At 37.7% G+C, this 288,358-nt stretch overlaps 1 protein-coding gene and 1 pseudogene across 2 annotated transcripts; one reads left to right on the top strand and one right to left on the bottom strand.

Moving 5' to 3' along the window:
- Positions 1-81,040: 81,040 nt before the first annotated feature.
- On the top strand, positions 81,041-232,994 carry PIK3C3 (phosphatidylinositol 3-kinase catalytic subunit type 3). Of its 2 annotated transcripts, XM_047828089.1 has the most exons (25): positions 81,041-81,199; positions 84,672-84,860; positions 89,394-89,537; positions 97,345-97,474; positions 131,701-131,787; positions 133,887-133,982; positions 136,591-136,662; positions 139,836-139,940; positions 140,602-140,694; positions 149,263-149,448; positions 154,049-154,203; positions 155,802-155,892; positions 161,792-161,859; positions 168,201-168,306; positions 169,808-169,924; positions 173,200-173,331; positions 176,793-176,921; positions 177,776-177,845; positions 179,605-179,669; positions 186,265-186,349; positions 193,130-193,204; positions 207,704-207,872; positions 213,425-213,515; positions 222,816-222,941; positions 232,560-232,994. In XM_047828089.1, the coding sequence occupies exons 1-25, from the start codon at positions 81,132-81,134 to the stop codon at positions 232,572-232,574; spliced, it is 2,664 nt and encodes an 887-aa protein (XP_047684045.1). In that variant the 5' UTR covers positions 81,041-81,131; the 3' UTR covers positions 232,575-232,994. The 2 variants fall into 2 exon arrangements, with proteins under 2 accessions (XP_047684045.1, XP_047684046.1); XM_047828090.1 differs by lacking the exon at positions 139,836-139,940.
- A 22,562-nt stretch (positions 232,995-255,556) lies between these two features.
- LOC125149528 (pre-mRNA-splicing regulator WTAP-like) lies at positions 255,557-256,010 on the bottom strand (annotated as a pseudogene).
- Positions 256,011-288,358: the final 32,348 nt, after the last annotated feature.

Genomic DNA, 288,358 nt, shown 5'->3' on the forward strand with positions numbered 1-288,358 from the left:
TAAGTAACTTGTGGCAAGTCATTCAAATTCTCTGTGAGTTCATCTCCAAAATGAGGAAGAGAAAAACCTCTATGCTGCCTTCCCTGCAAGATTATTATAAGGATTAAATGAAATATTCATTAAAACAGAAATTTCTACAATGTAAAAAGAAGTGTTGCCAAGAAATAAGGTGTTATTATTATGCTGATGCTTACTCTTATTATCTTTAAATTTGTGAAATTATACATTTTAAAATATTATCCACAATTAATTAGACCCATCTAAAAATACAATGATGCGTTTTAATCACATATAGATACAGGCCACAATGCTCTGATGGTGGGAAGGCTGGCATAATCTTGTGTCTTGAGAATAGGTTTGCTTTCAGAGCTGGGAAAAAAGATTCCTGGTGGCTTGGTCTATACATAAGATGAATAAGGACTTGGAAATTTTACTGTATTGTAATTAGGTGAAAGCCTTGCATGTAAACATGTGAAACACAGACACTCACTAACTGTCAGATTTCAACTATTCATGGTTTGCCAGTCAGTCTTGGCCTTCCTCCTCACTTCAATGCTGGCCTCTTGACCTTCTCCACCCTTCCTTTCCATACACTCTGCCACTCCTGCCCCTAGTTCCCAGAACCATCTGGACTTGAGAAAGGTAGTAACCAAGCACTTCTAATTGCACACTCAAACTTCTGCTAGCCTACCTTGGGCATAAATTCCCAGTCTCCTAGATATTTTAGGAGTATCTAAAGTATCTAGATACTTAGTTAGATAAAGTTCTGGGGGATTCTGCCTTGTTCTTGGTTCTTGGCCCCTTCCTCACTGATGTCCTGGGAGCTTTCATCTCCATTCACAGGACACCTTTCTACTCCCTACTTGACCTCAAATCTTCCAGGATTTAAGACTCTTCTGTTTGCAAATAACAAAAGCCAACTCAATCTACCTTATGAAATAAAAATTAGAAGGATACACTAGAACACAGGATTGTCTCACAGAATCCAAGGCTTGAATTATGCTGAGCTTCTCTCCATCCATGTCTCTTTCTCATTGCTTGGTTTTTCTGTAGTGGGCCCCTTTGCTTCCTCAGTCCACTTGAAAACTGACAGCCTTGGAGAGTGAAATACACAGATCTAGCTATCAGAAAAGAATAAACCAATTGGAGCCCAACTGCAAATTCACAGATAACGAAGACTAACTAGTCTGGCCTAGTTCATGTGCTGCTCACTGTTGACCAAAATTTGGGGAATAGCAGGATACCGTGAGCTGGATGCTCCAAAAGCATCCACTTCACATGGGAGGGTGGTCATCAGCATTGGCCTACACTCTTGTTCCAGCCCCATTAGGTGATGTCTTCCACTGAGCTACCCATAGCCTAAACAACACTATTAGGCCATGCCAATGGTATGGCCATTTCCCATGCTTTGCATGCCATAGTAGACAATTGCACATAAGGTTTGATACTTGGTTCACTCTGGTATCTGCATACACTGGGCAATGCTGCTACTTCTGCTATGCCTCCCTATCCGCACTAGAAGACATAGCCCTTCTGCAGAGTCTCACCACATCCATTAGGCACTGAGGCAACTTTGCCTGGAAGGTTCCATCACTGCTGCTATAGTTCTCACCTTGTACCTTTTGGACAAGTCTAAGAAGTACCTTCCACAAGGCTGTGCCACAGTTCAGAGATCATTGTCTCTACAGCTGTCCTTCTATTGCCTGCACTTCCTACCAAGTACCTTTACTAGTACATGGATTAAAGAGCCAAGATACCCGGGGGTGATAGAAATAAGGGGATAGGGGCATCTGGGTGGCTCAGTTGGTTAAGCATCTGACTTTGGCTTGGGTCACGATCTCACAGCTCCTGAGCTTGAGCCCTGTGTCAGGCTCTGTGCTGACAGCTCAGAGCCTGGAGCCTGCTTCGGATTCTGTGTCTCCCTGTCTCTCTGCCCCTCCCCCACTTGCACGCACACTCTCTCTCTCTCAAAAATAAACAAACATTTTTAAAATTTTTTTAAAAAAGAAATAATGGGACTAGAAAGAGAAATAAGGCTTCCTGACTTCTATTTCATTCTGTGTCAAAGTCTGTTAGTGGGGATTTGTACATTCTGTGTTACAGAGATTTAGGTGGAACCCCATTTTCTGTCTTTTATTTGTGACCCTCAGCATCATTCAAAACACAAGGCTTTGCCAATGGGTTAAAATTTTAATGCCTGGTTTCTTCATCCCCTAACATCAATTTTCTACTAAGAGACCACTTAGCTTTCACAAAATTCATGGTAGAATATTCTCAAATCTAGTTGTTTGATAAGCATTAGACACGTAGGGATCTCATCTTGAGCTGGAATCTTACCACAGTTAGAATTGAAGAGAAATAGCTGTGGATTGGTTGTGAAGCTAAAGTTTAATTTAAAAGGATTTTCTTTTATTTGAGATTATCAGAATTACCGTTCTTGGTGAATCTCATTGTCTGGTCAATGTCTGGTCAACTAGGACTTTTTTTTTTTTTTTTTTTAATCAAAAGTGGTCTCTTACAAGGAAGAAGGTGTCTCTAAACAACTTAGTTTTCTTTGTATCAAAACCTGCTTTGTGTTGAAAATGTATCACAACAGATTTGCCACACATTAGAGTAGTTTGAAACTGGTTATATCTGCAGTCAGGCCAAATGAAAAGCTGGTTCACTAATGGTCTCCAAGGTGAGGGAATATGGTGGCGGGTTGGGTGAGGCTACGGCAGGGAAGGAAGGAGAAAGAGAGAGGCAGTAGTTCGTAGCTGCTGTAAAACACTGTAAAATGTTGCTGAGGGCATCATCCTGAGCTCCTTCTCCCTGAATCCCCTGGAAGAACTGACAACTGCCTGGCCTTTACAAAATGAAATTGACATTTGCAGGCTTAGGTTCAACAGAAACTGAAAAGGGAGGGGTGGAGGATGCTGTAGGCAAAGCCAGAGCCCAGTTCCCTGGATCCAGGGCAGCAGGCCCATAACTCTGCTGTGAGTGATGGGTCAATATCCAATAACTCCAAATCAAAAGCTGAAGTCTTCTTGAGTCAGCAGAGCTGAAGCCTCCTTCAGGGGATAAGAATACAGCACTGGCCCTTCTGACAGAGCTGGAGTTGCCAGTAGCCTTTAATCTAAGGAAACCACAGGCAAAGCAAACTTGGCATGTAACTTTTCCAACATTAATTAGCACCCTTAAGTTTAAAGGGGGAAAAATAATAATACTCTTGAGAGGGCAGTTAGAGCTCAAACTCAACTCATTTGGATTCAGCACACAAAGTCTCTGGGGAGGGGATGATGGGGCAGAGAACAGAACACAGGCATGGAGTGGCAGAGAGATTATTTTCAGGTCAGCTGAACAGTGGCTCTCAGAAGCAGGCCATTGTTTGAATTCTGTTTCATGATATTGATTAAGAATCATCCTTAGTAGTTCTTCACCTTTTTGGTCAGGCTCTGCCTGTCCTATTGGAAATGGGATGCAGTATGTCCTGGAGCTCTGCTAAATGTGTTTTCTTAAATGCAATGAGCCTGTTTGGAGGCTGGGCTGGTGAGGGTGGGGGACAGAAATAGACATGGTTTTAAAATGAACTTTTAATAGGTCATTATCTAGTCAAGGAAAATAACTATTTTTATTTCCACTAACTAGAAATCAAAAACAAATCAGTGAGTGAAACAAAAATTATAGGACAATATGTACTGTTTGCTATTTATGTGGATGTTAAAGACAGACCAACAAGTTCTTTTTAAAATGAACTGAAGATACACACATCACACTCACAATACTGATTCCAAATGGCAAGCGGGACAAAGGACCAGAATTGAAAATGGTGGGCAAAGAAGCTTTATCTTACCATTCTCATTTTTCTCTTTGAAAAGAAGAATTAAAATTCATAAACCACTTATATAATTATTTATAAATAAAAAAGAGAAATCAATGTTACCTTCTATCTTTTTTAAATCCCTAAAGTTAAAACAAGGAGTTGAAATCAGACAGATGATTATTGTTTGTCTACTTTGCATTGGAAGGTGACTTTTTAAGAACAGTTTTTGGACAAAAGATAATGGACTCCTGATGCTGAGATTATATCAAAATGGTTCCTAGGTTTTGATACAGATACATGTCTGAGCCTTGGTTCCCTGAATCAGGCAGCAAGGCAACAGAAGTGAGGTTCTATGCAAGGAACCATTGCTGCTACTTTATGCCCATCCTCAACCAAGAAGCTCATTGGCTTGAATTTATCACAGAGCTCTACCTCATTTTATTTTTATATTTTTTTGTTTATCATTATTTCACATGTAGCACATTTTAAAACAGTGATCTAAAATATTTTTCAATGTTTATATAAACATTGAAAATTGTAAACAAGAATTGAAAATTGTATTTCATTCTCCAGTTACAAAGTATTGCTGCATATTATTTAATTATCATCATATACTTTGTAAAAGATGCTAGCTAGGATTGGTATCATTTTACTATTTTGCAAATGAGAAAACTAAGGCCTCAAAGTAACTTCTAAATAATACCAATAACAATAAGAACCATAACTAGAGTTCAGATCTAATTCTTAGATGTCCATCTGTTTATTCATTCAGCAAGCATTTATCAAGCTCCTATTAAGTAGACTCTTTCTTAGAATTGTTTTCAGTGCCTCTGGTAACTGTTTCCCTAGCTCTTTATTCTCTCACTATAAGATACCATTATAAAGTACATTATTCATTATAGCTCCATTTTACATGCCTTATCCTCTACCTCATCTGCCCAATAGATTATAAAGTCCTAGGGTAGTTCCTAGTTCCAAGACATAAACTTCTTTCATATCCCATGGGGCTTAGCATAGGTCTGGGTATATGGAAACTTTCAGTGTTGCTTAACAGATTTACTGACAATTATTCAACAAGTATAAAAGTCTAGATGCTAATGATTAACCCACAAAGCTCTAATTATTATAAGGAGGTAGAACCATACCACAATCTGCCCCAGACATGTATTGAAAATAAAACCCAAGAGCTGGGCTGAAACTTCAAAGAACATTCTCCATGCCTATGTTACTGTTCTAAGATTTTCTGTTTCATTCCTAATTATAGCCTGTTACATAACATTGAAAGCAATCAGATAAGACCTTCTGGTTAGGAAAAAAAAGTTAAAGAACACAAAATTATGATCTATCAACTGTTTTTTTATTGAGATCCTGTTATGTGCATAATATTTTGGATGACATTATGAAAAAAATAGAGTAAAGTGCATGGACACTTTCTTCTTCCTCAGTGTGAACTGTACTTTACAATTTATATATATTATCTCATTTGGAACTTTATAGTCCAGTTTGGCTGTTATATGCTTGAGCTCTGAGCCACAGTCTAAATTTAAATCCCGGCTCTACCACTTTCCAGCTGTGCGACCTCAGGCAATTTGCTTAATCTTGCCAAGCCTCAATTTCCTCATTTGTACAACAATGATAATCGGGTTCTTGGGAAGATTAAAAGAGATAATTCATGTAAAGTACTTAGCACAGTGTCTGGCACAGAGTAAGCCCTCAGTAAATGTTAGCAATTCCTACTATCATCTTTACAATCACCCTGTGAGATAGATAAGGCACACATTATTTATACATTAAAGAGAAAACTGGGGCGGAGAAAAATTATGTTAGTTGTAAAGGGTGACAGAGCTAGTAAAGGCAATGGACTTCAGGCATTCTCTCTCAAGTCCTGTGCTCACCCCCTATCATACTTTCCCTCTGATGGTAGGGGTGAGGGGAAAATCATACCAACATGAGGAAAAGTACAAACGTGGAAGGCAGTTGAGGGGAAAATGTCCTTGCTGACTGAGCTCTCCTGTGCTTTAATCAACATCTGATCTGCTACTTACCAACAGATGAACACATACTTGGTATTATGAAGTTCTTTTCAGTTAAGCTTATTTTTTTAATCTAGGCCAGTTTTTTTTATATTTTAATCTCATGCAGACTTGTTGGATTTTTGACACCACACTGTGCTTTTGGATTGAATTGAATAATACAAACACGTATTCAAGGGATAAACATTATTCACTGATGTGCCCAGAGGACTTAAATGAAGGAGGCAGAATTCATTCCCAATCCTAGTACAGCCCCTAGATCTAGTTCACATACTTCAGTAAGCATCACATCACAAATTGCTGGGCCCACCTTGTAGATTCTGATTCAGTAGGTCTAAGGTGAATCCTGAGAATCTGCATTTCTAACAAATCCTCAGGTGTTGCTACTGGTCTGGGGACCATGCCTTGAGTACTGACTGTCCTATATCCGTGTTTCCCAAAGCACAGTTCCCAGATAATCTATACACAGTCATGTTAAAGGATCATCAAAATGCAACTTTCAAAGTTGCACTCTGGACTTCCTGAATATGCTTCTCTTTGGATGGGTTCCGGAAGCCTGCATTGTCACAGGTATCCCAAATGAATTTTAAGTCCGTGAAAGTTTCAGAATCACCAAATTCTGAGTTTTTCCATGACCTAAATTTATTTTTTTTATGAAATTTATTGACAAATTGGTTTCCATACAACACCCAGTGCTCATCCCAAAAGGTGCCCTCCTCAATACCCATCACCCACCCTCTCCTCCCTCCCACCCCCCATCAACCCTCAGTTTGTTCTCAGTTTTTAACAGTCTCTTATGCTTTGGCTCTCTCCCATTCTAACCTCTTTTTTTTTTTTTCCTTCCCCTCCCCCATGGGTTCCTGTTAAGTTTCTCAGGATCCACATAAGAGTGAAACCATATGGTATCTGTCTTTCTCTGTATGGCTTATTTCACTTAGCATCACACTCTCCAGTTCCATCCACGTTGCTACAAAAGGCCATATTTCATTTTTTCTCATTGCCACGTAATATTCCATTGTGTATATAAACCACAATTTCTTTATCCATTCATCAGTTGATGGACATTTAGGCTCTTTCCATAATTTGGCTATTGTTGAGAGTGCTGCTATGAACTTTGGGGTACAAGTGCCCCTATGCATCAGTACTCCTGTATCCCTTGGATAAATTCCTAGCAGTGTTATTGCTGGGTCATAGGGTAGGTCTATTTTTAATTTTCTGAGGAACCTCCACACTGCTTTCCAGAGCGGCTGCACCAATTTGCATTCCCACCAACAGTGCAAGAGGGTTCCCGTTTCTCCACATCCTCTCCAGCATCTATAGTCTCCTGATTTGTTCATTTTGGCCACTCTGACTGGCGTGAGGTGATACCTGAGTGTGGTTTTGATTTGTATTTCCCTGATAAGGAGCGACGCTGAACATCTTTTCATGTGCCTGTTGGCCATCCGGATGTCTTCTTTAGAGAAGTGTCTATTCATGTTTTCTGCCCATTTCTTCACTGGGTTATTTGTTTTTCGGGTGTGGAGTTTGGTGAGCTCTTTATAGATTTTGGATACTAGCCCTTTGTCCGATATGTCATTTGCGAATATCTTTTCCCATTCCGTTGGTTGCCTTTTAGTTTTGTTGGTTGTTTCCTTTGCTGTGCAGAAGCTTTTTTATCTTCATAAGGTCCATGACCTAAATTTAATTATTGTGTGCCCAGCACCTAACAGAGTGCTTGGCCTCTAGTAGCTACAAAATCAATAAACATTTTTATGTAAATATATCCCCCTTTGGGTGTATAGTCCTGCATCCACCCACCCTGCCCTTCCAGGAACAGCCCACTACTCCGAATTCCCACCTGCCACATCCACCCAGTCAACATGTACAATTCATTGTCTTAAAACAGATTTTTTATTGTCATTTAAATTATTTTCTCAAACTGTTACTAAACCTTATACAAACCCCTTTATTTAATTGGATTGTAATCTCCCTGAGGAAAATGACCAGGCCCCTTTTTCCTTCCGTTCACAGAAACTCAATCCCAGACACTGCATTGTCATTTCACCCCAAAATGAAACATTCCTTTTGTTTTCAATTTTGTCTCATTGAATTAAAAACCTGTTTTTATTCATTCAATAAATAACTTAATCGCGTACCTACTAGATGCCAGACACTTACCAAAACTCTAGGCTCTCAATTACCATATACAGAAATAATCAGTAAATTAAAACTTAGCAAACACTAATCCTCTTTCATTTTTTGTCTTCCCTATCATAACACACACACAGACACATACACACACACACACACACACACACACACACACACACACACTTCTAGGAAGCTGACAATATCCACTGATAGCTGAGAGGGGGCAAAGCTCTGATAACAGAGTGATTTCTCAGGAAAGACCAGGGAGTTTATCTCAATGAATATCTATGCAAACCTCCCCACCTCACCCCAGAGAAAGAAGAAAGCCACTCTTGTTGCCCCTTCCAATCTGATGACAGACACTTTCATATTCCCCGTATTCAATCCTTGCTTTATCATATCACACTACATTGTTTTTTCACTGTGTGGCAGGGAAATGCTATAATCAGTTTTATGGAAGGCTCTCCCAGAATCAAGTAGCTGTAGGCAAGATTGGCTGGCAATACAACTCAGACATTTACAGATGTGGATCTAGCTGTGCAGGAGGAAAAAGCAATTTAAAGAGACATTGTCAAGTTTGAGAGGCCTAAATATTTCATCTTTAGTTTAGTAATTAATAGCTTGAAAAGTACCCAGTTAGAAATATTTTCATAAATATTTTAAAGAAAGAAACGAAGAAAATTTTTTTAATCTGTACAATTAATCCCCAAATGATAAAGGCAGGGAAAGTAGAAAGGCAATTAATAACCATCTTCAAATACATATAAGTTTATTGTTGAAAGAGGTCTTAAAGGTCAGCAATCCTACCCCTCCTGGGACCAAGCTGAGGGAAGATTTCCTTAGAAGGATTAGGTAAAATGTTAATGACAGGGACTCTTAAAAGCCTTAAGAAGACAGTGTACTTTACAACTGTGAGAAGGTGGGCAAAACAGTGATCCAGAGTCATACAGCCAGACCCCAAGCTTATCTCCTCTTACTCCCTCTTACTGCCTCCTGAGAAAGACTCTCCTCCCCACGTTCCAGCCAACCTAGTAAAAGAAGCAGTCTTTCTTTCTCCATAGAGGATTCCAATTGGATATAAAAGCCACATTTCCTATGGTAAACTTGGCTACAGGGAATCTCTTCTTCTACATCCTCCTATTTTTCTTTAAAAGGCAGGAATGATGGTAGTGCTGCATTCATACTTTGGCAAATGCCTGTGATGTGTAATATATGAGAACTCAAAAAGTACTTTTGTGCCTTGAAACCTCTCTATCATTTGCCTATCATGGTGTCAAAAGTTCTCGCCATTAGAAAATTGTTCCAAAGCCACTAAAATATAAAGCGTTTTGTCTTCAGAAAACACCAGTATAATGTTACTACTTCTAGGAAGGCTTCACATGAATCCAATAGCAGTCATTACTGCATTGACATAGCAGGACCCTGAAGAGATGGGACATACAGTTCATGCTTGAAAAGAGTAGTCTGAAGTCATGGGTGCTGCCTAGGGAAAGCAAATATAAAGGTAGCATAAAAGTGAGTCCTAATAGAGTCAGATTAGAACTTGAGGAGAACAAGTAGCTGAATTACTGAGGAGAAAAAAAATAAAGAAGGCAACTCAAAATGCCTTATTTAATGATTTGAACTACAGTTGACTTGGGATGGTCCCCAAGAAAAGCACAGGCTCACATAAATTTAATAACTTTTCAGCAAGCATTAATTGTATACCTACTCTGTGTTAAATTCTGCTAAGAAATGCAGAAGGGAACTTAAGGTATGTGTTCCTTTCCTTAAAGAGACAGCACGTGAATAGAAACAAGATTGACAGAACCTTAACAGAACAAACACAACACCTATGGTTTAGAAGTCTGGCCAACCAGGGGCATCTGGGTGGCTCAGTTGGTTAAGCATCCAACTCTTGATTTTGGTTCAGGTCATGATCTAATGGTTCACGAGATGGAGCCCAGAATCTGGTTCGTCACTGACAGCATGGAGCCTGCTTGGGTTTCTCTCTCTCTCTCTCTCTCTCTCTCTCTCTCTCTCTCTCTCTCCCTCTCTTTATGCCCCTCCCCTTCTCATGCTCTCTCTCTCTCAAAATAAATAAGTAAACTTTAAAAAATAACCAATCTATGTTTTCAAAAGTAGTTCTTAAAAATAGAAGCAAAAAAAGAGGTGCTAGGGTGGCTCAGTAGGTTAAGCATCTGACTCTTGATATTGGCTCAGGTCATAATCTCGTAGTTGTGAGATAGAGCCCCATCAGGCTCTGGGCTGAGTGTGGAGCCTGCTTGGGATTCTCTCTCTCTCTCTCTCTCTCTCTCTCTCTCTCTCTCACTTTCTCTCTGTTCCTCTTCCCCTGCCCCCCCCGCCTCTATCTCAAAATAAATAAATAAAAACTTGAAAAATAGAAGCAGAAACAAAATTAGAAGTCAAAGAAATGTTAAGCAACTTACTCAGATATTCAAAGTAAAAACAATGAGTTAAGATTAAAACTCCAAAATGTCAAATTGACTTCTACTTTGGCTGCTACTTATCTAATTCCTTTCATGGGACTAAATTTAGATTTCTCTTTCATTTTCAGTACTTCAGCACATTCTGATTTGTTTTAAATGGGTACAGAGACACACATACACTTACACACACCTAGCTGTCAACAAACACACTTATTAAATTCACAGTCTGTATATATTGATGTTCTATTTAGAAGAAAGTCAGACAATATATAAAAGCTGTAGGGAAAAGTTTCTTTGCATAACAAAAGAGCTAATGCATCAAGTTATGGTTTGTTAATGGCATTCAATTAACACATAACTGTTGTTAGTTGATTAAAAATTAACTGTGAATAACCATTTAACATTTAGCACTTACAAATGTTCCTTGATTTATTAAAATTGTGGGAGCTAAGGAGTCTGGGGAGAAGCTAGAAATATTTGGTTAGATTTTTTAATGGAAATTTCAGGCACATTGTGAAATATTTCTTCCTAGTAAATATACATTTGTAAATCAATCTTCATGTTTTAACCGCTCGTGAAGAATTTTGCAGACCTCCTGTTTTAAAGGCACTTGAGAAATAAATATCTGCCAGGGAGAGAAATCCCATCAGTTTTCTTGCTGTTCCTATACAGATGGTGGACCATACTGTGAAATTTGCCGTTCTTCGATTGCTCCATTCTGCACACGCCCCAAGGAATCTCAGAATTGTAGAAACTAGAGATGTAATAGACTAAATAGGTCATCTATTCCAATAGAAATTTTACCAGATTTATACAAGACTCTTTTGAATTTACAATACAACTTACTTCCAAGGGGGTCCAAGTGCTGAACAGAAAATTGGCTTTTTTTTTCCCAGCCACCCTAGCGTCATATATTATGTTCTACTATTAATCATGTTTTTCTCTTGTGAAGATAATACACCATCAGAATGTGCACACGGAATTGCTTTTCCAACAAAGGGATTAGATTTGCAGTGATCCATTTCCAGGCTCTCATCTGCACCCCACCCCCACCCCAATCTAATGGCTGTATTTGTAAGACAGCTTTCTGAGGTCTTAGGAAGTATTCCATAGCCCAGGAAAAACGTACAGGATAGTAGCCTTTGTGTGGATAATACTCCATAGTTTGGTCTCTTTAAAAACATTATAACCAATTAAAATAACCAGCTGCAGACATATTACATGATAGCTTCAAAATCATTTCAATATGTTTTTGAACACCACGTATGGGTAAAGAATGGTTAGGGAAACAAAGGACTTTGAGGCACAGCCCAAGCCTTAATCCTTTACATTCTCGGGTAGAAGGAAAACCATTAAATACATGATAACATAATCCTACTAGATGCTGGGATGTCCTTTGTTTTTGCCTTTGTTCCTCCATTTTTTTGTTCCAATAAGGAATATTCTCACTGTGGTTCAGATAGAACTGACCCCACAATAACTCTACCAGCAGCCACAGCCATTGATGCAGAAATGATCTGTGATCTGAGTTTGCAAATTAGGGTTCTTTCCAAGAATTTTATGCTAGAGGTCTCCCTAAGAAAATCCCCCTCTATCACCAGGAAGTCCTAAACTCCATAAACTTGGAGAATGAGGGTCAGGGGCTGCCAATGGCAATTTACCCAATACATGGGGAGAGCCTGTGTGAGAAAGAAGCCAGGATGAGAGAAGTAGAGAGACTTCAAGGGTCCTGGCAATATCATTGAACCTCTAAATTCAGCTGTTCCTAAAGCTGCATCCACATTTTTAATTTATCTGTTCTGTGACCTCCCACAAAAGATCTCCTTCTTTAGTTAAGATAGTTTGAGTTTGGGTTTCTATCACTTATAACTGAAAGAGATCTAACTAATATATACAGATACCTGCCAAGTGAAATATACAGATAACGAATTATGGGAGCTGAGGGTTAAAGGTCAAGGGAAGACTTTCCAAAGATGGGGCTTGAGCCACACTTGTATGAATTGGGGAAGATAGAAAGGAGAAAAGAGGCATTGCACCTAAGATGATATGTAAAAATATTGAAAAGTATAAGCCAGTTTCAAGGGTCAGAATAGAACAGTTTGGGGTGAAATGGAAGCCATTTAATTTAGAGAATAAGAAGTAGGAGGTAACATACAAAAATAGGAATATGCTTAATAAATGGGGAATATAATTTGTAATCTAAAAAAAGACTATGTTTTAAAATAAGCTTTGTAAAGAATAAAATGCTGGCCAAATATTGTCATCATTGTTAAAAAAAACATCACAAATTAGCTTCCCTCATAAAGTAGCTTCTCTACGGACACTATTCCCCTGGAGATTAGCCCAGGTACAAGCACAGAGAAAGTGGCCCAGTGGTAACCAGCATTGTGCATGCACTCCTACTCACCTACAGACTTGAGCATCCAGGGCCATCTGCCCTGCATTTGTCATGATGACAAAATCCTTTTGGAAAGACCAATAGAATCGATTGCATGTATAGATTGCAATTTTTCTCCTCTCCTGGTCTCTTATCTCTGGAAAATAATTCAATTAGATACTCTTTCTTCTTGTTCATACCATTCTGAGCTTCTGTTTGTCTATTTCTTCTATTCCATACCATAACTTTGTCTTTGCCTATTAGTGCTGTTGCATGCATAATACAGAAAAGAAAAGCTTATACTGTTTTTTTCCAGCTACATCTGAAAAATTCTTTTGTATTTATATACAGCCTAGAAAACATATGTCATATGTCAAAAGAATTATCAAGCCATCCTGATTCTTTGGGAGTTGAGATGAGGCATTTAGAGTAATTTATAAAGACAAATTTTGTAAGCCACATTAATAGGAATATGTAGTTAGATATATATGGTATTTAGATGTAGATCTAGGTGTAAGTAGAAGTAGAGAAGTAGAGATAGAGATAGTGTTTCTGTAATCTGAGATTACCAAGACCATTTATACTGTCTTATTCTGATCTCCTCTCTCCCAATGACTTCTGGTCAAACTATACCCTTTCTTAGTTCTATAAGAGCTATTACATAACCAGTGTCTTTCATTAGAATGAGATTACTCAAGGTGGTGGTATATTTTCTGTATGTTGAACAGCAATTGTTAGAAAAGGTAGAATCATTTGCACCACCATTGGAGTGCTGGCTGGAGAATGTAAAGGTTCAGCTATGTCTGACTAAGAAAAAGAGGTGAGGAAAAACCTCCTTCCACAAGTTTCAATTTTCATCTATTCGTTTAGAGTTCATTTTTATACATATCTAATAACCAGAGAGAAATGAATCTTTAGTGGGGGCAGGGATTGGGATGAAAAATGGAAGCCAGTCTTATAATATCTAAATAATTGAATTATATTAATAATTTAGTTAACAAATATTGAGTACCTACTATGCTCTAAGCATCAAATTAGCTACATCATATAGCACATGTGTATATGTGCCTGAGTTCTAGACAGTGAGCTTACTGAATGGTCTAGCATGTGTCTTTCCATTTTTGTATTGTAGAACCAAAAGCAATGTCAGATATGTGCTGGATGGTCAATAATTGCTCAACAGATTAATGGTTTGATGATTAAATGATATAAAGCATGCAAATTATAGAATAAGTATTCCATCAATGTTACTATTTTTATTACATTTAAAGAACATTTAAAGAACAGATAGAAGAAAAAGAACCTGCGAAGGTTGAGAAGGATAAAATAAGAAGGGAATCAGGAAACAGCGATGTAGCATAAGCCATGCCTTCTACACGTCATATTTGTCCTCTATGGAATGACCTCATAACCCCTTTTGCCTGACTTACTTCTACTTGTCCTCCAAGACTCAGTTTCAGTGAGAGGAACCACCAGTCTGGGTTACACGTTCTTTCCTAGTCATGCCAGACTCCACACCTACCAGCCCACAGTGTTTAGAGCCTCTGGAAACCACTAGAGTTAAGATCATGAAAGCAGAACAAGTCTGAAGAGTTTATCCATTATTTAGATTCTCTGCTGACCTCATTAATTTATTGAGCCTATATTTACAGAGCACCTACTATGTGATATACACAAACATCTAGGGAGTAAGTAATATCACATCTCAAGTACAGCCCAAAGAGTAGGCTTTTCAAAAAGTTATATGAACTAAGCCTATCTTTACACTGAAGCAGCTTTTGCAAGTCATTCCTATTACCATAACAACCCAAGCCCATAATCATCAGCATTATAAGGAAATTGATGAAATCTGGTCATTTGTCCTCAGGCATATTCAATAAGGTTAAACATTTCTGAGAGGTCACGTAAGAAGGGCCGGAAAGGTCTTTACGGACTGAGTCTCAGATGTTCCTTCATGCTCTCTGCCAGAAATGCTGAAGAGAAGTGCAAGGATGGAAATCAGAAGGCAGTGAGGTGAAGCCTGAATGTGAGGTCAAGAAGCTTGACTCTCATCCAAAGGAGAGAGGAAATGATTTCTAGAGGGGAGTGTGGAATACAGAGAGACTATTTTGAGGATTTTTTTTAAGATAGAAGAGGCTCGAGCATATTTATAGGATAAAGAAAAAGAACCAATAGAGAGAGAAAGGTTGAAAATGGCAAGAGGAGCAGAAAATGGCAATGTCTTAGTGGAGAAGTATGGGATGGATCATGAGAAGCTCTGGTGGGATTCAGCTGTTCCTCAGGAAAGGTGAGGAGCCTAGGTAAAAGTATACATTCCTCAGAAAGTAAAAGGCAAGGGGCACCTGGGTGGCTCAGTCAGTTAAGCATCTGATTTCGGCTCAGGTCATGATCTCATTGTTTGTGAGTTTGAGCCCTGCATTGAGCTATCCGTTCTCATTGCAGAGCCTGCTTCAGATCCTCTGTCCCCCTCTCTCTGCCCCTCCCCAGCTTTCTCTCTCTTTTTGTCAAAAATAAAATATATATAGCAAGATCTCTGCTATGACAGGGGCAGATTTGAAGCTGGGGGACTTTGGGGACATGATGAAAGTGACCCTTCAGGACATTCGAGCTTTGGGAATGCCAGAACTAGGGCTTACCTTTGTAGAGATGCCGACCATCACCATAGACATAGGCTGACCAGGGAAGGAGGCAAATTCATGCCAGGTAGCAGCCTGAAAATATATTTTTTTTTAAAAAAGGAGGGAATTGGAGGTCTATCAGATTAGGAAGGATGGAAAAGGGGTCAGAGACCATTGAGCCAGCTTAAGATTTTAGCTGCTTAAAAGAAATAAAAACTCAAGGTATGATCTTGGAAGTATGAGTGTGAGGTAGAAGGATAAATATTGTTTTAAGTATTAAGGCTGAAGCAAAAAGGTCAAATATGTTTGTCTCATGAAGTTCAGTGTTGACAAGGATTCTAGGGGTTCACCGAGGCTTAACAGAAAAGGGTGCCATAGACAATAAGTAATAACTGCCCTGAAAGGGTAAAAGTAGAAACATATGGCAAGTTTTTGCCACTTCTTGCCAGGCTGTCTACATAGATATTAAAGTTACCTAGAGCTTTAGAGAGAAGAGCAAATAAGGTAAGATAGGAATCAAAGTCCTAAATGAAAAGAGGTGGTAAAGGGTAGCCACCCAGTTGCATGAAACTGAAAAGGGAGGGATTGTTTTCCATGATAGTTTAATAAGAGTAATGATCTGGGAATAGCAGCAAAGAATTAACAAAATACTGGCAAACTATCAGCAGACAAGCAGTCCTGCTAGAATAAGGGTGATGGTGGCTTTAGTGTGAAATCAGGTTTCTACCAAGAACATTGTTTGATGCCCCCAAAAAGGTGTTCTAACCAAACTGTGGAATTGTTCTCTGTAACATGCCCTGTTTGGGATTACCATGGAGAAAACCTGGTTTGGTTTTGTGCATTAATCAATGAAGTTTATCAGAGCACTGAATTTGATCTCACATGGATGAGTGGGTAAAAATCATCTGAAATACCACTGTAAAATGGCACCATCAGATTCAAAACCTCCCATTGAAAGCCCATATTCCTTAGCCTGATTTCAATTTGTTTTTTTCATTTTCTTTCACCATACCCCCCACCAACTTTCTGCCCAGAACAGTCTGATGTGTTCACAGCCAACACTTATTCCCACCTCCTCATGCACATTCCTCCCTCCAACCTCATCCCCAGCTCAGGTGCTCTTTGTTCCTTTCTGGCTGCTGAAATATTTCATGTCTTTCCCAGCCCAGTCCATTCATTACTTGCTCATTTCATGAATTCTTCCTTTCATACCAGAGAATTATGACTTCTCCTCCTCTGTAATCACTTGCAACTATTTGTACTTTCTGGAATGTTTTTTTGTTTTTGTTTTTGTTTTTTATCACCAACAACCCTATTGGATCCTTGCATACAAGAACTATCCATGCCTCCAATTTCTTTTCATCCCCACAATACCTGACATATAGTAGCTACTCAGTAAATAACTGATGGATAGATGAGTGAATGAATTAAAGAAAAATTTCTGCATTATTCCCATCCTATAACTTATACCTTCTTAAGGGAGTGGGGTGGGGGTCTCCAAGTGACAGAGTCTAGGACCAGACAAGGACTGTAGCATGATGTGAGGCAGAAATTCAACTTTAATCCTGATACCTGCAAAGAGGTTGGCAGTGGGAAGGTGGGAGCTACAACCACCTGAAGGACAGAGTGAGGAGGGGCGCACCCTCTCCCTCAAGGCACGAAGGGTATCTCTGCAGTCACTCACCAGAGAGCATGCCGCACTTCTGGCAAGCTCCCATTATCCCATCACTCTCTCAGATGGTGGGCAGTGGAATCGATATTCCCAAGGCTTTAAAAAGCTCCCAAATGTTGTGCTGCCATTCATTCAACAACAGGGGGAAAAATAAGGGAGGAAAAAACTGATGTTGGCTTCTTATTTTGCTTATGTTGTTAAAAGCCGCTCCGATGCTGCGGTTCTGGAATAGGTCCCCTCTTTCTTTGAAAGCATGCTGTGTGATAGACTGTCATTTGTCCCCTGCCTCCAGAAGAGCCAGCTGGCAGCTAAGTGCTAAAGCCAGTGACTTGCATGTGTTTTTCTGACATTTAACAAATGGGAACAGCTTGCAAATCTGCATTAACTCACTCTGTCTCACAAATAATCAGGGCCTACGCAGTGTAGACGCTGGGAACATTAGCTCCGACACAAAAGAGTGAGAGGCTGGGGGGTGGGGGGACGACAGAAAACAAGTCAGCAAATAACGGATGTTTTAACGAAGAGATGAATGTAACATTCTGGTTCAGAGGGAAGAGTTTTGAAGTCATTTTTGTTTTTCAACAAGCCACTGCTAATGGTGCTAAATCCGTCTGTCAAGGCCCAGCTTTGCTGCTTGAAGTCATCTTTCCTGCACCTCACAAATGCTGATCTGTTGGTTGCTTCCATCTTGCAAATACCATTTCAGATGCCTTATGCTTCAGAGCCACGGATCCCTCAAAGAGCTGTGTTTGACCACAAGCAGACTTTTACCAAGTCACACCACACAATGAGATTGCCATCCCTACTCTGATGTTGAATGAAAGAAAGAAAAGGTATCACAGTTAAAAGGTTGCACATAGATACACAGTTGCAGGGAAGTTGTCATATGCATGTGTAGATGCCTGTTGTACAACTTACTCATATAAATATAACCCCATAAATCGGGGTACAGGTCCAGCTCATGTTAGCACTATGGATTTAAGATAAATTAAGAAGCTTTTCTCATTAAGGGCAATTCAGTATTTGTGGATAGGTACTAACAGTTCCTATAAGTTTCTTTCTATTTGGAAAATAGCTGTATCTGTGACGTTCTAACTTCTAGCCTGAAATATCCAAAGAAAAAAGTCCCTAAGTATGAATAAAGAAAGATAAAAAAGCACCAGGATGTATATATGGCACAGGGCTTAGGAAACCTGTCTTCTAGGAGAGGTGAGGTAAATTTGTACTTTCCTAACACTTTTAGGAAGGGTCTTGGTAGAGCAGTGTAGTACCTATCCTCCTATGGGGCTTGTGAGACACTGAGATTGGCCCTCAGACCCTCTGGAGAAAGTCACGAAGAGGACTTGGGATCTTATAATTAGGTTGCTGGACCACAGGACTTAGACATTTACACAAAAAGCAAGGATATAAAGGTCCCCAACCACAGGCATGAATGCCCAGGAAGGTAGCCATGTGGCCCAAGGGAAGCTGTTATAGACATGGCTCTTCCTGGGGCCCAGTCATGGTCAGAATTCTTAAGATAACATCTCTCTTAGCTACCCCAGTACATGAGGAGAGGTTCCCAATGAGGATCCATCCCTTCCTTCCTACATGCCTTGAGAGACAGAGCAATAACCCTGAAGATCAAAACCAACTTCTAAGGATCAAAAGAGCTGGAATTAGAACCCTCATTGACCATTGCTGGCTGAAAAAACTGTCACACTGAGAATGATCTGCAGCCCTGTTACTGAAGCTGAAATATTTTGGCAAGAACTCCAGCCCAGCAAGGAAATAGAGGAAAATACCAACACAGATTTCAGGTTCAGAAAAATGAGTCCAGGTAGTCAGGATGAAAGGCCCTGAAGCCTTGAAACTCTCTGGCGTGTTCTATAACCTTAACTGCCTTCCTAGTGATGCTGGCAAGAAAGGCAAGAGGAAAATGCAGTCCATTCCTCTAGCATTGAGTGTCACACATGTAGCCACCATGGGGCTGGACACTACCCAGAGGCCTCTCTACGTAACCCATGAATCCTGACCCATCCCATTGAAGGGGTCTGGGGAAACCAAGAGTCGCAGACATTCTTCTATACAAAAGATTAGCAAATTATTTGTCTAAAACATGAGACATCTAAGGAATATATCTCTATACCTGGGTCAAGCAGAATTCATTAGAACATAATATATTTTCAAAAACTTTATATCCCACATAAATAATCCTGGATCCAAATACTTTATTTTCCCTGCCCTTATTCTAGTTCCAAGTTTAGTGTCTAGTAACCCTATGCTAGACTAAGCCTCCATTATTTTACCTTCTCTGCTCCAAGAGCTTCTAAACTCATCTCCCCTAATTCCACTTTTTTGATTCTTACCAATCTATAGGCCAGTGGTTTCTTCAAAACAGATTCGGCATGTGAATACCCTGCTCAAAACCCTTCTTTTCACAATTCTCAAAATGTACTCAATTAGAAATTCATGAGAATGTCCTGGTACATTTTTAATTTTTAGGGAAGCAGCAATACTCCACATTAGACACTGCAATTTCAACATTAAATCACACTACATTTATTTCAATGATATCATATCTTTGCGGCGCTGTTTTCAGTGATTGCTGGGATAAGAAAAGGAATACTGCATGGAAGTCAATAGCAAACAGGAAATGAGGGTGGAGGTGTCCAATCTGATTCTAGGATTTTAGAAGTTGTAAAGTGCCCAATAGGCAAACATGTCAAATTAATAAGTCAGGACATAGACTGCTGCCCTAGATCTGGGGTTCTGTTGTTAAGGAACTAGCAATGCCTAGCATATCACATTGTAACTTCCCTTGGTTAACACGCACTGTATACAACCAATTCTTTATCCATCTGATTGGTCTTCAAGCCTGGTTTCTTGCTTGTACTCTTGCCTACAGTAATAATGAAGCCTTGCTATAAACTCACAAGCAGTCAGCTGGGGTCCTGAATGTCTCTTACCCATTCTGCCTAGTCCTTTCTCCCAGGACTGCCCCCTGTGTCTAGTATCTCTTGTCCTGTCTTGGACAGTCCTCTTTGAACTACAGCCCTGAGCCAGGAACTGCAATCTCTTGCCACTGTTTCCTCCACAACCCCCCTCTTTCAACAGCAATAAAAAATTATTGAGCACTATGGTGTATCAGTCACTGATGATACTGTAATATGCATACAAACAAAATTTAATACACACAGTAGGGGAGGCAGATAATAAATAAGTACACAAAGAAGTAGTGTCATTTTTCAGCTGGTATTAAATGATCTTGTTTGTGTACTGACATCAGCTTGGATTGAGCTCTTCCTTTAACACCTGGCTCCTCCCAGAAAGATGAGAACCAATGCAGCTATCATAGTCAACATGCCCCGTACAACTACTAGACCAGTCTCCCTCATTTCTTTCTGCTGGGAGCCCCCAACATTGTACAAAATTTAGTTCAAACTATTTAGAACACTCCTGTGATGGTCATTTAAATGTGTCAACTTGGCTGAGCCACAGGGTGCCCAGACATTTTGTCAAACATTATTCTGGCTATTTCTGTGAGGGTGTTTTTGGATGAGATTAACTTTTACATCAGTGGACTTCAAGTAAAGCAGATTGCCATCCATGATGTGAATGGGCTTCATCCATCAGTTGAATGCCTGAACAGAACAAAAAGACCAGCCTCCCTTGATTAAGAACATTCTCCAGCAGACTGCCTTTGAACTTCATCTGCAACATTGACTCTTCCTGGTTCTATAGCAGATGGCCTTCAGACTCGAACTGGAACACTGTCTCTCCTGGGTCTCCAACTTGCTGGCCCACCTTGCAGATCTTGGGAGTTGCCAACCTCCATAATTCCATAATTGCATGAGCCAATTCTTTATGTTAAGTCTCTTCATACACACACACGCGCACGGACACACACACACACACATTCTACTGATTCTATTTCTCTGTAGAATTCTAACACAACTCCCTATGACCACTTGGAAATTAACAGTAACTTCTTCCCTCAAACAAACAAAAATCAAAACACAACCTGAGATATCTTCAGCAGAGACCAAGGTCAAAAGGTATGTACTAATCCAATAACTACTTAATGATTGATTGACTCACCAACCAGAGAAAGCAACAATGATACCAATCACTGAATTTAGGATTATAAAATGCATACAAAGACAAAAGATCAAGACATTTCACAAAGCACTTGAAGCAAGAACTATTGACCAGCGAACCAACTAGGGAGACAGGTCACATGTGCTATGTAATTATAAGGATAAGAAATTGGGGAGGAGGGGACGGTAAGAAGTTTGTTTTTTTCCTCAAAATCAATGTGTCAAAAGTGGCAGAAGCAAAAGGAGACTTGGATCCTTATTACTTGAATAAGTTATGTCAAATATAAAATGAAAACAATAATAGCACCTACTTCACAAAATTGTCTTGAGGATTAAGTGAGATAAAAGAAAAGCATTTAGGTAGTGCCTGACTATACATGCTAAGTGCTCAGAAACTGTTGACTGCTTTCATTATTATTTGTCTGTCCTATTATTTGTCTGTCTGTCCTATCTTAAAATTTAAAACTAGATAAGTGCCTAGAAATGTGAGGAGGTAGAACAGGGATAAAAAATAAACAGGTTAATATAATATTATCCTGAGGAATATTAATTCATTAACATGTCTCAAGGCCCACCCCTCCACATCAGACCCCTCAGCTGAATATGACCATCTGGAAGATAGGTTTACAGGTAAATAAACTAATACAATTGCATAAACAAACAGGTAAGTGCCCTAGGAAACTTTCAAGTACTTTGTTGTGGAAATACAGGGAGAAGTAAGAAATTTCTTCCTACAGGAAAATCAGGAAATCAAGTGGCATGGAGCTTAGTTTGGGAGGATTTGTGTATGTAGAAGGGAGAAAAACAGTATGAGCAAAGGCATAGAAATGGAACATCTTTGCCACCAGCAAGTAGTCCAGATTATTAGAGGCAAGGGAAGAGGGAAGCAGAGTAGTGACAGGTAAATCAAATGACTTTCTTAAGGCCATACCATACCTGATTCTAAAACCCTGTACCTGATTCTAAAACCCTGCCTTCCACTACCCAACTCAGGACACTAAAAAAAATACAAATAAAAAATAAAGCTTTGGCCAACATCATAAAGAAAGTAGTATTCATCTTCAATTCCCCAGCACCTAAACACAACATCTAACATACAGGAAGCAAATACTTTAAAATATATTAAGAAAGGGATAATGTAATAGCATAACATGGAATGCCTACTTGTTATAGATCAAGAAATAGTATATTAATGAAACTTAGTCAAAATCTATTGAAATACTTCCTACCCAATATCAAGAATTATGACTCATGGAAAAATCTCTTAAGAGGAGTTCTGTCCCCCTACTAGTATGCCTGTGTCAGCAACCTGGAAAAATTCCTTTGGGAAAAAGAAAAAGAAAAAAAAAAAAAAAAAATATATATATATATATATATATATACACACACATACATACATACACATATGAGAGATCCCATTACAAGTCAAGTTTTTCTACCAAATCCATTCTAGTACTCTACAGGCAAATTCTAATCTCAATTTGGAAAGCCTTTTACAGAGTATTTGACACCAAATCGCCAGTTCTATGCTCACCCTGAACTAAATTCATGAAGTGGCTTCTGGTTGACACTTGAGTCAGGCTGCTGAGTCTTATGTATACTGGATTTGTTGATAGCCTCTACTATGAGGAGTCAGGACATGCTACCATGACAGTCCTGAATAAAATCCCACCCCTCAAGGCTTTATTGAACATTCCTTGACATCTCACAGACTTGTCCAAGAGAACAATGTCACCTAACCAACAGTAAATTTGTATCAGGCTATGTACATGAAAAGGAAGAAATGGTTTTTATTGGGTCATCACTACCCTGCATTTACAAAGAACCAGTTGATTCTTGATTCTTGCTTCCAGCATTGCATGTGAAACACTCAACAGCCATTTATAAGGCAACCCAAATGACTCCCATTTTTCACTGTTATGTAAATATAATCCTTCTGTGTCTTAGCACTTACTCTGCCCATCTCAGAAACTTCTGAGGGAGTCAAAAATAAGCATATTTTTAAGACAGGAAATGAAAAAAATAAGAGGGAAATATTTCCCTTGGTACATGTGCTTCTGAAGTTCTTCGTGTTGTTCTGAAAGATCCAGAAAAGACATTGAAGATATTTAACGAAATGGAGAGTTCCCCTATAATGTCAAACTACAAAGATCCAAAAGAAGTACAAAAACTGACAAGATAAAGCTGAAATAAATTATGGTTTTAATTATATTTTACCTTAGTTTTATCTATTACAGTTTACCATATAGTTTCATATATGTTAGGTTATTGCTTTTCACAGCCCCACAGAAGACATCATTCATCTCTATTTCTCAGAGGTGGATGTAAAGTCAGAGAAGTTGTGAATTTCTCATATTTATCCAGATAAATGCTGGTGGAGCCAAAATTATAGAGCCTTCTAATCCTTAACCCAATGTTCTTCCATTACACCCATTACACTACAAATCCTTTTTCATGAAAGGTTTGGAATGGTGAAAGACAGAGGGTTTATGACATTGCAGAATATCAGAATTGGGTAAGGCAGAGTGAAGAGACATTTAAAAATTGAAAGAAGCAATTTTAAGATGAATAAAGTTGTTATTAAGGCAAGCTAGTAAACCTGTCATGCAGAAAAATTCTGCAATCAGAATACGTGAATTAGAATTCCAGATCTTTCACTTACTCTAAGTGTGTTCTAAGGCAAATAACCTCCCAAAAATCTCAGTGTGATTGTCTGTGAAATGGGGGTTATCAGAGTATCATCCCTCTCAAGGTTGCTATAAGGATAAAATAAGACAATGCCTGTGAAGCACATAGCATAGTTAAACATAATAAATACTTAATACATTTTCACAATTGTCATTGGTATCTCACAAGTTGTAACACCAGCTAGAAATTTAAAAATAGCTCAAAAGCGGTTGATATGAATTCATAGATAATAGATCTAAAGGTGTTCTTGAAAAGAATCAGAGTATTTGGAAAATGTTCCTAACCCCTTAACTCCAAGAAGAGCCGGAGGCTTCCACAACCTCTTCTTTTATGCCTTGCTAGAATAAATTTTAGGTGGATGGAACACAGAGCTTAATATATGTATTTATAGAAAATTTTGTGTCTTGGTTAATACATCCTTAAGACTATTGACTTCTAGAGGGCAAGGACCGAGTCTTCTGTAAGATCATCTAAAACCCTCCCAAAGACCAATACACTGCTCTGCACTCAATGAAATAATTTTAATCCCTTAGTTATTGATGGGAAAAAAATGAGGTATTTGGAGAGATTTGCCAACAGCAATTGATCGTGAAAAACAGCAATTAAACTTCATCAAGCAAAGTCAATGGCAGGCAGAAAGCAAGGAAATAAGCACTGAGAAAATGGGGAACTGAGGCAACAACCGTCTCAGTTTCTATGGGTATCTGATACCCATATAAGAGCATGTATTCTGTAATTTTTTTTTATTTTTTTTAAAATTTTTTTTCAACGTTTATTTATTTTTGAGACAGAGAGAGACAGAGCATGAACGGGGGAGGGGCAGAGAGAGAGGGAGACACAGAATCGGAAACAGGCTCCAGGCTCTGAGCCATCAGCCCAGAGCCCGACGCGGGGCTCGAACTCCCGGACGGCGAGATCGTGACCTGGCTGAAGTCGGACGCTTAACCGACTGCACCACCCAGGCGCCCCTATTCTGTAATTTTATATTAAGCATCCCATTTGATGCTCTTCAATGGGCCCTGAACGGTAGGATAATATTTTTACAAATGATAACTCTGAGACTCAGAGAGAGAAAATGGCTTAGAGGTGCACAATTAATACATTAATATAAAAAGATAAAGCCAAAGCTTTGATTATTATTTTTTTTAAGGAGCAGAATGTTTGGGGAAATGATCCTGTTTCCAATTTCTGTGTTTAAAGGCAGCTATGTTGACAATGATTTTCCGGCACTTTAACTATCAAGATAATAATACTTGTAGACTGCAGGTGAGTTTTGTTTTTTAATGGAACTATAGTTGCTAAGATATAACCTATGATAACTTTGTAGCATTGCCCTGAAAACCTGATCCCATGGCCTGAAATGTTGAAATACATATATTCTCATCTAACATCACTTTAGTCTGTGAACTTGGGAGAAATCAGAATAATGTTGTGGAAGACTCAGGCGTAATCTGAGCTATGATGTGTCCTGCCTGGCCTACTTGGGCACCTTTCTGTCTCCTCTGTTCCCACAAACCTCTCCCATCTCTGAACAATGCACAATCTCAATGCCATACCATGGAGTCTGGCCCAGCAATGCTGTCTGAGGGCCCATCTTTTCTGATCTGATCTGCCCAAAAGTCCTGAAAGCCCTTTAAAATCAGGAGCAATTTCTTCTCCTTGTGCTTAGGCGAGAGCAGGTGCTTGGCAAATATTTACTGATGAATGTATTGGGGCTGGAGAATTGTAATGCAATTTAATAACTGTTTGAGGGTAAACACGAAAGAATTCAAAAGAAATACAAATGAAAAATTATTTCTGACTGGAGGAATCAGACTAGACATTACAACATAACTTTCATACTGGGCCCCAAATGATGAGTGGGTCACTACAGAATTAGGGCAGTTAGATAAATAGAGGGCTGGATGGTCTAGCAGTGCTTTTGATACTGTAAAATCCCTCCATAATTTGAGAATTATAATTGTTTATCACATAAAATGTCCAGGTTGATTATTAGGAAGTTAATGAAATGACAAGTGTGGCATTTCATTTGGTGGTATAATCTGGATCTATCCAGATCCCAGTTATGGTTTGATGCCACCTGATGGTGATTACCTATTCTAGATTAATATTGATGCAGACCATTCAGGGCTGTGGGGCTGGCTGGAACTTCTAAGATTCCTTTAGCAATTCCAGGAAACGTTTAACAAAATGGCACCTGTTCTGTAGGCCTGGTCAGGGGAGATTGGATTAGGAGAATATAGGCTTCTAGATGGGCTTGCCTGCTATTTCCCTACTTAAACTCCCTCCCCTGTTCACAACTCAGTTAGTTCTCCATTCCCTTCACCCATAAGAAGATTAAAAAAATTTAGCCAGTCTCTCAAAGAGAATGGACAAAGGGGCCAATTGTCAGTTATATTATATTAGAATTCCTATTAGCATGGGGCTCATTGTCACAGGATTTTACTACATTTGATTCCTTCCTTTGGTTTGTAAGAAAGAGATCAATCAACTTAAAGCCATATACCTCAGTTGCAAAGCTACCCATTCCAACAGCAGATGCTTTTAACTGGTGAAAAGTCATGGCCCAGACACGACTCTATTTTAACACACATACATTAGTACTAGCTCTGTGATCATCCAGAAGGATGCTATGCCCATCAAATATTGGAAAATAGATGGCACATATTTGCTAAGCTTTCCCTTCTACAGATTAAATTTCCTGAGTTCCCTTAGAAATTACTTGTCTGCCTTGTTTGCCCATGTATCCCAAGAGCCAAGGGAAGTGCCAACAACACAGTAGGCACTCGGTAAAGATGTACTGGATGAGTATGTGAGTGAACAAATGGTTCCAAATGTATTTGCCTTAAGAGGGTATGCCCTCATTTATCTCTGTCCTTCTTCAATTTTGGCACCCAAGAAAGAATGTAAAACTCTGGGTATTGTCCAGCAAAAATGGAGAACCAGAGTGATCGCTACTCTCATCCAGAATGCTAAACATCCAGAAATGCAACCTAAGACTGACTTCTCTTTTTGAAAAATCCTGTTACTATGGATTCATATCAAGTTTATAGTCAGCTAAGACACCCCTGAGGTTTTTTTCACAGATCTATTGTTAAGTTACATCTCCCCCAATTGAGTTTTCAGACTGAAGTGCAAGACCTCACATTATTCCCTGTAAACTTTGTCTTATTGGATTTAGGCCATTACACCAGCATCTAAAGACCTCTTTGAGCCTTGATTCTGACCTCTGACATATTAGATATTCAACCTAGCTTTGTGCTACTTACAAATTTTATCAGTCTTCTCTCACTATCCTTACCCAGGTCTTCAATAAGTAGCTGGGCAAAGTCCTGGATGGAGCCCTGAGACTTGCTCCAAAAGATTCACCCCCAGATTAATGGTCATTTATCTTGTAGGTGCACTATTGCCTGAAGCCACATGGGAAGTCACAAGAAAGAGAAATAATATACCATCAGAGCTTAAACCTACTTTGTAACCCCAGCTAATCATTCACTACTTGTGATTCTTCTGGCAACAAATAAGGAAAAAATGCAGCATCAATTGTGAACTTATGGTCATATGTCAGATATTGGTAAGAGATTTTGAACCCATGAGTTCATGTCATCATTTGAACAACTAACATAAATATCATGAACCCCATTTTACAGATGTGAAAATGAAGGTTTAAAAATGAAATAACAACCAAACTACATGAGTAGAAGGCAGAAAAAGCCAACATTAGAATCCAGGTCCTTCTGAATTTAAAGCTCATTTCCTTTTCACTAAATCTGTATTCCATACAAATCTGATTTTATAAGACAGAAAATTTAAAAAACTCAGCAACAAAGGAACGAACAGACATCACCTCAGCATTATCTTATATTATACCCAGACAAAAACATTTTAAATAGAAATAAATTCTGGCTTAAAAAAAAGTTTTCCAGAAAATGAATCATCTTACCCAGAGGCATAGGGGTGGTAGGTAACCAAGCCTATTTGGCAAACATGGCAAACATTTAGTGAAAATCAGGCCTTCACCTACACCATGCTTCAGGATAGGAACACACCTGCCTTTACCTTAGGTGGAAATCAAAAACAATCAGTAAATATTTGGAAAGTATATCCTTTGCGCAAATATTTTTCTTACGAGTTTCTGAGTACACACAGAGAAAAATAAGATAGGGACTCTTCCCTCAAGATGTTCACACTCCAAATGGGAAGATATAATACACAGGATTTGATTCCAACCCATCTATACAATTCAATATCCTTGTTTTTGTTTTTATTTTAGCAATCTCTACACCCAATGTGAGGCTCAAACTGATGATATCAAGATCAAGAGTGTCATGCTTTTCTGACTGAGCCAGTCAGGAGCCCCTACAATTCAACATGTTTGTATTAATGGTCTACCACAGGATAGAATAGACAGAGATAAGTAAGAGATAGCACCCCCAGGCAGATTGCTTCCACTCTAGTAAAGTACATTAGTGAAGAAAACACATAAGCTGAGGTATAACAGTATATTAGTGCCCTAAGAGATACAGGCTAAGTGTTCCAGGGATGCAAGGAATAATGAGAGATCTTCCTAAGATCTAGCATGATGCCTGGCTCTTTGTTGCTACTCATGGCAAAAGGGAAGTTTCACAATTACAGACATACTAGTTAAGAGTAATAAATTCATTTGACCCGCAAAAGAAAGGAACAATTGCAGTGGGAAAATGAAGCTTGATCTTGATCTTGAGAAACTGATAAGACTTAGCTGTACTATGACTTTTCCTCTAAGACTCTTCATCTACACTGTATGATATAGCCAATGGATACATGTGGCAGTTAAGCACTTGAGATGTGGCTAGTCCAAACTGAAATGTGTCAAAGTATAAAATGGGTACCATATTCAAGTGACTTAATACAATAAAAGAATTTAAAATATCCCATTAACAATTTTCCATATCAATTACATGTTGAAATGATAGTATCTTGGATATATTGGGTTAAATAGGATATATTATTAAAACTAATTTCTACTGACTCGTCTTTTTAAGGTGGCTACTAGAAAATTTTAAGTATGTGGCTTGCATTCTGTTTCTATCAGACAGCACCAGTGTTAGTGTCTGGCACAAAGAAGGTGCTCACCACTTGTGTGCTGAACCAGACTGAGGGATAGGAAGGCTATCCCAAGGCATGCGAACAACGAAAGTAGTAGCAAAGACTCCAAAAACTAAGGCATGTCCAGGGTAAAGGGGGGGAAAAAGAGATGGTATGATGGTACTTCGGAAAAAAGAAAGGTATTAATGCACCTTTTTTTGTTTTTATGTTTGTTTAGAGATCATCTAACTCCTTTCTTTATTCTCTGGAGCTCATTAATTGGGGGAAATAATCACCATAAATAGTAACAAAATAAATTCTATTAAAGCAAGTATTTATGTGCAGTTTAATATATCAAGAGAATGGGGAATCCTGATTCTTCATTAACTTGCTTTGTGACATTGGGTGGGTGATTCCATTAATCTCCTAGGTCTTCTCTTCTACAAAATAAGGGAGTTGGACTGAGGTCCCTGCATTTCTACTCTGGAGGGGTAGGGAGTAAGGAGAATAGTCTAGGGGATCAAAAAGCAATAAGTTATATTCTAGTTCCTGCTGATGTGTGCTTTTCCTTCTTCTAATCTTGTTGCTATTAGGCTTAAACTACCTCATAACCTCAACAAATCTTTCTTACATTTTACTTTTGGCCCTTGTTAGAAGAAAACATAAGAGAAAAATGTTGGCCAGCTCAGCCCACTGCCAATCACCACAGTGTTTTTTTTAAGCCCAGGAGTTGATGAAATACACATTCATTCAAAATTCACCTATGAAAATGTAGTAAATTATTGCAAATATTATTTGTTCTGTCCTAAATAATACCTCTTGCGGGGATAGCTAAATATTTGTGCTTTGGGTCCTAAAATGGTCATGAGTCAAGATGATCAAAATTTGAATTATAGTTATATTTTCTTCTAAAGATATTGCTTATTGTCTCTCTTAGAATCAGATGGTAAGCTGAGTTAGAGATACAAAATAATTTAATTAATGAAATTCCCAGTAGCAATATACATGCCATATTAGAAAACTTACTTGGACTGGTTGGGGTAATATATTTATCAAGATTCTCATGGTAGCCAGAACAGACACCCAACTCAAATAGTTTAAGCTAAAAAGGGACTGCATTGGGTCATTTAACTGGGAGGATCTAAAATACAGGTGTTTTACCATCTTTCCCTTTGCTCAACTCACACCTCTGCTTCTCTCTACACATCAGCTTCATTTTCTGTGACCTCAGACAGTCTTACTCCATGTATTGAGGAAAAGAAGGAAGTAAGGCCATCAAAAGTTGCAGTTGCATCATCCCAGCTTTGCTATTCAAGAGACAGAGATTACATTTTTTTTTCATACATAAAATCCCAGGGAAGAAGTTTGGTTAGCTGGTTTTGGATCACAAGCCAGTTATGTACCAGATACTATGATTAATGAGGCCTGATAACATGCTTAACCTGTAACCTGAAGTTTGAGATAACTGTGTTTGGTAGATTCAAAAGAATCAGTTTTGTGGTCAGTTGCGCAAAGGAAAAGGCATATTTATACTAGAAGAAAGAGGAACGGTATGCTGAGCAGATTTTAAAAAAGTGTCCAGCACAAGAATCCATTGGCCCTGCATATAAACATTCCCTTTGTATGAAAAAAATCCACTTCTCTCAACTTAAGAATCTCTGGTCATCTCTTTGTGTGCCCCTGACAACAGTAGCAGGCATCACCCAAATCCTCAAACTTTCTTCTGGCAATGATTAATGCTTACAGGTTGAGGGCACCACGAAAACAAGAAAGACTAACAGAGCAGTGAGCAAACCAGCCTCTGCTCTCAGGCCAGTTCGTCATGACTGACAGTGCCTGCCATCACTGGGGCTCTGTCTTACTCAGACTTTGTCAGCTCTGGAACCTGAATACCTTTTGGACCCATGACTTCCTGCCTTAACCCTCCATGAGCTCTCTTTCCTTCATAGAGTTTTGGCACCTTTCATATTCCCTCAACTTAGGCAGGCTCCAATGCCCTTTGCTGTCTCTATCTCCACATGATTTGTGAGCTTCTTATGCATAATTTTCTTTGCGTTTGCTTTTTCATGTTCTTATATGTGTCCCTCCCCAAATTACAACTCTGGTACTTCACCAATAATTTAGCCCCTATTTATTTCCTAATCAAATTAAGCATATTTTGTGCTGTCAAAACCAGAAGCTAACCAGGCTCCTGGTCACACATTAATGTATGTGGTCAGGGATAGTTATGTCAAAAACACAAAAGGAATAAGCCTTAATGGTGGCTTCACAAACAAGAGGGAGGCATCTCTGACATTGCTTGCCAAAACTTGCATTTCTACCATTAGAATCTGATTCCATTGCTTTATTACATTCTTGTCTCCTGTTAAAATGGCAATCTTCAATTGGAATTAGTTTATTAATCCTTTTCGCAAGAGGATTTGATGAAGACATTTGGAAAAAAGTGTAAATGATACAAGTAACGAAAACGAGGACCAAGAGACGCTATCCTGGAGGTCAAAAGCATAGGACTACAGACATTAAAGAGCGCTCCTGTCTCTGGTGTTGCACTTCCCCAGCACATACATTTCTGTTTCTGATTTCCCTTTACTCATATGACTCAATCTGCTGCTTTCTTTTTGCCTTATTGGGACACCCTGACCCTACCCTAATCTTCTTTAGGACAGACGTCTCTTTCATATCAGATCTGGTGATGTTTCAAAACATGCACTGACAGCAGCTTAGGCTAAACAGTAGAAAGCTGAGGCTACTGAAAGGCCAGATTAGACGAGACCCAGAAGAGATCAGCATCAGCACAGTGGTGACAAGCTAACAGGCCCGGCAGAGCTGTACCTGGCAGATCGCCAGCATCTTACCTTCCAGAAAAGGAGTCATGTTTGCTAGGTGGTTCTAAATGTTGGTAATAGCTCCAGGCCCAGAGAAATGACGGGCACAGATTAGGCAAGATTGTTAATTCCTCTGGTCCTTCACTGGGATGTCTTGCATTATTGGGAGTCCTGCTTGCCTGCCTGCTTGCTTGCCTTTTTTCTTTTTTCTTTCTTTTTTTTTTTGAAGACATGTCCTACACTGGTCTCGAAACAGTTGTGGATGATGTTCACAGTTGTTATCATCCTCCACATCATCTGAAAATGTCCAGATGAGTTGGAGGCAGCAATGAACAACCAGGCAGCCAGCTCTCATAAAGATGAATCAAACTATGGTGATCTGATAAGAAGACTTGTGAGATCCATGTTTTTCACCCAAAAGGGTAAGAGTTATTATATCTTCTAAAATCGTCAGTGTGATAAAGTAACCAATTGGAAGACACACTATTCATGCTTCACCCAAATGCACTGACTGGGTAAACAGAGAACCGTGGCTCCTACCAGCAACCATAAATTTAAAGTTAGTATTTCAGGTCTATATCTAAAGAATGACAGAACATCATCTCTCCTGATTCATCCGGCAAGAATGCATCATCCTTTTTCTCCCAATCTAATCAGGAACACTTCTGCCATGTTCATTTTTCTTTATAAGTCAAAAAAGCGCAGAAGAGATTTAGGCCCTCTTTTCTACACCCCTCTGGACTCAGGGTTGGGGGCGGGGGGGTGGGGCGGGGAGGGCGCCTGAAGGCGACTGGCGGGGAGAGGAAGCGGGCTGCGTAAGAGCAAAACCTCAAATTCTATTCTGGCCACACCACAGGTTCTCTTGTTTTGACTGGAATCAATTTCAACTGCTGTACACAAGTGCCATCTCGTGGCCATAAGTAAATTTACGTGGCTCTTTAGAAAAGAAGGAAAGACTTAAAAGCCTTTCATGAATATCCAAACGTGTTTTTTTTTTCTTTTTTACTTAAACAGGATGAGTTTTCTGTATTTGCCTTCTTTCCTAAAGAAATTATTTCTTCCATCTGTTTCTCTTTGGTTGTGATAGAAGCATCTTGGCTCATTTTCTGTCAAAATGTGCTTTGAGCCATAAAATGTAGGCTGGGTTTATTCACAAGGAAACACATTGAGAATGTCTCCTTTATCACCAGTCACTACTCTGTGGAATAAAATCGAGGTATTGACACTGTACTCTACTTTAACAAACACTTTAGCATTGAATGGTGGCTAGAAGGAAAGAGAAAAGCAAAAATGAGAATAGAGCCAATGAGAGTCATCACCTTCAGTTCCCCATTGCATTTAGGATAACAACAGAAGCTCCCACACCAAAATCAAAATCTCTAAAGTCTCACTCAAACTCTCTTCTAGCCTCTTTCTGTTCTGTGTCCTGGTATGAAGTTTGATCTTTATTTTAACCTATCCAATGACTCCTGAATAAATATATATTTTAGCCTCTCGTCATTTTCTTACTTTTGTCCCTTCTCCCTAGTCTGTGATATTCTTCCCCTCTTCTCCCTACTTACTCAACCCTATTCATCCTTCAAGTTATATATTGAAGTTATATATGGAACTATTTTTTAGTCTTATTTCCCATTGAGATCGGTATTAATTAGTTATTAATAGTTAATTAATTGTTATTAATAGTTAATTAATTAGTTATTGCTGCATAACAAAAACTTCAAACTGTAGTGGCTTTAAACTAGAACATTTATTATTGTTCTCAAGTCTATGAGTTAGCCAGGTAGTTGCAGCCTCAATTAGGCTTACTCATGCATCTGTGCTCAGTGGTGGGCCATGTGGGTAGCTCTACTCTTCTTGGTCCAGCTCTTTTACATGTATAATGGTGTGACATAATAAGAAATATTTATTTGGTTATTTTTCTTGGTTCCTGACACAGAGCTCCTAAAACTCTTGGAATAAGTCAGTGAAAGAAGCATCTTTTGTTCTAATATTTGGTCTTTGGCCTTGGTTCTTGACATAAAACTCTTAAACCCTTTGGAGTTTCTGGGGGGATAGGAGAGTCTTTTATTTTCAGGAGACAACACTTGGTGGGCTCCTAGATAGCTTCAGGATCAGGATGTGGGCAGGTCACCAGAAAGACCAAGCCATGATTAGATGCTTGTCACTTTCAGCCTGGAGATTGAATTGATAATCAATCATGCCTGCATGATGAAGCCTCCATAAAAATCCCTGAACTACCAGGTTTGGAGAGCTGGGTTGGTGTAAACATCCATGTGCTGGGAAAATGGCACACCTCAGCTCCATAGGGACAGAAACTTCTGTGGTCAGGATCCTTCCAGACCTCGCCCTATGTATCTCTTCATGTGGCTGTTTATCTGTGTCCTTTATAATAAACCAGTAAATATTAGTGTTTCCCTGCATTATCAGAGCCCTTAAAATAAATTATCAAAACTTAGAAGAGGATTGTGAGAACTACCAGTTTACAGCCAGTTGGTCAGAAGTACAGACGACAACCTGGGACTTGCAACTGATGTCTGAAGTGGAGAGAAGTCTTGTGGTACTAAACCACTAACCTATGGGGTCTGCACTAATTCTAGGTACTCAATGTCATAGTTATATTGTAGGACACCCATTTGGTATTCAGATATTTGGAGAACTTATTGGTTGCGGTGGTGGAGGGGAGGAAACCTATACATTTGATGTCAGAAATATTGTGAGAAGAGTATAGGAAAACAGTTTCCTGTTTAGTTAGTTACTAGTTGGCTGTAGGTTGACTGTAGGTTGTAAGATGGTCATAGCTATGACAAGTTGACTGTTCTCCCTGTGCTCTCCCATACTTCAGTAGGCTAACCTGGGTTTGCTCAAATGGCAGAACAAGGTATCCAGAGAGAGCAGAACCACTCATAACTTCTTGAGGCCTGGGCTTGGAACTAACACTGTTATTTCCACTATAATCAGTTGGCCAAAAAACATCACAAGACCAGTTCAAATTATAAATAAACAGACCCCACCTCTTGATAGGATGAACCACAAAGTCACTTTGCACAGGATATAGATACAGAAGTGAAGAAAAGTGGCCATTTTAGCATTCAACCTACCTCAAGGCCCCCATAGATCTATACTTCACAGTGACATGAGGGCCCCTCTATAGAACTTTAAAGGGACTGTGTGAAACCGGGTTTGCAGTTACTAACTCCTCACTCTCATCAAGAATGGAGATCAGATGGGGTGCTGTGCTTTGAATATAACTAACACTCCGTCCTACACACACACCAAGATAAAGGTGTATGCCCTTTATCTTGTGCCTGCCTTAAACAAAGTCTACAAAGAGGTAATTCAGTGAGACTTCTTAAAGGGCTTGAAATATGTCTCCTAAAATCTGAAGGATGCTGTGAACTGCCATCTGACTCAACCTGGATAAATATAAAGTAAGGACAGCTGGATAAAGCACTGCAGTTTGTGAAATCACTGCACTCCCACCAATGATGGGTCACAAGTGCAACACTTCCTGTGGAATAGATGTGAACCAAGAGTTTCAGAGATATGAGACAAGGTTGTCTTGGATCCCTGTCTAGAGGCCATGAGGACTCAAGCAAAAGGAAGCAGAATGTGTACCATGGGATGCCTGGAAGTTAAACGACCAGTTAGAAAAGAAGCACAATTACCCATTTTGAGGGACCTGCTGATCAGAGATGCTCAGATTGGGAGGAGGGAGGAGATAGGGTTCAGCCTTTGGTTTAGGAAACCCAGATCGCAGTCATAACCACCAGTCAAAGTAAAAACTTTCCTGCCACCACTGACTCTCCTTTGTCCCCTACCCAACCCTCAATGCACCTGATAACTCATATTAAGAAAGATAGACAAAGGGCAGTAATACTAAGTGAGGGAAAAAATCCATAGCTCCTTCCTTCTTCACAAGACCTGATAGTGAGTTAAGGAGGCAGAGAAGCTATAATTTCCAGAGAAGTTGTACCTTTTTATTGTTACACTGGACACACTAATTCTTCCTGGGTGTGAATCACTTTTATAGCCTCGGATTTACCAAGAAACATGGACCATGCCTTAATTTTCACCCAAAAGATAAGGCAAATACTAGTCATGCAGCATGTGTTTGAATGGGTGGTGGAGAAATAAATCAAGTTTTCTGATTACACTTCTTGGGTGTTGCAAGTTCAGTATAATGATTTTCTCAAATTTTCTGCTTAATGCAGTTATCCCAGGTATCTCTTTAGCCATTGTCCTCTCTTCCTTCTCTGGGTTGATTTGGGTTTTTCTTAAAAGAAATCATAAAGCCTATCTAGGGCTAAAGAATCTAAGTTGGAATATATAATTTATTCTATGACATTGAGTATATCCCACAACCTCTCTGGCCCTCTATTTTCTTCCTTTCACTAAAAGTAAAATATGATAATAATATGTAGGTCCATGGTTATTGAAAGTATTAGATGAGATAGTGCAAATGAAAAAAATTAATATTTATTCTTTTATAAATTAAAATATTTTAAAAACAATTCACTTATAATAACAATAATAAACCCACAGGTTTACATAAGTAATATATTCATATAAAAATAACCACATTTTCCAAAGCAAAATAATTCAGGGAGCTGAGTGGCATTGTTTTCCATTTTTGCAAATGTTTTTAATGTCTGGCCTAATAGAAGACAGCTAGATTCTTATATTGGCTTCTGCATTCAATATTGCAATCTGTGATCTTGGTTACAGTTCAGGAAGAAAATTTGGTGTCAAACAGATATATAGTTGAAAAAGGGAGAAATATTTTAGTAGCAGTTAAAAACTTTTTTTAATGTTTATTTATTTTTGAGAGAGAGAGGTGGGGGGTAGAGGCAGAGATGGAGGGAGACAGAGGATCAAAAGCGGGCTCTGTGCTGACAGCAGAAAGCCTGTTGCAGGACTCCAGCTCATGAACCACATGATCATGGCCTGGTCTGAAGTCGGATGCTTAACCGGCTGGGCCACCCAGGCGCCCCTAGTAGCAATTTTAAATTATTGTGGTTAGTGTTCTTTAATAGTACACCAAAACTCAGCAAGTGGTAATTTATTTAAAGTTAGTTACAACGTGAAACCCAAACCATATCAATGATATTTGTACTCTTTTACATAAAAATCTATTGGCTTATTGTGTACCTTAAGTAGGTCTTTTATCCATGCACGATTTTTTAACATTATTTTTTTATCATTTGGAAATTACTGGCTCATTGAATTATAAAGATCATCCGAATGTTGACATATTTCATTATACAATAACATTATATGCTAATTTCATTATATAAAACCCCCACAATTGTTAATAATATCACCACTGACTTCATCAGAAAATTCCTTAAGTATTGGATAGCTGTCATGATCATGTGGCAAATACAAGAGATCCACACTGCCAATTTTTGGTGAAAAGTTCAAATGTTTTCATTGGTAATAAATATTGTTCATTGTTTTTCTTGAAGTGACAAATTCACATTGTTCATTTTCAAAAAATGTCTGCCAAATTCTCAAGTCTGAATAACCATAATTTGTCTGTCAGTGTTCGATTTCAAGCAAAATGGTGTCCCATGAAAAAAGCTGCTAGTTCAACAATTTCAAAAGTGCTTTTCAAATGGGAAAGAGAGTGTCTATGATGTTGGCCACATTGTCTGTGCTTCTTGGCCAAGTTAACAGTGGTAGCCTTCAGTCATGTGTTTTAACATGAATTTTATTTTGGCTTGAATCATCCAGAAAAGTTGTAGTAATAATGCCAAATTTAGGGAATCATGGAACTAGAAAATGTTTTAGACATCATGTCGTACGCTCTAAGAGAACACTTTCTCTACAGCAGGCTTGACACAAGGTCATTCAGCTTCTGATCAAGCACTTCCATTGACATGAGTCTCAACAGTTCTCTAAGCAGCCCATTCCACCATTTTTAGATAGCTTCAATTATTATTCAGATCTTTATCATATTAAGCCAAAATGTTCCTTCCTTGGTTTCATGATGCAGAAGAGAATGAATCTACTTTCTCTGACATATGGCTAAACTTCAAGCATCAAACCTTCAAAATATTTAAATTTGCTGAGTTTAAAAGACCACTGAAGGGGCTCCCGGGTGGCTCAGTTGGTTGAGCTACTGACTTTGGCTCAGGTGGTTCATGAGTCTGAGCCCCACATTGGGCTCTCTGCTGTCAGCACAGAGCCCACTTGGATCCTCTGTCTCCCAACCCCCACTGTGGTCTCTCCCGCTCTCTCTCAAAAATAAAAACAAAACATTTTAAAAAATAATAAAAAGCAAAAGACCACTTTAATACATACCCTTCCTTACACCACACACACACACACACACACACACACACACACACTTCCCTCATCATGCTATTTCTTCTCTAGGACAAAACCTGATTTTTCACTACTCATCCTCAAATAACATAGTTTCTGGATCGATGTTACCTTATCATCTTAGACTCTTTATGTTCACTATTTGTGTCTCTTAAAAATAGCACCGCAATGCTATTGAAAGATACTGAATTAAATCTTTCTGGATCAGAATTCATTTCTTTTCTGTGCACTTGTTTTGATGCAGCCTACAACTGTATTCTCTTTTTTTATTTGTAACTGTGTTTGCTTGTTTTTAAGGAACCACATCAAACAGCAGCCTTATATTGAATCAGTCTTCAAGAAACATCTCCAAATTTTTTCTATATGAACATTGCTAATTTGTCTTTCCTATTCTGTACTTGTGCAATTTTTTTAGCCTAAATGAAGGAATTTACCTACCATACTGAAAAACTGTATCCTTAAGTGTTTATACCAATTTAGAATGATCTAGATTTTAAATTTTTATCGACTTTAATTTTATATATGTGACAGAGAATACTTTAGGCCACCAAAAGCTAGTCTCCCCTTCCTGGTAACATGACTGGATTGCATTTCCCAGCCCTCTTTATAGTTAGATGCATCTCTGAGATGGATTTCTAGCCAACCCAATGTGAGTAAACAGAGGGGCTTTAAGGCAGCAGCATGCCTACTGCATTCTCTTTCCCTCTTTCTACTCTTGAACCTGAACGTGGATGGCTCGCCTTAATTGTTGAACATACTTAACTACACTGCTGACAAAAAGATCTTGGGGTATGACAGAGCCAGAAACAGAAGGAACCTGGTTCCTTGGATCTCTGTGCAGAGAAGAGCTGCCTTCTAACCTTAGAATACCTGCCCTGGAATTACATGAGCAAAAAATAAAATGTTCCTTAAGCCAGTGAATTTGGAGTCTATTACAACAGCTTAGTTTACATTAACTAATACAATTGCAACATACTGATGGTAGATATGATTTTGAGATATGTGTCTTCATCCAAATTGATGGTTTTTCTGTGGTTAGGGTAATGAGGAAAAGTATAATGGCCACTAATAAAATGAGGCTAAATAAAATTTGCCCATGATTCATTTCACCCAAGAAACCTATTTTATTTCCTATGAGATACCTGAAGTCCCTGATTCTGGTCATATTGTGCTTTATTGTGTAACCTCTTTGAAGTCCCTTCCATCTTCCCCAGCCAGTCAGTGCCTCTCTCCACTGTACTCCCACTGAAACCCTGTCCAGGCTTCATGACTTGTAATTCCGTTAAAATTGTTTACCTGCTATCCTTTCATTAGACTGTGTGTTCTCAAGAATAGGGACCACACTTTATTGATCTGGGTATTCTCAGTGCTGTGTCACAGTTTCTGACACAAAGTGAATACTCAATAAATGCTCGAGAATGGATGAATAAATAAATTAATGGATACTTTTAAATTCAGGCCTATAAGAAAAAGAAATCATCAAGGGACAGTGGTTCTAACATTACTGTTTTCATTAATGTCAAATAAACACTGAGTTTCTCAGTACAAATTTATAGGGACAGAGTAATTAGTTATCTGGAGAGTCTCTAGTATTCTGAGATCTGTGAGTCCTTTTATAATCCTATTTCTGCTTCAACTATCTAGAACTAGTCATGGTGTCATTGTCACCTATGACTAGCCAATGTTCCACATTGCTATGAAAAAGCCTCTGAAAACAAAAGCATGTTTTCCCAACCTTGCACATTCTCTTAAGATGGAACCTACTGTCTCCTTAGATTTCTTACTTTGGGTTCGTTTTATTTAAGACTATTCCTGACAGCCAGATGGTCCACACTAGTTTCAGACAATTTATCACAGTGCTCAGCTGTTGCATTAAATCTATTTCTTAAAGGATAAAAATCATTTATTATTTCAACAAGAAAAGAATAGGGCTCCAGACCTACAAAGTAGACTAGATGTCAGCCTATGGCTCCTTGCTCTTTAGAATCTTTATCTTGAACGTATTCAATTGGCTCAAATTCCATTTAATGTCCTGTGCAAATCCAAAGTTATTACCAGATTTTCCCCAAATTCTTGGGAATATGGGGGTGGATGGGATATGTCCTAACAATGACCTCCTGCTTGGAGGCCTTACTACTCACCTTGTCAGGCACACACTGCATTCTACCCAGGTCTAAACCAAAACCCTTCCTCAATTCCCACTAAAAATCCCATCAGATGTTATCCATGATTTAGGGGAAAGGCAAACTCACATTATAGAATTGCAGACAACTTGAAAATGAATGTTAGCCTTGCTCTCTCAATTTTCTTTAATCCACATCAGGGATTTTTCCAACTGGCTATTTCATCTGTGATGCCTCAGCCCTGTGTCTTCTCACTGGCTCTTCTCCTTCTTCCACCTTTTATATCTATTCTCTCTCCTGTCTCAATTTCCTTTTCTTTCTAATTCTGATCCATGTAGTTATTTCATTTTTGTGTTGGGTTCCTGCAGACCCAGTGATGATCTCACCTTTCTCTCCGAATCTTAACAAGGCATTTTCCTAAATAATGACACCATTTTTGTAAGTGGAATTCTGTCTCCAAAGCCATTACAAATTCATTCTGAGTGAGGGAGAGAGATTGCTGATATCTGGACCTCAGTCATTTTGTATAGAGATTTGTCCAAGGGCCTAAGTACATCAGCTGCAGAATATGGGCCTACCTCTGGGCCCCTTGGCTCCCAGTAGACTCTTCATCACAAGTCGTATCACCAGCCTCTGCAGTGTGGAGTATGTTTTAGCCTAGACCCCAAGCCCAGTTGATACTCCACCCTCCTCTCTTTATGTCCCACTTTGGTAATAGTACACCTTTCTTGTTCCCTGATCCTGTGTTTCTGTCTTCACAACCTGCCCATTAATTATCTCTGTCCATCTAAGACTGGGACTCTGATACCCCAGTGCATCTGAGATTAGTGCTACAATACCAGCTTTCAGTATTTCACTATTCCAGAATATTGTGATATTTCTAGGCTCTAAATTACTACATTTTGTTTGTGTTTTTCAAAATCTCAGATCTGTATGATTTACATCTTGAGCTAAACCTTTAAAAAGAATTCTGAAAATATCTTCCCCCTGTTTAAAATCCCTACAGTGTATCTTATTATTTAAATTCACATTTCCTGAGTTAGTAAGGAGGTTGGCGTGTTTTCTTATATTTATCGGTTTTGAATTCATTTAGGACTAGATGACCTTGATAAAGCATTGGAAGTTAGATGGAGATGGGGGAAGTAAAGAAAAACTAGAAGTGATTATATTGTTTAACTAACCATTACTCAGATGAAGTATTCAATATGCAGTTTCCAAATAGGGTTGGACATGAGATAATCAGCATACAGACATAGGTTGAGATAGAATTATCCACATCCCATTAATAAGACCAACATATAATATGGACTATCCTTAAACATTCCTCCAACCTATAGCTTACATACTCTATCTCAAAGTTGGGTACAAGAGGGGTTAATAATTGTTTCTACATGACATTAATATATCTCCTCAAAAAGTTCATATAACTACGCATGCACACACACATACACACACACCCTCCAGATGTGTTGTCTCCATGTTCCAGGCACCTGATTGTTTCTAAATAGCTGGGTGCATGGCCTCCTGCAGGTGGAACATCTGGGTGATTGACTGTATTCCTCCCTATTCATCCAAAAGTTTTGGCAGCAAGTTGCAGACAGATTGAAAATCTTCCCCTGAAACACACAGGAGTAGCCTCTGTCAGCTGAATATTGACAGGATCCATGGTAGACTTTTTTCCCCAAGTCTCAGCTACCATCAAAATGTTATTTTCCAGCTGCTAAGTGCTGGTCTTTTATATTATAACTCAAGAATAATTATATTCAGGATGAAACATGAAAAATACATTTAGTAAGATTTCAGTCCTGGTAGAAGTGTTTGCATAACAGATAAAGTCACAGAATGGCATATAGGACAATGTACTTGTGAATATCAGACTATTTGACATCTGACATTTTCTCTCATGACTAATTTGGGCTTTATGTATATACAAAGAATTGGAATTGGTCATCTAATGGCAATTAAACTTATACTGGTCCAGACTTACATGTCCATTTATACTAATGAACAGGGGAAACTAAATCAAGGAATTTTTTGAGTTCTAAATGAATAAGCATGTGGTTTATATTAATTACAGATTGTCATTAGCAATCACAAATTATGTAAAATATACCTATATAGTAAAATATATACACATTTTTTTCTTGCAGATGCACACATTATGTAGCTGTATGGGTTAGTGGATAAAAACATCTGTTTTGGCAATCAGGTTGTATATGAATTTGGCTTTACCACCTACTATCTACATGAACTTGGGCAAATTATTTTTTTAAGTTCATCTGTTTATTGAGAGAGAGAGAGAGAGACACAGAGAGAGAGAACAATAGGGGAGGGGCAGAAAGAGGGAGAGAGAACAATAGGGGAGAAAGGGCAGAACAATAGGGCAGAAAGAGGGAGGGAGAGAGAGAATCCCAATCAGGCTGTCAGTACAGAGCCCAACACGGGATTAAGTCCCATGAACTATGAGATCATGGTCTAAGCCAAGAGTCAGACACTCAACTGACTGAGCCACCCAGGTGCCTTGAACGTGGGCACATTATTTAACCTGTCTGTGACTCTATAAAATGTAAATGAAGGTAGAGCCTCCATCATAAGGCCGTTGTGTGAGGGTTAAGTGATATAATATGGGTAAGACAGGTAAGAGGTTCCTGGTTACCATAAATTCACAATAAACATAACAGGACTGTGTCTGTGTGAAAGAGAGAGTGTGTGTGAGTGTGTGTGTGTTCATGCGCTTAAGACCTAGATACATTTTTCTAAATAATGAAAAGCTTTTGGCATTGATTTTCTGTATTTTATTCTTAAAGAACTGTTGTATGATTCACAGGTTATAGGTTATAGGAAAAAAACAAACTTAAAGGGTTGATGGAAATTTTGTTCAAAAATAAAACATAACTGTTAGGGCTTTTCTCTATATTGTTAACCTTTCATAAGTATCACTTTAATCATTTCACTTCCCTGCTCTAAAATCTTCAGTGGATTTTAATCAAGCTCTTGCTCAACCACTTACAAATTATGTGACTTTGGGTCAGGCATTGTGTCCTCATCTATTAATGAGAATGGGAATTCCTGTCCTACCTGCCTCTTGGAACTGTTGCCAGGAACAAACGGGAAAATTTGTATCTGTTGCTGTGTCTGCCTGACTCCTTCTTTTCTTGGAGGCACTGTGACCCTTCTGCATCTGCGTGTCTCCTGTGGGATATTCCATCATAGGGGCTGCTTGCTTCATATCTAAGACCTGGGCATGTGGTAGAGGCCTGATCAATTGTGGTATTCCATTCCCATGCCTTCAGCAATGGATTCAAGTAATACATATCCAAGAACTAGGAATAGTCTATCCATGAATTTAGATATAAACAGACTCTTGGTGAGAGAATATCCTCACCAAGGATTACTATTTGTATGGAGGATGTGGGCCAGGGCTATTGCCACTGTCTGCCCCAACCACATAAGGGAAGGTGTCTGTAATAGCAGAGACAGAAGGCAATCAGTTAAAAGAAGTAGATATTCACAAAGAAGACAGAGCAAGCCCGTAGAAAAACCACTTTTCCAATCTTGCTAAGAATCTATAATGCATCATGTAAATTATTTCTCACTCCCCTATATCCTGCAGCCTCCAAGTTCATGCCTCTGCTTCCATTGCTCTTTTGTGACTCCTTTCCCCTCACCCTACTTGCATCACCTAAATCTCTTTTCCTGATGCATTTTCAAATCTTGAATCTTTCCATTTCTAGATTTCTTATACTTCTCCATCCTTTACTTCAGATTTCCCCCTCTGAAATTTTACCAATTACCATGTACTTCATATTTGGGTACTTAATAATATCCTATAATAATGCTTTTGTATGTTTTATGTATCAGTCTGGGTTTCTTTTTTTTTTATTTTTAAATTTTTTTTTTCAACGTTTATTTATTTTGGGGACAGAGAGAGACAGAGCATGAACGGGGGAGGGGCAGAGAGAGAGGGAGACACAGAATCGGAAACAGGCTCCAGGCTCTGAGCCATCAGCCCAGAGCCCGACGCGGGGCTCGAACTCCCGGACCGCGAGATCATGACCTGGCTGAAGTCGGACGCTTAACCGACTGCGCCACCCAGGCGCCCCTCAGTCTGGGTTTCTAATCCACACCTGCTTCAATATTCCAGTCCTAAGATTTCTCTTACTTTATAGCAGAGTGAAGGCTGCTTCCTTGCCAGCTCCTTCCCAACTTTTTTTTTTTTTTTTTTAATTTACATCCAAATTAGTTAGCATATAGTGCAACAGTGATTTCAGGGGCACTAAGGAATCTGCTTCTTCCTAACTTTTAAATCCAATCCACGTTCACAGCAAAATGAATGGGTCTTTAATAGATACTGCTTAGTGGAACAGTGAAAGAACACAATGTTATACTAATGCCATTTGTAGACACTAAACATACTCACGGACAAATAAAACATGCATCTTACAAAAATCTACGTAAACAAAAAAGTGTATATTAAACAGAATAAAGTGGCTGTGGAAGAAGGGCATAATTACAGGAATAGGAGACAGTGATGGAAAGGCCTTGCATGAAGTTACAGTGATGGCGTGGTATAGGCTAAGGAAGATAAAAAAAAAAATCAACCTTCCTCATCTGGGGTCGTAAATAAATTCATAAATATATAATTACATTCTGGGTCACAAGTGTTACAAGATCCCTCAACAATTTTGGGAATTAAAATCATAATACCTCCCTAGGTATATATTTTCTGATGTATACTCTGTTTATACAATGAAACAAAAAGATTGCACATCGAATTGATGTCAAACTTTAAGAAAATCCAATATAAGAAAATATGGATTAAAAAATTCTGAAACATGTATTTAAAAAAGGGGAAGCAATTATTTCTATTGCCCAAAAAAAAAAAAAAAAAGTGTCCTATTTAACAGATAACTTGCTGCAAGGTTAATTTAAAAATGAGCAGTCCAGTGCATGTAAAAGCATGTTTCAATTAAAACGTTCTTCTTCTTGTAAAAATATAACTCACACCAGTATTTCATAAAAAGGAGCAGCTTTATTTTTTTGTTGTTGTTACTGTTGAAACCTTGCTTTTCCAACTTCAGTTTATATATTATATGCCTTAATAGTGAATGAAGTATGTGGTATTAAATACATACTAGAGAAGTCTGAGAACATTTATTTTAAGGGTAATTTAATTAAAAAAATACACTTTCCAAGTATTTATTGAAAGAGTTTTTTTGGTTGTTGTTGGGCATTTTGTTTTTGTTTTTGTTTTTGTTTTAATTTTTAGGGTATTTTTTTAATGCTGGGCAACAACAAAGGCCCTCAAGGGCAGAGACACCTGGAGTCCTTTTTAGTTATTCCCAGATTTGCAGGGTCTGATGATGGCAGTGATCACACTAATGATGTTAATGACAGTAATAATGTTGATGGGAGAGGTAGTCAAGACTGCCAAATGAAAAATCTCATATTTGAAATGGGCCCTTTTAAATTGTCATTTCTTCCCTTTATTTTTTCCCCTTTCTCCATTGGCAATAATAGGTAGAGAATCACAAATAATTTCAAACTACATTATGTTCCTTGACACAGGGAACCATATCTTAAATCACCAGTTCTCAACCAAGGTGTCATGACACACTCATTTGTTCATAACAGCTGTGGAGTACTTTAAAATCAATCTTCGTGTGTGATATAAGTAATGAGATATTAATAGGAAAAATACTTTAAAATGTGATTTTTAACAAAACAGGATCTTTGAGGCTCTACCATGAACAGTTTCACTTTCACACATTTTCTTTCAAATATGCTCTCCTGAGAGGGGAGAAAATGATGATATATCTAGTATTTAAAAATTGTACATAACACCCTTCTATTTTTTTTACAAAATTTTTAACATTGTTTTTGAGAGACAGAGAGAGAGTGAGTGAAAACATGAGCAGGGGAGGGACAAGGAGAGGGAGACAGAGGATCTGAAGCAGGCTCCAGGCTCTTAGCACAGAGCGCCATTTAGGGCTCGAATTCACCACCACCGTGAGATCATGACCTGAGCCGAAACCAAGAGTCGGCCACTTAACCAAATGAGCCACCCAGTGCCCATAAAGCCCTTCTATTTTGACCATATCAAGCCCCATGCTGAAAACCTTTGTGGATCCTCATTTTAAATGTCCTGTCATCCCATAAACAAGGAAAGATCCTAGCATTCAAGTCTGTCACCATCTCACAATCTATATCTAACAATGTGTTTCTCAATGGTGGAATTGGCACAAAAATCTTTTGTCAGATTCTGAATCCCGGATTTTTGTTTAAAAAATATGGTCACCATGGCAATCTGCTAAAAATATAATGTTTGTTAATTGCCATATAAAAGAGAAACAGAACCAGAGAACTGTTATGCAGACATTGAATCAGGTATAAACCAATAATGCATGAAAACCCATATAAATAAAAATTCTCTTTCATCAGAGCAATGCATTTAACTGATAATTTCAACATTTTCCATCTCCAAACCCTTTTTACTATGTCTGTTAACAGAGAGAGAGACAGAGAAAGAGAGAGACAGAGAAGAAACTGCAAAGGGCATCCAAGCTTCTAAGAATTTATAAGACCAAAAAGGGAGACATTTGGTTATATTCGTACCTGCAAGAGATTGCCAGTCATTTGCAGCGCACTGAATAAAGAATTGCCGTTTTCAATTCACACTGGGGAGAGAGAATGGGGAAATTCTATAGGTAAAAAGGAAAATGTCACATTCACACAAAATACTAAAAATACAAAGTTGAGTGAGAAAAAAAAGTGGGAAGAAAAGGAGAAAAGGGGAAAAGAAGGCTGTGGGTGTTGGGGCCAGACTGAAAGAGCAGTACTGAATTGAGTTTTTAATTTTAAGAGGAGAAGGAATTAAATTCTCCACGAGAAAAATAAATCAAGGGAACTTTTATAGGGTGACTAATACATTAATAACCTACAGGAAGCGCTGAGCTCTCAGGTGAAGCCAGTTCAAGGACAAAAGGGCAAGCTCCCACTCTTGGAACACTGTCAAGGGATCTTCAATGAATTCAGGGAGCAGAGACACAGAATCCGGAATTCTTAGAGATGCTTGTCTGCGTCCAGAAAGTCTCTTGTGTACATCTCTGAAAGGCCTTATTATTGACTAATGAGCTTGTCTGAATCACCTATTTGCTTTATTATTTGCAAGCAAACATACAATTATGCCTGAGCTAATTTGAGATTCCAACTTTTCATTTTTAATGCAGCTTAGTTAACGCGTAAAGCCTTTCACAGTGTTCGTGACAAAAAGGTTACTTTTTATTCTTTTGTGCTGGTGATTTTTTTCAAAGCGAGCTTCACTAGATGTCATTTTCTCTGGAAACTTTTTTCCCTCCTTCCATTAGTGGAACAGTCTAATTACTGCATAATCAAAAAGAGGCGCCTGGCTTCACCACATCCGCACAATGGTGCCGAATGCGTCTTAACAGTCCACTGAACTGTCAGCGGCGAAAGTAATTGGAAATTGGGGGTATTTCTTCGTGTACTGGTAGTGGGAGTTGTTCTTGTGCTTTGTTAATAGGCAAATCACTCGCGGGAGGTAGGGAGTCTATAGTTAGTTTGTAAAGACTCTTTATAATGTTTGTGTGTGTGTGTGTGTGTGTGTGTGTGTGTGTGTGTGTGTGTTTTAAGTTAAGACACTGCTTTCCTTCCTCCTAAAAATTTTTTTTTCAATTACACATTAAATGACTTGGCATTTGAGGTAATGTTATCTAGTGTTAATTCACCTGTTAGGAAATTGCGTCTCTCTAGAACCTGGGGTTAATAGAGTGCAAAAGACCATTCTTATCAAGGGGTGGGAGAAAGGCGATTAATTTACACTATAAATTAAAACATAGAAAATGGAAAGAAAACAGACTCTGAGTTCTGGCCTCACTCCTGAAAAGCTATTATGTTTTGTTGTTTTTTCTGTTTTTAATTTGTTATTTTTATCCACTTTAGCAGGCCTCTAATCATTCCAGGCAGAACACACAGCATGGATGAAACTATACATGAAAGAATATGCTTCAGGAAGCAAAATTAATTGACATTGCAGGGAACATATTCACAGAGTCCATGGAGTTACAGCTGTGTGGCTTCTATTCACATCACAGTAAAATCATTTGTCTGTTTAATATTTGCAAAAGCACATTTGAAAAAGAAAACCATGAAGTGCTAAGTAGACTTGTTGACAAGCATGAGTCTTCTTTGTCATATTTCACCTTTAATAAAAATAGTGATGCTAATAATGATTAAATCCATTTGTGCCACATTCAGAACCCACTGCAAAGCAATGTAGGTCAGGGTATGGCATCCAACAAGTAAGCCTGAAAATAATTGTTTATTGACCACTATGCTGCTCTTTGTGAAAATCAGTTATAAATAAAGTCTCTGATTAACTAATAGCAAAAATAAATAACTAAGGAGAGATACATACGTTACTCATTTTCATTTCAAGAGACAGGCCTTTTTTCTCCACTTCACCCACCTCCAACAACTAAAGGTAACAACTACTCTCGTAACATGCAAAATCTTAAGCTATTGATGCTTGCCTTTTACTTGCCTGACTGCCATGTCCCAGCGTCCTCATGAGGTTAGGTACTTACCTGGAACCCACACTCAGATGCTTCACGTTATACCTTAGCATTTGCCTTTTCCCTCCCTGCCAGTACTTTTCTCATTCCTTTCTCTCCAGACTCTGACATAAGTCATCAAACATAAGGACTTGGCCTGACTGGCAATTGCCTAATGTATAAGTCAACCAAGTAATATGTGTGATTGATCGAGTGTTTACCATTTATAAGTTCGATGGCATTGGGCATGTTGCTTAATTTCTTAAGCCTCAGTTTTCTCATTTGTAAAACTGGGTCAATAACCCTGTAAGGGTCTGGGGAAAACTAAATGAGATGAGCAGCATATAAAGAACCTATCCCAGTGCTTTTCACATAGGAGACACTCAATAAGCATTAGATAGAGGATTATTATCCCCACAGCCAAGCATAGTACCTGCCACATAATTGGAACTAGATGCATGCTTGTTGAATAGAATGAATGAATAAAGGCAGATCAGGCCAGATTGCCATCTGCACCTGAGATATCAGAACAAGTCATCAATCAAGTAGCAGTTATTTTGTGTGTAAAATATGCAAGTATCAACATGTTCTCCAGAAGAACATAGCATTTTAGACTAGTTCAGTTTCCGCCCATGATGAAGCATAGATCACACAGATAAAAACATACATGTTCCATGGAGTTAGAAATGACTCACTCTTCACCTGGAAATTCCCAATACCGGTCCAAATGATACATCCTTAGCATCCATTCTTCTCAGTCTATTTGTTGAAAACAATGACTAATTCCTTTCAAAAATTAACACTGTAGATAAGAAATTTCAATGTATCACCAAGTAAGTGTTGGAAGACAGAAAGAAAATTTGAAGTGTTCCTGAGAAATTGAGAAAATTGCCTTTAAACAGTACAGAAATCAGTGGGACAAGGAGACATATTTAGAGAAGATAAAAAGAAAGAATTAGATGGAAGAAAAATCTTTAGGAAAGAAAAGGGACTTTTCTTGAAGATGAATTCGAATGTGAATAAAACCCCATCTCTTCTTAGCTATATAACTTTACATACATCACTTAGCCTCTCTAAACCTCAGTTTTCTTATCTTCAAAATGGAAATTACCATATGTGTCTGCAAGCTTCACGAGAGAATTAGAATAATAAATATTCTAGGCTCAGAGTAGCCACTCTGTGAATAGCAGTAATGCGGTGTTGGTGGCTGCAACAGCAGCAGCAGAAGATGGCACTAGAGGTAGCAACAGACTAGGCTTTGGGGAGTCATTTTTAACTACAGGCTAAATACAAAGCAGCAATTTCACACTGGAGGGGGAAAAACAGTATTCTGAAATGTATTTTTTAAGCATGTAATGCAAGGGGAAAAAACGAATGGCCAATAAACATACGAAAAAAAAGTTCAGTTTTACTAGGGATCAGGGAAATGCAAATTAAATAATGAGATACTCTTATGCACACATCAGACTGGCAAAAATTAAAAATTGTGACAATATCAAATACGAGTGAGGATGTGAGAAACAGGAGCTATAAGAAGCACTTTGGAAAGCAATTTGCAATATCTAGTTAAAAAGCTGCAGGCCCTTTGCTGCTCTCCAGTGGTATTTCTCCACTGGAGACATTCTCATATCTGAACATGAAGCCAGATGCACAAGCATTGCTTACAATAGGGGGAAAAAAAAGGAGAAAACATAAATGTCTCTCAACAGGACAATGGATATATAAGATATTTGTTAGATGGAATATGATAGACCATTTAAGATGACTGAATCAAAGTTGTGTCTATCAACCTGGATACATGTTACAAAACAATGGTAAATGAGGGGCGCCTGCCTGGCTCAGTCAGTGGAGCATGTGACTCTCGATCTCAGGGTTGTAAGTTCGAGCACCACGTTGGGTATACAGATTATTTAAAAATACAATCTTTTAAAAAATGCTCAAATGAGAAAACAATATTGCTGAATAATTAAAAAATATACTACCTTGTCTTTGTCCTAGAAAAGTACAGAAACATTAAATGATACACATTAGATTCAGGGTGGTAATTAGTCCAGGGATGAAAGTGGGAAGAATAGAATTGGGCAGGAGTACAGAGTGTGTGATGTTTGATTTCTTTTTTAAGAAGTCTGAAGCAAATAGACAAATAGATGAGATTTCTTAAACTTGGTACTATGTATGCAGGAAGGCCCATATAATTGCATCCTATAGACAAACCTTTAGGGCTTAGAGTCATCAACTATAAAATGAAGAGACTGGGCCAGCTAGTTGCTAAGTTCTCTTCCAGCGAAGACATTTCATAACTGAAAAGAAGGACTTATAATGACAGGGTGGGACAGTCAAGTTGTTCTCTCTGGCATAAGCAAAGGAAATTGGTTTAAATTTAAGGGAAGGTGCATCTGGGTGGCTCACTCGGTTAAGCATCCAACTCTTGATTTCGGCTTAGGTCATGGTCTTACAGTTCATGAGTTAGAGCCCCACAATGGACTCTACAACGACAGTGTAGATCCTGCTTAGGATTCTCTCTCTCCCTTTCTCTCTGCCCTTCCCCTACTCATGCTGTCTTTGTCTCTCTCAAAATAAATAAATAAACATTAAAATAAATAAATAAATTTAAGGGAAAATACTATAAAACTATAGAAATCAAAACATTGTGGTACTGGCGTAAGGCTAAACATATAGATGAATGGAATAGAACTGAGAGTCCAAAAGTAAACCCTTACATTCATGGTCAGTTGGTTTTCAACAAGATGCCAGCACCATTCAAAGCAGACAAAAACAGTCTTTTCAACAAACAGTACCAAGACAATTAGATATTCACTTGCAAAAGAATGAAGTGAACCATTCGACTGTACACAAAAATTAACTCAAAATGTTTCATAGACCTAAATGGCAGAACTAAAAACTATAAAATTCTCAGGAAAAGACACAGGAAGCTTTGTGACTTTGGATCAGGCAATGTTTTCTTAGATATGACAGCAAAAGCACAAGAGATGAAAGAAAAATAGATAAATTGGATTTCATCAAAATTAATAACTTTTGTGTTTTGAAGGATACCATCAAGAAGGTGAAAAGACAATGCATGGAACGGGAGAAAATATCTTCAATTTATATTATGATAAGAGAATCATGTCAAGAATATATAAAGAAGTCTTACAACTACAAAAGACATATCCAATTTTTTAAGTAAGCAAAGGATTTGAATAGATACTTCTCCACACACAAATATACCAATTATATACAAAGGAGCAATATACAGGTGAAAAGATGTTCAACACCACTAGAGAAATTCAAATAAAAGTATAGTGATAGCCTTTCATACCCACTCTGATGTCTATCATCAAAAAGAGAGATGATATCAGGGCGCCTGGGTGGCGCAGTCGGTTAAGCGTCCGACTTCAGCCAGGTCACGATCTCGCGGTCTGTGAGTTCGAGCCCCACGTCGGGCTCTGGGCTGATGGCTCAGAGCCTGGAGCCTGTTTCCGATTCTGTGTCTCCCTCTCTCTCTGCCCCTCCCCCGTTCATGCTCTGTCTCTCTCTGTCCCAAAAATAAAATTAAAAACGTTGAAAAAAAAATTAAAAAAAATAAAAAAGAGAGATGATATCAAGTTTTGGCAAGAATGTGGAGAAATTGGGACCCTCATTCATTTCTAGTGGGGATGTAAATTATTGCAACCATTTTGGGAAACAGTTTAGAAGTTCCCCAAAGCATTAAAGGTAGAATTACTATGTTACACAGCAATTCTACTCTTAGATATATACCCAAAAGAATTGAAAGAATATATCCATACAAAAACTTGTGCACAAATTTCCATAGCAGTATTATCCATAATAGCCCAAAGAGTAGAAATAATCTAAATGTCTATCAACTAATGAATAGATAAACAAATGTAGTATAGCCACACAGTGCAATATTATTTGGCCTTAAAAAGGATTAAAGTAATAATACATGCTACAACATGGATAAACCTTAAAAACACTATGTTGAGTGAAAGAAGTCAAACTTGAAAGGTCACATATTGTATTCCATTTATATGAAATGCCCAGAATAGGCAACCTTGTAGAAACAGAAAGTAGATTAGTTTTTTTGCCAAAGGATAAGAAAAGGGGAAATGGGGAGTGACCGCTAATGTGTACAGGGTTTCTTTTAGAGATGATAAAAATGTGTTAAAATTTGTGGTGATGGATGCACGATTCAGAATGTACTAAAACCCACTGAATTGTACACTCTAAAAGGATAAGTATTATGTGATTTATATCTCAATAATGCTATTATTAAAAAGTTTAAGGGGGAAAATTTGGGGTTAGGTTTGCAAAGAATATCTTATGACAATTACTAAAATTATTAGAATTCTTTAGAAAGCTCTCAGAAAATATGTGGGCATTGTTGGGGGGGGGGTCCCAGAAGATAATATGTTATAAACTATCCTGATGCTTTTAGACATTTTTTTAAATCTGTAGACATGAGGTTGGTTCAGAGAATTTTATGAGATTTCTTCCAGTTTTATTCAATAATGAACCTAAGACTCCTGTTACCAAATATTGATTTTTCTCCTGTTTCTCTCTTGGGTTTTATTTCTAAGTACAAAATATATTCTCTTTCTCACCAGGTTTGAGGAAAACCTTTGTGGAAATCAAAATTCAGTGATACTGTATTTACCTGTCACCATTAAGGAAAAATTGTTCCATATACATAAATACTACAAAATATCTGAAGTGTATCTACAGCCAAGCCCCATATTGTGCTCTCCTTAATCATACTTGACAGAAGCATCTCAAAAATGCTTTGTTTCCCTCACTTCTGAGGCAAAGAATAGTGACTACACCCATCTTTTCTTCATGAAGTGGGGTCAGCATTATGAATGTCCATTCCCGGTAATACACTACAATGCACTGTCTGGCCCTGCATTGGTTTTGAGTATCCTGTCCTCCCAGACTGTCAAGTCATTTCGGTTGTCATTCCAGAATGCTTTCCATGAAGACTTTTCATGTTTGCAAAGGGATTATTTCATTTTGCCCAAGTCTTCCCTCATATTTCAACTAAACAAAGTCTTTAACATTTAGTCATTTTTAGAGGGAAAAAAGGGACCTTTTTCATAAAGAGAAAATGAAAATTAAGGACAGTTGTCCCGCACTCCCATAACTCAATTGTATCCCAGCTTGACTGATGGATTTGAAGGCTCTTATGTCCAGGCATTCTTCCTTTAAGCACTGATGGCTAAGGTACTCTCTGTTAAAGAGTGGATGGAGCCTCATGTTTTCAGTTTCAAGGAGAGCCAATGGAGTTCGGATGGGTACCAGGACTTCATCCTCATGAACTAGATGTAGCATTACTCCCAGCAGCTCCATTTTGTCACCAGGATCCCTTCTCCCATCACCTTTCCCTTCTCACTAATGTCCTTTCCCTAAAGATGGTAAGGGAGGAGAATGTGGGGGAATTTTAGAAGAAGGAGCAGAGAGGAGGCAAGAACAGGGTTCTTACGTTGACTTAGTTCCTTCTAAGACATAAGCACAAGAATAGGAGATAGTTATAGTATTAGCTTCTTAATCTTACTTGAAGATACAACTTAAATAAATTAACACATTCCTCTGGCTGCATGATGTTGACCAAACAGGATTATTTTTTATTCGTGTACCAGTTTTCATCTTTGAACCCTGAGTATTGACATTGTCTTGGCTTCTATTTTTTTCCTAGAGGAAAGAAAAAATATCTGCGGAGAAAAATTTCTCCCAAACTGGCTGCCACCTGTTTTCCTTCTTTTGTCTTCCTAACACTGCAGTGTTACATAATTATAAACAAAACTTTAATAGCCTTTGCATCTGCATGAGTAGAAAATAATCAGATTGTTGAACACTAGAATATTACAAGAGATATTTTGGAATCTCAGGGTCCCTGTTCACTTATTTGTTGGTCCACAGATATGCCACAGGGTTGAGTATATCTGAAGTCTTATTTCTAAATAAATGGGATATTATATTCCATAAATTATTTGGAAAGAACAAATCTAATTTCAGTAATTAAGGTACTGTGTGCTCCAGATGGTACAGCTATTTGTTTCAGGGATTGGTCTCTAAGTTATTGTATGGAAGGGAATTCCTTGAAGACCTTTATTAGAAATGTAGCATGAACAAGAAATAAAGATTTGTTAAATGACTGATATTTCAAGTCTAATATTCATCACCACAACATAACCTACCAATCCTAATATAGGCTATGATGGAGCAAATCTGTTTGAAAAGGGTGTTCAGCTTGAGATTTGTCAAGAATGGTTGTTATTTGGAAAGAAAGAAAAGCATTCTAGGCTAGGTAGGAAATGAAACTTGAGTAAAAGGAGAGATGTGAGGCCCATGTGAGTAAAAAAGGTGAATGACAAGTATACAGAAAGCATTAGAAAATATTGGGCAATATGGCTAGCTATATAGTATAGGACCAGGTCTCACACTCTTTGAACCCCATGCATTACATAAAATACTTCAACTGCAAGAAACAGACTGATTTCAGCCAGCCTAAGTCAAACAGGGGAAATAACTAAAATGATATGGAGGAGACTAAAGGAACCCAAATGTATGAACGCTTCCAAGGCTCTGAAAAGGCTGAGAAGCAGACCTGGGAAAGCTAACAGAAGTACTTTCTCTGACCATCTTATCTCTACTTCTTTTGACATGTCTTTTTCATCCTCTTCTTTTTTCACTCACTCTGCAGACTGGCATTCTCAACTTCTATTTACATGTTATAGTTTCAGACACAGACTGGTCATTTATAGATAGTAATATCACATCCCAGGAAAGATGACCTTTGGGTACTATACAAGTCATATGTCCCCCACTCACCCAATCAGCTATAGCCAGGAGGGAGGATTGCACCATACATATAGGGATACTGGGATCTCACTTTGTGAATCAAGATCCTCCAGAAGGGTCATGGCCTTGTAGGCTGGCTTTGCCCCCAGCAGTTGCCTGTTACAGAATGTAGATGAATTAACATATGATACATTATGCAATAACAAAAATGTAAATTATATGATAAAACCTGCTTTAGGAAAATTACCTTGGTAATATTGAACAGATTAGATCAAGATCAACATGGATCAGAGACAGAATAGATCAAGAAACATGCAGGTAAACATGTATCCTAATAAAATTAATTGTCATTAAAACACAAGTAAATATGCAGAAAAATTCAATTAAATCATATCAACAATAAGGATTGCTTCTTGTTTGAAATTACAGGACTTCGATACTGTGTGGGTTATCTATTTCTTACTCAGTTAGAGGTATATGTAACATGAAAAAAAATATTTTTTAATTTTTTTTTTTTTCAACGTTTATTTATTTTTGGGACAGAGAGAGACAGAGCATGAACGGGGGAGGGGCAGAGAGAGAGGGAGACACAGAATCCGAAACAGAATCCAAAACAGGCGAAAAAAAATATTTTTTAAAGGAGCCAATCAAGTCAGTTCCTCAAATTTTAAAGATAAATACACATAGACCTCATAACATTAGTAAATGAAACATTGATGCCTTCTATCTGGTCAATAATGGGAATCTCCCACATCTTTAAACATTTAAGTCAGAAGAGTTTTCTGTTTAACTTTTCAAGCTATGAATAATATATTTTCTCATATATTTTTTCATTCAGAATTTATATCCTCTTTTGATTCAATCCTATAAGAAATGATAGTTTGATGAGGTAGAAAGGGCTTGATTGTTAGAAGACCTGCCCTGAAATCATAATTCTGCCTCTCTTGGATTTGAGTCCTTGAACAAAGAATTTAGAAAACCTGAAGCTTTGTTTTCTCATACATGTATTGATTTTTAAACCTATTTAACAAATAGCATCTTGAGCAATACCAGAAAGCGTCATTTTGTTCAGGCTGGACACAAAGACAGAGGATTGGCACATGTATGTCTTCCCAGCTCTCATGCCGTCCTGTGGATCAATGTAACTGGCTGAGTAGCACTGTTCCCACCATGAGACTGGGCTCCAAGAGAAGGATCTTGCCTTCTGCTGCTACTCCCTTCCTGTGGTGCTTTGCACTGTGGAGTATGGAAACATAGTCTGAGCGTAGACACCAGAGTCTGAACTTGGGTACAGCTGTTCTGGGATACTGAATACTCACAGCTCTGCACAAAGCCACCTTGTGGGAAGTTGATCTTTTCATAAAGCCAACTCTTAATTATTTATTGACCTAAGTTTCCTGTTCCTGGTAGTGTCTGTTACTACGTACCAGCAAATAGAAAGGCTCACATGATCTAAGCAGTCTTTGTTGTCACCACTTAATAATAGGTTTAGCATTCACGTTTTCAAACAAATACATGTTCTTCCATAAGAACCAAATCTACATTAGTGTAGGCATGACTCCAATTGGCACACTTCTACTGATATCTCTTATCACATGGTCATATCAATGTTAGTGTCCCACATCAACCTCTGAAAACTTAAGGTAATTTGCCTTCTTCCCTTTCATGCTGGTGTGTAGACAGAATATAGTAGATGTTCAGTAAATATTTTGGGCAAAGAAAACACAAAATATTTCCTTATTAAAAAAATCCACAAGAAATAAATGGCGGGAGTAAGAAAAGCAAAAATTTGAGAATATGCAAATGAGTAATTTGAGGCCTATTTAATAAAGTTCCAAGTGGAATTCTGCCTACCCTAGGGAGTGTTTTGTTTTGTTTCATTTTTTGCAAAAGGAATAGTAGGAATGATTAAGCAATATGATGTGCCCTTTCTCTATAGCCCAGATGTTTTTGCACTTCTTAGCTAATAATCTATTATTAGGGGGGTGTGATTCTCTGGATTTATTATATTTGATATTGACACAGCTCTTTAATCTACAGGCTTATGTCTTTCACCACATTTGGAAATATTTCTGCTATTATTTCTTTGAATAACTTTTGAGTTCCATTCTCTCCCCTATTTGGGGGACTTTAATGACACAAATATTAGCTCAGGTCCCTGACACTCTGTTCATTTCATTTTATTTTTCTGTTTTGTCTTTATTGTTCAGATAAGGTAAATTCTATTGATCTTTCTTCAAGTTCACTGATGATCTTCTCTGTCATTTCTGCTCTACTAGTGAACCCATCAAACAAATATTTTCCAGTTCTCTTCATCTCTAGTAGGTATTTTTAAAAAATAACTTCTATTTTTTCACCAAGATTTAAGAGAATTTATAACTGTTTGCTGAAATATTCAGTGATGGCTGCTTTAACATCTTTGTCAGATAATTGCAATATATCATTCATCTTGGGGTTAGCATGCATTGTCTTTTCTCATTCAGGTTGTGATTTTCCTAGTATGACAAGGATTTTTGAATGTATCCTGGATATTTTGGATATTTTCCTAGGACACTCTGGATCCCACTTAATCTCCTTTTTTTTTTTTTTTTTTTTTTTTTTTTTTTTTTTAGCAGGTAGTACACCTATTCAAGTGTAATGAGAGGGCCAGTTAGGTATGTTCTGCTTCCCTAGGCTCTACTTCCCACACTGTCCTGCAAAAGTGGAGCCTGATTCCTATTGCCTCTTTGCAGATGTATGGAGCAGAAGTTCATCTCCCACTTTGGCCTAGCTGACACCTTCCCAGGAAAGTGAGACAACACTAGCACCCAGCATTGCCTCTAGTGGGAGTGAAAACTCAGCTCTAAGCTGGGCTTTCCACTGATAGCAGAAGAGGAGAGAAAGTCAAGTGCTAACTAGCCCTGCCTCCTAGTAACTCATTCTGCCTTGTTAGGCTCCAGGTGGGGGTAGAGACTGACTCCGCACCTGGTCATGCTTTTGAGAAGGGAGAGAGGGTGAGATATGGAGAGAAGAAGGGGGACTGGAGTGCAGAGTAGCCCTGCTTTGCACTGCCTCATTCAGTCTCATTGCAGCCAGGTGGGCGTTTTGGTTTAGCACCTCACTAAACCTCACCTGCATGGGTTGGGCTGGGGAGGACTGAAATACACTGGCACTGAACCACCCTAACGCCCCAAGTCCCCTATACCTGCTTACCTTGCACCATGTCTTTAAGTCTTGTTGCTGTCTGCTGAGTGAGGGTGGAGGCTCAGATCCATACAGGGCCCTGCTGCCACTGCCCCCAGTCAGGGGAGTGTGCTCCCCTGGGGAAGGAAGGGATAGAAGATCAGTTTCCCATCCAGTCCTGCTGAAACCACAGTGGGAGCATGTGCTAGTTTGTCTGCTGGGCCACCCCTTTCCATATTCTTTTGCTTGAAGAAACAGGCCTTTCTTGGAGTTTGTGCCCATTGGTGGTTCCAGGTTGGAAGCTCCTGCCAGCTGGATCCAATCTGGGGATATATGAGAGGCAATAAGGAAACACAGGAGACCCACTGCCCTATGGCTGCTCAAGCCTTGAGGTCCCTAAGCAGTCCATCCATTTCTTTCCACCTTTCAGACTCTTCTTATGCTTATTTGTTATCTTATGTCCAGGGTTTTTTAGGTGACCTCTAATTTGGTCATCCAAAAGTTTGGGGTATGATACTTTTTTTCAAATAATTGAGACACGCCCCAGAGTCTCAGGCAGGAGCCAGCCCAACCAGAAATCTTCCTAGGCAAAAAACTTTGGAGGAATGAATGAATGAATGAATGAATGAATGAATATATTCTGAAATTCTGGTCATTGCCATGTGATTTGAGAAAGGTCCATCCCACTGTCATCTAGTTTCATGTGATTTAATATAACCACCCTTTATTTTTACTCTAACACAAAAAAAGACAATTTACTAAAATAATTAGATAAATTAGCATAAAAACACTCTATTTAATTGTGATATGTGTATTTCAAGATTAAATTTTTTTAATGTTTATTTTTTATTTTTTTTTTAATTTTTTTTTTAACGTTTATTTTTGAGACAGGGAGAGACAGAGCATGAACGGGGGAGGGTCAGAGAGAGGGAGACACAGAATCTGAAACAGGCTCCAGGCTCTGAGCTGTCAGCACAGAGCCCGACGCAGGGCTCAAACTCACCGACCGTGACATCATGACCTGAGCCAAAGTCGGACGCCCAACCGACTGAGCCACCAAGGCGCCCCCAATCTTTATTTTGAAGGGCAAATCCATCCCATAAAGTTAATAATAGTATTTTGTTCTGTTCAGTAAACGTAGAGATATAGTTAAGATCCTAGTTTTGCAATATGCTATAAAATGTACATACATGTACATAAGCTATATGTACATATGCTATATGTACATATGCAATATGTACAATATGCTACATGTACGTATGCAATATGCTATAAAATGTACATACATGGGATCCTCAGTCAGTTAAGCATCTGAATCCTAATTTCAGCTCAGGTCATGATCTTATGGTTTTGGGTTTGAGCCCTGCATCGGGCTCCATGCTGACAGTGTGGGGCCTGCTTAGGATTCTCTCTCCCTCTCTCTCTCTGCCCTTTCCCTGCTTGTGTATTCTCTCTCTCTCTCAAAATAAATAAATAGACTTAAAAGAATGTACATAGTACTCAACACCAAAAAAAAAAAAAAATCCAATTTTAAAAAATGGGCAGAAGACCTGAATAGACATTTTCCCAAAGAAGATACACAGATGGACAACAGATAAATAAAATGATGCTCAACATCACTAATAATCAGGGAAATCCAAATCAAAGCCACAATAATATATCACCTTACACCAGTCAGAATGGCTAGTATCAAAAAGATAAGAAATAACAAGTGTTATAACAAGTGGCAAGGAACAAAGACAAAGGAACACTTGTTCACTATTGGTGGTAATGCAAAGTGGTACAGCCACTGTGGAAAATAGTATGGAGGTTCCTCAAAACATTAAAAATAGAAGTACAATATGATCCAGTAATTCTACTACTGGGTTTTTATCCAAAGAATATGAAAAGACTTATTCAAAAAGATATATGCACCCCTATGTTCATTGAAGCATTATTTACAATAGTCAAGATGTAGAAGCAATCTAAGTGTCCACCAATAGATTAATGGATAAGGAAGATATAGTATGTATATTATGAAATATTACTCAGCCATAAAAAAGAATGAGATCTTGCCCCTTGTGACAACATGGATGGACCTAGATGGTATTCTGCTAGGTGAAATAAGTCAGACAGAGAAAAGACAGATACTGTATGATTTCACTTTATGTGGCATCTAAAAAAAAACAAAACAAAACCAACAAACAAAGCAGAAACAGACTCTTAAATACAGAGAATAATCTGGTGGTTGCCAGAGAGGTAGGGAGTGGGGTGTTGGGCAAAATAGGTGAAGAAGAGTGGGAGGTACAGGTTTCCAGTTACGGAATGAGCAAGTCACAGGGATGAAAGTTACAGCATAGAGAACATAGTCTATGGTATTGTAATAGTGTTGTATAGTGACAGATGGTAGCTATACTTGTGAGCATAGCATAATGTATCGAGCTGTTGAATCACTATGTTGTACACTTGAAACTAATGTAACATTGTGTGTCAACTATACTTCAATTTTTAAAAATGAACATGGCACATGTATATATATATATGGAGAGTGAGAACTCTGTTTCTAGTACATATTTATATCTTTTGTTATTAGATACTTTAATAGAGTTTGTATTTTCAATGGTCTCCTTAATTACACTGAGTTAGTAATGAGTGGTTCCTACGTGACAGGGATTTTCCCACTGAAGTGTGAAGATTGCATTTTACTCTGAATGATAAACATGTATTTCAAATATACCTGAACACATGGACTTCTTAGTCCTTCTTTATGGTATCATGAAAAAAATATATCATATTAATTTTTCTTGAATGTTGTGTAGGAAAAACATTGTTGAACACACAGTTTGAGAATAACCATAAGTGGCATGTAAATTAGTGGAACTTTTAAAGACCTTTGGCATCTAAGAATCATATGTTTTTTAAAAGAAGTGAAATCTGTTTCTTGTAAAGCATATAATTAACCTTCAGTAGAAAAGGGGATAAGGAAAATCTCAAAAGAAGAGAAACAAATTGAGTTCAGATGATTTGAGGATGAAAGGAAACTGGTTTATAGGTAAAGTTCTTCCTTTCCTAAAACGCTCAACAGCAGAAAAAAATATTCATATAAAAGAGTTTAAAGATTAAATTGCCTTAAATTGCTTTTTCTTCCTTTAGAAAACAGACACAGTCTGCTTCTTTGTGGCAACAGATCTCTTCTGTAATTGACATGATAAATAAATGGAGCTGGGCAAAACCCGAGGTGGTTTGGAGTTTGAGCCGGGAGTGTTGCATTTATACATTCCAAGTTTCCTTTCTTAACTCATGACTCTGGGGCTGAAATAATGATCTCTTTTTTTTTCCCTTTAAAATAAATCTTTCCCTGCTTCTAACTACCAGGGGAATATTATGAAAACATTCAGAACTAACATTACAGAACTAACATAGCTAAAAACCGTGCATCAGCATTGTGAAAAGGCCTATAATCCCGGAGAGAGAAAAACTCCAAACATTATCAGCAGTGCAGGGCTCTTTACTGTTGATTCTGAGAAACAGTAAGTTTGGGGTTCTTGCCGCTCATTTAAGCAAAAATAAAGCTACTGAAAAAAGAAGAAAGAAAGAAAGAAAGAAAGAAAGAAAGAAAGAAAGAAAGAAAGAGGAAGAAAGGAGCCACAGAGAGGAAACTTCTTGGCGTTCACCTGGGTACCTCATGACCAAAGAACCTGTCATATACTCCCAGGATGAGTGTTACTATAAGGGAGAGGTGGGGAGGAGAGCACAGAAAGAAGCAAGGACAGAGTAGGAGCTTCAGGCTTCTGGGGTGTTGCTTCCTCCTCCATGCTGCTTTGCTCATCCAGAGAAGAATATAAATGGCAGACACCAGGTTTACTCCACTATGTCTTCCCAGTGGGCATGGGACTGAGCAGGGAATCTCAAGCAGCTCAAGCTAAAAAAGCAGATGTCCTCAGAATAACTATGACTGTCTGCTCCCAACCCAACACACAAATTAAACCAAATGCTACCATCTCCTCATGAGTCCTCTGGTTCCTTTTGGTATTTGGTTACTTCCACTCTAATTTTAAAGTCCATTATGGGGGCGCCTGGGTGGCGCAGTCGGTTAAGCGTCCGACTTCAGCCAGGTCACAATCTCGCGGTCTGTGAGTTCGAGCCCCGCGTTAGGCTCTGGGCTGATGGCTCAGAGCCTGGAGCCTGCTTCCGATTCTGTGTCTCCCTCTCTCTCTGCCCCTCCCCCGTTCATGCTCTCTCTCTCTCTGTCCCAAGAATAAATAAAAGTTGAAAAAAAATTAAAAAAATAAAAATAAAGTCCATTATGCCTATTTTTGTTATGGCATGCACAATTTTGAGTGTGTGTGTGTGTGTGTGTGTCCGACGAGGGGTAGTTTTTTAATTTTAAATTCTCACCACTTGGGGCACCTGGGTGGCTCAGTCGGTTAAGTGTCCAAAGTGTGTCCGACTTCAGCTCAGGTCATGATCTCACGGTTCGTGAGTTCGAGCCCTGCGTCGGGCTCTGTGCTGACAGCTCAGAGCCTGGAGCCAGCTTTGGAATCTGTGATTCCCTCTCTTTCTGCCCCTCCCCTGCTAATGCTCTGTCTCTGTCTCTCAAAAAATAAATAAATGTTTTAAAAAAATTTTTTTAAAGATAATATCTCACCACTTGATTATGAACTCCTTGAGAGTACCCTTGAATCCTTAAAGTACCTGGCATGCAAAGTACCTGGCATGTAGTAGGCATATAACAGTCATAGTTATTTATTGAGCAAGTACTGACTTTAAGGAATTATGCTAAGTATTTACATGGATAGTAAACAAGTTTAAAGGAATTAAGGAAAGCATCCAGGGTTACCAGCTAATGAGGGCAAGTTTAGCCCTAGGAGTTAGGCTTCTGACAAGCAGGAATGCCTCACACATTTGTTAAATGAATATGGGAAGCTCTTTCTCTCTCCCCATTGTGATACCTAACTGTGACTATAGACAGCCAATATTTTAATGTAAGGAAACTGAAAAATCTATCTTTTCACTATCAAAACACTATTTAGCACTTCTATATACTGAGATTGCTTTAGAAATGGTTCCTGCCTTCTAGGAAGCTGGAATCTAGGGCAATCACATCAGGGGAGGCACAGATACATGAAAGACATACAGCCTAAAGAATAAAAGCATTACCCTATACATTAATGGACCATAAACTATGACTTAGGGGGCCTCACTTGTCAAGTTACACTTAAAACTACAGCAGGAACATCTGATATACATCAGTATATATATGTGTATATGTGTATGCATCCACACTTCTGCATCTATCTATATATATATACATACTTCATACATATACACATATAATTACATATATACCTCTGTATGTATATATACACACATATGCTTATGCACATGCAAGTGTATATATAAAGCATACACACACACACACACACACACACACACACACACAAAGACATGCATACATACACATGGCATGGGGAGTCATTATTGAGGAGTGTCCCTGTGCAAGAATCTACCTCTCTATTTCTCTGTTCTCTCCTCTATAAAATGGGTTGTTGTGAGGATTAAATGAGATAAAGCATAAAAAGTGCTTTGAATGCAATGTGTACCCTAACAGTCATTCCACAGATGACCACAACAGAGGGAACTATCCCTCTGAGGTTAAAGTTAGCATTCCAGTGAGCTGACTCTCCAGAGTAGAGCTATCATGGACCATCTCTCCACCTACTTCTGAACAACTCAGGACCACTGTGAGCACATTAAGCCTTGCCTGTGTTGTCCCTAATGACTAGAAGCCCAGGCCATCCATCATTACCTGAATTCTCACTCCTGTTTGGCCTGCCATCCCTAATCTGACTTATTTCCAGCTCTTCTTTCTGAATCCTTTCCCTGGACCTTCTGAAACAATCTTTTGCAACCAGAGGGTAACCTCACCTCCATTTCTGAAAAATACCTTCACCTCCATGCCTATGCAAAGTGTGTCTGTCTTATGGGGGCACCATGCCCCCTCTCAAATGGAGGCTGTTGTTTCTTTTTTCCTCTTCTGCACCACCTCCTTTGGGGCCAGGAGATAGGTTAGATACTCACGTGATCCCTGCTGCTGCTTCCAGGCATTTCTCCTTCATTCTCCTTCACACTAAGGTTAATTTATCCATAGGGCATACTGATAGATAGTAGACACAGTCCCTGTGTTGCTTTTAGGCAACTAGGAAAATATTTCAATTTATTCTAAAATTAGAAGAAAAAAATGAATATAATCCAACCTGAATTGTATTCATCTTTTATTAAAGCAGTTGTAAAATATACTTTTTAGTATTTATTTTTTTTTATGAAGAAAGGGGCTAATATGCCCAGGGCCCAGAAAAGTCATAACATGGCCCTGCTTTAAACTCTTACCAAGCTCCTGCTGTCAAGGTCTGTCACCTCTACTCCCCTGAAAATCCACCAAGACCAGGGTTCTGTCCTTATTTACCAAGGACCTGAAATCTTTCCCCTCTATTCAGACTCAAATATCCGGAATTGGCCCAAGTATATACTGAGGTGTTAATGCAAGAGGCTATACTTCTAGATTAGCCTCTCCAGTGGACTGGAGAAAGTATGTGTGTATATTAGTGGGTACCAGGATGAAGACCAAGGACAGGTACAGGGCTAAGGACCCAAACCCTTGGCTATTATACATATTTGCCACTCAGTCCAGATTATTTCAAACACTGGGGAGGGATTGAATCTGCAAGCAGAGGGCCTTGGCAGACTTGATGAGAAGAGCTGGGGAAGGCAGAGGGAAGGGTAGCAATAGAGGCTGAGGACAGTGCAACCATTATGGGTCTGTCAGCAATTATTTCTCCCTCACTGTAGCCTCAGCCACTCTCCTGTGCATAGCAGGGCTGGGTGAGCCAAGGGAGGGATGCCAGGTGGGTATGTTCATAGCCCAGTGCTGTGAAGAATCTCCCTGTGCTCCAGTCCTCGCTCTGCAGACCGCGTGCCTTCAGCCTCAGAGTGCCAGTGTTCTGAGAGCCACACTGAGTTTTCAAGGTGCTTCAGTGCATCCTGTAGGGAAAGCAAATGCTCATCACAATGGAGGGAGAAAAAAATCCTGAATCCGTATTTCCCCTGAAGCTTGCTAAGTTCTTGAAGTACAAAGTAGAGAGAAGGGCTCAATGTGTGTGCAGAAGGCTCTTCAAGCTGTAAAAGCCAGCCTGAGAGTGGCAGGCAGCACTCATTAGGCAGGCACAGGAGAAAGCCTCTTCTTCAAAAGGCAGGAGGCAAGGTAGCAGCTGATGGGGCAGATGTGTTTGCTTTAGCCTGGGCCAGATCCTGGAACTGCTGTGTTGGGAAGGGCAATTGCCTGGGGTCAGAGAATGACCCTGCCCCAGGCATCTCTCTCTCCTTCCTTTTCTCTCTCCCTCCCTTTGTTAAAATACAGATTTACATCAGGAAAACATCCCAGCTTCATAATGATGGAGACTGCTTCTGTGGAGGTATAATCTCTGATTGATGGGGGGGTGTTGGGAGGGAAGGAAAAAGACCAAAGAGAGTTTATGAATTCACTGTAGGATTCAAATCATGTCAGGGGCACGGCCAGTCTCCTTCCGCATAAAATTAGGCAAGGCAGAGATCAGCACTGTGTGTTGATGTTTTGCTTGCTTCCCTTTTCTCTACATCTCCATTTACTCACTTAGCAACCTACTGACCTTGCAGAATGGGTTAGCCGAACCACTCCCTCTTACATAAAGCAAAACAGGAGTGGAGATGCTTGCTTTTTTTCTTTTTTTTTTTTTTTAATCACTACTCTTCTCTGGGGACTTCAGCAAAACTGAAATACTGATTCACTTTTAAAGAAAGTTTTATCTAAGTTACTTCCAGAATGCCCTGAGGTTATTTAGTCTACTATTTGTCTCGATATTTAAATTTTTTTAAGTTTATTTATTTATTTTGAGAGAGACAGAGACATGAGTGGGGGAGGGGCAGAGAGAGAGGGGGAGAGAGAGAGAGAGAGAGAGAGAGAGAGAGAGAGAGAGAATTCCAAGCAGGCTCCTCACTGTCAGCGCAGAGACAAGTGTGGGGCTCGAACTCATGAAACCATGAGATCATGACCTGAGCTGAAACTGAGAGGCAGATACTTAATTGACTGAGCCTCCCAGGCACCCCTCAATATTTAAAATTTTAATATAGTAATAAAAACAGAGATTTGCAAATGCTCATCATCACTCATCTAGAAGCAATTACTCCAAAGATAATCAATTTAGCATCAACAATTTTTTTTTTTTTTTTGAGAGCCAATATCTGACTGGCACTTTCTGGGGCCTTTCATGCGTATAAGAATATAAAGGTCATATTCCACATTGGTCAGTGTGGGGTGAAAAAGCAAACATGTAAAATAATAGCAAAAAACAAAAAACAAAAAACAAAAAACATGCTAACTAAAAAAGTACCAACAGGGAATACAATGTACCTTATACCTTCTAGGTTTTCCACACAGGTATTAAATAAATAAAGCTTACATTTTTTGTACCATAATACTGACCTGTAAATACATTGTGCTATTCCATAATATTAGTCACCTCATTCATAAATCTGCAAATCATCTGGTTCAAATGAAATTTTAAAAGGTGAGGTCTTTTTCCTTTTTAGCTGAGATCTTTTGTCAAGAGGCTAATAACAACAACAAGACACGACAAACCCCAGAAAGATTCTAAGTCATGGCAGAAGAAGTTTTAAGAAAAACTTGTGTTTTATAAGGGTGACTTCTATAGATAGGGGAATGCTTCTGTGCTTTGCACTGAAAAACGCTTTCAGTAATCCTTAAGTCAGCTGGGAACGTGAGAACCAAAATGCACATCATCAAATGTTCACATGGTACCAAATAACTTCATGCATCACGTGTCAGTAAAGACAAAACAGCATGTTGTATAATTTTATCTTCAGAATTTTTCTTTCTCTTTTTTCTTAAAAATTTGAATAGTTTTGGCTTAATTATAAATAATTTAATCCAATAAGAATTTTTTTTTAAATTTTAATCAAGGGGTAATTGTGTAGAGAGAGAGAGACCCTCTCACAGAGGGTCTCAACAGCAATATGTTCAAACAATAGATGCCAAAACTGCAGGATGAGACTCCAGCTATGGAATGGGAAAGGGAAGGCAAATAGACTTTACATTTGGGTTGAAGAGGAAATAATAATTTCACTGAACCTACAAGTTGTCTATTAAATTCTAGATTTCATTCCAATTTCAGGGTTGTTTGGAGGCACCTGGAATCTGAGATTGGTTCCTGTCAAAGACAAAAACCAAACAAGGAAGGAGATTACTTTTATTCAAGCTATTACCATAGGAAGAACACCCCAGATGGGAAGCTCAGAGTTTCTCAGCAGGATGGTTTCATCTTAGACTTTCATTGGGAGAAGGAGATAAGTTATAGGTGGGGTGATTTTACAGTAGGGATTGTTTTTATAATCAGAGGGATTCTCAGCCAGTCAATTAAATAGGAAATATTTCTCTGTGTATGTGGCTAATTTTTGGACAAAAGACAATTCAGTTAATCATTTAGGAGACAAAGAATGGAAATTTGAAGGGTCTGTGTCTGGTCTTGTTATAAAAAAGAGGTTCATTAGTGAATTTTATCTAAGTCCTAGAGAGAAGGGCGGTTCTTTGTAGTAAGCCAGTTTCCTTGATCACAAAGAATAGGGTTGTTTGTTTTGTTGTTTGTTTTAATCATCCCTGCTTTCTAGGAATACAGTTTACTGTATTTTCTAGGCTCAAATACAGTTTACCACTGTCATTCTCAAACTGGCCACTAACTAAAACTAAACTGTCTTGCCTTCTGAGAGGCAACCTTATTCCTGTGGTAGTTCATTTATTGATGTATTATCCATTGAGGGATTCACTTTCCTACAAAAGGTAATTTTCAGAGAAAGGTAAAATGATGACTGTCATAAAGATGTAAAAATGGACACATGTTAATAACCATTTTGTTTCTACTCATTAATCAATGAGGGGACCAGGCAGATACCATAACCAGTTCAAAGGAGATTCAAATACTATTCATGGTAGTTTTAGATCAGGAATATTGACATGAATATGCTAATCAAGGCAAAATGGGTTTTTTCCAAAAATGGCCAAAGGCAGTTTGAATTTGTCAGTAGGCATTATTTTGCATAACTATTGGTTGCCTACGGTTTACAAGGTGATAAAATAGCTCAAAGACATTCTAGTGTTTCAACTAGATTCATATAATCTATAAGGGTGTCATCGGAAAATGCCTGGTTCTTCACTGAAGTATAATTTTTTTCTGCATTCCCTTTACGATAAGTGCAAACTTTTTAGCATTTTTTTCTAGGCTCTGGTTCTTTCTACCTCTCACCCTCTCTCATTGCCTTTCCTCTCTGTTACTGGTTGAATTGTGTCCCCTCAAAATTCTTCTGTTAAAGAATGTGACCTTATTTGGAAATAGGGTCACTGCAGAAGTAATTGGTTAAGATGAGATCATACCACGGCAGGGTGGGCCTTAATTGATTATGACTGGTGTCCCTATAAAAAGGGGAAATTTGGACACCTACATGCATATAGAAAGAAGGCCATGTGAAGATGAAGGCAAAGATGCTTCTATAAGCCAAAGAACACAACATGTTGTCAGAAAACCACTAGAAGATAGAAAAGAAACATGAACCAGGTTCTCCCTCATAGCCCCCAGAAAAGAGCAACTTGCTGACACCTTGATCTTGGACTTCTAGCCCCCAGAACTATGAGACAATAAATTTGTGATTTTTGTCACCCAGTTTATGGTACTTTGTTATGGCTGCTCCAGCAAACTAGCCTACTCCCTTCCTACTGCGTTCTGTGTTTCTTTCAAGTTGTCCTCCCCTGAGAAAACCCACACTGTTTCCTCTGCCTCCAACACTTTCCTTCCCTCCTTTTCATCTATGCTTCTCCTCTGTCACCAGGCCAGCTCCTACACATCCTTCAGATTTCTGCTTCATCCCTTCTTCCTCTGAAAACAATTTCTTGTCTCACCTGCACCCCCAAAATGTAAAGAACCATTCTGATGTGCTCCCATGGAACATTATATCATTTTTCATACCTATCATAACTAATTACAGTCATTGCTGGTTATTTACAGTAACTGTATTCTATCAGGTAGCCATGAACACTGAACTATTGGATACTGAATATCCAATAGTGGATATTGGTCCCAGGGGGAGTGCAGGGTTAGTTCCTGTGCATCTATGGTCACAACATTTTCATCAATCAATACATAATCTTATTTTATGTGTGTTCCTGTTTGAAGACATCTTATTTAATACATATTATCGATTCATTAACATTGAATTCATGGCCAACAGCACTATAACTCATGCCTGAATAAAGCTTACCTAACACATGTATTTTCTTTGTAAGTTATATCACAACCTTATATTTAGGAACACTAGACTGCACTTCAACATGACACATAAGGGCCATTTTAAACAGTGAAGTCACTGATAAATAGGACAAACATGCAAAACAACATGGCACTAAATAAACTGCAAAAGGGACAGTAGTTTACAATATAGAACTGAAACATGAATGCAGAGCATTGCCTTGTTCTATCTCAACTGGGAATGTACGCATTGGACAACTCAGTTTTTTTGCTGTACTGCACATGTATGTGAATGACCACAAAAGTACTGTAAGTATGAATTTAAATTTCAATGACAGTAGGTAAATTTGTAAATACGAATCCATGAATACTGAGGATGATTATACTTATTTAGTTTTATGCCTTCCCGATGACACTGTAACTCAGAGAGGGCAGAGGCTATATTATCTATGTCTATGTTCTCTCTAATTGCTATGCCGGGCCCATAGAAACTATTTAATAGGTATTTGTTGAAAGAATGAATGACTAACAGGTGTAATAATAAATTTTCATGCTATTGTACTGTAGAAAATACAAAGATAAATTAATTTGGCTCCAGGATACTGACACAAAATAACAATTTGTACATACTTATGCATACCAATTACTAGGCATTTCAAAGATGTCTAGGAGTTTGGAAAAATTGTTTCTGAAGATCAAGGAAGCTAAATGTAATGAAGTTAGTTCTTGAAGTAAGTGGGACAATGAGGAAAGAAGGAAACTCTTTAGGGAGAAAATATAGTATAAGCAAAGATATGTGAGCAAATATAAGTTGTGCAGAAGACTACAGTTGGGTAGAGACTAAGAGAGACTCCAACTTGAGAAGCTGTAGAAAGCAACATACCAAAAGGAGAATGAAGTAAGAATCTGGAAGATAAAGCAGGCCCTGGTAGACTTGATCTTTATCCCATTATATGTGATGAATCATTAAAGGGTTTGAGCAGGGGGAACAAACTGATATATAATGTATCAGGTGGGGAAAAAAATGGATAGGATCCTTTTCTGGGATTATTGGAAATCCTGTTAGAAAACGTTTGTTCTTCTTAAGAAGTATCAGAGAAGATCCTCCATAGGCTAGAGTTGTTCTTCAAAAAATGCAAAAAGATTTGGGGAAGGAATGGATAAAGGGAGAAGCAGAGAGCAGCCAATGTAGATCATAGCTTCCTAGGAAGCACTAGCCATAAACTTAATTTGCTGCCTGTTAGCTCACAGAGATCCATCTCCCCTGTGAAGTCTTCTGGCATACTCTCCTCCAGTCCCAACTCTGTAATTATCAATATGACCAGCAATTTGCTTTAATCCCTACAGGAATCAATTTCTTTGTTTCTAAATGAAAAGGAGTGGATAGTGCAGATTAGCACTACTCAAGACAGTCTTAACGTCACTCATTATAAATGAAGGCTCTCCAGGGCACTTGGGTGGCTCAGTTGGTTAAGTGTCTGACTTTGGCTCTGGCCATGGTCTCCTGGTTTGTGAGTTTGAGCCTTGCATCAGGCTCTGTCCAAGTGGTGTAGAGCCTGTTTGAAATTCTCTCCTCCCATCTCTGTCTGTCCTTCCCCTACTTGCACTCTTCTCTCAAAACAAAAACAAAAACAAAAACAAACCTAAACTGATGGGATCTTAGAGTGATAGGGGTTCAGAGCTGATGGCCAAGAAACAATTCTTGAGATGTCTTTGGTGCAAAGAGGTAATTTTATTAAAGCATGGGGACAGGCAGGACCCATGGGCAGAAAGAGCTGCAAGGGAGTTGTGGACAGTTGACTGGTTATATACTGTGAAACTGGGGGAGATAGAGTCAAGAGGAAGTTTCTTAAAGGGATTTCCATATGCTAAAGAAAACTCACAGATTACTGGAGGCCCAGCTGTTGTCAAGCTAAGATTATTTTTCCGTTTAGCAAAGCATTATCATTAAGACAGTAGGGAGCTCCTGAAGATTAGGCTATTGATAAGATTGCCTTTTTCTTGTAACGTACTAAGATATTTGTTTAAGTGATGGAGACTCATATCTTGCATGACTGTGATCTCTTATCAGTTAAACATTTGCTTTTCCCTTTTCTTTGTTCTTTGGCAGCCAGGAATGCCTGAGGAACATTACACATCTCCCACCTGGAGTGAGGGTGGGGTTGCTGGGGGGGAGGGGTGTTAGCTTGCCTTATGCTCCCTCATCAAAACTAAAAGAAATAAAGACTCTCAGGTCCCATGGCCCACATTCACTGAATCAGAATCCTCATTTTATTTAAAAAAAATTTTTTTTATGTTTATTTCTGAGACAGAGAGAGACAGAGCGTGAGTGGGGGAGGGGCAGAGAGAGAGGGAGACACAGAATCTGAAGCAGGCTCCAGGCTCCGAGCTGTCAGCACAGAGCCTGACACAGGGTTGGAACTCACAAACCATGATATCATGAACTGAGCCAAAGTCGGACACTCAACCAACTGAGCTACCCAGGTGCCCCCAGAATCCTCATCTTAGTACAAGTCCCTGGAAAATCATATGCACACTAGTCTAGAGAGGCTCTTCATTCTCTTTGGGGAACAAATACAGTCTATTCTCATTATTCACGGATTCCATATTTACGAATTTGCTTGCTCACTAAGATTTTTCTATAACCCAAAAATCAATATTTGCAGCCATTGACATGCACAGGGCAGTGAAAAGTCTGAGTCCCTCGATGTACACGTTCCCAGCTGAGATAAAACAAGGCAATGCTCTGACTTCTTGTTTTCACTTTTCATAATGTAAACAAGTGGTCTTTTTGCAGTCTCTTAGTGCCATGCTGTGGATTGTTTGTTTTTTGTTTTTTGCAATGGTGATTTCACTGTTTAAAATGGCCTCCAAGTGCAGTGCTGAAGTGCCCTCTGGTGTTTCTAACACAAGAATGTAGGGTGCCTCATAGAGAAAATACACGTGATAGGTGAGTTTCATTCATGCATGAGTTATAGTGCTTTGGCCATGAGTTCAATATTAACAAATCAACAGGGTATATGTTAAATAAGGTGTCTTTAAACAGAAACATAAATCACACAAGGTTATATGTTCATTGTTGGATGAAATGTTATGATCAGAGGCCTGCAGGAACATAACCTTTTATTTCCCCTAAGAGCAATATTTCAATATTCACTAATTCAGTGCTCTGTGACATTACAGAACATAACTGCTATGAATAACAAGAATCAGTACACCCCTACTGGGTGAAGATAAAGGTAAAATCTGAATACAGAATAATAGAAAAAGATTTTATTCAAAACTGATGTCTTCAAGCAAACATTGAGAGGCAAATAGAAAATAATTTCATAAAACAGCTAAAACTTAGCTCCAATTCTAAATAGTCTATGAAGTCTGGAAAACCTCTGTTTCCTCTCAACTGCTGTGAAGAGCCCCAGGATTGAAGAGCACTTTTGTGTTGTTTTGTCTTTGTTGGTTCCCAAACTGGGGAGTTCCCAGGGGAACATTTGAAACCGCTTCCCTCTCCCCCAAAACAGAAAACCAGGAGAAATGTGAAGAAGGAGGCCGGCCCCTCCAGATTGGGAAGTTGTGGTTTTAAAAGCAAGGGAATTACCAACAGGTTTGTATCAGGTGCCTCAAGACTAGTAGATTTCTGCACTTGCTCGTTAGAATCTTGGCAGTTTATACTGAGGCCTTTAGTGGAGCTCAGTCACATGTACTGTCCAGAGAGTCTCAACACCACATCACTCTCTTAAAGCTGCATCCTTTAAAATGGTTCCCACTATGGGAATGGTGGGCAGAATGTACAATACAGGACAGGGGAGGGGTGAGGAGCCTATGACTGCCTGGAGCCAGCTCCTGGGTCAACCAGTGGTCACGTCCTCTCTATGACCTCCTCCTACAGTTTTTGAGACAGAAAAAGAAACAGTTTTGCCCCTGCACCTTAGTTAGACTTGGTTTCTCTGATAAGGTGGATGTCCCATTGTTTTCTTTCTCATATTCTCTCCTTTGAGCCTTAAGTCTGTTCCTTTGTCAAATCCCTGCTCCAGCCTGACAAGGATCCCTCTCATTCTGGAAAGAGTATTAACTTCTGAAGCTCTTACACTAATGCATGGCTCAAATCCAAGCAGACTCTCAAGTGAACAATTCTTCTTTCCCCCTTTATTTTTTCATTCCAGGGTTTCTTTTAGTATTTACATAAAGGTTTTGTTTTGTTTCTTATTAAAAGATAAATTCCTACAACACAGTGAGGGTCTTTCCTTTTTTTAGAGTCTCTGTTACTCTTTCCCTGTGCATTTACAGCATCTGGGTAGGTGGCAAAGTGACTTAAAATGACTCGAGAGATCACGAGGAATTACTTGTGTCACTAATTATTGTCTATGGACTCAGACCTTGATTGCTCCTCTTCCTTCTGTTGCAGAGAAGCAAGCCTGAGTGTCGGGTCAGCAACCTCTCTGTGATTAAATATTCATGCACAAACACAAATGCACAGAGGCGAGGCAATAAGAAGTGCCAAAAATAACAGCAGCATCTCTGTCCTGTGGAGCTTGTAGAAGCACAAGTAAAAAATGAACACAGACTTGAATTGCAGATCAAACATAATGTGGGCCGAGAAGGCACTCACTGCCATGGGCTTCCTAACAACAGTGAGTTCTTTTTTTTTTTTTTTTAATATATGAAATTTATTGTCAAATTGGTTTTCATACAACACCCAGTGCTCATCCCAAAAGATGCCCTCTTCAATACCCATCACCCTCTCCTCCCTCCCACCCCCCATCAGCCCTCACTTTGTTCTCAGTTTTTAAAAGTCTCTTATGCTTTGGCTGCTTTGGCTCTCTCCCACTCCAACCTCTCTCTCTCTCTCTTTTTTTTTTTTTCTTCCCCTCCCCCATGGGTTTCTGTTAAGTTTCTCAGGATCCACATAAGAGTGAAAACATATCTGTCTTTCTCTGTAGGCTTATTTCACTTAGCATGACACTCTCCAGTTCCATCCACGTTGCTACAAAGGGCCAGATTTCATTCTTTCTCATTGCCACGTAGTATTCCATTGTGTATATAAACCACAATTTCTTTATCCATTCATCAGTTGATGGACATTTAGGCTCTTTCCATAATTTGACTATTGTAGAGAGTGCTGCTATGAACATTGGGGTACAAGTGCCCCTATGCATCAGTACTCCTGTATCCCTTGGGTAAATTCCTAGCAGTGCTACTGCTGGGTCATAGGGTAGGTCTATTTTTAATTTTTTGAGGAACCTCCACACTGTTTTCCAGAGTGGCTGCACCAGTTTGCATTCCCACCAACAGTGCAAGAGGGTTCCCGTTTCTCCACATCCTCTCCAGCATCTATAGTCTCCTGATTTGTTCATTTTGGCCACTCTGACTGGTGTGAGGTGATATCTGAGTGTGGTTTTGATTTGTATTTCCCTGATGAGGAGCGACGATGAGCATCTTTTCATGTGCCTGTTGGCCATCCGGATGTCTTCTTTAGAGAAGTATCTATTCATGTTTTCTGCCCATTTCTTCACTGGATTATTTGTTTTTCAGTTGTGGAGTTTGGTGAGCTCTTTACAGATTTTGGATACTAGCCCTTTGTCTGATATGTCATTTGCAAATGTCTTTTCCCTTTCCGTTGGTTGCCTTTTAGTTTTGTTGATTGTTTCTTTTGCTGTGCAGAAGCTTTTTATCTTGATGAGGTCCCAATAGTTCATTTTTGCTTTTAATTCCCTTGCCTTTGGGGATGTGTCAAGTAAGAAATTGCTACAGCTGAGGTCAGAGGGGTCTTTTCCTGCTTTCTCCTCTAGGGTTTTGATGGTTTCCTGTCTCACATTCAGGTCCTTTATCCATTTTGAGTTTATTTTTGTGAATGGTGTGAGAAAGTGGTCTAGTTTCAACCTTCTGCATGTTGCTGTCCAGTTCTCCCAGCACCATTTGTTAAAGAGACTGTCTTTTTTCCATTGGATGTTCTTTCCTGCTTTGTCAAAGATTAGTTGGCCATACGTTTGTGGGTCTAGTTCTGGGGTTTCTATTCTATTCCATTGGTTTATGTGTCTGTTTTTGTGCCAATACCATGCTGTCTTGATGATGACAGCTTTGTAGTAGAGGCTAAAGTCTGGGATTGTGATGCCTCCTGCTTTGGTCTTCTTCTTCAAAATTACTTTGGCTATTCGGGGCCATTTGTGAGTTATTAGGAAAATCTAAAGTCATTTGTCATCCATAATATCCATAGAAGAAATGAAATAAAGATCTTTGTGGCCTATGATCTTACAGGACAGTTTGCATGATGACATAGGGAACACACAGTGAGGGATGTCAGGGGTGGTGTCACATGCAGATGGGGAATACCAATTTCTCCCTGATGAGATTGGAGGGGCCAATAGTCAATATAATGCTTGGCATAGTTCATGGCACATTTTAAGCATTCAGTAAATATTTATTACATAAATGGGTGACCTTCAAAGACACTAAGCAGACCAAAATCTCCTCTCTCCATGGAGTTAATCTGTAATAAGTCAAGATGTTTACCTGAGAATACAATCTATAGAGAGGAAGAGGGACCAAGGGCAGTGCTAAATAACTAACGTCGAGGATGCTAAAGATACTGCCATGAATGATTTGTTTTCTGTTGCAAAAAGTAAGTTCAGGAATTATTTTGCAATATTTCCTTGCTGTTTGGTAAAAATATCATGCCTTTTGAAGCCAGATACACTTAGCTTTCCAATGTATTAGTGAATAATTATACACAAATCACTTAATCTATCTTATAGTTACTTTTTTGTAAAATAGGATAACAGTAACTTATTGTTGAAATAATTAAATAAAATAATACACATGAAATTGCCTAACATGTTATCTGACATAGAGAACTTTTACCAGTGCTTGTTTCTTCCCTACTTTGCTTAGACACATCTGCCCTGTGTCAGGAACTAAAGTAGGATGCAGTCCTGGATAAGATATACACAACTTTTCCCTTACAGAGCTTGTAATTTAGTGGGGAGATAAACATTAACCAAATTATTATGACAGAAACTCTTGAAAATACTGTGAAAGAAGAGTGCAAAGATGGATAGATTTTTGAGTGGGATGACTTTATCAGTGTTGGGGAGGAGGGTGAGGTCAGAGGAGACTTCTCTCTGAGGGAGTGAGGTTAGGCTTGCAGTGCCAAGATCTAATGGAAGTTCCTTTGGCAGGGGTGGTGGAGGGGGTGGAGACTCTTCCAGGGTCTAGTATAATTTTGTAAAATCCCAGAGTCAGTGGGGCTTAGATTTTTAAAAAATCTTTTAAAATCTTGACTTAAAAGAATATAACAATCAGATGTTTCTCACACTGTTTTTTAGCTCTTCTCTCCAAGATTGCATTCTAGAGACCACTCCCATATTGAGTGAGATTTGAAGAGACACAGAGCTCCCACCACAACAATGTTTCTTCACCATGACCTAATCATACTTCCTAGGGGAGAGAGGACTCTATCCCTCTTTCATAGCTGAGATTCTTGACAGGATGTCATCTAACTACAAGTTTGTTTTTTTTTTTTTCCTCAATTGTGACACAGAGAGAGGAACTTCTTCTAGTACATAATAGAAATATTACAAAGTCACACACATGCAAGATATATGTGTATTATTTCCCAGAATGCCTCATGCTTTTGACTTTTTTCCCTTCTGTAGCTGAAAGAAATTACATTCTTAAATAGAACAGCTCAGGCCTTGTGGGTTCCTGCTCAGGATCACTAGCAGACTTTCTCAAGTCCATATTTTTCCCCATTGTAAGTAACTTGATAACAGGCCAAGAGTCTTGGCTTATGAAGTAGGAGTTTTCAAGTTTCCTAACACTATTCTATCATTTAATTAGGTTCCAAAACACCTGGGGTAAATGTAAGGGTTAAATTGTAGTCTAGGGCTAACCTGTAGCCTTAAGAAATAACAGCTTTGTTTTAACACTGTAGATTAACAGATAACAGCCTTGTCCTATCAATCAAGGGAACAAAAGTTCAAGGAAAATTAACTGGATTAGTGTTTGATTGGATTGGGGCAAGGGCTTGTCTGAACTGTTTCCACCCCCATCTGGGAACTATTTCTTTGTTCTGTCCCCAAGTGATGATAAGACGATGTGGTCGGCTATAAAAACTCTGTACCCGGTTGTTTGAGACTGCACTCCGGTCAAGAGTGTCGGTCCCGATCGGTTGGCCTTGCCTCTCATTGCAATAAACTTTGTTGTGACTGTCACTGGTGCCTGTAGCATTCTGTTTCAGGAGTCATGTGGATGCAAAAGTAAATGTAAAGGCTTTTTTTTTTTTTTTTAACTGGAGAAAAAGGAACCATGAGATCATTTTAATCTCATGGTATCATGATTATTTCTTTCTTGCAGAAGCTTAATAATAGATGGTTGCCTGTTTTAAACTATAAATCCAAATTTTATTATAAACAAAAGAGAAGAAATTGAGTGACAGGAACTGACAAAAACAAACCTGATTACCACTGCCTGAATCCTGGGCAACTTGAAGGAATGAACCATTATTATTAAAATCACTTATTTGAATAATAAACATGAGATTGAAAAAGATGGCAAAAGAAACACAAAATCCAAAACTGCAACTGCTGAGGTGAATTAAGTGCAGGACCAAGTAGCCATGAAGCAGCCTACCATACAAAGATTATGCATAAAAAACATTTCCTTACAGACAGGCAGTAGACAGTGATACACAGAACTGTAGATTCTTGAAATACAAATTGTGTCCCATAATTATAAGTATGTGTTATATTTATGAGTTGTGGAAGATCACATGTAAAAAAATATCACTCTTCTCCTTTCAGAGTATAATGCCAAAGGCTTCCCTTTCCTATATGACCATGGCCTTGCCAACAGAACTGTGGTACTCAGATCTACTAACCAACACCTTCCTGACTGAAAATTGGTCTGGAAAGGCATTGCCAGTTTTGGTTTCTGTGACTTTTACCATCCTTCTATGACTTACCAAAATCCTCCTCCTTAACTGGCACACTAGCGTTGTTGTTGTTGTTGTTGTTGTTGTTGCTGCTGCTGCTGTAGTAGTGTCTCTACCAATTACTGTCCAATCTTCTAATATTTCTCATAATAAATTTTTAATGTTATTTTTTCTTGATCATTATCTTTAAAAGGTTAATATATGTCTATCCTGGATTCTATGAATGAATATCTTAGAACTAAGTGCTGACACTTCATTTTTATGCCTTTATCTGTGTTGTGTTTGTAGCTGCATTGGGGTCAATTAGTATCACTTTAACTGTCATGAGCTAAGGAGAAATGGACAGAGATAGACTTAAGGCTAAAAAAAACTCTTTTGGGGCCAACTAAAGGCCAAATGCCATTATGGTACTTATACTCCTGAAAATTTCACAGTAATGTGAATAAAAAAGGAGGCAAGAAAAAAATATTGCTCTGTGAAATACAGCAATACAGACATGCTGAATTTCAAAGAACCAGTCCTGTAAGAGTAGGCAATGCATGTTGTAGACAATAGAGTTTCACCAAAAAGACTATATATTATATTAAGGTTGTTAATTTGAAGCTTCTTATATTTAATTTATAAATTTTAAAAATAATTTATAAGAATTATAAATTGCATATATATATATGTAGGTTTATGGTGTTTTACTTAGGTTTATACATTAAATAACATTATAATAAAAGTAATTTAAGTGAGTACTGGGATCATAGAATTTATCCTTCATAAATTATAACTATTTTATTCAATTTTGATAAGTCTGTTTCACATCAAACTTCACAACCATTGCTGGAATTATCCCATAGGGCACGTGTAAGTATTTGTTTTACTGTTGGACAGCTCTGAGGATTAGAAAGTTTAATTTTTATTGCTTCCTGATATTACATTTCCTGTAAGTTCCAACCATTGGTAGTAGTTACACTTAAGAACAACTCAATTCTCTTCTCTTTTTTGGGAACTTTAAGTTACAGGAAAAAACTATCTTTTTTTTTTTTTCCTTAGCCTTGCTTTCACAAATGTTTTTGAGAACTTACTTTGACCAAAACAGTGCATAAGCCATGTTTTGCTCTTCTAGCTTAACAGCTACACTCCTTCTAACTCTTCCGTGAAACCTATTTTTCCCCTAATTACTGTAATTTATACAAAGTCTACCCATATTCCTATTGCAATGTGGCACCTAAAAATAAACATATACAAAATGGAAACTTTTATTTATTATAGCTGATAATAATAAATAGGAATTATTAAACTCGACAGTGTATTGAGCATTAGTGGGGGCAGATACTGAAGTAAATGCACAATATTCTTGTCTTCCAGGAGTTTTGAATCTAGTTGAAAATAAAAATTACAAGTTTAAGTAATACTAAATATTATAAAAAAATATGCATTGTAGGAGTTCATAGGGTTCAGGAAACTTAGTTCTAGATTGTTACTGGATGTTTCCACGTTCTAACTAGGGTTGTCTTGAAATCCAAATTGAGTGTGAAAATTACCATTGCAAGTACCAAGTGATTTGCCCAAAGTAACGTAAATATCGGTAGTGCCAAACTGGAACCCAGGTTTCTTTGTTCTTTGTTTGGTCCCTTCTCCACAAAGAAGGGCACACAGAGGAAATATAGCACAAAGAGAAAATCTTTGTTTGAGATAGGAAATTAGGGATTAAATTCACAATTTTTGGAAACGCCATTGGAAATTGAACTTGCCAAAATTCTAATTCTTGTAATTGCTCCTTGTTTAGCCTACAGCGAGCGAAGACTGTTACCATTCTTTTTGAATCGAATTTTGTTTTGATTTTAGATGGAGCTCAAGCGCAAAAGCCAGCTTCTTTTCTTACGGGGGAAAAAAAAGTTCTTCAAACAGGAAAAACACAGGAAGCCTGGAATGTAACCAGATAGGTTGTTTCCGGAGTCCCACTTACCCTTAAGCAATATGGTGAGCTACTTTTGCACTTGCGCAGAAGGAAAAGTTGGGCGGGGAGTTCCGCTGCGTCGGGTCGCGCTCCGGACAGGGATTGGTAGCAGCGGGCGTGAGAGGCGGAACCGGAAGCGCCTGTGTTGTGGGGCTTAGCTTGCTCGGTCCCGGTGTCTTTCCAGCGCCTTGTTTCTAGAGGTTGGTGCTGCCTTTGCCGCGGGTGCCATGGGAGAAGCGGAGAAGTTTCACTACATCTACAGTTGCGACCTGGACATCAACGTGCAGCTTAAGATGTAAGGGAATCGGGACAGTGACTGTGATTGCTGGGGCTTGGGGACGCTGAGGCAGGGGCCTGTGGGTTGGGGGGAGAAGATGGTTATTAGCCTAAAGGCCTGCCTGGGGCGGCAGGGAGGGTTGCAGCCAGGGAAGCGGAGGAGAACGGGAGCGTGGAGAGGGGCGATGTCAAAGAAAGATTGAAGACTAGGTCTCTGGGAGAGGGTAGCGGTAGGAGGCTGCTCTAAAGTCCCACGATGTTTTACTTTGTTTGAAGCATCTTGCTGTTGACAGCAACCTTTTGAGGGTTTTTACATTTTACAGATGAAGGAATCAAGTCTCAGTTAAGTCGTCCTCTGGCTGGTAATAGTTGGAAGGTCTTTAGAACGGGGCTGGCAGGTGGAAGGGAGACTAAAGAAATTATGGAGAGGTAGACACAGGCAACGACCTGGTAGTTGAGAATAAGATGAGCACATGGATACAGTACTAGAAGCACAGGAGGTGATAGAGGCTTAGATTGAATCTTTGGACCGTGTGGCATTATTTAGCCAGGGAAGTTGGGAGTCATTCGGAGGTGACGGTGGCAGTTGCAAAGGGACCAGAAGATATGAGAAAAGAGCCTTGCAGGAAAATCTTGGGGCATCACAGTTGAAGTAAAGGCCAAGGGCATGACAGCTTGAGATGAGATTACTGGAACGGAGACTGTGAACTGGTGGGACTGAGTTGGAAATTATGTCCATTTTAGGGCAGTCTTATAGAAGTATTTTCATATGTGAAAGCTATCATAAATTATGAATCATATCATCATTCATAATATGTTTAGTCAGTATTCGTCTAATGTGCCTCTGGCAAAGGGCTGCATACAGGCAGTGAGTACGTTTTCTCAGCTGTCAGATGCACCTTTGAAGGACTGTTTCCTTTTATTTTCAGAAGTTACTTATTTCAGACTCTGACAGATCTTTTACTATCCATCTTGTGGTGGTAGTAAAAATAATAATTCAACAACCAAACTATACTTTAGTAAAATCATTTACACACCCATTTCAGGAAATTTCTACAGCATGTGGCACTAGTTGTTTATACAGGACTGCATTGTTATTATTTGGTAAAGGGCTTTCCTTCAGTCTCCTACCTCTCAGTATTTCTTGGACATATGAATGAATTTTTTGAAACTTTTGAATATTAGAAGGAAAGAAGAAAAGTGAAACAAAACAAAAACAAACACAAAAAAACCCCTGACCTGTTATTAACAGTTAACACACTTGGTATTTTGAGGCAACAATAAAGCATAAATTAGAAGTTTGACAAAATTCAGTGCTGTCTTTCAGCTTCTGTGACTGCCATTGTTGTTTATTGGGGCACAGGAAGTAGCAACTTAGAATCATATAATCAGAGAATAGTGAATTCTTTAATTCAGCTTGTTCTCCCCTTCAGTTTGTTTCTCCAGTTCAGTTTGTTCTTTAGTTTAATTGCTACAGTTTTAATAACAAGTTACACTTTGATGTCTCTTTTCTTAGCGCTGTAATTGGAAATCAAACTGCCTGAGAGACATAGTCACTTTGGATGTGCCAAAGCACTTTAAAAGCAGCTGTCTGAAACTGGCACATCATTAGCCTACCCCTCTAACTCTAATCTTCCCATGTCGTCTCTCTTATTTTCATGATTGTTGGCGTCATTCAGCAGGTTGGTTAAGACAGAAAACTTTGGAGTTCTGCACACACCCCTCTCTTACCTTCTGTGTTTAATCATTCACAAATTGTCTTGAATCTACCAGCTTCATATCCTTGATCCACACTTTAGTCTCTCCTCCATTATGTTCTTATACTGCTGCCAAAAGTATAAATCTGATTGCATTACTGTCGCTTCAGATCATTCATTTAACAGATTTTTGAACGTTCACTTTGTGTCAGGCACTGTGCTGAATATGGTATCTACCTAGCTTCATTTTATACCTACTTTTCATTCTCATCTCTAGCTTCTTTGCCACATGAGCTTTATGCTTTAGCTATACCAAACAACTTGTAGTTCCCTAAACCTACCATCTTGCCTCTTTGCCTCTATATATGGTTATCTGTTCTTCTGGGATGACTCCTTACCTTTTGGTTCTCATCTCCATATATTGTTCAGGCTCATTTCAGACATCTGTCTGGGATGCTAAGCTCTTGCTCCCAAGCAAGGTTAGGTGTTCGAGAGACTCTTTGAGTTATCTTTCTGCAGTAGGAAGGACATTGGCTGGCTTTGGCCTCTTTCTATTCTCAGCTCTGTTACTTCGTGAACAATAAGCTTGATCTCTGAGTCTCTGCTTCATTATTTATAAAATGAGAAAAGAGTGAAAAGTAATAAAGTTTATAAAATGCCAGGCACAATATTTGACATAATCTTGTCCAAGCAATGTTCCCACCTCTTTTTTAATGTCTGTACGTATCTTTTATGACTTCTTTAAAAAAAATTTTTTTTTGTTTGTTTTTATTTTCTTAAAAAAATTTTTTTTAACGTTTATTTATTTTTGAGACAATGCGAGAAACAGAGCATGAGCGGCGGAGGGACAGATAGAGGGAGATACAGAATCTGAGGCAGGCTCCAGGCTCCACGCTGTCAACACAGAGCCCGACGTGGGGCTCGAACTCATGAACCGCGAGATCATGACCTGAGTGGAAGTTGGATGCTCAACCGTCTGAGCCACCGAGGCGCCCCGTTTTTATTTTAACATAAAATAGATTTATTTTATATTTTGAGAGAGAGAATGCAAGCAGGGAAGGGGCGGAGAGAGAGGGAGACACAAAATCCGAAGCAGTCTCCAGACTCTGAATCGTTGGCATAGAACCTGACTTGAGGCTCTAACTCACAGACCGTGAGGTCATGACCTGAGCTGAAGTCGGACGCTTAACTGACTGAGCCACCCAGGCGCCCCTCTTTTATGATTTCTAATTGTGTTTTTTAATTTAATGTGATCAGATAATATTATGAGTTACATTATATATATAATGATAATATATATAATAATATATATATAAACATATATAAATAATAATACATAGTAACAAAAATTAAAAGAGTAATAAAAGAATATACAGTTACAAGTAAGTGGAAGCAAATACTTTATTTATTATTTATCTCATCTTTCATTTTTGGACGTCTGTGCCCAGCACAGTGAATGTTTGTTGAATGAATACATGAACAAGTTCTCAGCTTGAAATTAAGTGAAACTAAAGCCTGGAAAGCTGGTGATGTCTAGAAGGTAGATCAAGAGATGATGACAGAATATAAAATTAAGTAAAAGCGTAAAATAGAGAAATATGTTGATGAAGATTAGAATGGTTTTAGGTATGTTGGGATTTTAAGAGACCTTTATAAGATGTAAAAGTGGCTTTAATTTTATATACAGGAAGATGTTGAGGTAAGATTACCGTGATACAAACGTAAACTATTTTTGGTGTATGTTGTGTATATGTTTAAAAATGTCTATAAACATTATTATTCTTATACTTTCAGAGGAAGTTTGGAAGGGAAGAGAGAACAAAAGAGTTATAAAGCCGTTCTAGAAGACCCAATGTTGAAGTTTTCAGGGCTGTACCAGGAGACATGCTCAGATCTTTATGTTACTTGTCAAGTTTTTGCAGAAGGGAAGCCTCTGGCCTTGCCAGTGAGAACATCCTACAAAGCATTTAGTACAAGATGGAAGTAAGTTGTTGTCTTGCATATGGTGGGTTCCAGACTATTCTTCTATTTCTTTATAAATGTGGCAAGAATGATTTGGTAGGGATTAAAGAGGAAATTAAAAAAAAATTTTTTTTGTACCTAATACCTCTAAGCATTGATCTAATAGTTTAAAGCAGTAGCCTCCTCAGATGGAATAAAATATTATATATAGTAATATTGTAAGCGCAATTTAGGTAGAAGTGAATTTGTGTTTGTATTCAATATATTGGTGTATTTTTATAAGTACTTGACTGATTCACAAAATGAGCCAAACCAAAAATACATGTGTAACATCTTTAAATTTTCTACCACTCTACGCCCTGAACACGTGAACACTTCTGGATTGTCTGAAATGTTGTCCAACCTGATGTTTGTAGCTCAGATTTTCAGAGAGAGAGATCTGTTGTCATCTGTTCGGATCAGATTTTTATTATTTTAAATATGAAGCTAACTTAAAAAAAAGTTCATGGTTTATTGAGCATGGTACATTAGCAGACCATTGTTGGGTTGCAAGGTAAATCTAGTGAACATGAAGTTCCTGTTTTTCCAGAACACTGTTGTGGGTCCTGAAATCAAACTCTTGTCTCCTCTTATTTGATAGATTATGTGGTGCAGTTTTGTTGCTCTACCCATGAGGGTTATTCAGCACCCTGGTAGGCTCTCTGCAGGATTCACAGGTTATGTGCCTCTTAAGGAAGAAGCTTATGCCCACAGTGTTAATGAAAAAAAGGTGTGACCAAATGGACTACCAGGTTGAGGGTACAGCCCTGTGTTTACCAAGTGTGGTCTAGTAGGTTGAGAAGGTTTTTTTCAGAGAGCAGAAGTCTGAGCTCTAGTGATCTGGCTTCGTTGAAACCAACTATTTTAATAGTGTAATTTCTTTAGTAGTCCTTTTGTGGATAGCTATAAACACACAAAAACACACTCAAGTATATATATATATATATATATATATATATATATATATATATGTATATACTTGTTATTTTGGAAAATTTCAAACCTGCAAATGTAGAGAGAATAATACAATGAACTTCCAAGACTCTATCACCTGGCTTTGATAATTACTAAATCAAAGCCAATTGTGTTTCATCTATATCCAGTTATTTTAAAGCATATTCCAAATATTTTATCATTCTAACTATGTTTCTGTGTATTTGTTTTTTGTTTTTGTTTTTGTTTTTTTTTTTTTTTGAGAGAGAATATGTACATGCAGGGGGAAGGACAGAGGGAGATGGAGAATCTTGAGCAGGCTCCACGCCTAACGTGGACCCCGACTCAGGGCTCGATCTCACTGAGATCATGACCTGAACTGAAATCAAGAGTCCGATGCTTAACTGACTGAGCCACCCAGGCATCCCTTTGTGTATTTCTTTTGTTAAACAAAACTGCAGTACATAATTATAATACATAATTACATCTAAAGCAATGGACCAGGATTCCTTAATTATATTAGGTTTTTAAACTGGAATCAGGAAATGTGCAAAAACCTGAAATTGTATGCAGAATTTTGTATCTTGTGCATTTTTACAAGGACAGAGCTCAAAGCTTTTATTAGATTTTTTGAGGTGGCTTATAACTTCAAAAAAGACTTTAAAACTACAAATTAGGTTTAGACCATCAACATTTATGGTGAGTTCCACTTTTCTTGGTGAGGGAAATTGTATAGTGGTTTTGCTTCATGCCTTGGCAATAAAGAAAATTAGAGAAAAAGCATATTCCCAGTTACAGGGAGATTCAAGTCTTTTCTCTTCCCATTTGCCAACTCCTTTCTTCATTTGTTATGTGTTATGTATTGTTGAAAGATATAAAGACTGCCATATTCGCTGTCCCGAAGTTTGAATTTTTTTTATATTTTTAAAATTGTGACTACACAAGTAAGTGCTTACTACACAAGTAAGTACTGCAGAATAATTAAAGTGGCTTCTTTTAATTGAAAGGTTCAACACATCTGTGTAGGAGATAGGGTGAGAAAATACCTCATGTTGGGTTAATATGAGGATAGGCTTTTTGTTTGGTTTATTTGTTTCTTTTAAATATATTCTTTTGGCTCAGGGGAAGACATTTGTAGATTTTGTACACCCTGCTCTTTGGTATTTAAGAGGTGAATTTTTTACAGTTTATCAAACCAAAAATTGCCCTCCTAAAATGCTTGAGGGCAAACTTTTCACAGTCACCTTCTATACACTTAAAAAAGAAATAGTGTAAACTTAGGAAAAATAAATTATACTGTAAAAGGATCTCTTACAATGTAAAATTTTGCATTTCCTTAGTTTAGACCGTATTTTTGGATAGTTGAGATTCCTAATGATCTGAATCTGATTTTTGAGATTCTGATAGTGAGTTGTGAGAGTTCAAATAGTAAGGATTCATCCAAAATTTACCCGTCTATTCTGTCTTCTCCTATTCTATCCTGTCCATAGTGGGGAATCTTGTACTTTAGTTACATTTAAATAAAGTTGTCATTTGTGTGGAATATTGCAGATTTCCATGTTTTATATGTAAGAATTAATTCTGTAGGCAAGTGGTTTAAATCTTTTTTTTTTTTTTTTTTTTAATTTATATTCTCTCCTGTCCCATAAAGGATATAACATGACTTTAGAGAGAGAAACAGACTGATAATCTAATATAATTAAGAAATGACAAAAGTAGGATTTAGGAGTGCACTGGTCAGACAAGAAGGTTAGTACAGTTGTATGTGGGGTGGTGAGAATCCAGCCATGCAGAATCAGGCTTCAGAATATTGAAATGTTTTGAAAGTTGCCAACTAGATTTAGTCTCTAGCTCAGTGAGGGTTGGGGCGTGTGGAAGGCCTGATGTGCTGAGAGGGAGAGAACAAAATGGGGTTCAGAATTTATATCTTCTTGATATCTGATCAGATCTTTCCATAATTTCTGGAAAATCTAGAGTTTTGAAATCATATATCTGCAGATTGATTTTCTTCAAAAGAACTCTTCTGCAGCAGTCCAGTATATAAAACAGGTTACAGTATAGTTAATTTGATTTTTAAAAGGTGTGGGGGTGTGTTTTTAGATGACAAGTTTGAGGCAGATGATTGTGTGGTCATAGATATTGTTTTTTAGTCAAAGGACAGAATATAGAAGTGAGAATTTCCATAGTTCATTTTGGATATTGTTGTTGATTTTTCTGTCTTTAGCCTGTATTAGTTAATTTTTGTGTTTTTTTTTTTTTCTTGGCACAAGATGATACTGCTTAGTATTTACCCTTTCAGTCAGACCCACCTTGTGTACAGTAATTAAATAAATTCATTTAGTTCCTGAAGTTTATCTAGTGAAGAATGGCTTTTTTGTGAAAGGCTTTTTTGAGAGATGATTTATTTTTTTAAGTTCTTCATAGAAGAAAAGGATTTAATAACTTTTGATTCTCCTTTAAATTGGTAGTCATGTCTAATTTTCCTGTAGGTCCTTGAATTTATATGGTGGGCATAAATGATTTATCCTTTAAGTTTTTGAAAATTCTGTTCAATTTCTTACTGATGCAGATGTATTTGACCTAGACTGGGATATGCCCCTTTGATAATAATTTTGAGCAAACAGAATAATTTTGAGTAAACAGAGAGAAACAGTTCTGTGTGTCTTCTGGGTATTAGTTTGTGTATTGTTTGCATAATTTTCTTTTGGGATTTTAAAAGCCATCTGTTGTTTAAGGGAGTTGAAATTGTCAAATAGATTCAGTATGAAGTTTGAATGCAGAAGAAAATTTGCAGGGATAAATAGAAATAAAAAAAAGAGCTGTGTTATCATTACTAAATTATTAAGCATGAACATTCTTCAGTGAAATCATATATACAGGTATGCTTTAAAAATGTGACACCTGATAGCTTTACATTATCAGTATTGATGAAATAACTTGAGGAACAGAAAAATATGTAAAAAATTGTCATATATTTGTCCAGAGCAGTCTGGTAACTTCTTCATGTTAGGGTGGTAGTAGATAGTCTACTTTGACCTCTTTAGGGTTTTGGTTGTTTTTTTCTCCTTTGTTTAGGTACTCTTGTATAATATGGGACCATACTATCCTCAGCAGCATTTTGAATAATTCTTTTTTTTTTCTCTTTATAATGTAAAAACTGTGTTCTGGAAAATGCTTATAGATAATCATACTTACGTTCAAAACAAGTTTGGATCTAACATGCTTGTGTTTTACCAGATTTTTATTAGCCATTATCACTTTCCTGTGTCTTAGTGATATTATGTGAATTTCTTGATTAAAGCATACCAGTGTAAATTTTCATGAGCTTGGCTTTTCATTATTTTTTTTTCATGTGTTCTGTATTTAAAATTGAAGTTGCCTCCATCAGAATCGAGGTAAGTGTCACATTTTTTGTAGTACCAACCTAATCTTTTGGAACATTTTCTCTCGACAAATCATACAAAAGTATGGTTTGTTAATTTAAAAGGAAGTTTACGCACACACACACACACACACACACACACACCCACACACACACTTTATTTCCTTAGCTTTATGTTTATGTTGACTTTATTTCTATAGCTGGAATGAATGGCTAAAACTGCCTGTAAAATACCCAGACCTGCCCAGGAATGCCCAAGTGGCCCTCACTATATGGGATGTGTATGGACCAGGGAAGGCAGTGCCTGTGGGAGGAACAACGGTTTCGCTCTTTGGAAAATATGGGTAAGCATTCTTTTCTTCTGATCTTTTAGGAATGTTGGGAGAGCTTTTCTTTTTGGGAGAGCTTTAATAGTTTATACCCACTCTGGTGCTCTGTGTCCTATGAAGCAAAAACATATTTGGTATACATGATTCCTTTATTCTTGAGACTGAATTTGACACAAATTTCCTATGGGATATGCAGGTAGATTAATTAAGAAACGCAACTTCAGTTACTATACAGTTAGTGATTGGTAATATGATTTCTATTTGAAAATAGTCATTAGAAATTCGAATCTTGCTAGAAAAAGAGGCTCTTTGGTGTATACTGTAATTGCATTGTTAAAACATTTTTTTTTGCTTTCTCAAAGTAGTGACAGGGCAATAAGCAGAGTTAAAAAGCATTGCTAATAATGACAGTGATTATATCACTGTGACTGTATCATTGAAATGGTGTCAACTCAGTTTTTAAAAATTTACAGATAATAGAAGTTTGTTGTAAACAATAACAACAACAACAACAACAAAAGCATAATCCTGAAAGGTATTTTTTCTCCTTTTTTCTCCTGGAACAGAAGGATCACTATCTTTAGAGAATTGGTGATATTCTATTATTCTTTTCTGTGTTTATTAATTGGGGTTTTCCTCTAAAGAACGTGGTCTTTCATCAGGTATTGAGTTATCTCGGTACACTGTTTATATAGGAAAGGCAGATGAATGTTCACTTTTTTCTCCTTTACCAATTTTAAGAATGAGTTGGTGTTCTGATAACTTGTCTATTTGATGATGGAGTTTTTTTTTTCTTTTTGTTTTTAAGTTTTGTCATTAACTTTTAGTCTTAAACATTTTTGAAATGTTTTAATTAATTTCTGTCTTTAGTCTTCACAGTGTTCAAACACTCCCGTTTTTGGTCAGTAATAGTTCCTTCAAGCTTATCCCCTCCCTGGTTCTGTGACAGTACTCCAGTAGTCATTCGTACCTTCTTTGCTGTCTGGTTGACACACTATTTCAGGCTAATTGGGCAGTTTCTCATCCCCTAACTGGAATCTCTGAAACCCTACTTCTTTTCAGTGCAAAATAGGTAGAGAACTTAATCTAGGTATTATCAGACTTATTAATTTGTGTTGATTTTAAAGTCAGATAATGTTATTGCCTGAATTAACTTGCACATCATTAAATTTAAACGAAGATGGTCATATTTTGATATGTTCGTTTACTGTTTGTGTATGTTTCTGTGAATTGCTTTTTGATGTCCACCTATTTTTTCAAAAAGTGAAATATAATTCACATGCCATAAAATTCTGCTTTCTTTTTGAGTTGTCAGTTTTCTTACTAAAGTATAGGTGTTATTTGTAGATTAATGAAATTAGCCATTTGCATGTTACATGTTACAAATACTGTGTTTCCTGTTCGACTTTTTTTGAATTAGTATATATTTATTTGTTTGCTTGCTGTTCATGGACCTTAAATTATCATGTTGATCAGCTTTTATTTTTATGGGCTGTGAATTGTTTTAGAAAGTCCTTTTCTAATTTTAAAAGAGATTTCCTCTTATGATTTTTATTCTAATTAAGTCTTTGATTCATCTAAAATCACTTTCTGAAAGGGGTGATGTATTGAGAATCAACTTAAAAAAAACCAGAAGACTGACAAATGGCTACTTACTTGTTTTAACACTATTTATTAAATTGGCCTTTGTTTCCAAATGTTTTGAAATGGTACCCTTATATATTCAGTTCATCACATATTGAAGTCTAAGAGAAACAGTGTAGTATATCATATGGTGGTGGTTAGGGATGCAGCATGGAGAACCAGATTATCTGGGTTCAAATCCTGGCTCATTTGTTTATTATCTTTGTACCCTTGGGCAAGTTATTTAATATCCTGCTGCCTCAGTTTCCTCATCTCTAAAATGATATAACAATATTTATCTTATAGAGTAGTTTATGATGATAAATTACTGAAGACACATAATTAACTTAATAAGCGTTCAGTAAATATTAGCTTCAACATTATTTCTGAACTATTCTGTTAGTCTTGAATACTATTACAAAATGTTTTAATATTAGATGGGGAGCATTTTCCTTATTTGCCTTTTTATAATTTCTCTGGATATTCTGTTTGTTAGATAAACTTTTTATTATTTCTTCAAATAAAAAAAGCTCACTGTTATTTTGTTAGGAAATTGTATTGAATTAGATATGTTAATTAAAGGAGAAAATTGACACCTTTGTAATAATTGAATTTGCCATCCAGGGATAGGGTGTGTTAGAAAGCCTTCAACTCATGAACAAAATCTAGATGTAATTTCATTTAGAATACTTTGGTTGCTTAATAATGTGAAGGTATTTTTGTTTGATGTAATTATTAAAGAGATATTTATTACTGAAATTCATGAAAGAACAAATTTAGACATAGTCTGACACATTACATATAATTTGGTTAAAATAGCATGTTACATTAGAATGGACATGTCACTAAGTCAGTATTGTTCCTTTTCCAGAGTGTTTGTTCCTTTTTGCTGTTCTCTGCTAAGGTGGGGTTTGCCACACGGTAAAAAAGTGCACAACAGTTTATTACTCTTGCTGTGTAGTTAGTGGTTAAATGTTCTTGAGAAACAACAGATACACCTCTTGGTTTTTCCTCTTGACCTCTTTATAAGTGGTTTCCCTTTTGGAAAATCAGCTGGAGGTTTTGTCATAAAAACACACCTCTGCATTTAGATGACCTTAGGATATAGTTTCAGGAGACAATTGGACTAGACAGTAAGTATGAGACAACCGAAATTTCCACAGAAGTGCAGTAAAATGAACTGCCTAAAGCCAAACAAACTCTTTCTTTCTCAAATTAACATTTGTGACCCAGTTTTACTTGACTTTTGGCAAGTTTTTGAAAAGTACATGAAGTCAGTAGTAATCAACCTATGAATAAGAAGCATCTGGTAAGCTCACTAGACAGTCATCTTCCTGTGTTCTCACTAATTCAGTGAGGGTGTCATGGGGCCCAAGATTCGGCATTTTTAGTAAGCAGGATCCTGAGTGATGCTGTGGCCTGTGGATCAACATTTTGGGAAACGCTGCATTAACCTTTTTATAATAGTCGACTTGTAGAACTTATGCCAGCAGTTGTTTTCAGAGTTTCTTTCATCCTGTTGCCCGCTTAATTTGTATTTCTGTATGAACCCCAGTAAAGGAAGCATTCCTTTACCTCTCATCCAAACCATGATGGAAATGTGCCTGAAACATGAGTCAGTAGTATTTGTTGTACTTTAAGAAGTAATTAAACACCAAATATTTCCATGAAGGTAGTGGTAGCAATAGGTGGGAGTTCAACTTCAATTCGTTTTCCTGATATTAAGTAAATTAAGACTTTGAATCTTGGAGAGTCCTCTGTTTTTTCATAACTCTTAACTGGACATTAGGTCATGCGGCCCGTCCATGTCCTGAACACATGAGGTGTCAGGTGAAAATAAAACGTGTTGGAGGGGCGCCTGGGTGGCGCAGTCGGTTAAGCGTCTGACTTCAGCCAGGTCACGATCTCGCGGTCCATGAGTTCGAGCCCCGCGTCAGGCTCTGGGCTGATGGCTCAGAGCCTGGAGCTTGTTTCCGATTCTGTGTCTCCCTCTCTCTCTGCCCCTCCCCCGTTCATGCTCTGTCTCTCTCTGTCCCCAAAAAAATAAATAAACTTTGAAAAAAAAAAAAATTAAAAAGAAAAAACGTGTTGGAGATTGGTACTGACTCTGTGCACCTCCCTCACTTAGAGCAGGGTTTCTCAAATAGGACTGGTTGACTTATTACTTTCCGAATTCCTGCCTTATCTCTGTACTTAGTATCTCTGTACTTGATTATCTGAATTAGCTCACTTTTATTTTTTATTTTTTATTTTTTTAAATTTTTTTTTCAACGTTTTTATTTATTTTTCGGACAGAGAGAGACAGAGCATGAACGGGGGAGGGGCAGAGAGAGAGGGAGACACGGAATCGGAAACAGGCTCCAGGCTCTGAGCCATCAGCCCAGAGCCTGACGCGGGGCTCGAACTCCCGGACCGGGAGATCGTGACCTGGCTGAAGTCAGACGCTTAACCGACTGCGCCACCCAGGCGCCCCTGAATTAGCTCACTTTTAAAACAAAAACAAAAACAAAACACATAGCTCCTATGTGGTTGTATGTCAGTTAGCCAAATGATAACATCAGATTTCAATAGAGGTTTCTCTGATACTTTGAACAGTGGGGAAGGAATGAAGAAAAGGTGGATCATCTCCTCCTGTTCCCTCTAGGTTGACATTTATCCTGACCTTCACCTCAGAAAAAGGAAGCATAAGAAACTTTATGAAATTGAAATAAGTCCTTTTTCTCTGTGTGTCCTGGGGCCTTTCCTTGAGATGAACTGGGTTGTGCTGCATGTAAGCCCAGGCGTCTCCTGGCACGGTACTAGACTGTGTGCAGCTTTGTGTGTGACTGCTCAGGATGTTCAGGTGTTGTGGCAGGGTACACACCTCTGCTGGTACTGCGGGGTCACAGCTGCTTCTCTGCATGCTGCTGCTGACATTTCGGCAGAGAGAGTGGCATCCATCTTTTGGGTGGCCTCAGCAGGAAGCTGCTGTAGTTTTTTTTTTTTTTTTCCTTCCTACCGTTAAAAATCATGTCATGTGCCACCACGGTTTTTGTGATTTAAGGAAACTGCTTTAGACTGTAGTTTCTTCAGATGTTTCTTGAACCATTACATAACCCCAGTTGCTCCTCACCTTTTCCCCTAAGTAGGGCTGGTATGGACTTAGTTTTTAAGAAGTGGTCTTCAAAGCATGTGATAGTTGTCTTATAATATTGGGAACCTTGTGACTGTCAACTCTTGGTATTAGCTAATGTCTGTTTTGTTTACTTGAGTCTGTGTGAAGCAGTGCTTCTTGGAGAATAGTATAATTAATAATTGAAAGACTCATCTCTTAAGATACAGCCAGAATGACTAATTGTCCTCATTTTGAAAGTTTAGCTGGTGAGATTTCTAAGTAGCTAAAAAACAGATTGATCATTAGATTGAATTGGCAGAGAACCATAAGCAGGCTGCAGATTTCTCGTGCAGATGTTTTTCCACATGTGAATTTGAAAGTCAGGGCAGTGGCTGCGATAGTGGCTTGGCACTGGGAGCTGGAACGTCAGCAGCAGCTGTTGCTGGGGCCTCCGCTGGAGTCCGAAGGAGATCCTGCTATGCTGTGTCTTTTGTCTTGCCTGTTTGGCTTAATTTCCCAAGTGGACATGATGCTCTGAGCATCTTTTGGCTTGCCACCTGGAGGCTGTGTAACTCTCTGCAAAGGTTCCATTAGTGTCAAAAGAAAGTAATATATTCACTTGATCATTTGAGTCACTTGGCATCACCCCTTCCCTCCACGTCCCGTATCCTTAAATCTTCTCTCCAGATTCATCCCAAGGCACCTAAATCATTTAGTAAACTGACTTCCTGCCAAATGTACTTATTTTTGATTTAGTTACATTCAGCCAGTCACAGTATTCACTGGGGGATACAGAGGTAGAGAGAAGGAAGGCAGGCCTTCTGCTGTTTCTCAAGGTACATGTAAGGATATTCATTTAAAGTGGCATTATTGCTTCACTGTACCCAGTTTCTTAGAGACTAAGCAGGTCTGCTTGATATTGAATCTATACCTGATTTGAAAGGAAGTGAACTTTATTTTTTTTTTATTTATTTATTTTTTTTTTTTTTAATTTTTTTTTCAACGTTTTTTATTTTTATTTTTGGGACAGAGAGAGACAGAGCATGAACGGGGGAGGGGCAGAGAGAGAGGGAGACACAGAATCGGAAACAGGCCCCAGGCTCCGAGCCATCAGCCCAGAGCCTGACGCGGGGCTCGAACTCACGAACCGCGAGATCGTGACCTGGCTGAAGTCGGACGCTTAACCGACTGCGCCACCCAGGCGCCCTGGAAGTGAACTTTATAAAAGGCTGGCATATGTGCTTTTTTTGTAATACAACTTTTTGATCTTTAATATGGTAGATAAATCTTGAGAATTTTTATTCTTTACAACTAATCAGTGCATTTTTGGGGGGCCTCTAAGGTAAGCTTTTGCATGGCTGCTGAGTGCCACCTGTTTATTGCCAGCCTTAAAGACCTTGTAACAAGTATGGTTATACCTTAGTCTTACTGTGCTCATGAGCTTGTAGCTATCGTTTATCATTCCATTCTCATTGTTCATGGCATCATTGCTTATATACATTACAGAATCAGTGAAAATCCTCTTTATTATCTGGGAAAAATCTGTGAAGAAATTTTCCATTAGTCAGAACATGATAATAAATGGCTTAAAAATTTTATGTAAGCCTTTTATAGTTAAGTATAATGTTTTTAAAGATGGAAAAATGCTGTATCAATATATGTAATGTACTTTATTAAAATTTTTTTTAACGTTTATTAATTTTTGAGAGGCAGAGCATGAGTGGGGGAGGGGCAGAGAAAGAGGGAGACACAGAATCTGAAGCAGGCTCCAGGTTCTGAGCTGTCAGCACAGAGCCTGACTCGAGGCTTGAACTCATGAACCGTGAGATCATGACCTGAGCCAAAGTCCGATGCTTAACTGACTGAAGCCACCCAGGCACCCCATAATGTACTTTATTTTAAAAAAAATTATTAAATGTGAGAGTGTGCAAAATGCTTTGGACTTGCCTACTCACTTCCAGTCTTATTTTTTTCCATTGCAGTCATCAGCTTGCTCTTTGAGCTTTGGGAGGATGCTCTTTGATAGACTTTATATTGTTTGAAAGGTCTTGTTTAAAAAACAACAACAACAACAACAACAACACTTAAGAAAAAAGAGAACACACTAATAGAAGGACATCTCTAATCCTTCCCTGAAAAAACACTCAGACACTTAATAGTAGCATATTTAAAAAACAGTTGTCTAAATCTCCTTTATGACTTTGCTCAACCTTTACTCTAGATCTTCTTGGTAGCTTTTGAAGGAAATTTGGCCATCAATAATCATATATATAGTTTTTCACTATAAAGCAGGATCTCACCATCCTCAGATTGAATTTTGGCTGTATGTTAAATCTCTTGATTCATAGACATGGGATTTTTTTCTTATACGAATCTGCATTTGTATTCTGTTTTAGACCTATCTCTTGTGCAAAAGAAGATAGAGAAATCATGATACCTAGTGAAAGGCTGATAATAGCTAACATTTATTGAATACTTCCTGTGTGGCAGGCACGGTTCTAAGTACTTCTTACTTCTACCGATCTATTTAATTTTTGTAACAACTCTGAGATACAGGTACTCTTTATAATCTTATTTTATAGATGAGAAAACTGAGACGTAGAGGTTGGGTAATATACCCAAGGTCATGTAGGTAATAGTTGATGGCACTGCTGGGATTCAGATCCCAGCATTTTGACTTCACCTTCTACTGTGCTGAATTGTCACTGAAAGTAGAGAGTTATGTATTCATTTAAATTTGGTTTCAGTTATTATAAATGTGACATTCTTTTATTTGATAGGAATTTGGTCTCTATTATTTCTCAGATCTCCACTGAAATGATGAAATGTGAGTGTGGTCCATTATGGAACTTTCTATTTCTACTCTACTTGTAGGATTTCTGTAATAGTTCTGTGTGGAGGGGAAAAGAATGGCATGTAAAAAAAACAGTGTTAACATGGATTTTAGTTGCTTAGTTAATTGCTTTACAACCCACTGGAGGTTTCAGGCTTGGCAAGACAGACATGCATTTTCCTGTGTGGAATTCTCTCTGTTTTAGGAACCTAAATGTCGTATAATGAACTGCATTAATTTACTTCTACCCTGAACACTATCTTTTCGCCTAGCATGTTTCGCCAAGGGATGCACGACTTGAAAGTCTGGCCTAATGTAGAAGCAGATGGATCAGAACCCACAAAAACTCCTGGCAGAACAAGCAGTACTCTCTCAGAAGATCAGATGAGCCGCCTTGCCAAGGTAAACAAGAAATTTGGATCAGGTGGAAAGTTCTGAATGTGTCTACTATAGTACAAATGACATTATGACTTGTCCGATTATTTTTTAATTTAAATTTAATTTTTTTAAGTTTATTTATTTTGAGAGAGAGAGAGAGAGAATGAGAGGGATGGAGGGAAAGTAGGGGAGGGGGAGAGAGAGAGGGAAAGAGGATCGCAAGTAGGTTCTGCACTGTCAGCGCAGAGCTGACACGGAGCTCAAACTCAGGAACCATGACCTGAGCTGAAATCAAGAATCTGACTGACTCTTGATTAACTCACTGAGCCACCCCGGTGCCCCTATTTTAATTTTTAATAAGAATATTATTGAAACAATAATTCACATACCATAAAATTCACCCTCAGAGAATGTATAGTTGAGTTGCTTTTAGTAAATTCACTAAAAGTTGAATATGTAGTCACACTACTATTTAATTTTAGAACATTTTCATCAAATATGTCACCATGCACTGTACCTATTAGTGGTCAATCCCCGTTCCCTCTGCTCTTTGGTTCCTGGCAACTACTGATCTACTTTTTATTTCTGTGGATTTTCCTATTCTGGACGTTTCAAAAAATTGAATTATATAACACATAGACCTTTGTGTTTGAATTCTGTCAGATTTGAAACTGTGGAGCTTTTGGTGATATTTTCAAGATAACCACTTTTTTTTGGTGATATAGTCTTAAAGATGCAGGTGTTCATGCTACAGATTCTTACATTGCTTGCTTGGAGGTAAAGATTCCTTGTATTACTAGCTGGTCTAAATGGCTCTCACACCTCCCCTGTCTCTTCTTTTTGTAAGCAGACTGAATTACTACCTTTTAATTTAAAAAATGCTTCATTTATTTATTTATTATTATTATTATTATTATTTTTAATTTACATCCAAATTAGTTAGCATATAGTGCAACAATGATTTCAGGAGTAGAGTCCTTAATGCCCCTTACCCATTTAGCCCATCCCCCACCTCCCACAACCCCTCCAGTAACCCTCTGTTTGTTCTCCATATTTAAGAATCTCTTATGTTTTGTCCCCTTCCCTGTTTTTATATTATTTATGCTTCCCTTCCCTTGTGTTCATCTGTTCTGTGTCTTAAAGTCCTCATATGAGTAAAGTCATATGATATTTGTCTTTCTCTAATTCGCTTAGCATAATACCCTGTAGTTCCATCCACGCAGTTGCAAAAGGCAAGATTTCATTCTTTCTGATTGCCGAGTAATACTCCATTGTATATATATATACCACATCTTCTTTATCCATTCATCCATCGATGGGCATTTGGGCTCTTTCCATACTTTGGCTATTGTTGATAGTGCTGCTAGAAACATTGGGGTGCACGTGCCCCTTCGAAACAGCATACCTGTATCCCTTGGATAAATACCTAATAGTGCAATTGCTGGGTCATAAGGGTAGTTCTACTTTTAATTTTTTGAGGAACCTTCATACTGTTTTCCAGAGTGGCTGCACCAGTTTGCATTCCCACCAGCAATGCAAAAGAGATCCTCTTTCTCCACATCCTCGCCAGCATCTGTTGTTGCCTTAGTTGTTAATGTTAGCCATTCTGACAGGTGTGAGGTGGTTTCTCATTGTGGTTTTGATTTGTATTTCCCTGATGATGAGAGTGATTTGATCATTTTTTCATGTGTCGGTTGGCCATCTGGATGTCTTCTTTGGAGAAGTGTCTATTCATGTCTTTTGCGTATTTCTTCACCGGATTATTTGTTTTTTGGGTGTTGAGTTTGATAAGTTCTTTATAGATTTTGGATACTAACCCTTTATCTGATATTTCATTTGCAAATATCTTCTCCCATTCCGTCAGTTGTCTTTCCATTTTGCTATTTGTTTCCTTCGCTGTACAGAAGCTTTTTATTTTGATGAGGTCCCAATAGTTCATTTTTGCTTTTATTTCCCTTGCCTCTGGAGATGTGTTGAGTAAGAAGTTGCTGTGGCCGAGATCAAAGAGGTTTTTGCCTGCTTTCTCCTCGAGGATTTTGATGGCTTCCTGTTTAATTTAGGTCTTTCATACATTTTGAGTTTATTTTTGCGTATGGTGTAAGAAAGTGGTCCAGGTTCATTCTTCTGCATGTCACTGTCCAGTTTTCGCAGCACCACTGGCTGAAGAGAATATCTTTATTCCATTGGCTATTCTTTCCTGCTGTGTCAAAGATGAGTCGGCCATACGTCTGTCAGTCCTTTTCTGGGTTCTCTATTCTGTTTCATTGATCTGTCTGTTTTTGTGCCAAAAAATTGTTTTAATGTAGTGTTTTCATTTAGGAAAAAAGGTAGGTTCAATTCTGTGTTTAACTCACAAGAATATATCTTATGTGATGAATGTTTGTTCACAAAGCGCTATGCTAGATACTGCTTAAAGATCCTTTTACAATTCTTTCATTAAGAGACTCTCTTTTAATTCTTACATGTAAATTTCCTTTGCAATCTTGTTCGTGTGGATAACTCTTTAGTGTCTGGAGAAAGTTTTCATGCCAAGCATTTTACAGCTTGTTGTCTCAACCTACATATGGAAGAAATATTAATTATCAAGAATAAGTACTTGCATTGGGTTTGCTTTGTTCTTCAACATAAAATTTTCATTGTCAAGTTCATTCTGTGATTTTTGTATTGCTCTTTTATGGAAAAGTGATGTATGTCATGGTTTCCTCATAAGCTTCTTAAGCGAATTACTGTTGTCAGCTTCCCTCCCCCCATAATTAGAATTTAATTTCTAATTCAGCCACTCATTCTGAGGTTTTGTTTGCATTTTTACATGGGATACAGAAAAGTTCTCAAGCTTTTCATATGTCAGCCTTCTTTTTAAGAGTTTATCTTGGTGATGGACTTTATGCTACACTTTGTGACTTTTATAAACCTGGAACAGTTATAGAAATTTTATCAGAATCAGCTCATTTATAGCATGTGGGTCACAGAAGGTTAAATCTCCAATGCAGGAGGAAGGTAGCATGTGTGGAAGAAGTAAAGCTCTTAAAATTTTTTTCTGTTTGTTGTTTGCGAACAGCAATGTGATGCATATTATGGATGAAATTCCAAATTTGAGGGGGTAACAAGGAGAGTCAAGAAATACATCCATTTTGGTTCTCTTTTAAATGAATTATTTATGTTTCTGTCCATATGTTCCTAATTTTTTTTATCCAATTATTTTTGTTGGAAGATTCAGATATAATTTTTATAACAGGTGACTATGCCATTTTTCTTTCTTTTTTTTTTTTTTTTTCCAACCTTAATTTATTTTTGGAGGGGGGACAGAGAGAGACAGAGCATGAACGGGGGAGGGGCAGAGAGAGAGGGAGACACAGAATCGGAAACAGGCTCCAGGCTCCGAGCCATCAGCCCAGAGCCTGACGCGGGGCTCGAACTCACAGACCGCGAGATCGTGACCTGGCTGAAGTCGGACGCTTAACCGACTGCGCCACCCAGGCGCCCCTACTATGCCATTTTTCAAAAAGCAGTATATGCAGCATAGGAATTTGTTTGAACTGGACTTCTCTGGATTTGTAAGGTAGCACGATGTTAAGTATTTCTCATTTTTATATTTTGAATTTTATGGTAGGAAAAAAAGATGTGACTTGATAGTGATCAACTTTTTTTATGATTGAAACAATAACCGCTTAAAGAGTTTTATGGGTTCACGTTTATTCTTTTGGTTCTTAGTGCACAGTTGCAACTCTGGAAACGACGACTAACCATATGCAGAGCAAAATAAGATGTTGGGAAGAAGCTTTCTTAACATGTTTGGTAATTGATAGTAATCATTAACTGTCTAAATTCTTTATATTGAAGAATATGGCAAGTTTGGTCCTACTTTTTTAAGAGATACTAAAATTTTAATGTTGTCTATATTTCCAAGAGTGGTTAACAGTTTTCAAATAAATTTTTATCCATTAATTTCTAAATCTTTAAAATGGGTGTAAAAATTAATGAGAATAAGCATCTTACAGCCTTTCTGAGGCTATTTGTAAATGAGCTCTTTTCAAAGTTCTTTGCTCCTAACAGAATTGTACTTGTTATTTCTGAGTGGAATGGAAGCTTCAGAACTTGCTATGCTGTGACTTCTTGCTTTAGTGTTACCTCAATGTTCCCCAGAGACGAAAGAAAAACTATTAAAACCAGTAATTACTTTTCTTACATGGAAAATACATCATGTTTGTAGCATTGTTGAAAGAACTGTTCCCTCTTTGAAGGAAGCTCTTTCTTTTTCTTGGCACTTTTGGCTAATGTGTTTCATTCTTTCTGTATAGAAGTTCGTCATGCTGTTTGAGATTTCAAAACCTTTTCAAAGCCTGCTGCTGTGGAGGAAGAACATGTTTTAAAAAATGATGTCTTAGGTTTGATGAAATTGGAAGCTTGGGCACTTGGAAGCACTTTTCAGTGGGAAGAGCACTGTGGTATGAGTCAGAGACTTGGCCATCCCACTGACTCACAGAAAACTTGAGCCTGTAAAATCAGAAGTTTAGAATGGATGATTTCTATGTAGGTCCTGTGTAGCAGCTATTCATACTCTTTTATTCTAAGAATACTGAAATAGCAAATGATCAGGATTGTTTATCTAACTGGATTTTACAGTTATCACTTTAGTAGAGAATAAACATGTGATCATCTATTTGCAGTTGTGAATGAGCTGTGTTCATGTCATTCCTTCTGTGATCTGTATGCCAAAAGTATTATTCCGACCTGCTTAATAGGAATGATATGGCTGTGCTCTTAGATTTTATTTTTGTTGTTGTTGTTTGATTCATACCTGTTTCTTTAGTTACACCTTTTTCAGGCTGGCTTCCTGAGTCTATGTCTCTTGTCTCATACCAGAGACAGTATACTTTGGTATTTGTTATACCTGAACTTAAAATTATACTTCCATATTTCTTTTGTTCTGAAAATTGTGCCACAGTAGCTCTCTTTCCCCCTTATTCTCCTGCCCCTCTCATTTTTCTGGTTCCACATTAAAAAGTTTGCTCTTTTAGATTGGCATTCTCTTCCACAAAACACTTTGAAGTTGTCTTTGGTACAGTACATTTTTAAGAACTGGGAAAGAATGTGTATGATTGTGTTTCCATTTGTATACAGTAAGAACAGATTTTAGATATAATTTCTCACACTACCATTTTAAGAAAATAAATAAGTATTCCAGTAGAAGAGACTTAAATGGTTAGAACTGAATGGTTTATTTCTTGTACTTTGATTTTCCAGCCAGTGAATTTACCATGATTGTTTCTAATTGTTGAGAAGGCAGTTGGACTCAGAGTAGATAGGTGCACATAAATCTTAATAATAGCAAAGCATAGTTACCATGCATTGTACCCATGAGCCAAAATAAATAGCACAGAGACAATTTTCAAAATGCAGTGTAAGAAAGTCTATTCAGTTATAGAAGTGCTTCAGTCTTGGCTGCCTGGGGATAATGGGACAAGAGGACTGTGAAATGAAGATGAACTACTTAAATGACTTGTGAAAAGATGGTGTTCGATAATTATTAAGCAAAGAACCTCAAACTCCAGCTGGACTAAATATTTTTATTCTCACTTATTGCTTGCTTAACTATGAAGTTTGTATTATAACTGCAATATGAATAACTGAAGTTTAAAAGCCTGATTTTTAGGTTGAATATTTTTAAAAGTCAAACCCTTTCAGGGGGAGTTTAGTGGAATTAACCTCTCTAATGATTTTACATCATTTTGTGAACATGCCTAGTTTTCCTTTGAGGAAACGCTTGTGAGAAAAGGAAACAAATAGGAAGTCTTCAGTTTGGTTCTTATTTTTTAAAAGTTGGATTTCTTAGACTTAGCAGGGAATAGGGAGAAATGAATTCATTAAAATATACTCCTCTCCCATCCATTTCTTCCTAATTATCTTTTCTACCCCAGCTCTACATTTTCCTATTTAATATTTACAAGTATAGTATCTTTCTGTTTGAATTGATTTGTGAAAATAATCAAAGGCCAGACTTCTGGAGCATTTATTCTACTTTCATTGTCCATGACCCAGCCTTTTAATGATTGTGAGCCTTACTTGAGCAAATTTGCCCATTGTTCCCATCTGCTGCGTTTTTCAGCTTGTCATATTGTAAGAGTTTTATGACTAGGATGCATATCCACCTGGGGTTTTGGATGTGACTACCAAGCTTCAGTGTTTGATTTATATTTGAATCCATGTCTTTAGACATGAAAGGTTAGTGCAAAAGCATGCCTCTCCACTGTCTCCTTTTCATTTTAGCAGCTCTGCTTGATGCCTTTGGAATGTGCTTTAGTTTCTGTCAATTTGATTAAGAGGAGGCAAAGAGAAAGTAACCCACTAGATGAAAAATGCTTTGTGGTCTGTGTGACACAGGTTGGGGAAAGTTGAGTGTATAGGTGAGCATTGTGACAGTGAAGTTGTGGTAAAGTGAGGTGATGTTTCAGGCTGACCCTAACATTGTCTGCATGGAGTCATTCTGGGTCCAGGGTCCAGACTTCAGGTCTATAGCAGTAGGATCTGGATATTTTTAGTTCATTCAGGAGCAGTTAGTATCTTGAGAATAGGCTCATGCCAATCAATTTAAAGAGTTATAATCTAGAGTTGTACTGTCTAAAATAATAGCCATAATTCACAACTAGCAATTTAAGTTAATAAAAATTAAACAAGATTAAAAATTCAGTTGCTCTGTTACCATAATCCCATATCTAAGTGTTCAATTGCCACATGTGGCCAGCAGCTATTGAACAGTGCAGATATGGAATATTTCCATTATTGCCAAATGGTCTGTTGGATAGCACTGGTCTAGAGTGCCAATTTACTAATTTGTAATGGGCTGGTAACCATATTATTATCTTTCTGGTAACCATGTAACTTGTATCTGCTACCCAGGACACCATTTTTTTTTTCCTTTTTTTTTTTTTAACGTTTATTTATTTTTGAGACAGAGACAGAGCATGAATGGGGGAGGGTCAGAGAGAGGGAGACACAGAATCCGAAACAGGCTCCAGGCTCTGAGCTGTCAGCACAGAGCCTGATGTGGGGCTTGAACTCACGGACCGCAAGATCATGACCTGAGCCGAAGTCGGACGCTTAACCGACCCAGCCACCCAGGCGCCCCATGGACACCATTTTTTAAGGTACCTTGGAAATTAAATTAGTCTTCAGGGGATTGTTGATTTCTTAGTGAGCCATAAAGGAGCTAAGCCTGAAGGAGCTAGAAAGTTCTGTAAGTCATTTCAGTTTGGGGAAATCTTAAAAGGACTTTCTTTCTCGACATTAACTTTTTAGTTGCAGCATTACTTGAATATGCTGTCTACACTGCGTCTTTTGAGTAAACGTTGAAGTTTGTATTATCATGGTTACAAAATAATCTTTTAAAATTGAGACCAAGGTAACAAATTTTCTGCTGACATAATTTCGTGAAGTGGGATTGAGGCTATTTATTTTAGATTATTTTATAGTACTCTTTGACCTGCTGAAACATTTGCCCTTGAAAGAAAATAGTTTACATTGAATGCATTACATTGCATGGGTACTAGTCTAGAGGCTTTAATTAGAGGAGCTCACTGAGATTTTTATTTCAAGTATATGGAAAAGTCCTCTTTTTTAAAAATGTTTTTATAAAACTAAATTTATTCAATGTAAGGGACTTTATTCTAAGATTGTGTTCTTTCTGTGCTTTTGAGTATTAAAATGACCCTCATTTGACAGTAGCATTTAAAAAATGACTATGCTTGGCAAAATAAGATTTGGGAACATCTATAACTGTAAAAAAATTCAGTTGACATACTATATTATATTGGTTTCAGGTGTACAACATGGTGATTTGGCATTTATATACTTTGTGAAATGCTCACCACGATAAGTGTAGTTACCATCTGTCACTATATAGTTATTATAGCATTATCTGTCTCTATCTCCATCACCATCACCTCCTGTACTGAAGGCACACTGCTGTATGTTGGAGACAAAAAAAAAAGTTATTGGGTTGATGCTGTCATTATTCATAGTGCCATTATGAGTAATAATAACTAATAATGATAATCAGCTTGAATGTATAAAATGTTTAATGTCTATAAAGCCCTTTAGCATAGATTGAGAACTAAAATGGAGAAGTGGTAAAAATCATGGCTTTGGAGACTGTTTTTCATTCAGATTTCAGTTGTTTTTTGTTTAGTTGTGATCTTAGATTGACTACTTAACTTTGTCTAAGCCATGAAATCCTCATCTGCACAATAGAAATAATACTTACACCTACTTTCTTCAGTTATTGTGAAGACTAAATCTAAATGAGATAAAATAATTAAGGATTTTGCATATTGCCAGGCATCACTGAGCATTAATAAATATTAGCTGTTGTTATTACTTTATCTTATGTGCCTTCATTTGATTCTAATGAGTGTAATGATTAGACACTGTACATATTAGAAAATGTACCAGACATTGTTTTTAAACTAATGAAAAGATGGAGGCTTAGAGAAGTTAAGTGATTTGCTTTAAGGTGTCGTGTTAATAAGTTGAATCTGGACCTAAAATCAGGTCTTTAAATTCTTCATGTAAATGTGTTTCCAAAGGTAATTATCTTGCTTTCTTAAGATTTAAAACTTGTGAAGGATTTTTTTTTTTTTTGTATGGAGAATATGTTTTTCTTATCAGGAAGATTAGAATTGAAAATAGAAGAGACAGAGGGAGTAAGAAACTGTATATATCTGGAGGTACTCACTCAGGTATGGCATAAAAAAAGATGGTGCCCAGGAACTTAGTAAACAGTGACTTGCCTGTGGTCAGTACCTATGGCAAATGTGTGCCATGAAGGAACTAGAGTTATAAATGAGACTCGTGACTTCAGTTGTTACCAATGCATAAGTTAAAGGTAGTAAGTAACAGTCACTCTTAAGATTTCTTTCACCCACAGACCTCAAACAGCTAAGGCTTAAGAGGAAAGGAAACACGATAGTGAAGAGGATAAGTGTTGTTGAAAGAAACAATATGGTAGGAACTTCAGGGTGCAGATGCATGTGAGAATCCTTTGCTAAAGATAAAAGAAGGAAACAGATGCTGATAAAATTGTGAAAACATTTCAGAGCTGTGGAGAGGAAGGTGCTGATAGTTTCTTTGTGTGATCACAAAAAATGATACAGCTAGAAAGTTATTAGTGGTAATGAAGTCTCATTTGTGCAGCCCAGGCTTTTGTCAAAGTATTGCTTGATCACTGGTTAATTTTTTAGAAGGTTAAGGAAAAAAGGTGTGGCTTCTCTAGCATTAAGTTATTATCAATATGAAGGAACCAGTTGGTGAAAGGGGAATAATAAGAAGTTTGGAAGAAACTAAGGATGTCTCATTATACCTTGAGATTGCAGTTATAGCCAAGGAATGGGATATTGGATCAAGAGTGGGGTTAAGAAAACAATTTCAACTAGAATGGAGAAGGGCAAGACATTCTGGCGATTTGAGAATCTAAAAAGGAAGACAGCCCCAGAGAATCAGTGATTCTCAAGAGGTGATTTGGGCTGGGCATAAGAAGGATTTATGACAGGAATTGTTTTGAAGAAAAAGTCCCTAAAGATAACAATATTTATATTTAAAATATATTTTAATAAATATATAAATAAAAATATATTTAAATAAATATATATTTAAAATATATTTTAAATATAAATATTGTTTTGTTTTGAAGGCACTTAAAGCACTTTTGAAGTAGGTCTATGTGAGACAACCTAATTGAAATAGTTGAGTTTTATCTTCTTCATCAAAATGTTCTTTAGCCTAAGGGAGTTAACCAAGTAAGTTAAGTGGTAATTGAACCCTAAGAGTGGTGAGAAGAGGTAGTAGAAGGCACTCACAGACTGTAGATTAATTCAGTTTTCCCAGCCCTGCCAGGTTAAATGCCTGGGTTTTAAAATTACGTATGTGTACAGTTATGTTTTTAATTTTTATTTTAAAACAATTCAAATAAAAATAATACTGTAATGGACATCCATGTATTCATTGTTAAGATTGAACATTCAACATTTGCCTTGTATCACAGTGTTTTACAAAAGGATGAAAAAAAACCACAGATACTTGTTAAAACTTCCCTCGTTTTTTTTGTTTGTAATTTGCTTTTTTAAGCTTAATGCTGTTTTTGAAATTTATCCATGTCAATATATGTAGCTTGAGTTCTTTCATTTAAACTCCTGTGTAGTATTCCATTGGATGAATAAATCAGTTTATTTGTTCTCCCAACAGTTTCAGCTTTTTGTATTATTAATAGGGCTAAAGTGAATGTCACTTATTGCCCACAAGTGATTTCTTTACTATAGAAATCTAGGAGTGAAGTTGTTGGATTTCAAAGATTAACATCCATACATTTTCTGTTCCATCTATTTCTAAATTTCAGGTAGTTTTTGTTGTTATTGTATATATTTTCTAAGGAGTGTATTTTTAGATTGGTAAAAAGGAATTTGGAATAACATTGATTCCTATTTATTGACCTTATGTTCAGCAACAATTCTGAACTCATTGTTTCTAATAGTTTGTCTGATAGTTCTTTTGACTTTTCTATGTGATAATCATCTTAAAAAGTTTTAATTTCTTTCATTTATGTTTTTCTGTATGTTTTCTGTATGTTTTCATGTATGACTGGTACATGAAGCTCTGGTATAGTGCCTAACAGAAACAGTATAGAGGCATCCTTGTGTTCCTTCCCGACTTTAGTGAAAATGCTTCTTACATTAACCATTTGATAAGATGTTGGTTACCACTTCCTCGTATATTTTTTAAAAATCAGGTTAAGAAGGTCCTCTTTTACATTACCAAAGCTTTATGCGATGCATGAGTGTTGAAACTTACCAAAAAATTTTGGGGATCCTTTTACCAAATGTTTTTTTCAAAGCAGTTAGTGTAGATGGCCTGAGGGCTGCTATTTTTATGAGGTCCTGCCTGCAATGTTGGCCCTTGGCTGATGTTTGAGAACTTGGCTTCTGAAACATTACCTAGCTGGTATAGATGTATAACTGTGCCTAGGCTGTCTGTACATTGTGATTGATGGTGAACACCTGCTTTCTTCCTAGGAGTCTAGAACTTTGGTAGGTGATAGCAGAGAATGCCTGTGTGACTAGCCCTCTATAAAAACTTCTAATCTCAGTCTCAGTGGGCTTTCTTAGGCTGCATTTTCCTTGCTAGAGAAAGAAGCATACCCAAGTATGTTTCTTTTTGGGCAGGGGAAGGAAGGTATAGGAAGCCTGTGTATGGACTTTTCCAGACTCTGACTTTTCTGTTTCCCTTACTGAACCATCTAGCTGTATATTCTTACTGTGTTGCTATAATAAATCTTAGCTGTGATGACAACTGCCTCTGAGTCCTGTGTATTTGTCTACTGATTTTGGGGACCCTTGATAACACTCAATAATGTAATGGATTACACTAATAGGTATTCTGTGTTAAACTGTTTTTGCATTCTTAGAATAAATCCTGTTTCATCATGATACAGTTTTTTTAAATTCCTTGATTCATTTTGCTAATCTTATGCTGAAGTTTTGCATCTATATTTATAAGTAAGAATTGCCTATAACTTTCCTTTCTTTGACTTTATTGCTCTAATTTTACTATCATGGTCATACTGATCTTAGCACGTTTTGTGGATCCAGATTATGAAACCACTTGAGTTTGAAAAAGGGGAATAAAGGGGGAAGAATCACTCTACCTAATATTAAGGCATACGTATGTTTGTGATAAATAATGTGTTATTCTTTTTTTGTGTGATTTCTTGATTTATGTTTAATGTTTTTATATTGTTATATTTTGAAATAGTTGTTTTATTTTCAATAACATACTACCTGAATTTCAGACAGATGTATTCCAGTTTGCTATGATTATTGATTTTAGCTTTCATTGGATTGTAATTGTAGATTGGAAACTCATCTCTTACGAGACTTACCTTTCTAAGTTGTTATACCTATTTTACTGTTACTTCATATGTTTTAGCTGTTTGTTGTGGGAGGATTTTCAGTTTTTCTTAGTCTTCACATTATTGAAATTGGAACTCAAACCCAATTGCTTATAATAAGATACTTGCTTATCTGCTGTTACCGTTAGATGAATGTAGAGAACAGAAGAGCTATTTTGGAAAACTGAGATTGGCAAATGTTTGGGGTTTTAGAAATATGATTTAAGAAAGGAGTTTGTGGGGCGCCTGGGTGGCTCAGTCGGTTGGGCGTCCGACTTTGGCTCAGGTCATGATCTCGCGGTCTGTGAGTTTGAGCCCCGCGTCGGGCTCTGTGCTGAGCCTGGAGCCTGTTTCAGATTCTGTGTCTCCCTCTCTCTCTGACCTTCCCCCGTTCATGCTCTGTCTCTCTCTGTCTCAAAAATGAATAAATGTTAAAAAATTAAAAAAAAAAAAAAAGAAAGGAGTTTGTGATAGGCTGGACATCATTTCTTGTTACAGATTTGAGGACAGATTATCAAATTGATGATTTAAATGTGTAATTGCATAATGGTATTCTCTGGTTAGATTTTAGAGACATGAGAAACATGGAATTATCCCTGGAGATGGTTTGAAAAATGAAGGCATTGCCTTTTATTTTATGTTTTTAAAATTAATAGAACTATCAAAACTGATGGAAGATTTAAATAGTAATGAGATACATTATAACTAGGTAGGAAGACTGGCAGTCAAAACCCCTGATTTATAGCTCTCACAGTTCATTGCATAACCAGCTATTTCTGCATTTGTAGATGTTTTTCATTGATAAAAAGTGGTCAGTTGGACTCCATTCTTTCTGTTTTTATAGAAATCATAAAAATGCCCTTATTATTGTGATTGTTATCATCATCATCACAATGAAAAACAAACAATTGAAACTTGACCACATAGTAATGAATACAGTAGAAGTATTGTCATGCTCTCAAAAAAAATGAGAACCCCATTTATGTATTTTGTCTATAATAATGTACTTTAGGGGCACCTGGGTGGCTCAGTCGGTTAAGCATCTGACTTTGGCTCAGGTCATGATCCCAGGGTTCGCAGTTCCAGCCCCACTTCTGGCTCTGTGCTGACAGCTCAGAGCCAGGGGCTTGCTTCAGATTCTGTGGGGGAGGGGCAGGGAAATCTCTGTCTCTGTCTCTTTCAAAAATAAATAAACATTAAAAAAAATTATAATAATGTACTTTAGTGACAAGAAACCAGCAAAGCAAAAAAACTCCGATTTTTAAATGTTTACATTTTGGGGGAAGGAAAACAGTGGTCAGAAGTGTTAATGGAAAAATTTCTTACTTTAAAAATGAAAAAACAGAATCCTACTATAAAATTTCAGTTAGGCAGAAGCATCTCACTTTGGCTTATTTCCTTCCTTAGATCTTTTGTAAATGACAGTAATAAACAACAGAATTATGATGACAGCTGCTGAAATTACTCAAGGCTATGAAACATTTTCAGTGTCACCACTGACATCATCAAAAATACCTCTTAAGTGGGGCGCCTGGGTGGCGCAGTCGGTTAAGCGTCCGACTTCAGCCAGGTCACGATCTCACGGTCCGTGGGTTCGAGCCCCGCGTCGGGCTCTGGGCTGATGGCTCAGAGCCTGGAGCCTGTTTCCGATTCTGTGTCTCCCTCTCTCTCTCTGCCCCTCCCCCGTTCATGCTCTGTCTCTCTCTGTCCCAAAAATAAATAAACGTTGAAAAAAAAAAAAAATTAAAAAAAAAAAATACCTCTTAAGTACAGGTTTTTATATAAATAATACGTGTAACTTTTATAAACATACCTTATATGATTTGATTCTGTGTTGCTGTTCTTTTTTGTCATAAAAGAAAGATTTGGGAATCTCTTCTAAATTTGGTAGATGGTATATATGGTAGAATCTAATGCTATATGGTAGAATCTTCTTTATCAATCACTTTGGTTTGCTTACTGTTGTCTGAGACTGTCAAAGCTTTTAGATTTGTCTTGAAAGCAAGGGTAGCAAGTAGACTAAATTAGTTTTTGTCAGTGTAAGATTGAGCCCTAAAAGAATATTGATTGATGTTCTATAAATCTGTTGTCTGTCTTTACAGCGATGGTTTCTGCCAGAAAAATAGGAAGTATCATGCTTTTAAGAGTAGATTAATCTCTGAGAAATTTAACCAAATGAAACTTTTATGATGCAAAAGCTACTCTTCCTAAATAAGATTTACATGTAAAATTTCAAAGTAAAATTGAAGATTTGTAGCTAAGATATCGTTAATCAGGAAGGTAGAAGAAACTTTTGCTTCCTAAGAAAAAATACATAAGTGTGTGTGCTGAGTCTCTAACACACATACACAGCTGCTTTTGTAATCTCAGTAGTTCACATGAATTCATATATACAACTGTATTTGGTCTTGAATTATAAATTACTATATGGTTTGTATTTGATTTGATACAGGTAGGACGCATCGTCTTATGTTTATGGAAGAATTGTACGTTTTAACAATAGAAATTTATGAGCCATGGTGCATCATGTGAATGCATTAGCTGGCCTATAATGGTCTTCTGTTCAATGAATATTTATTAATTTAGCTCAGTTCCAATCTAGGCTCAGGGAATTGTTAGAGTTGAAAGAGTTATATTTTGGCCTTTATGTTGAGGGAATTTAGAGGAAGAAGATACAAGATAGTTGAATTAAACACCATTTATATAATCATGCAGGAGAAAAATAGTCTTGTGTCTGGTAGTAGCAAGCACTTTTATTGGTCAATATTCTCATAACTGTTTCAAGACAGAAATTTTGATCTTTTCACATAGGTTCTGTGAATCTGAAAGTTTTCTGTGTAGTGACGGAGCAGAGTAGGTTTTTTCATTTGTTTAATATTCCAGTGGCAGGGGAAAAAACACAGCTTCACCATTTTTTCCCCCTTATATCCCCTAGAGAGCATATGTGTATCTGGCCCAGGCATCATCTATCATATAGCTCCTGTTTTTTGGGGGGTGGGAAATTCATTTATTTCTAAGAGTTCTTATAAAGTTTCTTGACATGAGTAAGGTTTGATACATAAAACCTATAAATTTCTCTATATAGGGGTTTTTAGTAAACTACATATTGAAAAATGTAGTTTTTAATTTACACAGTTCTTTACTTGGACCTAGTTGAAAGGCTTTTGGAAGAAATAATTTGAGAGAGAACAATTATGTTAATGCCTGGTTTCTATTTTAGGTGATCAAATTAAATTACTCTGCTAGGTCTTTAAAAAAATTTTTTTTAATGTTTATTTATTTTTGGAGAGAGAGAGAGATACAGAGCACAAGCAGGGGAGGGGCAGAGAGAGAGGGAGACACAGAATCTCAAGCAGGCTCCAGGCTCTGAGCTGTCAGCACAGAGTCTGATGCAGGGCTCGAACTCACAAACCGTGATATCATAACCTGAGCTGAAGTCAGACGCTTATCAACTGAGCCACCCAGGCACCCCTGTGATTTTTATTAAATTGGGATCATATTGTCTGTGTGTTTAATTGAGTCCCATTCTTGCACTTAATGTGTGTTTTAAAAATTGTTCCAGGTCATTTAAGAGACTTCTACCACATGATTTTTTTTTTTTTTAAGTTTATTTATTTTGAGAAGGAGAGCCTGAGCAGGGGAGGGGCAGAGAGAGAGGGAGAGAGAGAATACCAAGCAGGCTCCACACTGTCAGCACAGAGTCCAGTATGGGGCTTGAATTCAGCGAACTGTGAGATCATTACCTGTGCTGACAATTAAGAGTCAGAGGTTCAATCGACTTAGCCACCCAGGTGCCCTTCTACAACATGATTTAAAAAAAAAAAATTTTTTTTTAAGTTATATATTTATTTTGAGAGAGAGAGAGAGAGAGTGCATGCAGGAGGGGCAGAGAGAGAGAGAGGGAGAGAGAGAATCCCAAGCAGGCTCCACACTGTCCACGCAAATCCTGATGTGGGGCCTGAATTCAAGAACCACAAGTTCATTATCTGAGTGAAAACAAGAGTCAGATACTTAACCGATTGGACTACTCAGGCACCCCTCTAATGAAGTTTGGGGTGATGGTGGGGTTCGTGGGGTCCAGAGCCAATGACCAAGAAAATTCTTGAAGATGTCTTTGGTGAAAAAAGGTGATTTTATTAAACCATGGGGATAGCACCCATTGGCAGGAAGAGCTACACTGTAAGTGTGGCAGGGGGAGGGCAGGTTTGTGGGGGTGGTGGTGACCATTTTATGGTGTTGGGGGAGAGGGGGTTTCCAAAGAGACTTTGACATGCTAAAGACTTACTGGAGGCCTAACTGTGGTCAAGCTAAGGTTGTTTTCCCCTCTAGCAAAGCATTAACATTGAGACAGTAGGGAGTTCCTGGACTTTAGGCTATGATGGATGGGATTGCCTTTTTCTGGTAAACTGATGGAGACTCTTATGAGTTTAATAACCATTTGTTTTTTGTCCTTTCCCATTTTTGGATAGCCATGAATGTCCAAGAAATATCATACTGTCCCACCTGGGAGGGAAGGTGCTGTTAGCCTGCACCTTGCCCTCAGCTTGCTCCATGCTCCCTCATCACCTCTACAACATGATTTTTAAAGACTACAGGAATTTGCATGCTGTGGATGGATATGCCATAATGAATTTCAGCAGTCCTCTATGGTTGAATATTCAAAATGTTTGTGAATCTGTGCTGTTGTAAAGCCATTATCCACTTTAAATTTTCTGTTGGCTTGAAAATAAAAAAGGAAGATTTTTCTGAGTCATATTTAGATTGCTAATTTGATTTGCTCATATACTATATTTCCATGTTATCAGACATAGTCATAAGGTATATGTGGGTGCTTAAAATCAGGATTAAAGTTTGGTGTACATCTTTGAATTCTTTTATCAGTTATATTCTGTCTTAGGTGTTCATCTTGTTTTCCAGCTACATACTAAACTCTTTATGCAATCATGTCATCTCTAATGTTGCAGGATTTTTTACCTCAGCACCCAGGTTGTATTGTCTCGCCACTTTGAAGAATGAAGAGATGGACACACAATAAAATTAGCTGCATGCAAAAGTTTATTAAAGTATGAGATCAGAAAGGAGGAATAGTATGAACCTCTCTTTACAGAGAGGGGGCATCTGAAAATGAATGCCTGAGACTATAGGCAAGGGACTTTGTATTTGTTCCAAATACTCGGAGCCCAGGAAGAGACCAGCTATAAGCACTCGGGAATCAGAAAAGACTGTTTATTTCGCACCTGTGCTGGCCAGTGGGGTCACTTCCAAGGGCTGAGCCTCCATTTTGGGTTTTACTAATCTTTTATATATATGTGCTTCCAGGTTGGGTGGGACTAGTATAGTCAAGCTTCTGGTTCCTGGCTGCTCCCTGATGCAAGAGGCAAGCAAGATTGCAGAAGCCAGAAGCATGCAAGGGGAGTATCTGGCCTCAGACATCTTGCTGGCTCTTCTTACTTGCTTTTACCAGTTTTCCTTCTCATGTTTTATAAGGTTTTTGTTGGCCTCTTTCCTTTCCCCTTGTTCCTTCTCAGACTCTATCCTTATTGGCTTGGTAATTCTAAATGCCTAGTCATTCCTTTTTAATTGGGTTTTTGTTGTATGAGGGGTGGTCTGTGGCCATACTGTTCCTTGTGGGTCATTTATGGTCTACTTATTTTTAGTCAGGTCTTTTGTCATAGAGAAGCCTGAGGTGGGGAGGAAGAGGGGGGCAAAGGGGAGGGCTAAGTGGTGTCTGTCACATTCTCAGGAGGAACTTTATGTCTGAGGGATTTTGCTCTAGATCCAAAGCTCCCAGCATTGGTTTTTTTTTAATTTATTTATTTTTATATATATATATATATATATATATATATATATATATATTTCAACATTTATTTATTTTTGGGACAGAGAGAGACAGAGCATGAACGGGGGAGGGGCAGAGAGAGAGGGAGACACAGAATCGGAAACAGGCTCCAGGCTCCGAGCCATCAGCCCAGAGCCTGACGCGGGGCTCGAACTCCCGGACCGCGAGATCGTGACCTGGCTGAAGTCGGACGCTCAACCGACTGCGCCACCCAGGCGCCCCCCCCCAGCATTGTTTTAAAACGTGCGTTTTCCCCCCACCCAGGGACCTCAGGTCCTAACCTTTCCCTCTCTGCCTATTTTATCCTATCTTTGCCTATCATATTAATAAATAAAAGTAATCCCCTTTCATGGCACTTGTGAACTTAAGCCATGTATCTGATATTGTTTGATAAATACATGTTGATTGATGTCTTTTGTAAAGATAAAGTAGGTGTATGAATATGGAAGAAATTGGCCAAGGAATATTTGTAAAGCAGAAATCCTTTCTCCATTTTCCTTGTGAGTGAGTCTCTTCCTCCTCTTCCTCACAGATTCCTGGGCGGACTTGAAATAAACATTGCTTTTTAGTCCTTATTCTTTCCTTTCCCTCTTTAGGTTTTAAGTGTAGTATCTACTATAAGGAAAAATCTAGATATTGATGAACCTCAAGAAAGCAGATTCCCAGTAAGCGTCTTATGTATATATACATCTTTCTACCCTCCACCTTAAAGATAACTTGATTTATTTAATTAAATGTTCACTGAGGACTACCTTCCTCCTGTTTCTTTAATGCCTGAGCATATCAAGCTTATTTTGATGCTAACAGCCATTTCCTCTGCCCTGGAGGTTTCATTCTTTTTGTTTGGCTGATTCCTTTATGTTTGAAGTGCCTGCTTAAATGTTAAGTGCTTGAGAAGCCTTCTTAAGACTACCTATTATTTTGTGTCACAGCACCCTGTTCAGTACTTTTACATCAGTGTGTCAATTTGTTGATACACATATAGACATTTACCATATGATTGACTCACCCCTTCCTACCCTTAAGTTCTATGAGGGCAGGAACTTACTTCTTTTGTTCAATATTCTGTGCTTCCCTCCAGAGCAGAGGACCTAATGGAAGTTTGTAACTTACAATAGCAATCAAGTACTATATATTTATGTTGAGAGTATATAAATGTTATGCCCAGAATTCATGATCCCCAAAAACCACCAGGGAGCCGAGTCCCATGCAAAAGCAAAAGAGCCTTTATTCGAGCTAGCTCGAGCTCGAGCTCAATCCCCTACCTGCACCAACGCAGTGGTGAGATACCTGGGAGAGAGAGCCAGAGTTTCAAAAGCACAAAGGTTTTATTGGGGTCTAGGGGCAGTTGGTGAGGTAATGGCTGTGGCCTCAGCAGATTGGCTGGGGAAGGGTCGGAGTCCTGTAACGCAGGTCGCTGGGACGTGTTTTGATCTGGAAGTTTGAACGGGTGAGTGGGAGGTTACTCAAGGAGAGGAGGCGTGGTCAAGGTGAAGGACACAGAACAAGATGGAATCGGCAGGCGTAGGCCCGCCCTTTCAATAAATACTACGGAAAAGTGACCCAATGGCATGAATCATTCTTCTCTTCAGTTTCCTTTTGAGTGTTACCCCTTTCTCTGATACCGTGTTTCCCATCCACTCCCCACAAGTCTGAAGCAGAATTCTGAAGTATACAAACATTTGTTTTCCATCTATCACCCTTTTACATTAGAAGGCTTTTCAACAGATATATTCATTGAGTAAGTGCTAGGTTCTATCAACCCTCATAGTTTTAGCACTCAGGAAGCTTATAGTCTAATAGAGCAGATAGAAATATATCTAGTAAAACAGATAAGGAGAGGTGAACAGTGAGTTGTGATCACAAAGTCGGTATTCCCAGGGATGACTGTCAGATTTGGCATTTGTTTTCCCAACTGTTCTTAGTTCATATGCAGGGCAGCAAATTGGCCTACTTTTAGTTCTTTTCTTACTACTTGTATTGAACACCTACTAATCTGAGACCTTGTTTCTGCCTTCTCATTACATCTGATAATACATGGTTGGTTAGTCCTCCAGGCAGTTTCTTGGGCATGTTGTTACTTGCTTCTTACAGATTTTTTTTTTTTTTTATTTAAATAGACTTTAAAATCCATTGCTGTAATTTTGGAGAAGTTAGAGCTAGTAATTTTGCTATTACTTCTATGACAGTGGGTTTCTCTCTGAATTCTCTGTGTTTTCTAAGTTTCTCTGTAGAAACCTCTGTTCCTTAAAAAGTGAAAATGACACTTTCATTGATTTGTTGACCTATCTCCTTCCTAGGATGGGCACCCTAGTGAGGATTATTTCTTTACAAGCAATTTGAAACAGACTGTACTGGTTTTATCCTGCTTTTTAACAGAATGCAGATTTGCTCCTTTGAAAGATCTAGGTCACTGACATTTCAGACCCAAAATGAAATATAAGTTTAAGTTCATTTTTTTTAAAGTTTATTTATTTTGTGTGTGTGTGTGTGTGTGTGAGAGAGAGAGAGAGAGAGAGAGAGAGAGAGAGAATTCCAAGTAGGCTTTGCGCTGTCAGTGCATAGCCTGATGCAGGGCACATTGCGGGGTCGATGTGGAGCTCAATGTGGAGCTCAGACTTAGGAACCGTGAGATCATGACCTGAGACAAAGTCAAGAGCTGGATGCTTAATGGACTGTGCCACCCAGATGCTCCTGTTAAAGTTCATTTTTGTTTTTTAGTTACTGTGAAAGTTCCCAGACTGTAGACAACCAGCAGCTTTGGACTGGTGAACATCATCCAAGTTTGTCTCTATTGTTATCAGCACCTATAAGAAATGAAATGACGTAGATTATGGTCTAATTATGATAGTTGCTTATATTGTGCATAGTGCTTTATAATTTTATAAAATTTTATAAAACTTGTAGTAAAATTTTTTTCCTCTAATACTTAATCATTTCATCCATGTTGAGTCTTCAAAGTAAAATGCCTTTATAAAAGTTTGAAGAACAAAAGGGGTGACTGGAGTATAGTGTGTAAGTTGTAGGAGATCATTTTGGAGAGGAAAACAGGACTTAGGAATTGTGATAACTAATTCTAGACTTTGCCTATTGCTTGAAATCTAGGTAAGAGTTGACTGCCTTCTGCAGAGTCTCTCCCACTGCTCTTTTGCAATTGAGCAATCAACTATATGGTATGCGTGGGCTTTCCAATAAGTGTTGTGCTAACTAGTCTCTAAAAAACACCCTCAGTGATGCCTCCTGATACTTCTACCCTTCTGTTCCACATTGGGATCTGCATTAGTGCTGTGACTCATTTTAACTGATACAGTCCTGCTGAAGTGATGCTATGTCTCTTCCAGGCCTAAATCTTAAGACAGTTTGATAAGCTTCTGTTTTTCACTTTTGGGACAGTGAGCTATATGTGAGAAGTCTGGGTATCCTATTGTACTGACTATATTGAAAGACTACCTGGAGAGGGAAAAGCACTGAGAGTAGATGCAGAAAGAGAGAGGCCCACTCATCCTGGTTTCCCAGTTGAATGCACTTTTTCCCACAAATGTATTAAACATGTGAGTGAAGCAAGCTATCATGAACATTCTAGCTCCAGCCACCAATATGACAGTAGACTGTTGAGACACTGGTAGGCCAATAGAAAAAAAAAAAATCTAGGTGTCTCACAAGAAGATGGCTTCTTGACTTCTTGAAGTATCAGAAATAAAAAAACTGAATATTGTTTTAAGGCACTCAGTGCCTTAAACTGAGTGCTTTGTTACGTAGTAATAGGTAAATAGTGCAGATGGCTAGTAGACATTTTAAATGGCAACTTTCTAATTCTGCAGAAATTATAAAACTAATTCAAACAGAATTAGTTTTATAGAACATAGAATTTCTTGCAATTTCAGAGTCTGATGCAGGAGACAAACTGGTAAGCAGTCATAGTATAAGTGGTATCTCTCTTTTGCAGTCACTTTTGCATTCAATGGAAACAGTGATTTTTCCATGTCAGGGTACATAGTATTCCATAGTGTACATGTATCATAATTTACTTATTAGTTTAAGATGGACATTTACATTTCTTTATGTCTAAATTTTCTGTATTGCAAATAAAGATGCAAAAATGTGAATTTAGGATAATTAAACTTGTCCTCGTGCTTTACCAAGTTTATGGTACTACCATCTTAACCATTGACATTCTTTGTTGTAAGTTTGAGAATGGTCACCTTTACTATTCAAATGGGGGCATTTGGAATATGCCATATAGGAAGTAATATGTATTAGTAGACATGAATTCTGGAACTAATGAAAATGACCCCAGAAAATTTATGATTTGTCTGATGATTTAGTAAGGGAAAGAAGGAGCCCCACCACATTCTCCCACATCTAAACTTAGCCTGCTATTGCTAATTCTTTCCTCAAAGGAAACTAGTGGAGAATCAACCACAATAACATAAATATGAAATTAGTATTTAATAAGTTACAAAAATTAGTTGAACTTAAATGTCTTACTAAGAGTGCATATTAGAGTGGGTAGCAAAACCTGGTGGAAGGAACATGGACTTCAGGATCATATAGACCTGGGCTTTAACTCCTCATTCTGCCGCTCTACTGTAGTAGTTGATAATCATCTGCAAATTGGGGTCAGAACTATTTATTTTATAGTGTGGTTAGGTTATAAAAAGTGCCAAAAATTTGGTGTGTGAATAAATGTTATTTTCCTTTTCCTTCTTGCTATATATGTCTAGGAATATAAACTCTAATTACTGGTTTTTACCGTTACTTTGTTCATAAAAGCAAAGCATGTAATATGACCCTTTATATTTTCATTAATTTTAAAAACCAGTTTGGAACATGCTGCAAAGTGTGTGCGAATATAATTCTTTATAGACTACAGGAAATAATATTAACTGTCGTATTTTGCATCCATTATCTCTGAATTTTGGGGGTAGGGATAGAAGTTAATACTTTCATCTTGTAGATATGGGTTCAAACATTACAGATTGGTAGCTATGCTTGTGGTGAGCATGGCATAATGTATAGAACTGTTGAATCACTATGTTGTACACTTGAAACTAATGTAACATTGTTTATCAAGTATACTTCATGGAAAAAATGAGTTAGAGGGGCGCCTCAGTGGCTCATTGGTTGGCTTAGTCGATTGAGGGTCCAACTCTTGATTTCCACCCAGGGTTTTAGAATCAAGCTCCATGTCAGGCTCTGCGCTGAGCATGGAACCTGCCTAAGATTCTTGCTCACTCTTCCTGTTTCTCTCTCTCCCTACACCTCTCCTCCCCTGCTCATGCATACATGCACTCTCTTTCTCTCAAAAAAAAAAAAAAAAAAAAAAAAAAAAAAAGACAGTTGGAAAATGGAGTGCTGGGATTATAACCCAGGTTCTCTGGCTCCTGGTCTAGTACTCTTTAGGTCATATTGCCCAGTGTTCTTTTGGTTCTCTTGTAACTAATTCTTAGTCTCTTTCCATGATGGTATCATATTTGTTTAATCTTCAACTAGAGCCAATGAAATGCTTAGTCCCTGCTTTGTATGAGGAACTGCGCTAAGCACTTATGTTGCCGTATCCATTTTAATTTAGAGATAACCTCAGGTGAAAAGGAATTTGAAAGCTAATCTGATATTTTTATATTACGATAATCCTCAAACTTTTTGTATGAAGTTACTTTTTTTTCACTCCTGAAACAGTATGACCATGTAGTCATGATAAGAATCCCTTAATTGAAGAAGATAAAGAATATTGATGGTGAAAATTTTTAGTTCCTTGAGACATAATAATTGATGGAAGTGTTTGGCTTCCTTGTAGGCATACCACCATAACATACATAATGGGAAAGAAAATGACTGGTAGAGTACCATGTAAGGCTTTGCCACCCAGTTTTGCTTTATGCTATGAATTTGTTCAGAATGAAAGAGGGGTTTTGATACATGAATAATGCTGTGTTTAAATTACACTTTATAAGACAAAATCTTGTTCCATTTTGAGGACCTTGGAAATTGTCTTGAATACTCTGTGTATTTGAAGTGTCAGTGTATTATTTAATTTCTGAAACCAAGGGTAGATTGGTATGTATATAAGACCTTCAGAGGACTCTACCAACTGCAACTGTAGAAATTATTTTTTCTGGGGCGCCTGGGTGGCGCAGTCGGTTAAGCGTCCGACTTCAGCCAGGTCACGATCTCGCGGTCCGTGAGTTCGAGCCCCGCGTCAGGCTCTGGGCTGATGGCTCAGAGCCTGGAGCCTGCTTCCAATTCTGTGTCTCCCTCTCTCTCTGCCCCTTCCCCGTTCATGCTCTGTCTCTCTCTGTCCCAAAAATAAATAAAACGTTAAAAAAAAAAATTAAAAAAAAAATAAAAAAAAAAAGAAATTATTTTTTCTATTAAAAAATGTTTTAAAAAATGTTAATTTTAATTTTTTAAATGTTCATTTTTGACAGAAAGAGAGAGCTTGAGTGGGGAAGGGGCAGAGAGAAAGAGGGAGACAGAATCCCAAGCAGGTTCCAGGCTCTGAGCTATCAGGACAGAGCTCACTGCGGGGCCTGAACTCATAAACGGCAATATCGTGACCTGAGCCGAAGTCGGATGCTTAACTGACAGAGCCACCCAGGTGCCCCAAATGTTTGTTTATTTTGGAGTTAGAGACAGCAGAGCAAAAGCCTGGGAGGAGCAGAGAGAGAGGGAGACATGGAATCTGCAGCAGGCTCCAGGCTCTGAGCTGTGAGCACAGAGCCTGACGTGGGGCTTGAACCCATGAACAGTGAGATCATGACCCGAATATAGTTGGACGCTTAACCGACTGAGCCACCCAGGTTTCCCTGTAAATTATTTTCTTACTGCTAATTCTTTTTTATTATTAATTCTTTTATCACTTCCTTTCAAAATTAAAACACACATGCATACCTATGCACTGAAATCTTGGAGTATTAAATTATAGGCCTCAGAGAAATACCTTACTGTGTGTAAATGATTTTTTATAGGTTTTTTAGATTGAGAGGAAGGAAATAGACAAGGTAGTTTATTTCTCATTTGAGAAACTATTCTTAAAAAAAATTTTTTTTAAACGTTTATCTATTATTGAGAGACAGACACAGAGCATGAGCAGGGGAGGGGTAGAGAGAGGGGGAGATGCAGAATCTGAAGCAGGCTCCAGTCTCTGAGCTGTCAGCACAGAGCCTGATGTGGGGCTCGAACCCACAAACTGTGAGATCATGACCTGAGCCGAAGTGTGTTGTCTAACCAACTGAGTCACCCAGGCGCCCCGAGAAACTATTCTTATTATAAACCTGTCTCTTTGTAATGAAAATATAAGAAATGTAGAACATGGAGATACTTTTAGGAAAGGCTTCATTATTTTTTAACATGTTTAGATTGGCAAATTATGGACCTTTAAATAAAATGTTTGAAAATTGTTTTTCTCTAAAAATCGTAGATGATTAGTCTCTAGCCAAGTCCCTCTGTTATCCTGATAGTTGTATACGGTTTCTGTTATGTATAGGAACGTGTCAAATGTGAAGGTGACATTACTATCCATTTTTTAAAAGACTTTTTAAATATTTTATTTTTGTAGAGAAATATTAGGTTCATCGTGATATTAATAGGAAGATACAGAGTTCCCATATACCCTCTGCCCCCATATCTGTGTAGCCTCCCCCGTTATCAGCATCCTCCACCAGAGTGGTACATTTGTTTTAATTGATGAATCTGTATTGACACATCATAATCACCCAAAGTTCATAGGTTTCCACAGGGTTCACTTCTGGTGTTGTATATTCAGTGGACTTGGACAAACGTATAATGACCTTTATCCATCATTATAGTATTGTACAGAGTAGCCTCACTGCTCTAGAAGTTCTCTGTTCCACCTATTGATTCCTCTTCCTTTGCAAACCTGAAGCAACCAGTTATCTTTCTATTGTCTCCATAGTTTTACCTTGTTCAGATGTCATATAGTTGGAATCATATAGTATGCATGCTGTGTAGTTTTTTTCAGGTTGGCTTTCTCATTTAGTAATGTGCACTTCAGGTTCCTCCACATCTTTTTATGGCTTGATAGCTCTTTTCTTGTTAGTACTGAGTAATTTTACATTGTCTGAATGTACCACGTTTATTTACTTATCTATGAAGGACGTTTTAGTTCTTCTAAATATTAGCAATTATGAATTAAGCTGCTATAAACATCCGTATGCAGACTTTTGTGTGGACATATTTTCAACTCCTTTGGGTGAATACCAAGGAGTACATTTCCTGGATTTTATGGTAAGAGTATGTATTTTTTTTTTTATTTTTTTAAGTTTATTTATTTGGAGAGAGAGAGAGAGAGAGAGAGAGAGAGGGAGCAGGGGTGAGGCAGAGAGAGAGGGAAAGAGAGAATCCCAAACAAGCTTCATGCTATCAGTGCAGCACCCAATGCAGGGCTTGAACTCATAAACCATGAGATCATCACCTGCGCCAAAATCAAGAGCCAAACCCTTAACTGAGCCACCCAAGTGCTCCAGATTATGTTTAATTTGTAAGAAACTGCCGCACTTCTAAAGTGGCTGTACTATTTTACATTCCCCGTGTAGCAACCAATTTCCAGCAGTGAATGAGACTTCCTGTTCCATTTCTGCATTTTCTTCCTGTTGTATTTCTTCCTGTTCTTTATCTGCATGTGGTGTTGTAGGGTTTTACAGATTTTGGCCATTCTAATAGGTGTTTAGTGGTATCTTGTCTTTTTTTTGTTGTTTTTCTTTCTTTCTTTCTTTCTTTCTTATTTATTTATTTATTTATTTATTTATTTATTTATTTATTTATTTATTTATTTATTTTTTTTATGAAATTTATTGACAAATTGGTTTCCATACAACACCCAGTGCTCATCCCAAAAGGTGCCCTCCTCAATACCCATCACCCACCCTCTCCTCCCTCCCACCCCCCATCAACCCTCAGTTTGTTCTCAGTTTTTAAGTCTCTTATGCTTTGGCTCTCTCCCATTCTAACCTCTTTTTTTTTTTTTTTCCTTCCCCTCCCCCATGGGTTCCTGTGAAGTTTCTCAGGATCCACATAAGAGTGAAACCATATGGTATCTGTCTTTCTCTGTATGGCTTATTTCACTTAGCATCACACTCTCCAGTTCCATCCACGTTGCTACGAAAGGCCATATTTCATTTTTTCTCATTGCCACGTAATATTCCATTGTGTATATAAACCACAATTTCTTTATCCATTCATCAGTTGATGGACATTTAGGCTCTTTCCATAATTTGGCTATTGTTGAGAGTGCTGCTATGAACATTGGGGTACACGTGGCCCTATGCATCAGTGCTCCTGTATCCCTTGGATAAATTCCTAGCAGTGCTATTGCTGGGTCATAGGGTAGGTCTATTTTTAATTTTCTGAGGAACCTCCACACTGCTTTCCAGAGCGGCTGCACCAATTTGCATTCCCACCAACAGTGCAAGAGGGTTCCCGTTTCTCCACATCCTCTCCAGCATCTATAGTCTCCGGATTTGTTCATTTTGGCCACTCTGACTGGCGTGAGGTGATACCTGAGTGTGGTTTTGATTTGTATTTCCCTGATAAGGAGCGACGCTGAACATCTTTTCATGTGCCTGTTGGCCATCCGGATGTCTTCTTTAGAGAAGTGTCTATTCATGTTTTCTGCCCATTTCTTCACTGGGTTATTTGTTTTTCGGGTGTGGAGTTTGGTGAGCTCTTTATAGATTTTGGATACTAGCCCTTTGTCCGATATGTCATTTGCGAATATCTTTTCCCATTCCGTTGGTTGCCTTTTAGTTTTGTTGGTTGTTTCCTTGGCTGTGCAGAAGCTTTTTATCTTCATAAGGTCCCAGTAATTCACTTTTGCTTTTAATTCCCTTGCCTTTGGGGATGTGTCGAGTAAGAGATTGCTACGGCTGAGGTCAGAGAGGTCTTTTCCTGCTTTCTCCTCTAAGGTTTTGATGGTTTCCTGTCTCACATTTAGGTCCTTTATCCATTTTGAGTTTATTTTTGTGAATGGTGTGAGAAAGTGGTCTAGTTTCAACCTTCTGCATGTTGCTGTCCAGTTCTCCCAGCACCATTTGTTAAAGAGGCTGTCTTTTTTCCATTGGATGTTCTTTCCTGCTTTGTCAAAGATGAGTTGGCCATACGTTTGTGGGTCTAGTTCTGGGGTTTCTATTCTATTCCATTGGTCTATGTGTCTGTTTTGGTGCCAATACCATGCTGTCTTGATGATGACAGCTTTGTAGTAGAGGCTAAAGTCTGAGATTGTGATGCCTCCTGCTTTGGTCTTCTTCTTCAAAATTCCTTTGGCTATTCGGGGCCTTTTGTGGTTCCATATGAATTTTAGGATTGCTTGTTCTAGTTTCGAGAAGAATGCTGGTGCAATTTTGATTGGGATTGCATTGAATGTGTAGATAGCTTTGGGTAGTATTGACATTTTGACAATATTTATTTTTCCAATCCATGAGCAGGGAATGTCTTTCCATTTCTTTAAATCTTCTTCAATTTCCTTCATAAGCTTTCTATAATTTTCAGCATACAGATCCTTTACATCTTTGGTTAGATTTATTCCTAGGTATTTTATGCTTCTTGGTGCAATTGTGAATGGGATCAGTTTCTTTTTTTTTTTTTTTTTTTTTTTTAATTTTTTTTTCAATGTTTATTTATTTTTGGGACAGAGAGAGACAGAGCATGAACGGGGGAGGGGCAGAGAGAGAGGGAGACACAGCATCGGAAACAGGCTCCAGGCTCTGAGCCATCAGCCCAGAGCCCGACGCGGGGCTCGAACTCACAGACCGCGAGATCGTGACCAGGCTGAAGTCGGACGCCTAACCAACTGCGCCACCCAGGCGCCCCGGGATCAGTTTCTTTATTTGTCTTTCTGTTGCTTCATTGTTAGTGTATAAGAATGCAACTGATTTCTGTACATTGATTTTGTATCCTGCAACTTTGCTGAATTCCTGTATCAGTTCTAGCAGACTTTTGGTGGAGTCTATCGGATTTTCCATGTATAATATCATGTCATCTGCAAAAAGCGAAAGCTTGACTTCATCTTTGCCAATTTTGATGCCTTTGATTTCCTTTTGTTGTCTGATTGCTGATGCTAGAACTTCCAGCACTATGTTAAACAGCAGCGGTGAGAGTGGGCATCCTTGTCGTGTTCCTGATCTCAGGGAAAAAGCTCTCAGTTTTTCCCCGTTGAGGATGATGTTAGCTGTGGGCTTTTCATAAATGGCTTTTATGATCTTTAAGTATGTTCCTTCTATCCCGACTTTCTCAAGGGTTTTTATTAAGAAAGGGTGCTGGATTTTGTCGAAGGCCTTTTCTGCACTGATTGACAGGATCATATGGTTCTTCTCTTTTTTTTTGTTAATGTGATGTATCACGTTGATTGATTTGCGAATGTTGAACCAGCCCTGCATCCCAGGAATGAATCCCACTTGATCATGGTGAATAATTCTTTTTATATGCCGTTGAATTCGATTTGCTAGTACCTTATTGAGAATTTTTGCATCCATATTCATCAGGGATATTGGCCTGTAGTTCTCTTTTTTTACTGGGTCTCTGTCTGGTTTAGGAATCAAAGTAATACTGGCTTCATAGAATGAGTCTGGAAGTTTTCCTTCCCTTTCTATTTCTTGGAATAGCTTGAGAAGGATAGGTATTATCTCTGCTTTAAACGTCTGGTAGAACTCCCCTGGGAAGCCATCTGGTCCTGGACTCTTATTTGTTGGGAGATTTTTGATAACCGATTCAATTTCTTCGCTGGTTATGGGTCTGTTCAAGCTTTCTATTTCCTCCTGATTGAGTTTTGGAAGAGTGTGGTTGTTCAGGAATTTGTCCATTTCTTCCAGGTTGTCCAGTTTGTTGGCATATAATTTTTCATAGTATTCCCTGATAATTGTTTGTATCTCTGAGGGATTGGTTGTAATAATTCCATTTTCATTCATGATTTTATCTATTTGGGTCATCTCCCTTTTCTTTTTGAGAAGCCTGGCTAGAGGTTTGTCAATTTTGTTTATTTTTTCAAAAAACCAACTCTTGGTTTCGTTGATCTGCTCTACAGTTTTTTTAGTTTCTATATTGTTTATTTCTGCCCTGATCTTTATTATTTCTCTTCTTCTGCTGGGCTTAGGCTGCCTTTGCTGTTCTGCTTCTAGTTCCTTTAGGTGTGCTGTTAGATTTTGTATTTGGGATTTTTCTTGTTTCTTGAGATAGGCCTGGATTGCAATGTATTTTCCTCTCAGGACTGCCTTTGCTGCGTCCCAAAGCGTTTGGATTGTTGTATTTTCATTTTCATTTGTTTCCATATATTTTTTAATTTCTTCTCTAATTGCCTGGTTGACCCACTCATTCGTTAGTAGGGTGTTCTTTAACCTCCATGCTTTTGGAGGTTTTCCAGACTTTTTTCTGTGGTTGATTTCAAGCTTCATAGCATTGTGGTCTGAAAGTAAGCATGGTATAATTTCAATTCTTGTAAACTTATGAAGGGCTGTTTTGTGACCCAGTATATGATCTATCTTGGAGAATGTTCCATGTGCACTCGAGAAGAAAGTATATTCTGTTGCTTTGGGATGCAGAGTTCTAAATATATCTGTCAAGTCCATCTGATCCAATGTCTCATTCAGGGCCCTTGTTTCTTTATTGACCGTGTGTCTAGATGATCTATCCATTTCTGTAAGTGGTGTATTAAAGTCCCCTGCAATTACCACATTCTTATCAATAAGGTTGCTTATGTTTATGAGTAATTGTTTTATATATTTGGGGGCTCCGGTATTCGGTGCATAGACATTTATAATTGTTAGCTCTTCCTGATGGATAGACCCTGTAACTATTATATAATGTCCTTCTTCATCTCTTGTTACAGCCTTTAATTTAAAGTCTAGTTTGTCTGATATAAGTATGGCTACTCCAGCTTTCTTTTGGCTTCCAGTCGCATGATAAATAGTTCTCCATCCCCTCACTCTCAATCTAAAGGTGTCCTCAGGTCTAAAATGAGTCTCTTGTAGACAGCAAATAGATGGGTCTTGTTTTTTTATCCATTCTGATACCCTATGTCTTTTGGTTGGCGCATTTAATCCATTTACATTCAGTGTTATTATAGAAAGATACGGGTTTAGAGTCATTGTGATGTCTGTATGTTTTATGCTTGTAGTGATGTCTCTGGGACTTTGTCTCACAGGGTCCCCCTTAGGATCTCTTGTAGGGCTGGTTTAGTGGTGACAAATTCCTTCAGTTTTTGTTTGTTTGGGTGACCTTTATCTCTCCTTCTATTCTAAATGACAGACTTGCTGGATAAAGGATTCTTGGCTGCATATTTTTTCTGTCTAGCACCCTGAAAATCTCGTGCCAATTCTTTCTGGCCTGCCAAGTTTCAAAAGAGAGATCAGTCACGAGTCTTATAGGTCTCCCTTTATATGTGAGGGCACGTTTACCCCTTGCTGCTTTCAGAATTTTCTCTTTATCCTTGTATTTTGCCAGTTTCACTATGATATGTCGTGCAGAAGATCGATTCAAGTTATGTCTGAAGGGAGTTCTCTGTGCCTCTTGGATTTCAATGCCTTTTTCCTTCCCCAGTTCAGGGAAGTTCTCAGCTATTATTTCTTCAAGTACCCCTTCAGCACCTTTCCCTCTCTCTTCCTCCTCTGGGATACCAATTATGCGTATATTATTTCTTTTTAGTGTATCACTTAATTCTCTAATTTTCCCCTCATACTCCTGGATTTTTTTATCTCTCTTTTTCTCAGCTTCCTCTTTTTCCATAACTTTATCTTCTAGTTCACCTATTCTCTCCTCTGCCTCTTCAAGCCGAGCTGTGGTGGTTTCCATTTTGTTATGCATTTCGTTTAAAGCGTTTTTCAGCTCCTCGTGACTGTTCCTTAGTCCCTTGATCTCTGTAGCAAGAGATTCTCTGCTGTCCTGTATACTGTTTTCAAGCCCAGCGATTAATTTTATGAGTATTATTCTAAATTCACTTTCTGTTATATTATTTAAATCCTTTTTGATCAGCTCATTAGCTGTTGTTATTTCCTGGAGATTCTTCTGAGGGGAGTTCTTCCGCTTGGTCATTTTGGATAGTCCCTGGAGTGGTGCGGACCTGCAGGGCACTTCCCCTGTGCTGTAGTGTATAACTGGAGTTGGTGGGCGGGGCCGCAGTCAGACCTGATGTCTGTCCCCAGCCCACCGCTGGGGCCACGGTCAGACTGGTGTGTGCCTTCTCTTCCCCTCTCCTAGGGGCGGGATTCACTGTGGGGTGGTGTGGCTCGTCTGGGCTACTTGCACCGTGCCAGGCTTGTGATGCTGGGGATCTGGCGTATTAGCTGGGGTGGGTAGGCAAGGTGCTCGGGGGCAGGAGGGGCAGGCTTAGATCGCTTCTCCTTAGGTGATCCACTTCAGGAGGGGCCCTGTGGCAGCGGGAGGGAGTCAGATCCGCTGCCGGAGGTTTGGCTCCGCCGAAGCGCAGAGTTGGGTGTTTGCGCGGAGCGAGCAAGTTCCCCGGCAGGAACAGGTTCTCTTTGGGATTTCGGCTGGGGGATGGGCGGGGGAGATGGCGCTGGCGAGCGCCTTTGTTCCCCACCAAACTGAGCTCTGTTGTCAGGGGGCTCAGCAGCTCTCCCTCCCTTTGTCCTCCAGCCTTCCCGCTTTCCGAGCAGAGCTGTTAACTTATGACCTCCCAGACGCTAAGTCGCGCTTGTTGTGGGAACACAGTCCGTCAGGCCCCTCCACTTTTGCAAGCCAGACTCGGTGGCTGTGCTTGGCCGGCGAGCCGCCCCTCCGCCCCGGCTCCCTCCCGCCAGTCCGTGGAGCGCGCACCGCCTCGCCGCCCTTCCTACCCTCTTCCGTGGGCCTCTCGTCTGCGTTTGGCTCCGGCGACTCCGTTCTGCTAATCCTCTGGCGGTTTTCTGGGTTATTTAGGCAGATGTAGATGGAATCTAAGTGATCAGCAGGACGTGCGGTGAGCCCAGCGTCCTCCTAAGCCACCATCTTGCCGCCGACCTCTTTTTTTTTTTTTTAAAGAGAACGAGCACCAACAATCTCAAGCAGGCTCCAAGCCCAGCACAGAGCCTGGTTCGGTGGCTCATTTTCATGACTTTGAGATCATGACGTGAGCTGAAATCAAGAGTCAGACACTCAACGGACTGAGCCACCTAGGTGCCCCAAGTGGTATCTTGTTTTAACTTGCATTTCCTTGATGACATATTGGTCATTTGCCATCTATGTGTTTTCTTTGATGAGTTGTCTGTTAAGGTTCTTTGGCACATTTTTCTTAATTAAGTTGCTTATTTTCTTACTGAATTTTAGGAGTTCTTTGTATATTTTTCATAACAGTCCTTTATCAGGTCTTTTGCAAATATTTTCTCCTAATCTGTGGCTTAGTTTCTCATTTTCTTAACAGTGTCTTTCACAGAGCAGAAGTTTTTCTAATTTTAATGAAGTCCAGCTTGTCAGTGATCTCTTTCATGGATTGTGCCTTTGTACTGCATTTAAAAAAAATCACCTCCATACCCAAGTTCATCTAGTTTTCTCCTATATTATCTCCTAGGAATTTTATAATTTTGCATTTTGCATTTAGGTGTATAATCTATTCTAATTTAATTTTTGTGTGTAAGTTCTGTGTCTAGATGCATTTTTTTGCATGTAGATGTCCACTTGTTCCATCACCATTTGTTGAGAAGACTGTCTTTGCTCCATTATGTTGTCCCTGTTCCTTTGCCAAAGATCATATGTCTGTCTTTATGGAGTCTAGTTCTGGGTTCTGGGTTTTGTTTACATGATTTATTCATCTGTTCTTTTGCCAATACCAAACTGTCTTGATTACCGTAGCTTTATATTAATCTTCAAGTTGGGTAGTGTCAGTCCTTCAATTTTGTTCTTCTTCAGTATTATGTTGGCTATTCTTGGTCTTTTGCCACTCCATATAAACTTTAGAATCAGTTGACATCTACAAAATGTCTTGCTGTAATTTTGACTGGGATTATATTGATTCTATAGATCAAGTTGGGAGATACTGACATCTTTACAGTATTGAACCTTCCTATCCATGAGCAGAATATCTCTCCATTTATTTAGTTCTTGGATTTTGTTCCACAGATTTTTGTAAGTTTCTTCATGTAGATCATGTTTTGTTCGATTTATACCAGTCTCATTTTTGGGGTGCTGATGTAAATTATACTGTGTTTTTGATTTCAAATTTGACTTATTATTGGTATGTAGGAAAGGGATTGACTTTCATATATTAACCTTGAATCATGCAACTTTACTATATAATTGCTTATTAGTTCCTGGAGTTTTTTTGATCTTTCTTTATTTTCTACATAGATAATCATGTCATATGCAGATAAAGGCAGTTTCATTTCTTTCTTTGAAATTCTTATGCCATTTATTTCCTGTTTAATGTCTTATTGCACTTTTTCCCACTATTATGTTGATGATCATTACCATTTTTATTCTCCTTTCTGTGAAATCTATGTTAAAATTTTCTTCATTGTATTTGTTCTGCAGCTCACCAAAGCTCATCGACAAGGACACATGGTGAAAGTAGACTGGCTGGACAGATTGACATTTAGAGAAATAGAAATGATAAATGAGGTGGGTTGTATCACTCGTTTTTTGCATTTTGTTTTCTTACAAAATATTTTTTCCATATTTCTAACTCAAACTTTGTTTTTTTTTTTTAACTATATCTTATTATGAGAGAGCATGTGCATGTGTGCATGAATGGGGGAGGGGCAGAGAGAGAGGAAGATAGAATCCTAAGCATGCTCTATGCTGCCAGCATGGAGATCGACTTGGGGCTTGATCCCAGGAACCATGAGATGGTGACCTCAGCTTAAGTGACTGAGCCATCAGGCAGCCCTCTAAGTCAAACTTTTTGAGAAGCATTGTTTATTGACAGATAACTTACAAATGTGAGAGCATTGAGGATAACCTGTAGTTGTGAGTTCTATGGTAATAATTGGGAAATTTGAGATACCTGTTTTTCTTTAATTTTAATGTTCTCTCAAACCATGAAGTAGGTATAAGTTATCCTTAGTGTACTGAGTATTATACAAGTGAAGCCTGTGTTAAACTTGATGCCTCTTTTGGGTGTTCTCTTTCTCCATTTGGCAGCATATATTTATGTTCAATTCAGTATTGGATTCTTTCAACCCAGTGCTACCTGTTTATTTCAGTAATCTTAAGTCATTGTTAGTAATTCTCCCCAGTTAAGATACTGTGTGTATTATGTACTACGTACAGCACTCTGCACCCTTTGTAAAGTTACATGGTTGAAAGTAATTTGTTTTTTAATCTTGTTTACTGGCCCAAAATATGTTTAATTAAAAGATGGCTTCCGTGAAACTCTGAAAGTTAGAACAAAGTTTTCTTTTCTTTTTTATATATTTGCACTGACATACTACATGTTTGGCCTAACATTCTGTGTCTGGGTAATAGAGAGAACAATTATTTTAATCACATTAGGAGAGAGGAATTTCAATTTTTGTGATATGCCTAATTTACTGTGATTACCACAGGGCATAACTGACTTATATTCTGTGAATGTTTTTTTAGCAGGTTGAAAGAGAGAAATTTTTAATTTACAATGAACACTTATAAAAGTTAAATTCTACTATTGTTTATTTAAAAAAAATGAGTGTTTTGTTTAACAATACTTACATTCAGTATGAATAAACTGGGCATCTTTTCTAAATTCATAATACATTTTCATATTGAAACTGAAAGAAAAATTTATTTTTTGAATTTTTATAATAGCTACATTCCTAAAATAGTTAAATCAAAGTGTTTTCATTTTTCTGTTCTTCAACTTAGATACCCTTGAGTGTAGAAGAAGCTGTGTCACAGCTTACTTTGTCCAGCCTTACTCACCTTCCCTTCTTTAAAAGATAGGAGAGCATTGCCGTTACCATAATTAGACTATTATATGCTTCATAAAGCTGAACAATTTAAGTGACTTCTTTAGACCTTTATGATTTTATACATACAGGTTTAATACCATTTTTAAAACTGGGTTAAGACTTATCACCCTTTTAGACTTTATTTTCACTTTATTATTGTCCTAGTGTTTGCTTTTTCCTTAAGAGGACACATTTATACATGCAATATTTTTTTATGTTGGAGAAAAGTAACTATTTCCCAGTATATTTAAAGTATATTGATAAAAATGTATAAATGATTGCCAGTTATCTTAAGACCATTTGTGAATTGTGAATAACTTGTAAAGGTTGTATCTGGGAAGCTCAAATAGCTTCTGTTTTTAATTATATACTTTATTTAATTTACATACTTAGACATATGATTTAAGGATAAACAGTTATTTGCTTAAATTAGAAGTACAAAACATCTTTATTTCTGAAATAAAATAGTTTTCGTGAAAATGTATATAAAATACCTTCCAAGATTTTATATAATATAATCCAACTAGAATAAACCAGAAATGTCATTGACTTTGAGGAGGGAGTTATAGGAGAATAGTAGACACTACTTTATAAAACAATGGTGCTATATAAAATAAAATAACAGTACTGTATAAAACAGTGTGTTTATAATAATGAAATAAAAATTTACTACATTTTAAGTTGTACTTGATAGGTCATGTATTACTGAATTGGAAATAATGATGTATTACTGATCCTTTAAAGGAATGTTGAAGATCATTATTTTTCATAAAAATCTTTTTTTTTTTTTAGAGTGAAAAACGAAGTTCTAATTTCATGTACTTGATGGTTGAGTTTCGATGTGTCAAGTGTGATGATAAGGAATATGGTATTGTTTATTATGAAAAGGTATTTGTCTTGGAACTGTTTATAGTCTCTGAAGTAGAGGGGAGGGGAAACATTAAAAAAAATTACTGTTGTACCTGCTGAGATGAATTATTTGGTTGCAGGATAGCAGCAGACAGCTGTCAGCCGCAGCTGTTTGTGTATACACAAATCAGATCATATAGCTACAACAAGATTACAAAAACCGATCATTCATATAATGGAGTTCTGGATTCCAGAATTCAATAAATATGCAACAGATTAAAAACTTTTTGATTAATTGTTTTGTAAATTGACAAGTAGAACATTAAAGCAATAGCTTTGTTAACAATTGATATTCATTTCAAAAATAAAAAGAATAATTTTTTTAAGTGATAAGGTGTTGAAAATTAAGCGTATACTTCTTATTTGAGTAAGCATATATAATGTATTGGAATTGTATATGTGATCCTTACATAAGTATGCTTATGAAAGCCATTCTAAATATGTATTTTTTATATATAATTAATGCAGAATTAAGAAAACCATGTTATCTGACTGAGTGATAGCAAGTACGCACTTATGGATTTGTTCTGGTCTGCTCATTATGCAGAAGAAAGTACGTGTATGTTTGATATGTAGCTAGATGAAAAATATCTGTGCCTTTAATGCTTGTTGAAGGGTCTTAATTTAAGCACTATAGAAATAATTGCATGCATAGTTCAGAACTACGTAAACCAGGTATTATTGTGGAAATACTTAGGTGCTTAAATCATCGTGGGTGAGGACAGACTTTTTGATACATGGCATAATAGAATAATATTTCTTCTAGTATATAGTTATATGCAGTATATTTGTTTATTAGAGGCAGCACTTCTAAATTATATTTACACTCTAGTGTTATTTATTAAAGCTGTCTCAGTGATTTTTGAAAATATACATCTTTTTATAACTATAAATTATTTGAAAGATCTTTTTATAATGGAGTTTTAAGGTTTATGTAGTTCATTTATGATCATTTTTTTGATACTTTTCAAGTTAACATATATCTTTTTCTCTTAGGCTTGTACCCCTTCTCTTTAATAAAAGGTTAGGAAAAGTTAACTTGTTTCAGGTTTTTATTTTATAAATGATAGTCTTTGGTAAAAAGACATTAGGAAGGTAGACTATTTAACATTGTTTATTAATTCATTAGAAAAACTGCATTAAAAACAGTGGGAAATACAGATGAGTGAAATTATTTTGTCACTAATACACTTTAATAAACTCACATTTTACATTTTATACTATATATCATATAATTTAAAGCATTATTTCCTGCCCATGTGGAGTTTATATTGCAAAAACATGATAATGGAAATGGTACTTTCAAACATAAGAGATGTGAAGAATCTTTTGAGAGACAGCTTTGATAATAGATGAAATAATAACAGAACAAAAATTAGAAGAATTTCAAGTATTTTTGAAAAGGTTCTTGACCCCTTTCTACTGCTTCTTGAAAATTGCTCATAAATTAATGCCTGTCTACCTACCCTGTCATATTTCCACTTAGTGTAAAGATTGCTGGGCCAGTGTATTGAATCTAATGGAAATAGACTTTCTTGTCACCTGTCTTTTGTGACAGATAGCCTTAGTGAAGATTACTTGTCACAGTTGGGCTGATAAATGTGTCTTCTGGTATTGTGACTGAGAACCAGCCTGTTAAACAACGGCTGCGGGAATTTGTGGTTTTTTTGTAAGACTCAATTATTGAACTAAAGTCAAGTCACAGTACTTCCCCTATTTCAGTCTCTCCTGGTTTTGTGCACATTATCTAACAAAGGAAATACTAGCATTTGGAAATTGACAGAAAAACTTGATCCAAGATGTACAGTTAGGAGGAAATGAATTTTGCCCTTAATTAGTTTAGCTTTTCCCACTATGTACACAGTGACATTTATTATGCTGAATTACTTCTCTTGCCTGATTTGGATAAAAATAAAAGCCAATACTCTTCAAAAATGATAATACCAACAAAATAAGGCAGCTTTATTTCTTAATAATTGATGGATTGATTCTTTTTATTTAGGTTTGCATTGCATTGAGGAGGTGTCCCTCTAAGAAGCAATGCTGCTGAGTCTCTGTGTATAAAGTTCAGCAACATTAACTCCACACCTAAAATTTGACTTCTTTGAATGGAACTTTATTGTGATAATTTGAGAAGTTACCAACATCTACTCAGTAGTTTTTGCAAATAATGCAACACATCCCTTGTGCATTTTATTCATATTTATACTTATTATATTTTAATTATACTTTGTGGTTTCTTGTTTTAAGTTGGAAAATGAGGACATACTAATTTTGACCCATTATCATTATAAACAGTTAAAAAAACTTACAAAAACAATCTACTAATTTCTATATCTAATATATCTAAAAACTGTAACAACTTTTTGTTAGATTTTATTTTTCCCAAAGTATTTCCTCAGCAACAACAGGTTAAAAAATGGATATGTATTTTAAAATACAGTTGAAAGAAGATACTTTTTTTTAAAAGGGAGGAATAATGTTCATTAAATAGAATTAAAATACATAGGATGTGCATTATCATACATTATTTTTTACTATTTGGTTAAATTTTATCTGTTTTTTAACTTACTACACTGTAACCCAGGATGGTGATGAGTCATCTCCAATTTTAACAAGTTTTGAGATAGTGAAGGTTCCTGATCCTCAGATGTCTATGGTGAGTTATTGTCAAATTTCTTATGAAAGTGTGTTTCTCCACAGTGATTATGACTTGGATCCACACATACACTTTCTTTTAAAAAAGTATGTAACTAATTCAGACACCTAAAAGTAATTCATAAGTCCATTTTAGCTATCTGGAGTCAAGTTCAGTGAACTTTTACAGTATCAACACCTAAAAATAAGGTCAGGAGAGTATAGTATTGGGGAACCATTTTATTTGATTATTGGAAGAGTTAGGGAATGTAGTCTTGAGAACTTAGGGAACAGGTATTTGAAAGGTTGTCGTCATGTGGAAGGGGAGTTTGTTTATACTGGAATGAAACTGTAGGCTCAATGGATAATTACAGGGAGACTGATTTTGTTGGAAAATATGGAAGATTGTTGTAGCTACAAGGACTTTTTTATTTGGATCATGGTGACTTGGATGATTTTGAGAGATACCTACATATGGAAGTTTGAGATGATAGCACTTTCAGGGATAGGAAACAGGAAGAATTCTTACTTTGTACCAGAGGATTAATTAGATGACTTTAAATTTAGAAAGTTTCAGGCAAAAAATACTTTTAGTAGCATAATGGATACCATGATATTCACACTTAAAACTCCTTTACATCACTCTGAACCATCTTATTCTTATTTTTTTTACCTTTCTAATTGGATTAGTTACCTTCCTAATCAGACCAAAGTGGATTAAAAGTGGCATATTAGAAGATAAAAACATGATGATAGAGGTAAATACACATCATTAAAGCAGGAAGTAATAACTGATGGCCCAACACCAAAGGAAGAGATGGCAGAAAAAAAGCATAAAAATTAGGGAAAAAAAGGTCACTTGCAAATCTTTTAGAAACAAACATCCTGAATTCCTTCACAGTCCCTATGCGTAGTATAATAAATTCGAGTTAGTATGTCTAAAATTGAAACTGAATTTTCATTATAAGATGATATTATATTTTTTATTCTGGATATTTGAAACACATGAATGGACATTTTATGCTTACCTTCAAAGTGGCCAACAGTAAAAAAGATTTTTGGGGGCACCTGGGTGGCTCAGTCCATTGGGCACCCTGTGTCGGGCTCTGTGCTGACAACTCAGAGCCTGGAGCCTGCTTCAGATTCTGTGTCTCCTCCTCTCTGCCCCTGCCCTGCTCATGCTGTCTCCCCCTGTCTCTCAATAGTAAATAAACATTTAAAAAAATGTAAGAAAAAGAAAAAGTTTTTTATACCAGGACCTTAGTTAGCACTGTTACTCCTACCAAAAAGTCTGGTAAATGAGATGTTTGTATTTTTAGTGTATTCTTTTCTAAAGAAGATACTCATCAAGAGTTAATAGCTTTAGGGTGCCTGGGTGGCTAAGTTGAGTGTCCAAAATTGGTCCAGCATCACAATCTTGCAGTTCCTGGGTTCTAGCTCCACATCTGGCTTGCTGCTGTCAGCGTGGAGCCTGCTCTGGATCTCCTGTCTAGCTTCTCTCTCTGCCCCTCTCCCGCTTGCACTCTCTCTCAAAAATAAATAAAGCTTAAAAAAAAAAAAGAATTATACCTTTAACATTATGGATACTGTAATTAAAACAAAACAAAACAGGGGTGCCTGGATGACTCAGTCGTTTAAGCGTCTGACTTTGGCTCAGGTCATGATCTAACTGGTGAGTTCCAGCCCCACATCAGGCACTGTGCTGACAGATGAGAGCCTGGAGGTTGCTTCACATTCTGTCTCCCTCTCTCTCTGCCTCTCTCTGGCTTGAGCTCTGTCTTTCTCTCTCTCTCAAAAATAAATAAATATTAAAAAAAATGTTAAAACAATTAAAAAACGTTTTAAATGCAAGTGGGCAAACACTAAAAAGATAGAAATCCAAAACTAAAACAAAAAACCAAAACTACTCTCCTTATCCCCTGTGCTCAAAAATTTAGTTCAGTTTGTAGTCATGATTATTTACCAAATAGAGGACTATATTTTAACAACAACAATAACAAAAAACCCCAGCTATTATACTACTGAATCAGAGAATAAAGCACTATAAAACTTCTGTAATTATAAGCACATGTACTAGCACGTGTACATACACAGATAGACACAGATAGACTGATAGAAAAGCAGAAAAAGCCCAGAAATAGATCCAAGTACATATGCAAATTAGTGTATGATAATTAGTGGCATTTCATTACTGGAACATAGTCGTGGGGAACTGGTTAGCAATTTATAGAAAGATAAAATCAGACCCATACCTCACATCATACATTTCGAAAAAGATTAAGTCAGATCCATACTTCACATCATACTTAGAGAAAAATTCCAAATAGATCAGGGATTTAAGTATTAAAATCAAACCTTACTAGTACTTTACTGTCAGTGTAGGGAAAGCTTTGTAATCATATTATGACTCAAAATCTAGAGACTGTAAAAGAAATGATTGATAAATGTGACTACGTTAAAACAATCATGGCAAAACACTATAACAAAGTCAAAAGACAAGTGACAAACTGGAAGAAACTCTTTTTGACCTACATCGCAGACAAAGGGATGAGTATCTAATGTATTGAGGATTCTTAAAAACTGAAGTAATAAAGGACCAGAAAGCCAATTGGAAATTAGGAAAAAGATATGAATAGATAATTCACACATGCAAAATAAAAATAAAATAAAAAAATCCCTTAAGCAAAGACAGTATGTTCAAAACTAATGGCTTTGGCTATAGTTAAAATAGTCCATACCAAGTATACCTATGTATGTTCAAGCATTATGGTCACCATCCCTTCCATCAGTCACTGCTGGCAGATGTCCCAGGGTCATTAGGAGCTCATAGGAAGAGGGAATGCTTTAGTCTGAGTTGTCAGGGAAGATTTTAGAGTAAAGGTGATACCCGAGTGGGTATGAAAGCCTTGAATATATGAAGAATGAGGGGTATAATGAGGTATTTTAAGAAGCTGGAACGGTATGTGCATATTATGGCACTAGTGAAGCATAAGGCATATTTAGTTACCCTATCTCAATATGGTGATATTTAAAAGAAACATACACAGGGGATGAAAGTTGTAACAAGAATAAAATGTTAATTATTTTAAAATGGTTTTAAGTAAGCAACTACTTACTTTTATATTTCTAATTGGCTATTGAAACTTCCTTTTGATGAAGTTTACATTATGGATTAATTTTATAAATAATTTATAGGAGAATTTAGTTGAGAGCAAACATCACAAGCTTGCCCGGAGTTTAAGAAGTGGACCTTCTGACCATGATCTCAAACCTAACGCTGCCACAAGAGATCAACTAAATGTAAGAGAATTTATGGACCAATAATATAAAAATAATGAAATGTGTAATTTAGTTGCAATTGATGTGATAACCACTTCATTTGAAAGTGATTCAGGTGCATGTGTTTTCCAGGGTAAGGAAATCTGCATAATTTCAACAATTTTGCATTTTCTGTATGTTTTTTGAAATCAATTTTGGGGCTTTAAGAAAATATATTAATCCTGGAGACAGAGAGACAAATAGTATATACTTTCTTGATATAGTGGTCTGGCCACCATATAGAAACTGGCCCCAAGGTACATTGCCTGAGGGAAAGCCTTGGTGTGCAGATATGCATTGTTGTGTGCTTTGACTTGACAGGGAAAGTGTTCATTATTTATTTCCTTTTTCCTTTTGGAAAGAAAGGGGGATTTTGTTATTTTGATATGGTTTATTTTTTGGTTGAATTAAATGAGCTCTGTAGTTATAGATTTCTATATGGAGTGTCCCTGCACTCTAATAATATCCTTTTTTGGACTGAGAAGTACAGCAAATTTAAGCCTTACTCTGCTTCATGTACATTTCTCTACTTCTGTAATATTCTACTATAGAAATATTTAAATAAATGAAAAATTTTAAATGAAATGGAAATACATAGGAAGAGTATATTTAACCAACGTAGTTCTTTTTTTCTTTGTTGTAGATTATTGTGAGTTATCCACCAACCAAGCAACTTACATATGAAGAACAAGATCTTGTTTGGAAGTTTAGATATTATCTCACTAATCAAGAAAAAGTGAGTATCTTGAATATTTTCGTATATCAGATTTATTTGCAAAACTTGTTACTAATGAACAGGAGAGGTAAAACTGCCATGGAAATAAAATGTTATTGTCAAAATAAAAACATGCTCTAGAGCAATATATATGATACTTCATTTTTTAAATATTACAAAGGGTATATACACAAAGATACATGTACCAGTTTGTTGCTGCATAGATTATGTATAGGTGCATAGTTTGAATGTGTTAAATCAGAGAGACTTGGGTTCACTTTTGGTACCACTACTTATTCTTACTAGGTAAGGTGAGGAGAATTGCCTTGGAAACTTGGTTTCCTCATTTTTCTGGTGATGACAATCCTTGATAGGTGAGGTAATACTGGTGAATAACCTGGCCAAGTACCTGGCACATAGTAGATGCAGAGTAAATGTTTCATCTCTATCTTCATGGTTCTCACCTCTTTGAACTTGGATGACTACCAAACTATTTATGTTATTAAAAGGAATATAGAACTTTGGAGGAGATGTGGCTGGAGAGGGAGTATGAGAAATGTAATTTGAAATGTATAAGTTGAGTCACAGAGTGGGAACCATCTTGGCATGCGGAATAGAGGCAAGGTCAGAACTAGACATTTGCTTTTCTTAATGAAACCATGGAGTTACTAAGTTTCTGGAGAGAATTAGGATAAAGTAGTCAGCACTAGATTACAGTCTAGGGACTTGGTTCTGAGTCTTACAGTTGCCACTAAGAAGCTTTTTGAGTACTGGCAAATCACTTCCACCTGTCTGAATTTTAGTTTCTCATATTTAATATGAGTTGATTAAATGTGAACTTTAAGTCTCTTTTAGTTCTTAAAATAGTCTGTAAATTCTTAGAACATAGGTTCAAGGGCTAACTCTTAAGATATAAGAATAATAACCAGTATCTGTTAATCAGCCACAGTATGCCAGGGATCTTTTAAATCCCACAACAACCCCAGAATGTTGGTGTGATCATGAGTGTTCTATATATGAGGAAGCTTGAGTCTTAAAGACATTAAGGAACCTGTGCAAGAAGCACAAAGCTCTTATACCATCTTGGATGTGCTCACATCTGTGAATTAGAAGAGAACTTAGTGGATTTTAGAGAAAATATTTGCAACATCACGTACATGCCTCAGCAGGAATTATGAAATGTGTTGGGCACAAAACATAGCAGCATCAGGAAAATTAGTATCTGTCACAAAGCTATTACATAATTATATGAGAATGAATGAATATGTTTTACAATCTCATGAGACAGTCTTTAGCTACTTTAACTTGTTTTTCTGAAACAATTTTATTTCTTTTCATTTCTAAAGTAAAGGTAAAAATTCAATTGCAGCTCATCTTAAACTTTCCAGCTTTACTTCTTTATCTTTTATTGATGCCTTGGGAAATTCTTTGTAGATGAATTATATTAACTCTCCTTTACATCCTTAACAAGAGTGAAAGAAGAATTTTAAATTTCCTATAGCTTTGAGTGTTATTCTCTTCATGACTGCAAAAAAGGAAATATTCATCAATAAAAACTTAGGTTGTGATTCTGGGTTTCATAAAAAGATTGAGTTAGTACATGATACTCTGTTAAATGAAGAAAAACCTTGGTCACAGAAATTGCATCTTGAATGTAGAAGAGTGTTTGCTAAAACACACAGCAAGATATTGAATTAAACCTGTTAGAATGTATGGGTTCAAGAAGCATAGAAAAGATTTACAGAGCAGAACTGCCTTAGATAGAAACACTTGCAAGAAAAATTGTTTGTTTAAACAAGTAGTCACTTCCCACCAAAATTCAATTACTTCCAGATATGTGCAAAAGAAATAAAATGCTCAAGTGATATAAAGTATGTGACAAGTTTCATTTAACTAGTTGATTTCAAGTTTTTGAAATGTGGGTGATGAAACTTCAGTTCTCAGGACACATTATAGGATTCTTATGATCACTAGAGTAGAACAAACAATATTTCTTAATGTTTGGGAAGCACTTTTCAGTAGACCAGATATATATTGGCTTTCAAGTGACCAGAGGAATTATTCACACAGCCACATTTGTGTCTTTGTAATAATTTAAAATGGGTTTTGTAGAAAACAAATACTCTTGTACTCCTGTCCCTTAATTTACTTACACAAAGAAGTTCTTTCCGTGTCAGTTTCTCTGAAACTGATTTAGGTTATTTGGCATTGGGCCCTGAAGCTGAAAAGATTTGGTGGAGAGAAAACAGTGGTCAAAAATTGATGGAAATTAGTTCTTACAAACTTACATTTCTTATTTACTTTTTAATTAAACTTGGTCTTTCCACCTATTTTTTTCTAAATGCCCTGTCTTAAGTATTTTGGATGAAAACCTTCTACTCTGGATGTGATGTTGCACCTACGAAGTTCACAGTAATCACTTTATCTAGCAAAACCAGTGAAATTCAGGAAGATTTTAAAAATTTGTGGTCCATACTATGTAGAACTATTTCTACATAGTATGGAAAGTGGCTTATTATTATGAAATCCAAAATGTGAATATTGTATCTTTTCAAAACCAATAAATGGCAAATGGCTTCTTATACAAATGTTAATTGAAAATAACTTTCTTAATGCCTTCCTGTTATCTTTGGGGGAAAAAAAGCATAGCAACTGTCACACAGTGGAGGTAATAGTGATGCACTGAATGTTCATATGAGGCTTTTCCTGAAGTAGCTGTTGGGACCGTAACATCAGGACACTAATCATATTTGTGCTGTCAAGAAGTCAATGAGCAGCAGAAATGAATTCACTTCAGCAAGCAAAGTTACCACTTTGGCCTAGTCATATTTAGACTCTAGGCTTCGAGATAGCATTTCTCTGTCTTCATATAAATTAAAACTGTTTTTAGGGAAAGGATATTTATACAGAATCAAAATGGGGAAACATAAGCATGTAAATTGATTAAAGGTTATCCTCCTAATAAACATTTAGGTAATTACTATAATAGATATGTAGAGTATAGCAAGATCAGTGTGCTATGATATGAAGGAAATTTCACAGAGCAAAAGATTGGTCTTAAAGTTTGAATAAGCTTCGATGATACTTTTTATGTGATGATCATTTTTCATGGAGAAGAAAAGCATGAGTAAGGCAGCATGTTAAGTTCAGAGACAGAAAAATTTGTGTGAATGGTTATGAAATAAACAAGTTGGAGTCAGTTTGAGCCTTGGATTCTAGCTTGGGAATTGGATTTCACTGGTGATAGGAAACCACTAAAGCAACAGAGTATGTCTTAAGAAGTGGTGTTTTAAGGAAGTTGAATCAGGGTGGGTTGGAGCAGCTCTGAGAGTGAAAGAAGAGACCTAATTAGGAGACTCATGTATGATTTTGAGAGTGATCTTGGAGGGCAGGGGAAGGAGAGGAGAATGTGTAAGATGACTTGGTGACAACTCCCAGGAGTTAGGCTTGAGTGCCTGAAATAATGAAATAGGGCAAATGGAAGGAGCAGGGTGAGCAGATATTTTCAATTTTGAAATTAGAAGCACAACTGTGATACTGTGATCTAATAAGAAATATATACTTGGTTTTTGTTTCTGGCACAGTTTCTAAAGCCCTGGGGATTTCCTGAGTGGTAGGGATGGGGGTGGTGTCTTTTTGTTATTCATAATAAGCCCCTTTCAGCCATACCTGAGTTTATGCTAATGAAGTGATTCTTGCAAGATGGAGCTGGTTGCTAGAGGAACCAACCAGATGAATATGATTAGAGGGTTGGAATTTTCAACCCCACCCCATGATTTCTGGGAGAGGGAGTAGGCATTGCATTAATCAACACTGGCCAGAATAAATCAAACCTATGTAATGGAACCTTCATGAAAACCTATAATGACAAGGTCTGTAGAGCTTCTGGGTTGGTGAATGCATTCATGTGACAGGAGAGTGGCACATCCAAACCTCTATAGGGACAGAACCACCTCTGCTTGGGACCCTTCCAGACCTGTCCAATGTACCTTTTCATCTGGTTATTCATTCTGTATCCTTTGTAAAAAAACAGTAGTAATAAGTAAAGTATTTCTGAGTTTTGTGAACTATTATAGCAAATTACTGAGCCTGAGGAAGGTGTCATTGGTAACTTCTGATTTGTAGCCAAGTCACACACAAGTGTGGGCAACCTGGGGATCCAAAATTTGTAATTGGCTCTAAAACAGGAAGCAGTTTTGTGAGACTGACCCTTTAACCTGTGAAATCTTCAGTAACTCCAGGTAGTTTCAGAATTGAACTAGATTTTGGGACATCTAGTTGGTGTTCTCAGAGAATTAAGCAATTGTTTGGTGTGGAAAACGACACATTTGTTGTCAGAAGTGTCCTGAGTAGAGGAATAGATTTCCCTTTAGCAACAAATTAGAAATTTCCCATAACTTAGTTGGTAGAAGTTAAAAATAGATATATATATGATGAACATAGTTTTTTTCAGCTCTGAAGTGATTGTGAATGTGATTCTAAGAATAGGAGATAATAGTGAAGAGGTTCTAAGATCAGAAGGGAGGTTAATTAAATACTGCTATTTAGGGGCGCTTGGGTGGCTCAGTCGGTTAAGTGTCTGGTTTAGGTCATGATTCATGGTTTGTGAGTTTGAGCCCCGCATCGGGCTTTGCGCTGACAGCTCAGAGCCTGGAGCCTGCTTCCGATTCTGTGTCTCCCTCTCTCTGTCTGCCCTCCCTCCCTTGCTTGCTCTTTATCTCTCTTTCAAAAATAAACATTAAAAAAAAAATTGGAAATACTGCTATTTAAAACATGGCAATAAAAGTGGTAATGTCGTCATTTGACATTGCACCCAACATCAGAAGTAGAATAACAATAATATCAGATGATAAAATAATTAACATCAAATATATATTATTTCCAAATTATTTCCAAAGTACTGTTCTAAACATTTGCGTTCAGTAACTTATTTAATCATTACTGCAACTTTATAGGACAAGTCACTTAAAAGTTAAATAATGTGCTAGAGGTGACTCAGCCAAAAAGTCATGGAGCTGGGAATTAGTATTTGACCTCAAACACTCTGGCTCGAAAGCCTGTACTCTCCATTTATCAGTGGAAACTCTAAAGATAAAATTGCTTTTGAATCCTTAAATTTACATACATCAGTACAGCATCTTTAAAGGGCCAGGAATTAAGTATTATTATTGCTTCAGATTGTTACATTTTCTATCTTTCTCATTTCCCTTCTTTCTCATTTCCCTTGTTTTCCTTCTTCATTCTACTACCTCTTTGCTTACATTTGTAACATTCAGCATTAGAAAGTTGTATAATTCTTTGTACAGTGTCTTAAGTTCCTTGGCAGCAGCATGCTATAAATCTTACTAGTAAATCTGTAAATCTGAGAATCTGGGGGTTAGATTGTTTCAGTTATTGAGCTGAGTACATCAGCATGCTGCAAGATTTGCTTGTAAGTACATATCTGCACATTTCTATTAAGACTGCTGATGTGCTGTGAAATGGAAAAGGTTTTGCTGTAGTTATTTAAGAAGTATTGCTTTGCTTCAGCATTCAACATAGAAATGCATTCTAGAAGTGAAAAATAAAATGCATGGAATAAGTTAGAAGGGTGGTCTGTGTTCTTACATGGAGAGGGAGCACTGTGCTAAATGGCATGCTGTTGGTACTGAAGAAATGGATAGCTACCCTTTCGGAACAGACTCCAGTTGTAGAGATAAGAATGCCCACAAAAGTGTTTGGCAGTTAAGAAGAGCATCATTTGAATGAAAGGGGTAAAATTGAGGTAAGTACTAAAGGAAGAGCTCAAAGTTGCTGAGAACTTACTGGAAAAGTTGAGTCTGACAAGCTGGCCTTGAAGATGACACTACTGTTTGGGTGAAGAGCATAGGGAAAGCTTGTAGACAGGAATTAGAGAGTGATGTATTAATTAGGTTAAGTTGGTTGAAGCATAGAAAGAGAATGGGAGTTAGCTTAATGAGAGAGGATTGTGGTGAGAAGTATCATTGAAGTGTTTTGAGAAACAAGCCAAGGTTTTGTTGTTATGTTTGTTTTTGTAAATTAGAGTGATCCTATTATCTAATGGGAAACCACACTATAACACTATGGTAGTCATCATTTCTGTTGGAAAAGTTGTCCATGTATGGGGGGGGAGTTAAATTTACTCTCATTCTCTGCAATGAAACGGACATTGGGAGCAAGTTACATGAAAACACTTCTGTCTTTTGGTTCATTATCGTTAAAAAACAACAAAAATGGCTTCAAAGTAGGTACTTTAGAAATTAGCCACTGGAATTACTTAAATATTAAGTCTCTTTTTGTCAGGGATATTAGAAATACATTTCTGTTGACAATTGGTGGTTCATGCTAACATTACTTCCAACTTGAGCTTCTGAGAATTCCTGTGAAATGATTAGAAGGGAAACTGGTATTAAGGCTCTTAGCTAGAAGGCTATGCTAAACTCTAAATGTGTGGTGTAGTGAGAATCAAGCTGAGGGGAAAAATGCAGGAAATATTGCTTGGGAAATAATGGACAGGAATTGGTAATGGATTTAGGAGATCAGTGTTGATGGAATAATGGCTCTACGGGGCATGGATTTAGCCAGTTAGGAGATGGCAGTGCCTTAATAGTAGGGAGGAACCATCTGGTGAAAGATGCATGGGCTCAGAGTTAGTGGATCCCAGTTTTGGGTGTAGCTTCTTCACCATTTTGAGGTGACAGGCAAGCCACTGACTTCATTGAGATTATATACAGTTTGAGCACTGGACTAGATAATCTCCATCAGGCCTTTTTGCTTAATTTACTTAAATCAAGAATAAGTTAGGTCATGGGCATTAGGGTTCATTTTATGTCATACTAACCAATAACTGTGTTTTGTTGTCCAAAAGGGCATTTTCTTCAGAACTGGATTAGATTACTAATGAAAAGATTTTAGTTGGGCAGAACAGGAATTTTAAATTAAAAAAAAAAAAATTTTTTTTAACGTTTATTTTTGAGAGACAAAGAGAAATAGAGCATGAGCAGGAGAAGGGCAGAGAGAGAGAGAGAGAGAGGGACACACAGAACCGAAGCAGGCTTCAGGCTCCGAGCTGTCAGCACAGAGCCCGACACGGGGCTCGAACTCACAGACTGCAAATTCATGACCTGAGCCAAAGTCGGACGCTTAACCGACTGAGCCACCCAGGTGCCCCAGAAATTTTAAATTTTAAAGTTATCTTTGTTCAAGAGATGAATTCATAGACAAAGAGAAAGAAGAAAATGGGATCAGCCAGGAAACTGTTCCCAGTAGGGAGATGTGACAATAGAGATAGTTTTTTATGGAGAACAAATATACAACCTTGTTAAAAGAGCACTTATTATGTATGCAACCATGAATGATATGCTCGAAGGTCATTTATTTACCTGGACAATCTTGTAAAAACTTTAGATAGTTATGCTGCTTGTCTAAAGAAGTGAGGTTCCAGAAAGATACTACAAACATGTAGCTGAATCATAGAATATTTGTTGCTGCTTCTGTGTTTTTCTCTATGCTTGTTTGTGTGTAGTTTTTGTTTGTCTTTTAAAATAGTTACTTCTCTGTGTAAGAGATGTACATATTTAATTTAGTTTGAGCCCTCATGTGTGAGTATCTAGGAAACCCAGTGATCCTGGGGAGGTTTGAGAGTGAGGTTCGTGGTGGGGATTGTACCTTTGCTTGACTTTGAACTCTTTTTATTGGCTGCAATATTTTATGTCCCATGTTGATGTTGTAAAATGAAGGTTGTTTGTAAAACATCTCATGAGAATATGTATGCCTCTTTATTTCCATGTCTTGAGGCCTGCACTATTTTGTTATTAAAAAAATATTTTTTAATGTTTATTTACTTTTGAGAGAGAGAGAGAGGGCAGGGGGAGGGGCAGAGAGAGAGGGAGACACAGAATCTGAAACAGGCTCCAAGCTCCGTGCTGTCAGCAGAGTCCTAATCCGGATCTTGAACTCGGGAACCGTGAGATAATGACCTGAGCCGAATTTGAATACTTCACTGAAGGAGGCACCCCAAGGCCTGCGCTATTTTAAAATTTGTAGTGCTCTGTATAGTGGTTTAACTTGAAAAATGTAGGGTCGCCTGGTACAAGGTACAAGGTACAAGCCAGTACTTCATGTGGGTTCAGACTGGGTGGCTCAGTCCGTTAAGTGTCTGACTTTGGCTCAGGTCATGATCTCATCACGGCTTGTGGGTTCGAGCCCCGCGTCTGGCTGTGTGCTGACAACTCAGAGCCTGGAGCCTGCTTCGGATTCTGTGTCTCCCTCTCTCTCTGCCCCTCCCCTACTCACGCTCTGTCTCTCTCTCTCTGTTAAAATAAATAAAACCTGAAAAAAACAAAGAAAAAACTAAGCTGAAAAATGTAAAGTTACAGGGAACATGCTTTTTTTTTTTCTTTCTGTCCTGCAGTATTTTTCTAGGAACATATGTGTAACTATGTTTAGTGGTTACACATGGAGTCTGTCATCAATTCTGTGACTTTGTCATCAGGACCAAGTGGGAAACTCTGCCTACTCACTCTTGACCTTTCCTTTTCCCAGGTAATAGGCTGTTGTTTCTAATGTTAAAATCTTTTCTGATTTTAGGCTTTAACAAAATTCTTGAAATGTGTTAATTGGGATTTACCTCAGGAGGCTAAACAGGCATTGGAACTTCTAGGAAAATGGAAGCCAATGGATGTAGAGGACTCCTTGGAGCTTTTATCCTCCCATTACACCAATCCAACTGTGAGGCGTTATGCTGTTGCCCGGTTGCGACAGGCAGATGATGAGGTACATTGTTACTCATTACTCTTCTTTGGGTACATTTTAAACTAGAGCCTGATTATAGACTCATTTACTCCTCCCCACTCAGTCCAGTGTGTGTGTGTGTGTGTGTGTGTGTGTGTGTGTGTGTGTGTGTGTGTGTTAGAGAGAGGGAGAGAGAGAGAGATAGGTAGACCAGAGAGAGAGAAAGAGAGATTTTTAGAAGGGAAGAGGATATACTAGGTGTGTTTTCAGAAGTAAAATTAAAATATTCCTCCAAGGACTCTTCTGTGAAATGAAAATTTACTTCCTGATCTGTTACATGATAGGACAATCTCTCCCAGGACATTTACCTGGCAGCAGAGCTTGTATTGCTCTGTCTGGAAAAAGGAATTCTAATGAAAAATGGTTTAATGCGCCACCAGCTAGGGAATAATTCAGATCCCCTCTATCAGTCAGTATACAACAAGCCACATTTAATTGCAGCCTTGAGAAGCCCTTGGGGCCTTTAAAGCATAGAGATGCATGGTCATCTTATTCTCCTTCAAACTTCTCCTTTAAACTTTCAGCTGCTGACAATTACGTGTATATGTAGATTTTCTGAAGGTGGTTTTGAATCCTCTGGAAAGCCAAGCCTGCAAACTTTATGCTGGCTATTTATATACATATAAAACCACCAGGGAAGGAGGAACACTCTGTGGACACAAAGCATGGCTGGATTTTGAACTGGAGTTACTCCTAATAAGATAGAGTAATCCAGCAAGTTTTTTAACGTACTAATTTTTATATGGTGAATGAATGCCTTTTCCAAACATAACCTAATAATTTATGCTAGCCTGCAGGGCTTATGGGATACAGGATAACTTTTCTCAAGCCTCGATGTATATAGCAATGTTGATTCCATAGAATAACTAATACAGAAGATCTTTTTTTTAAAAAAGGTCATTTTGAATTTGTAGTGGCAAAACATAGCACTAAGGTCGATGTATGTCTTTAATTATAGTAAAATATGAGCACTAAAGTAAATAGTCTAGTGAATGCTCACATATAATTTACCCATCTTCAGTTGCCAGCTCACAGCTAGTCTTGTTTCATCTGTAACACCACTTATTTTCTCTTCCCCTTTTCCTACCCCTCACCGGATTATTTGGAGGCAAATCTCAGCTGTTGTATAATTTTATTGGAACAGTGTTTTTTACTCTCCTGTCAAAAAGCAATCCTAAGCATTGTGATTCAGCATATTATCTTCTTCCTCACTGTCTTTACTGTATCACAAGTAAAATTTATTACATATTTATTTGAAATGTAGAAATGTTGAAATATTTATTGTGAAATTAATTGGAAATTTAACTTAAATCATTAATTCTCAATGTTTGATATGAGTCATAGCGTTTAGCTAAAGGCCTCTGGGCTACAGTCAAGACAGTACCTTCATGTGGGTTCAGAATTTAAATAGAAAATTATCAGTCCTAATTTTTGATTGTCTTATTTCAATTCCCTCACAAGCTTCTAGCTTAGTATTTGATTGTCTCTGGAGATAGCTGTATTCATGCAGGTACTGAACTATTTCCAGACCATTTTAGAATTTTTGTTGTTAGGTAGAGGATAATGATAGAAACATTGTGTATACTTTAAATTGCAAAATATGGTAGTTTTTTTTAGGTTTTAGAGATCTTAATCTTTGAATACCTTTCTGAATTTAATTTGCTAATATTCTATTTAGGAATTTTTTATTTTTATTTTTATAAATTTTTTTTTCTTTAATGTTTATTTTTGAGAGAGAGAGACTGAGAACGTGAGTAGGGAGGGGCAGAGAGAGGGAGACACGGAATCCAAAGCAGGCTCCAGGCTCTGAGCTGTCAGCACAGAGCCCAGTGTGGGGCTCGAACTCATAAACCATGAGATGATGGCCTGAACTGAAGTCGGATGCTTAATAACTGAGCCACCCAGGTGTCCCTTTAGAAATTTTTTAAAAACTGTATTTCTTGTTGTTGTGTGGTTCAAAAGGAGAGGTTCCCCATTAGAGTTTGAGGAGGAAGTGGCATTTGAGATACTCATTAAAGGAAGAGTAAATGTTCACAGTTGGACATGAGTTTACATTTTAAGTGGAGAGACCAAAATGAGCAAAGGCAAGGAGAGTGAAAAGTAATAAGAAAATAGCAAGCATTTCACTTTAACTGGAATGTGGGATGTATGTAGCTAGCTGTTCAGGATGTAAGATCAGAACCTGTGTCCTTCTAACTGTAAATGCCTATATGAAGAATTACTCTTAATTCAATAAGAAATGGGAAGTCACTTAGTGATTTTTGATACGGAATTTTGCCTGTGTACCCTGAAGCATTAGAATTAACTTGTTATTGAGAGAAATGGTGATCACTATCTAGATAGTATTCCATAGCTCTTGGGAAATTTTACTGAATTGCCTCAGATGGAAACCTGATCTTTTCTTTTGTTTTACTCCAATGCTATGTCCTTCATGCTTAGAGGAATTTTATGTTTTTCAAGATGTGACTATATAATGAGCAAATAGACTTTGTACAAATGAAGGAAAGTATAGTTTGAATATAGAATACCAAACCAACAAATCAGATAGTGATGAGTGACAAAAAGAGGAACGTTTTCTTCTGAATTCCTCCTTTGTGGGGAATTTAATAACGATATAGCCCTTTTGATTTCATGTGGAAAGTCTTCTATATTTGGGAAAACATAACAGGTGATATACTCAGCAGCATTTTCGAAGCATGCTTAGCAGTGAAACACAATTACTTAATTCTCCTGAGAAGGATATTTGTCATTAAATATATTAATCAATTTTTTGTTATGAAATTCACCTTTTTTCCCTTAGAAAAAGCGTACCTATTGCTATTAGATGTCATAAGTCTCAAAATAATAGTAGAAAATCAGATGTTTATTACTCCAGTTAAAAAATGGTTTTGAGGCACCTGGGTGGCCCAGTCCGTTAAGCTCTTGATTTTCGCATAGGCTGTGATCTTATGCTTTGTGTGATCGAGCCCTGCATGGGGCTCTGTGCTGACAGTCTGCTTGGGATTCTTTTTCTCTCCCTCTTGCTCTGCCCCTGTCCTGCTCGAACTCTGTCTCTCTGTCTCTCTCTCTCTCAAAATAAATAAACAAACATTAAAAAAAAAAGATTTTTAGAGAACAAAACACTGTAGAGGTGCTCTGATACAGTCATTTGATTTCTCTGGCCACTGACATTGGTATAGTTGAATATGAATGAATAGGCCAGTTAAACTTTTATTTAATATTTTTGTGGCAAAATCATAGTCGTGAAATCCTGTGTATTCTTCCCCTGTCGCTATTTAGATAATGATAAAAATATTGACTATGTCAATGTAAGAAAAAAGGTACGAAAAAAAATACAGTAGAGTATAAAGTAAAGGAAAATAGGTTGTTGGGAGTGGACTTTGTCCTCATGGAGTTTGCAGTAAACTGGAGAAGATGAAGAGTAAATAAGCAAATAACTACAAATTCTATAGCTGTTACAAGTAAGGAAGGAAAGTGTGGATCCCGACTGAAGTTCTGACAGGGGATTTCACTTGGCTTATAGGCCTAAAGAGGAGACTGAGATTGAGGTGGTATTCATCAAGTCTCAACAATTATCTGATTATGAGTTTTGAGGGGCTAACTAGGTGAGTAGCAACTAGAACTCGAAGATAATGAAACTTTAAAAAAGTGTTTGAGTTGTGTGGATTTCTTCAGTTTATAATTGGTTTTAAAAGTGACACTTTGGGAGTTTTCTTAACAGTCATTGAGAAGGGCTAAGAACTACATTTATGGAGAGTAAGATAGGCTTCATATCCATGCTAAACATTAAACTGGAAGAGTCTTTTTACATTAAAGGAAAACTCAGAAAAGTAAAAACGATTTTGTTTACACTTTTGAGTCCTAATTATCGTGTTGATTGTCAATATCAGTATGGGAAATTTAACCTTGGGCATTTGTTTTTTTAAGCCATTATTGCTAGTTGGCAGGAAAGTAAGCTTTTCCCGTAACCAAGAGTGTTAAAATTAAAGTGTCTGTTTTATAGGATTTTTCCATTTAGGTAGCAACCCAAATTCTCTAAAACCTGAGCTCTCAAGGAAAAAAAAGAAGAAAGGACTCAGGATTAAAAAAAAAAATCCTAACCAGAAAAGTTTATGCAACAGGAATTCTTTGAGAACTTGAAAATTTGGAGTTTCTTATGAAATCTTAGACATAAAATGCCATTATCTGATCTATTGCTGAAAAAAGGATCCTTTCTAAATTTTTTAGTTTTACATGAACCATCTTAATCCTTGTTTTTGTTTTCTGCCTTGCTTTTTGGATACCACTTTAAATGCATTTATTGGCCATTTACTCTGTGCCAGGCACTGTTTTGTGACCTCTTCTGTTAACTGATTTAATCCTCACAACTTATCTCTAAGGTATAGATGATTTTGTCCATTTTACAGATGAGGACCCCGTGAGGCAGCAAGAGGTTAAATAACCCAGTTAACTTGCCAAAAGTAGCGCAGCTGATAAGTGGTAGATGAAACTAAACTGTTAGCTTGATATTTAAGAATAAATGATGTCTATAATCAGTTGCATTTGTTTTTCTAATATTAGCCTATTTTTGTTTGTTTTCCAGGATTTGTTGATGTACCTATTACAGCTGGTCCAGGCTCTCAAATATGAAAATTTTGATGACATAAAGAATGGATTAGAACCTACCAAGAAGGATAGTCAGGGTTCAGTGTCAGAGAGTGTGTCAAATTCTGGAATCAATTCTGCAGAAATAGATAGGTATGGATATGCAGGGAGGACTTATGTTCAAATCTAATAGTCTCCCCTCTTTTCAAACTTCTCCTTTCCTTTTTCCTTAGATGTACCAAGCCCTAGTTTGTACTAAGTTTAAAGTTGTACCAATAAATGTGACATATGCACTCACAGAACACACATTACTGTATTACAGAGCAGTGTTTTGCAAGCTGTGGAGTCAGAATACTTGAGTGAAAATCTTGACTCTGCCACTTACTAGCTGTGTAAACTTGTGTAAGGTGCATAATCTCTGCTTGGCCCCAGTTTCTCATCTTAAAAATGGGAATATAATAATAGTAACTGATTTTTGCAGGTTGTTGGAAGATTAAATGAGTTAATACACATAAAGCATTTAAGATAGTGCTTGGTAAGAGTTAGAAAGTGCTCATGCAAAAATAAAACAAATGGTGGGGCATGGTAGTGGACTCAAATATTTTATTGTAAAGTTTATGTTTTACACCTTTATGCTTTGCACCGTTTTAGTAGTCATAATAAAAACAAAAATGCCATAGTACTTGAATTAAAAGCTGTTAACAACAATGACAATTAAGATCTCCCACCTCTGTAGCAGACACTGTGAGGGGGCCCACATACATTAAGTCATTTTAATAATCCTCTGAAGTACATATTCATATCTCTAATTTAGAAATGAAGGACGGAACAAGAAGTTAATTGTCCAGAGTCTTATATCCTACAAATGGTAGAGTTGACTCTAAAGCCCATGTTCTTTCTACTTTGCCATTTTAGTTTCCATAAAATCTTAAAGAATTTGAGACAAATAGGAACCTTTGGGTGAGAAACCTGAGGCTCAGTGATGAAAATTATTTTGTGAAGGTCATGAGATTTGTTAATGACGGATGAGGTCTAGAATTCAGATTTCCTGAATTAGTCCAATGATTACAGTTATCCCATGGGCTTAAGTTTGTGTTTTTGAATTTTTCACTATGATTATGATACTGCTGTTTTTATCTTCTGTGTTTCATTTGAAGAAGAACAGAAAAACGGAAAAGATCATTTTTTTTCTTCTATCGTCTGCTTTATATTTTTTGTTTTTAAAAGAACAGACCATTGACTTTGTCTTCCACTGTACATTGGAGGTCTTCTGTCTCCAGTCATGCTTATTTACCTTCTTCCTTACTTCTGCCACCTAGAATATTTTGTTAGAAGTCTGTTAAGATTTTACAATGTAATGTAAGCTGTAATTGAGTATTTCCCAATTACGGTCTGCTGCTCACTAACTTCTATATTTTGTAAAAAGATAAAAAAAGAGATGGGCTGCTCTTGTGGGCAGAAATGTTTGGGAAATGGTGGTTTAAATTAAAATGGGCTTTTAAAAAACTACAGTACTTATCAAAAACCTTTAATATGCCAGCTTGCACAAAAATCTTCCGAGAGGACTGTGGCCCATATTTGTTGACTATAGGCTTTTTCCAGGCTATGTGACTCTAGTGTTGCACACAACATGCTTTAGGAAGTGATGCTTTAACCAGACAGAGCTGAGGTGAACTATGCTAAAAAATGTATATCTTCTCTTATAGGCAGAGTATTTTACCTATCAGTTATATCTCCTATTACTTTTTCAGCTCCCAAATTATAACCAGCCCTCTTCCTCCAGTGTCTTCCCCTCCTCCTGCATCCAAAACAAAAGACAGTTCAGATGGTGAAAATCTAGAGGTGAGTACAAAGCTTTTCAAGTTTCCTACAGGAGAAATCTTATAAGATTTCAAATGAACATTTTATGTTGGTCTTTAAAACATTGATTTTGATTAATAAACAAAATATTACAACCTTATTAAATAACTTGTTTTATGATGTATGTTTATGACTTTCTTCTCAGCAAAAAGTGCCAGATAGTCTTCAATTCAAGGCATTTTATTGGTGCTTTGGGCATATAAATGGATTAATGAGAAATGTGAAAATAAACTGGGCGTAAATATTTTATTAAGGAAACTCAGAATATTTATTGTTAACATTTATGAATATTACTGTAATTGTCGGTATTTATGATTACATTGTAGAAATGTATGACTTTGATACTGGGACTTTTATACTAAGTAGCTGTTTTTAACTCATAGAGAAAAATTAAGTGAAGTTCTTCTAAATAAGTAGACTGATTTTTGAGGTAAAATCGGCCAAATAGGCTGGCACTACTCTGAAAGGTACTTTTGGAAGTACATTTGCAGAAGCTGATGTAGTATGTTGTTGAATTTCTCCCCAAGACTTCTAATTTGAGAAGAACTTTTCACATCTCTGATGTTGAAAACAAATAGTACATGCTTTGATACTAGAAAGTTCAGCTAATTTTTTTTTAATGTATATCATACTGCTTTTAGTCAGATATTAGGAGTTAATGTTGATGAGTGCATTATTCCTGTTTTTATTACTGTTAACCAGAGTTTGATATCTGCCTACCTTTTGATATAATAGGAAATATTTTAAAAAGAATTTTACATTATAGGATCATAGAATCCTTAGGGGAGCCCTTTAAGTAAAGAACCATTTAGCTCCAGTTTAATTGTTTGGCCTTTTCAAAGCTAAGGTACTGATAGATTGATTCAATAATTCATCCTTTCACACACTTTTTTAAAAAAAGTTTATTATTTTTAAAATTTTTATTTTTTATATTAAAATTTTTTTAGATTTTAAATGTAAATTAAAATTTTAATTTAATTTAATTTTTTTATATTAAAATTTTTTTTTAATTTTATTTACTTTTGAGAGAGAGAGAGTGTGTGAGCAGGGGAGGGACAGAGATAGAGACACACACAGAATCTGAAGCAGGCTGCAGGCTTTGAGCTGTCAGCACAGAGCCTGACGTGGGGCTCAAACTCATTAACCATGAGATCATGACCTGAGCCGAAAGAAGTTGGATGCTTAACCAACTGAGCCACTCAAGCGTCCTTTAAGTTTATTTATTTTGAGAGAGAGAGACAGGGAGAGAAAGAATCCCAAGCAGGGTCTGCACTGTCAATGTGGATCCTGATGCGGGTTTCGAATTCATGAGCCCTGAGATCATTACCTGAGCTGAAACCAAAAGTCAGATGCTTAATCGACAGACACCTAGGCACCCCTCACACATATTTTTTAAGCTCTTATTATGTACCAGAAACTATTCAAGGTGTGAGGGATGGTGCAAGAGAGAACAAAAGAGTCAAATCTTTGTCTTCATGGAGCTTATATTCTGGTGTTTAGGCTGATGATAGTGATACTTATATATAGTAGAAAAGATAATAATATCTACTTTTTAAGGAAAAAATAAATCAGAGAGGGATGATTAGGGGGTGTTGGGGTGGGGTTAGACAGTTGTGATTTTGAAAAGCGGTCAGGGAAGGCCTCCCTGAAAAAGTAACATCTTTTGTAAAGGTGATAGAGGTGAGGGAACAACCATGTGGATGGTCTGGGGAAAGGAGCATGTGAGGCAGAGGGAACAGCCAGTATAGAGGCTAGAGCTTAAGTGTGTGAGGAAGAGCAGAGGATGCCTAGCTCCAGAGAGTGAGAAGAAGGGAGCATGGGAGAAGAATGAGTCCAAGAAAGAGCGGGAGATTAGCCATGCAGGGCCTTGTAGGCCATGTTACCAAATGACTTTTCTGAGAAGCTATTAAAATAATCCACATAAGACTTGTTGGTGGCTTAAACTAGGATAGTTTACATTGAAGAGTGTGTGAGGTGATTGGATTCTGAATGTTATATTCAGAATACAGTTGTACACCCTGTCATAGTTTTTACATATTTCTGATTTCCTTCTCTTGTGAAAGAAGGTATATTCCCCAATGTTTGGATACACCATTGTACATGTCTGTTTGACCTGTTATTACTTAGTGATTAAGCCATTCTGCCTTTTCTCAGCTGAATAGTTTCTTAAAGGGCTTATGTAATTCAAACTTTCCCAGAAAGCACTGGGACTTATTTTGAGTACTTTTCCCCTCCCCTTTCCTGTATTGCTCCCAGCAGAGTAATAATGCTGTACATGCAGTCATCCCCTTTAAGGTACTTCTAAATGATTAAGTGTTTAGAGATGTCTAGGTATTACTATCTGACCAAGCTGAAATTCCCTCTTTTATCACTGCAGATACTAACATTCTAGTCTTCTCTTTTGCACTTGAGGAGTGTCTTGCCTTTTCCCATCATTCCTTTCCCTGTTCTTAGAGTTTTAGGAAACCACTATGCATGTCTGGCTAAATGTTAGAAACAAAATAGAAACTCAGTTAATCTAATTGCTCAAATATGGTCATTTTCCACAAATTCCTTGGATTCTTGAAAAGAAGATATATTCCCTAATTGTACACTATTGTACATTTATCACTAGAACAAGCTTGAAGTTTTTCTGTGTTTGATATCTTAAGAACTAGGGTAAAAATACCCCTGTATCATGGTATAATTGTCAATTTCTCCTTTTTGCCCCCTGTTGATGTTTGCTTTAAATATTTTGAAATTGTTTTATTAGGTGCATTCGAGTAAATTGATTCTTTTATCACTGTTTATTAGTAACCTCCTTTATGTTTAATCATATTGTTTGCCTTAAAGTCTGTTTTGTTTGATAGTAATGGAACTTCGTCTTGATCAGTGTTCACTGGTACACTTTTCAGTCCTTTCATTTGAGTTTTTCTCTGGAAAGCATATAGCTAGAGTTCGTTTTTCAATCCTGTTTAACACTATTGTCTTTTAACTGGAGGTTTTACCCCATTTTTATTGTGTTTTGAGCTCTATTTGGATTTATTTCCTCATCTGATGTGTTGGTACTTTTCTCTCCTTAAATATTTTTTCCTTGCCTCTATTTGGCTGGATCCCCTTCCTATCCTTTGTCTCTACCCCTAACTTGGAGGTTATATTGTCTTTATCAATTCTTTAACTGTGCTAGATATTTTAACATCCATCTTTTAAATTTGGCATAAGAAATATTATCCTCCTCCAAAACAGTGTACCTCTTTATTTGTATGTCACTTTTACCCAGTGACTCAGTCCTATCTTATTTAATTCCCTAATTAGATAATATTATTGTTGTAAACAGTAGTAATAAGTATTTAGAGGTATTTATCTGTGTTCTTATTTACTGTTTTTTTTTTATATCTTTGACCTTTAATAGGAGATCATTTTTTCCCTAAAGCACATTTTTTTCTAGTTATTTTAAAATTTTAAAAAGTGCTCACCTAAATTGAGTTTAAAAATTGATAGTACATATATGTACTAGCAAAAAGTACATTTGTTTCACGAATATTTTTATATTTAATTCTTCCCTGTTTATGCTCTGTAAATCATTTTTTAATGAAAATAGCACACTGTCAAGTGAAATATATGTTCTCTATTCAAGTATATTTATAAAACTATATAAGACCATAATGTCCTTCTCAGAAAGCCAGAGATAAACTTTAGGCTTAGATTCCACCTGTTGCATACATGGATTCAGTATTATGGCTTTCTGGTTGAGGCATTTCCTTACTGGACATTTAAATGTTGCCCATTTAAAATCTAGTGCTGAGGTTTTAGCTCTAAAATTAGATAAAATTCTTGCCACTTCTGACAGCATCTGGCATATCTGCTTTGTGATAACAACCTTTTATTACTAGAGCTTACTTTCTGAAATACCCCTACCACATAGACACTTCTAGTCTGTTGATCTCTACCCCTTTTTTTGTTCATCAGCCCCCTTCAATATTTGCTTTCCTCCGAATATAGCTTTTATCCCTTGGCTCAGCATTTTAGTCATTTTTTTTATTAGTACCTTCAGTTCCCCTAGTAAAATCTCAGCTCTTGATAAGGCTACTTACCTAATTGCTTTATACCTGAATATTGCTGAAGAAAAGCACATAGCCTAGCATGTTGGCATTACTCTAAATTCATGATCATAGACATCAGGTGGGCACTCAATGCTGTCTGCCATCTTACATTTCTCTCAGTGGGTTGGGTTGCTCTCCCTGCTCTGCAGTGACTCCTTCCTACTTTTTCTACTCTGTTCTTCATGCCCTGCCTCACACTTAATGGAAACAAATAGAAGTCACTAGGTAAGAATGGTCTCAATTTCCCATCACCAGGATTTACAGAATCCTTTTCCATCCTTTCCTTCTGTTTTCTTACACAGAAGAAATATAACTCCCTTCAAAGATACATTCTCTTCTTTTCCTGGTAGAAATATTCAAATATGTCAGTATCTCTTATCTGAAAAATTCAAAAATAAAACAAAACAAAACAAAACAAAACAAACTCTTGACACCATATCCTTTGAAACAGCACCTTTATGATCAAGCTTCTAAAAGGAGTTGTTTGTACAAACTGACTCTTCTTCCTTTCTTTCCATTCTTTAATCCACATCATTCTGGCCTTGGCTTCCCATCTTTATATCAAAACTTATTTTGCTAAAGTGGGAAATGACTTTAATTTTTGTGGTTATATATACTTCTCAGTTCCTCTTTGTAGTATTCAGCAAAGTAAATGGCTCCCTTCTTGAAGGACACTTCTCATGGTTTAGATGATACTGTACAGCCCATGTTTTCCTCCTCACTTCTCTGGCTGCGCCTTCTCAGTTCCCTTTGTCAGCACTTTCTCTGCTGCCTGACATTTTAATGTTCCTCAAGGTCTCGATTTATACTCTTGCCCCAGGCAGTACTGATAAACTCAAATTTATATGTCTTGCACATTTCTCTCATCTGAGTTTTAGATTCATATATCCAGAAACCTACTTGATCTCCTTTATATATCCGACAGGCATTTCAAAGTTAATATTTCAAAATACAACTCTTTCCCCACACTCCAACCTGTTCCTCAGTTGGAATTTCCATCTGTGAAGTAGCAGATCAGCCCATTTGTTAAACCTATACATTTGGAAGTTACTGTCCATTCTTTTCCTTCCTTCTTCCTTTCCGTCAGCAAGTCTTATTAATTATACTTCCCAAATGTTTTAAAAATCTGTTTTTTCCTCTCTATCTTCATTCTCAAGGTTCACTTTTGCAGACTACTGTAATAAGCATCCTAACTGATCTCAGGCCTATACTTCTCAGAGCAGCTGGAGTCATTTTCATAAAATAGAAATCAGATCATCTCATTCTTCTGCCTAAGACCTTTTGTTCGGTATCCATTGCTTTGCAGACAAAATCCATACTCAATAGTATGACCTTAAAGGTCTTGCACAATTGGGCTTTGCCTGCCTTTTCAGCCTCCTTTACTTTCATGTTCACCATATTTAGCTCTAACAGGCCTCTTTAAAATTTCTTTAACAGTCAAGTTTAGGGCCCCTGTACATAGTGTCATTTTGGTCTTGCCTAATAGCACATCCCCATCGCTGCCTTTTCTGACCTCCTGTTTTCTGAATTATTCCTCTGACTTTCTTTGATGTTTGTCCTCCACGAAGTGTTAAACTCTAGTAGGACAAGTAACTCTGTGAACTGTGATGTCGTTAGCCTCTCATATTCTGCCTGATTGAGAATAAATATTGGATGAAGGGATGGTGGGATAGATGGATATGTGAAAATCTGATCTGTGACGAGATATGTAGATCAAAACGATAGAGAAACAGACTCTCTTCTTTCCTTCTTGTTATTAGCAGATGGTAATAAATATACATTTCTTTTAATTCTTTCAGCAAGATCTCTGTACCTTCTTGATATCAAGAGCCTGCAAAAACTCAACACTGGCTAATTATTTATACTGGTATGTGAAATAATTTTCTGTTTATTTTCTTATTACTGGTGAGGACTATTTTTTTCCCCATACTATAAACATAAAGGCAGTTTAAAATAAGGTATAAGAAGTCATCAAAAGCCTAAGTGTAGTACTTACATCTCTCTGGCTGTGCTTCTTTACAACTGTGCTCGTGGAAATGCTTGTTGGCACCACTGTTTGTCTTCCCTTTACTGATTTGCCACGATCTAAGATAAAACTGGGTAATGGTTTTGTAGTTTGATGTCTGTTTGCCTTTTATGCTATTTAAGTAAAGTATGATACATCACAGTCCTTGAGGAGTGTGTATTTTCACATTGTTTAACAAAACATTGGAATCATGCAAACACAGGAAGTTGGAATTTGAAGTTACCTCTCTCATAAATGAAGAAACTGAGGCAGAGAGAGGCATGATGTAACTCAACTGGGTAGAACCTCAGTTAGAATTAGATCATTTACTTAGCACTTTGCCATTTATAGAATACTTTCAGTGACCTTTTCTCACTTGTTCCCATGAAGTTCAATAGGACAAGTAGAAGTATCTGTATTTTACATGAGAAAGGTTCCCTTTTGAGTTGAAGGAAGAAACTAAGACCATAGAAAGTTTAACTGACTTCCTGAGACACAAGCAATATGAAGCTTGGCTCCCTTTATCTGTCACAGGATATTACAGTGTAAAGGACAAGTAGCTTAAGCCCCAATGAGTAATATATTGGTTAAATGAAAGAAGGCACTATGTTTAAACACTAGACAAGAGAGACTTATCCAGTTTTATAGAGCAAATGAAGGTCCAAGCCAGCTGGGCCAGCCTTACCTGATGCCTTCTGTACATTCAGAAATGTTTAAACTTATTGACATACTGGATAGTATTTAACTATGGAAATTATCTCTGATCTAAAATACTCCTTGACTGTGTTTGTTTAAACAGTAGAAATGAATAGATACCCATTTTGAAAACTCATTATTTTTGAAGTATAATGAGGCATTTTGCTTTCCATGAAGAAATGAAACAAAATACTGTCTTGTTTTAGACTGAGTTTGGAAAACTGTGCTGTAGATCAAATCAAGCCTTAACTTCATTCCCCCATTCTCCAAACATAATGTTATTTTGGACACTGCCCTTGTAACCAAGAAATAGGGAACTAAATCAGAGGACTCTTATACAAACATAGCTGTCCATTATGGACATAAACAGTAAATAATTGTTTAGTTTTAACATTTATGGTTCCCTTTATGATGAAGAAAAACTGCTATCAACAATTGTAACTAAATTTGTCACCCCCCCCCCCCCACCCCCAATGCTTTGGAACCTGTAACTTTTTTTCCCTATTGATCTTAGTAATGGAAAGAAAAATAGTTCCTACTTTTGTTTTAGCACTTTAATATAATATTCATAAAACTATATTTCTTTCACAATAATTTTCAGTATGTCCTTAAAAAACACCCACAGAATGTTTTGTCTAGTTGTTAATCACCATTTTTATTTTGAAAAGTTTACTTGGAAATTCACATATTAACAAATACCTATTTCTTTGTAATGTAATCTCTTGCTTCCTAATGTTCTCCATATTCCAATCTAATTTCTTAAATGTGTGTCTATTCACTGGTGTTATGGAAAATTTCCTCATGAACATCTAAGTAAATATTTAAAAGGAAATAAAAAAAAATGTAGCACTCAGCACGTTGCTGAGTTTTTGAGTAAGTACTTGCAAGCTTCTGAGGTATTTTTAAATTAATTTTAATTTAATTTTTTAAGTCATTTACTTAAAAATACCTTTATAGGTATTTTTGTTTTCTCGCACTATCTATAAAGAGTTTTCTCTGGCTCAGAATTTATAGTCTAGAGTAGTCACTATGTAAGAGCTATGTGTGCGTATACTGATTAAATGGTGTTTTAAAATTCTGTATTCAGATTTAATTGGAGACCAGATTTCATTGTAGAATCTCAAGTTAGTTGTGATAGAAACTTTGATCTCTTATTTCAAGTAGGAAAATTTTCAAACCATTTTGAAAACAGCTAAACAATAGGAACACTGTTAGAGGAACAATTTCCAACAAGGCAGTAGCTTCCATTCAGAAAGAGTGCTTTTTTTTCTCCATAGACGATAAACAAAGTGCAACTCCAACTCCCAGTCTTATAAGCATTCCATCAAACTTAGATTTGATTTGTGTTTTCCTGCTATATCTCTGATTCATTGAAGCAATAGCATGTGCTGTGTCTGTTCCTTCTCAGAAGAGTAATTGTTTTTCCTGTAGTTACAGTCTGCATATTACATATTCAGAAATACTCACGAGGAGGAAAAAGCTATTGATGGGGGCTTCTGACGTTGGTAGACACTGCTTTTGTGATTGTCGGGTGAAAATATGGAAAATAATTTCAGTACTTGGTTTAAAATGAACATTCTCTTCCTTTGAACATGGACAAAATAGTATAAAAATATTAATCAAATGTAACATTTTCAAGGCCTCTCACTCTAAGCGTACTCTTATTATATAACATAAAAATTTTAATTGATTGTGCTATTTTCTTCTGAACATTTTGAATTTCCTTTTTCATTTGTTGCCTTTCCAGTGATTTAAATGGGATTCCTGCTATAGCTGAATCCTTAGGGGCCTATAGTTGTACAGACAATCCTTTTAAAATGAATAGTGTCAACCTTTTAAGCCACAGAGGGGAGTTATAGTCTCCAATCTGTAAAGTGTTAGGCATCAGGATCTATAAATCGTTCCACTTTTTTATTTTTATAGCTATTCCAGTATGTCGAAATTGAAAGTAAACTTTGGATGCTTTGACATGTTTTTCTATGACTGTTAAGACCTTTCAAGGTAATAAAGGTTATTTACCTCACAAAATGAAATTGCCAGGAAGCAGGTAGCCCACTGATGTCATCTGACAATGGGTACCTGGACAGTTTTGTCTGCATTTCTACTTGAAGATGATAGGTTTCAAGGGAATACCTTAGAGTGCTTTGTAGAATCTACTTACTGCTGTGACCAGAAGATTCAGAAATGATTCAAATCTACGTCTTTTAGTCTTGATCTAAATTTGTCCTTCATATATAATTGTCATGATATAAATGACACTGTCATCTGTATTTTAGATGGACTTTTCTTTTTGTAGAATAACGTTGGCTTGGAAGAGTTTTGACCTTTATCATGAGCACCAATGTAGACCCTCAGTCAAAGGAAATAGCTGTGACCATTGTGTGTTTACTTGGTGGTCAGGGAGACCTGAACAAAGCAATGGCTATATGTTCTGGTTATCTGTATTGTTCATTTGGAAGTAAATTTCTGTGTAAACACACAGAAAAAGACAATTAATATACTAAGGTGATGGAGATAGTCAAGGACTTTAAAGGATGGAAAGTTTTGGATAGGTTTTGAATAGGACTGTGTTGGCACTTTTATAGTTTAGAATCACTGTCTATTTAACACTCCTAGGTAGTGTCCTGAAATGACCAAACATTTGGAATACTGTGAATAGGAAATAGGAGTTTATCTTAACTCTTCTAGCTTATTCATCTACAACAGAGCTGTCCAATGAAACTTTCTGCAGTGATGGAAATTATCTATAATGCTGCACATAGGCTACTGAACACCTGAAATGTAGAATGTGTGATTGAAACACTACATTTTTAATTTTGTTTGATTTTAATTAATTTTATTAGTATAAATACTATTTAGTCATATGTATCCTGTGGCTCTAGAAGGCTTTCTTGATTCAAGATTAAAGAACGCCTTCTTGAATTTTTGGCTTAGAACTTCTGTTGGGAACATGATATGGTGGGTGTAAGGTCATGGTTCAGTTCTTCATTCCACTTTACAGAAAATTCTAGGTTGTGCAACTCTACGACTTCAGAACAGCTGCTATTATCATGGTAAACCATTGCACTGGTTGGCTAATAGAGGAGGTAGAGAGGCTTTTACTTTTATCAGTCCTTAAAATTTTTCTGTGTGTAGGACTATTAGGGGTGTATCTGGGACCACTGAAAAATTTTAAGATATGGCATATGGCATCAGTTTCTTTGTAATCTATGAAGGGAACTAAGAGTTAAACACATGAAACAGTGATGAGCTAGGTAACATCAGCACAAGTTGTCTAAGAGGCAAGGCCTATTCTAGGAAATCAGAGAAGAGTGAACTCGTCAGGGTCTGTGAAGACTTCCTAGAAGAGATCAAGTGTCTCCTGTACTTGAAGGGTGAGTAGAATATGGAAAGGTGGAGATTGGAAGGTCTTTCTGGAAATTCCTACAACATGAGCAAGAGCACCAAGTGGGTGCATACTAGGAGTGGTTAGGGGACTGACCTGACTGCAGTGTGTGTGCATACATTGAGGATAGTGGACGTTTGAACCAGATGCTTGGGGCCACAGAAACTGTTTTAAAATAGTCAAGGGGCACCTGGGTGGCTCAGTCGGTTAAGTGTCTGACTTGGGCTCACGTTAGGATCTCATGGTTCGTGAGTTTGAACCGCACGTCGGGCTCTGTGCTGACAGCTCAGAGAATCTGAAGCCTTTCCCTGCTCATGCTCTGTCTCTGTCTTTTTGTCAAAATTAAATAAATATTAAAATTTAAAACGGTAGTCAAGAGGGAACCATTGATGTTTTTGTTAATACCGGTGGAACATTATGAAGATAGTTTAAAGAAGAAAAATTTAGGGGGCTTCTGGGTGGCTCAGTCAGTCGAGTACCCTACTCTTGATTTTGGCTCAGGTCATGATCTCATGGTTGTGAGATCAAGTACCCTGTCCGCTCCACACGGAGGATGGAGCCTGCTTAAGATTCTCTTTCAGGGTACCTGGTTGGCTCAGTTGGTTAAGCGTCCGACTTCGGCTCAGGTCATGATCTCACGGTTCATGGGTTCAAGCCTGCATTGGGCTCTGTACTGACAACTCAGAGCTTGGAGCCTGCTTCAGGTTCTGTGTCTTCTTTTCTCTCTGCCCTTTCCCTGCTCGTGCTCTGTCTCTCTTTCTCAAAAATAAATAAATATTAAAAAATTGATCCACTGAAATCAATTTAAAGCCTCACACTCCAGCATTTGTTATTTAAAGAAAAATGAAATAGAACAGAGTAGCAAATATTAACATATTGTTTATAGAGTTTTTTTTGAAACTTTTTTCCCGTTTTTTGGGCATCTGTGTGTACCCACATGGCTGTGTGTCCTGAGTTGTGATATAAAATGTGTTTGTTAGTATGGCTTGTTCCCATGAGAAGAGTTAGAAAACATTGGTGTCTGAGATCTAATTCAGATCAGTGGTTATATGACTTGGCAATTATATAAGCAGTTCGGGTGTAAAAATATATTAAAAATTTCTTTAACCCTCTAAAACCATAATTTTGTGATACACAAATTTATATATGATTATATATGGATTTTTGAGATATGGGGAGATTGGATGGGAAAAGAAACAATTTAAAATTATTTTGCAAAAGTATGTTAATGAGAAGTTAGCTTCAGAGTAGTTTTCAAAATAAGAGAGACATATGTAATACCAAAAGTATTACACAGATTATGAAAATATTGTTTGAGTTACTTGGTAGACATGGGAGCTTAGATGATTTCTGAGGATGGTAATGCTGTATGTACCTTATAAAGTATTAGGAGAAAATGTTGGCATCAAAAGAACATCTAGGATATTATACAAATTAAGGCATTATTGTTATAATTTACTTTTTTATAAATGGTTGTATATGTGCCCTACTTTTCCACTTTTATTGTTTTTAAAATTTTTAAAGTTTATTTATTTTGAGAGAGAGAGAGAGAGAGAGAGAGAGAGAGAGAGAGAGAGAGACAGACACTGCATGTGTGTGAGGGAGGGGCAGAGAGAGAAGAGAGAATCCTAACCAGGCTCCACACTATCAGCATGGAGCCCAATTCAGGACTTGAACTCCCAAACTGTGAGAGCCAAAATCAAGAGTCAGATGCTTAACTGTCTGAGCCACCCAGGTGCCCCTAATTTTCCACTTTTAAAGAGTGATGGAGGGGCACCTGGGTGGCGCAGTCGGTTAAGCGTCCGACTTCAGCCAGGTCACGATCTCGCGGTCTGGGAGTTCGAGCCCCGTGTCAGGCTCTGGGCTGATGGCTCAGAGCCTGGAGCCTGTTTCCGATTCTGTGTCTCCCTCTCTCTCTGCCCCTCCCCCGTTCATGCTCTGTCTCTCTCTGTCCCAAAAATAAATAAACGTTGAAAAAAAAAATTAAAAAATAGTGATGGAAGAATATGTTTCATTTCTTCCACTTATTTTTTGCAAATGTGAATTAATCAAGTTTTGTGGAAAAGAATATGTATTTACAAAATAAATCTGAGTGTCATTTCACCTCTTATGAATTTTTAAGGTATGTGATAGTGGAATGTGAAGATCAGGACACTCAGCAGAGAGATCCAAAGACCCATGAGATGTACTTAAATGTAATGAGACGATTCAGCCAAGCATTGTTGAAGGTAACCATTTAATGAAGGGGTTGCCAAAAACACCGTACATGGGCCAGATCTGGTCTGTTGCCTGTTTTGGTATGTCCCATGAGCTAAGGGTGGTTTTGATGTTTTTAAATGGTAGAAAAAACCAAAAAGAATAATATCTTGTGACATTTGAAAATTATGTAAAATTCAAATTTTGGTGTTCATATGTAAAATTTTTTTGGAACATGATCATGTTCATTTGTTCTCATATTGTTTATGGCCACTTTTGCACTGCAATAACAGTTGTATAGTTGAAATGGAAACTGTATGGCCAACAAGACCTACAGTGTTTCTTCCTTGATCTTTTACAGGAAGTTTGTTGACTTCTGATTTAATGAAATAAAACTATACATGTAACAAATTCCAGAACTTTGCTTTTTTATTTCCCTTTGTCTTTTCTATTTTGTTTATCAAGATAGGTACATTTTTAGAAATCTGACAATGGTCATATTGCAGGTACTTACTACATAACTTATATTTTTGCTTCCTTAACGGTTGTTAAAATCTATGTAAAGCCATTTTCTCCTCTTAGGTGTTGTGATTCTTAAAGCATTGTGGCACAGTGCAGCCAGCAGAGGGTGCATGGGCAGTGAGAACTGCCACATCATTGATCTGTGATTTGCTACAGAAATATATTACTTCACAGCATCTTTTATCTGCAGTTTCATGTTTCATGTTCTTAAAATTTTAAAGCACATCTTATTGAGCTCTTTGAGCCTAAACATTTCTATAGTTCTCAGAACTTCTCTGCATTTAGCTTATTGGCACATAAGTACTTGGTTGTCTCTTCTAACGTCAGTCTGTCACAGCTTTTGTCATCTTGTGAAGAAATTTCATTTTCTCTGAGCTTAAATTTCCTCACTTTCAAAATGAGGATGATAACATTTGCTCTTATACTGATAAGCCACTCTTATCAGTTTATTGAGAAGATTAAATGAGAAAATGTATTTTATAATATTTTATGAACTGGGTATTCACTACATAAGACTTTATGGCATTTAACTTTTATAACTTACATTTTACGAAGCAAGCATGCATTATGTTGCTATTTGAGTGCTTTCCTTTTTTTTTCCCCAGTAGAGTTTTCGTTCCTTGAAGGTGATATTGTTTCTACCATATGCCCAGTGCATTTCTAAAGACATCATAGGCTTTCAGATACTTACTGAGTCAATGAGCGAATGCATTTTGGGTGAATGAATTCTATCTTATCACATGGTTGTATTTGAAAAAAAGTGCTGTTTTTGATAGATTAGTATTCGCTGAAGACTCAGATAATTTTCAACTTTGGAAGAGTTGGCAGTGTTTAAATAAGCTACCAGTTTTCTCATTATCTCTGAATCAAGATAATTAATCTTTTTCAATTTCACTTTGTATTGAAGTTTGTAGCTATTAGAAGAATAAATAAAGATCACCCATGCTATTAAAGAAACCCTGATCATTATGCTACACAGAACTAATTTTCCTTTCCTTTGAATCCCTACAGGGTGATAAGTCTGTCAGAGTTATGCGTTCTTTACTGGCTGCTCAGCAAACGTTTGTAGATCGTTTGGTGCATCTAATGAAGGCAGTGCAGCGTGAAAGCGGAAATCGTAAGAAAAAGGTAAACCTATGGGCTTTGCTTTTTATTTTTGACTAATGATGTCTTGGTATCATAAAATACTGAGTCCTGGTACTATCTTTTTGGGTTGATCTATTTTATGAAATTCTTATGCAATTATAATAATAGGAGGATTTATAAGTATTGATTATATACAGGATCCTGTTTTATGAATTTATATCTATATAGGTATAGATAGATAGATTTAATCCTCACAACAACTCTGTAAGTTAGATGATGCTATTATCTCAATTATAAGAACAAATGGGGGTAGAGGGGTTAAGTAATTTGTCTACCATCCTCAGCTAGTAAATATTATAGTTGGGGTTTGTTCCTAGGCATTCTAAGTCCATGTGTATTTTTTAAGTTTATTTATTTATTTATTTTGAGAGAGAGAGTGCAAGTGGGGGAGGGGCAGAGAGAGAGGGGGGACAGAGGATCCAAAGCGAGCTCTGTGCTGACAGCAGAAGGCCTGATGTGGGGGCTCAAATTCCCGAACCATGAGATCATGACCTGAGCTGAAGTTGGACGCTTAACTGACTGAGCCACCCAAGTGCCCCTCTATGTCCATATTTTTAATCTACAGTGCTTTATTGGGTCTCATTTTAGCATCTTAGCATCTTTGAATATAATCTGTTTGATGTGGAAAGGACCTGTACAGATATTGATACTGGAAGCACTCTGAGAAAATCAAAGTCCAGAGTGACTTGCCCAAGGTTGCAGAAGTAGTTGCTTGTGACCTCACTGGCTTTGCATCTGTTCTCATGGCTAGAACAGGGATCTTTCCATCAAGTAAGGCTTCTACTTGATGACAGTAGATGAGTATTTGTTCTTCATATGTTGTTTTTCCTCATCACTAGCCCATATGATGTGAAGGATTCACTCTGAATCTTCTCTTTACCTAATCCCATCACAGGCAGATCTTTCTTAGTGATCTTTGTAAAAGAACACAACAGACTTTACTGTTGTTCTTCAGACTTGTGAGAGGAAGGTGGAGAGAGGAAAAGGTGAAAAATTGAGTCAGGAGTTCAAAGGCAGGGATCAGCTGTAAAGAGAAATGCTAACAGATATGTGTGTAAGGAATGATATTCACAAGGTTAAGAAGGAGAAAATAGGCGGAAGAGAAACACATTTTTATTGAGATGACCTTTTTTTTGTTGTTGCTGAGAAAAATAAGAAACCAAAGTTAAATACTAAATCCCTACTGCTGTTCCTTCTGGAGCCGCTCTCCCCAGAGGTGCCTGTGTGAGGGAGCAATGTGATCCCACATACCCACCTGCAGGAATGTCTGTTCCTGTGGCTGTCAGTGTGGGGCATAGATTTCAACCAGCTTGTTTTTGTGTGGTGTGCTCTTCTTTTTGGCACACACACGAGTCTCTGGCTACACTTCAATTTTAGCTATCCTGGAGGATAACTGACTCCTTACCTATTTGAGGCATCGCTTAAAGCTTCCTGAAATAACTTTTGTTTTTACCACACAGCCTAATATTTAAAAAAAGTTTTTTTAATGTTTATTCATTTTTGAGAGAGAGACACAGAGTACGAGTCGGGGAGGGGCAGAGAGAGAGGGAAACACAGAATCTGAAGCAGGCTCCAGGCTCTGAGCTGTCAGTACAGAGCCCGATGCGGGGCTTGAACTCAAGAGCTGTGAGATCATGAACTGAGCCAATGTTGGATGGATGTTTAACCAACAGCCATTCAGGCGCCCCCAAAATTTAAAGCTTTCATTTTGAATGTTGTTAAGTATTCTCTTTTCACTTTATCATTCTTTAGGTGATAATATTCATGTATTTGTTGTATAAAAATGTATTTGGCATGCCTACAGCATGGATCTAGGGATACAGCAGCAAACATAAAGATCTCTATTCTTAGGGAGTTTTGGAGGAGAAAGTAAATAGAATAAATAAGTGAAATATGTAGCGTGCTAGATACTGTTGTATGCTACAGAGGAAAATAAAGCAGCAAAGGAAGTAGGAAGTGCTGGGTTTGAGGAGTAAGGCAGTGAGTGTTTCACTTCTCAATAGAGTGGTCGGGAAGACCTCACTAAGAAGGTGACATTTGGACAAAGACCTGAAGCAGGTGAGGGAGCGAGCCATGTGAATATTTAGAAAAGGCCATTGCAGCCAGAGGGACACCAAGTACAAAAGCCCTGAGGTGAGAGTGTATGTGTGTGTGTGTGTGTGCACGTGTGTACGTGCGCACGAGAGATAGAGAGATGTATGTGTGAAATAGGAAGAAGCCCGGTGCATTTGGAACAAAGGGAGACTGGGGGAGAGCAGTAGGGGATGAGGATGGAGGACAGAGATAATAGGGACACAGATGGAATATATCCTCGTAAGTCATTACAAGGACTTATGACTTAAACACTGAGTTAGCGTAGAATCTGTTGGGAGTTTTGAACAGAAGAGTGACGTGACCTGACTTTGGTTTTAGCAGCAGTACTCTAGTTGTTTGTTTTGTGTTTGTTTATTTATTTATTTATTTATTAAAAAAAAATTTTTTTTTCAACGTTTATTTATTTTTGGGACAGAGAAAGACAGAGCATGAACGGGGGAGGGGCAGAGAGAGAGGCAGACACAGAATCGGAAACAGGCTCCAGGCTCTGAGCCATCAGCCCAGAGCCCGACGCGGGGCTCGAACTCACGGACCGTGAGATCGTGACCTGGCTGAAGTCGGACGCTTAACTGACTGCGCCACCCAGGCGCCCCTATGTTTATTTATTTTTGAGAGAGATTAGAGTATGAGCAGGGGAGGGGCAGAGAGAGAGAGGGAGACACAGATCTGAAGCAGGCTCCAGGCTCTGAGCTGTCAGCACAGAGCCCGATGTGGGGCTTGAACCCACAAACAGTGAGATCATGACCTGAGCTGAAGTCGGATGCTTAACCAACTGAGCCACCCAGGTGCCCCTAGTTGTTTATTTATGTTAAAGTTTATTTATTTTGAGAGAGAGGGAGCAAGCACGTGCATGTGTGTGTGATTGGGGTGGGGCAGAGAGAAAGGGAGAGAGAGAGAGAATCCCAAGCAGGCTCTGTGCTATCAGCGCAGAGCCCAACCCGGGGCTTGATCTTGTAAACTGTGAGAAGTTGAGCTGAAGTCAAGTGTTGGACACTGAACCGACTGAGCCACCCAGGCGCCCCTCCTTTATGATGCATTGCACATAATTTTATGGTGCTTTGCAAACATTTTAAAGTTAGTAGAATTAGTTTTTATGTCTTTACCCTGTATATTATAAACTACCTTTACATTTTAACTCAATTCTTTCTGATTTGTTCTCTTAGAACGAGAGACTACAGGCATTGCTTGGAGACAATGAAAAGATGAATTTGTCAGATGTGGAACTTATCCCATTGCCTTTAGAACCCCAGGTGAAAATTAGAGGAATAATCCCAGAAACAGCTACACTATTTAAGGTAATTGTGATGGATATCTAATGTGTATCATTGGAACCTAATTCTGTAAAGCAAAAACACTCCCTTCAACAATGATTTTGCAGACAATATCTATAATTTTGTTTGATTTAGTACATGCTAGATAAAAAATTGTCTTTTGTTTATTCAATGTGTCTTGATTTAAAGATCTTGTATTATCAGTAGGCATTTTTATGTGAAATGTGTAAAATACACTTTTTTTTTAAACTCTGGGTTTTTTAATCTTTAATTTTTGAACTTTTTATTAATTAGAACCACACCTACTTTTTCCATGTAAGCTTTAAAAAAAATAATTGCAAAACTTATATTACTCATTCAGTTCATAAATCCATGTAGTAACAGTCTCAGTTAACCTTTTTAACATTTCTTGATCTGATATATGTTCTTGTGACTTAAATTTTTTCTTGTATCTTCAGCTAGTAATTCTCATTAGTCCTTTATAGCATGTCACGCTTCTTTTGGCTGGCCACGACTTGGATAGTTAGAAAGAGCTGGTAGCAACCACTTTCCACTTAGTCCCAAGGAGTGAGCAGCATTAGCTGTGAAGCATCATTATCTGTTGGGCATCATAAAGAATGGTCTCAGGGATACCTGGTGGTGAAGTTTTGTGATTCTAGGGGTACAAAGCATAAGTTGCACTCAGATATTACTTTGTATCCAGAAAAGAAAGGGCTCATAGGACAATGACTTATGAATATAAAAAGGGGTGTGATTATAGTAAGAAGTAGTTTGGAATTTTTTCAAGGGTGTGTTTAAAGGCAGCCTATGGCTGCACATCTCATTCAACTGAAAGGCTGTTTTATAAAGCAGCACTGAACCTTATTGCATGGTATGGACTCTGATAGTTTCTATTCTTTTAAGAATTATTCTGTTCCATTAAGTTTTAAATTTAACTTGCAACTTGTTTAATTGGTTTTAAATCTCATTAATGGATTATTACCTGCAATTTGAAAAATACTGGTACAGGAGATAAAATGCAAATATTTCTCAGCTTGTGCTTACAACCCACTGGAAGCTGAAATGTAAAGAGTTGCACACAGACATTAACAACCAGTATACCTGTATACAACTGGTGTTCCTTTGGACTTGAGGTCTCAAACAAGATCAGCTTCTAATATTCACATTCCCTGAGGACTAACTGAGAGCAGTAAATAAAAAAGGTAGTTTTACCAATTTTTTGAAACAGGATGAGTTGAAAGCAGGAGTTGTAAGAGTGGAGTATAAGAATATACCTGCCCCTATTGTTAGGTAGATTCTGGACCCATTTTCTCCTGAAGTGTGCAGATAATTATGTCTTACATGCACAAAATGAGTAGCCAATAAAATACCATGAAATGTATTTTTGATCCTGATACTCAGTTTTTTTTTTTTTTCTTCCAACCCTAAAGTATGTGAACATTCTTGAAAATTCTGGGTTGGAGTTTAGCGTTAATGGTTTTAGGGTATTTATTATATTATCATAGTAATTCTTTTTTTTTTTTTTTTTTTTTTTTTTTTTAAGAGATCGAGCTCATGCACAAGAGCTGGAGTTGGGGAGGGGCAGAGGGAGAGGGAGAGAGAATCTTAAGTAGGCTCCATGCCCAGTGAGGAGCTCCATCTCAGGACCTTCAGATCATGATCTGAGCCCAAATCAAGAGTCAGAAACTTAACTGACTAAGCCTCTCAGGTGCTTTTCTACTATAGTATTTTTAAAAAAGTTTATTTATTTACTCTGAGAGAAAGAGAGTAGCAGTAGTGGGAGAGGGACACACACACACACACACACACACACACACACACACAGAGAGAGAGAGAGAGAGAGAGAGAGAGAGAGAGAGAGAGAGAGAGAGAATCCCAAGCAGGTACCCTGTAAATGCAGAGCCCAATGTGGGGTTCAATCCTACCAACCTCGAGATCATGACCTGAGCTGAAATCAACAGTGGGATGCTTAACTGACTGAGCCACCCAGGCACCCCAGTCATAGTAACTCTTAATCATTTTTTGGGTCACAAAAGCCTTTGAGGTAATTTATAAAATATATTTTTGCTTGGGGTGATAAAAGGATACTCCAAATTTAAGATAATTTAAAATTCAGAGTTTTAATACACAAGAGGTTGTAAGTTCTAAACATATATTCACTGAAGCATTTTTGATGCCTTTTACCCCTTCATTTTATGGGGAACTTTTCAAGCATGCAGCAGTGTTTAAAGAATTACACAGTAAACAACTATATATACCTACTGTTTGACTTTTGTTAACATTTTATGTATTTGTATTTGCTCTGTCGCAAATTTGTCTGTTTATCCCTCTGTCTGATACTTCTTTCTGTTATTTCTCATCACCTGTGTAAATTAAGGTTGTAATGGCTTTCTTTGTCAGACACATTTCTTTAGACTATCATACATTTTTTCAAATTTCAATATTAAAGGATTTTTTTCCCCTCAGTGATCTAAACTAATAGGGCATCTTTTTCTGAACAGTTTTCTGACCTTTTATCTCCAAGTAGGTATCTCAGTGTGCTACTACTCCACATGAGGTGGTTTCTAAAGTGAGTTTAATTCCATTAATTATTGATTTAGACACATTTATAAGCTACATTGGAGATTTCAGCTAGTTAAGGGAAAGATTCAGGGCAAAAATATAATTATTCCAGAATAAAATATATAGGTATTTGAGACCTCCCCTCATTTGATAAAAGAGGAGTTTGAGTCTCAAAGCTGCATGACTAATCATATGCCTGCTATTAGTAACCATGGCTCATGACTTTCTATCTGGTGCATTTTTTTTTTTTAATGTTTGTTTATTTTGTGAGAAGAGGAGAGTGTGTGTGCATAAGTGAGGGACAGAGAGAGAGGGAGAGAGTTCCAAGCAGGCTTTATGGTGTCAGCGGGGCTCAGTGTCACAAACTGAGAAATCATGACCTGAGCCGAAATCAGGAGTCGGATGCTTAACTGAACTGAGCCACCCAGGCACCCCTCTATCTGGTGCACTTTTATGCTGTAGTTTTATCTCATTTATTTCATTATGTCTGTAATATTAAAACGATGATGGCAAACATAGATAGAACATCTGCTTTGTATCAGGCGTGGTGCCAGACTCTTGTTCCTCTATGGTTTCTAATCACCTTAGCAGCGGTGCAGAGGAAGTGTTACCTTCATTTTACACGTGAGGAAACAGGGTAAAGAATATGTGCAAGATCCAACATCTAGTACCTGGTAGAGCCTGGATTCCTATCTGTGACTGACTCCAGAGCTTTTGCTCTATATGCTGTGTAATCTTCTGAGTATTAGCTAGTTCGTAGTTTTCTTCAAGGATTCCTCTTGTGTCTTGTTGTCAGCCCATTTTGTTTCTTTAGGTTCTGCTTACCTATTTGTTTACCTTATGTGTCAGCATTTCCTATGTGCATGGTAGGTCTTTGTGCATTAATTTACATCCATATTTGAAAACAATATTTTTATTTTCAGAGTGCTCTTATGCCTGCACAGTTATTTTTTAAGACAGAAGATGGGGGCAAATACCCAGTTATATTTAAGCATGGGGATGATTTACGCCAAGATCAACTTATTCTTCAAATCATTTCACTCATGGACAAGGTAACTATAACTTTATATTGGCAGGGACCATTTTTTAATTTTGGTTTAGTATATATGCAGTGAATGGACACTGAATTTTTTTTAACATTCAGGTGCAATCATAGGAAGCTCAGCAATCTCCAGTTGACCTTAAACAACTTTAGTTGTTTTTATGCACTGCAGAGTGACTCTTGGGTTGAGTATAAAATGAAATTGCAACTGTTCCTTTTTTTTTAAATTCTTTTTAATGTTTATTTATTTTTGAGAGAGAGATAGAGTGTGAGCGGGGAAGGGGCAGAGGGAGGGAGACACAGAATCCAAAGCAGGCTCCAGGCTCTGAGCTGTCAGCACAGAGCCCGATGTGGGGCTTGAACTCACAAACCGTGAGATCATGACCTGAGCCGAAGTTGGTTGTGCAACTGACTGAGCCATGCAGGTGCCCCTGCAATTGTTCGTTTTTATTAAAACTCTTTTCTCAGTTACGTTCTCTTGATGTTGAGTTTAGTAACTCCCTTCCTCTTAGTCAACTAGATCTTTTTCTTCTTTAAATTGCATCTCTGCCTCTGGCTTTTAAAGGAACGTATTTGTCCTCATTTCCTTTTTTTTCTGAGTTCTAAAATACTTTGTGACTAGAAAGAGCTGCATAAATGAGTTGGAAGACCCCCAGTGTTGATTGAAAACTATTGACAGTGGTTTAGAATAAGTTTTAAAAAATTGACATTCCATCAAGTGCTTAATAAATTTATTTTTGATGATCAAAGTACAATTAATTTAGTAATCTCTTATAATAAGCTATTATAATACTTACCTGAAAGACTGCTTCAGAACAATCTTCATACTTGCTTGGTTAATGTATTTTATCATTTGATCAAAAGCTGCTACGGAAAGAAAATCTGGATTTGAAGTTGACACCCTACAAGGTATTAGCCACTAGTACAAAACATGGTAAGTTTATTTTACACCATGGTTGTTTATTTGAGTGTCTAATAAGTACACTTTTCCTCTTTTAATTGAAAGTTAAGAATGCTAGAGATTGAATTCATTTGTAGCACTGAAGGCTGACTGGGCCTCTTTCCCTTTCTCCCTGGCTCCCTCTTGAAATCAGCATATTTGTAAGACAAATTAATACCTTTACACTGTATTTCTTTGCATTCAAAACTGGTTATAATTTACAGTAGTTTTTTTCATACTAATCTGTGTCCAGAATCATCATTTGAGAGTTACTGTGACCCAGAGTGACTCTGTATTGTGCTCTTAAAAAAAGCCACTCAGCAATGATGCTGCCTCTGAACTAGTTTGTTTTTTTTTTTTTTTTTTTTTTAATATAGAATGATAGCATCTAAGTCTTTCTGAGATTGAATAACCTCTGGAAATTTGATAGACAGTTCCCTAGGAATGCTTGCCTACAGCCTATTGTCAATTCCATAGTCTTGATACTCTCAGAGCGTCTCACCCTTTGATACCTGGGAAAAACAAAAGTATCCATTTTAGGTTTCTTGGCCTTCTGCTGGCCACCCTCAAATCTTTTTGGTGGTGGTTTAATTCCTCTTCTCGCTTTCTCTCGGAATGATCTTGTTTAAAGTGCACATATGATCTTTGACTATCCTGCATAAAATGATTTACTCACTTCCATTCGCTCTTTGGACAAAGTCAGAAGCCTTAGCTTGTTTTACAAGTTCCAGCATCCTGTGACACACTCCTGTACCTGTCTCTCAAGCCTCTCTTTTTCCAGTCTCCCCCTTGCTTCCCAGGCATTGGCCACATGGGTCACCTTCCATTTTCTCGAATGCACCATGCTCTTTTCAGCCTTAAGGCCTTCATTTATGTTATGATCGTTATCTTTAGCATCCTTTCCTCACAGCTTTACCTATTAACTTTCACTGTCCTTCAAAGCATGGCTCAAATGTCAGATGCCCTCTGATCTCTATGGTAATTTAGGTCTCCCTACACTATTCTCTTTCACAGTACCTTTTTATTCACAATATTTATCCCAGTAAAAATTGCAGGCTTCTTCAGTGTATAAAGGCAGGGTCAAAGCTCTGTTTTTTATTGGCAAACTTATTATTGCATGGGAGAAAATCAGTGAATATCTTAAGTGAACTGATACACACTATTCCCTGTTTGTGATACAGGAATGAATGAGACATTTCTTACTTTAAAGGAGTATATGGTAGTTTCCTTCATTCAACTTTGATTTTTCTTAATGTCCTCCTCCTTTTTGGTAGTTTAAGGGATTTATACTTCTGTCATTTCCCGGAAATGGCAGAACATGTAGTATTAGATAAAAAAAGCAATGAACATAATGCAGTTTTAGGCTTAGTTGATTGATATTACATAATTTCAGAGTTCTTAAAGTGATTTTAAATTTGGAATATTTTTAATTGGCATATGTTATAAAAGTACAGAAAGAAATTTTTGTGCATATTTAAGAAGCTTAGCTGTTACTTTTTTTCTGTGTATACAGTAATAGAAATTGCCCTGGAGAAACATACAGATTAAGTCAATTTAATTGAAAGAAGAGTTTACTTCTAGTTCCTATGACTCAAATGCCAGTCTAAACTTAATATCTTGTTTACAGACTCTTTAAGTCATTTGAGTATGCAGTGTATGCATTTGAAAATGAAGGCTATTCTTAGTAGAACCCTTATTATTTTTATTGCTTTACCAGTGTTGCGCTTAATGCAGTGCATGTATTTCTTTGTAGGCTTCATGCAATTTATCCAGTCAGTTCCTGTTGCTGAAGTTCTTGATACAGAAGGAAGCATTCAGGTACAGAACCAATTTTAAATGAGCTATGCAATTCATGAATATAATATCGTTTTAAAAAGTTCAATCTTCATAAAAAGTGTGTAGAGTTAAAAGTGCATGTTTCATTTTATCACTGTTCTTTCCTTGAGTTGTTTTCCTTTTCTCAGAAGTGAATAATACTAAAAGTTACAAATTCTTCCATGTTAGTATGTACAGATGCTTAGTTCCTTAAACGGTGCCTGGCACATAATAGGGGAGCGGGAATAAATTTTAAAAGTTTGTTAGTTTATAGTTATCTTATATTCCAAACTATGGAAATTCTACAGTGTGTTTAACTACAAATTAACATTTGGCTATTTCCAACTTTATGGTTCTTCAGAACAGTACTACATGCTCTTGCTCACACATGTTTTGCTCATTTGTTTTTAAGACCCCTCTTTTCCCCTTCAACCTTGTTGCTGTCCTTTAATATAGGAATAGGTGAGCGGTTCCTAGAGACAGAGCATGAACGGGGGAGGGGCAGAGAGAGAGGGAGACACAGAATCGGAAACAGGCTCCAGGCTCTGAGCCATCAGCCCAGAGCCTGACGCGGGGCTCGAACTCACGGACCGCGAGATCGTGACCTGGCTGAAGTCGGACGCTTAACCGACTGCGCCACCCAGGTGCCCCAATTTGTGTTATTTAAAAAAAAAATTTTTAGTGTTTTATTTATTTTTGAAAGAGAGAGAGACAGAATACCAGCTGGGGAGGGGCAGAAGGAGAGGGAGACACAGAATCTGAAGCCGGTTCCAGGCTCCAAGCTGTCAGCACAGAGCCCGACGTGGGGCCCGAATCACAAACTGCCAGATCATGACCTGAGCCAAAGTCGGATGCTTAACTGACTGAGCCACCCAGGCACCCCAATTTAAATATGACTTTCTTTTTCCCTGTGTAAGAAGAATGTATGTAATTTACACAAAAAAACCTGATATGCCTGAAATGAAAGCTAATACAGGATGGACTTGACAGGGGATATTTGTTACAATGTGTTTTGTCTTTCCCAGTTTAGCATGTAATTCAGTATGGAGTTTAGATTTGCAGAAAAGCATTATTCTCATTTCTTGGCAAAACAGGTGGTTATACTGTTCTTTGGTGTAAGGAATAATCACTTGCAGTAGTTAAACATTCATGCTCACTAGAGTCTTTTGGGTTTTCTATGTATGTAACACGTCATCTGCAAATAGTGAAAGTTTTACTTCTGCCTTACAAATTTGGATGCCTTTTATATCTTTTTGTTGTCTAATTGCTGTGGCTAGGACTTCCAGTGCTATGTTATATAAAAGTGGTGAGCGTGGACATCCTTGTCTTGTTCCAGACTTTAGGAGAAAAGTTCTCAGTTTTTCCTCCTTGAGTATGATGTTAACTGTGGGATTTTTATATAAGGACTTTATTATGTTGAGGTATGTTCTTTCTAAACCTACATTGTTGGGGTGTTTTTTTCTTTTTATCATGAATGGATGTTGTACTTTGTCAGATGCTTTTTGCATCTATAAAAATGATGCAAAGATAATTTTAAGAATAAAAATTATTCTTTCTCTTATTAATGTGACATACCACATTGATTGATTTGTGAATATTGAACCACCCTTGCATGCCAGGAATAAATCCCACTTGATTGTGGTGAATGACTTTTTTTTTTAATGTATTCTTGGATTCTGTTGGCTAATTTTTTTAAATTAAAAAAAATTATTTTTAATGTTTATTTTTGAGAGAGAGCGAGATTGACAGAGCATGAATGGGGGAGGGACACAGAGAGAGGAGACACAGAATCTGAAGCAGGCTTCAGGTTCTGAGCTGTCAGCACAGAGTCTGACATAGGGCTCAAACCCACAGACCATGAAATCATGGATTCATGAGCCGAAATTGGATGCTTAACCAACTGAGCCATCCAGGCGCCCCTTGGTTTGCTAATTTTTTTTTTTTTTTAAGGTTTTGCATCCATGTTCATCAGAGATACTGGACTACTAGAACTGATGAATGAATTCAGTAAAGTCGCAGACTACAAAATCAAGATATAGAAGTCTATTGCATTTCTATACGTTAATAATGAAATAACAAAAAGAGAGGAAAATAATCCCATTTATAATTGCACCAAAAATAATAAAATACATAGGAATAAACTTAGCCAAAGAGGTGAAACACCTGTACTCTGAAAACTACAAAACACTGATAAAAGAAATTGAAGATGACACAAAGAAATGGAAAGACACTTCATACTCATGGATTGAAAGAACAAATATTGTTAAAATGTCTATGCTAGTCGGGGCGCCTGGGTGGCTCAGTTGCTTAAGCATCCAATGTCAGCTCAGTTCATGATGTCGCAGTTTGTGAGTTCGAGCTCCGCGTTGGGCTCTGTGCTGACAGCTCAGAGCCTGGAGCCTGCTTCGGATTCTGTGTCTCCCTCTCTCTGCCCCTCCCCTGCTCGCACTCTGTCTCTCTTTCTCTCAAAAATGAATGAACATTAAAAAAAAATGTCTATACTACTCAAAGCATTCTACATATTTAATGTAATCCCTATCAAAATGCCAACAGCATTGGGGCACCTGGGTGGCTCTGTCAGTTAAGCGTCATCCAACTTTCGGTTTTGGCTTAGGTCATGGTCTCACAGTATTGTGAGTTTGAGCCCTGCGTCAGGCTCTGCACTAACAGTGCAGAACCTCCTGGGATTCTGTCTCCCTGTGCTTCTCTCTCTATCCCTTCCCCACTCATGATGTCTCTGTTTCTCTCAAAATAAATAAACTAAAATAAAAGAAGAAAATCCCTTAAAAAACTACCAACAACATTTTTCATAGAACTAGAACAAACAGTCCTAAAATTTGTATGGATCCACAGAAGACCCCATAAATAGTCAAAGCAATCTTGAAAAGCAAAATTGGAGTTATCACAATTCCAGACTTCAGATTATATTACAAAGCTGTAGTAATAAAACAATATGGTACTGGAACAAAATTAAGACATACACATCATTAAAACAGAATAGAAAGCCCAGAAATAATCCACACTTACACGATCAGTTAATCGTTGACAAAGGAGACAAGAATATGCAATGTGAAAAAGTATCATCAGCAAATGATGGTGGGAAAACTGGATAGCTACATGCAAAAGAATGAAACTGGACTACTTTCTTAAATCTGAAAATGGATTAAGGGCCTAAGTGTGAGACCTGGAACCGTAAAAATCCTACAAGAGAGCATAGGCATTAATTTTTCTAACATCAGCTGGTAACAACATCCTTCTAGATGTTGTATGTAGATGATGTCCAAGGCAAGGGAAACAAAAGCAAAAATAAACTGTTGGCACTACATAAAAATAAAAAAAGCTCTGTAAAACAAAGGAAATGACCAATACAACTAAAAGACAGCCTGCTGAATGGGAGAAAATATTTGCAAATCACATATCTGATGAAGGGTTAGTATCCAAAATATATAAAGAACTTACACAACTCAATACCCAACAAATAATTGAATTTAAAAATGGGCATAAGACATTTCTCCAAAGAGGACGTCCAGATGGCTAACAGACGCATGAAAAGATGCCCAACATCACTCATCATCAGGGAAATGCAAATCATAACCACAGTGAGATACTACCTCATTTCTGTCAGAATGCCTAAACTCAAAAACTCAAGAAACAACAATTGTTGGTGAGGATGTGGAGAAAACGGAATCCTCATGCACTGTTGGTGAAAATACAAACCAGTGCAGCCATTGAGGAAGACGGTATGCAGGTTCCTCACAAAATTAAAAATAGAACTATCCTATGGTCCAGTAATTGACACTGCTGGGTATTTACCCAAAGAATATGAAAACACGAATTTGAAGGGATATATGCATCTTTGTGTTTATTGCAGCATTATTTATAATAGCTAAACTATGGAAGCAGACCAAGTGTCCATCAATAGATGAATAGATACTAGGGCGCCTGGGTGGCTCAGTCAGTTAAGCATCCTACTCTTGATTTAGGCTCAGATCATGATCTCACGGTTTGTGAATTTGAACCCTGAGTTGGACTCTGAGCTGACAGATCAGAGCCTGCTTGGGATTTTCTCTCTTCATTTCTCTCTGCCTCTCCCATGCTCATGCTCATTGTCTCTCAAATTAAATAAACTAAAAAAAAAAAAAAAATCGATGATACATGCTTGCACACACACATAGGAATATTACTCAGCAATTAAAAAAGAATAAAATCTTGCCATTTGCAACAGCATGGCAGGATCTAGAGGGTATAATGATAAGTGAAATAAGCTAGTCAGAGAAAGACAAATACCATATGATTTCACTCCTATGCAGAATTTAAGAAACAAAACAAATGAACAAAGGAAATAAAGAGAGACATATCAAAAAACAGACTTTTAACTATAGAGAACAAACAGAACATTAGCAGCAGGGGGGTGGATGGGGGAATGGGAAAAAAAAGAAAAGCAAATAGCTGGGGCTCAGAACATTAAACTGCCTAGGGTTGATGTTTTGCTATGCAGTTTTCCAGCTGTGTAACCTTGAGTCACTTCTTAACCCTTTGTGCACAGAAGAGTTAACAGAGCAGACCTGAGGCTATTACCTTTAGAAAGGTCTGCTTGCTAAGTTAGCCTTTGACTGGTATCTGGGAACTTGGCTTTCAGTGTGTTATTCCTGTGTTCTCTGATAAGAGTGGTTCAGTGTGCCTAGACTGTACAAATAATTTGATTTACAGTGAACAACTTGCTTTCCTTCTTGAATTTTAACAGTTGCTAGACAGAGGGTGACTTTATGACCAGCCTCCAGTAAAAACCTTGAGTGCTGAGTCTATAATGGGCTTCCCTGGACAGAAACATTGCACCCAGATTATTGCCTTTTTTTTTTTTTTAAATTGGCATTGGAGAAAAGTAGTAAGTATGCTCAGCATATCCCCTCATAGAAGAGAGCCAGGAGGCTGACACATGGATTTCTCCAGACTTTGCCCGTGTATTTTCCCTGTCCTGATTCTACTGTGTATACTTTTGCTTTAATAAGTGTCACTTGTGGTACAACCATATGTTGAGTCTATGATTCCATCTAACAAACTTGTCGGAGTTGTTGACCTCCTAACATACCCTTTAGGTCTCAATTTTTGCATCTGTGAAATTTGGATAATAATTTAATAGTATCTGCCTCTAAGATTAGTACCTGAAAATGAGGTGAAGTGTATGTAGAGCTTTAACATAGTTTCTAACTGGAATTATTATTTAATAAAGTTATTAGTTATTGTGTTGCTGTGTGCAGTTGTGATTTGGTAAAATAAGGACAGTGCAGTTGGTATATTGATTCCTGGTTTCATGTCTGATCTGTGTAAATAGTTTTGCTGAGTCAGAGGTTATTCTCATGTTCAACTTCATTAGACAATAAAAACGTATTTTCTCAAATAGTTGTTTTTGGGAAGTTATTCTGTTTCTCATTGCTATACATCTTTGCCTAATCTTAATATTGTCAGACTTTTAAATTTGGTATTGTAGTTTTAGTTTTCCCTAATTATCACAGGTTGGACATTAAAACATATATGTGTAGGCTATGCATTTCTTCTGTGGAGTCCTTATTTACATCTTTTGTTCATTTTCCTCTTGGGTTGTTTGGGTCTTATTGATTTATAGGAGTTCTTTATATATTCTAGGCATAGATCCTTTGTCAAGCCCAAGGGTGTTCAGAAAAGCTGAAACATAGGGTAAACTTTTTTTTTTTTTTTAAACAGCATGTTACTTGTGTTTTCAAATAGTATATTCTGTTTTTCTTTAACATCTACATGTAAGGGAATAGTTCTAGTTGGTAATCAGAAACAAAACAAAACATTATTTTCCCCACTGTTTCCAGACTCTTTGGACACTCTAGTGCATGTATTGTGTCCCTATAATTCTTTTGTTCAGTTAGCGTCTCTCTTATATTTATCTTTCCATCAATTTCCCCTGGGAATTATTGGCACTTTCTAATCATTTTTATTGAGCTTTTTTTTTTTAATTATTATTATTGATGTATCATTGACATACAGTATTATATTACTTTCAGGTGTACAACACAGTGATTTTGACAATTACATACATTATGAAATGATCACCATAAATCTAGTTACCGTCTGTGACCACACATAGTTATTATAAGCAATATTATTGACTATATTCCCTGTGCTGTAGTTTATATCCCCTTGACTTATTTGGTTTACAACTGGAAGTTTGTTAATGCTAACAGTGTTTCAGTAGCTACACTTAAAAAGTAATTTCAATAACTCATGTTCACTTTAAGGAGAATGTATGATACAAAAAACCCCCTCTGAATTGTTTACATTCAGAAGAAAGGTGAAAAAAAAGTGATAGAGTATAGAGAAATAAAAGTAAATTCATTTCATCTAATGTTTTCCCCCTAAGGTGTAAAAGTAGCAGCATACTTTTTTTTATCTTAACTGTCTGCAAGCACAGTAGTAAGACTGATTCTTAGAATATACTTTTTAAAGTCCACATTTTATAATTATTGACTAAACATTAGGCCAGGTACTTGGTCATGTTTTACAATTGCAAAATGCCTGATTTGTCAAGGATTGTATTGAGTTTCTAAACATGTGAATTATATCTTTTCAGAACTTCTTTAGAAAATATGCACCGAGTGAGAATGGACCAAATGGAATCAGTGCTGAAGTTATGGACACTTATGTTAAAAGCTGTGGTAAGTTTTTCAAGCTCTATTTTCCACTGATGCAGTGAAGTCAAGGAAATAGGCTATCCTGATGTTGCTATATTCATACACATTTGTACATTGTAGGATTTTATCTTACTCCATGTGGGCTGCTCTAACAAAATACCAGAGATTAGGTGGCTTGTAGGCTGGAAGTCCAAGATAAGGTACCTACTTGGTCAGTTGACGGCCCTTTTTGGGGAGAAGACTTTTTTGTTGTATCTTCATCTGGCAGAATGGGCTAGGGAGCTGTGTGGACTCTCCTTTTAGAGAGCACTAATCTCATTCATGAGGGGTCTACCCTAATGATTTAAGCACCCCCTAATACCATTACGTAGGGCTGTACGATTTCAACATGTGAATTTTGGGGGCCACAAAGACATTCAGATCATAACATTTCAATTCTCTATAAGAAGATGACTAAAAGATAGAAGACTGATAGAAGACTGATAGAAGACTGATAGAAGAAGTCAATTAATGTTTTGACATAATAGTAATTAACAAGGTATAAATTCTGTTTAGTCTTTGGTGAATGTATCTTTGCAATCAGTTAACTGTGTTATTATTACAAGTTATCTCTTCCTGGAAGCTGTTAATTTTCTCCAAGATTTTCCCTGTGTTTGAGTAACTACAATTAAAGAGACTGAGGGAAAAGTCTCAGCAATAATTATGCTTTAGATAAATCTCAAGAGCTATGTTAGGAGGATGCCTCTCATGATATTTTATTTTATGGTCCCTTCCTGGAAATAAGTAGGTAGTAGAATGCCAGAGGGATTAATTCGTATCGTTTCGACCATTTATGCCTACCTATCCTCATGAAGTTTATGTTCTAGAGGATTTTTTAATTTTCTTAAGCAGTTTTTTGTTTGTTTGTTTTATTTGTTTTTGCTTTTAATAGCTAGATTGTTTAAAAGAGGGTTAGTAAAGGAGTTGACACTAGAGTTAGCCCTGGATGGGATATGGTATATAAGTTGTTCCTGTTTTAAGTTCCTGTTTATACCTAAGGCAAAGTAGGTAAGGGACTTTAGACACATGTAACAGTTGTATTTAAACTTTCATATCATTTAATGGCTTATAAACTGATTCTTATACATGACATTTAAAAATTTTTCACAATGTTCCTATGAGGTAGTATTCCAGATTATTTTAGACAACATAATTTACTCCCAAATTTATACTAGCTGATATATAAAGAAGTACATCTAGTTGGCTGAGAAGTATAAAGAAAATGTAATATAGCTGGGAACTTTAAAAGCACTGAAATAAAACATGTATGTGTATATTAAAATCCTTTATGGTTTTAATCGTATTTTTACTGAAGGAATATAACGTGGTACGTGTAACTGTGCTCTCCCTTAAAAATGACCATGTACAGTGTATTTAAAGACTAAAAAAAAATTATTGAAACATTCTAGAGAAAATGTATTATTTCTTTTAGTTCCCCTTGCTCTCCCAACTCTGTATTTCTCTTTTCTTTATCTCCTTCCCTGCTTTCCTTCTTTTCTTCTTTCCTTTTCCCCTTTCTCTTCTTTCCTATTTTTTTGACCTTCAACTCTTGTTTTCTGTGTTCTGAAAAAATTACGTATCATCTAAAGACTAGGCAGGACATCTAAGATCACTCACATGACAGTTCATAGTTCATACTGTCTTTTATAGCAAGACTTGTCTGTCGAGTGTCCTGTACCTGGCTTCTCTGTGGCTTGGGGTTCTCAGAGCTGGGTTCCAAGAGGAAGTATTCTAAGAAACAGAAAGTAGAAATTGTTGGTTTCTGATGGCTTGGACTGGGAAGCTGGTCATTTGTCATTTCTGTCATAATCTCTTGGTCAAAGCAGTCACAGAGCTTGCCCGGACCCAAAGGGAGGGGTTATAGTTCCCACTTTGAGTGAAAAGCACGTTAAAGAATGTGTGGCTATTCTTTAGTCCACCACGCCTAATTACTGAAAACTTTTTAACATCATGAATCTATTTAACAAATGAATGGTAACTTTTTCTGCTTGAAATATATACACACACATACTATCTATAAATATTGACTAAAATTTTGAAAGCCTTGCTCACTCTTAGTAAAATTACTGGAACAGTATATTATGGTTGCATGTCGTAATTGTTTTATGTAATGTTCTATTACATAAATGTTCTATTACATAAATGTTCTATTACATAAAATGTCTTTTATGTAGTGTTCTATTTTTTTCCAAGACCTAATTAAAATATGACTGGGTTTTTCATATAAAAAAATAGCCATTTCAAATTGAACTTCTTGGGGCACCTGGGTGTCTCAGTCAGTTGAGCGTCTGACTCTTGACTTCAGCTCGGGTCATGATCTCACAGTCCTGAGATCAGGTTCCGTGCTGGGTGTGGAGCCTGCTTAAGATTCTCTCCTCCCTCTTTCCCTCTCCTGCATGCTCATGCGCTCGCGCGCTCTCTCTCTCTCTCTCTCTCTCAAAAATAAAGAAATAAGTTAATTAATTAATTGCACCTCTTGGATACTTCAGTTCAAATTGGATCTTGCTCCTTTCTTTCCCTAATATTGTACTTTTATTCCTTTCCTGATAATCGATTTGATGGCAAGCCTTCTCTTCATCTTATTTTGAATAGCCTTCTTTTTCCTTTGTACCTTGTTGTGTTACAAAATAATCATTTGTATTTTAGGGTGTTTGGTATATTGGAGGTTGAAAGCCATTATTTGAGTTTTTCATTAGAGGATTTAGTGATCAATAAGTTGCTACCTTGTACTAGAATCTGATTGTTGGACATTATCATATAGATGTATGTATAAGTTTCATTTTAAAAAGTAAAGGTTTAGATTTTTGGCAGAGTGTAAGAAGAAAGTGATAATAGTTTTGGTGACAGTTTTTTTCCAGATTATGCAAGGTATCAAGTATATTTCATGCAAGTAAATAGAACATTAATTATTTTTACAAATATATTTTTGCTAAGTAAAGGGAGATAGTATCATTTGGTTCTCTAATATTTCTCTGAATTTTACATCAAAGTTGTATTGTAATACCAATTTAAAGATATTGTGCATTTCATATGGGCTCAAAACGCTAACGGGCAGTATCCTTTTGGCAAAATTCTCTTGGACAATCTACTCTGTGCCATCTCATATTATTCTGAATCTGTTATCTGTGCTTTAAAAATTTCTGGGGATCATCTGACTCTTAATTCATGTCTTTTCCAGCATGTTCTCTCTTAAGCATTGATACTTTGAATTATTGGGACACCCTGATTTCACCACCACCACCACCCCCCCCCCCCCACCCCATTTATATACATATGAAAGAGAGAAGATCATCTGTTATCTCACTTGACTTAAAAAACAAAACAAAACAAAACAAAACAGCGGTGCTTGGGTGGGTCAGTTGGTTAAGTGTCTGGCTCTTGATTTTGGCTCAGGTCACGGCCTCATAGTTTGTGGGATCGAGCTCTGTGTCCTGCTATTAGCATGGAGCCTGCTTGGGATTCTCTCTCCCCCTTTCTCTCTGCCCCTCCCCTGGTCGTGCACTCGCTCGCTCGCTCTCAAAACAAATAAACTTTAAAAGAAAAAACCAAAAACATCTATTAAAATGACCCTTAAACATATTTATGACCTTAACCCACTGAGGCAGGGTAAAGGCTCTTTCCCATACATTTCCCATTTCCATTGGAAAATAATCCAGTAATAATTACTGTAAAAGCAAACGTGATGATGGAAAGTAGTATATAAAAACATCTTGCTTTGTCAGTAGAGACAGGCAAAATTCATGGCATGTCTAGTTGTGTAAAAATTTTAGGTCAAATGTACTGTTGCTACACATGTGAATCATTACTCTGTAGAGGTAGCTAAACAATGAAACAAAGTAAATAATGATAAAACTAATTTATAATGAACCAAAAGATAAGCTGCACCATACAACAAATCAAGTATATTGATACACAGTGATGTTCTTTTGGAAAATTGCCAGTGTTTTAACAACGTTCTGATGCATATTATCAGGAGTTTTCTATCCTTCACAAGTATTGAGTGGCAGCCAGATTGCTAAGTGACTTACGTATTAGAGAGCTCGGTGTCCTAAGTTCTTATGTGTTCTCTTTATGAATTTCCTTTAGCATGGCGCTCACTGATGTCGGAGTGGAGGGCCATTAGTCGTTTGTGGATTGCATATTTTGCAGCAGTTTTAGAGCAGCACCACTCCAGCATTACCACTGTAATCCCTGGACCAGCAGCATTGGCTTCATCTGGGAACTTGTTTGTATTAACAGAATCTCAGGCCTTGCCCCTGATGTTTTGATTAGAATCTTCATTTTAACAGGATTCCCAGGGGATTCTAGTACATTAAAGCAGAAGGGAGTACACAAACTGTGGTGTGTATAGCAATCACTTTCTAGCACTGCCCCGAGAAATTCTGATGCAGCAGGACTCAAGTGGCCCTAAGGGTTTGCATTTTTTTTAAATGTTTTTATTTATTTTTGAGACAGAGAGAGACTGAGCATGAGCAGGGGAGGGGCAGAGAGAGGGGGAGACACAGAATCTGAAGTGGGGTCCAGGCTCTGAGCTGTCAGCACAGAGCCAGACACGGGGCTCGAACTCACGAAGTGTGAGATCATGACCTGAGCTGAAGTCGGACGCTCAACCGACTGAGCCACCCAGGCGCCCCAGGGTTTGCATTTTTAAGAAGCTTCTAGGGGAGAGTGATGCTGCCATTCTGTGCATCACATTTTGAAGAGCAGTTTCCTAGCAAGAGTCAAATTAGTTTCTTTCTACAACCTTCCTCATAGTAAGTATTTTAGGATTTTTAGGCCACATGATCTCTGTTGTAGCCATTCAGCCAGACCAGTGTCGTGCTCAAGAAATAGGTAAATGAATGGACGTGGCTGAGTTCCAGTAAATTCTATAAAATATAAAAACAGAGGAGGTCCCATTTTGGCCGTCAAGCTGTATTTGCTCACCCTTTATATAAGTGGCCCTCAAGTCCCTCAGTGGACCACTTAATGTGTCAACAATTGTATTCAGCTGAAGTTAACATAATCTATAGTGATGTACACACACAAGTCATTTTGTTTTTTGTAAGAAGCCCAGATGTCAGTCATTGTAGTTGCTTTAGCTGCTTATGGATGTTAGGGCCAACCAAGGTCTTTGTGATTCTCTTGGCCTTCTCCCAGTGGTCCCAAATGACTATTGCAAATGCAGTCATCATATTTGCAGTCCAGCCAACCAGGAGAAGAAACCTAAAAGGCTCACTTCCCAGCTCAGCCAGCCCCATCTTTAAACATGCTCATCACAAACCTACCTTTGCTTATAGTTCCCTGGACATGCCTAAGTGCAGGTGAGGGTGGGAAATACAGTCTTTTACCTAGGCATGGTCTTGTCTTCCAGATCCTGGTTTTGTTTTAAGGAAGAAACAGATTAGATAGTGTGTAGGCAAACTAGTAGTTCCTGTCACACTGCAGGCTATATTTTGAGAATAACTGATTTGTTACAGTTTAGTGAAAATTGTTAGTAGACCAGTAATATGATTAGAAGCGTTTTTTGGGTAATAGTGTGCTTTCATTCATTCTGTACATATGGATACATTTTGAAATATATAAAATGTATAATTTCACCTGTAATTAGTCTATGGTTAGTTATTCTAAACAAATACACTTGAACTTAAATATCTTGAGTGTTGCATCTGTCTAAATAGCCACTTTGGGGAACAGGAGTTATACAATGCAGAAGTGGCTTGAGCCAAGGACTTTAGAGTGAGAGTTAGGTTCAAATCCCAGCCTAGTGACCTTGGACAATCTCGTTAACTTCTGGAGCCTGAGATATTTTCATTAGAAGGATAGTTACAATACTTAACTGGCATCATTAAAGGGCTAGAGATGATGAATGTAATGTACCTACCTAAGGGACTAGCTTTCAGTAAGTTGTAACTATGATTAATTAATTAATGATTAATCCAGTGAAATTAATTTGGTCATTAACAGGTGGTCCAGTCTTTTTCCTACATATTAACTGAAATAAACATGCTTTTGTAAATACTGATATAGCCATGTGTATGTTTGTAAGTTATGTTTCTTGTTACATTAATAAGAGAAATAGAATGGAAAAAATAATCTTCAAAAAGGTGATATTTGCTTAATTTTATTTGAGTATTTTCAACACATGGCAGGTTTCCAGACTTTTTAGAAGAGAAAGGCAAAAGAATAAAGATAGAGCCAGTGACTCTGCCCCTAGCCCTGCTCATGTCATTTTTCTTAATACTTTAGAAGACTGTGCTGTGAACTTCTTAAGCGCCTTTACCACTCAAGTGAATTTAATTGTTTTTCTATCTGCTGGCACTTCACGATTGTTTCTCCAAAGATTTTTCTTTTAAACCTACATTTACTTTTGTTATCTTATAGATAATAGGGTTGTGGGATGCTTGAGTTCATTATGTGTATTTCTGTAGACACTTCTTTTTTCTGCTGTCATCTGTAACATGTGTCCAATTTGAAATGAGAAATGGGAGAATCATGTTATAATTAAGGTTCCTGAAGCCTGAATTAACTTTTGATAGAAATGACTTTTATAATTTGACAAAATTCTACAAGATGTTATTTCTCATGCAAATAGCAATTTATATTGAGTTTCAACTGATAAACTCTTCATAGAGTCAAAGAAAATTACGCAATTGAGAATTTGGGTGATAAATCAAAAAATAGTAATTAAATTGAAATGAAAGTAACACAGACTGCTTTTATACTCATTTGTATGTTTGACCTGGTTTGCATGTGTTTTCACAATTTTTTAACTGTTATTTGCAGCTGGATATTGCGTGATTACATACATACTTGGAGTTGGAGACAGACACCTGGATAACCTTTTGCTAACAAAAACAGGTATCAAATCATGGCCACCAGTAGATGTATATTTTATATGCCAGTGATTTTTACTGTGGAATCTGCTTAGTAAAACAAAATAAGTTGCATAAAACAAAATAAGTTGCAAAATGTGGTAGGCACATTGCATAAGTGAAGAAAAGTCAAAGTCTTTTTTTTTAAATGTTTATTTTTAAGAGAGAGAGAGAGAGAGACAGAGCTCATGAGCACAGGAGGGGCAGAGAGAGACAGAGGGAGGAGAGAGAGTCCACAAGTGGAGGAGGGGCAGAGAGAGAGGGAGACAGAAGATGCAAAGCAGGCTCTGTTCAGAAAGCAGAGAGCCTGATGCAGGGCTTAAACCCACGAACTGTTGAGATCATGACCTGAGCCAAAGTTGGATGCTTACCTGACTGACCCACCCAGGCACCCCTGAAAAATCATATAGTCTTAAAAGTCCCTTCATATGGTACCTTTGAAAGAAACTCCCATTCTTTTTAATTTTTTTTAATATTTATTTATTTATTTTGAGAGCACAAGCTAGGGGAAGAGGGGTGTGTGTGTGTGTGTGTGTGTGTGTGTGTGTGTGTGTGTGGAGAGAGAAAGAGAGAGAGAATGAATCCCAAGCAGATTCCACGCTCAGCGTGGGCTTAATCTCACGACCCCGGGGTCATGACCTGAGCTGAAATCAAGAGCTGGACACTCAACTGGCTAAGCCACCTAGGTGCCCCCAAAACTCCCATTCCTTACAAAGAATCACTTCAGTAGTAATTCTATGGGTGGTCTTCTCGCTCTTCCTTCTGAAAATGCCACCTTTGGGGGAAAGCCCATAATAATGTATGCAAGCAGTTGAGTTAGTGTTACTTACTGCTTACTTACAGTGTTACTTACTTACTTCCTTACTTACAGCTCTAGTTAGTGTTAGAATGAGCTCACATTAACCCCTGTCTTTAATTTTTTGCTTTTCCCCTTGGAGTTCCATGGAATAATCATTCTCATCCCCCTCTTCGTGATAATTATTTAGCCCCTTGGCTTTAACACCATCTTGAAGCAAACAACTTTCAAACTTACAGCACTGTACTTTAGTCCATTTCTTTAAGCTTCAGACTGAAATATCCAACCACTTACTTGACATCCAAATTATATGGTCAGTTGTAAAAGTTGTTCCCTTCTTCCACTACCTGCTTAATAATACCTGCTCCTCACCTAATTTTTTCCCATCTCAGTAAATTGCAACATCATCCACCCAGTTGTTTAAGCCCCAGGTTTAAGAGTCATTTTTAATTCCACTCTTGGCCTCATTTCACATATCAAACCTATTAGCAAATCTTGTCTACTCTTCACCTCCAAAATGGATCATGAAGTTATCCACTCTCTTCATTTCCACTCCTTTGACTCCATTTGAAGCCACTACCATCTTTTGCCCAAACTATTTGAATAAAATCTGAACTCTTTACTGTGGTGGTTGTGGCTTGCCCACACTGACCAATTTGATTGTGTAATGTCAATACTCCTGCCTCAGACTAATGCCCTTGTTTTTCTCTCTGGAAAGCTCTTCTCTCAGATCTTTGCAAATCTGACTTTGGTTATTGAGTCTAAGTTTGAGTGGCATCTCCTTAGAATAGCCTTTTCTAACTCTCTGATCTGAAATGGCTTCTGAAATGTACTTGCCACACCACCCTTCTCCATTACTCTCTATTATTGTTTCGGTTTCTTTAAAGCACTTAACACCAGCCAAATTTATCATTTTTTGTACGATAAAACAAAGATTTATTGAGCAACTGTTATGTGTCCGGTATTGTTCTGGGTTCTGGGGATACCAAAATGAACAGAACAGACACAAAACCAGGTCCTCATGGAGCTTGTTGATCTCCTCATCATCTTCTCCCATTCAGGATGCAGGTTCCATGAGAGCAGGGACCTTGTCCATCCAGTTTGCTACCATTCCTCCAGAACCTTGAACACCACCTAGCTAAAGTGATTGATAGATCACTGTTGAATTAATGAATGAGTAAATAATTCTTCTCTTCTGTGTAGTCTTTTCTTCCCTGGGCTAAATAATTCAAGTTTCTTCAGTCTTGCATAGAAAATAGATTTTAAATTACTCTTAAAATGGTCTCTCAGGTAAGAACATTTTCTGTTTTGTTAGTATTCCTCCAGATTGTGATACCAAGAATTTAACACATCAAATGTAATTTAATATATCAAATGTAGTCTAATTATTAATATATAATTATTAATTCACAGAATCTAGAATTTCATATATTAGTGTGAAAAATTATCTGTGACAGAATTTGCTTGTGGGATTCATGTCTGTGTCAAGGCCAGGCTGTCCCTGTAGTAACTAGGACCACAGAATGTTGTGGAGGTTCTCGCCAAATTTGCCAATGTAGCAGAGGATATTCAGAAAATGTTATGGTGTATTTGGAGAGAATTTTAATTTGGAGAAAGTTTTCCTGTGTTGTTCCTTAATGCTCTGATATTTTAATTGAATCTTTTAACCACAAGAATCAAAGTACCAAAGTGATTCTGTTTGTTTTTGTATTGAAATTATTTTATAATTATTTTATAACTACAATGCAATTATTTAATGTATAGAGTGCCATTACATCTATAATGTTATTTTCACGTATCTTGTCACATACCTTGTCTCTTCTTTTGGAAATTGATAAATAATAGACCTTTTTCTTTTGGACTTTGAGAACTGCTCTGTCTTTGTGTATGTGTGTGTGTGTGTGTATGTGTGTGTGTGTGTGTATGTGTGTGTGTGTGTGTTGTTGGGGATTTTTAAAAATAAGACTTGGAAATCAGAGTCTATTTAATACACTTCTGTGGTCCAGTTCACAATTAATTTGTTTTAATGGAAATAGAATATAAAATTTCAGAAGCAGGTTTTAAGCATCTTGTCACCAGTTTTCCACTAGAGGGTGCTCTAAACATGACTTTAAAAATCAAAAACTTACAATGTGCTAGATGAGAGACATGTTCTCTTTCTTTTGAAACGGCATTTCTTTTGGTTATTTTTTCTTAACTGGTCTTTAATTATTTCATTATTGATATCATACAGTTAGCATTTTAAGTCTTACTTGCTAGGATTAATGCCTTTAATTTTCAAGTTTAGTTTTAATGAAATTAGATTATATAAGGAAATACCAATTATATCAGGACAAATGCAAGTATGATGTATTCCTCAACCTCTAAAAATTTGTAATAATTTATTTTAAAATGTTTTGTGTTTATAGTCATTTTTTACTGACAGTTTATATTTCAAAGTGGTTTTTACATATGTGATATAATTAGACTTTGTATAATTTAGACAAGTATTACATATTTAATTATATACATGAATTTTGAATGTGGTTCATTGCAGGAAATATACCTTAGAACTTGTAGTTAAAAAGTGCCTCAAGTATCATGAAGCTCCTCCATTGTGTATTTTGTTTTTTTTGTTTTTTTTTTTTAATTTTTTTTTTCAACGTTTATTTATTTTTGGGACAGAGAGAGACAGAGCATGAACGGGGGAGGGGCAGAGAGAGAGGGACACACAGAATCAGAAACAGGCTCCAGGCTCTGAGCCATCAGCCCAGAGGCTGATGCGGGGCTCGAACTCATGGACCGCGAGATCATGACCTGGCTGAAGTCGGACGCTTAACCGACTGCGCCACCCAGGCGCCCCTCCATTGTGTATTTTGGATCCACTATGTCTTAGGCACAGACTGTGACGTATTAAAACTTTAAAACTTTAGATTCTCTTATGTAACTCTCCAGTCTCAGTGTTGATGGTGCAGTTTTTATTATAAGTAACATTGCTCCCATTCTTCAGAATAAAATACCTTTTGTCTTCTTATCTGCCAACTTGAGCAGGTGTAGTATCCATGACTTTGCTTTCAGATGAAAGTGGTTTGGAATTGTAATCAGAGTTCCACTGATTCTTCTGTGCCCAGTTCCTTGGCATGAGAGATGGAGCAGAGAGGAAGAAGATACTTAGATTTCATTTTATTGGGGATCTCTTGGAGATTTGCCCCCAACACACTGTTCCACCTGTAAACTTAGATGAGACACAAGAGGGTCAGATTGATAACTTTAGAAGTGTGTGGAGGAAAATATTTCACTGCATAGAAAAAATTTCAAAATGTATACAACAATAATGTGCAAAAAGGCAAAATATGAGACTCAATTACAGATTTCCCAGAAATTTTTTTGCCTGGGTTTATTGCTGTGTTGATACTTTAGCTTGGTTGAAGTATCCTCAGCTTGTCCAGCAGAGGGCATTGTGTGTCCACCATAAATGTGACAGTCTGTTAATTCCTTTGTCAGTGTATTGCCCTGTGGTCACTTAAAACATTGTTTTCCTGAAGCAAATTTGGAGTGAATGGTATTTCACTTATCAATGCAGTGATGTAGCATTATTTGGGCAAGAAATTAAAAATTTAAGCTCTAGAATGGGATTGCAAACATAAATTTCTTTCAGAGCTGGTATCCTTTGAGGAAGCTTTGAGAAGTTTGTTCAGGGTTATTTGATTGTGACAGGACTCAAAGCCTGATTTGGGTTTATCTCAACTGTGGGGAAAAATTTTTTTATTGTTTATTTTTTAAAATTTGAGGGGGAAAAACCAGGACTGGTATAACTGAAAAACTTTATTGTTTATGATTTACAGACTTTATAACAGAATGAACATTTATATCAGTATATAAATAAGTGAAAAACATTCGTAAATGAAAACAAGGAGCTAGATATCTGTAGTAAGTGGAAAGTTCCCTGTAGTTCCTGAGGATGGCTCTTCTAATCTGGAGCTGTCCATTTGTACAGCGAGAGGGGTGGTGGCTCTTTGTCTGTGTCAGCACTTCAGAGTAATGCTCTCTGAACCTTTTGTCACAAAGCCTGAAGGTAAGAAAGTCATTGTTCCTTAATTGGAAACTTTCCTTCATCATTCTTTAACTTTATGTCAAATTGATGCACATCCTTTTTTACTTCTGAGGAACAGTCTCACATAGGAGTTAATGTGTCAGGATCTAAAATAAACATCTTTAGTTTTAAATTGCCCCTCCACCATTGGGTGACTTTGGGTAAGTTGTCTCTCTCTATGACTCAGTCTCTTTTCTGAATGTGCCCATAAGAATAGAACCTCTCTGCCTGTGGTGTGTGAGAGTTGAAAGAGATAATGTGGGCAAGGTTTTGTACGTATCGAGCATATAGTCAACATTTCTTAAGGACTGGCTAGCTATTATGGTTTTCTTTGTTGGTTTACTACCAAAAAAGAAGAATGCCTTCCTTTTTTGGCTTATGTAGCTTTTTTATTTGCAGTCATAATTTTAGAGATAAAAATATAATTAATGTATTTCAAAAATTTGTTTTTCCCACTCTTAAAAATACAAACTCATTTCAGTTACTGCCTTTTAAATTCTGTTTTGATTGGCTCTTTATTTTAGTAGTGTAGGAAGGTTTATAAGAGAGAAACAGTCACTTTTATCATGGATTTAGTGTTATTCTTTCTGTTTTAAGGTAAATCTTGATATTTTGAAAGTAAATATGTTTGTTTAAGTGTTTTATTTTTTTCTTAGGGTATAACACAGTAGTTCAAAATCTTCCATAGGGAGAACTTAGTTACTACTCAAATGGTGATGCTTCCTAAGCTATTTGTATTTAAGTTAATTAGTTTGGTAGGTTAAAAATACTGTAAAATCTAAATCTATAGACTTACTTTATTAAAAAAAAATATTTAATGTTTATTATTTTTGAGAGAGAGAGAGAGAGTTTGATGTGAGCACAGGAGGGGCAGAGAGAGTGGGAGACACAGAATCTGAAGCAGGCTCCAGGTTCCTTCAGCATAGAATCCCATGTGGGGCTTAAACCCACAAACCATGAGATCATGACCTGAGCCAAAGTCAGACTTTGACTGAGTCATCCAGGCACCCCAACTTGCCATTAAAAAAAAATTATTTATTTTGATAGAGTGGGGGAGGGGCAGAGAGAAGAGGGGAGAGAGAGAGAATCCCAAGCTGGTTCTGCCCTGACAGTGTGGAACTTGATGCAGGGATCAATCCCATGAACCATGAGATCATGACGTGAGCCAAATTCAAGAGTTGGACAAATAACCGACTGAACCACCCAGGCACACTGAAATCTATAGATTTACTTTCTTAATGTGCTTGTTTATTCCCTGGGACTTGAGAGAAAGGGGTGTAAAATGTTTTATGCAGTTGGTAGGCACCTAGTAAATGCTTTTAAAATGAACAAATGAATGAAGTTTTTTCCTGTTATTTTTATCCATCTTTAGGGTTTCTAGAATAATCTGTTTTCCTGCCTAAACTTATTTTTACTGTAGACTATAGACATAGTAGTATTTACCTGTTTGTTTTTTCTCAGTTGATGTATGCAAAAGAGAATCAGGCACATAAGACCACTCCTTTTTAATCCATAAATACTTTTTAGTCTCTATTAATCATTACTTTAGATGCTTAGATAATGACAAGGACTCACAATCATGTGAATAATTTTCTTTTCAGACATTATTTAAAATATGATATTTTGAAAGTTTCTTGAATTTTTCAGTATCAGAAATCTGGCAGTCTTTTTTTTTTTTTTTAATTTTTTAACATTTATTTATTATTGAGAGACAGAGAGACACAGAGTATGAGCAGGGGAGGGGTAGAGAGAGAGGGGAGACACAGAATCTGAAGCAGGCTCCAGGCTCTGAGCTCTGAGCTGTGAGCACAGGCCCAATGTGGGACTTGAACTCACGAACCATGAGATCATGACCTGAGCTGAAGTCAATCACCTAACCAAATGAGCCACCCAGGCGCCCCTGGAAGTCTTCTTATACTTAATGAAACCTATCATAAAGAAATTGTTAATGGTGCCTTAAAAGGTGCTGGGTTTTTTTCTTGTTTGTTTGTTGTTGTTGTTTGTTTCTTTTTTAGAGAGAGGGAGAGGGACAGATGGGGAGAGAGAGAGAGAAAATCTTAAGCAGTCTCCATACCCAAGTGTGGAGCCTGATATGAGACTCAATGTCACAACCATGAGATCATGACCTGAGCCGAAATAAAGGTCGCTTCACCAATTGAGCCACCCAGGTGCCCTGGTGCTGTATTTAGAAGGACATTGTTTCCTCTCATTAGAAGTAATAGAAAATGATAAAGTGCTATATATACTCTTTATGCCTAAGGAGCTGAAAATTACATCACAGAAAAAGTAACTTAGTATGAAGAATGTGCTGGGTTTCTATGAGCTACACATTCCAGTAAAAGTACGCATTCCAGGAAAAATACCTGGAAGCTGAAATAATCAATGCCTTTGCAGGTAATACATAGGTTGGTTAGATTGATTTAGGTCAGATTGTGGAGACAAATCAATCTGTTTCCTTTTGTATCACCTTCTATATGGCAAAGCTTGATTCATTGAAGTAAAACTGTAGATTAGGACATTACTTTTTTTTTTATGTAAGTTTTCTTATCAGGTGATATATTTCTTAAAGCTGGGTAGACACTGTATTTGTTTTGCAATACATAATTTGGAGGGGGTTCATTTTTAATGAACTTTAAAGCATTCAAGTTCCACCATAGACTAGCAACCATAAACCAGATATAAAAAGTTAGTACATTTTTATAGTGACCCCTCGAACAAAAGAGGTGTCAAATTTAAAAGTAATGGGGTTGTACAACACAGAGAAACAGTAACCATTGGTATCAAGTATGAGTTTTTATTCACTGAAGTGATTCACCTTGCCACTGTCTCTTCCATAGTGATCTAACTGAAGTTAAGAGTTGTATTAGTCAATGTAAAGTAGATCAGAAGTCCTCAGACTTTGTCTTGTATCAGTATCACCTGGAGAGCAACTTAAACTATAGATTGCTGGGCCCCAGACTCAGTTTCTGATGCAGCCTGGATGGTAGGCCTGAGAATTAAGTATCAAAGAAAACTATCCATAATTATCTGAAAACATAATTAAAATTCTGAAAGTTTGTATATATTTAGAGGCTGGGTTCTCTTCTTACTTAAATCAAAATAACACAATAGAAAGAAACAAATATGAGAATCTAGCAGTCACCTATTAAACCAGACATTAAAGAGATTTGCAAAATGAAAGGAGTGCCACTCATCTCATTAATTTTTTTGTGTTAGAAAATAGTTATTATTCATAAAAAATGTTAAAATGTTCACTTACTTTTAGATTAATATTTTTGAGAGGTCTCAGTTTTAATTTAAAATGCAGGAAATATCTATAGAAGTAGCCCAACTAAGGTTTATTTGGGGTCTTCAGTAATTTTTAAGAGCATAAAATTTTACACAAAAGAGTTTTAGAATTAATATCAAAGGCCGTTTTTTAGGTTTTTAAAAAAATCTATAAAGGGTTTCTGTTCTGTTTTAGACATTAAAACAGTTCTGTAGAAGAAAAGAATATTGCAGGGAATAGATCCTTTATTGGCCTTAATAACTGTAGGAAAAATGAAAATGAAGATCATTTAAAAGTTTTTCTTGAATAGAAATGGACTATATAATCAGATATACTACATAGATATGTTTTGCCCCCCTTTCATTAGTTAGCTAAATTTTGTTCCTATCATCAGAAACCTAAGATCTTAACAGTTGAATGTGAAAAAATAAATTACGTGAAATATTTAGCAGATAATTGGAATGTTTATACTGATCTTTACTTATGTATGTCTTATTTTCATTACTCAAAAACGATTACTAAAAATATTTCATCATTACTGTGCTTTAACTGTAAGTGAAAATAGCTCTAACCAAGTATATCATAAGGGCTTAACTAATAAGCATTGGGAACATTTGGAGTGTAGCTTAAGGAGCGTTTTTAATTCTAAAAATACAGTTTCCATTGTATCAGTAAATGGTTGTTCACTACCTTCTTTGTTTCCAGGTTTCATAGTAGGGCAACTTCAACATTCACATGAAGAAACGTAAGAAAAATACCACATTCACATAAGAAATAAAAGGCATTCTGTGGAAAAATAGTAAAATGTCAGGTGTATGCCAAGAAACTGAAGACTGGGAAACTTATTATAGAGTAGAGTGGCAGGGAAGAATATTTGAATTGGGGAATTGTGTGGGATTTAAAAAAAAAATCCAGTTTGGATTATAGGGAACAGAAGAAAATTGTCAAATAGAAGGTATAGGCAGAGTTGTGAAAAAAATGGAGTAAGTACAATTTTGAGATTGGTCATATGTAATTATTGTATAGACAAAAGGGAAATTAAAAAAAAAACTGCTATAAAATACAGTTCATTTCAGCAATATCTTTTGTCTTTAATCCAAGAACTACAAATACTTTGAACCACAATTTTTGAAATAAGTTCATGTCACTTATTCAAATAACAAGAAAATTTAATTAGTACATCTTATTTCCTTTGTATTGCAAGTGAGGGACAAAAGGAGGTGTTTGCAATCAACAAACATTCAGTTTGTTTTATGTACACTTTACCTCTTGATTGTTTAAGATTAATAAATTTGTTAATAGATTTGAATAAGCCCATACTTGCTGAATTTCTTAATTAAACATTTTTTTTTAATTTCATGAAGTGCATTTATAAAATCATTGTAAGTTTCATTTTAGATATTAACTTTAAAAGAGCCACTCCCTTTGGTATCTGCAAGGATGAATTTTCTTAAAACATTAATAGCCTCTTTTCAAAATACATGACTCTTTGAACTTGCAAAGCATAATAATGGTTTCATTGTTACTGAATCTTTTATACCGTATAATTAAGCAGTAATCCTATTCTTTGAGAGTTTTCTTACAAGAAAGATAGAAATATACTCTCCATTTGCAAGCAGTGATGCATAGCCCACACTGGACTTCCAGTAATGCCTGTGGTGAGACAGAGAAAAGTGGGGCTAGGTTTCTTATTAAAGGATGGAGCCCATTAAATAAACCACGTGTGATGGCTGATACAGTTTGATACTAGGATAGCATGATTTATTAAAAATCAGTTTGAATCAAAGAGGGGTCAGATAGGTTATCTGCTCAAGTGCTAAGTATCATTAGAAATTATATTGGTAACAGAACAAAACAGCATTAAAAAAATTTTTTTTTTAATGTTTACTTATTTTTGGGAGAGAGAGACAGAGAGTGTGAGCAGGGGAGGGGCCGAGAGAGCGCGAGAGACAGAATCTGAAGCAGGCTCCAGGCTCTGAGCTGACAACACAAAACTTGATGCAGGGCTCAAACAAATGGACCACGAGATTATGAACTAAACCGAAGTCAGACCCTTAACCGACTGAGCCACCCAGGCACCCTGAACAAAACATTATTTAAATAATTAAACAAAACCAAGGAAAGCTTATCTGTACCTATAATGTAAGTTTTTCATCTCTTTACCTTTTGAGGGGTAGACTGGTATTTGTCTAACAAGGTAGAAAACAAATGGGAGCTCCAGAGTGAGAGGAAAGCACAGAATGAAGTGCTTAGCTTAGCTACAGGGAATACACATTTAGTTTAAGGAAATGGAATCCTTAAGAGAAGTTGATCAGGACTTTTTACCAAATAATGGAAAATTGAATGATAGCCTGCTTCCTTGGACCTTAAGCATTAAGAAATAATGCTTTCCCAGTAAATACTACAATTATCAAACTCCTTGTTCTAAAAGTACTTTCTCATCTTTTTGGAATCATGAACTTCCCTTGGGGATTTGGTGAGGTCTATGGCTTTCCCCCCAAAATTAATTTTATTGTAGTTAGGGACCTCTGAAGTCCATTTTGGAATTCTGAAATGGTGTTTTTCAATCATGAGTAATACACAGAACTGTTTTAAATAGAAGTAAAACCCATTGTGCTGAGTTTATAATCTTAAATATGTACAAGGTAAAGCTGATACTAACTTCTTGTGTGTCTACTCTTCTATAAAATAAAAATAACTTTATAAATTAAATCATGTTACAAACTAGCAAAATGCAATTCAACAACATTAATGTGACAGATGAAATAATATTGTAACTAAATGTCACTTGCCATGTGAATATGGTGCAGATAGTATAGTGTGAGTTTGAGTTCAGAGCACTGTAAATATATCTCATGTGAATATTCTGAAACTACTTTTCTCTACTTGAACTACTTTATAACCTTCATTATTTCAGCATGCTGTTAGGTAATTTGAAGATATAACCAATTCTGCTTCTTTTAGTGTTAGCCTGAAAAAGTTAAAGTAGCCTTGTTGTTTAATACCAACCCAATCAAAAAGTGAAATCACAGGATAGTACTAAGTAGTAAGGTAGCATCTAGGTGATCCAGACTCAGCCTGTATTAATTTTGTTGTAGATCTTAATGGAAATGAAAATACAAAAATTTTAAACAGAACAATTTCCCATAAGAACTATCATTTCCAGAAGAAAATTTCTTGCAATAGCAATGTTACTAAAAGGTGCCTAAGCTATAAATGTGAAGTTGAGGTGTCATTGGTTAAGTAAATGCAAAATAGCTACACTGAGTCCTTCTGCATGCTAGGCCATTATCCTAGGTTTCAGTACTATGCAAAAATAAATAAAGCACAATTCTTAATTATAGGACTCCTAATGGTTCAGTAAGAGTTAACTTTGGGGAGGGGCGCCTGGGTGGCACAGTCGGTTAAGCATCCGACTTCAACCAGGTCACGATCTCACGGTTTGTGAGTTTGAGCCCCGTGTCAGGCTCTGGGCTGATGGCTCGGAGCCTGGAGCCTGCTTCCGATTCTGTGTCTCCCTCTCTCTCTGCCCCTCCCCCGTTCATGCTCTGTCTCTCTCTGTCTCAAAAATAAATAAACGTTAAAAAAAATTAAAAAAAAAAGAGTTAACTTTGGGGAGAAAGATAAGTGAAGAAATAATTTCATTATACACTAAGCTGAAATGTTTTGAAGTAGGAGCCTCACTAGTAACTACAAATGCTTGCTTAGTAAGCCCTGGGTGTGAGCTTGAGGAACCAATTCGCTAAACTGTTACTTTGTTATTTTGGAGAGAGCAAACCCTTTTCCAATTCTCTATAGGTTCCTTGCTCTATCTAATTATAATTCCTTCTCCTCTCACCTCCCCCGTCTGTCATTTACTATACTAGATACACGCATTTTTTTTGAAAGTTCTTATGAGATTTTCATCATTTCTTCAATTTGAACGGAACATTTTAAGTGTGGTATAAGCTTGAAAAACAAAGACAAGGAGATGATGTGGAGAAATGGAAAACTAGTTTTCAGTGCAATAGTTACATTGTTAATGGGTAGTTTTTCTATAGGCAGGTGATGATAGTGTTTAAACCTTCCAATACTTGTTTTGTGAGCAATCATAAGTAAGCTGTTGTTTCTTTTTATATATGGACTCCATATCCCAAATGTAGTACATTGTCTGCTGTCTACTCCAGTTAATTTTCAGTGTAGTTTTTTTACTAATGCGTGAAAATAACGCCAGTGTCTACTTTGAATTTTACATAAGCTTAATATCATTATTGCCTTTAATCTGGACTTATTATTATTATTATTATTATTATCATTATTATTATTACCTGGTCTTGGCAAATCTGAAGTTCTCTCTCATTTTCAAAGTTGTATAGGATTTCCCGCTTAATGTATTATTTAGTTTTTCATTGTAAGAACGATGCCTGAGATGAGTTGCAAATAAGATTGCTTATCCCTTTAATATTTAATTTTACTAATCCCTGGCAGTAGTGATCTCAGGTATAAGGAACATATAAATACCAATTCAGTACATTTTAAATGTCTTTGAAGTGGTACTTATTAATATTTCTTTTTGAGCAGTGTTTAGTATTTTACATTTTTTTAAAAAGTGGTATTCAAAGTATTTAAGATAAACATTTGTATGCACCTTTAGGAGACATGGTCATTAGATATCATATAGTTTGATTTAGTTTTATGTTCAGACTAAAATGTTTTTTTCCTCTGAGGGACATAGCTTCTTAAATGAGACAAGGCTATAGATGTAATGATTCTTGACTTAAATAGGATTTTTTATTTTGCTTGACCCTGTCATCTGTAGCTTAGTTGGAAATAATAATAATGACAGGAGACATTTAGACTGTTCACTGTGTATCAGGTACTATTTTAAGATAACATATCTTTATCTCTTTTTAATTCTGTCTTATGAGGTAATCAACAGTATTAACCTATTGTGCAGTTTAGAAAGTGAGGATTAAAATATTAAGTGGCTTTGTCTGGGTCACATACCTCATCAAGTGAGACGTGAAGGTGTCAGTCGTACTAAGGGGCAGTTATACCACTGACTCAGAAGGCCTGCCAGTGTGTCACTGTTCACCTGGGATTTCACTGCCACCCAGAGTCAGTTCTGTGCCCATCATTGCCTTAAATTTCCAACAGTGACCTAATGATGGAGTATAACATTCACAGATAACAGTAATAATGCACAGAGAAAGAGGTAGGGGGTTTAGCTAATATGTTAATGGATAGAATTGATGTATAAAAATACTTTGCAGGATGGCAAAAGTATGCTCAAACTCAGTACATGTACTTGAAGAAGGAAAGTTTTTGGCTGCTCCCCTTGAGGGGTAGGGGGAACCTAAGCTTCCCAAATGCATGATGGAGGATAGGTTTTCACATAAAACAGGTCATATAATGTATCACAAGACGAACAAGAGTGGGAAGATTACACTAGGAAGATTTTAGGTTGTTGTTTTTTTAAATGAATTCATCCCTTCACTCAAAAGTGAGTGCCTAGTGTGCCAGAAACTATTATAAGGCATGGGTAGAGTGATGTGTGAAAAGGCATAAATCCCTGCCTTGGTGGAGCTTGGGTTGTAGGATCCACGCGGCTACTCTTTGTGTTAAAATGTATGCTTCTTTTACACCTACTTGTAAGTCACAAAATGCTTATGAATTTGGTGGTGAATCCTTCTCTAAAGTGAATGATCAATCACATTTTTACATGTCTAGTCTGTGGGCTTTGGCGACTCATGGAGAATTTGTCTTCGTGGGCACTGCAGCAGTATTCAGTTCTTGGTAGACATAAATACTGTGGTTTCCTAGTTTGCAGCTAATGAGTGACATGGATTAGTTGAAAATGGTTTAGAAGAAGCGAAGAATATAATTTGCAATTTGGGGGATTTTTTTTTTTTTGTGAGGGGAATAGTGAAAAGTTAAAGGATTCGTTTCAGAAATACAAGTGAAAAGTGAAAGGATTCGTTTCAGAAATACTTAAAAGAAATGGTCTTCTGCTGTATGAATGGAGTTTGTGTAAACTTCAGGGTGAGAAATTTGCTGCAGGACACTAATTTCTGCTAGTACCTTAAGTTATGTACCTTTGATTGTCTTTGATTCTGGAGATCTTGAAGTAGAATATAGATTAATATTACTGAGATTATTTTAACTGAACTTTCATTTAAATAACTGCGTTACAATGAACTGCAGTATGCTCTTAAGGCCACACCCGAGCCTGGCTGTAGAGGATTCAACAATTGAATAGACTTCATCATGACTTAGTATTCGTTGTGAAGAGACACTGCACATACAATAATATGACATATTCCCTTCTCAGTTTTTAAAGATAACAAACGAGTTTCTTATCAACATCCAGGCAAACTCTTCCACATAGACTTCGGATATATTTTGGGTCGGGATCCAAAGCCTCTTCCTCCTCCAATGAAGCTGAATAAAGAAATGGTAGAAGGAATGGGGGGCACCCAGAGTGAGCAGTACCAAGAGTTTCGTAAACAGTGTTACACGGCTTTCCTCCACCTTCGAAGGTAAGTTGATTTGCTTGGAATAAAGAATTTTGATAAATTCATTTCATAGAGCAAGAAAAGGAGTTGTTCCAATGTATACATTCTTTCACATCACTCTTTCTCAGAATGACACAGACAAATGTATTTAAAAAATTTTTTTGTTTTACATTTATTTATTTTTGAGAGACAGAGCACAAGTGGGGGAGGGGCAGAGAGAGAATGAGACACAGAATCAGAAGCAAGCTCCAGGCTCTGAGCTGTCAGCACACAACCCGATTGCAGGGCTCCGGGGCTCGAAGTCACAAACTGTGAGATGACCTGAGCGGAATTCAGACACCCAACCGACTGAGCCACCCAGGCGCCCCGGTATTTCTTAATATACGTTTGATGTCTGTTTTGATAAACAGTCTGATAGCAAGAGAAAGAAGACTCTCTTGCTTTCCTACTAAATATTCGATTGCTAAATCCACCAAACAAGAAGCTGACATTACACAAGATTAGGCAAATATGGAAGCTTCAAAATCAGTGGGTTAAAATCATTTTAATAAAATGTACTGTGTTCTTTGACAGTGCTGGAATAGAGAAAAGATTAAGAAGCGTCATAACCATTCACATCTCCCTGAAGCCAGTCTGGAAGGATTATAATCACGATATTGAGTTGTTTAACTTCTCCCAAGCTCACTTCCCACTTTTTTATCAAAGAATGAAGAATTTAACTTATTTAAAGTGATATTAATCCATTTTTATTCTTTAGCAACTTTATCAGCCTTGGTTTTGGTTGCTCTTCAGGAGCATTCAGAAGTTTGTTAAATGATGGAGTAATAAATGTTACACATGATTTTGTCTCCTTTTAACACCTCATCAGTCATTTTGCTGAAGGAAAAAGGTTGATTTTTCTCTATACCTTCTTTTTTCTCCAATGCCATTCCATCTCTGCTTTCTTCATCCTGGTTTACTTAGAACTTGTAACATCATATATCATCAGGCAAAAAGTAAATTAAGTCAGGTTGGTTAAATTTAGGACATGGCTCTGATGGTGAGTCAAAAATGACGGGATCATTTGACTCTAAATCCATTTTCAACTTAACTTTGCAAAAATGAATATTCTTAGTCCAATGAAAACTCCCAGCCCAGGAGACCTACTACCTTCTTTCACCTCTTCCAGATGAAGTTATAACCAGTAGACAGTGAGCTGCCTATGCACACGGGTTCTGTCTTATTTGTCTTTATAACCTGTTACTCATATGGTTAGAACGTAAGACTCCCAATGTATGGTTATTAAATGAATTTCTGCTTCTTATCTGGGTTGAGACCATGTTCCTGGACAATGTTGATGCAGTTGGTCCAAAGAGAGTGGCTGTACACTATTAATTAGATTTCATCTTGGCAGTGACTCATTAGGCCTTCATTGTTAACTCAGTCTGTACCATGTGTCACAAACTCTGATGTGCATTTTACAAACAGTCACACTATCCTTTAGGTGGCAGAGTGACTCAGTTTTGCTTTCAGAAATGCTAAAACAATAATGGAAGATGGGTGTTCTGTGATTTGTCTGGTGATGCAGAAACACTTTCAGAGAGATGAAAGTTCCACTTTAATATCTTAGGATTTTTAATTTAAAATAGTCCAAGCCTCCTAAAAACTAGATGGAACCATGGCATTCTCGGTAAGGAGGCAGACAATGATATGAAATGATAACTAGAGAAATGTCAGGGGTGCTCTGTCTTACTGAAAGCAGAAGGAAAACGATGTGCTTTATAAACTGTCATTGATAATGGATTAGTAGCAATTCAGTAGAATGGAAAAACCAGAGGCAGGTTATTAATGTGGAGCCAAAGTTAACTTTTATCACTGCTAAGAAAAATCACAGAGTAATCTAAATTTTATGTTAAGTCATGAAAACTTTTATTTTTTATTTGTTTTTAAATGTCACTATACTTTGGTTAAGATCAGCTGGACCCTAATATTTGGATCAACATTTATTTTTTAATGTTGTATTTTGGAATATGGTTCTGTTAGTAAAAATTTTTCTTTATGACATGAGAATTAACCTGATAGTTGAGTCAGTTTGGAGTTAAGGTTACTTGACACTTTTATTATTAGGGTTTGGTTTCATGGTTTTTGTTAATTGTTGCTCATTTCCTGCAACAAGAAACCATTACTAACATTTGACCACATAAGTAGAGCAGTCTGTTTTGAACTAAGTTGTGAATGCTTACAACTGTATAGATGTTAGAACACATTTTATGGTGTTATGATTTTCATGTAACAAAATATATTATTATCTTTTACTAAATAATACCTATTAATTATATGCATTCCTATTTTTAGTATTAAAGGTTTTCACTGAAAAATTTAGACCATCTTTGTATGACCTTATATTTTTTCTTGATAATGGTTTTAAAGATTTCTAGTAACCTTTAAATCTATTTTCTGGGTAGGATATTGAATGACTACTCAGAATGTATACTTTCTGTTTGGGGTCGCTCACCCTATCTTAAATGGAAAATTCAGGTTCATAGAAGCAGGGGTAAAAGTTAAGGTTGTGACAGATGTTCTACAAAATAATTGAATGTTTAAGCTTCTTATAGACTATTCCTTATTTACATTTTGTTTCCTTTTGCTACAATAATAGAAGCATGGGTGGTTAACTTAAAACCAACAGATAATCCAGAAAACATTAATATTTGCCTTTTAAAAAAGAAACACACATATGTTTCCACAAAAACAAATATTTTAACATGGATCCTGGCTGTCCATTAGAATTGCCTGGGGGAACTTTAGGGGGAAAATAGTTTGGGGGCCCATCTGATTTACTTGGTATGGGATTGGGCTCAGGCATTATTATTTTTAAAAAGCTCCCAGGTGAATCTAGTGGGCAGCCAGTTTTGAGAACCTCTGAAATATTACTCTGAATTTACCCTGAGATTCCCTTATGACAAGATGGGAAAAAACTGTATGGTCAACAAAGGAGAGTACAAATAATTGAGGGTTCATTGAAAGAGCATATTTTATTCATGACATAATACATAGCAGGTGGCTGTACTCTGCTGATGCCATGGTCCTTGCAGCCCTCTCAAGTGGATCTTCTTTATTTCCATGTCCTACATATTGTAGAGCTTAGAGAAGGGCTTGGTGCCCCCCTTGCTCCCTGCTGCAACTTCCAAATGATTTCTTTCCTTGCTTTCTTAAGGAAGAAAAGCCTAGACACACACACTGGGAGATCACACCAATAGGTATCCTCCCCATTGGTAAAAGTCAGGTGTCTGTCTGTCATCCTCTATTCCTTGAAAACTTGTATTGTCTACTTCAAGACTACTGCTGTGACTTCCACATTCACATAAGTGGTCCAGCCATGACTTGACCTCTGAGTGTCTTGTCCTCTTCATGTAGAACCAGCCTTGTCTACTGCCTCTCATGAATAACATTAATTTACCCCTCCAAAATCTCAATCACCAGCTTTCCACTCTGACCAACATCGTCTATCCTTGCAGCTCATTTTTGGATTATACTCCTTCCTGGAAGACTTCAACCTCACTGATAATGTCCAGTCACCATTACACCATATAAAATTACACCATACTAAATCTGCCTTATATTCTCACTTTTCTCTTTTCCCCACTGAATTTTATGCCCTCAAGCTCTAATCACTGCCCTTCTCTCTAAACTTTCTTACACATTTTTATCCAGTCCAATAACCTCACCTGCTGACACTTCATCTCTAATCACAATTCTGTTCCTTCCTGTCTCATGTGTACAGTGCAACAGCTGTACGTTACTGAAGAAACTTCCAACAGCCATGGTGTTCTCACCATTGGTTTTAAGTAGCGGTTCTCAGCCAGACCTGTTTTACACTCCCCTTTTCCCCAAAGCACATTTCACAATGTCTGGAGACAGTTTTGGTTGTCACAGCTAGGTGAGTACCTCTGGCGTGTGTCTGGTGGGGAGAAGTCTGGGATAGTCCTAGACATTGTACTTCTGCCCTAGTTCTTTACTCTTTCACAGCCCATTTGCTTTAAAAAAGTCTATCTTGGTGCCTGGGTGGCTCAGTTGGTTAAGCGTCTGACTTCGGCTCAGGTCATGATCTCACGGTTCATGGGTTCGAGTCCCGTATCGGGCTCTGTGCTGACAGCTCAGAGCCTGGGGCCTGTTTTGGATTCTGTGTCTCCCTCTCTCTCTCTCTGCCCCTCTCCCACTCATACTCTGGTCTCTCTCTCTCAAAAATAAACATTAAAAAAAAATTTAAAAAAACTCTTTCTCACTGTCTCCACTATCCTTTTCTTCCTTCAGCATAAGACTTCCAGATGTACCCTATCAAAACTAATTTTATTGAGATAAACTGTCACCTATAACCAAATCTAGTGGCCACTTTGCTTTCTTGCCGCTTGACACAGTTGAGCACCCCTTTGTTCCTGAAAACCTTTTTTCGATTTGGTATAACCCGCTTCTCTGTTTTCTTTTTGCTTTGCTGACCACTTCTGCTTCTTTCCTGATTTCTTCCCTCTTCTGTCTGACCTTTACATATTAAACTGTCTAGAATTAAGTTCTGGATCGTTTTTCCCCCTAAACTCCTTTTCAGCATTTTCATCCAGACCTGTGGCTTCAGTTAGGAACCAAATGCTGGTGTTTTGAACTAATACCATCAGCCCTGATATCCCCCCTGAGTTCTCTGACTGCCTACTTGATGTCTTGACTAAGAGTCTGGTAGGCATTTCAAACTCAATATGTCTAAAACAGAATATTACTGATCCTCAGCCCCAAATCCTGCTCTTTGTTCATTCTCTCTTGTTTTGGTGAATAGTAGTTTCCCATTGCTTAGGCTGAATCCTTGGTGACATTCAGTTCTTCTGCCCCCTCTCCCTTGCTCGTTGAAACCATCAGCAAGTGTCATCCACTCCATCTCCAAAGTACATCCAGACAACATCCATATTGTTTCTTTTCTACCTGGACATCTGTGAAATAGTTTCCCTACTTCCATTCTTAGTCCCTACGAGATGGCCAGTGAGAGCTTTTATTCATTTATTTTTATTTTCTTTTTGAGAGAGAGGGAGAGAGAGAGAGGGAGCAGGGGAGAAGAGCAGAGAGAGAGAGAAAGAGAGAAAGAATTCTAAGCACCCTCCATGCTTAGTACAGAGCCTGACACAGGGCTCGATCCCACAACCCTGAGATAATGACCTGAACCAAAATCAAGATTTGGAAACTCAACTGACTAAGTCACCCAGGTGCCTCTAGGGATATTCTTTTTTTTTTTATTATTATTTTTTATTTTATTTTTTAATTTTTTTTTCAACGTTTATTTATTTTTTGGGGACAGAGAGAGACAGAGCATGAACGGGGGAGGGGCAGAGAGAGAGAGGGAGACACAGAATCGGAAACAGGCTCCAGGCTCTGAGCCATCAGCCCAGAGCCTGACGCGGGGCTCGAACTCACGGACCGTGAGATCGTGACCTGGCTGAAGTCGGACGCTTAACCGACTGTGCCACCCAGGCGCCCCTCTAGGGATATTCTTGACAGGAGAAGAAGCTGCAAAATTCTAACACACTGCTATTTTTTCTTTCTTTCCCACTCTCTAGGTATTCTAACCTGATATTGAACTTGTTTTCCTTGATGGTGGATGCAAACATTCCAGATATTGCTCTTGAACCAGATAAAACTGTGAAAAAGGTAACTTTTATGTTTTCTACTTTTTATATATAAAAGATGTTAAGGTTTTAATAACCCATTTCGCCTTGATGTCCCTGGCTCTAGACTCTTAAGTAACATGAATTAAGAAAAAGAGCTATTGTATAATTATTTTTTACCTTCCAGAACACAACAGCCTCTTAGGTCCATGCAGCCAGCTCTGTTCATACCCACAGTCACATGACTAGGTCATTGCATCTACAGAGAAAGCTTACTGCTACAACCATTGCTCTTTTTTTTAGACAGTTGTAGCTCTCCTTTAATAGTCCTGATACGATATCTGATGCCTGGCACGCACAGGCTATACACGCTAAGGATCAGAGACAAAATATTATAATCCTGTCTGGGACAAGCCATTCTATATCCTTCCCACCCATACCTTGGTTACCAGAGTTTCTTTCCATGTCAACAAAGTAGAGACATCCCCTTTAACTCAGCTTCCAAAGAGAAGAAAAAAGGGTAGTCGTCATGTAGGTGAACAGTGATTCAGACTTGCCTTACCATGAATTCTTTGTTTTTTGTTTTTGTTTTTGTTTTTAACATTTATTTATTTTTGAGACACAGAACATGGGGGAGGGGCAGAAAGAGAGGGAGACACAGAATCTGAACTAGGCTCCAGGCTCTGAGCTGTCAGCACAGAGCCAGATGTGGGGCTCAAACTCAACAAACCGCGAGATCATAACCTGAGCTGAAGTCAGACGCTTAACCAACTGAGCCATCCAGGTGCCCCTGTTTTACCATGAATTCTAACAAGAGATGGGAGGAAGGGCAACAGATTTGAAGATTTTTATCTGAATTAGCTTCTGATTCTCTGATTCAGCGGGCGTGTTGGGGGTGGTGTATATAAAGTGCTTTTTTTTATATCCAGAGATGACGTAAGATCGTCTTCAATATCAGTGTGATAATCATTATTGAACTTGAAAGAAAGATAGTAAAACTTTTTACCTTGCAGAAGTATACAGTTACTCAAGGACAGTAGCAGTCTCTGAGATGGAGTCTCTGTGGTGGTTGAAAATAATAATTGGAACCAAAAAGCTCTAAGTTCTGACATAACCAACTCCGAACCAACTCCAGATTCCTCTGGATTGAACATTGTCTTAGTCTATTTGGGCTGCTGTAAGGAAGTACTAGAGACTAGATGGCTTATAAACAACAGAGAAACAAATTTCTTATAGTTTTGGAATTAGGAAGTCCGAGATCAGGGTGTTTGTATGGTCAGGTGAGAGCCCTCTTTGGGTTGACTTTTTGTTATATCTTCATCTGGAAAAAAATGTTAGGGAGCTCTGTGGGATCTCTAAGAGCACCAGTCCCATTCATAAGGGTCCCATGTTCATGACCTAAGTGCCTCCCCAAAGCTCTACCCTAATATCTTCACATCGGGCATTAGTATTTCAACATGGATTTGGAGGAGATACAAATATTCAGACAATTGCAAACATAAATGAGAATCCCTTTTACTTGGTTTTATAAGTCTGTCGCAGACAATGAGGGGTTTTAATGTAAATATTGTTCAGTCTTTTAAGTAAATTATCCTCTTATTAAAACTGCATTTATTATTGTATCCACAAGCACTGTTTCAATAAACACCCTTTTCCCCTTAAGAAATAGACTACTTATCACACTGGTTTTTGGCGTGGCTTGTTTTTGTCATTTATTTTTTATTTATGGACTAAACCTGGTCATCAAGAAAAGTAATTGGTTGATGAAAATTTAAAATTTCCTTGACTATAATTGATGGGTGCACTAGATTCCAAATACTATTATTTTTTTGCTTTTGTTTTTGTTTTTTGCATTGATATATTCAGGATTTGTTTTGCTATGTATTTTAAATCCATTTATCTCTGGTTATATATTCACTTTTCCCTAACTTCACTTGTGTTCAGAGGTCAAATTATGAAAATTCTCTAACGGTGTTTGTCAAACTGAGTCTTCCAGTTTCTTCTGCCAATTAAATTATGTCGTTCTTGTTCTTATTAGATCTTCTATTTCTCTTTGAGAAAGTCATGATTTTACTGTATAAGGTCAGTGACCTTTTGTTAACAGTTGTCTTTGCGGCCCTATCTTTTAACACAGAAGTAATTTATTTTGTGAAGAAAAAAAATGCATGTATGTATTAGTTGTTTGCCTTTAGATGGGTACTCCTTAGCTGTTTTCTGATTTCAATTAAGTGAACCTTGAAAAAAATGTATTTCACCAAATATCTCCTCAAAAGGGTATTTCATAAAAGGTTTTCTTTGCTTTCTGCTCTTTTATTAAGAATATGAAATAATTATTTGCAACATACACTTGACATTAAAGTCCTGATAATGTTGTAAACTTACGCTGGAATAGGCTAAAATGTATGTTTCATAAATTTCATTTTTTAAGAAATGTAAATATTTGGGGCGCCTGGGTGGCTGAGTCGGTTAAGTGTCCGACTTTGGCTCAGGTCATGATCTCAGCTTGTGGGTTCGAGCCCCATGTCGGGTTCTCTGCTGTCAGCACAGAGCCTGGTTTGGATCTTCTGCACCACCCCCCTCCCTGCCCCTTCCCAGCTCATGCTATCTTTCTCTCTCTCAAAAAATAAATAAACATTAAACAGAAAAAATGTAGATTTTTATACCTTGTTGAAATAACAATTGCTAACATTACTTCGAAGTCTTACCACTTGGAACATTTTTGTGTTGGCCTCATGAATAGAAGCCAACTAGGGAAATAGAGTGTAGCAATTTGAAGCTGAGAGAAGGAGAGATTAGTTAAATTATTCGAGTAATCCTAACAAAGTGCAACAATATTTTCCTGTCTCCATAACTTAATTTAGTATATATCAGTTTTGTTTTAATTTTTGAAATTGAATACTTATAGATGGGATACATAATATTTTTGTTGATCAGATTTGTTCATTTCTTATAAAACCCAATTGCCCAAAAAATGTGAGATGGAATCACAATGATTTAAAAACATGGTCATCAATCACAGACATCAGTTAAGTATCTGGTAGTAGTAGGTTAGTGTGCCAGTCTTTGCTATATTGCTGTGGGAAGCTTGCACAGAAGTTGCTTTAATCCTTTTAATAATTTAGAACAAAGTTATCCAAGTAGTCTAATAAAAATAATGCATATTGATAAAAGCAAAGTGTTGTAGTGCTAATATAACTAAACCATAATGGATAGACTAATTTTCAAAAATGAGCAAACAGATCATACTAGTTTTTTCTTTCAGTAAATTTTATATGAACTACTTAAATCATAAAGAATACAGATGCTCATGTAACAAACACCCAGTAATCACCATCTGTATTTAAACATTTTGCCCTATTTGCTTTAAATCCTCTTTTATTAGTGGATCAAAACAGTCATTAGTGTTGAACTGCACCCTACCTGCCTTCCTCTAGTCTAAGGGTGATTATTCTCCTACATTTACCTTTATCCTTCTCATGAATATTTTTTCTACTTCATTCATTCACTCAACAGTATTTATTGAGCTATTTAGATTTACTATGTCTCAAGCACTATCTTATTGTTTGAGTTATAGTAATAATAAAATGAAATTTCTTGCCTTCAATGAGGAGCTTACCTTCTAATAAGGGAAACAGAAAAGAAACAGGATAAAGTAAGTTAAAATATGTAACATATTAATAGTGATTAGTGTTTAGAGAAAAAATAAAAGTGAGGGGAAAATGAAATGTTGAGTTGGCATTGATTTTGAAAATTTTAGGATTTGTGGCCAGGAAGGGCCTCACCAATTAGGTTTGTCAGCTCTTTCTGAATAAATTAAAAGGAGATATTTTATGAACTTGTGGTATGGAAATAAGATTTCTTAGCTCTGTCCGACTAGATTGTCCTAGTGAATAAAAGGAAGTTAAGATATTTGAGATAAAAGACTTGTGTATTCAGAAACTGATGTAACATTGTATGTTGACTGCACTTCAATTAAAAAAAAACAAAACAAAACTGTATTTCCTAGCAAATCACTCACTTTGTTACCAGGGAGAGTGTGTTGAAAAAAGGCAATTGCCTATCTACAGGGAGTTTTGAATTTTCTTAGCTTTTTGATACAGGTGAGTCTCTATTTAGAAAAAAAAAAAGAAAGAAAGAGAAATAGAATAGTTTAATGGATAAACATCACCACTTAGCAGTGCTTTTTCATTCGTGTTTTTCTTTAAATGAGTAATCTTTTAAATTGTGGTAATGAGTTTATTCAAAGGAATTTAACAAGATAATACTGTTTTGTGTTGAAGAATAAAGGGATATGTTCTTTCTCTAAATTGATCTTTGACTAATCTGTAAAACAAAAAAAAATTATATACATATATATTTGTATGAATACATATTTGTATGTATACACATATTTATAATGAATATGTGTATGTATAATTGAAAATCTACAAATTGAAGATCTGTTTCGAATGACCTGTAAAATTAAATTTCCTTGGTGCCTACAAGTTATGTTTATTAAAGCATATAAGCCATAATATCCACTCTTAGGGAGTTTTGGTAATGTAGGTGTCATTTTTCTTTAGCAGTCATGTGTCCTATTACAAACAATTATAACATTGATTCTCTTTTAGCAGTAGTTGGATGGGGGTTTCAGTTTTTATCATTTTTCTTTTTAATTACTCTTTATTTTAAATTCTGGTTTTTATTCAATTAAGGGATTTTTTTCTATTATTATAATGCAGTTCAGATTATCAAATGAACTCAGCAAGGAAATACTGTTTAGATTAAAACTCTTTCTTTCACCTTGATGAATGAAAAGTGTTCCTTTATTGTAATCACTTTTGTGATTGAATAATTATTACAAGGAAAATTTTTTTATTCTAATAATTTAAATAAAAAATTTTGAGAGGAAGTGTCTGCTTTTATTATTTTAATGAAAGTTACTCTTATTTCAGAGATGCTAAACACTAAATTGTTTTAAGCAAAAGTCTTTATTAATGAATGCTAAATTAGTTTCGCAATGATGTGTTTTGAGCTTTCAGAGACAAAGGGTAAAGATTAAGTATAAATGATATCTCTGTGCTCCTTATGAAAGACAATATAGTTTAAATTTATTTTCTTAATGTTTATTTTTTAAGAGAAAGAGTATACAGAGTATGAGTGGAGAAGGGGAAGAGAGAGAGGGAGACAGAATCTGAAGCAGGCTCCAGGCTCTGAGCTGTCAGCACAGAGCCCCACACAGGCCTTGAACCCATGAACCATGAGATCATGACCTGAGCTGAAGCTGGACGCTTAACCAGCTGAGCCACCCAGTCACCCCCAAAGACAATATAGTTTAGTCTAGAAATGTGTGTTGTGTGGGGAATAGCTCTACACCCCTGAGAGTGTGGATGCAAGAAGAGTGTACATCAAAAGGTTATTGAAGACAAACTCAATATTTAGTACTAATTGGAATGTTAGAGACTGTGTTTGTGCATGTTTGTGTGCATGCACACATATAAATAGAGCTTAAGTATACAATCTGAAGAGCAAAGAGAATATAGCTTGAAGAAAATGATTAGAATCTTAAGGACCTAGGGGACAGTACCAAGTAGGCCGGTCAGTATATGTGATACCAAATCAACCATTTATATGCAGTTAACCTTAACTTCATTGTTATAAAAGATTATTTTTTCATATTTGGTAAATAACATCTTTTTATGCCAAATATATATATTCTGTTTGTGTTGCAAGCGCATGTACAAGCATTTAAGTTTTGATCAATTGGCTGAAGTTCTGATTCTTCTGATCTGTAGTTTTTTGATGCTTTTAAAAATAGTTCCAGACCTGTCAGACATCTTTCTAAGTCAAGGAAAATAAAGGATTAAACTCAAAGAAGAGATATGCCATTAATTGGGATTCAGAAATAGGAGAGCTAGTTCATTCAAGATAGACTTTCAGAGGCACCTGGGTGGCTCAGTCAGTTGAGCATCCTACTTCAGTTCAGGTCATATGAGTCATACGAGCCATACTTCAGCTCAGGTCATAAGAGTTTGAGCCCCGAGTCGGGCTTTGTGCTGACAACACAGAGCCTGGAGCCTTCTTCGGATTCCGTGTCTCCCCCTTGCTCTCTGCCCCTACCCTGCTCATGCCCTGTCTCTCTCAAAAATAAATGTAAAAAAAAAAAAAAAATTAAAAACAAAAAAAAAAAAAGCCCAGACCTTTAGATGTCCCTCCGCCGAATCATCCTTCACTCTTTATGCCCACCTCTCTTGTACTTCCCCAGCCTGAAGCTGCAGAGCTGTTGGGTCATTTGGTATACCTCCCATCTAGCAAAGAGATGAGCACCGTTCCACGGCCATGGTTGTTGTACTGTGTCCTTCTTCATTTTTGTGGTAGTTAAATTCTATACTTAACAGTAAATACTAAATACGACCATTTTTTATCTGCTTGGAAACATCATTTTCTCCTTGCCTGTTTTTTCCAAAGTATATATGGATCACTTATAAGAGGAGAAAGGAGTAGAGTATAATCTCGTGCAGTGGCATGAGATTGTCTGGAAGTGTGAGACCCCTGCCATCAGTTAAGGGTCTTTGGGTTGGCTTCATAAATTCTCTGTGCCTCAGTTTCTGCATCTTCTAGATGGAAATACTATTCTACTTCACTGCTATCTCAGAGTCAGGCAAAATCTTGATGTGAAGTGTTTTACACAAAGTGGTCATCAATAACATTGACTTTTATTTTTTAGGAACCATTCTCATACGTTTCTACTAATTTTTCTAGTACTTCTTGTTATTGGGAATCAACTGGAACTATAAATATGAAACAAAGAAATTTCTGTTACTGGAAATTACAGACCAACTAAAGTAGTTCTTTGCAGAGGTATAAGGAATTGCTATAGGAAGGGAGACATTTTTGGAAGATCTACTTCAGTTGATTTTGCCGGTGACTAACTTAGTTTCTGTTCTTCTATAGGCTGTGAAACAGTGGGGGAGAATATTATTATCATCTCACCTTGGTATATCCATTTAATAATGAACAACAGGGATAAAGTGAAGGAGATTATTTATTAATAAATATGTCACATTTTAAATCTTACACAGTAGTTCTAGCTTCAAAATGTGAAAAAATAAAGCACCCTTTTGAGTTAAAAGAACAGTTTTTTTGTTTTTAATTTGCAGGGCCTAAGAATCATGTTTACTATTTAGTTTTTCTTTTTTTAAAAATATAATTTATTGTTAAATTGGCTTCCATACAACACCCAGTGCTTATCCCAACAAGTGCCCTCCTCAGTGCCCATCACCTACTTTCTCCTCTTCCCCACCCCCCATCAACCCTCAGTTTGCTCTCTGTATTTAAGAGTCCCTTGTGGTTTGCCTTCCTCCCTCTCTGTTTGTAACTTGGTTCCCCCCTTCGCTTCCCCCATGGTCTTCTGTTAAGTTTCTCAAGATACACTGACTTATTTTACTTAGCATAATACTCTCCAGTTCCATCCATGTTGCTGCAAATGGCAGGATTTAGTTCTTTCTCATTGCCAAGTAGTATTCCATTGTGTATATAAACCACATCTTTATCTATTCATCAGTTGATGGACATTTACGCTTTTTCCATAATTTGGTTATTGTTGAAAGCACTGCTATAAACATTGGGGTACCTGTGTCCCTATGCGTCAGCACTCCTGTATTCCTTGGGTAAATTCCTAGTATTGCTATTGCTAGGTCATAGGGTAGTTCTATTTTTAATTTTTTGAGGAACCTCCACACTGAGGTTGCATTCAGAGCAGCTGCACCAGTTTGCATTCCCACCAACAGTGCAAGAGGGTTCCCATTTCTCCACATCCTCGCCAGCATCTACAGTCTCCTGATTTGTACATTTTAGCCACTCTGGTGTGAGGTGGTATCTCAAGTGTGGCTTTCATTTGTATTTCCCTGATTATGAGTGACATTGAGCGTCGTTTCATGTGTCTGTTGGCCATCTGGATGTCTTCTTTGGAAAAGTGTCTATTCATGTCTTCTACCCATTTTTTACCTGGGTTATTTGCTTTTTGGGTGTTGAGCTTGATAAGTTCTTTATAGATTTTGGACACTAGCCTTTTATCAGATATGTCATTTGCAAATATCTTTTCCCATTCTGTCGGTTACCTTTTAGTTATGTTGATTGTTTCCTTTGCAGTGCAGAAGCTTTTTATCTTCATGAGGTCCCAATAGTTCATTTTTGCTTTTAATTCCTTTGCCTTTGGAGATGTAACAAGTAAGAAATCCCTGCAGCTGAGGTCAAAGAGGTTGTAGCCTGCTTTCTCCTAGGGTTTTGATGGTTTCCTGTCTCACATTCAGGTCTTTCATCCATTTTGAGTCTGTTTTTGTGTATGGTGTAAGAAAGTGGTCTAGTTTCATTCTCCTTCACATTGCTGTCCAGTTCTCCCAGCACCATTTGTTAAAGAGATTGTCTTTGGGGCGCCTGGGTGGCTCAGTCGGTTGAGCGCCTGATTTCGCCTCAGGTCATGATCTCACAGTTCGTGAGTTCAAGCCCCGCATCGGGCTCTGTGCTGACAGCTCAGAGCCTGGAGCCTGCCTCGGATTCTGCGTCTCCCTCTCTCTCTACCCCTTCCCCACTCATGCTATGTCTCTCTCTGTCTCTCAAAAATGAATAAACATTAAAAAAAATTAAAAATAAAATAAAATAAAGAGACTGTCTTTTTCCATTGGATACTCTTTTCTGCTTTGTCAAAGATTAGTTGTTCGTATATTTTTCGTTTCTCTATTCTATTCCATTGGTCTATATGTCTGTTTTTGTGCCAATACCATACTATCTTGATGATTACAGCTTTGTAGTAGAGGCTAAAGTCTGGGATTGTGATGCCTCCCATGTTGGTTTTCTTCTTCAGTATTAGTTTGGCAATTTGGGGTCTTTTGTGGTTCCATACAAATTTTAGGGTTGTTCTGACTTTGAGAAGAATGCCAGTGCAATTTTGATTGGGATTGCATTGAATGTGTAGATTGCTTTGGGTAGTATTGACATTTTAACAATATTTATCCTTCCAATCCATGAGCATGGAATGTTGTTGCACTTCTTTGTATCTTCTTCAATTTCCTTTATAAGCTTTCTATACTTTTCAGCATACAAATCTTTTACATCTTTGGTTAGGTTTATTCCTAGGTAGCAACCAACAAGGATAGGGTGATTTACAGCATATAGCAAAAAGTAAACTTTGACACTCAAAAGAATAATAACTTCAGAACTTCTTGTAAGTTATAAAACACTTCTTTGTCACAGAAATCAGTCATAATATATTGTAATAACATCTGTATCCATTTGGTTCTGTCTCTTCAAAGTATGTCTCCCCCCTCCACCCCCCCTTCAAGACTAACATACTATGATCTTATAGGTTCAGGATAAATTCCGACTAGACCTGTCTGATGAAGAGGCCGTGCATTACATGCAGAGTCTGATTGATGAAAGTGTCCATGCTCTTTTTGCTGCAGTGGTAGAACAGATTCACAAGTTTGCCCAGGTAAGTTCTCAGTGCAGTGGACTTTATCTCTGCCTCCCCGTGTCCAGCCCAGAGTCCTCAGAAAGCCATACTTTTCTCCTGCTAATGATGCCTTTTCCTTATTTTCTTTGCCAAGTCGTTTTTGCCATCTCACCAGCCAGCCATTGTGAACATGCCACGTACATTATCAATTCTAAAACAGCCCACTGAAATTTTCTTAGTCGTCAGCTAAATTGTGGAGTATCAGCATTGGTGTATTTGTCCTTTGGCGTCAGTGATGATTGTAAACCTTCCTTGAGAATGATCATGGGTCTAACGGTGGCCTTGGCAAGTGAGACTTGAGCACATGTTGGGTTTTCACAAATGGTGAAATGCTGGGAAAGGAGTTTTGAAGCTGAGTGAAGCAGTGCGCATCATGTACTGAAAAGGTCTGTCTGTAGCCTTACTGTTAGCAGAAGCTTGCATACAAATTTCTGAGGGAGGGAGACCTTTTCACACTAGCCTGTGATGCTAAACCTCAGGTTTAAAGCCTGGTTTCATTATGAATTTCATAATGAGGATGATTATGAAAATGGTGAGCAAACAGAAAAATGAGACCTCTTTCCCCCTGCCCCCTACCCTCACACTCTTCTCCTTGTGCACCCCTTCCTCACTTTGCATATTCTGTTGGTAATTTTACTAATCACCCAAGCTCAAAGCCTGTCCGCTTGACTTCTCCCTCACCCGGTACCATTGTACCACCGAGCCTTGCCAGTTTAACTATTTCTTTAATTACCATTTTCTATCATTTTTGGACTCCTAACATTTTAATCCGTTTTTTGCTCTTTACGATACCTTGGATAACTAAAATGCTTTATAACTCTTCTCTCTGTTTTAGCCTTTTTTTTTCTGTAAGCATTTTTTATTCTAAATATCAGATATATTTTCACAATATAATGTTTTACTTTGTCCTCTCGCCCCCCTTGTTAATGTCAATGTGCAGTGTTTCCCCGTTGCCTAACAGTGAAGACTGGTCTCTGGAAGCTCAAGGCCTTCCAGGATTGTATTCCAAGCTACTTTCCAAGCTGTTTCCCTAATACCGTCTCTGAATATTTTGATCTCTTCTGTCTCTGTGATTACTTTGCAGCTGCCATTTCGTCAGCACCAGAACATCCTTCTTTTCTTATAATGAATCTTTGGTAAACTTACGCTTACCAAATCCAGTCTGTCCACCAAGATGTATTCTTAATGCCACTTTGATTGATCTTCCTCTGGATATTTATAATACTTTTAACTTTATTGAGTTGCACTTATGTTTGCTTTCTATTATAGATATTTGTTAACGTTTATTTATTTTTGAGACAGAGAGAGACAGAGCATGAATGGGGGAGGGTCAGAGAGAGGGAGACACAGAATCTGAAACAGGCTCCAGGCTCTGAGCTGTCAGCACAGAGCCTGATGCGGGACTCGAACTCACAGACCACGAGATCATGACCTGAGCCGAAGTTGACCGCTTAACCGACTGAGCCACCCAGGCGCCCCTCTATTACAGATACTTGGATTCTTGTCTTATAACTCCGAAAATGCAAACTTCTTGAAGTCAGGGCTATATCTATTACTCACCTATTAGTACAGTGGCTTATCCACTTAAAAAATATCCAATGAACTTAAAGGGGTTTCTTCCTGTAGATGTTAGCTTATACTCTTTTCCTGGCTTAACAAAAAGTTTCTTCTCCCAGAATACCAATTCAGGTCATATTTTATTATAGGGACCAAATCAAGTTCTGCGTCCCAGGTTATTAATCCTAGCCAGTCAATTCTCAAGAGAATAAACTGTGATTCAGATGGTATGTAAGTAAGTGATTTGTCTAGCTAATTGTGAATCTGAGTCCACACATAATACAGCAGAGTGTTTTACAGCAATAGAAGCAATAGAATAGGATAGAAGTCCAGAACGGTTTAATAACTTAGCCATCTTCATGTGGCTAACAAAGAAGGGACAGAACCAAAACTTGAACCGAGATCTTTTGACTTCTGTATCTAGTATTTTGAAGCCAGTTCTCTTGTCAACATTTTGCCCACCACTATTTATGTTATGTGTTAATGAAATTTTCTGTGGCATAGCCCATGCAATCCTGTTATTTTCTCTCCCTTTTTCTTTCCCTTTATTTTTTAAGTTATTTATAAAAAATTTTTAATGTTTATTCATTTTTGAGAGACAGAGACAGAGACAGAATGAGTGGGGGAGGGGTAGTGACAGAGAGGGGGTGACACAGAATCCAAAGCAGTCTCCAGGCTCTGAGCTGTCAGCACAGAGCCTGATGCCGGCCTCGAACTCACAGACCATTAGATCATGACCTGAGCTGAAGTTGGATGCTTAAGTGACTGAGCCACCCAGGCGCCCCTCTTTTTATTTTTTTTTTTTTAAGACAGAGAAAGACATGCAGCACAATGGGGGAGGGGCAGAGAGAGGAAGATACAGAATCCAAAGCAGTCTCCAGGCTCTGAGCTGTCAGCACAGAGCTGGATTCCAGGCTTGAACTCATGAACTGTGAGATCATGACCTGAGCCAAAGTCAGACACTTAACCGACTGAGCCACTCAGTCGCCCATCTCTCTCTGCCTTTTTCTATGTACACCTTTTGATTTTCTTTTTTAATACTCAAATAGTTTTAACATGTTTGAGGTTAGAAACTTTTAACTTCTGTGTCTTTGCATTTCCTTTAGAGTTGGTTATTTATATTTTATTTTGCTCTGTCCTTATTGACAACTGTACAAATTTCTCTCCTTCATGGGTTTTCTTTCTTGTATACTTGAAGTTTCTCATTTTTCTCCCTTATTTTCCTGGACATTTATTTACCATATATAATGGAGCTAAAATTCCACATTTGAAATTAATGCAGCTGCCTAACACCTCATTTCAGATTATCTGTAGCTATGTAACAAACCTGAACTTCCTAGCTTAAAAAACTTAAAAAACTTCTCATGATTCTCTAGTCAAGATTTCAGCCAGAGCCCAACCACATGGTTCTTTTGTTTCCTGTTACGTCAGGTGGGTTCACTATTCAGCTGCTTTCAGCCCATGATTGGCTTTGTCTGAAGGGCCCAGAAGGTTTCACACATCTCTTTGGCGCTCTTCCAGACGGCCTCTCCACTTCTCTCATCACTCAGGACTCTAGCCGGGGCTGCTGTTCTACTGCATGGTAACTGGCTGCTCCACAGGAACGCGAGAACAGAAGCAGCAGGCCTCTTAGAGCAAGTCTCAAGGCCAGCCCCTGTTCTCAGGAACAAGAGATAGAGTGTTCTCTTGGGAGGAGAGGGATTAAGTGTTACATCTTTGAAGGCTTAACTACCACTCATCTGATACAATCCAGGTTAAAGTTTGAGCCTTCAAGTTCTGTAAATGAACTTGTGGCATACTTTACTATAGTTTTGAAATTGTGTTGTCAATTACATAAGATGCCTGTTTTTGCATTGCTCACTCCATCTAAGAATAGAAAGACTCTTTTTCTTAATATTCTGTGTTAAAAATAGAGGAGACAGAAAGCTAGATTAAAAAAAAGGGACCACATATTATCTGGAGGAGGTAGTAATAGAGGCATCTTCATTTACCAATGTCTCTGGGCCTCAGTTTCCACATCGGTAAAGTGATTGGTATTGAGGTAAACGCTAATATAAATTTAATCTATAATCAGAGATGTACAAAGGTCACTTGCTTTCCATATATAAAGCTTATACTGACTACTACAAAAACTAAAAGTAAATGAAACCCCCAGCACTGATGGCTAAATTATGAAGGTTGGTCAGAACTAAGAGTTGATGCACATACCTTTAATGTTCACAGAGAAAATATGAATATGGGTGATAAATTGGTAATAGAGATGGATGTATTCTCAGATGTGGGAAGGATCATTTTATACATATGAACTAATGGATGATTATATTTCTTGGAAAGAAGTATTAAGTCTTTTAGGTTTCTATTTTCTTAGAAATCCTGGATAAATAGTTATTTGATCTTCCTTGGTCTTCGTTGTTACACACTTTCTTGGGCTAGGATAGATTCTTGATAACAAAATAGTGTTATTATCTAAAATTAAGGCTGTAGCAGCATGAATATTAATAAGAGCAAATATCTGGATTATTCCAGTGACTTAATACTACCAGCATCATCCCAGACAGGTAAAAGTGGAGGTTTAATGCAACATGAATATTTATGTAGACAAAAATTTTTAGACCATCTCTCTCAGCTGTCTACTTTATAATGACAGATAACAGTGTCTGAGACAACAATAGCCATACTTTATTTTTTTGAACTTTGTATTTCATATAGTGCTTCGCTATTTTTTAATATTATATAATCCTTAACAACCACAAAAGTGAGTTTTAACATTCTCTTCTTTTATAAATGAGAAGGCTGAGCCACATAAAACGTTTCCTAACTTATTAAATTCAGGTCTTTACCAGAATATCCCCTTTTCTACATCCTAAGAGATGAACTTGAAAATGCTCATGCTATCTGAGGTTTCCTTAAATATATTTGTCACCTATCTGTACTCTTGTGCAACTGAAACAATATCAGAATAAGAATAAACTAAGGATGTTTGATTTCATTGGAATTTCTTTAGGCATTGAGGGTTACAAGAGACACTGAGTAAAGTTTTAACTTCACATAGTCTTTTGAAATTATCAAATGACAGAAGCATAGCTATATCTAAACTGAAGTTTATTTTCTTCTTGAAACTCACACTTCTAAATGCAGTATATTTTCTAAATAGTGACTATGTATCTTTTTTAGGTAGTGATACTAATAAATTATTTGCACATGCAAATCCGGGTGACCAACATCTGTTTCTTCTGGTCACTCAAAGCATTTATTATAAAGATGTACACTGCTAAATGAGTTTGGCTAATTTTAGTGCATTCCTATTAATCACTGTGGATTGTAGGACAGTTTTCTAAAAATGGAGATAAATTAATTGATACATGTTAACAAAAACTATAGTTTTTCAGCATAAAAGAAATTATAGTCTATAAGAAGACCACAAAATTGCCACATAGAACTATTATGTTGCAATGCTGAAAAGCCTTATTTTCTTCCATCATACCATTTGCTAGGAAGGGTAGAGATTAAACACTGCAATATATGTTGCCTAGCAACACCCACCTATTAGTGATACAAATTTTCCACTGAAAAACACTTTTATTTAGGTCATTGTCTTTGAAATTGCTTCATCAGAACTCTTGTCTCCACTGAAATGGCCTTTAAAAGGCTTTCTAGTCTTAGCTGCACAGAAAGGTAGAGGTCACTTAGTTTGGGGCACTTACTGCACTAAAACTAGGCCTTTGGATGGTGATCTCTCACAGTACAACCCATTTCTTCCCTGTTTTTACTTTCTCCTGTCTCTCTCTTTACCGATTGATGATAGAAGGCTAGAAAGTGGGGTGTGGTTTCCAATCATTTTAATACTTAGAGATGCATTTTTTGCAGACTGAGAGTAAAACAGTAACAGATTGGGTTCAGAAAGTCTGCCTAAATTCCAGCCCAAGATACCGAGAACACATTACTGCTATACATTTGGCAAGAATCCTTACTTAGCCCCTGTGGTGTTCAAGGGGGAAAAGCACAGGTCCAAGCAGGGGGGCACCTGAACTTAACACTTGAGGTAAAGTTATGTGCCTTTAACTGAAGAGAATTCAACTATACATACTTGTGGGGATTAAAAGAAAAATGAAAGGAGAAAAACAATGTGGTTATTCTACCTGATGTTTTTCCTGAAGAGCATACGTCCTCTAATAAATGTGAGAGGAGCTCCTTTGGTAATGTTTCAGACCCAGTGTCTCCCATGACTGTGCTGCGTGTGATTCCGGTATTGAAGATTCTTGTGTTTTGCACAACACGGCTTCTGAGTGCAGGCAATCTATCTGCCCCATCTGCTGCTCAGAGAAACAAGTTGTTTTGCATCGGTATTAAGGGAAAAGCTTCCTGTTTTGGACTTTTGGGGGAGATAACTGTCTGCAATGTGTTTCCTTGTGAAGGGCTTTTCTCGAGTAATCGTGTTTTTTTGTGTTGCTATTTTACTTTTGTGTACTGACCTTACCACTGACCACAGCGTAGATGTTTGCACTGTGCCTGCTCTACCCTCTACTCTCCCGTGAGAGCGCATAGATGCAGAAGATGCCCGCAGAGAGGAGAAGAGACCATCATTTCTGAGTTTATGTTATATGGACCGTATTTTACCGTTTGGAATAAAGGACAACAGTATAAAATATTTTATTGAACAAAACAAAGAGTATTAAATTCTTTAGCCAAAGAGAAATTTTTCTCAAGAAACAAACTTTTTTTTTTAATTAAATAATTTTCTAAAGAGTCAGATGATTCCCAGACCAGTGGCTTAAATAAGTATCATAATGCCAGTATACCATACAAAACTATTTTATATCATTTTGTGTCCCCCATCTGATCTATTCCTAATTTGTTTGAATTATCCTGGGAGGAATAAAAATTAACAACAAAGAAACAGCAATAATAGTAGTAATTACAGCCTATTGAACACTTGGATGTACCAGGAATTATGTAAAGAGATTTCTCTGCATTGCCTTGTTTAATCCTCACACCTGTGAAGTGTGTATATCACCAGGCGCGTTTCATCGATGAGAAAACCGAGGCTGAGGTTAAATAACATACACAAGGTCTCGTGGTTAATAGGGGACAAAAGTCCAGAATCAAACCCAGACCTGTGGTTGTAGAAATAGACAGTAGTTTCTAAATCATGTTTTTCTTGATACACGTTAAAGCTTTAATTTAATGGAGGTGAATGGATTTTTTTGTGAGTAGCGAGTTTTAAAAAATACACTTGTAAATAAAAAAAAGAAACGATCTTTAATTTTTCTTTGATCTTTCATCTGCCCAGTGAAAGAAAAAGTCAGCTGTGCAGACAGCCAATGGAGTATGATATAAAAAGGAGCCATTGGGAGTAGTTACTCCCAGGTAAATATGGTAAATGTGGGACAACATTTATTTTGCACGTTGGTCATAAACCAGTCTTGCTTGAATTTTATTGACCCACATGTGCTCTCTGTTGCACTGCTGTCAGCACCATGGCACGAATAGCCATCAAAACCTGTGACATTTAAAAACCTACTAGAGGAGCTTGCTGCATTCCAAATGTTTTAAAGTCTTAAGATCAGTTAATTACTATAATAGCAACAGTCAGCAGAATGCCCCAGAATTTTCAGCTAAAATGCCCTGCAGTTTACTTTTTATCTGTAGAAATTTAATTTCTTTTAATTTAATTTAAATTCTTAATTTCTTCTCCGGGGAAGGTTTTTAAACACTTGAGTATCATCCACGGTGAGATTTGTCTGTTTGCTTCATTAACTGCTTTTAGGAAGGTTAGTCGTCATAACCTTGTTTTTCTGCCCTTCTGGTTACATTTAACTTTTTTTTAATAAATTCATCAAATGTACAGGGCGTTTGAATATTTTGGGACTGGCTCTGCTACGTAGTATTACTAATTTTTTTCTCACAGAGACACTTTGAAGTACTTAGGAGATATATTATAGACCGTTTGTTCAGTAGCAGTGTTTTTCTCACACATACAAACACATATATACACTTGTGTGGTTTTTCTATCGTTTTCAGGATATTTAGACTTCCTAACAGGTCTGTGAGGACCCTTCACAATTTGGCTCTAACCTGCATTTTCAGCTTTAATCATTTTCTACCAGCCTTAAAAAGAGTCCTTTTTGTATTATACTCTAATGATTTACCCCCATGACAATTTCCCATACGTAGTATTTCCCCCCAAACCCTCACAAGCACTACCTCTTTGCTCTTTGCCAGGGATGAGTTCCCCAACCATTGCCCAACTTTTGGATATGTTTGTGTGTGTATATGAGTGGTGACTCTCTCTATGAGCATTTTGTCTTCAGGTTTTGTTTTTTTTGTTTTTTTTGTTTTTTTTTTTTGTCTTAAGTAACTTGGGGACTCTCACACAACCTGAGGCATTCCTGGCACATGGTAGGCACCAAATAAATGTATGTGATTTTATATAAGTGTCCAGGACCATTTGAGAAGTTGATTTTCTCTGATACCATCTTCTTGAAAATATTCAAACAGCGTTTTGTTTTCTTTTTTTCCCTAACTAGGCTCCATGCCCAGCATGGAGCCCAGCATGGGGCTTAAACTCAAAACCCTGAGATCAAGACCTGAGCTGAGATTAAGAGTTGGATGCCTAAACTACTGAGCCATCTAGGTGCCCCTATACAGCTTCTTTTTATTTTATTTTTTATTTTTTTAAATTTTTTTTACATTTATTCATTTTTGAGAGACAGTGCACAAGCGAGGGAGGGGCAGAGAGAGAGGGAGACACAGAATCTGAACCAGGCTCCAGGCTCTGAGCTGTCAGCACAGAGCCTGACGCGGGGCTCAAACTCACAAACCACGAGATCACGACCTGAGCCAAAGTCAGGCACTCAACCGACTGAGCCACCCAGGTGCCCCCTATACTGCTTCTTAAATCAGAAATTACATTCCTCTTATTAGCATTAAAGCTGAATCTTACCATTTTCTTGCTAGGATTGCCACCCTAAATCATATCAGACCAAAATCAGTCAGCATCTTTGACATTTTTACACATACACGTGAACGCACATCCACATCCACAAATACTTGTCAGTGAGTTTTTTTCCCCCTCATGTTTTTTATCAGAGTAATAATGAGGTGAAGTTCACGGAAACAAGATTTTGTTTCACATGTACAGCATTCTTATTTCCTCCGAGATAATGGCCAACATCTATTTTATTGAATAAGATGGCACATGAGTTATGGATGACTCAGTGTATGTTCGCCCAACAGGGAGAGTTGTTTGTGCTGAGAAAGTGGTGGTTGGTGGCATCTGTACTTGTTAATGACAACCGTTAACTGTTACAGATTATTTTTGCTTAGTAGTTCTCAAAAGTAAGCATCCTCTCAGTTTCAATGAATGCTAATGTAGAGAGAAAATGAGAAGAGGGTCAGTGTCACAGATCTCTTTATCAGCCATATTGAGCTAACTGTGAAGAAAAGTAGCAAAAATAGGTGATAAAAGCATTGTTTTCTTTTATTTTTACTTGGTATCGTAAAATCAAACACTGTTTGTATGTTGGCCCCCAAACAACTCTTGACCGGGCTTCCTTGTTCTTTCAGGACTACTTTCTTTTTATTTATTTATTTATTTATTTATTTATTTTTAACTTTTTTTTTTTTCAACATTTATTTATTTTTGGGACAGAGAGAGACAGAGCATGAACGGGGGAGGGGCAGAGAGAGAGGGAGACACAGAATCGGAAACAGGCTCCAGGCTCTGAGCCATCAGCCCAGAGCCTGACGCGGGACTCGAACTCACGGGCCGCGAGATCGTGACCTGGCTGAAGTCGGACGCCCAACCGACTGCGCCACCCAGGCGCCCCCAGGACTACTTTCTTTGATTTGATTCCAGCTCAGTACTGGAATAAAGTGGTTGCACTCAATGAAGTGGAATAAGCAACAGGTTTTCACAGTCTCTAAAAACGTCATGACAAAACTAAGCATTTTTTTTTTTTTAAACTATAGACTCTGTTGTCTTTCTTTGTGAACATTGATGTTAATTACTACTTGTTTATCTGTTTTTAATTTTCATAGTACTGGAGAAAATGAAACTGGGTTTGGCATCTCAAAATGTTTGGCTCTGTAAGAGAACTACTTTAGAAGCAACCTCTGTATAAGGAAGACTTCAGAGTGACAAGGAAGAGAACATTTAATCTTCAAGATACCATATATCCTAAATGTTACATGGTGCCTGAATTCAATTTCCTTGGATGTCCCTGTCTAAATATTGTCTTGAAGGGTTTGTTTTGAAATATTGTATATATTTATTTTCAAATGTACACATTGTTAATAAGCTAAGAAGTGAAAAATTTATTCCAGGATCATGTATATACTTTGAGAGTTCTGGAAGAATTTTATGTTGAAATAGTAAAACATTTTAGTCTCTGCGTTTGAAATGTTCTTTTTTTTTTTTTTTTTTTTAATCATCTCTTCACACCAAGACAGCAGTTATGAATTTGGACTATCTCACTTAAGAAAGCTTTTTTGTTGTGTCTCTCCCTTCTCCCTCCTTCTCTTCCGCCTCTTTCTCCCCTGCTCATGTTTGTTTTTGCCTAATCTACAGTACTTAAAGGTTTACATATTGTGACTCATTCTTGTACAAAAGTTCAACAATTGCATATACTTCAAATAAGACAGTCATTTTCTCTCATTATTAAATATATATCTTTTTTGAAAACTATAGTTAGTTCACAGTTCTCCTAGCTTGTAAGTACATGAATCAAGACATGCAAATACGTCAATCTGAGTCACTGGCCAAAAGATAACAATGACACAGCTGTTAGTATTGAGCCCAAGATATTTTTACATACACATGTAAGCATAAATTGTCTTTCTGCAATAAATACTTTTTTGATGTAAACTTACTTTTCAAAAGCTTTTTGAAATAACTCTCTTAGACTTGTTAATGTAATATATCTTTCCTGATTATTGTTTGTATTTAATAATAATTATTGATTATTATTTCTGATAATTGTTTGTCTTTTAAGACTAAAAGTCCTGCTAATCCATCTAGCCTTTTTGCCTCATGGAACTTTGGGAAATGGCACATCTGAAAATAGAAGAGTAACACACTAATCTCTACAAATTAATGCATTGCATAGTCACATGTGACTTTGTTTTGGAAGAAAAACAATGTCTCATTCTTCCATTGAGTAAATAATATTTGAATAAATATTAAATATCAGATGACAGAAAGATTAGAAGGTTAAATTGAGGCACCGTTTCAGAGAGTACAGTCAATTACAACATCTGTTTGTCACCACATCATCATTATCTGTGAGCTTGCCCTTTTAGAATGAGGTTACCAGCTGGATAGCAAGCACGTAATTGGGAGACATCCTAGAGGCACATGGAGTTTGGTTTGTGTAAAACATACGTGCTGACTTGAAAACCAGAAAAGATGAAAGGGCCTCTGCAAATCATCTTTAGAGACTTGATGCCCACATGAGCTGGAGGCTCCATCCTTCTCTTGCTTTTTCTGTGCTTCACATGTTTTTATCACTTTCTGTTGTTATGAAGTGTTGAACCCATCTGCATTCTCTTTCTTTGAGTCCTATGTCTATTGGCTCTGAAAACTTTTCTCAAAATGGCCCTGTTGAAAGTGGCCAACCTTCTGAACTCTTAAAATTCTTTATTTATGGCCTTTTAATTGGCATTTAGTAAAGGTGGGTATTATTGTTATACTTGCATCTCCCAATTCAGAGGTTTGGCAAACTGTTTGTGTAAAAGGCCAAGGTAGTAACTATGTTAAGCTTTGGAAAGCATATAATCTTTGTTACAACAACTCAACTCTGCTGTTAGGGGAAAAAAGCAGCCATAGACAACATGTAACAACTGGCCTTGGCCAGATTTGACCCTCGAGCCTTCATTTGTTGACTAGTTTGAACAAAGTTTAAGGTAAGAACTCCCATCTTACTCATCTTTATGAACTTTGCTGCACTTTGCATAGGTAGTAATATGTTGATAGCAGGGCTCAATGAATTATTTTTGGACTAATAAGGAATTCTATAAGGGCCAACACTGACAAGTGGTATGGAGAGTTGATCATGAATAACCTTGTATTCAGTGCAAACTTGGTAAGAATCATAAGGGAAATAAAGTTTTCTAAGAAGGAAGATGGGTACTGAGTGAGGAAATAGCATCTTTGAGGATAGACAGTGGCCATGGTTTTGCAGAGAGTATTTTAGCTGTGGGTGGTGAGCCTACATCAGAAAGAAAAGTGATTTATCAGTCTTAATTTCTGTTGCTTCAAGCAACCTCTTTGTTCCTACTCTCTTCCCCAAACTCGATTGTTTTTGTTGTTCAGAGCCTTCTTTACAGTGTAGCCTGTATGTTTCTTCATTATCATTACCTTCCACATTCTGTCAATATTTGTTTTGAGTTTGAGAAACGTGTTTGTGAGGACACAGTGCTTTGATTCAAGAATGTGGGTACCATGGTCACATACCATAAGCACTCAGAGTGAGATTTCTGCATTGGGGAAAGAAAATGTTGATGGCAGCCACCAAGAGTGGGGCTGCAAAAGTGGGGAAAGAAGTAAAGTGTGGCTCACATTCCTAAATGAAGGACTGATACAACCTGATTTTTGCTATTCTGTATACACTAGGCTTAGATGTTCCCCAGCTCATTTGTATTATAGAGGTTTCAGTTGGGTATATGTTGTAATAATAGCAGTCAACATCATTTATAAGGGCTCACTGTTATATATTAGGACTCTGCTAATTGCTTCATATGCTTTATCTCATTATTCTGTATATAATGGTCCAATAAGGCAGATGTGTGTCCCCATTTTCCAGAATTTTAAGACAGTTGAGTCATTGCCCAAAGTTAGGTTGCAAGCGAGAGGAGAGTTGGGATTTGAAGTTGAATAACTCAGATTCTAGTGACCAGAGTCTTGACCATCAAATTCTCCTGGCCTTCATTTCTCACTGAGTCCGTGGTGACAGTCCTGACCTCTACTATGTGCAGGAGGTATGTGTATGTGGTCCATGAGACTTGGATCCCCCCAAAACAAAATTCCATTTATTTATTTGTTGATTGATTGATTGTTTGATTTGTTGACTGATTGTAATGAACGGGATTACCAAAGGTGCAGGCAGTAGTTAATAAAACAAAATTAAAAATTCTTGAGAAAGTAAATTGAAGTAAATTTCAAATTTTTAAGAAATGGAGTTGTATCATCATACCACATATTCATACTTGCCTTGGCATAAATCATTCGAAAACATACAGGTAAAATAAATCTTGACTATGCAACTGTTAACCTACAATCCTGATGTACCTTGTATCTTTGCACATAGACCTAACATTGCAATTAAAAAATAGATAAATAAACCAGATTGAGACTTAGGATAAAAAAAAAATAGATTGCAAAACACCATGGACTATCTATATCAAATACAGAAAATATACTGGTTTGCCAAAATGAATAATTTGATATGAACTTCACCATAAAGAATGCATACAACCTGGATGGGATCCTGGAAAAGAAAAGGGACATTAGCTAAAAACTATAGGAATCTGGTAGCAGTTTAAAGAGGAATGGTATGAGTAGCCTCAGAGGGTCGTGAATGTCCCATGATTTGTGTCCACTTAGAGAAGCTGAACTGCTTCAGAAGGCGATCTTCCACCTGAAATTACTCTTCAGCCCTCTTGTCTTTCTTGACTTTGACATATTTTTAAAAGTACAAAGCAGTTAGATACGTTGGGTTTGTCTAATTTCCCTCAAGGTTGATTCATTTTTTTGTAAGAATACTTAAAATGCTGTGTTCTTCTCAAGGCATCCCACCAGAGGGTACAAGATGTCAGTTTGTCCTATTCCTGGTGTGGTAACTTATTACTTGGTTAAGATGGTTTCCAGCTTTCTTCATTCTGAAATTAATTTGTAGTTGATACTTATAAAATATTAAGCAATTCATAAGTTTTATGAGGCGATACTTTAAAACCATGTAAATATCCTGTTCTTTACAACTTTTACCCATCAATTTTAACATGGATTGATGATTCTTGCCTGAATCATTTATTACTATGGTAAAAGCCAAATTGTTTCTGTTTTTAATTTCATTATTCTTCTACGCTTTTTAGTGTTCTACTGTAAGATAGAATTCTCCTTTATCCATTAATTATGCATTTATTTGTTTATATTAATATGGCTTCCTATTGTATTAGGAGATGCATTCCTATTATCATTTATTTTGATGGTAAAATTACTCCAGAACTGAGGTATTTTCAAGCTGGTGCCTGTGTCCCTTGACATAGTCCCAATATTCTTTGAGCCCTTATTTTACTTTTTGGCACAACAAGATATTCCAGGCTCATCTCCTTTCCCTGCCTCAGCTCTGGAGTCAACCATTTCTCCAAGGAGTCCTAGTTCTTAGCTGGTCTGAATTTAGCAAATAACTCCCCAAATAAAATACTTGATTTTTCTAAAAACAGAAGTTAATTTGGCATCCAATATTGCCATTGTGGAACTCTGGAGTCTAGATAGGGACATATGGATATAAATAAGCTCAAAATAGAGTAATCCATATCCGAATGAACCAGCTCCACCTTAGGGGTCCTTAGCTGTAGATCATCACCATCCTAACTGCCTTGAAACCATGAGGACTAGTCTTATTATTATGCCCTTTATCTCTGTTTATGTTGGTTACTGCAAGAGACCCAGACCTCCTTAAATCATTCTTTACACCCAGGTCCCTCATTTCCATCAGCTTTGTACAACCCCTGTCTCCCAAACCTCTGGACTTCCTTGGGCCGTTATCCACAGAATGAATCTATGAGAGTCAAAGTTTACCTTTTGTGCTGTATAACTAGGTATATGTATATATATATAGATATAGATATATATGTATATATATGTATATATATATACATATATATCTATATCTATATCTATATATATGAAAAAAGCAAGTAAACCAAGTTAGTTTCAGGAATTCAGTGAAAAGTGAACTAAAAAAAAAAACACCTCAAGAGTATATCCTAGTGCCTCTATACCTTCAGCCACATTCTCTTTACACAGTACTGAACAATTACTGTTTTGTTCATAATCATGACCCTTTGCAAGATAACCATTCATCAAAGGAAACAATTCTGTTTAGTTAATTATACCAAATTCCAAATACTTAGTACAATGTCTATCTAGCTCAGTTTTTCAAAAAGTAAAATAATGGTTAATTCTCAATTAACAAGATAGTAATTAGAACTTCCATCACCAACTTTAATTAAGTTGGATTCTTGATCTAACCTTCTCTTTTAAACCTAATAAAGAGATCTGAGTTTGGCATAAAAAAAAAAGTTTGACATAAACTTAACTTTCAAAACTGCAATCCCACTCTTCCGTATCTACAAGAGAATTGAAAACCTGCCCATCTAAAGACTTGTATATAAATATTCCTAGCATGATTCATAATAACCCCCAAAATTGGAACCACTCAAATGTCCATCGACTGACGAGTGTCCAAACAAAACATGATGCATTCACACACTGAAATATTATTCGGCAATAAACAAAAACTGCTTACACTGCAACAGTATGGATGAACCTCAGAAGTATGACATTTACTGAAAGAAGCCAGGCACAAAATAACCACGTAGTATAAGCCTCCAGAAACAGTAAATCTTCAGAGGCAGAAAGCAGATCAGAGGTTGCCAGGCGCTGAGGTAAAAAGGAGAATGGACTATAAAAAAATGAGGGAGCTTTGTGTAATAATAATGTTCTGAAACTGGAATTTGGTGATGGCTGCACAAGTCCATATTTACTAAAAGCGACAGGATTACATTACATAAATTGTACATCAGTAAAGCCAGGGTTAGGAAAAGAGATCCGAAGCAACTCCAGGTCTAAAGCAAGGCAATGCTGGCTTTCTAGCTCTTCGGAAGCGCCAGAGGTGGCCGGGGAAGTAGGTTGGCTCCTTGGCCGGGTCTCCGCCTCCTGCGCACCAGGTGGTTCCGGGGCGACTCCTCCCCAGGCCGCCGCTTCCACCACGTGTCTTCCTGGGCTTCGCCTCTGTCTCCAATTTCGCCCACGCTGTAGCTGTGGGACCTGCCGTGAACCTCCAAGGCCCTGGCGGACGCCACGTCTACCAGCTGTCCTTCCAGAGTCACCGAACCTGACGTCTTGCACATTTCCAGCTTTCTTGCCTGTCGGGGTAAGTGTGGACTAGCCCAGGCCGCTGCAGGGGAGCGAGAGGAGCCCGCGAAGCCACGGAAAAGTACGAGGCCCCAGGCGGGTGCTCGCAGACGCCCACGGACGCACGTTCCTGAGCAGTTGGCCCAACTCCGCCCAAGATAACAAATTGCTAGCGAGACTTAGGTCTTGAAGGACAGTATCGTGCTTTATACATTATTTGAGACGTGAAGTCTTCAATTCAGAAAATGCTTGAGACTGGAAAGTCAAGTGCGAGGCAGAAATCAAACAGGAGGCCATGCTCAGGGTGTAAGCGGACACCTCCCAACTTCTGGGCACTTCTCTTGGGGCCTTTCTCCTGCTTGGAGTGAGAAATCACCACCGCCTTCACCATGAGGAGGAGAATAACCTCTTTTTGAGTGTTGCACTCCCGTCAAAAAGGTAACCCCTTTAATCCTTTTATTTGCAGCATGCGTGGCTGGTGAATTGGCAGTGGGTAGCGCCCTTTCTATAAATTGATGCTTCTTAAGTTATGAGAGGACAAAGCCAAACTGGTATTCTGGGATTACCGGAACTCTTTCTTGCCTCGGGAGAGGAATTTGTCTCCCTTCCCAAAATGTATGGTAGAAACCTCCAGTGGTTCTAATCCCTCTTCTAGGGTTACTGCTGCAGTAGCTGTGGGCATTACCACTACAAAGCAGAGGTTTGGGCTTGTCTTTCCTTAGAGAACCGCTCCCCCCCCCCCCCCCCCCCCCCCCCCCCCCCGCCCAATGCACCTTGCTGCCACTGAATCAGTAGAATTAACCCTCAAATGTCTGGTGCTTGTGTACACGCACCTAACTCAAATTTCCTTATGAGCATCTCTCTGAATCCAAAAACTGTTTGGAACTTGCTCTCAAATGTTACTGCACTTTCTTTCCTATGAGAGCATTTATAGGCCAGTCCACTACAGCTGAACGGACTCACTTCTGCCATACCCACCCACAGTCTGGGTAGTTATGCCAGGAACTCAACAGTGAGCCCCTCAGACATCACTGCCATCCTATTTAGTGTGTCACAGAAAGAAAGGCCCAGAAAATACAATTAACAGCATCAAGTCCAAATATTTCTTCATATCGTGTCCTTACTTCCCTGGTTGCTCTTTCTTCGCGACCTTTGTGGGTTCTTCTCTGATGAGCCCCTAGATGTTGAACCACCACAGTGCTTGTGGCTGGGACCCTATGTTCTTTCTGTCTGCACTTCCAGAAGTTATCCCATCCAATCGCGTGGAGTTAGAGGCCGGTGGTGGCCTGCTGATGACGGGGGCCAGCTTGGTGGGGGTACTACGTGTGCAGTTGCACAAAACTCCACATTCAGAAGAGCCCTGAGCTTAGTTTAATGCTCTGTTGTTGCTGTGTTAAGAGCTTAGTAATTTAATCTTTGAGTTGGTGTTTTTTATCTGAAGTCTGTTGAGACAGTGGAGCATGTGCACGAGTGGAGGAGGAGATGCCCATAGTAGGTTTATCTGTCTGTCTCCATCCCCTGCCCTTGCTACTCCATTAGCATTTATGGTGCCAGGTGAGCACAGAACTCTGGGAGGCCCACAGTACAAGGGGAGAGGGGATTCAGTGAGACTCAAAGAGAGAATAAGATAATTATGTTCTATCTGTGACTGAAAGTGGGGACACTGACAGCTTTAAGAGGCCACACTTTTCATTTGAAACAGAACTCACTTGGAAAACGGAAAGAAGACAGTGGTGTTCTAAGAACACAAATATCCAGGAGTCCTGTGCACATCTGAAAATGTCAGGGAGCTCTGTGAGTGTGTGAGTGTGAGTGTGTGTGTGTGTGTGTGTGTGTGTGTGTGTGCGCACGCATGCGTGTTGTGGCAGTGAGGATGGTGGTTTGAAGGTTAAGGCCCATACCATGCACAGCAGTGCCTCTTATGAGGCTTCCATCTGTAACTCATTTTAAAAAATATTTTTTAATTGAAATATAAGTGACATATAACACTGTGTAAGTTTAAGGCATACAGTGTGCTGGTTGGGTACATTTATATATTGCAATGTGATTACTACAGTAACGTTAACACCCTTTTCACGCCTCTATCATTCTTTTTGTGTTGGGAACAGTTAAGATTTAGTCTCTTGGTAACTTTGAAATTTATAATACAGTATTGTTCACTGTTATCACTCTGTTGTGTACTAGATCTCCAGAACTTACTTGTCTACCAGTTATAAATTTGTACCTTGAAACAACATCTTTCCAATCCCTCCCTACCAAGCCTCTGGTAATCACCATTCTACTCTGTTTTTACAAATTCTTTTTTTTTAGATTCCACAAAAAAAAGTGATATTTATCCTTCTTTGTTTGACTTATCTCACTTAGTATAATACCCTCCAGGTTGATCCATGATGTTACAAATGACAGGATTTTGTTCTTTTTGAGGCTGAATAGTATTCCATTGTAGGTGTGTGTATGTATATATATACACACACCCACCATGTTTCTTTATCCATTCATCACTTGACGGACACTTGGGTTTCCCGATCCAGGCTGTTGTGAATAATGTGTTTCCATGTTTTGTCAATATCTTGGCTGCGATGAACATGGATGTGTAGATATTCCTTCAAGACACTCATTTCAGTTTCTTTGGACATATACCCAGAAATGGGATTATTGGATCAAATGGTATTCAATTTTTAAGTTTTTGAGGAACTGTTATACTGTTTTCCATAATGGCTGTACTAATTTATATTCCCACTAGCATGGTTCCTTTTTCTCCACATCCTCACCAACATTTGTTATCTTGTGTCTTTTTGATAAAAGCCATCCAGCAGGTGTGAGGTTGATAGCTAATTGTAATTTTGATTCACCTGCAACACTTAAATTCACATACCCCTGGGCTCAACCATTTCTATTAAGAGCAGCGGCTTCTCCTGACGGAACTCACTGTGTCAGCCACCCACCTTGTGTTGTGCATAGATCCGAGGTCACCAGCCTAGACTTCTGATTCCTTCAAGCATATTTTACTTTGAGGACCTTGCTATCCTTCCTGTCATCAGGCTTTTAGGAGGCACCTACTTCCATCCCATATACTCCCTTAATCTTAGAATTTCAGAGTTGAAGCAAGGTGCTTTTTTTCTGCCTCACAGTCCTGTGGGATCGTCATGCAAATTGTTCCATCCTTTCTCCTAAAGTCTGCACACAGTCAGGGCCAGGGAGAAGATGCCAACCTCCCAAAGTCAAACCAAAAGCCCCCTTCCTCTTTTTCCATAGGACTTGTGCCTTCCTAATGTACATTAGTGTAGCACCGTAGTTGCAAATGTCAGTGCCAGAGCCAGAGTGCCTGGGTTCCGATTGTGGGTGCTCATATCTTACCAGCGTGACATTGAGGAAGTTGCTTATCTTCTCTGTGTCAAAATTGGCTTTTCAAAAAAAAAAAAAAAGAGGGATAAGAATGGAAGTACCTCATAAAATTATTTTGAGATTTAGATAAATTTTCTGTGTGAAGGTTGTTGTAACAGTGACTGGCCTGTACTAAGCATTATGAAACTGTACTCTATTATTAATTTTTCAAAAATGGCTAAAAAAGAGATATTTATACAAGCACCGATTTAACCAGTACTTACTGTGTGCTTAGTACTGAAGATAAACTGTTGAAAAGAACACATCTGGTTCCTGCTTGTATGGCTCTTATAACTTAGTGAGAGAGATGGACAATAACCAAGCGCATAAGTAATTAAATTAATAACTATAAAATGGAATAAATATTTTGAAAGAAACAACTGTGTGCAATGAAAAAGGATACAGGAGAAAGACCTAATTTAGATATAGTCACCAAAGAAGAATTCTTTGAGGAGGTGATCTTAAGCCAATAAAAGATGAATCAAAGGAACTATCAGTGGAAGAGTATGGGGTCATTGTGGCAGGAGGAGCTTTATAGTCAGAGGGAACAGCATGTGCAAAGACCTCAAACGAGGATAAAAGGCTGCTTTGTGCAAACACCTGAAAGCTGGTGTGTCTAGAATCTATGAGCAAAGTGAGACACTAAAAGATGAGGTGGGAGAGGAATCATGCAATGTCTTATATAAGCCATGGGAAAGATTCGAGATTTCATTATAACTGTAAAACTTTTATTTAAAAAATATTTTTTTTAAATGTTCATTTATTTTTGACAGAGAGAGAGAGAGAGAGAGAGAGAGAGAGAGAGAGAACACGAGCAGGGAGGGGCAGAGAGAGAGGGAGACACAGAATCCAAAGCAGGCTCCAGGCTCTGAGCTGTCAGCACAGAACCTGACACAGGGCTCGAACCCACAAGCTGTGAGATCATGACCTGAGCTGAAGTCAGATGCTCAACCGACTGAGCCACCCAGGCGCCCCTAAAAAATTTTTTTAAAGTTTATTTATTTTGAGAGAGACCAAGAGTGAGAGTGGGAGGGGCAGAGAGAGAGGGAGAAAGAGAAACAGAAGTATGCTCTGCACACTGTCAGCATGGAGACAGATGTGGGGCTCAATCTCATAAACCATGAGATCATGACCTGAGTTGAAATCATGTCTGCTGCTTAACCAACTGAGCCACTCAGGGACCCCTTATACGTGTAAAACTTTTAATAAGAGCACTAAAATGATTTGTTGAAGTTATTATTACTTTGTTTCTGGTGTAAACAATGGACCTTTTGGGAAAAAATCAGGGAGACCAATTAGTAATTTTGGAGGCAATTATAGTGGTTTGCATTAAGGTTTTATTTACTTATTTATTTTAATGTTTTATTTAGTTTTGAGAGAGCGACAGAGACAGAGCGTGAGTAGGGGAGGAGCAGAGAGAGGGAGACACAGAATCCGAAACAGGATTCCAGTCTCTGAGCTGTTAGCACACAGCCTGATGCAGGGCTTAAACCCATGAACCGTTTGATCATGACCTGAGCCAATGTCAGATGCTCAACCAACCAAGCCACCCAGGAGCCCCTGCATTAAGGTTTTAAAAATGTCTACAGGGACAAGTGAATGAGTTTGAAGTTTGGTTTGGAGGAAGAATGGATAGAACTTACTGATAGAATACGAGGATAAAGACTGGCCCCAGGTTTTTTGCATGAACAATGGGATGAATGAGGTCACTTGCAATGATTAAGTACAAGTGACAGAAGAAGAAAGGGGATTTTGGGGGGAGTTATGAGGATGAATTTTCAGTTTGGACACTTTGAGAAAGCTGTGAGATAGTCAACTGTGGGAGCCAATTGAAGCACAGCTTGTGACAGCTGCAGAAAAGGATTGGGGGATATAATCTCAAGTTTTCTGTTAGTAAATGGTATTCAAAGGATAAAAATTTATGAAGTGAAAGTGATCAAAAATGCTCAGAACAGGCTTCAAAAAGAACAAATTTAAAGGACTCAAGCTCCCTGGTTTCAAAACTTACCACAAAGCTATAGTAATCAAGACAGTATGGTATTGGCATAGGATAGACATATAGATTGATGGAATATATTTGAGAATACAGAAATAAATCATTAATTTATGCTCAATTGATTTTTTTTTTACCTTATTTATTTTGAGAGAGGGAGAGTGTGAGCAAGGGAGGGTCAGAGAGAGACAGAGGGAGAGAGAGATTCCCAAGCAGGCTCTGTCTTGTCAATGCAGAGCCTGACATGGGGCTCGAAACCATGAACCATGAGATCACGACCTGAGTTGAAATCAGGAGTCAGATGCTCAACTGACTGAGCCACCCAAGTGCCCCAATGGTCAATTTATTTTTTACAAGAAAATCCAATTGTGGTAGGGACTGGTTTTCAACAAATGATGCTGTGACAGTTGGATAGCCTTATGCAAAAGGATAATGTTGTGGCTGTTTACCTCACATTATACACAAAAACTAACACAAAATGGATCATAAGCCTTAATGTAAGAGCTAAATCTACCTAAAATGGTTAGGAAAAAAAAAACATAGGAAATCTTTGTGACTTTGGATTAGACTATGGCTTTTTAGCTATGACGCCAAAACCATAAGCAACAAAAGAAAAAATAAATTGCACTAAATCAAAATTAAAAACTTTTGTGCTTGGGAGAAAATATTTGCAAGTCATATATTTCATGATGGCCTTGTATCTAGAATATATAAAGAACACTTACAATTCAGCAATAAAAAGACAAATAATTAAAAAATGAGAGAAGATCTGAATAGATATTTCTCCAAAGAGTATGTATATACAAATGGCCAATAAGCACATGAAAAGATGCTCAACATTATTGGGGCGCCTGGGTGGCTCAGTTGGTTAAGCGTCTGACTTCGGCTCAGGTCATGATCTCACAGTTTGTGAGTTCGAGCCCCATGTTGGGCTCTGTGCTCATAGCTCAGAGGCTGGATCCTGCTTCAGATTCTGTGTCTCCTTCTTTCTCTGCCTCTTCCCTGCTCATGCCCTCTCTCTGTTTCAAAAATAAATAAACATTTTAAAAAATTAAAAAAAAAAGAAAAGATGCTCAACATTATTAGTCATTGAGGATGTGCCACTTCATACCCACTAGGATATAATAATAATAATAATAATAATAAAGACAGACAATAACAGTTGTTGATGAGGATGTAGAAATATTGGAACCCTCATACACTGTTGAGATTGTATAATAGTTCAGGAAGTTTTGGAATGCAGTTTTGCAGTTCCTTAAAATGTTGCACAGGGTTACCATATGACCTAGAAATTCTACTCCTAGCTATGTTGAGATAAATGAAAATATACATCCACATAAAAATTGTATACAAGTGATCATAACAGCATTATTGATGACAGCCAAAAAGTAGAAACAACCCAAATACCTGTCTACTGATGAATGGATAAATCACTGTAGTATATACTACAGTGGACATTATCCATCAGTAAAAAAGAATGAAATTTTGATACATGCTATAATGTAGATAAACCTTGAGAACATGCTAGGTGAAAGAAGCCAGCCATGAAGGCCACATATTGTATGGTTCCATTTATATGAAATATTCAGAGTAGGCAGATCTCTAGAGGCTAGCAAGTTGAGTATGAGGAAACAACCACTGTATTTGGTAAAGCAGCATTATCTTTATTTCCTATTAGACTCTAAGTTCTTTGAAGGCAGGTTGATAAGACCATCAGTTTGTATGGGACAGAGCCAGCTGGGGAGGGTTGTAGAGTGAATGGCAGGTGAAGGACTGGAAACTAGAATGGCAGGTGAAGGACTGTCTCCACTAGAAACAATAAGTGGAGACATTTGGCAGAGCTGGTAGGTGAAGGGGCAGATGGAAGAGGATATAGGGCAAAGGGATGTTTTCCTTTTGAAAAACACAGAACTAGATAATAGAGCCATAAGAGGATGGTTATGAATTGAAAGAAGGAAGGCTGATAATGGAGAGAGGGCTGTAACTAAAAGAGTAAAGTTCGCAAGAAGGTGACGAGGCTTGTTATCCAGAGCCAAGTGGAGAACTTTGTTTTAGATGGCAAGAGAGTGATTTTTCCACTGTCAGGGGCAAAAGGTGGGGCAGGAGAAAGATATAAGAAGGTTGATACAGGGGCATCTGGGTGGCTCAGTTGGCTGAGTATCTGAATCTTGATTTTGGCTCAGGTCATGACCTCATGGTTTGTGGGATTGAGCTCATTTCAGGCTCTGCACTGTGACAGCATCAGCTTGCTTGGGGTTCTCTGTCTCCCTCTGTCTCTGCCCCTACCCTGTTCTCTCTCTTTCTCTTAAAGTAAATAAATAAAATTAAAAAAAAAAAAAAGAATGGAACTCTAGTTAATTTTTTTAAAAGAAGGTTGATACATAGGAAGGTGTTTTAATTTGAATTTTTAATTCCATAGTGTAAAAATGGTAGGAAAGGTTATTAGTTGAGAGTGATAGGATACTGTGGGAGGTTTGATGGGAGAGATTATGTTTAGAAATGTCATCATCTCACATTATTAAAATTTTGTACGTGTATGTGTCTGTGTTGAGAAGTTGTAACATACTCTCTTAGTAACTTCCAAATATACAATATTTTTAACTATAGTCATCATTCTATACACTGCATTCCTAGAACTTAGTCTTCTTATAACTGGAAGTTTGTATCTTTTGACTAACTTCATGGGTTCCCTCACCTCTGGCAACTCCCTAGATTTAGGAGTTCGTTTTTTTTTTTTAGATCCCACATATAAGTGAGATCATACAGTAGTTGTATTTTTCTGACTTATTTCACTTAGCATAATCCGTGCCATGTCCATCCGTGTAGTTGCAGATGTTAAGATTTCCATCTTTTTATGGCTGAATGATATTCCAGTGTGTGTGTGTGTGTGTGTGTGTGTGTGTGTGTGTGTGTGTGTGTTCCATTTTCTTTATACTGTTATCCATCCATGGTCATGTAAGTTGTTCCATATCTGGGCTGTTGTAAATGATGCTGCAGTAAACCTGAGGGTGAGGATGTCTCTGTGAGAGAGTGATTTCATTTGGTTTGGATATATACCCAAAAATAGAATTGCTGGATCATATTCTTTGTTCTATTTTTAATTTTTTGAGGGACCTATATGCTGTTTTTCATAGCGGCTGCACCAGTTTACATTCTTACCGCAAAGATTTCCTTGTGTACAAAGATTTTTCTTCCTCCACATCCTTGCCAGAACTGTCTCTTTTCTTTTAGATAATAGCCTTTGTAAAAGATAGGAGGTGATATCTCATTGTGGTTTTGGTTTGCATTTCCCTGATGATGAGTGATGTTGAGCATTTTTTAATGTGTCCATTGGCTATCTGGATCTCTTCTTTGGAGAAATGTCTGTTCAGATCTCTTGTCCTTTTTCAAATCAGATTATTATTATTATTATTTTTTTGCTATTGTGTGAGCTCTTAATATATTTTCTGTATTAATCCCTTAATCAGATTAATTGCCAGTTGTATTATTTGTCTAATATCATTAATAAACATTAAGCATTATTAATTAATTGTGTTAATCAGATGTGTGGTTTGTAAATATTTTCTCCCATTCTGTAGGTTGCCTCTTTATTTTCTTGATCATTTCTTTTCCTGTGCAGAAGGCCTTCAGTTTGTTGTAGTCCCACATTTGTTTTTGATTGTGTTCCTTGCGCTTTTGGCCATATCCAAAAAAAATCACTGCCAAGACCAAAGTCAAGGAGCTTTTTCCCTGTGTTTTCTTCGAGGAGTTTTATGGCTTCAGATTTTCAGTTTAATTCTTTAATCCATTCCTAGTTAATTTTTATGAGTGGTATAGATAGGGGTCCAATTTTATTCTTTTGCATGTGAACATCCAATTTTCCCAGCATCATTTATTGAATAGACTGTCTTTTCCCCATTGAGTATTCTTGACTCTCTTGTCAAATATTAGTTGAGGGTATATGCATGCGTTTATTTCTGGGCCCCCAATTCTGTTCAATTGATTTATGTGTTTTTATGCCACTACCATAGTTTTTTTTATTATCATAGCTTTGTACTATAGTTTGAAATCAGGAAGTGTGATGCCTCTAGCTTTGTTCTTTCTTAAGATTGCTTTAGCTACTCAAGGTCTTTGGTGGCTCCATATGAATTTTAAGATTGTTTCCTATTTCTGTGAAAAATGCTGTTGGACTTCTGATACGAAGTACATGGAATGTGTAGATGGCTTTGGACAGCATGGGTAGTTTAACAACATTAATTCTTCCAGTACTTGAAAACACAGGGTATCTTTGTATTTATTTGTGTCTTCTTCAGTTTTTCTTATGAATGTCTTATAGTTCTCAGTACAGATCTTCTACCTCTTTAGTTAAATTTATTTTTAATTGCTTTGTTGTTTTTGATGCTATTGTAAATTAGATTGTTTATTTCTTTTTCAGATAATTTGTTGTTAGTGTGTAGAAACATGATTGATTTCTGCATGTTGAGTTTGTGTCCTGCAACGTAACTGAATTTGCTTGTTAGCTCCAATGGCTTTTTGGTGGAGTCTTTAGGATTTTTTTTTACATATAAGATCATGTTTTCTGTAAATAGAGACAGTTTTATTTCTTCCATTCCATTTCAGATTCTTCTAATTTCTTTCTCTTGCTTGATTGCTTTGGCTAGGATGATTACCCCAGTAAATAATTGACAGTGTTCTTGGCCCATTTCAAGATTGTGATAATGAAATAAAGTGAAGAGAGTTGTGTAATTTCTCCTTTTCTAACAATATTCAGCTGCAAGAGTGGAAAAACTAGATTGTTGGGGGTGTCCAGAGCTTGGGTTTGACCCCACTAAAGTGAAGAAGACACAGAAGAGTAAGAGAATTCAGGATTTTTTTCAGAAAATTCTTGAATTTGATGAGGCATGTAATCTACACTCCATAAAGAATGGGATGTGAAGAATGGAGAGGGAGAAGATTGTGAAAGTGGCAGAGTCAGTGCATTGGAGGTCTGTAGGAGATTTAAAATGTAGTGGGCATGGGTGAGCAGGTGAGATAGAAAGGTAGGTGGGGACAGTCACCAAGTAACAGTTGAAGCCAAGATTTTGTAGATAATGGAATTTCTGATGTTGACATAGTCTTTGCAGAATGGGACACTGTGAGTGTATAGCTAAGAAAGAGTTGAGAAAAAAAGTAAGGGGTATTCAGTTGAGAGGCCTGGGCTTTGGATGGGCCATCTTGGTGCATATAGAAGAGAGTGAGAAGGATGGTTCCCTAACTACTCATAGTGGTGATGGGCTGCTCTCTCCAAATCTGCTTTATGGTAACACCTCAGTGTGGTTTGAATAGAGAGCAACTTGCAGCATCTGCCTAAAGAAAATTGGTGTCACCCATGTGCACATTGGAAATATTTTTTGGTGGTCAAATCTAAGTGTGTACCAAGGACCTTTATGTACTTTCATTTAAAACTTAGAAAACCTTAAAAAAAAAAACAAACTTAGAAAATCTTAAAGATTTTCTTTGTGGGACCGTTTTCATAATCCATAGATGAGAAGGGACATTTTATTATTCTGTGCCTCTCTAATTCTGTGTTTTTCCAACTTATTCACTTGGTAGTTTCTTTGTCCTTGCATGCTTAGTGTCAGGAATGTGTGAGCACTGCAGGTTCTGTTCCATACATTCTAGCACTGGCCCTCCCAGAGCTCTTGGTATGACAGACTGTATGGTAGTCTAGAGTATGTGATGCCTCATTATGTATCGTGTGCATAATTCTCTTGTGTTGGTTAAGTTTGTGGTTTGTGCATAAATAAATGATTATGACTCACCATTAGGAACTGAAGGTAAGTTAAATTCTTTTGTAGTGTTGACATCACCACACCTGGCCAGATTCATTATACATATTACTTTTGTAGTTATTTTCTTAGCATTGTCTGGTTTGACTTATATGATTTCTTTGCCTTGCGGACTTTGACATTTCACTGAAAGATGGTGAACTGGGAATGTCTTGGAATGGAAACCCTTGATGGTCTTGTTTTAGGGTGTGTGCCACTGAAGTATTCAGGGTTGAAGGATTTCTAAAATCTGGTGTCAGGAACTTATTGCTGGAAGCTACTTTTCCTGATTCTAAATCAGGGCCATTGAGCAAATTCCCAAACTCTTCTCTTGGGATATGTGAGTTGCTTAGGAAAGGAGACTCAGGTTCTTTCAGCTTGGCATGTAGGGACAGTCTGAAAACTGCCTCAGATGATCAAATATTCCCTCTTCTTTTTCAAACATTTTTAATTGTACTTCAGTCCTCCTGTAGTTTAGTGTTCAACCAGGGTAGCCAGCCCTCTTCAGTATTTCAGCCAATCAGATAGCAGCTCTGCTCAGGGTCCCAGCCAGTGCATTTTCTTGGCACATATAGAATTGAGCTTAGCAATGAAATGCCAACTCATTCTCTATTTAGCTTCTCTAATGACCTCATTTTGCAACCTCATTCCTACCCATTCTCCTAAAAAGGAAATGGGTTATAAATGTGGTTGCATACATGGTACTCCTGTTCCTACATCCTAATTTCCTTTTGGACTTCAAAACAAAAGTTCACGTTATGCCTTGTAGGAACTCACGATAGAAAGGACAGTCGTCTAACCCTCACTGTTCTCACAGTTTTCCTAAAGCGAACTGGCGTGGAATTTTCCACTTCTGCATGTTTCCGCTCAGTTGAGAAAGCTTAGTGGTGAACTAAAAATGAATGTTGCCATTGAAATGTATCATGTTATGAAAGCATTTCCATACAGATCTATATATATAGAATTTTTCTCACCTTATTGGTGGGATTTTACATTTTTAAAAATCACAAGTACTTTGGATCTTGAGAATAAAGCAAATACCAGGGTAAACATTTTTGCTCATGTTAGTTCTAACTTTGAATCTTCAACTTCTTTACATGTGAACTGAGGTTTCCACCATTTTCAATGAAATGCAGGGTAGAAGGTTTCTTGTTAGGGAAAATATCTAAAAAGTGCTATGTTCCTTTTATAAGATTTTATAAAATGGCAGTGGTTTGAAACAGCAAAAAATAAATCTTTGTAACTCATAATTGTAGTGCCTAAAATCATAAAATGCTTAGAAATTACAGAGTTTAAACTCTGGAAACTGAGGCCCAGAAAGATCAACTAAGTGAGTCCTTTGAGTCACAGGGGAATGTGTGTGGGGCTGAGACCATGTGTTGAATTCCCAGTCTGCAAACGAGCTCCTCCTTCCCGTGGGGAGGCACCTGCATGGCCTTCCCTGTGCTACTTGGTTCACTGAAGATGGGTGAGATCCCATTTTCTCTTCTATCAAATGAAGGGGGTTGAATTAAAATTATATGATTCTTCTTGGCTAGAAAACAAGATGATTGTAGTCTCTGAATTTAGATAAGAAGGAATCCAAGTGGCAGGAGAAGAATGTGCTAAATGGGGTTTTTGACACCATCACAAATTTCAGTCACGTTTTCCTCTTCAAAATAACAATACAAAAATTATTTGCATTTTTGTAACATTCTGTGTAGCTCTAGGGGACCTCCCAGTTATGGTTCATAGCATCCACAGCAACAGAGGTGGCTATGTGACTTGCGCCTGCCCTAGTCATAGTACCCATGCATGTTATATACAGATGGGACTTTATGTGCTGTCACTGGGAGAGTCAGTTAAGAACCCTTTGCTGTGGGGTTACCAGCTGGGATGGTGTTAGCCTGGAGCTCTCTGTGGATCTTCCCAACCTTCCAACCCCAACCCTAGCTCCCAGCCCCCTGGTACAAAGGAAATATGACAGGAGAGAAAAGGGGCAAATGAGAGGACATGAGGGGCAGAGGCAAATGCAGTCATTTGAATCCTAGCCTTACCTATGCTCAAAGTGTCTTCCTGATCTTCCCAATTACATGAAGTAAGGAATTATTCTTTTTTTTTTTTTTTTTTTTTTTTTTGCTTAAGCTGATTTGAATTGGTTTTCTATCACCTTTATCTGTAAGACTCCTGACTAATGCAATTACCTATACCCAATAGGGGAATTGAAACTGGGTCAGGAAAAAGCTTCAAAGTAAATCCCAAGGATATTGGGTAATAGTGGATGATCCTTAGTTATTTTCATTTACTCATTCATTTGCTGAGCACTTTCCATAAGCAAAGCACCCTAACTTAGGGGAGGGAAACTGAGAACAGCGTAAAAAATGAAACCAGAGAGCAAGTCAGAACATGATAAGGCCAACATACCAACCTCAAGACCTATGGCTTGTGGAAGCAGGGAGTCAAAATCAACTGAAAAATCTGGGGGATGTCTTTTAGACAAGGTGAGGACCGCCTGGGACACTGAAGTTCCAGATGATTTGGGCTGAAAGCAGTTTGGTTGAAATGAAGATTTGGTGTGGAAAAAAAAAAAAAGAATGCCTTTTTGGCAAGGATTTTATAGTATTGGTAACTGTGGTGCACTATGGGGTAATTTAATAACTTTTTAAGCATTTTCTTTCTGCTTAGAATTTGTGTAGTTTTCTTCTTTATTTTTGCTTTAAAAAAAAGTCTTTCTTAATACTATCTGTAATGAAGAAATTTGGTATAATAATTGTCACCCAGTGATGGATTTGTTAAATAAAGTAGGTTATAAAACATAATGGATGGCACGTTCCTATTTTTGAGTAAAATAATACATGTGCATATAGAAAGATTTATAAGGGGATATATGCCAGTGTGTTATCAGCAGGTGACTCTGGGCAGGTGGGTATCATGAATATTCTTTATATTATTTTGCCTGTCTGTATTTTCTGGTATTTTTGGAGTATGCATGCCTAATTTTTGCACTAGGAAAATAATAAGAAAAACTTAAGAATTAAAAATATAAAAACAGAAGAAACTTGAACATGACCAGCAATGGCAAGAAGGAAGGGCTGGATTAATAGGAGGTAAATGGACATCTGGACAGAAAGTAGAAATGGCACAAGCAGAAATCTGGGACTGGGGGGCAGGCAGCTTATACTAGGAGTTTAGGAGAAAGGGAATGCAATGAGGAAGAGAGCTTTTTCTGTTGTACCTGCTTTGTGTCATCAGTATTTCAAATAGCAAGGTGAATATTGTTTTGAAGGGAAATTTCAAATAAGGATATATCAGTAAAAAGGCACTGCCTTGGGCTTAGAAAGTAAAATGACTGAGAAGTCAAATAAAAAGGTATATATAAATATCAGATATATACGATATATATGTATGCTTTTTAAAGTCTATTTCAGGGGCGCCTGGGAGGCTCAGTCGATTAAGCGGCCAACTTCGGCTCAGGTCATGATCTCGCGGTCCGTGAGTTTGAGCCCCGCATCGAGCTCTGCTCTGACAGCTCAGAGCCTGGAGCCTGTTTCAGATTCTGTGTCTCCTTCTCTCTGACCCTCCCCTGTTCATGCTCTGTCTCTCTCTGTCTCAAAAATAAATAAACGTTAAAAAAAAAATTTAAAGTCTATTTCAACATCTGTAGTTGTTTTGGACCTTGAATGTGTTGATGAAGGGTTAGCACGCATGTGACAGGTAAGATACGATGACTTAATAAAGTTTGTAAGGAGAGGTTATAAGCTAAGGTGGATGTTACCTCTTGGATAGAAGCCCCTGCCTTTTCTCCTTTGCTGTTGACTTTGAGAGAAATTCAAAACACACTGACAATGTGAAACAAATAATTCAGAATGAAAGAATGTGAAAACAGAAGCAACAATGAAAAGGGAGGAGGGACTGCCAGGGATTCATTAGGACAACAGATATCAATCTCCATGTCTCCAGGAACTTGAAAAATTAGTTGGGTTACTGGAGAAGAAGCATTTCTCTTTGAATTTGACTGATGGAAAGGATCAAAAGGCAGGAGTTAGAAATAGGTTTGTGAATCTAAATAAGCTACTTAATGTTGCTGAATACAGGAAAAAAAAATAGATATATATTTTGAGCTTGCTTCTTAGAATGTTCAAATATACAAAAAAGACAAATTAGCAGCAACAACTTTCTATAGACTGAATCAGAACAAGCTAACAGTGATGGGAAGAATTGAAGTCTTGGCAATAAAGTTCTCTGTGGAAGATTTAAAAAAAAACCAAGGAAATAAAGCTTACAACATTGGAACAGCCTTTGAAATGAATATCCTTTATAACTGGTAATTATGTGAACTTTGTTCCAAAATCTGTGAATTATTCGATGACAATATTTCATAGAGAGTTTTCTTTGGGGTCATTTCTCTATTCCTGGGTTAGGGATGACATAGGAGTACTTACCTGAAGAGAAGACAAAATTTGAGATTCAGAAGTTTTTTTGTTTTTGTTTTTTTAATGTTTGTGTATTTTTGAGAGAGCATGAGTGAGGGAGGGTCAGAGAGAGGGGGAGACAGAGGATCCAAAGCTGGCTCTGCACTGACAGCAGTGAGCCTTATGTGGGGCTTGAACCCACAAACCGTGAGATCATGACCTGAGCTGAAGTTGGACGCTCAACCGACTGACCCACCCAGGCACCCCTGAGATACAGATTATTATTATTATTATTATTATTATTATTTTTACTTCAAGGCACATTTCATTTAATGTCAAGAGTGTAATACAAAAGGCCCAAATGCAATGAAGGAAACATTCCCCCATGAACACCAACAACAGTGCTCTTTCAACATGTGCCTATTGAATGGAATGGGGATTTAATTTCACTACTAAAAAAGATAACTCAGTGAGTCTCATCACAGCCAATATCCTATACAATCTAGTAGTGAAACGAACGTTCATAATGCTTCAAACAGTCTCAACCTAAATACCACACCTTTACGTTTGTACAGTCCTCCATAAGATTATCTACAGCACCAACAAGCATTCAAAGAATAAACCACTGATTAAAACCACATTGATTTAAGGCTCAGTCAGGTAATATAGAGCCCCAAACTAAATGGTTAAATATATGAACTACTTGTACTGACATCTATTATTTGATTCTCTCACAGCTATTAAGTTGGTTCTTAGTGAATGAAACTCTTTAAAGGCAAAATTCACCTCATTTGAGTTTTGACCCAGAAGTTCAACAACAATCACGAAGTCCACAGTCTTATTGGCAAAACTGACATACAGTGTCTCTAAGTCACTTTGCTCAAGGTTAAGAGCGATGCATATTCCACTTTTACATTTTACTGGAAGTTTACATGTTCAATTCATGATTTTAAATCTCTAGGTTTTCATTCCTCCAAACGGTCTGAATACACAGTGTGCCACAGACTTAAGACTTCTGCTTCTCCCTCTATTTTCTTCAAACAGAAACATTTCTCAAGTGTCTACGTGTTGTAGAAGGGAAAGTTTTCGGAGGTGGCCACTTCTTCGGAATAGTCTGATGCCATCAGGCCTCTGAAGCGAGGGGAGGGGGAAGAGAAAAAAGCTGAAACACAGGGTTCATCTGGTAAGTTTTACAATAACGATTACAAGCTGAATAGTATAGGAATGTGGCTTTTTTTGGCTCAAAAAGTCTGAGTCTTGGTGTGGCAATGAGTACGTGGCTGTCCCACCACAGCTTTCTCGCAGTGGGACTGTCCGGGAAGTCTTGACTGGGGACTATGATTTGTTTACCTATCAGGTGTATACTTCCAGGCACTCAGTTCATTTTGGGCTTGTTCCAGTTTGTCTTTAGTCTGTTCCAGTTCACCTTTCATTTTTAGGAGAAACAAGTTGATCGCTGGGTCTGCCGTCGTTGATCTCAGTTGGGCAACGCTAGGCTGCTGGACTTGCTTGAGGTACTGGATTTGAGTAGTACACTCTTGTGTCTCCTGCTCCTTGGTAGCTAGTGTCATTACAAGGATGTTTTCCCTATGGGCAGACTCTTGTTATTGCTTTAGTTTTTCTTCAGACTCCCTTAACCCAGTTACATCATTAGAATGAAGATCTGTGTATTTGTCCTCCAGAGCTTGGACGTGTGCTTCATATTGTTTCCATCTTAGAATTAACTCATCTCATGCCATAACTTTAAAGTCTGTTTCACTCAGTCGAACCTTTTTTGGGAAGAGGTTCCTCGTTGGTCATCTTGAATCTTCTCCAGACGGAGGCTGTGCAGGTGCTGCCCAGTCACACAGGCCAAGGCGACACTGCTGGCTCACTGCCCAGGCGACCAGACCGTGCTGCCGCTGGCCCCCATGCTCCTCCTCTGGCCACAGCCCCGGCATTCCCCTTTATTTGCGGGTCTCGCTTGAGGTTAAGTTTTTTTTTTTTTCTGAAATTTATTGACAAATTGGTTTCCATACAACACCCAGTGCTCATCCCAAAAGGTGCCCTCCTCAATACCCATCACCCACCCTCCCCTCCCTCCCACCCCCCATCAACCCTCAGTTTGTGCTCAGTTTTTAAGAGTCTCTTATGCTTTGGCTCTCTCCCACTCTAACCTCTTTTTTTCCTTCCCCTCCCCCATGGGTTCCTGTTAAGTTTCTCAGGATCCACATAAGAGTGAAACCATATGGTATCTGTCTTTCTCTGTATGGCTTATTTCACTTAGCATCACACTCTCCAGTTCCATCCACGTTGCTACAAAAGGCCATATTTCATTTTTTCTCATTGCCACGTAATATTCCATTGTGTATATAAACCACAATTTCTTTATCCATTCATCAGTTGATGGACATTTAGGCTCTTTCCATAATTTGGCTATTGTTGAGAGTGCTGCTATGAACATTGGGGTACAAGTGGCCCTATGCATCAGTGCTCCTGTATCCCTTGGATAAATTCCTAGCAGTGCTATTGCTGGGTCATAGGGTAGGTCTATTTTTAATTTTCTGAGGAACCTCCACACTGCTTTCCAGAGCGGCTGCACCAATTTGCATTCCCACCAACAGTGCAAGAGGGTTCCCGTTTCTCCACATCCTCTCCAGCATCTATAGTCTCCTGATTTGTTCATTTTGGCCACTCTGACTGGCGTGAGGTGATACCTGAGTGTGGTTTTGATTTGTATTTCCCTGATAAGGAGCGACGCTGAACATCTTTTCATGTGCCTGTTGGCCATCCGGATGTCCTCTTTAGAGAAGTGTCTATTCATGTTTTCTGCCCATTTCTTCACTGGGTTATTTGTTTTTCGGGTGTGGAGTTTGGTGAGCTCTTTATAGATTTTGGATACTAGCCCTTTGTCCGATATGTCATTTGCGAATATCTTTTCCCATTCCGTTGGTTGCCTTTTAGTTTTGTTGGTTGTTTCCTTTGCTGTGCAGAAGCTTTTTATCTTCATAAGGTCCCAGTAATTCACTTTTGCTTTTAATTCCCTTGCCTTTGGGGATGTGTCGAGTAAGAGATTGCTACGGCTGAGGTCAGAGAGGTCTTTGCCTGCTTTCTCCTCTAAGGTTTTGATGGTTTCCTGTCTCACATTTAGGTCCTTTATCCATTTTGAGTTTATTTTTGTGAATGGTGTGAGAAAGTGGTCTAGTTTCAACCTTCTGCATGTTGCTGTCCAGTTCTCCCAGCACCATTTGTTAAAGAGGCTGTCTTTTTTCCATTGGATGTTCTTTCCTGCTTTGTCAAAGATGAGTTGGCCATACGTTTGTGGGTCTAGTTCTGGGGTTTCTAGTCTATTCCATTGGTCTATGTGTCTGTTTTGGTGCCAATACCATGCTGTCTTGATGATGACAGCTTTGTAGTAGAGGCTAAAGTCTGGGATTGTGATGCCTCCTGCTTTGGTCTTCTTCAAAATTCCTTTGGCTATTCGGGGCCTTTTATGGTTCCATATGAATTTTAGGATTGCTTGTTCTAGTTTCGAGAAGAATGCTGGTGCAATTTTGATTGGGATTGCATTGAATGTGTAGATAGCTTTGGGTAGTATTGACATTTTGACAATATTTATTTTTCCAATCCATGAGCAGGGAATGTGTTTCCATTTCTTTAAATCTTCTTCAATTTCCTTCATAAGCTTTCTATAGTTTTCAGCATACAGATCCTTTACATCTTTGGTTAGATTTATTCCTAGGTATTTTATGCTTCTTGGTGCAATTGTGAATGGGATCAGTTTCTTTATTTGTCTTTCTGTTGCTTCATTGTTAGTGTATAAGAATGCTACTGATTTCTGTACATTGATTTTGTATCCTGCAACTTTGCTGAATTCCTGTATCAGTTCTAGCAGACTTTTGGTGGAGTCTATCGGATTTTCCATGTATAATATCATGTCATCTGCAAAAAGCGAAAGCTTGACTTCATCTTTGCCAATTTTGATGCCTTTGATTTCCTTTTGTTGTCTGATTGCTGATGCTAGAACTTCCAGCACTATGTTAAACAGCAGCGGTGAGAGTGGGCATCCTTGTCGTGTTCCTGATCTCAGGGAAAAAGCTCTCAGTTTTTCCCCGTTGAGGATGATGTTAGCTGTGGGCTTTTCATAAATGGCTTTTAGGATCTTTAAGTATGTTCCTTCTATCCCGACTTTCTCAAGGGTTTTTATTAAGAAAGGGTGCTGGATTTTGTCGAAGGCCTTTTCTGCATCGATTGACAGGATCATATGGTTCTTCTCTTTTTTTTTGTTAATGTGATGTATCACGTTGATTGATTTGCGAATGTTGAACCAGCCCTGCATCCCAGGAATGAATCCCACTTGATCATGGTGAATAATTCTTTTTATATGCCGTTGAATTCGATTTGCTAGTACCTTATTGAGAATTTTTGCATCCATATTCATCAGGGATATTGGCCTGTAGTTCTCTTTTTTTACTGGGTCTCTGTCTGGTTTAGGAATCAAAGTAATACTGGCTTCATAGAATGAGTCTGGAAGTTTTCTTTCCCTTTCTATTTCTTGGAATAGCTTGAGAAGGATAGGTATTATCTCTGCTTTAAATGTCTGGTAGAACTCTCCTGGGAAGCCATCTGGTCCTGGACTCTTATTTGTTGGGAGATTTTTGATAACCGATTCAATTTCTTCGCTGGTTATGGGTCTGTTCAAGCTTTCTATTTCCTCCTGATTGAGTTTTGGAAGAGTGTGGGTGTTCAGGAATTTGTCCATTTCTTCCAGGTTGTCCAATTTGTTGGCATATAATTTTTCATAGTATTCCCTGATAATTGTTTGTATCTCTGAGGGATTGGTTGTAATAATTCCATTTTCATTCATGATTTTATCTATTTGGGTCATCTCCCTTTTCTTTTTGAGAAGCCTGGCTAGAGGTTTGTCAATTTTGTTTATTTTTTCAAAAAACCAACTCTTGGTTTCGTTGATCTGCTCTACAGTTTTTTTAGATTCTATATTGTTTATTTCTGCTCTGATCTTTATTATTTCTCTTCTTCTGCTGGGCTTAGGCTGCCTTTGCTGTTCTGCTTCTAGTTCCTTTAGGTGTGCTGTTAGGTTTTGTATTTGGGCTTTTTCTTGTTTCTTGAGATAGGCCTGGATGGCAATGTATTTTCCTCTCAGGACTGCCTTTGCTGCGTCCCAAAGCGTTTGGATTGTTGTATTTTCATTTTCGTTTGTTTCCATATATTTTTTAATTTCTTCTCTAATTGCCTGGTTGACCCACTCATTCGTTAGTAGGGTGTTCTTTAACCTCCATGCTTTTGGAGGTTTTCCAGACTTTTTTCTGTGGTTGATTTCAAGCTTCATAGCATTGTGGTCTGAAAGTAAGCATGGTATAATTTCAATTCTTGTAAACTTATGAAGGGCTGTTTTGTGACCCAGTATATGATCTATCTTGGAGAATGTTCCATGGGCACTCGAGAAGAAAGTATATTCTGTTGCTTTGGGATGCAGAGTTCTAAATATATCTGTCAAGTCCATCTGATCCAATGTCTCATTCAGGGCCCTTGTTTCTTTATTGACCGTGTGTCTAGATGATCTATTCATTTCTGTAAGTGGTGTATTAAAGTCCCCTGCAATTACCACATTCTTATCAATAAGGTTGCTTATGTTTATGAGTAATTGTTTTATATATTTGGGGGCTCCGGTATTTGGTGCATAGACATTTATAATTGTTAGCTCTTCCTGATGGATAGACCCTGTAACTATTATATAATGTCCTTCTTCATCTCTTGTTACAGCCTTTAATTTAAAGTCTAGTTTGTCTGATATAAGTATGGCTACTCCAGCTTTCTTTTGGCTTCCAGTCGCATGATAAATAGTTCTCCATCCCCTCACTCTCAATCTAAAGGTGTCCTCCGGTCTAAAATGAGTCTCTTGTAGACAGCAAATAGATGGGTCTTGTTTTTTTATCCATTCTGATACCCTATGTCTTTTGGTTGGCACATTTAATCCATTTACATTCAGTGTTATTATAGAAAGATACGGGTTTAGAGTCATTGTGATGTCTGTATGTTTTATGCTTATAGTGATGTCTCTGGAACTTTGTCTCACAGGGTCCCCCTTAGGATCTCTTGTAGGGCTGGTTTAGTGGTGACAAATTCCTTCAGTTTTTGTTTGTTTGGGAAGACCTTTATCTCTCCTTCTATTCTAAATGACAGACTTGCTGGATAAAGGATTCTTGGCTGCATATTTTTTCTGTCTAGCACCCTGAAAATCTCGTGCCAATTCTTTCTGGCCTGCCAAGTTTCAAAAGAGAGATCAGTCACGAGTCTTATAGGTCTCCCTTTATATGTGAGGGCACGTTTACCCCTTGCTGCTTTTTGAGGTTAAGTTTTAAGTGAAGGGTCTATGATATCAGACTACTAAATGAGAAGATACAATATTTCTTTGTAGTAACATGGTCATGAGAAAGTTAAGTTAGTGAATTAACAAGATTGGATGGGATCCCAGAAACTTTCTGTGACTGCTTCCTACCTCTTCATTTTCCATGACTCAAATGTAAGTCCAAGCTCTTGCATTTGTACCATTATTAGGGATACAGTGTATGTCCCACCCATTTGTCCTCTTCAGATAGTTATCTGAGGTGTTGTTTTTGTCAGGGGATACTTATGGTTAGGCCCCACTCAGTGCAGCCCAGCAGATCAGGTTCTTGGCTGGCTTCCCAGAGACTTTGGTCCCTCACTCTGCAACAAATGACCTCCATGCCGCTGACAAGAATGCTCCTGCTGGAACACCCATTGTCATACTCTTGAGTACTTGAGTACTTGTCCAGATTAAACTGCTGCTGTTTGCTGGCTGTCAGGGGTTATTAATGCCCAGGTAGCAGGGTTTCCTGTTTCTCTTCTCTCTAAAGTAGATCAGGAGTTTCAGCTGTAGTATTTCAGATCACCTTACGGAGTCCTCACTGGGTTGGAAAAGCACTTGTTCCATTCTCCATTTCTCTTCTGCCTGTTACGTCTCAAAGACAAAATTCTGGACTTACAGCTTCATCTGCCTTCTCCCCATGGTGCATGACTCCCACCTCCCAGCTGGTTATTTGTACTTATAACTAGTCTGTAGCACCCTCGGGCAGGGAAGCCCCATCATGACACTTAAATTTCTATAAGAAATTTGCTCAGAACCGTACATCTGCTGGTTAGGTGTGGACCAAACAGCGGCCCTCCTTGTACAACAACACCTGGAGAAAATCTCTAATTCAGCCGGAAGATGTGTTGGGAATAACTGTACCTGCACTCTGTATAGCTGTCTGTCTATACCTTACTATGCATAGTTGATATATAAAAAATTATAGAGTGCTTAGTGGAAGGGGTGGACACCCTTAAAGGTGTGGCTGATGGAACAGTTGTTAATGTGTTTCGACTATTTCCCTTTGCAGTCCATAATGCTTTTGTCATCCTATCTGTTGCTTTAGGGACTTGTACCCTTTCTAAAACCAACCCTTAAGCACTGATTCTCTCAGTTGATTTCTGGGAAGGTTTTGGTCCTCCCACTGAGCTTTGCAGAGTGCTGGCTGCAATGGTGAGCAGTGGTGAGGTATAGCATATTTCTTTCTCTCCCTCCATCTCTTCCTTCCCCCATCCCCTCTAGATCCTTCCCTCCCTCCCTCCCTAACGCAGATGTTCTGCAGCTGTGTTAGCTTGGCCGTGCTAGTCATCCTCTGGCAGTCTGATATAGGCAAGAGCCCTAAAACCAGCGAAGGGGACGGTTGGAGGGATCATCATCCATCTTCTGTCTACACCTCAGCTGTCTCATCTTGCTAATGCAGGTTTCTGACTCTGAAGGTAGGGAGATGGAGAAGGAGGTGAGTGGGGGGCCTGGAAAGTCATTCCTTGAATGGTGCTGCCCTGAGACAGCTTTGTAATGGTTGGGTCCTGCAGGTGACAGCTGTCCCTTTCTCAGGTGCATGCTGCAGTGGGCTCCTCAGAGGCCTCCTTCTGGGAGTGTGTTGCCGGCGACTTCCTCCAGGTCGCTGCTTTGCTCTCAGCCCTTCGTTTTTTGGCAGTTTACCTCAGACACACACTCTGTCTGCTGGAACCCATCATCCTTCCTGGCAATTTTCTTGTGTGGGATTTATGGCTCCTGGCCAGCTCTCTCTCCTGCTTGGACCACATCTGGTCCATGAGAAACTCCTAATGTAATTTTGGCCCAGCAAAGCAGTGGCTCTCCTTTGCTTTCCCTCCCAAACTGTGCACCAGCCATCTCTTGTCCTGTGAGTTTCGTAGACTGGAGTTGGCTCCCAGTCCACCGAGTTCTGTCCTTAGTGCAGGGAACCCACAGAGGTTTTACTTGTAGTCTCCTCCTTAATGCTTAGTTACAGGGCTGGACCACAGGAGAAGCTGAGTGAGAAGTATGGCTAGGCTCTGAATCTCTTCTTCCTTTCAATCCTGAGTAAATGCCCTTGAACTAAAAGTTTATTCTCTTTTCCTTAGACTGCAGTTCCCTCTGGCAAGCAAAGCCACTCCAGAGACCTTCTAGACATGTAAAATGAGGATAATAATAGTTCCTACATCATAGGGTGTATGAAGGTTAAATGAGTTAATGTGTATAAAGCACTTACAACAGATCCTGGCACATAGTAATTGCCATGTAAGTATCCGCTATTATCATAATTACAATGCCATGTGGATGAACCGTCTAGTTCTTCCCTCTCATTCTGTGGGCTTGCTGCAGAGGGGTGGAGGTAGAGGTGGGAGAAGCCAGAGGATCAGTCTTGAGCTGGTGACATGGGACCACGAGTGGGGGTACCTACATACATGAGGCTTACCCACTGGACAGGAAGTAGCTGATTAAAAACAGTGTTATTGGAATTTCTTTGAGCTAGACTTCATGAAGAGGAAATGTTGAAGAGCCACACAGTGAAATATTAAAATTATGCATTTGGCTGGATTGGAAGAATGAGTTGATGGGACATATTGCCTTGTTAAATATATACAATAATTAATTTGTTACTCAGTGAAGTAGGTAAATTGTTAAAATCCCAATTTATTCCTCAAACAGTGCCTGAATGATTTGGCTAAGATTTCAGAGGGACTGTGAAGCCCAATAGGAATTAAGATGCCAATTCATTAGCCCATGGCCATCAATATCTTGCTGTCAGCAGTTGCTCATTTAGGCATTGAGTTGCTGTGTCTCCTCTGTTCTTAGGCTACTGAAAGGTGCAAAGTATGCATACCAAATACAGGTAATGCCTGGTAGTCAATGCTCAATAAATGTGGACTGCATGTTGAATATTCACTGGCCTACCTGGGTGCATTCATTCATTCAACATGCCCTACCATGTCTTAGGGCTCTGTTAGGGGTTTTCCAAATTTTATAAAATTAACACATTCTTTACGGTCAGATAAAGTTCCCTCCAAGCTGAACTCATAAGCACTGTGATCAGTGTCCACCTGCTTTGATTGTTCTTTCTGCTTATCTGCATGCTTGGGCTCTCATCAGCCCCTGCCGGTCTCCCTGTCTGCCAGTTTCGCAGCCTTGTTGACCAGTTCAGCCTTTACATGTTCTTTCAGATACTGCTGTCTGTGTCTGCTCTTTCCCAATAGTGGCATGTAAAACACGGAATGTTCTGCATGTTTTAATTTAGCCATATTGATTCCATCGATGTCTTGTCAGATACTCTGGAGCCTGTGGCCTCATCAGCCACATAGGACACATCAGAGATGGGCCCTCTGGTCTTTTGACCCTGATTATTCTTTCTTTTTGTTCTGATTTTCTTTTGGCATTATAGAAGTATGTGGACATGGAGAGCCAGGGGGAGGAGGAAGGGAGGGAATTAAGGAGGAGGGAGTAGGAGGTCAGTGCTCACAAAAACACAAGAACAAAGGAACTGCAAATTGGGACCTCTCTTCACAGGCACCTTCATTAGGGAAGTCAGTGGGGAACCATCCATCATCTTCTAGGACTCCTGGCTCAGGGCTGGCTTGGACCAAGTGAGAACTATCTAGGCAGCCACTTGTCAGACCCTTTCTAGGGACACCTCTGTGCAGTCATCCTGCCTTCTCCAGGAGGACCCTCCCACTGCCTTTTGGGGCTTCACATCCCACTTAGTTATTAAGGAGACAAAAGGAATGGTTGACAGAACCCATGGTTGGAGAGCAGCAGATAGTCTGTGGCTGGAGGGATAGGCTGTGCTTGGTAAAGGTTCAACCAGGTTTATTTTGTTTGGATGTTTTTGTGTAGTTGTTATTGAACACACCCAAAGATGATATGTACCCTAATTGCATTTCCAGAGCATTTCTTGACAATTCTGATAATCTATTGGTTTTTAAAATTCAAGTCTTGGCATTGGAGGTTCCTTCAATACTCGAATCTAGTTTGTATGTGAAGGGGGGTCGGGACTGGGGAGTCCATGAATAATATATGCAATTTGTAACCATCTGTGGAGATGAAAATAAAATAGACTGTGTGTTGTGTGTGTGTGTGTGTGTGTGTGTGTGTGTGTTTAAAATCTCTGCATTTCCATCCTGTATTTGGAATTTAAAGTTTGAAGGGAAAGTTGGTGCCTTTATCTGACCTGTCAACATTATAGATGATACTGTATATTTATAAAGATATTTGCATATCTTCTATCAGATGGATGCTCTTAGTTGATTTAGTGTTCCAGTTGCTATTTGGAAGATGAATTAATATTTGAAATGAAGATGAAAAACTCTGGGGACCTGGTTCCCTGTCAGTCCTAGGTTCCTCGTGTACTTGGGATGTTTGACCTTTTGGGGTTAATGCTGGATGTAGGGCATATTAGTGAATTAGGACCTCTCTTATCTCCTTGTCTTTTGTAACCACCCACCTACAGATCTGTAATGTATCTTAATCCTGAAAGTTTCCTCTGAACTCTGCTATTCACTAGTTATCATTTAAAATGCACCTCCCTTCTGTTGAGTTTTAAGTGGACATTTTTGAATACTTAATGTATCTAAGATTAAAAAAATAGAATGCTTTAAGGATTTCAACAATGAAAGAAAACTGTAAGAGTATTTTTTGCATATATCTTATTCTGATTTTTCTAAATTATAGAAGCGCTATTCTATAGGAAGGACAGACTTTATTATGTATATTTCAAAGATGATAAAACTGATATTTAGACAGGTAAAGGATTTAAAGCCACAGTGAGCCTCAGCCCAAAGGTACGAGAATTCACTGAATCTCACAAATGCTTTTTCTCCTATGACACAGCACTGCCTGTCTTCTCCAATAATGAAGTTTTAGGTGGTAGGATAGAAGAGGGAGAGGGATTTTTGGTTGGAGAAGCTTACTCATACCCTTGAGGATGGCCTTCTGTTCTAGCTCATCCTAAGGAATAATATGGAATGATACAGAATTCAGTTTTTAACCCACCTCTGTAACTTGCTAGCCATGTGCTCTTTACAAAGTATTCAACATCTCTAAGGCCTAGTTGATATTTTGTAAAACAGAAAGACAATGAAGAATTGTGAGAATTTGAGATGTGCGTGTAATATTGGGATTCTTTCTCTCCATCTTTCTCCCTTTCTCTCTGCCCCTCCCCCTTTCTAATAATCATAATCATAATCTTAATCATAATCATAATCATAATAAAAATATTTGTTATTGAGCACTTAATATTGTACCAGGCATCACTGATGCCTTTTGTGAGTTTGATAATGTTATTTCCATTTCACAGATGAAGATAAGTGATAAGGCAGCTTAACTAGGGTCACAAGGGTGATTAGTAGCAGGGATTGTACTGAAAGATCTTCTGGTTCTTTACAATTTCACTAAAAAAAGAAAGAAAAGCATAAAGAATTTTTGATGCAGTTCTTCCTTCTTGAAATACAGGAGGGGAGAGGGGAGGGGTGGGCATAGATGGAATAGGCAACTGAGAAGCAGGGGCAGAAAAACTGGGGAAAAATTATCTTCACTCTTTATGGTCACCATTTACATTGCTATATATACAAAGGGTGCTTGGGGAAAGCTATAAAATAATTAATAGCGCATGGGAGGAACATTTATATTTCAATTGTCTACATTTAAGAAATACTTTGCATATCTGTTCAAGGCTTCTGATCATGGTCTTGAATATGAATGAGAGGGAAGGCAACAAAGGAAGCCCAGAGGCAAGAAAAGCCAATTAGAGGGCCTCAGATAGGACACCTCAATGCCATAGAATCCCAGGTATGACTTTGTGGCCAAGCTGGGTAGAAGTCCATATCTGATTTTGTCTGTTTTCTCACTGAGAATCAAGTCCCCTTCAGGGCCTCCTCTGAGATTTACCACTGATTGCTTCAGAACTGGGCCCATAATTTCCCTGCATAATTGGCTTGTGTGGGCCACAGGCGATATAAAGGTTATTGGGCTCTAAGCAGTCACTTCATAAATTTTCAGATGCACTAATTAGGTTCATGTGTGCTACAATCCTAGGAGAGAAAACAAATAGTTTTCAGCTACACTTACCTAAACTCACAAGACCTTGAGGGTTCTGCTTTCTGTTAGCATTAGAGCAAAAATTAACTTTCATTTTTCAAGTGAAGTTATGAACTTATGATAAAGACCCCGAGGCTCTGCATTACTTTGTACTTATCACCCCAGTAGCTCAGAAGGTCTACAGAGCAGGCACTGTGGTTTCCAATTTTATGCAGGAGACTCCTGATGCAGAGTTTAAGCACTTCCTGAAGCTGGCCACCTAATTGCTGGTAAAACCGAGACTAGAAACAAAGTGTTTCCACTAGATGGCGCTGCGCACTAAGATAGAGGGTTAGTGCTGCCCTGCCCGCAGTTCACACAGCTTGTTTATCAGTATACAGCCTGAAAGAGCTTTTCTCCTTAAAAACTAAAAAAAGAAAGTCTCCTTTTATGTTCTAGGGCCTTCCTTAACTCCACTCAGCTCAACTGTAATTTAGTGTGGTTAGTAACAAGGCGCAGATCTGAGCACAGTATTCCTGAAATAGCTGTCCATTTTGGAGTCAGCATTTATAAAGCAAATTTATAAAAAATTTATAAAATTTAAATTTCCGAAGACTGGGGTCATTTTTTTTAAACTTCCATTTACATGATTAAAATTGAGATAGGTATCAAGAAAATAAACATCCCAGACAAAATATGGACTAGATAGAAACAAGAATAAGCAATTAAGATGAGTTCCAAAAGAAAATCATACATACCATTAGGATGTGATTTTGGTAATAATAACACAGAATAAGTTATAAGGAGAAATACTATTTTGAAACTTCATTCTCTTTGAATTACAGATATCCAAGGAATACCGTAATAGTGTTGGAAGTCAGCTTCTTTTGTTTGATTAGTGCACTCTTTCTATTCTAAATATTCTTTTAAAAGATATTCACTTTATAAATATAAGAAAACATTGGCCATGTGCTTGAGTTTAGTCCTAGTTGCTGTATTGAAATCTCTTTGTTGATTGTTTGCATGATAAATATTTCTGTCCTGGTTCCTGTTGAATTTTTTTTTTTTAAAGAACCCCCCCCCTTTTTTTTTCTATTTAATAGATTTATTTTTAAAAGTATGTTTAGATTCACAGGAAACTTGTTCAGAAAATGCAGGGAGTTCCCAGGTCCCTCTATTCCTGCCAATTTTCCTTATTATTAACATCTTGCATTAGTGTGATGTATTTGTTATAACTGAGGAAACAATATTGACATGTTTTCTTAACTAAAGTCTATAGTTTAATTAGGGTTCGCTCTTTGTGTTGTACAGTTCTGTAGTTTTTCACGAATGTATAGTGTCATGTATCCACCATTATTGCATCATACAGAATAATTTTACCACCAGAGAACTACTTTGTGCTCTACCTATTCATCCCTCCTTCCCCCAGCAACAACCCTGGATCACCCTTGATTTTAGATAGATGATAGATAGATAGATAGATAGATATAATTGTCTTTTTTTTTTTCCTGTCACTATAGTTTTGCCTTTTCCAGAATGTCATATAATTAGAATCATTGTACTTAGCCTTTTCAGACCGACCCCTTTCACTTGGCAATATGCATGTGTGGCTCCTTCATGTCTTTTCATGGCTGGTAGTAGCTATTATTATTATTATTACTGAATAAAATTCCATTGCATGGATGTACCAGTTTGTCTACCCATTCAGTATTGAATGTCATCTTGATTGCTTCCAGTGTGGGCAACTATGAATAAAGCTATTATCACTTGCATGCAAGTTTCTCTGTGAACATGTTTTCAAATCATTTGGTAAATACCTAGGAGCATGGTTGCTGGATGACATAAATGTATGTTTAGCCTTGTAAGAGATTGCCAGACTGTTTTCCAAAGTGGCTGTACCACTTGGCACTCCCATCAGCATGAGTGAGAGCTCCTGACGTTTCATATCCTTATTGGCATTTAGTTTTGTCGGTGGATTGGATTTTAGCCATTCTAAGGGGAGTGTAGTAGTATCTCATTGTTTTAAAGGTTTTTTTTTTTTAATGTTTATTTTTGAGAGAGAGACAGAGTGTGAGCAGGAGAGGGGCAGAGAGAGGGAGACACAGAATCTGAAGCAGCCTCCAGGCTATGAGCTGTCAGCACAGAGCCCAAAGCGGGGCTTGAACTCATGAACCGTGAGATCATGACCTAAGCCGAAGTCAGATGCTCCACTGACTGAACCACCCAGGCACCCTGTATCTCATTGTTTTAATCTGCAATTGAGCATCTTTCATATTTATTTGCCATCTGTTTTCTTTGGTGAGTTGTTGATACAGATCCTTTGCCCATTTTTTAAATTGGATTTTCTTACTGTTGAGTTTTAAGAATTCTTTGTATGTTTTGGATATATGTCCTTTATCAGATATGTCTTTCTGCAAATATTTCCCCCAGTCTGTTGTTTGTATTTAATTCTCTTTAAAGGACTTGCTGTTTTGGACTTATTTTAAAATGATCTTGGGCTAACATGAAAGCTTCATTTCTTCTTTTCCTTCTTACAGCCTCTGCATGTAAAAGAAGCCAGTAGATTTTCAGGCAGGCTCTGCTTCTAGATAGGAAAGACAGTTTCCTCTCTAAGCATCAAGTTTCTCATATATAAATACAAAGAAGTTGAATTGGATTGCTTCTGAATTTGCACATAGCTTGAATGTGCTGTGAATCTGTTTGATAACTGCAGATTCTACATAGGCAGGGAGTTTTCAGAAGCTTACTTTCTCTACATGGGTGTTATTACTGGGGACTTTTGTGAGTCTTCACATATATTGAGGTCAGAAGTGGAGAATTCATTCTTCCTTGGGATGGGTACTACTCAATCCTGTTTTAAAGTGTTTGTAATTCTGTAAGATAAATAGAAGAATGACTTTGGAATACTGCACACAAACTCACAAAAAAATAATGAAGTAAAACCTGAGTTGGTAACGTTGAAGAAAGAAGACTGAAGGACAATTAGAACCTCTGCAGTAGCACTCTCAACAATAGCCAAATTATGGAAAGAGCCTAAATGTCCATCAACTGACAAATGGATAAAGAAATTGTGGTTTATATACACAATGGAATACTACATAGCAATGAGAAAGAATGAAATCTGGCCCTTTGTAGCAATGTGGATGGAACTGGAGAGTGTTATGCTAAGTGAAATAAGCCATACAGAGAAAGACAGATACCATATGTTTTCACTCTTATGTGGATCCTGAGAAACTTAACAGGAACCCATGAGGGAGGGGAAGGAAAAAAAAAAAAAAGAGAGGTTAGAGTGGGAGAGAGCCAAAGCATAAGAGACTCTTAAAAACGAGAACAAACTGAGGGCTGATGGGGGGGTGGGAGGGAGGGGAGGGTGGGTGAAGAGGGCATCTTTTGGGATGAGCACTGGGTGTTGTATGGAAACCAATTTGACAATAAATTTCATATATTAAAAAAAAAAACAAAACAAAACCAAAAACCTCTGCAGTAGTCAAGAGTAGTATCCTAGGAAGTGTGGTAGCAATCAGCCCAGAAGATGGTGTTTAGCATTTAGAGAGAAGAAAAAAAAAAAACAAAAAACAGGCTTTTCTTCTGTCCTTCATACCAGGGAATTGAGGATTGGGCAAACAAGAGCTTGTGGAATAAATGGAGAATCCAAGGCATAGGGTGATCCAACAGTGTATCCAGGGTATTTTCTGATCGCAGTTGGCATTGAGTGTGCTCCAGAACTAGACTTAGCTTATCTTTGGAGCTCGTTTCCATTTCTTCCCTTTGCTTGGGTGGCAACCACCCCGAACCCATGCATCATCACCAGATCCTAGTTCCAGCTCCTCCACCAACTCTTACTGATTCCAAGTCAGAAAGAAAAAAAAAAAGGTTTTAATTTACCAGAGATCCTAAATACACTTTATGCGTCTCTACCTTCTTAGACAGATTTTTCTGCACATTCCTACCAGGTACTAGGCACTTGTCCCAGAAATAATCAAGTTCACTCCCATCTTAGGGCTCCTACTCTAGCTCTTAACTCTGCCAGTAGGTTTGTTCTCTTCCTGATTTTTGCAGACCTGGTAACTTGTCGTTCAGATCTCAACCAAATACCACTTCCTGGAAAGATGCTCTCTCTGACTCCTCAACCCAAAGTAGAAAGCGTTATCCTCTTTTCCTTCTTCCCCTCCTCTGTTTCTGGCTTCTGTTAGGATGATTAAGATTTCAAATTTCTCTTGTTACTCTATCACTTTACAAGTTATCCAGATAGTTTGTTTTCTTCTGATGGTTTCTTTTACATTTTAAACATATACACTTACCCCCCAAAGGCTAAAATTAATTAGTATCTTTTCTCCTCTGAAGCATCCTCTGAAGTTTAATCATGATCTTTGCCTTTTTTTTATCCTTAATATACATTTCTGCTTCCCAATGTTTGCCATCTTTTTTCTTCCTTTTTGCATTCCACTTCTTCTGTTTTCCTCATGTGCAAGTATATCTCTTGTATAGTTACTTTATTCAGGATTTGTAAAGAGTTAGTCCTTCTGCTTTTTGTATTTGTGAAAATATTTTATTTTGCATTTTGTTCTTGAGTGATTATTTTGTTCCCTCTCAAAATCTAATCTGACATTAATTTCCACACTACTCTAGAAATGTGAATCTTTGGTTTTATGGCCTCTGTTATTGCTTATAAAAGTCTATGTTATTAGTCTACAATTCCTTTTTAGAGAAATAGTCATCTCTTTCTGGTAGCAGTTGGAATTTCTCTTTGTCAGTTCCATTGTGTGGTTGTTCACTAGGAGATGTCTAGTGTGGATTGATTTCTTTATTTTGTTTTGTTTGGGACCTAGTACACTTCTCAAATATCAGAATTCATAACTTTCATTGATTTACATTCCAGTCTTTAAAACTTCCTTTCCTCTGCTTACATTGTATTTTATTTACTCTTTTTTTCTATAATGCCTTTAAATTTTTTTGTTCATTTGTTTGTTTGAGAGAGAGAGTGTTCAAGCATGAATGGGGAGAGGGGCAGGGGTGGAAGAGAGAAAGTGCCAAGCAGGCTCCATGCCCAGTGTAGAGCCTGACATGGGGCTCAATCTCAAAACCTTGAGAATCATGACCTGAGCGGAAATCAAGAGTCTGATGCTCAACCCACTGAGCCACCCAGTCGCCCCTAATACTGTCTTAAGATGGAAGGTAAAGTCGTTCAGTTGAGGCCTTTGAGTTTCTAGATTTCTTTTTGGTATTTATTTCTAATTTAATTCCACTGAGGTCAGGGAAAGTATTTTTCTTTTCATCACTGCTTATGAGAAAATTGACTATCATGTGCCTTGGTATAATTTTCTTTATGTTCTTGTACTTGGGATTATGTTCTTGTACTTGAGATCCATTAGTTTGTAGTTTTCATCAGATTTTGGAAAGTTTTGGTCATTATTTCTTTAAATATTTTTTTCTGCCCCTCTCCCTAAGGACTCCAATTATACATTTATTAGATTGCTTATCCCACAGTTCATTGATGCCCTTGTTACTTAAAATTTTTTTTTTTCTTGCTCTCTTTCCTTTTGGATAATTTTTATTTCTCTGTCTTCAAGTTCACTAATCTTTCATCTGCAATGGCTAATCTACCACTACATACACACTGTATTTTTTTCTCCTCAAACGTAATTTTTTTAATTTTTTTTTTTTTACGTTTTTATTTATTTTGGGGACAGAGAGAGACAGAGCATGAACGGGGGAGGGGCAGAGAGAGAGGGAGACACAGAATCGGAAACAGGCTCCAGGCTCTGAGCCATCAGCCCAGAGCCTGACTCGGGGCTCGAACTCACGGACCGCGAGATCGTGACCTGGCTGAAGTCGGATGCTTAACTGACTGCGCCACCCAGGCGCCCCCTCAAACGTAATTTTAAACTTTAAATGTTTGTTGAGCTTTTATTCATATCATCCATAGTGTTGCTTACTTTTCTTTTTTGAACACCTGGAATACAGTTACCTTTTTTAAATGTTAGAAATTTTATTATTTCTATTCTGTTTGTTCATTCTCTTTCTTGTTTCTCTGTTTGCCTTTTTTTTTTATCATCTTGTGACTTACTTGAACTTTATTAGAATTCCATTGTCACTTCCTCTGGTATTATTAAATATAACATTTTATAGTTTTTATATATAAATATGTGACATATCACAGTCTACTTGTATCAACATTTTATTACTTTGAGTTAAATGTAGAAACCTTACCTCCATTTAGGTCCCTTTATACTTCCCACTCTTAAGACATAAATGTTGTTTAGTGTCTCCTCTATGTGCATTGAGTATCACAACAGAGGATGTTACAATTTTTGCTTCATCCATCATGTATAAATATAAAAAACTCATGATGGAAAGGAGAGTCTATTCTCTTTATACCTATTTTTACCCATTATTTTTCTTTTAAAAATGTTTATTTGTTTATTTAGAGAGAAAGTGAGCAGGGGAGGGGAAGAGAGACAGGGAGACAGAGAATCCCAAGGAGGATCTGTGCTGTCAGTGCAACGTCTTACACGGAGCTTAATCCCACGAACCCTGAGATCATGACCTGAGCCGAAATCAAGAATTGGATGCTCAACAGACTGCGCCAGCCAGGCATGCCCCCCTCTTTAATCATTCTGTAAGAAGTCTGTTGGCGGGGTGCCCAGGTGACTCAGTCGATTAAGCATCTGACTTTGGCTCAGGTCATGATATCACAGCTCGTGAGTTTGAGCTCTGTGTCGGGTTCTGTGCTGACAGCTCAGAGCTTGGAGCCTATTTCAGATTCTGTGTCTCCCTCTCTCTCTGCCCCTCCCGTGCTTGTGCTCTGTCTCTCTCTCTCTCAAAAATAAATAACCATTAAAAAAAAAAGAGGAAGTTTGTTGGCAAAAATTTCCTTAGTTTTATTTATTCTGAGAATGACTTCAGTTTTCTCTTCGTTGCTGAAGATTATTTTCAGTAGATACAGAATTCAGTGTTGACAGTTCTTTTGTTTCAGCATTTGAAAAATGTGGCTCTTTTATGCCACTTCCTTCTGGCTTCCAGGGTTTCTGTGACAAATCTGCTGTCATTTGAAAAGTTTCTGTCCCCTGTAGAACAGACTAACTTCTTTCAAGAGTTTTTCTTTATCCTTGTTAATAAGAAGTTTGATTATGATATATCTAGGTGTGAACTTCTTTGGCTTTATTCTGTTTAGGGTTCACTTATCTTCATATACTTATCTACATACACACTTATCTTCATATATGAAAGGTTATGCCTTTCACTAAACTTGGAAAAATTTCAGCCATTGTATCTGAATATTTTTTTCAGCTCCAACTCTTTCCTCTCTTTCTATATAGACAGTGATACAGATGTTAATGTTAGATCTTTTGTTATTATCCCAGATGTCCCTGTAGCTTTCTCCATTTTTTTAAATCTCTTTTCTCTCTTTTGTTCATATTGGGTAATTTCTATTAATATGTCTTCAAGATCACTCATTCTCTTCTCTGTTGTCTCCAGTCTACTGTTGAGCCTGTTCTGTGAGAGTGTTTTATTTTGGTTATTGATTGTATTTTTCATCTCCACATTTTTTCTTTGGTTGTTTTTTATATCTTCTATTTCTTTGCTGAGATTTTCTAGTTTTCATTTGTTTTAAGAGTCTTTATCATTGCTAATTGAAGAATTTTTATGATAAGTACTTTAAAATTCTTGTCAGATGATTCCAACATCTGAGTCATCTCTGTGTTAGTATCTGTTGATTGTCTTTTCTCAATCAGTTTGTGATTAGGTACAGTGCATAGGTCCAGGTGGGGGAGGGAATGTTTAATTACCTTCTTGGCCCTGGTGACACTACCCTGGCAAAAGAGAAGCACTGACGTATATGGCTTCATTGCACAGGAATGCAGGATGGGTGAAGCTTCTGGTTGGGCCCTGCTGATGTCTCCTTGGAGAAAATGAAGCATGAACTTGTACCTCCTTTTTGCTGAGACATGGGTATGTAAGCCCAGCTCCCTAGTTGGTCCTGCCATCAGCACTGTGATGGGGAGGTTGGAGTACCAGTGACATCTTCTGTGGGTGGGGGCTGGATCATTCACTACCTTGTTGGCCCCACAGATAACACAGTGCATTTTCCCATTGTTTTCTATTGGTGTTTGGCTGGAGTAGGGTGAGTATTCTCAAAAATATTTTCTGTTTTGTTAGGCTGGTCTTTTCCCTACTATTTTGCCTAGAGAGAATAATCTTTTCTTGGAGCTTTGTGTCCGTCTGGAGTTCTGGGTTTCAGGCTTCTACAGCATCACCTCTGGGATATATGGAAGACAAAAAGAAAACCCAGGGAACTCACTGCTGTGGTGTATCTCAAGTCCTTGTATTCTTTCTACCTGTCAGAGACTTCCTATGGTTGCTTTTTATATTATGTCAGAATTTTCTACTTGTTATAAAAACTATTTTAATATTTTTATTTGCTAATTATAACATTTGTGCTAGTTATAGGTTAGGTTCAATCACTTGGTTTCATTTTTCCTTATTAGGGGTTGTATTTTCTGGCTTCTATAATTAGATGCCAGTCTGACATGGTGAATTTTATTTTGGGGGGTTCTGGATATTTGTGTATTTTTATAAATATATTTGAATCCTTTTAGTACTCGTTAAATTACCTGAGAATAGTTTGATCCTTTTGGGTGTAATTTTTAAAATTTGTTAGGTGGGACCAGAATAGCATTTTGTCTGGACATCCTCTTGTTCAGTCATCTGAGAAAGTCATGTTTCCTGCCCTTTGGGTATCACCCTTCTTCATTGCTTGATGTCTAATCTCTTGAAAATTGTTTTATACATTGCCTATTTATTTATTTGTATTTGAGAGGGAGAGTGCATGCGTGAGCAGGGGAGGGGCAGAGAGAGAGGGAGAGAGAAAATTCCAAACAGGCTCTGAGCTGTCAGCACAGAGCCCGACTTGGGGCCTGATCCCACGAACCATGATATCATGACCTGAGCCAAAAGCAAGAGTTGGGCACTTAGCCAACTGAGTCACCCAGGTGCCCCTATATATTGCCTTTTAAAATTTTGTTTCAGGGGAGGGTAAATCTGGTTCCTGTTACTTCATCTTGACCAGAAACAGAAGTCTCATCGGCAGCCTTAAAATGGGAAAAAAATCACAGAAAAATAAGAAAAATGAAGTTTGGGATACAAATGTGAGGAAATGAGAAAATTTCATCTGGGTTCAGATGAAATTAGAGGTCTTTATGATAGTCTTCAAGAAATACTTATTTCTTTCACACCTAGTTCCATCCTACAATTAATACTTAATGCCAGCAGTGCTAAAAGATGCAGCTAAAACAACTAACTGTCCAGTGTCTGGTCTTAGCTTTCTCTAGGGCCAATGGAAATAAATCAACTTCCTTCTCTCATTTCCACTAAATCCCACCTGTTTCCAAGGACAAATTCAAGTGGTCCTGGCATCTCTCTGAAGCTAAACTAACTTCTTCCTCCATGTATCCAGCACTCAGAATGATTAATTTTGCTTTCATTGATGCAGAGAATGTTATAATTGGAAAGATGTTTAGAGATAAAAAAAAATGTCTCATTTTACATGCAGAGAATGAAAAGTGGGATGTGGAGAGAACTGATCAGTGCAAGTGATAGTATTAAGTACAATATAGTGAAATAGCCAAGGAAGGAATTCCTCTTCATGTATCATAGATTGGGAAAGCCAAGTTTGTAAAAGTCACATGACTTATTCAGTGTTTTATAAAATGATAGACGTGGGTCATTTGGGCATAAAGTGTGTGTGTGTGTGTGTGTGTGTTTTCATACTTATAGTTCTTTCTTGGAAATGAGCTATTTTCTGATGCTCAGATCAGAACTCCTTTTGCAGTAGTCCTAGAGTAACTTATAATTATTGTACTTTTAATATTTATTTATTTTTTGAGAGAGAGAGTGGGGAGAGGGAGGTAGGGGCAGAGAGAGAGGGAGACACAGAATCTGAAGCAGGCTCCAGGCTCTGAGCTGTCAGCATGGAGCCCGACATGGGGCCAGAACCCACGAACCAACAGATCATGACCTGAGCCAAAGTTGGACGCTTAACTGACTGAGCCACCCAGGTGCCCCAATCCTGGAGTAACTTATGAGAAATCAAAGAACTATCTGACTCATATAATTCATTATATTATGAGGCAGAAGCCAGGATGTGGATATCTCTATCCTATCTCTGAAATATAAATCATGAATAAGGCTTATGTAATAAGAGGAAAACCTCTACTCCATTGCAACATTTCACATTTCCTTCCAGTTTTAACCCCTCAGTACACTGCAACCACCTGTAATATGTGGCCTTAACTCAGACAGTTTCACTGGGTGGTTCCTCATAAACACAGGTGTGGAGTGAGGCTTTTCTAGACTTTTTGGTACAATTACAGGCACTTGGGGCCTCCTTCTCATGTGCAGTGTCTATAGACTTGGCAGATACTGAAAGGCATGATGCCTTATAATTTATATCAACTGTGTTAGAGGGCCCAAGATTAAAGTAAAACATCCCCAAAGAAAAGAATTATAATTATATAATTATAATTATATATATATATGTGTGTATATATATAAATATATATATATAATTATATAATTAGGTTATATAATTAGATGTCTCTGTCGAATAGATTAAAAAATATTGGCAGGACATGAGAAAAACGATAATTAAACTGGCTTTGATTCCAGATCCCTGGTGTTTGAGAACTCTCCTAATATCCACAACAGTCACCACACTAACATTTTACCCTGGTCAGGTGTAATGCCATCAGAACAAATGGTTTGGAAGACAGAAAACAGCAAAGACAAATTCTGAATAATTAAATGATCTTAGTATCAATTTATGTTTCCTTTGGTTCAAGGATTCGAAAGTTTGATTTTCCCTTGGTAATGTCCCAAAGAACAACATTCCTGAGGTTGCTTCTCAGAGTTCTTGTAACTAGATTAATATTGGCCATGGGATTTAATTATCGACTCCCTGTTTGCCTGATTCAGTGTTATTCACATGCTAGAGGCTCAGGCCATGTTTGTGGTTGATACACATATCTTACTGGCACAGTCAGGGTAATGAAAACGTTTTGGGACCAGATAGAGGTAGTGGTTGTACATGTGCTAGATGTCACCGAGTTGTCACTTTAAAATGGTTAATTTTGTGTTATGTAAATTTCCCAAGCTGAATTTGGACAAGGAGGTAGGAAGAGGAGTGACTTGTGCCTAAAAATAAGCCTGTAGGAAGGATTATTACTCTCTAGATTGGGGACTCTGAAAATACACAAATACATTTTTGAAAGTTGTGTGTAAAGTAAAGTGAGTGTGTGTGTGTGTATGTTATCTATTTTGACTTTCTAGAAAACTGCTTTGTTTACTTAATGGTTTTATATAAAATAATGTTATAAAGTTTTAGATACAAGAATATTCTAGAAAGATGAGTTCTGGCCGTGCAAATACATTTTGTGATAATAATTTAAAAATCTGTGATCAAATGAGATAGAATATCTGAGAAAGAAAATGACATTTAAAGATGTTAAGTGTAAAAAATATTCAGCACAATGTCATGTCCAGGAATTCCTGGATCAAAGATAGTATTTGCCAAATGATTTTTTGAAAAAAAAAAAAAAACCCACAAAAACAAACAAAAACAAAGCAAAAAAACCACCTTATCATTAACAAGGAAATAAAGGGGATGGGGCCACTGACAAGGTGAATAAAAGCTTCATCTTGAAGGGCCTCCCGTTGGCCGCATGATGGCTGTCAGCCTCACTGAGTGCATTTATGTGCGGGAGTGTGTGTTGCTCTTCTAGAAACACAGAATGAGTGAGCGCTTGCCAAGAAGCCCAGCCCAGCCAGCAGCAGAGCCATTATTAAGCTGTAGCCCTAGAGCCTCCCGGTTTTATTTTATTGTTTCTGGGATGAGAGTGCTATGCAGCTTTTAGGCAACTTTCTTTCCAAGCAATTAAGTCCCCCATCTCCCCATCTCAGAAGCCACAAAAAGGAAGTACATAGAAGGGGGAGGCGGCCGCGTGGTGGGGGCTTCCAGGTTATTTATTACTTTAATAAATCTGGGTTCCTCCCAGCCCGCCTCAGACTCCTGTTTCTGTCAGGCTGGTGAGGACAAACGATCACTTAATTGTAGGGTTTGTGGGCCGAGGTGGGTACCAAGCAGTTTATTGTCCAGGAAAGGCTGTTAAGTAAGACAATGTGATAGTGCCCTGGACAATATGTCATTAAACAGGAATTAAAAGCAGAAAACTTTCAACTAGCCGGTCTCTAACTTGCATTAACTACTTAAAGGCAGGGTCGATTGTGTCTGGAGCCCAGGGTGAATCAGAAAAAGGGTTAGTCAGACAAGCAGGAGACCAGAAGTGGCTGTGGAGTCATCGTGTGTGTCCTGTCCCCTGAGAGCATGTCCCTGGCTTGCTCCATCTGGACAGCGGCTGTCATACCTGGGGACTGGAGGTCGCCAAAGTTCCAGCAACGTGTGCTCTTCTGTTATTTCACTTGAACTTTATTACGTCCTTGCAATATATGGGCCATGTTCCTATTGCCACATGAGAAGGTGGGCAGGGCCCTTGGGACTTGCTTAGGTCACACAGTCAGGTGATAGCCCTGCTGAACGTGGGCCACCTTTTCTCAGCTGCTCAGTTTCACTGGGAGTGGAAATCTCTTACCTCGGGGAATCAGCTTGAGTTCATTCAGGCAGAGTGATATTCTTGGGTAGATTAGAGTACAGTTTCCTGCCTCTGGGTTTCAGGAAGGGAATAACTAAAGAACTTTGAATAATGGTCAACCAAGTGATCCCTGCTTCTAACAGCATGACAGAGACATTAGAGAGCAAGTGAATAAATAATAAGAGAATGGAAATTTCAACTTGCCTTTGCTTATAGCTCTACTGAACTGTGCTCTTTGCCTTTCTGTTCTCACTTTAGTTTTTTAACCTTATCTCTTTTAAAAAAAATTATTTTGAGAGAGAGAGCATGAACGGGGTCGGGCAGGTGGGGGGGAGGGGAAGAGAGAGAGAATCCCAAGCAGACCCTGTACCATCAGCCCTGCAGTGTCCGAGCAGAACCCAACACGGGGCTCCATCCCACGAACTGTGAGATCATGACCTGAGCCGAAATCAAGAGTTGGATGCTTAACCAACAGAGCCACCCAGGAGCCCGCCCCCTCATCCCTCTTGAAATATCTTCTCTATCTGCTCCTCCTTATTTGTGACTTTTCCTTACTCTCCCCCCACCCCGTTTCTACTGTCCATATCCCCTATTCCATCCAGCCTCTATCTTTGTCTGTTCCTCTCCAGTCTGACAGTTTGTTGATGGTTCTCTTTTCTACTTTTCCTTTCCTCTTCCTTTTCCTACCTTTACTCCTGCTTTCTTCCCTTTCAACTTACATAAATGTGAAAACTGAAGAGTAATATCTATTTTCAGCCCATGTTGGTTGTATTGAATACATTAGTATTAGCTATTAATTAAAAATAGCAAGTGTTGAGTATTTTATATTTCTCTAAGAGAAACAGCATCAAATAAATCAAAGTCGTTCTTGGGGTGCGTGAGTGGCTCAGTTGAGCTCTGACTTCAGCTCAGGTCATGATCTCGTGGTTTGTGAATTCGAGTCCCATGTCAGTTTCTGTGCTGACAGCTCACAGCCTGGAGCCTGCTTCAGATTCTGTGTCTCCCTCTCTCTCTGCCCTTCCCTTGCTCACACTCTTGTCTCTCTCTGTCTCTCAAAAATGAATAAATGTTAAAAAAAATTTTTAATTCAAAATCATTCTTGTATGTGTCTCTCAATTTTTTTTTTCCTAGGAGGTCAGTAATTCTCAGAAGTCATTTCCTAGCCCATTATTAGTCTGTTTGTAACCTACCCACAAGGATTTTTAGACAATGGAAAAAAAAAGGATTCTCAACATTTTTCTAATTCTGTGAAGATTATTTGCTCAATTTTGTATTTCTCAGATTGAAACCGAATCCTCTTTTCTCTTATTTAGTCCATAGCTGAGAGTGGTGTTTTTCTCCTAACAATGCACTTGGATAGAGGGTTGAGTAATGACCCTGACATCCCAATTCTTCCTTCAGTTTTATAGAGGTTTGTTTCCACTGTTGCTCTCTGCTTCTATTCTGCCTTTGTTGAGCAAGATTATCCAAAACTTGGAAGTAAGGCAGAAAGAATCTTGCGTGCCCCTGTCAATGTCTTCCTAGAGCATTTTGTAACATTCACCTTAGGGTCATCTCACTTTGAGGAAGATAACTTTGTTTGGTTTATTATTTATTATTAGATTAAGGCTCAGATTCTCTAAAATTGGTTGCTAAATTGGGGAAGATTTATGTGTTGCAAATGGTTGTTATTAGGTAGAATAGATACCTCCAGGGGCTATGGCTTTATTGTCCTGTAGGACATTAACTGGTTTTCAATCTAAGTTTGCAATCTTCTTTTTTTGCACTGACATATATCAGTTTCTCAACTCCTCAAATTGGCTTTGCCGTCCTGCTGTTTCCTTTATTAAAGAGTTAAATACATCTTTGACCATCTCTTTGCTCATATGACAGTTAACTTATTGAAAAATGTTCTGATATCTTCAGATATAGCTCAGGCGACACTTCATGCAGGGACCTTCCCTTATTATTTCTGCAACATCCATCTTGCCTTTCCAGAGTTTCTGTAATTGATTCAAGTGAGTTAATATCTCTTTATTTACAAAAAAAGTGTACTATTTTAGAGACAGAACCAGTGTTGTATACTTTTTCTTTATCCAATTCTTATCCATCAATGAAAACAGAGACAGTCTCCTTAAATGTTTATTGGATTGGATAGAATTGAACTGAATCTGTCTCAATTGTCTTCAGCCTTAGGCTGCTAACAATAGTTTGCATGGAAAGAAAGCTTTAGTGCTCACAGAATATTAGTTTCTGGAGCTCTCCATTATTGTCTCTTGAGAATATTTACACTGGCTAGTGTTTGCTCTCCTAGCTGTCCATCTCTGGCCCAATTTTGGAGCCTTTCCAGGAATCTCTTGGTAAGCAGCAGAACAGATTTGAGTCATTTTGCTTAATGCCAGTAAAATGTCACCTGGGTGCCACCTTGGGGTGCTGGGCTGGAACTAACAACATCATCCCTTCCTCATCTGTGAGTTGTACCCACACTGACTAGATGCTGCCTGGGAATTAGAGAAAATGTAACATTTGTGCCCTTCTTTTTTTTGTTTTCATCTGTTGAAATTAATGTGTCATTGTGAAGATTCTAAACAGATGGGAAAAGGTCAAGGTTTCTTTGTTGCTAAGTATGTTTCCATGGCTACGGCAATATATGTGCATTATCAGAAAGCATCATTTGTTTGGCTGTGGTGGCTCATTAGCGGAGGGAGGAGCCCCCCTTTTGATGGTTCTGGGTGGTTTATTTCTGTTTTACTTTTTATCTTGTTCTGAGAACCACAGTGATAGGTTGGAAGACAAATAAACCTGGTAGCTGTAGGTGAATAATACTTGCAGCAGCTTAACACTCCCATATAAATAACCCAAACAGTTTAATTGGGACACCTGAGCCCAGATTAAAAATGAAGCAATGTCCAAACAACTGGGTGTCTGGGTGTTGCTTGTCTTAGGGGTTCAGTACTTTGTGTAGTGCCTGCCTTTTTTTTCTTCTGCTTCTCGGTACTTTGCTGCCGAGGAAAGCCCCATTTTGCCTGCTGAGGGGAAGCCCCATTTTTTTTCTGGATTTTTCTGGGAAATACTACCTTCCATACTTGTTGCTTTTGTCCTTCCCAGATGGTTTTGCTCCAAGGCATTTCTGGGATTGCAGTAGGGAGATTGAAGAGGAGTACCTTGGGTCAGGCAGTATTAGGACTAACAGAATTGACAAAGTTTATCCCAAAGGAAGCATCTGTAATGAAAATTTTTGGATACAAATGCATGGCAAATTGAGATTTAATTCAAGTAGAATCTAAGAGATTTGGATACGGGTGAAATAGGAGTGAGTGTCTTTGAGCAGTAGGGGGTGCTAGAAGTCAGACCCATGGCAAGCTGCCTGTTGGGTTGTAAGCCAGATCCCAGTCAGTAGCTAAGAATTTCAGGAACATAGCCCACATCCCAGTGAGAGACATTGATAAGGCAGGCTTGAAGGGGTATCATCCAAGGGAAACTGAGGTTCAAATCTGTGTTTCAACCCTAGTGAACACATAGAGTAGGCACCGATGCTGTGGATAGCATTCCAGACTTAACAGTGGCAGGAGGTAATTCCAGATTCTGCTAGCCATTGGAGTCAGCCAAGTGCTGCTCAGCTTCATAAGGACTCGTTGTAGACACGTGACAGGCCTGGGATGTGTTTGTCTCTGCATTTCCAGCCTCTAGCATCAGGGCTGTTCTCAGCAGGGTTTGGTGACCACTTGGTAGTAAACGTGTGATCTGGGATGGCAGTACCTGAGGGGTGGAGGGTTCATGCCTCTTACTTTGAGTAACCAGGACAGCCAAGAACAACCTTTCTCCACTGGTACCACCCTCACTCTGTATCCTGTTGTCTCTGGAAGGTGATGGATGGTTTCTAGAGTGAAATGCTGGTGTGACAAGAGGTTCATTGGAAGCCACAAAAATGGAACTGTTTGTTCTCCTTTATCAGCCACTGAGACTGGCTGATTTAAGGCAGTATTCTCTGTTTTCTGGCCTCAGGCTCCTCATTGGTCCAGTTCAGGGCTGGGCTTGCAGTGTTAATGGTTCTGATGTTGATTTTTTAAATATATGCTAGAATAAACAGCAGAAACTATCCTGGTATCAGATTTTAAAGTGAAAGAAATCCATGTTAGTTAATATCTTCAACTGATACTTCTACCATTCGGTAGATGAGAAAAATATGTCTGATCCCTCCATTTCTCCTGCCATTACTTTAGTCTGGGCTATCACCATTCGGGTCTGCTTTATTTGTTCAACCTTTATTTTGCAACCAGTCTTCTCTGCCTCCAGTTCTCCACCTTAATATGTCCAGCTCACTGCTGCTGGAATTATTCTTCCTAATACTATCATTTGTCTGCTCAGAAGACTGTTGTGTGCCCCACTACCCACAGGATAAAGAATGAACTCATTAGCTGTGTAATGAAAGCCATGCACTAGCCATCTTTATATTCCATCACCACAAACATAGAACAGGTAGGCTGGCTTCTTTGCTCTCCCCGGATTGGCCATTTTTCCTTCCTGCATGCAACATGCTTTCACATGTCTTCGCACACTCATACAGACTGGTTTTCCTGCCCTGGTTTCTCTTGTACCTGGCTAAATTGTTATGCACTGATTGACTCACCTGTGACATCCTGGGCATGCCTCTTTCATGGGATGTACCTTGACCTTATCTATTTAGGGGTGCAGAATCTGTGTCATATTCATTTTGGTTCCCCAGTTTGAGGCATGTACATTTGATTGAACTGAACCAACTACAGATTTCTGCTCATGTTATTTCTCCTTTGGGAATCTTCTTTTCTCCTATGTCTCACCTCCAGCCATGTCTCCCCCAACCCTGCTGCATTCTGTGACTAGTGAGCTACTTTTTATCTTTCAAGAACCTGCTTATAGATCAACTACTTGTGAAACCTCACCTGACTCTCTCCTCCCATTTACCTTCATTGCAAGCAGTCGGAGAGAGGCAGCCAGGTTGCTCACGATTGTGTCTGCAGACTCCAGCCCAGGTCCTTAGTACTTGTTTGAGGGAATTAATATTTATTAATTTTATTTCTAAGACACTATACTTTGTATAAAGTTCTCTTATCAGAACTGTCCCTTTTTTTTTTTTTTTTTTTGGGACAGAGAGAGACAGAGCATGAACGGGGGAGGGGCAGAGAGAGAGGGAGACACAGAATCGGAAACAGGCTCCAGGCTCTGAGCCATCAGCCCAGAGCCCGACGCGGGGCTCGAACTCACGGACCGCGAGATCGTGACCTGGCTGAAGTCGGACGCTTAACCGACTGCGCCACCCAGGCGCCCCAAGAACTGTCCCTTTTAATAAAACAAGGAGTTGTATAGATAGGGCAGGCAACATTCACCTTTTTTTTTTTTTTAATACATGAAGGGATAAGATTCATATGGAATGGAATCTGGCAAAGGTCAGAGTTAGAACACAAAAGATGTGGGATTCAAATCATTATTTATGACTTAAACTGAATGATCTTTCACTGTTTCCATAGGGAGATGATTGCCAAAGTCTGCTCCCCGTGGATTCTAGATTGCCCATCCGCATGGATTGCCCTGAGTCTTCAGTTTGATGCTTCAGTATCCCCCTGAGCCCGCACTGACCCCCTGCTTCTGTTAGTTGGCAGGACACCTATTTGACAACGTGTAATGAGAGGGAGCCGACATCTGTGGAGTTACTAGGTGCTAGAGATTTCATAGTTGTTACACAATTCTTAACAAAAAGTCTTTGCTCTACCTATTTTTTATCTTTTATTAATGTCACATATTTTGTAAAATTTCTCAGTGGGGGAATAAAGGCTTTTAGTCCTTATTTATGTCAACCTACTTATAAGAGAAGCCAGACTCAAATTCTTATCTTCTGTCTCCGATGCCATGGTATTTCCATCAGACCACACTGCCCAATTAAGGAAGGGAGAGAGTTAGGGCCTCTTGGACATGAGCATGCCACATTCTTAATAACACACATTTGAAAAATTCCTTTTATTTTCCACCTTTCAGAAATTCCCTTCTATGGGAAGCTAACAAGCAGCCGACCAAATACTAAAACAGAGGAACATCTTTGGCCCGATTTGTCCTTTGTAAAACAAGAAAAGTATGATTTCTTTATCAGAAAGTACAGGGTTTTTTTTGTCATCCTGTCACACAACTGTATTTCAAAAGTAGCATTTAGTTTGGTGCAAGCACTGGGCTCTTAGATAACCCAGCTCCACCAGGGCAAAATGGCAAGGGAAAAAGGGCATTCTCCTGGATATCTGGTCGATATGTTTTCCTTGAATGTTCCTTCTGCCATGTGCTTTTTTTTCTGTGAAGTTGAGGTGCTGGAGGAATGTGGGTTTTCTCTAACAACAAAAAAGAAAGCATGAAATTTGGAAAGAAAAAAAGAAAGGACATTTCAAAGCCATTCATTATCAGGAAACTCATGAAAGTTGGTAGATAAGGTATGTTAGAAGTAATGTTATACACTATGGCCAAAATTACTTTATATGTGGAGCTTTTTTGGATCTGGAAAATCACTTTGACTGTCCACATGATTACAAAGGGTCTAACTTTAAACACGAATTAAGTAAATGGTCACTTGATTGGAGGAACTTAAAGAGATGAGAGATGAATGATGGAATCATTGATTTAAATATTTTTTTAAGTTTATTTATTTTGAGAGAGAGATAGAGAAAGCATGAGCAGGGGAGGGGCAGAGAGAGAGGGAGAGAGAGAATCCCAAGCAGATTCTGTGCTATCAGCACAGAGCCCAAAATGGGGCTCAATCCCCGGAACCATGAGATCACCGCGTGAGTCAAAATCAGCAGTCAGACACTTAACCAACTGAGCCACCCAGGTGCCCCCGGAATCACTGATTTAAAAGGCTGTAAGAAATCTTAGAGAATATCCTCTAGAATGATGTTTTTCAAACCACTGGTCATAACCCTTTAGTCGGGGATGAAATCAATTTAATGTCAGCTTTAAAAAAAAAAAAATTAGAATACAACAGACCAGAACAGCAAAGTGAACTGCATATAAAAAGATTAGTGGAATTTTCATGGAATTTTTATTTTTATGCACATATACATGATGTTTGATTTAAAATATATTTGTATATTTCTTACAGTGGGTCATGTCAAAATGCTTAAAAACCATTACCCACTAAGTTCCATGAGAACAGGGAACTGAATGTCCTTGTCTCACACCAAAACAGGGTATTTAAAAAGTATCTGTTGACTGATCTAGTCCACCTCTTTCATCTTACAGTCATATCACTGTGGCCCAGAAAGGTAAAATGTCTTCTCTAAAGTAACAAAACTGGTTAGTGACAGAATCAGGAGTTCTTCGTACTGAGCCATAACTTACAATGCTTCTACTCCATCATTCAAGAAAAAACTTTTTGGCAGAATTGTCATTGCATTGGCAACTGAAACTATTGCCCCTTAAAACATGAATCCCTTTTCCAGGGATCTGATACATTCCTGATCTCCCCGGTGCTTCCTGGGTCTTCCCACTATATCCATGCACCTTTGCCTTGGATTTGGTACCTGTCCTCAGACTATTGACCATCATCGCATCCTTCAGCTTGCCTAGACTTTTGGTCATGGTCTCCTTTACTTTGGCCCCTACGATGTTGTTTTAGATTCCAAACCCTATCACCCAGACATGGTCATCTTTAACTCATACTTTAAAAAAAATTAATTTTACTTAGTTTAGTGGCACAATAAATTTGTTGTCTGCTTTCTTCTAACATTTTAAATGACAACATGTTTGATGATGTTGAAATGCCTGTAGAAAGAGAACTCAGAAATAGGGTGGCTTTTCAGAAGACAAAAACCTGAGTAATGTTACATGTTAATTGGATTTTGAGTTGTAGGAATCATTATTTCTCAAGAGTAAAGGGGATGCATCTTTCTATTAGGCTACAGAAAACCAATAGCCATTGTATATTAGAGCAGCTACACTGAAAACCAACAGTTTTTTCCCGATTGGTGCTTCTCTCCGTAATGGCATGGCTCAGTCAAGAATCCCTGTTCTCTGCAGTGCTAAGCAGCTGACAGCTGTAAAGGGGAGGATGGCACTGTGTAGTAGTGACTTGTGCTGATGGAGTAATGCACTGTTTGTTTTGCACTTGGGTCTTGTTTCAGAGACTGGTAACTTCCTTCTGTTTTGATAATTGAATAAATAACTCCAAGAACTAGGAGAGACAGAGTAACATAAGCTTCTTACAGAACCAAGGTAAGATGACATATCATATTAAAAAAAAATCTAATTAGAAGTGAGGTGGTTTGCATTGAACTCCTGGCTCTATCTCCAAGAACTTGTATATTTGGGACCACTTACTTCCTTTGTTTGAACCTCTGTTCTCACATCTGCAAAATGAAGGTTTGATAAGACCAGTAGTTCTGAACCTTGGGTAAACGTCAGAATCACTTGAGGAGTTAAAAACAACAGCAAACAAAGACTGACAGGTGGGCTCTACCTATAGAGATTCTGATTTAAATTGGACTAGAGTGGGGTCTAATTTAGGTATCAAAACAAAACTCCTTAGATTATTATAATGTATAGTAAGGGCTAGATGACCTCAAGGGCCTTTCAAGATCTGATATATTATGGTAATTACAGTGAAAGCATGATGGTTTTAGGCAAATAACTATTTTAGCTATAGTAGAAATACAACTCAAACTGGAATGAGAAAAAATGAAAAGAAGATATTTAATGACTTTGGGCTTCAGGGCTTCCCAGTGTGAACTTTGTTTCCATTTGTGGTTTGGTCTTATTTTCTCCCTGATGCAGTTTTGCTACCCATGTTTATCAAGGAAAGTTAGTGGATTCACCTACTGCAGATTCACCTACTATAGATCCATCAGTGGAAAAATGAGTTGTTTCCTTCTAATATCTGTATATCAGCTCCAGAGATGGGCTCTAAGTGGTCTTGCTTGGCTCATCTGTCCCTCTCTTGGTGTGTTGGGTTATATGATTGACAGTCACACTATATGGCAGCCTCCAGATGCTGCTCCTTTGGATCTACTACATCATTCAGACCAGGACCCCTGTTCACTGGGTTGCTCCCAGCTAGTGATCAAGCACATTGAGGGTACTCAAATCAGGTCATTCCTTCCTGATGAGGGATTCCTCTAATGGGCTCT

Source organism: Prionailurus viverrinus, chromosome D3 (assembly GCF_022837055.1).
Source record: "Prionailurus viverrinus isolate Anna chromosome D3, UM_Priviv_1.0, whole genome shotgun sequence".
Taxonomy (NCBI): Eukaryota; Metazoa; Chordata; class Mammalia; order Carnivora; family Felidae; genus Prionailurus; species Prionailurus viverrinus.

Coding starts and splice junctions, on each gene's coding strand:
- PIK3C3 (XM_047828089.1), top strand. CDS start 81,132: ATGGGAGAAGCGGAGAAGTTTCACTACATCTACAGTTGCGACCTGGAC. Junction 136,663..139,835: donor CTGATCCTCAGATGTCTATG/GTGAGTTATTGT, acceptor AATAATTTATAG/GAGAATTTAGTTGAGAGCAA. Junction 176,922..177,775: donor TCATTTCACTCATGGACAAG/GTAACTATAACT, acceptor TTTGATCAAAAG/CTGCTACGGAAAGAAAATCT.